The sequence below is a fragment of the Danio aesculapii genome, chromosome 10 (assembly GCF_903798145.1).
Source record: "Danio aesculapii chromosome 10, fDanAes4.1, whole genome shotgun sequence".
NCBI classification, from domain to species: Eukaryota; Metazoa; Chordata; class Actinopteri; order Cypriniformes; family Danionidae; genus Danio; species Danio aesculapii.
The window spans coordinates 25,921,765-26,210,122 of NC_079444.1; the positions used below are offsets into that span (position 1 = coordinate 25,921,765).

At 35.6% G+C, this 288,358-nt stretch overlaps 5 protein-coding genes across 14 annotated transcripts; 2 read left to right on the top strand and 3 right to left on the bottom strand.

Moving 5' to 3' along the window:
* The first annotated feature begins 18,953 nt into the window (after positions 1-18,953).
* On the top strand, positions 18,954-147,230 carry frem2a (FRAS1 related extracellular matrix 2a). The gene is made up of 25 exons (XM_056467298.1): positions 18,954-24,050; positions 27,591-27,680; positions 53,623-53,769; positions 60,195-60,425; positions 72,172-72,297; positions 74,194-74,445; positions 111,123-111,272; positions 114,426-114,635; positions 116,404-116,601; positions 119,166-119,330; positions 120,965-121,147; positions 121,395-121,525; positions 122,593-122,751; positions 124,490-124,793; positions 124,979-125,110; positions 128,039-128,370; positions 133,873-134,069; positions 134,696-134,700; positions 135,924-136,028; positions 138,072-138,199; positions 138,362-138,496; positions 141,935-142,061; positions 143,707-143,894; positions 145,362-145,508; positions 146,148-147,230. Exons 1-25 carry the CDS (start codon positions 19,046-19,048, stop codon positions 146,643-146,645), a joined length of 9,345 nt encoding a protein of 3,114 aa, XP_056323273.1. The 5' UTR covers positions 18,954-19,045; the 3' UTR covers positions 146,646-147,230.
* Positions 147,231-157,940: 10,710 nt separating this feature from the next.
* trim47 (tripartite motif containing 47) lies at positions 157,941-166,246 on the top strand. The gene is made up of 8 exons (XM_056466825.1): positions 157,941-158,163; positions 158,427-158,644; positions 159,655-159,700; positions 161,383-161,478; positions 161,604-161,828; positions 162,606-162,628; positions 162,726-162,841; positions 164,011-166,246. Exons 1-8 carry the CDS (start codon positions 157,978-157,980, stop codon positions 164,538-164,540), a joined length of 1,440 nt encoding a protein of 479 aa, XP_056322800.1. The 5' UTR covers positions 157,941-157,977; the 3' UTR covers positions 164,541-166,246.
* Positions 166,247-167,684: 1,438 nt separating this feature from the next.
* trim3b (tripartite motif containing 3b) lies at positions 167,685-224,294 on the bottom strand. Of its 4 annotated transcripts, XM_056466653.1 has the most exons (14): positions 224,130-224,294; positions 222,662-222,729; positions 188,094-188,275; positions 184,717-184,957; positions 183,058-183,209; positions 181,784-181,964; positions 179,068-179,800; positions 177,126-177,229; positions 175,993-176,160; positions 174,674-174,842; positions 172,221-172,280; positions 171,916-171,986; positions 170,426-170,566; positions 167,685-169,434 (listed from the first exon to the last, which is right to left on the bottom strand). In XM_056466653.1, the coding sequence occupies exons 3-14, from the start codon at positions 188,237-188,239 to the stop codon at positions 169,282-169,284; spliced, it is 2,319 nt and encodes a 772-aa protein (XP_056322628.1). In that variant the 5' UTR covers positions 188,240-188,275; positions 222,662-222,729; positions 224,130-224,294; the 3' UTR covers positions 167,685-169,281. The 4 variants fall into 4 exon arrangements, with proteins under 4 accessions (XP_056322628.1, XP_056322629.1, XP_056322627.1 ...); XM_056466654.1 differs by lacking the exons at positions 222,662-222,729; positions 224,130-224,294 and adding an exon at positions 214,778-214,969; XM_056466652.1 differs by lacking the exons at positions 222,662-222,729; positions 224,130-224,294 and adding an exon at positions 198,550-198,700.
* Positions 224,295-226,933: 2,639 nt separating this feature from the next.
* Positions 226,934-238,680, bottom strand: fhdc3 (FH2 domain containing 3). The gene is made up of 12 exons (XM_056467206.1): positions 238,580-238,680; positions 236,752-237,258; positions 234,448-234,509; positions 234,085-234,184; positions 233,908-233,993; positions 233,260-233,360; positions 231,803-231,873; positions 231,598-231,705; positions 231,447-231,517; positions 231,241-231,358; positions 230,952-231,116; positions 226,934-228,283 (listed from the first exon to the last, which is right to left on the bottom strand). Exons 2-12 carry the CDS (start codon positions 237,202-237,204, stop codon positions 227,147-227,149), a joined length of 2,472 nt encoding a protein of 823 aa, XP_056323181.1. The 5' UTR covers positions 237,205-237,258; positions 238,580-238,680; the 3' UTR covers positions 226,934-227,146.
* A 950-nt stretch (positions 238,681-239,630) lies between these two features.
* Positions 239,631-256,915, bottom strand: arfip2b (ADP-ribosylation factor interacting protein 2b). Of its 7 annotated transcripts, XM_056466678.1 has the most exons (11): positions 256,675-256,915; positions 254,763-254,885; positions 251,695-251,805; positions 250,342-250,398; positions 247,725-247,833; positions 247,011-247,073; positions 245,787-245,902; positions 245,012-245,233; positions 244,142-244,299; positions 242,310-242,484; positions 239,631-242,226 (listed from the first exon to the last, which is right to left on the bottom strand). In XM_056466678.1, the coding sequence occupies exons 3-11, from the start codon at positions 251,791-251,793 to the stop codon at positions 242,071-242,073; spliced, it is 1,155 nt and encodes a 384-aa protein (XP_056322653.1). In that variant the 5' UTR covers positions 251,794-251,805; positions 254,763-254,885; positions 256,675-256,915; the 3' UTR covers positions 239,631-242,070. The 7 variants fall into 7 exon arrangements, with proteins under 7 accessions (XP_056322653.1, XP_056322654.1, XP_056322658.1 ...); XM_056466679.1 differs by lacking the exon at positions 254,763-254,885 and having other exon boundaries at positions 250,366-250,398; XM_056466683.1 differs by lacking the exons at positions 247,011-247,073; positions 254,763-254,885 and adding an exon at positions 246,108-246,203.
* Positions 256,916-288,358: the final 31,443 nt, after the last annotated feature.

Consider the following 288,358-nt stretch of genomic DNA (forward strand, 5'->3'; position numbering starts at 1 on the left):
TTTTTTCCCCTCCGTGGCTGAACGTTGTCCACATGTATTACAGATAAGCAACTGCTGCCTGTCAGTTCGGCTTCTCACTCAATGTATCTTTCAGATGAAATGATATGTGGCACGCATTTAGATTTGGCTTGTGCGTTCAAGCGGCAGATTCGTTTTCTAGAGTTCACAGAGGTAATTAATTTGCTATATTTCTTTCAGGCAAAGGAAGAAGTGGCTTTCAGGAGTACAGCAGCAAATTGGTTTGGCTTTTAAAAGAATGGTTTTGTGCTGTTCATTTTTTTAGTCACAAAAATGTATTATCTGCATCTCTCGTAACAACGAGGTTCAGGGAATATCAAAGATTATCAGAGTTTTCTGTCACTGGATGATAGGTTTTAGACTTGACAAGACTTTAACATCTTAATTGACAGGTATTTCTTTTACATGAAGCAAACTACAAAAAAGACAGCACAATAATCAAAACAAAGCAAGAAAAATATAATAAAACAAATAAAAAAATGAGCAAAGCAAAGTCATAAAATGAAGATTTTCTGTGTCCTTTTGAAGCATTTCAAAGTATTTAAAGATATCGAATGTCAAAAAAACTGTTTTACATCACTGCATAATATACGGTGTATTCTTATTAGACAATACTAAACTGAAAAAAAAGGATTCAATGATGATTGCTTCTATTTACTAAATTATGTATTTAAACAAATTATATTGAACATTACTAAATGTAGGATGGCATGGTGGTGCAGTGGTTAGCATCTTTGCCTCACAGCAAGAAGGTTGCTGTTTGAGCTCTGGCTGGGCCTGTTAGCATTTCTGTGTGGAGTTTGCATGTTCTTTCCATGCAAGGGTTTCCTCTGGGTGCTCTGGTTTCCCCCACAATCCAAAGACGTGGTATGGGTGAATTGAATAAACTAAATTGGCTGTAGTATGTGTGTGTGTGTGAATGAGAGTGTGTATGGGTATTTTCCAACACTGGGTTGCGGCAAGAAGGCCATCCGCTGCGTAAAACATATGTTGGATAAGTTGGTTAATTCTGCTGCGGCGACTCCTGATAAATAAGGGACTAAGTCGAAGAAAATTTTATGAATTACTAAATTTAATTTGTTTGTTTAAATTCAACACAAATCAATTTTGCAAACAATTTTTTTTTGTGTATAACATGATTGTCAAATATGTTTACATAAAGTATTGAAATAGTCAACATGAAGTCAAAAAACTAAAAAAGTACAATAAAACAACCACAACTGAATCAAAGCAAAGTTAAACAAAACAAAACATAAATGCTCATAATAAAACAGGGTTTGAAACAAAGTACTTGTCAAATATGTCAGTTTTCAAAATAATTGTCAAATATGTTTACATAAATTATGGAATTGAGTATGGTTTGAAGCAAAGTCAGAAAAATATCAAAGCCAAGATAAAAAGCAAACACATCAAATCCAAAAACAAAATATATAAAAAAAACTGAACCAATCCAAAAACAAAGCACACAAAACAAACAAAAGCAAATTAACATTTGTTATAGGATGTTGGTTTGTTTTGATCACACTGTAGTTTAAGGTACAATTCTCCATTAATAAACCTCAATAACCTTCTTATTCACTCAAAAAAATGTGACTTTTTCTTTTTCCAAACTACTAATTTAAAATGAGTTGAAACAACACTACTCTTAATTAATTTTTGGTAAAACTTAATTGTTTTAAGTTCAATCCACTTATATTTGTAAAAACGATTGAGCTAACTTACACCTGATTTACACGGGCTTCAGCATCAACGCTTAACGGAGGGTGTGTATGAAGTTAGGGCTGACGCGATCGTCACAGCAGCGTCAGCCAATGAAATTAGTCCGCAATCAGCTACTGTCTGAGCTGGGGTATTTGCATAAATCGAACTGATTGGCTGACACTTCCGTTGGTGCTTGAAAATTTGAGAAATTCCCAACTTTTACAGTGAGCAACGCTGCTGAAGTGGTGCAGACAGATCAACAATTCAGTTCGGCAATGCTTGACATCATTCATTCGAAGTGAATGGGAAGCATTGATGCTGACACCCCATGTGAATGGGGCTTTAATCGATTTGTGTTGTGACAACGTGAAAGAATTGTGTGGAACTCAGCATTTTTTACAGTGTTAGCTGCTTATTAACGTTTATTAAGATTGTATGAGTTTGATTGTTGGGTTAGTAGGATTAGGGATGGAAGGTCATGCACAATACATACTTTATACATACTAATAAATAGCCAATATCTGGTATTAAACCACTAGTGAGAATTAGTCCCTGTATAAAGTGTTTTTTAAATTGATTATTACATTTCAAATACACAACTTTGTTCGGTATAGCATGGTCTAGCCTTACACACACCACTACCTCTCAATTACCATTTAAAGCTGAAAAAAAAAAACATTTTCTTTGGAATTTTCTTTACCCAGCTGTTTTTATTATTATTAAAGAGGTCATCCTTCAATATGAGATCAGTCCCTCACCCTTGTACCTCTTAATTTTTGCTTCGGCATTCTAGACATGTCTTGCCCTGCTTTAAATTCTGTTAGATGAAATGTCACGCCGGCGCGAGGTTACACCATCTTAATGCCTAGCTTCAGTGTTATTTTACACATGATGTGACAGGAATGACAGAACATAATTTTAGCAGTGGGCCATGAAAACACATGCCATTCTGACATGCAAAAAAAAATGTTGATTATTTGCTATAAGAAATTCCATTTCCTTCCATCAATACTTGAAATCTGGATTCCTTTGAAATGTTTTGCATGACATTTGCCACTCATTTTTCAGCAAACCAGCCTAATGCTAGACTATCAGTGGTGGTAAAATGGCCCCGGCAATGTTTGCACATAAACAACAATCCCAGACAAATAGACTAGGGAATGGGAAAGCATCAGGCTATTAACATAACATGAAAACACCTTTAGAGGGTCGGTCATAGATCAGCGGGAAAAGCACATGCAGCTCGAGGCAAATGTCACACACTGAGTGTCTGGGTGTTCTTGAGGAAAATGAAAAGCCTCAGACAGTTCAAGTGATGATAAAGCTCTCGGGTGAGCAAAATGCTCTTGAAGGAATAGAAATGTTAGACATGCAGAGACAATAAGTTATCTTTCCCTTCATGCTAGATGCCTGGTGGTGCTTTGGGTTTCTCTACATGGCTAATGTTCTGGAAAGGTTTTCTGAGCGTTATCTCGTCTTTAAAAGTGGCGCTCAAAATGTTATATCAGAAACTTTTTTTGTTTTTAAATGACATAAATCTACTTTAACGTTGCATAATTAAGACAATGTTATGAATGTTTAGAGTATTTATTCATAAATCAAATTTATTTAACTATTAATGTTCTTATAATGTTCTTCTTAACTTGTGGCATTTCTTTAATTTAGCTGTTACCCCTTGTTTTAGAACATTCAGAAGTAGCATTTTCATAGTGTTTGCAATATGATAGTATAGAATGTTTGCATAAAATTTTTTGAACATTTGTTAATAATGTATTATTTTTTAATGAAAACGCTGGCACATGATAAAGTTATCAAACTGAATGTTCACTTAAATTCTGTCATCGTTTGCTCTTCCTTTTTTGTCTTCTGTTGAACAAAAACTGTTCTGTTGAAAAATGGTAATGTTAAAAACTGGTACTTTAATAGTATAGATGGTTTCCAACGGTCACTGATAAAGTTATGTTTTCATAACATAATGGAAACATTAACAAAACATTTTTATAACATCTTAACAACACCAATATTAGTCTCAATGTTTAAAAAACTTAGTTCAGAATGTTAAAAAGGAAACATTAATAAAACTGGAAACCGCTAACCTTCTGAAAACATTTATCAGTTAATAATGTTTTAATAACTATATAGAAACATTAGTAAAAAAATGATAAACATTTTTATTATTATTTTTATTTATTTATTTTTTGCTGGAAAAAAAATTAAGAGCAAAACATATTTTTTAAAAATCCCCCTAAATGTAGTATATTATAATCAGTGTTGGTTATAACCAATGTGTATTAATCTTAAGCTTAAAAAATGCTAAATTAACATAACACATACATTACTTTCCTTAAAAAGTAAACAAGTAACAGATTCAGTTACTTTAAAAAAAATGAAATTTGTAATTGTTATGTGATGGACAAACATTGGTCAGAACAGGAGCAAATGGGTACATGCTAGGAAATCCAGAGCGTAGTCATAAACAGGAGAATAGTTCCGGTGGCAAGCAATGTTCACCAAACAGTTTTAAAAAAACTCAGCACAGATGTTTAGCACCATTATTCCAGTCTTTATACCAAAAATCTGTTTGTGTGTGTGTGCGCGCGTGTGCGCGTGCGTGTGCGTGCATGTGTGTGTGCGTGTCTGTGTGCGTGCTGTTTATATAGTCCTTGAACCAGCCCATGACCATTCAGCTGTGTGTGTTTGCAATCAGTGGAAAACAGGAACCGGTGTGTGTGAGGTGCATGCTGGGAGTTGCAGTTCTTTGGTGTGTGTGTGTGTGTGTTTGTTTGTTTGTTTGTGTGTGTGTGTGTGTGTGTGTGTGTAGTTCTCCAGCGATCCACAAGGATTAGATTGCTGGAGATTGTGACAGTAATACAGAAATTATCTAATTACAGTAATAATCTTTACCCAACACTGATTAAAATCACTACAATCAAAAACTGTAATTATTTATTTTACATTAAAAATATAACATTCCTATCATGTTTGCACAATAATAAAAACAAATCCCTCAACATTTGCAAATTCAAGCAAAAATATATTTTATGTATAACACTTGCTGTTTTCATGTTCAAATTTTGTATTGCGAAAAAACAAACACTATAACAATAAAAATTGCCACGTTTTGTTTTGTTTTTTTACAAAAGAGAATAAATATAAAAAGAATAAGGAAAAAAACAAAAAAATATTAAGAGGGAAAAAAGGAAACGAGTAATAAAAATGTACAAAAATTACAAACAACTGAATGCAGTCATTCAACAACCACAATCAAATGTTCAGATACGTCGTCAATGGTGAAAGTAAATATTTACAATTAAACCGTATAAGATAATAATAGTAAAAAAACAATGAAAAAATTAATCATAGGAAATAAATTAAAAGGAAAGCATTAATAAATGGAAGGCAAGATGTTAAGAGAGTTAAAATAAGTTATAAAGCATGGGCAATTTTTAAAGAAATAAGTTTTCCCAAGGTATCTAACCTTTTCCAACCTTATAAAATGGGATATAGTTAGAGGCTTATTTGATTTCCAGTGAAGTAGAATATAACACCTAGCTAATAATAAGGTAAAGGCCAAAATATGAAGTGGTTCAGATTTAAACTGGCACCAAATCTTTGGAAGCCCAAAAATGGCCACATCAGGGGATGGGTCTATATTTACTTGCAACACCATAGACACAATTGTAAAATAATTAATTTAGTAGTTCTGTAACATAGGGCACACAATATCCATATATGACTTAAATTAAACTAAGGTGCATAACATATGTCATCAATATTGAAAAAAATTCCTGGAAAGCTTGGATTTTGAGAAATCGATTCTATGAAATACTTTAAATTGTATCTGGCTTAGGCGAGCACAAATTGTTCCAGGACATATTCTCTGCAGTTCACCAAGCCACCAGTCACTTCTTGTTTTTCATGTAAATTTTTCTTGCTGCTAATAATATTTTTAAAACAAAATAGTCCAAAATTACCAAAACCTTCGTAGAACATTCAGATACCAAAAGTGCACCATCTTCAAACCTGAAAACATCACAGAAATCCTTCATGAATGCAATTTAGTCTATAATTCAATCGTCAAACGCAATTAACCTGGAATCAGATACATCTCGAATAACGAGTTGTCTGTAAGCTACCGTCCTCAAAACTCATCAAACCCAGTTTAAGTTTCGCCTCACTACTGTTTACCAAACGTTACAAGCATTCAAACCTCATCAGCCCCATATAAACGTGCTATTTGATATCTCAGACTTGAAGCAGTATGCAAACCCTTACAAAAATGTCATTATGTCACTCGACAGCATCGATCAGACCCTCCATCTGCAGCTTGTGGCCTACAATTAACCTCCAGCTCTCTGTCTTTCTTTCTAACACCACTCCCCCTTCCTTTGCTTTCTTCCCATTACTTTGGACAGGAAAAGTATGATGTGGCGGCACCAATTATAACAGCCTATTTTCTTTAGAGAGCAAAGGCTTGAGGTTGCTAGTTGGCTACGGTAAAAAAGGCAGGAGAGAGTGGGATCAGGCTCGTTAATGAGCGTCTCGTTGATGTATTACTGTCCATAAAAGCATTTGGGGAAAGCGCAGATCAAACCGCAGTCCAGTCCAGAGTGCTTTGTCTGCGATCCGATTATGGATCCGTCTTGTGATTTGCGAGGATGTTTGATCCTCTCTGTGCTCAGAGTCAAGAATTATATTTGGAGTTTAGCTGTTTGTTAATATTGCATCTTTGATTAGAAAGTTAAAAGGGCTCATAATGAATCTGACCGAGGCTTGTTGCGGGCGGTGTGCAGTTGGAATGTTTGGAAATAAAAAGGCTATTTCTCTTTTAAGTCAGTTTAAAATTTTTAAAGATGCAGTATATAAGTTTGACACCCAGTGTTTGAACTAGGTTTTGCACACCTGATTCAAAACATGCAAGGGCAGGTTCCCAGATTAGCGACACCAACAGGATTGTGCCTGACTGTTAAGCCTAAAGACTAATTTAAATCGTTTTCTAAATAAAAGCTACGGCACACGATAGAAGGAATATTTTCCATATTAAAAGGAGTTTTTGTTCTAACCAACACCTGAAATTTATATTATAGAAGCCGTTTATTTCTTGCAGCCAAAGAACAGAAAAATATGACAATGATCACCTGTTTTATTTAGTGTTAAACGCTCATAATGTGAGTTTGAATGCCATTTTACATGACATTTATTGTCATATTACTGAAAGCAGCAGCAGATCGTTTACCTCAGATCTTGAAAATAAAATAAACCATATTTCAAATAAATAAAAACAAAATTGTATATGAAGTAAACCATTAAAAATAGAAATTTAGAACTGTGACTCAGTGCAAGACAACACATATCAGTGATTCATTTCATTGGAGTGCAGTAAGTGCACATATTCTGTGCTTCTGATTGGGTGTATTTAAATTTCTGTAGTGTTGGGTCTGGTGCAAAAAGCCAAATTGCTTATCACTGCAAATCTAACCACGTGGTGTCTTGTTAGGACACATGGATACAATGTAACCTGCTCACCGAATGTTTACGTTTGTAATATTTATATTAATTGCTACTTAATAACTATGTGGAACTCTGAATGTGCGTCTTATTTCCGAGTCTGCTACTGTCCACCGGAGGTCGCATTTTCAGTCACAGATGCACACTTTGAAAGCCTTCCTGACTGAATGAATGAAATGCGCTGTTATCCACCAAGGTAACCCGGGGTGCTGAAATATAATTGGCTAAACTGGCGTTGGGCGGGTTAAATGACCAAAACAAAGACTAAGACTTTCCGGCACATAACACACATTTTCCAAGCAGAATAACTATCTTCAGCATTGTTTTACAAATACACGGTCACTTAGCATGTTTCTTAAATATCGGCAGACATATAATGGTATTTTTATGCTTTAGAAGAGTCAAAAACTTACATACAGCACCTTTAAAAACTGTTGGTAAAACTGTATTAAAATGCGATTTGTGAGATTGTGAAGTTTAATTTAATTTAATTTGGGCATGTAGTTCATTGATACACGTAAATAATATAATATTTGTATTTATCTCTGAAATTAATGAAAAGCACTGTTATCTTACCTGTATTATGAATGCTAATAGCATTCAGAATTAGTTGATATGATGCATGCTCAGTGATATTTACTGTAGTAAAGTAATCTGTGTGCCTTAGCAATTGCAAATACTTTTTTCTAGTATTTCCCAAGTGCTGTTTAACAGCGATTTTCAGCACATTTTTAAGCATATCCATTTTAATAACTGATTTCTAATAATAAATTCTTTTGTCTTTGCCATGATAACAGTACATATTTACTAGTTATTTTGCAAGATAGTAGTATTGAGCCTAAAGTGCATTTTTAAGACTTAACTGGGTTAAATAAACTATATAAAACTGTATTGTTACATAGATATTTACATTAATATATAATTAGTAGAATATACATGTATATTTTATTTACATTTTCTCAAATATATGCATGCGTGTATTCATATATACTGCACATAATACATAATACAGTACACACATATATTATGTCAATAATCTTTGGATGTGGATTAATTTTTGCCCTGCACTAATATATATAATTTAATAATAATAATAAAAAATAATAATATATAATAAAAAATAACACAATACACTCTCAGAAATAAAGGTACGAGAGCTGTCACTGGGGTGGTACCTTTTCAAACGGTACACATTTGTACCTAAAAGGTCCATATTAAAACCTTTAGTTTTAAACGAAACATATTAGTACCTAAAATGTACAAAAGTGTTCCTCTCAAAATTTTTAGGTACTAATATATAATTTTGAGGTACCAATATGGACCCTTTAAGTACAAATGTGTACCTTTTGAAAAGGTACCACCCAGTAACAGTTTGCGTACCTTTATTTCTGAGAGTGTACAATAAAATATATATTTTTTCCAACCATTCAGTTGTAGCAAAGCCATCATTCCAATCATTACACCAAGACATTTGCCATTTTTCTTTTCTTTATACAATTTTATGTTTTATTTCAAGTTTTTTGTCAGCTCTTGTCTATTTTGATAAAATAAAATAAAACAATTGCTTGGTGTTGTAATAATGCTGACAACAGTTTTGCTTTTCATACTGTGAAATATATTTATTTCACTATTTGTTTAGATTATAGTTTTCGTCACGCAGTACTTCATCTCTTTAAAATACGTCTTTATTGTTCACCAAAGAAAAAACATTAATGGAGATTACTGCTGCTAAACAAGGATGAAATTATTATTTATTGAAAGGATTCACTGATTTCTCTCATCCTGCCCAATTAATTAGTTTTTCAGATTATAGGGTGAAGTGGTTTTTTTTTATACCAAAAATTACTTGCATTTCACGTATTATGTACTTTTGACTTTCAAAATTGAAAAACAATCTATCATTAATCATAATTAGAATTTTTATTGGTCACATTTGCATTTGAGCTGTATGTGAAATATTGTTGTCCATATTTTTTTTTCAAAAACCTTTGCTTGACTTTGAATTCTCTCTCAATTAGTAGTCAGATTCACAGTAAGAGTCTGACCAGAAAACTATTTCTTTCTCTCAGATAGTGAAATGAGAAACTATTAGCACTCTGCCGTGGCACAGCTCTTTCTGGTTGAGCAGATCTTTGCCTGTGGCCTGTCCTGATAGCAGTGACTCTATCTGTCTGCTCTCCACAGAGCCTGCATTAGATCTCATTTTAGATTACCTGCCTCTAATGGAAATCCAAGAGACCTCTCAGGGTCTGAACACACACCAAAAACAAACATTTCTTTCAAGCCTTCAGCTACCTTGATTCTTCTCTCAACGTCAAGCTCAGTCTTTCAATTTCAACCTGACACCATAAAACCAATAGCTTGAAAGTCAGTTGTTTGGATTAAAACAAGGGCTGTAACCACCAAATGCAAGTCAACATCTACTGTCACTGAAAAAAAAAAAACAATAAACATATATACAGGAACACAAACTAATATCCTTGTTGACTCCTGCTATTTAAACGATGTTTGCCAGTTACTTTACATTTAAATAAAGATATAAAGAGAATTTCCCAAACTGTGAAAACTGCTCTAAAATTTGACACCACTGTTTCAGAATTTTAAGACACAGATTAGGAAATATGCTTAGAGTAGAAGAAACTTTTAATCCAATAATAAAAGAATGTGCATACACTATGATGAAAAAACATTTAAAAATTCCAGCATGCACATCGAAATAAGCCACGTGAACAGGTCATGTGATAAAATGGGTAGGTTTAATGGAACAACCAGCAGATTAACATCTGTGAAGCATCTGAAATGTTGTTTTGGTCTTTCTAAAATCCCTAAAGTCTATCATCAAAGACAAAGTGATTCAATATTATTATCCAGAACTGTCTTAAATGGCTGTGCTACCAAAGAGTGTCTCGCACGTCCAAAAGCCACTGCGCGTTCATTGCGTTTTCTAAGGTGCAAGTCATTTGTTATAAGAAAAAAGACTCACAGTGCCTTCTCCTACTGCAGCAATTCCATTTTTCTTTTTGATATTTAGTGTCAGTTTATCCAGCCTGATCTCACGAGAAAACGTAAGTATTTTACGTTTTGACAGTTTAGTGGCTAATTCGTACAAATTCGTACAGTTCAGTCGTACGAAACTGTACGATTTTAAAAAGGAGGCGTGGCACCTAACCCCACCCCTAAACCCAACCGTCATTGGCGGATGAGCAAATCGTACTAAATTGTACGAATTAGATCGTACGAATTCGTACGAATTAGCCACTAAATCAAAAAGTTACGAATTGCCGTGAGATTGTATTGGTTTATCTGGAAGTGACGATTTTGTTCTTATTGACTCTCATCACCATATTCTTGTTTTGCGCACGCGTCTAAATCATTTCTTTGGAAGGAAACATATAGCTAATGGCTACTGGTTTCCAACATTGTACAAAATGTCTGCGTTAATGTTGAACAGAAAAAAAGAAACTCGAAGTGTAAGCAGATGGTTTAATTAATGTATTAATTTGTTATAAAGGGTAACTTGAAATCTGTAAGTAATCTGCAACCTATTAACATTTATAAAGTAATCTTGCCAACACTGATTGTAAATAAACAGCATGAGTACATGTGTGTGTTTTTGCACTGTATATAAGTCATATGCTATATGACTGCAGAGGCGGCGGATCAAAGGTCCAGTTTCTTGCTTCACAAGAGTTGTTGTGTGTGTGTGTGTGTGTGTGTGTGTGTGTGTGTGAGAGAGAGAGAGAGAGAGAGAGAGAGAGAGAGAGAGAGACTCAAACTGCCAATAACCATTACATTTAATGAATGAGTTAAAAAGTTTCTGCATTTCAGCCGATAATCTTTAATGTTCTAGTTCAGTTCTTAATGGCCGTGAAAGGGTGAGGTAAGTTATTCCTTCATTCATTTTCTTTTTGCCTTATTCCTTTATTAATCAGGGGTCACCATAGCAGAATGAACCGCCAACTTATCTGGCATATGTTTTATAAACTGGATGCCCTTCCAGCTGCAACCTAACACTGGGAAACACCCATGCACACTCATTCACACACACTACAGCCAACTTAGCTATAGCTAATGTCTTTGGACTGTGGGGGAAACCGGAGAATCCCACGCCAACACGGGGAGAACATGCAAACTATACACAGAAATGCCAACTGACCCAACTGGCTCGAACCAATGACCTTCTTGCTGTGAGTCGATTGTGCTACCCACTGCACCACCGCGCTGGCTGGGGTAATTATTAAAGAAATCTATAAAAAATCTGAAAGATGTGTGGCTGCACGGTGACACAGTGGGAAGCACATTCACCTCACAGCAAGAAGGTCGCTGGTTACGACCTTGGGTACGAATTGGGTAAGCTAAATTGTCCATAGTGTATGTGTGTGAATGAGTGTGAATGGGTGTTTCCCAGTGATGGGTTGCAGCTGGAAGGGCATCTGCTTCATAAAAGCATATGCTGGATAAGTTGGTGCTTCATTCCGCTGTGGCGACGCCAGATTAATAAAGGGACTAAGCCAAAAAGAAAATGAATGAATGAATGAAATACAGTATGTGTTACAAATGTACAATGACCCAGTAATAAGGTTGTTATAAACTACTGGACCTTTTTGTCAAAAGTTTATCTTTTTGACTTGAACAAATAATAGGCCTACGTTCATCGACAGCAGTATTAATTCAAAGACATTAAAATTATTGTTTCAAAGCTGTCCAAATGTGACTGTTGATACGAATCAGCTGCTCAACCCTGTTCCTGAAGATCTACCTTCCTGCAGATTTCAACTCCAACCCTAATCAAACACACCTGAACTAATTAATTAGGACCTGAACAGCACTTGATAATTACAGGCAGGTGTGTTTGATCAGGGTTGGAGCTGAAATTTGCAGGAAGGTAAGTCTCCAGAAACAGGCTTGAGCACCCCTGTTCTACACACTAATCATTCACTGTTGGTGTTCTTCAGATCGTGTCTTGAGAGCCCGTGGTGTGGAATAATAAATACAACAGTGCCCTCTTCTGGATCACTCTCCTTATTGCCTATGGATTTTGGACATTTGCCGTGACGCTGTAATGGTGCCTAATTATAACTGGCTGCCATAAAGCTGATGAGGTCTGTACTTCCCAGCCTCTGCAATCATAACCCTTTATGTAACACTCAATTAATCTCTGGAAACAGGCAGCAGTATTGCGAGTTTTTGCTCTCCTGCAGGTCACTTTTGAAAATTAGCCTTGGTAATAACAGCAGGTGACACATTGCTGGCTGACAACTTGTAAATTATACCTCACTGACTCATGCTGTATGTAGACCGTATAGGCCTATTTACAGTAAAATGCTAAATGAAGCTTAATATTTAACCCTGACCATAAAGAGCTGTAGGTTTGACATTGGTTGTTGATTTAATATTGTCGGTTTACAAGTGCTTTTTTTTACTGATAGTTATGCGTGTAAATGAGGCATTAATGAAGGCTTTTCTGGCATGTCTGGGGCAGAGGGAGATATGTAAATATTTACCACTGAGTGACATTTACAAAAGGGTAACAATTTATTAATTGAGATCATTATCCCTCCTCCCACTACCACCCCTGAAGTGTGTCTAAAATGTCAAAGTGTGAATGTAATATCTGCATATATTTCTTCCAAAAAGGAAGAGTAATATTCCCAATATTTTCACATATTGGGTTCCATTGGTTTCAATTTTGTTAGAATTATTCCAAATGATTTAAAGAAAATGTAAACAAATCAATTTAGGAATAAAATACATTTTTAATTATAAAATATTGAATTAAAATTATAATTTAAAAAATTGCGGAAATTTACAGTAGAACTATTATGCAGCCAATATGTTAAGATTGTTGATTTTGTAAGCATTTTCATTCATCAACATAAATCAATGTTATATTTTTCATCAAAGAATTTTGACTTTTTATACCTCTGCAATTGATAGTTTTGAAAGTTTTTGATCAATCTGACATTAATTATGATTTACTGAAGCAGTAATTTATTTATTTTTTCTTATGTAGTAGAAAAGAGTTTAATACAAATGGATAGAGGCTTCCAGATAAAATATTTATTATGAAATGAATTATAAATGAGTTATTATGCAATTGCAATTGTCATAATTATGACTTAGTATCTCATAGATTTAACTTTAATATTATAGAATTCAATATTTTGTGTAACAGTGATGACATTTATGGTTATTATTACTTTTTATGATTTCAACTTTTTGCTATACGGTATTTACCTGGAACTACCATGATATATTTTCATTAACTTTGTTTGCCTCAGATGCACACTCTTTTGTGGAGACTGTTCTAATGCTACTCTAATAATAAACAACAAATATACACTAGCTGAAAAAAGTCTTGTCTTCATCCTAGTTGAAAGAGTAACAAATAATAACTTGACTTCCAGTTGATCATTTGGAAAAGTGGCAGAAGGTAGATTTTTCCAATGAGTGATCTGTTGAACTGCTTCCCAATCATCACGAATACTGCAGAAGATCTATTGGAGCCCACATGGACCCAAGATTCTAATAGAAATCAGTCAAGTTTGGTGAAGGGAAAATTATGGTTTGGGCTTACATTCAGTATGGGGGCATGCAAGAAGTCTGCAGAGTGGATGGCAACATCAACAGCCTGAGGTATCAAGACATTTGTGCAGCCCATTACATTACAAACCAGAGGAGAGGGCAAATTCTTCAGCAGGATAGCATTCCTTCTCATACTTCAGCATCCACATCAAAGTTCCTGAAGGCAAAGGAGGTCAAGGTGCTCCAGGGTTGTCCAGTTCACCAGACATGAACATTATTGAGCATGTCTGGGGTAAGATGAAGGAGGAGGCATTGAATATGAATTCAAAGAAATCTGGGAGTCCTGCTAGAACGCTTTCTTTGTCATTCCAGATGACTTTATTAAGTTGAGTCATTGCAGAGATGCACGGCAACTTAATAGTTTTATGTTCAATCCACTTAAATTTGCAAAAACAATTAAGTTAACTTAATCAATTTGTTTTGGGACAATATAAAAGAATTATGTGGAACCCATGATTTTTTACAGTGTATATACATACATGTAAGGCAATTAAAGGCAATTATTTTATTGTTGGATGGAGGCAATTTACAGCAGCTGGAAGTAGAAAAAATTCCACTGCAGTTCCTCAGAGCAAACATACTTCTGGTCTGACTCGAGGCCAGAGGCATCAGCAGAACAGTTGTGACTAATGATTGTCATTAAAGCTCCTAACAAAGGTCTAATTTGAACCTAAAGATCTAAAGAGGAGCAACAACACCTCCGTCCTCCTTTCTCATGTCTTTAGTGTGTTAGCAGCTGTTTTACACCACATTCTATACTGACCTGAGGATATTTCGCTTCCCTTCAAGCATCCGTGACAGAAATGGCAACAGCACTCAAGAGAAACGAGTGACCTTTTAGAAAATACACGGCAAAGTTTTGATACTTTCTCACAAATCCCTTGGATGATGTTAAAGGTGGAAAAATGCACAAGCGACATTAACAAGAGATATCTATAACTGTCCTGTAGCTTCTTTCAGATCCACTGGGGGGACAAAAGCTACAAAATATCTTATTAATGAAGCACTAGGATATGTTCAGTATCCTTTCGATTGGGAATAAAGGGGATTATGGGTACACTGTCACTGGGGTGGTACCTTCTTAAAAGGTCTACATTTCCTAAATGGTCCAAATTAGTACCCCAGAGGTATATGTTAGTACTGGAAATTTTCAAGAGGTACACCTTTGTACTATTTTTAGGTACTAATATGTACCTTTAAGTTCCAATATAGACACTTTTATAGACCATTTTAAGGGATGTAAACAAAAACAATGGTCCCAACGTATTTCCATTTTTACATTTTTAATTTCTATAGTTTCTGAGAATCCAAAAAAGGCCACATGTTAATAAAAAAGGGTTATGGTAGCTGTTTTAACATTAAGTTATGATTGAATTGCCTCTTGTTACAGTTAGGAAATAGTTTGATAACAAGCCGGAAATGTTCATGAGCCAATGACATGACAACATTGAAATGGTCTATACCTTTATTTCTGAGAGAGTAAACTATTTACATCACAAATAGTTATCTTTAACCTTTAAATCGCCTGAATTAAAATAAAAAAATATTCATTCATTCATTCAATTATTTGTCACTCAAATGAGAACCAATAGCAAACGACAATTCAATGTTTTCTCATATGAAAAAACACAGACACAATACAAGGCAGAAAAGATTATCGCAACATCCAATGTTGTCTTTCCTGTGTGCATCTGTACAGTCTGCCAAATAAATAAATAAATTAAATAAAGTGAGACCAGTTTGTGAAGAACCTGTTGCTCATTCAAGAAAAAGATATGGCCATCTGCATTTGCAAGATTACATAGTCAATATAACAAATTTACTTTAAATATGTCTGAATTAAATTGCATAGAGAGTGTTGAATCAAAGTTCTAACATTATGTTTAAAACTGTGTTTTTACTCATGGCTCAGTGAGTCTGTCTGTATAGCTTATTCAGAATGTCTAGGTGGTATTTTCTCCTGCCATACACGAGGCATGTACAATTTGCCATTGTAATTCTGAACATTTCTCAGTCTGTAGCCTCACTAACTGACAGACTGTCACCACAGGAGAACAGAGGGAACTTGAAAATGGACAAGCAACAGTGGTGAGCTTAATATGAGGCTGACATATTCAGATCATCCTATAATCTCATCACTTTTAAACACGTTCCCTTTTGTTCCCACTTTAAACTAAAAAAATAAGAATACTTATTTATAATGAGTTTTAAAAACACAACACAATTCTTCAGGTTTTTTTTGGGTGGACAACTTAATTGTTTTATGTTCAATCCACTTAAATCTGTAAAAACAATTAAGTTAACCTAAAAGCTTTGTGCTGGGATCAAATGAAGGAATTGTGTGGAACCCAGCATTTTTTACAGTGTGCAGTTGAAGTCAGAATTATTAAACCCCCTGAATTATTAGCCCCCCCCCCCCCCCCCCAGTTTTAATAACTCATTTCTAATAACTGATCGATGTTATCTTTGTCATGATGACAGTAAATAATATTTGACTAGATATTTTTCAAGACACGTCTATGCAGCTTAATGTGACATTTAAAGGCTTAACTAGGTTAACTAGGCAGGTTAGGGTAATTAGGCAAGTTATTGCATAATGATGGTTTGTTCTGTAGATTATCAAAAAATATATAGCTTAAAGGGGCTAATAATTTTGACCTTAAAATGGTATTTAGAAAATTAAAAACTGCTTTTATTCTAGCCGAAATAAAACAAATAAGACTTTCTCCAGAAGAAAAAATATTATCAGACATACTGTGAAAATTTCCTTGCTCTGTTAAACATAATTTGGGAAATATATAAAAAATATATAATTTTAATAATTCTTATTTCAACTGTAGCTAAATCTGTTGTAACTTGGAATTGTAAAGTTGACTTAAATTTAATAATTATGCCTGCACATAATGTATTTAATAATTTTAAGACAAGTTAAAGTTATCAACTAATCTCTTTTTTAACAGTGTATGGTTATTCAAATATCAGTTTAAACACTGGCACATTTTCTTTATTTCTCTTCTTTGTTTCCAAGTACTGTTTTGCCCCACTTTGTGCAGACTTTTGCTCCCTTTGGACAAAGTTTGTTGTATTCTTGATCACAGAGATTAGAGGTTTGATTGATTCTGTCTAGCTCCACCAATAAAGTGGACATATTTTCCCAGGGCTACATTCAGACAAAAAATTAAATTGAAAACCGAGTCGGGGAGAGAAAATACCAAGACTCTAACTCAGTCAAGCCATCAGGAGTTTTTATGGTGTCTGAACAGATGATTGATTACAGGTTTGGAGGTTTGTGGGAAACAGTCATTCTGTTTCACACGTGAAAACACAGACTGTGGCCTTTCATACTGTAATTATTAAACATGTGTCCCAACAAACTTCTGAAGACTCTCTCCTGTCCTCTCTCTCTCCTGTGCTTTTTCTTCACCTGAAGAAGAATCCATTGTCCAGTGTTTCACAATCCGTGCGAATGAGCAGAATATTTTCCTTATTAGTGTATGTTTCTCAAAGACACACAATAATCAAACCTGCTGTCCATCATTTAGCGTAAAATATTTTAAGAAAGACCAGACCATAATTTTTAATTTAAAACAAGTATTCAGTATACTAAGAACAAAAATCATCAATGTGATAATAAATACCAGAAGACTACACATTAAATCACTAATATTTATTAATGATGCAGAATAATTATTGAGCTCAAATAATTATATTTTTTTAGCTGTGGAGGATAATATGTGCTTAAAGCACAAGTCTGCAAACGTTATTAAAAATGGGATAAATCATTCTACTAAAATATCACCAACTTAAGTCTAGACACTTTAATGAGATAATGTTATTCCATATTTTAAATATTCAATAGTTCAGTCATACGTTTTTTAATTCATAGCTAGCATTACAATAGCCTCCAGCCTCATAGCTAAGATAAGATTAAGGTTTTTATGGCTCCCGGTGACAGTGTGAGTATATGTGAAGTTTATATTAACTCTTAAATGCTTTCTGTACCCTGGAGGTTACAGATATTCCAAAGCCTGAATGGAGGAACAATGAATAAGTGCATGTAATTTCTAAGTGTTATTAAAAGGAGACCTTAAGGCAAGCCAAGTGACTTTTTTTAATTCAAAGTAAGTTACATCACTTTAAAGGGACAACTGTCATTAATTCATGCATTCACTGTGAATAGGACCCACACATTTTAATGTATAGTAGTACACACACACACATATGATTTTGTGGTTAATTTACACTCACTTTTTTCTTCAAAAAAAAAAAGTTTCAGTTAAAACTGATCCTTGGTGATTCATAAAATGGTAATCATGCTGTAGTGAATGTGCTCAGGACTGTTTGCAAAGGCTGTGGATTAAAGGCAATAATGTTTCCACAGACATATCATTTAGCTTCACAGGACATTGCATATTGTGAGGATGCAATGGTAATAATTTTGTTTGCTTGTATATGGTTTTAATATCTTTCTAATCTTTTTTTTCCCTTCCAATAAAGTTCCTTTATCCTTTGCCTTTGGTTTTATGAATCAGCAAGGACCAAGGTTTCAGCAAAGAACTTCTTGGATGTTCTACTGCAAAGGGCAGATAAATTTACAGCAAATTAAGAATTTTATGGGTAACTATCGCATTAATGTTGCTAGAATCATGTGTTAACTCTGAGGTACATTGGAAATACAAATTGCACGACTAAAGAAAGTAATTATGTGTGTTGCAAAACATCAGTAGATGAATTTTACATGTTATATTTCTGCACAAAGTTTTAAAACAACGACTTATAAATAAAATAGATGCATAAAGGCATCATAACTGAAAACATTAAATATTTTTTTTACAAAAAATAGTAATTTGTATAATCACTCTATAATTGTGTGTAACTTAAGAAATGCAGACAGTTGTAATTGTGTCCAGACGCGCTTATTACATTAACAGCATCACTAAAGAAAACAGTAGAATCCTTTGAGATCTTCACCTGCTAACGTGGGAATCCAACTCTCCGTCCAATAGCGGGAGACAGTGGGCGTGTCCTCCTGCTGCCATCCACGCACAAGTTAAAGCTGAGCTCTCTCTGAGTCTGTGGGAATGACGCGCGAGCATCCTGGCGCGCGTGTGGGATTTCTCAACTTTCTGTCTCTTTTCCACTCGTGGACATAAAGCGGAACCCCCATCGAGCCCCCGTTTGGATATTTCAATTACATAAGTTGCTCCTGCGGCTGTTTACGTTCGCCTTCAGCATGGAACTTCACAGATTTCTTCTTCTCCTGCTATCACTGACAGGGAGTTCCGCGCGCGCACTTGAAACGCACGGACTGTCGTACGCGTCCAAGCCTGAACTCTCCGAGGACGCGATACTGGTGGCAAACAACGGCATACATGTGCCTTTCGGGAGATCTGTTTACATCGATCCCATCAACGACTTGGTTATTGAACTTCAGCCGGGAGACAGGTGCACTGTAACAGTTTTGGATAATGATCCGCTGTCTCAGAGACCGGGACATGTGTCTCCTAAAAAGTTCCCGTGCGAATTCGGTCCTAACGATGTGAGATACTCTCATTTCGGTTCTAGGAACCCTGCAGGGGACAGAGTGAAGCTGCAACTCAGGTACGACACTCAGACTGAAACTATCATCATCCCCTTTATGCTGGAAGTGGAGGTTGTTTTCACACAATTGGAGGTTGTTACTAAGAATATGCCTCTGGTTGTTGATAAACTGCATGGAACTAGTAATCCTATCAATAAAAAGATTTTAGATTTCACTTATGAAAAAGACTCTGAACAATGTGAGGTAACGTCACTGGCTGCCAGCAGTGTTCTTCCTAAATACGGTAAAGTTGTTGATGAGAGAAAGCTGGAGAAAATGATGAGCTGTGAGTTGTTTCTCAAATCAAATATCCGATATGAGCACACGTCTAGCCACAAGTCCCCTAATAAGGATTACATCCCCATGGCTGTGGAGCTACGGAACAAAGAAAATAATTTACTGAAACAGGAGTTTTTCCATGTGATGATCCGAATTAAAGAGGGTGAAGAAAACACTCCCCCTAGACCGAGTTTCGTGGCTATGATGATGATGGAAGTTGATCAGTTTGTAATGACGGCTTTAACTCCTGATATGTTGGCTGCTGAAGACACTGAATCCAATTCTGATGATCTCATTTTCAACATCACCTCTCCTCTGTCCATTGAAGAGGGATATATCGTGAGTACAGATGACAGGAATTTACCTATTACCTCCTTTTATCAAAGGGATCTGAAAGATCTGAAAATAGCATACAAACCCCCCTCTTTGGACTCAGACACTGAGCGTATCTTTCAAATAGAGTTTGAGGTCATCGACACGGATGGTGGCATTTCAGATCCTTTTGCTTTCATGATCGTTGTGAAGCCCATGAATACAGTAGCGCCGATAGTCACTAAGAATTCTGGCCAGCTTTTATACGAAGGCCAGTCTAGGTCTTTGTTTACTCAAAGCAATTTAGAAATTAGCGACGAAGACAACCTGGACGGTGTGAGAATAATAGTGGTTGATGGGCTGCGTCATGGTGTCCTAACTGTTCTGGGCTCCAACAGGAAGTATTTCACTCCAGCTGACTTGGAGGTTGGCATTGTGGTTTACCAGCATGATGGCAGTGACACATACAGTGATAATATAATATTCAGGATGACAGATGGGAAGAATGAAGTGGAGTTTTTGTTCCCCATCACAATAGTACCCACAGATGATGAACCACCCATCATAAATGCAAACACTGGACTGATATTATTCAAAAATCAGATGGTGCCCATCTCGCAGCTCATGCTCAGTGCAGCAGATATTGACTCTGAAGATTCCATTATTAAATTTACAATCGAGCCTCCCTTTTCTGCTATTGGCGAGGTCGTGTTGAGGCAATCTGAAGCACCAGAGGATCCGTCATCCTGGAAATTTAATGCAGACGACGGTGTGTATGAGAAAGTAGTGACAGAGTGGCTCCAGAAAGATATTACAGATGAAAAGCTCTTCTATAGGCATACGGGTCCACATATCACAGAGACTGTTACAGATCAGTTTGTGTTTAAAGTAAAAGATGATGCCGATCCTCCCAACCAGTCCAGTGAGAATCTTTTTATTATTAAAATTTTGCCTATTGATGATATTCCACCCGTGCTGTTCCCAGGCACTTCTTTACAGATGACAGTACATGAGTACCAGCTGACTCATTTAAGCAAGAATGTTCTTCGTTACACCGACTTAGACTCAGAGGACCGGGACCTGAAATACACAATAACTCAAGCACCAACTGATATGGATGAAAACAATCCTGTCAAATTTGGCTCTGTTGTTTTAACTGACAGCCCCGATACTGATGTAATCGAATTTACCCAAGCGCAAATTAACCATCATAAGATTTCCTACAGCCCGCCAGACCTTGAACTTGGCATCATACCTCATGTGGTGCAGTTCCATTTCACAGTAGAGGACACTGCTGGAAATAGTGCTGATGGAGTTTTTACAATCTTTCTGCAGCCTGTAAACAACAAACCCCCGCAGATAACAAACACTGGCTTCACAGTCCTTGAGAGAGGGGTGCATGTTATTACGAGCGCCGAACTTGACGCCAATGACCTTGACACTGACATCAAGCTAATTTCATTCACACTAAGTCAAACTCCACTGCACGGTCATCTTCAATATACGTTTACTGACTTGAAAAAAGGGAGTCATTTCAACTTGATGGATATCTCTGATGGGCAGGTGTCATATGTCCACAATGGGGATGAAACAACAAGTGACTCTTTTAAACTGGATGTTAGTGACGGTGTTCATGTTGTAACGATAACTGTGAAGGTAGCCGTAAAGCTAATTGATGATGAAACACCAACACTTAGCCTCACAAAGGGCACTTTTGGCTCTCGATTGGATGTGCTGGAAAATGGTGCTACAGAAATTACCCCCAATGTCATTCAGGGGAAGGATGAGGACACTGATGACCTGCAGTTGACATTCATTGTGGAAGAAGCGCCTAAGTTTGGAGAAATTCTGGTGAATGGAGTTTCCTCGAGCAGATTCACCCAAGCTGACATCATCAGTGGTCTTGTTGTGTATGCACACACCACTGGTGAGATTGGTCTTACTTCAATTGAAGATTTTTTCAGTCTGACCCTCTCTGACATGTCTGATGAGTGGAATGTAGGGGGCAACCGAGTACACGGAGTCCGTGTTCATGTCACCATTCTCCCTGTAGATAACCAGACTCCAGTAGTCACAGTTGGCCCTACTTTTAATGTCTTTGAAGCAGATAAAAACATTATCGGGAGCCATCAGATTAAAGTCCAGGATGCCGACACGCCAAATGAGGACATCCTGTGCACCATTATTATTCAGCCTACATCAGGATATGTGGAGAACATCTCTCCAGCACCAGGTTCTGAAAAATCAAGAGCAGGAACGGCAGTGAGTGCTTTTACCATCAGAGATGTGAATGAAGGTCATATTTACTATGTCCAAAGCATACACAAAGGAGTTGAGCCAGTGGAGGACAGGTTCACGTTCAGATGTTCCGATGGTGTGAATTTCTCAGAGAGACAGTTCTTTCCCATTGTCATCATCCCCACAAATGATGAAAAACCAGAAATCTTCATGCGAGAGGTTGTTGTAATGGAGGGCATGAATGTTATTATTGATACGCCACTCTTAAATGGAGTCGATGCTGATGTTCCTGCACAAGAGTTAATGTTTATTATCACCAAACTTCCAAATCACGGGTTTATTCTCAATCAGCTCGCCAGTGGCTCTGTCCCAGTCACAAACTTCACTCTGGAACAAATCAAAGAAGCCTCAAGCATAATTTATGAGCATGATGATTCTGAAACCACCGAAGACAAGTTTGATGTTCTTCTTACAGATGGGAAACATTCAGCTGAAGGCACAATCATGGTGATGATTATTCCAGTGGATGATGAAACTCCAAGACTCGCCATTAATGATGGGCTTGAAATTGAGATTGGAGAAACAAAAGAGATCAATTCTAAAGTGCTGAAGGCTACTGATTTAGACTCAGAAGACGAGTCCCTTACTTTCATTATTCGCTACGGCCCAGCTCAGGGCTTCCTGTATAGAAAATCAGCAGGATCTGTGGAAAAGAGATCTGCTGGATCTGCAGAAAACATAACAGTTGGCATGAACTTTACACAAAATGAGGTGAACAGGGGTCTCATTTTGTACACTCACAATGGACAGGAAGGCATGCGTGATCTTGTAAAGTTTGATGTAACTGACGGCATCAATCCACTAATTGACAGATACTTCTATATCACTGTGGGCAGCATTGACATGGTGTTTCCTGATGTCATCAGTAAAGGGGTGTCTCTTAAAGAAGGTGGCAAAGTGACACTCACTACAAACCTCCTCAGCACTAGTGATCTCAACAGTCCTGATGAGAATTTAGTCTTTACTATCACAAGAGCCCCAGTGAGAGGGCATTTGGAAAGCACGGATACACCAGGCATGCCCATAGTGTCCTTTACCCAACTACAGCTGGCCGGGAGCAAAATCTACTACATCCATACTGCCGATGATGAAGTCAAGATGGATAGCTTTGAGTTTGAGGTGACTGATGGTTACAACCCTGTGTTTCGCACATTCCGCGTTTCAATTGTTGATGTTGACAATAAAAAGCCAGTATTGACCGTTCATGACCTTCTAGTGACCGAGGGACAGAACAAACTCATTACACCCTTTGAGTTGACTGTTGAGGACCAAGACACTGCTGAACACCTCCTGAAGTTTAAAGTATCCCAATTGCCCATTCATGGCAAACTACTTTTCAACAACAGCCGGCCAGTGACTTCGTTTACAAAGCAAGACCTAAATGAAAATATGGTCAGTTACAAGCATGATGGTACAGAGTCAAAGATAGACAGCTTTTCGTTTACAGTCACTGATGGAACCCATTCAGACTTTTTTGTATTCCCTGATACAATTTTTGAGACCCAAAGGCCTCAGACCATGAAGATCAACATTGTGTCTGTGGACAATGGTGTGCCTCAGATTGAGGTTAACAAAGGTGCACCAACTTTAAAAGTCTTGTTCGCTGGACACTTGGGTTATCAGATCACAAGCAATGTCCTGAAGGCGGTGGACAGAGACAGCAGCGCAGAGGCTTTAATTTTTCACATTACCACACAGCCAGAGCATGGCTATCTGATTAGCCTGGACAGAGGGACTGAGAATGACTCTATCAACACCTTCACACAAGGTAAAGTATTATCAGCACAGAAATGTTCTTATCGCCAATAATTGGGTTTGTGAAATCACTTTTTACACTTGAGCTGTGTAATGTACTGTAATGCTCTTTAGAACCATCATTTGAAGACACAAATGTAAGAATTATCTCCAAATGATTTGTACGCCTCATGTTTAGGACAGGTTCTCTGCTCTGATTAATGCTTAAAATAATGTAAGTTCCAACTTGAAACAGGCCCTTTGCCCTTTGCCAGGAGCTAAAGCTGTAAGATGTGTCTGTTTTTTAGCTCTCGGCTTAAATTCTTGATGAGGCAACTAGAGCGTTCACACATCTCCTTTCAATTATTAAGTTCTCATACAGTGCTTTTGCCTTGTATCATCCTTGTAGTGGCTTTTTGAGGAAGAAGTAACTTAGCGTTTAAGATGATCTTTGTAATTTCTGGGGCGCTCACCATATAACAATTGAAGTTTGTGTTTTTTTTAAACATGTTGACTGGGCTTTAAAGTACAATTCTGCCTATTGGAAAAATGCCACATGGGCCCATTATTATTATTTTTTTTTATTTATTTATTTGACATGGTCATCACAATTACACCGAACAACCAAATGCATTTGTTTAAGTGTTTAGCAAACTTGCTAATTCTCAACACCTGTCCACAGGAGGCTTGACAAAATTCACAAAATGGAACTATAATAAAAAACATTATCAGAGCAACGTTTCTCAACTGGGTTTGAATACAGTTTTCAGTGACTTATGCAAAACTTTAATTTTGAAAGAAATACGTGTGTTAAAGCCGTTTTACTTCTGTTAGATGCGGTTCAAGTGCGAAAGAAAAATATTTTCCTAATTTAGCGTCTGCCATCAGACACAAAAATATACCGTCAGTGTTCCCGACCTTTCAGCTGTTATAATGTACTCCACGGCTCTTCAATGCACACACACACACACACAAAAAAAAAAAGAAAGAGAAAGGCCCAATCCCAATTCTATTTTTGTACACCACAACAACATCTGCACTTGTCATCATGTCATCGCGATCTCTTGCTTTATATGAGATCGATGATTGTGACTGCTGTAGTTATTCCAGTTGTGTTATTTTTTGTATTTATCTTCAGGAAATCACCGAAGGCGTATATCATTACAATATCATGTGGCAATAAGCTTGTAACTGTGCAGTGTATTTACACCATGGCCATATTCATCCATGTAAACACACAAAAACAACATTAACATTGTACCAGACACTGTAAAAAGGTCATTCTCAGCCGCTAGACTTTTCTGACTGGGGATTCGAGTGTCATCGAGTGTCAGAATGTTGTAGGACTGCTATACAGAAGTTATTATTATGGATTATAGATAGCAAAATTTAGCGGTTTTTATTTTAGCATTTTTTTTTAAAGCATGACGGTAAAAAAACAACGCCATTATGAATGAATTAAAACATATGCTTGTCTGTTGTAAGAATTTGTAATAATGACAAAAATACTAAATTGTGTATCTCTTTACTTCAGTGTGCAGCCATGGTGTCGCTGTAGATTTTCTTACCCCTTGGTTTCAAGTGTGGTCCTGAAAAATCTCTATTCCTCTTAGCCCTACGCCTTAAAGCTAAAGAGAATTTGACACCCCTACCCCTTCACGTGAATGCACAAAAAGAGGGGTATGGGTAAGGGAAAGGGCTAAGGGATAGAATTGGGATTTAGCCAAAATGTTCACTTTAGCAATAACGAGGCCTCATTTAAACGGCACAAGTTGCCGTCTGACAACAAGTGCAAAATACCGCGCAGCAGTTGTTTGTTTTCCATCCCATTAGATCACATTTTTAAATAATCAGTCCAAGAGGTGGAGCTGATCCACAGCAGTATTAGTTCAAAGACATTTAAAACAAGTAAAGTAGATTAAAACTATTATTTCAAAGCTGTCTGAATGTGACTCTTCAAACGCATCAGCTGCTGCCTGGAAGTTCAAAGCATCCTTCTTGCACATACACGCAAAGCATAATGAGTAATTTTGCGTTCTAAGAAAAAGATCTATACCCAGGGTTTAACTGGCTGTTTAAATACGCAGCACTAAATTTTTGTTTTGACATTTATTAAATACAGTAGTTATCAATCTAGTTTAAACTTTTCATTTAGAGAAATTGAAATAACCGGCAAAGGTGTTTCAATAAGTTTACATATATACACTGTAAAACCTAACAGTCAACTTTATCAAATGAAATGTGTAGTTAACTCAAAGTTTACTGAAAGTTAATTCTACTCATTTGAAAAGAGTTTTGAACTCAGAAGGTAAGGAGTTAATTAAATACCTCATTACTTCAGCTTAAATGGAGCAAGTTGACAGTACTCATATAGATTAGTTTTTACTCAAATGGTTTGTTGCAATTGGTTTCCTCAAACTGTTTGAGCTGCCTTAACTTATTGGGTTTTAGTGTACTCAGTTGGTTTGAGTTCTCTTGATTTATTGGGTTTTACTGTGCTCAAATTGCTTCGTTTACTCAAATGGATTAAGTTCACAGTACTCATTAGGATTATTTTTTGAACTTAAATGGTTTGTTGCAATCGGTTTCCTCAAATGGTTTGAGTTACCTTCACCTTTTGGGTTTTACAATATATACATCCCTATAGAAACTATCAGTCTGAAGAACGGTGCATTAATCAGCACAGGTTCAGCATACATATCACCTTCAAACACAATTCTCTATAGTGAGAAGATGTGAAATCCATGCCAGGCTAACTTAGTCAGACTCTGAAATGTGTCTTTGACGTTAGGGTAGAAGTTAAAAAAACAAGACGGAGAGACCTGGCAAACCTGACTTGACCTCATCAGTACGAGCAGTGAAGCAGAAGGGACAATCACTTCTCTTTATTTACTTTGCTCTTTCCCCATATTCCGCCACCGCTTGCTCTTTGGCATTCGCTAAATATTTCAAGATGAGAGTGTGTGCCGGTGATGAAAGAAGACATTTTATTTTCGATATGAAAAGCGGTTTAATCCATGCATAAAGAATCACAGGTTTACATTTTTATGAGGCTTCTTCCTCTGATATCAATAATTTAAAGAAGTGGGTCAGAGCAAGGCGAACAGAGAGTCAGGTTGCTTGTGGCACACTGTAACGTAACCACAGTGTATTAGCGCAGATGTGGTTAAAGGGGACTAATTGGGGAGACGGTGCAGACCAGATGTAAGAAAGAGCCTGGAATCCTGTGTTTAAAATTCTTGGTCTTACCTATCATTATGTAACAGCTTGTTTTGTTGATTGTTTTGCGACTCGCTCGTTGCTTCCTTTATAAAAATTCTCACTTGGTTTATTTAAAGTTTAAAAGCCTTTTATCCGTCTATGTTTATGCAAAACCAAGCCTGCTTTTTGAATTAAAATGGAGGTATTTATAAGTTGAGCGGCTTATAGGACAATTTGATCTTTGAGGGTTTCACTCTAGGGTCTTTCATGACAAAGCAAGGATTTGTATGGATTGTTTTGATGTGTCTTCCTCTGAGTGAATAATAAATTGCATTGGGTTTAATGTTACAGTTTTGTGTTTGTGTGTCTTCAGCTGACATAAATGATCTTAAGATCTGCTATATCCTGAAGGACGAGAACAATGCCACCAGTGACGTCTTTAGTTTTACCGTGGAGGATAATGGTAAGTCTTTTTCCTTTCAAATTGGCATCACTTTTTCAGGATTTTGAAAATGGTTTATGCATATTTGATCATTCATTAGCACTTCAATCCAATAATTAATAAATAATATAATGTGCTCTGATTTGAGGTGTCATTTCATGTGGAGTGATTAACTTTGAGAATTAACTGTGAATCTTTAGACCAATTAAGGTATTTCTTTGGCTGGCGAGTTGCCTGTGTGTGCGGCATATTACATGCTGTACTACATTCGACTGCAAAAACACTTCAAAGAAAACTTAAAAGTGGCTTAGTTTGAGTTAGAATGACCCTAAGAACATATTTCAACAGGGTAGGATTAAATCTGGTGAAGCATACATAATCATGTATAAATGAGGTTGAACGTGACATACCAGTCACTGTTGCTAGAAGAGCTTGCAGCTAAAGAGCTTGTGCGATTAGTGATGATTTGTGTTTTAACTAGAAAGCCAAATGTGTGTGATGTGCATGCGCAATACAGAAGTGACTGTGGTGTGCTCACGCTTGTGGTTCCATTATCTGTTATGTTAAGAAAAAAGTATATTTGCGCCTGAATCATTTTATAATGTGAAAAACTGTTATCAAACAGGTTTCTAATGTAATATTCATTCGTTCATTCATTCATTTTCCTTCGCCTTAGTCCCTTTATTCATCAGGGGTTGCCACAGCATAATGAACCGCCAACTTATCCAGCATATGTTTTACACAGCAGATGCCCTTTCAGCTGCAACCCATTATTGGGAAACACCCATACACTGTCACATGCACACTTATACACTACGGCCAATTTTGTTTACCCAATTCACCTATAGCGCATGTGTTTGGACTGTGGAGGAAAGCGGAGCACCTAGAGGGAACCCACGGGAACACGCAAACTCCACACAAAAATGCCAACTGACCCAGTCGGGACTCGAACCAGTGACCTTCTTGCTGTGAAGTGACAGTGCTAACCACTGAGCCACTGTGTCACCCATAATGTAATATTGGGTGGAAAAGAATTGTATTCACATGTACATATTCTTAAATTCAGGATTGATTGAGTATGTAACAGTATGTTATTACAACAAATCACACAAAAATAGTCCAATAACACTTTAGGTACAATTTCTGACTGCTAAAGTTTGGTTTATTACCTGCCTATTATTATAATGTTGACTGATAATTAGTACTTATAAAGTAAATATTCTCATAATCTTATTCTGTATCCATAATCTTACTTTATACCTACACCCATCTACTATATTAATAATTATTAAGCAACAAGTTAGGAGTTCATTGAGTCAAAATCAAAATGAATGGTTTGTTAACATTAAGAACTATACCTTAAAATAGAGTGTGACCATTAAGCTTCATATACAATGCAGTTAACATTATACAGACAACAAAACAAGCAAAAACACACATAAAATCAATACAAACAAGACGATAGTGCAGATTTAAACCTTGTTAAATAGTGCCAGACATTTCTCCATCACACATGAAAATGTAGATTTGCTTGAAATAAATGCATTCCAACAGTAACGGGCAACACTGTTACTATTATGAGGAAGAAGCATGCATGTATGAACATTCTGGGCTGTTTATATTCACATCCTGTGCTCTTTGTGGATTGGTCACCTTTTCAACAGTCTTTTCTTTTCTTTTTTGTTACCCACCATAATTTGGATGGCAGCATGTACACTTATTTAAATGAGACTCACTAACAAAGCAAATGCACCACAGTTTGTTTTAATCACACCAAACCTGTCAAGTGTGAACACAACCTCTGTGTATTGTGTTGTTAGAACCTCAGAAGGGGACATTGTGGATTGAAAGGTCTGCATTCAGGCAATGCAAAGAGCTGCTGGATGTATAAAACTAGAGGCAATGACACATAATTAGAGCCTGTAGCCGTGAGTGTGCACCAGATCCCTTGTCAGGCTTACAATTACTTTGAGTATTAGAGGGTCTCTGGCAGTGGAAAGAGTTGGGGAAAATACAAGCTTTATAGACAAACAGCTGGTTCAACTGCAGTATAAAGTCTCTCTCACGCTCACAATCACCAGTTGTGTTGGGAAACAATCTGTTACGGCATAAAACAAGATAATCATTATAGTTTGCATAGCTTCTTTGAGTCAATAGGCATTAACCATTTGAAGGGATCCTGCAATATGTAGCTGTAATTATTTTAATTAAATTGCATGATATGCTGATTAATTGTTATAGTTAATATAATAGCATAATATATTTTTAAATATGCAGAACTTTCTATTTGAAATCAGAAAACAAATGTATTTGGTTAACAGTGCTGGATTTTAAGACCCATTTTGTCCCTTTCTCCCCCTTTGGGAATGTTTGTCATTTATCCCTCTGTCAGTCATCTCTCAATTCAGGCAGGAAAGACTGAGGAGTCGGACCTCTTTTGTATGCAGCTGTGTTGGTGTCTGACCCTTGAGCCCAGTGGGTCATTACCAGTTTTGTTTCTGTGCATTCCTGGGGATAGTTTCACTCCATTGCTGGCGAAGGCTTTTATTTTATAGAAAAGACCTCAAGCAGTTAGGAACTATCTTTTATCCATCTCATCTGGTTTTACAGATGTACTATGCAAACATAAAAGGGCTCAGCTGAGCCGTTATTATCATGAGGTGCCCCAAGGCTTTCTCTTAGGACCCTCTTTTTTCAATATTTATCCATTAATATACAGCTTTAGCCTGAAATTCAGTGAATACAAACAGTCTGCCACATCATGCCTGAAGAAGCTGTGCTAATTAGACTATCTCAGATTGTGGTTGTCCAGAGAGCCCAGCAACCAAAGCAAACATAATAAACTCCATTTTACAGCCAATTTGCGGTAAACAGCTGCATTTATTTAATGCATTCTGTTAGACTGCAGCTTACATATTTAGTACGAGTAGTATTCCATGGGGGTTTAATTAATTGTTTTGTTTAGCAAAATGTTCTTTCCTTGCTCATCCGGTAATGATGATGAGGCTGTTTTTTTAATGCAAAGAACTATTAGCATGTTTTCCACATGCAGTTTAGGGGAATGTTTAAATAAAAAAAAAAATCTAAAATATGACTTTCTGAAGATATTTTGAATTTACGTTTTGACAAAGTCATCCATTCTTTTAATGTATGGCTCAGGATGAATGCTAGCATTCACTTACCAGCCACTTTAATAGGTACACCTGTCCAACTGCTCGTTAACATAAATTTCTTATCAGCCAATCACAACTCAATGCATTTAGGCATGTAGACATGGTCAAGACGATCTTCTGCACTTCAAACCGAGCATCAGAATGGGGAAGAAAGGTGATTTAAGTGACTTTAAACATGGCATGGTTGTTGGTGCCAGACGGGCTGGTCTGAGTATTTCAGAAACTGCTGATCTACTGGGATTTTCATGATGCCAGAGGTCATAGGAGCATGGCCAGACTGGTTCGAGCTGATAGAAAGACAACAGTAACTCAAATAATCGTTTGTTACAACCGAGGTATTATTTAGACTGGTTTCTTGAACATGACAATGAGTTCACTGTACTCAAATGGCCTCATTCACCAGATCTCAATTCAATAGAGCACCTTTGGGATGTGGTGGAACGGGAGATTCGCATTATGGATGTGCAGCTGACAAATCTGCAGCAACTGTGTGATGCTATCATGTCAATATGGACCAAAATCTCTAAGGAATTTTTTCATTGCCTTGATGAATTTATGCCACAAAGGATTAAGGCAGTTCTGAAGGCAAAAGAGGGTCCAACCCGGTACTAGTAAGGTGTACCTAATAAAGTGGCCTGTGAGTGTATTTGTTGTCATGTGTTTAAATAGTACAATTTCAAAAGTTGCGTGTGTGATCTACTGACAATGCGCAAATTAATAACACAGATGCAGCATCTAATTTGCATAATTAACAAACACAATCTACCAAGAGCAATGTAAATTAAATATGATGTGGGTTGGTAATCAATATGTTCGGATAACTGCTGGCCTAAATAAATGAAAATTAGTGCAGCAATTTATCTTTCTTTTATTAGTATTCTCTGTTTTCTAGGTTGCTTCTTCATTTCATGTGCAAAGTGGTTTAAGACATGCCTTTTGGGTGTTAAATGATGCTGCAAATAGCTGTAAATTGTCTCTTGCAAACCTTAGTTTCTTAATCATTTTGTTTGATTCATTTAAATACTCTCCTCTCATAAATTTTGCATCTACCAGCAAAACTCCATAATTAACTGTCTACATTCCTTTTCATAACTTATTTTTCTATCTGTGTCTTTAGTAAATCCTGACAGTATTTACTAAAGTGTGCTGATGCAAGCTGTTAGTAAATCTGGCCCTCAGTCTGTAAACGGTACATCCAAGTTTGGCCTAGATGATCTCGTATTTGTTTATCTTTGCCTCTTTTGCTCTGTAGTCACCTCTGGAGACATCATTGTAAAGCACCAAAAGCACACTCCTGAAAGCTGTTCCAAAAAATTCAGACAACTTTGTTATTCTGCCTCCTGAAGCCCCATTCACACCATCAGAGGTTCAGTGGATGGAGGTCAGCAAATTGCTGGGCTGTTACTTTTTCAAATAGTCTCTGAAATCACCAGCTCTCTTTCTGAATAACTGATCCATTTGTTTTGATGTACAAATATTGATGTACCTTACCCTTGTGGAAAAGCTACTCAAATAAGACACTGCAGTACAGAATTAAAATACCAAATGGTGGATTTGATGATTCATACAAAATTAAATACACTTTCATTTCATTCTGATCCCAAAATTGCCCTTATGTCCTTATTAAGTGCTCTGTGGTCTCTGCTCAGTCTGTCTAGACTTTGCATACTGTTTTCATCCACTTCTTTAACTGAACTATTACTGCAGTATTTTAGTGAATAGTGAATGAAGTTATAGAACCCTATGGGACCCTATGTTGTGCTGTTTTTCTGCAACATGCTAACTCCATTGCTGTATCCGAAATCATAACATACATTCATTAACTATTTCCTTCATTACTCCACTAACATATTGTAAAGTGAGTTTAAGGGCCTTCTCTGCATCTGAATTGTCCTACTTTCTTGCATGAGGGCACAGAAGAGCTTACATGACAGGTGTAATATCCAAATTACTTTCATACTAAACTCATTCACTGTCCTTCTAGGGGCTACAGTGGAATGAACCACCTTCATACTAAACACAAGACATACTAAATACTATCAAACACAAGAACATGCCTTTATCCATGTAAAAAGCAGTTAGTTACTTTACTTAAGTAACTTAGTAAAAATTAAACAATTTTACATGTTGATTAACATGTAATTTACTTAAAAGGGTGGTCCACGGTGTATTTTTGAGGCTTGGTTGTGTTTATAAGATGCAAAACAATGTGTGCTCATGCTTCATTTGTAGAAAATCAGCAGCACAGCTAACATGACAACGACTGTCATATTCCCTAGTTCCTCTGAAAGGCCCGCCCTCTAGAGGCTCTGACTGGTCAGCTAACACAATGTGCTGGGATCACAGATCGGCTCAATGTCACCAGGATAAGCATCACATGCTTTTAAGCATGCGCTTTTGCGCCGTGTAAACAGTCAGTCAGAGTAGCTATTAGCCGTATCAGTTTGTGCCTGAATCAGACAGAAAATTAAGAGCACACAGCTGAACCTCACGCCTACTCTCTAAAATAAAATCTAAAAGCATAAGTAAGTAATATGAACCATTCACATTTCTTTTGCGAGTTTTTTATTTGAGATGTAGAATGCAAAGAAAGCAGCTGCATAGAGAGACACTGCAGCGCTGGTAAAGACTGTGGGTGTTTACAGCGGTTTGATGGATAAATATGAATTTGTAGCTAAATTGTTAGCGATGCCAAACAGCATTTCCCGTTGTTTACATAGTTGTTTACATCCTTGCTACAACGTACCGTTAACGCTAGACACTATGCATGTAATTGGTCAACTTGAACAAATAAAAATACTTACAGGTTGTGGCTCACAATCCACAGCTTCGTCGGTTGGAGGAGATTTTAGCCGAATCCAGCACAACTGGGAGAGATTCTTGAAGCTGTCTTTGTCAAATGCTAGCACTATATTTTAAAATAATTCTCTGAAACATAATTTAAATTAAATTGTAAGCACTTCTCTCTTTGTGTCATGTCCTTTGGAAGCCCAAATACAGAAACGCTCTGTGAAAATTTTAGCATTTTAGCTTTCTCTGCTATAACATTACAGCGCCTCTGGTCATGCCCCTTCGCTGCCTCACTAGCCCGGATGTATTTTTTTGTAGTCCCCAAACTTTGTTTGCTGTAGGCTTTGCTAAGCTAACTCTGTAAAAGGCAATGTGTCCCTTTGCGTTGAACTTTGAGCGTATTACCTTCAGAGATGTTGTTTATGTTCACACAGCTACATTACACATAAACTAAAGTTTAAAATATGATATCATTGTAGACCACCCCTTTAATAATTTTAGGGCAACAGGTTTATACAGTTTTAGTTGTCAACTAATCATTTTTACAGTATAAGTTTCAAGCTAAATGCTATATATAAATGTCTTCCGGAAATTACAGACACTAGGGGCTCTATTTTGAGGATCCATGCGCAAAGTGCAAAGCGCTGGGCGCAGGGCGCAAATGCATTAAGGGCATGTCAGAATCCACTTTTGCTATTTTAAGGATGGAAAAATCCTCTTTGCGCCACGGCGCATGGTCTAACAGGGTTGAGCTTATTTTCTTAATGAGTTATAGGTGTGTTTTGAGAATAAACCAATCAGAGTCTAATCTCCAATTGCCTTAAGAAGATGTTGCGTCGCGCCATTGTGCATTTGCTATTTACATGGCGGACTTTGTAAGTGGAAAAACTGAGCGCTTCACTAGCAATAAAACAGTTAAATAGAGCATCTACAGCGCAAGAATTAGAGATGAGCCTCCTCATTGTTTACTTTTACTTTCACTCTCGTGGATAGGGAAACGTGTACGCACAGACATCTATTAGCCTATACATAATTATTTTCGTTTTTTTAGGCGCAAAGATTTGTTTCAAAACTATTTCTAAATTCAGTTCTAATTTCCAGCAAACGAATAAATGAACAATAATAACGAAGTGTGGTCAAAAAACTGAGCTATATATCCAAATACACATGCTATGCCCCAAATGGTCTAAAACCTGACAGGTGGGCAAATCTAAGCTTGTTTTTAATAAAACAAATATAAATATGCATATAATAAATAATACTACTACTAATAGTGACATTAAACCAAAGCAAATTGTCATGAAAAAGCCCCCCGAGATGAAGAAGGCATGAAAGTAGGGTTTTTATATTTATGTAGGCTAGAAAATTATGTTTTTTGTAATATTTTAATCCTTTATATTTATATCCTCTATATCCTTATTATATCCTATATTTTCAGTTCAATTCACCTTTATTTGTATAGTGCTTTTACAATGGAAATTGTGTCAAAGCAGCTTCACATAAAAGATCATGGTAAATAGAAACAGTGTCAGTTCAATTTTTAAAAGTTTAGTTTAGCTCAGTTCAGTGTGGTTTAATAGTCACTACTGAGAGTCCATTATATATCCTTAATATTTTAATTCTTTTTCATTTGTAAAGATATTTGCGTATTGCTGTACACCCTGTGTGTATTAAGCAATGTGTAAGCGAGGCGCACAACTAACGCGCTCTGCGCTGGACTATAGACCGGCTTTGATCTGGTCTATTGAACAATCTATTTAAGTTCCTCAAAATAGCAACACGCCAGCAATATGCCTCCTTTTTTAGACCAGAACACCTATGGGCGCACATATGAGCACAAATTAATTTGCTATTTAAACAGCATGGCGCAAAATGTCAAAACGACTCTTGGGCCAAGCTAAAACTAGCAAACAACAATTCGGTCGCGCCTTGCGTCGCATTGCGCCGGGTCTATGATAGGGCCCTAGATCTCATTCACTAAACATGTATTCATGAAGAAGTCATGATTCATCAAAAACTTTCTTATTAAAATGTATTCTAAGTTCAAAAGCAACTTAGAGCACACATATGCATAACCATGTATGCCTGAGGCCTTGCATGTATAAAGCATGTATAAAAAAGAACCCCACATTTAATTAGATATGTTATTTACAGAGTGGGTGAAAAGTAGCTAGACATTACAAATTGATAATACAGTATAATTAGAGGTCCAATTATTAAAATACATGTGGGTATATATAATTAGTGATTCAAACAACAATTACTATAATAAATAAACAATGATTACTGTGTCTCACCTTGTGTTTGGAGGTATGGCACACTTATTACTGATGGAAGACCTCAGGAAAGAGAGCGCATCTTTAGAGATTGCATGGATATGGATGCCGTTAGTGACAAATGGCTGTTCAGTCGCTTTAGGTTGCCCAAAGAAGTTCTTATTGATTTATGCAACATTTTAAATAGCAATTTTTTTTTTGGTTTTCGCCCCCGACACCAACACCTTTGACTTTTGTTTCGGTGCCATAATTGTCTTTCTCTGGATGAGTGCCACTTTGCAGAAAGCCCTTAAATAAAGTTGGTTTGGCCGTCTATTATGCATATTACTAACACTGTGCACACGGATGCTCATTTAGATTTAGAAAAATCCAAACTGACTAAAAGAAGAACCGGTTTAAGAACTAACTCATGTGGGTATGCATGGGTTGTGAATTAGGCAGAAAGTTTTAATGAGAATTTAAGTATAAATACAATTATTAATGAATGAGGCCCATTGTCTTTTGGCAATATGTGGGTTTTCATTTGCTCTGGCATTGCTTAACATTTGCTCAGTTATGGGATTGAATGAGCACAGGGCCACTTTGATTTCAGACACAATTACATTTGGCTGTACCTGCAAATAGTGCGCCAATTAAAGTTCTAAGAACCATTTTGTCATCCTATTGAAGGATTCTGCCTATATAGTCTGTAAGGCAGGATTTGGAACACAGCTTATGCCTGTTTAAGCTGTTTTATAGCCACATAAACACCCTCTGACTGGCACTAATAAATGCAGTTCCTCTATTTGAACTATGTTGTAACTTGCAGCCCCTAAACTTTTAACGGGTAAAAGTGGACAGATTTATCAGGTAGTTCTTTTTGCAGAAGGTCATGACGAATAGCACTCATTCTGAATCCTCTACCCTTCTCACTGCAATCACGCCTCAGAGGCAGAGACAGATATATGACAGGAACGACTGCAGGGACGCACAGAGGCTACAAAGAACAGAGGGAAGCTTTACGTGACACATCATAGCTCTGAGTCTTTTCTTTTTTTTGACAGAGGGATTTTTTTTCCCAACACTTATTGATGTGAACTTGCACCAGTGCTCGCTCTAAAGCAAAACTTCCATTATGTTTTTAAATAAGAAAGCTCAGTTTGTTTTCAACAGACCTGCCCATTAGATTGAGAAGCCAAACGGTAGCTATTTTAGGTCGTTTTAAAACCATTTTTGTTTCCTGGAAAGCAATTTCGCTTTCACTTTTCACCACCTTTTAGCTTGTTTCTCAATCTGTGTTGTTTCTAGGTTACAAAAAAAATCAGCATTTGTTTTCTCTGTATTCTTTGTATTGTGGATTGTTATTTTTTTTTCCATTGGGGATTTGTTGAACATGATCCAGGGCGCTGTATGAACAATAAAGGACAATGCAAATTTTTGCATGAATGTAGATAACCATATGTTCCAGTTATTTATTTTTCATCCATATCAAATTAACCAGAGGTAATGTTGCACTGTGATGTTTTTGAAGCACTGTTCTTATTGCTGTCTACATTGTGTATTCACATGTGAAAAAGCTTTGAATTTAGCCTGAAAACCACATCTCTTCCGACCAAGTCAAAGGTGGGATGTTTTGTTTGATTTTGGGGGTAGCGCAGTGGTTTCGGGTCAGTTCAGATTTCTGGATTAACCTTAGACCCGCATTGCTGACAGGACCACACCTGTAGGTTAAACATTTGGTGCTGCTGATCGAGTGGACAGGTGTCGCACCAATGAAGAGTTTGTAGTTGGTGTCTTCAGTTGGTCTGTTGACAGTCAAAAGGCTTTCTGTACTTCAAACAGTTTGGCTAAATTTCTAAATAAGACATTGCAGGTCGCTGGTGAAGACAGAGGTCTTTAGTTTATCCAGTTTTTAGGTCTTTAGTTTATCCAGACAAGTCAGGAGTTTGATGAAGAAAAGTGTTCAACATAGGCTCATTCTGAAAACGTAGCCCTAAACACATTTCTGGAGATCCCGAATTATGTAGCCACAAGTACGTATGGCTGCATTATATCTTTAAAATGAACACTATGGGCAGTGTGACTCCGTTATTTTTTGTGCTTATCAGCTGACTGCTTACCTCTGTATGGACAGCTTTTTCGCTGTTACCAGTTTGTTCAGTAGCTCACCATGGATGTCGGCGGACTTGAGACGCGGAGAGGAGTTGACCATGATGATGAGGTTCTAGTCTGGTAAAGAATGGTTCCAGAATGCGGATAAGACAAAAACAGAAGCTAAAAAATAAAATAAACAAGTAAATAACAGGGTGAGAATGTGGTAAAATCTCAAAACATGGTAAAAATCAGGCGAGGGCTTTTTTTTTTTGCTGGATTGTTTTTAAAACTGTCGATTGGGTTTAGGGAAGTATTTGGAAGTGGTTGGGGCTAAAATCTGCAGAGCTGTGGCCCTCTAGGAATTGAGTTTGAGACCACTGCTTTAATTGAAGTCCATAATTTGTAATAAAATACATTTGCCTCACCCTTCTGTCTCCATGTGGACAACGTGCCATGGTCAGTTTGCACAATATCTCACTTTGTACAGTGCTGTATTTGTGATGCTTTGTTCCACAAGAGAGACAAAAGTAATGTGAAATTGCATAGTGGCAGTGTATTTGTCTTTTACATTTGCTTTTTTTATACTATTAGTTGGGTTTAGAGAAGGGTTTAGCTCAGTGGTTTGCTAGGAGATCTAAGCAACAAACCCCACCTTCTCGTGAATGTGTCTTGTGTGTCTGAAGTAGTGATATGTCATTTGTGAACAATTCGTTCATTTCTTTTATGTGACTCTAGAACGATGAGTCCTTTCATTCGCACATGCGCACATTGTGCAGATGGGGTAGAAGATTTCCTTTTTCTATTGCGTCCGAACGAACAACTCCAAAACCAGAAGACTCGAAATGTAAACTAATCATGTGTCCGTTCGGCTCAGCCTGTTTGCATTGGTTAAACTTATATGGGACTGTTTGTGTCACGTAACGAACCACTAAAACTTGAAAATTTGTCAGAAGAGGTGAGCTGAGCTAATCATAGACAAAAGTCCCAGGTAAACAACAAAGAGTATTTTCTCTTATTGCACAGTTATTACTTGTTTGTAGTGTGATCAACATTTGGACTAGTTGTAGATATGTTGGAAGCAATTTGTAACATATAAGTGACATTTTGGGATTTAAACAAAATTAATTAAATGACCTAGAAAAAAAGATCTTGATGAACGAGACTCAATGGCCAGAGACAGTAACTTCCCATAACATGCCCGTAGCCATGGGGGTTCGGGTGGTTCGAACGACCAACCCCCCTAGGCCAAAAGGTTCAGTAATTTGAATCCCATGGCAACTCAAAGCCAATGACGCGAATCACGTGACATAACCTACTGACTGGTAATGTTTGAATCTTTGATGCGGCATCCTCATCTATACTGAGTAACGATATGGGTCGAAACGAGAAGGAGAGAGAGAGAAGAAAAAGCAGGCAGCAGCATCATTGTTGCAAAATATTGAACTTGTTCAAAAAAATTGCCAAACAGGGTAAGGATAACGTTACCTACTTCCTAACAAATGAGAATCTGTCGCTACCCTGAGATTCCAGACTAACTGGCCGAATTCGCCAGAATGTCCTGTAACTTATCTTGGGTATTATTGATTTGCCTCGTGACCTCCCATTCCCTATTTTTGCTATAATTTTTTTTTGAAAATAACTGTCCGATGAAGGCTTAATTACCAAACGAAGTCCTCAGCTGTCACTTCACAGCAAAAGGCGCTAATCCTGTCACGGCTGTTTACACCTGGTCACTTCAATCGTTTTATTCAGATATAAATCCAACCGCTCGGACAACTTCAGAAAAGGGTTCGGGACACATTCCAGATGAAACTGGATGGGTCTAATTATTTGTTTATAGACAAAATAAAATAAATGATGACCTGGAGAAAATCTGACCTGCGTCTGTTTGGGGAAACACCTGTAGGTGTGCTTTTACAGTCAAACACATGTAAAGTGCAAAATAAATAAATAAATAAATACATATTTACTATAAGCATAAAACATGTGTTAATGATGCAACTTTGCTTTACTTTTTTAACATCTAGCTAAATGTTGTGCACTAAAACAATGCTCGTTTTTATTCTTCTTTAATGACGTTTTGCAGAAACTTGCATACAGATGGCTCATACACCCCTCATAGCAAACTATAAATATTTTAATTCCCTTACAACATTTACAGCACAATCACAACCTGCCTTTCAGCAACTTTCAGTATCTGTAAGTGCATCTGACACTTCAAACTATATGTAACTGTATCTTTCGAGTTATTTTAAAACCTTTAATATAAAGCATGACTTGTGTTTAAGAAAAATTGGATTGTGAACTTTCTCCACAGCTGCTCACTCTCCTCCACTATTATTCTGAAGTGATCATGATACGGGATTGCTTTATAAATGAGTTTATTAAAAAAGCTTATCAATAAATCATACTAACACGATATATTCCCACCCTTAACTGTAAATTGTCAGTCCGTGTGCATTTTCTTTCTGAAGGTTCTGCTAGACGAGCTCCACTTTTTCAGTCTAGCCAGACAACAGTAACGCAGACAGCCAAGACTTTGTGGCTGCAGCCAAGAGCTCATTGAACTAGACGACCAGAGGCTGACTGTGAAAGGACCAACAAACTGCTGTTCTTAGCTCAAGCACAGTTTGAGCAGCTGGCTATTAGAACGGTGGTTTTCTGCTCTTTCATATACATCTGTCCTTCATTCTTCATTTTTGTGGCCTTGATGTATTTGATCTAACATCACTGGTGTTTGTCAGTGAAACTTGAGGGGTGTTTATAACCTTTTCAGTGGCACACAACTGCTATAATATTTATCCATAGATGTGTGTATATATCTTTTTCAATTTTAGTCTTTAATTTTTTATCTTGGTCATATTATTCATCGTTATATACTATATTTGTAATTAAAAATGTAATAAATTAACACTTTATTTAGAAAGATGAATTCAGTCAGTCAAAACTAACAGTAAAGACTTCATATATGGTTTCTACTGTTCATTGAATTTTATGTTAACATAGAAAAAAGTGAAAAAAGCATAGACTAATAATGCTGGGTTATTTCAACCCAAAATAGATAAAATATGGACAAACACAAATGTTTGGTTAAATTTAGTCCTCTAAATTTTTAATTCAGAAAAATAACCCATAGAGTTGGTTTTGTCCATATTTAACCTAAAATTGGGTTGAAATTGCTCATCATTTTTAGAGTGTATAAGGATTCCTCATACATTTTAGACAGGACAACTGATCACAGCATTCATAAAAGTATAATATTAGGTAAGGTAAGGTAAGGTAAGGTAAGGTATGGTAAATCTATACAATGCGAACATACAAAAAACAGATGAGTATATAAATAAATAAATCTATACCCCACCCCCAAAAAGTTACATACCTACCTCCATATATACACATAAATAGACAAAAAAGAAATACCATAAATCTAATCCACCACTACCTAATAGCTTAATGCTTACCGGATAAAATAAGTTTTCATGTCAATTTAATCTACAGCAAGGTACTGCAAGGTAAACCTTTTCTCAACTCATACTCAGTATGCAGAACATGTAATAAACATGTCTTAATGTGGCCTGTTCATAAATATGCCGCAGTGACATCTGTTCTGATACACCAATAATTTTCCAAGCAATTCCAAGCAAATAATATAATAATATACAATAATAATGATATATAAGGATTGCATATTATATAGCAAATGAGCATTAGAATGATTTAAGAAGGATTATGTGACAATCAATACTAGTGTAATGTAAAAATCCAGCTTTACCACAAATACATAAAAAAATGAACATTGTCATTTGAAACTGTAATAATACTTTTACAATATGTCACAGATTTGACTAAGATTTTGATCAAATAAATGCAGTTGTGTATGTTAGAGGAAAAGCTGGTGTTTATGAACACGATACGACTATTTAAGATTATTTTATCACAAAGTGACTTTTATATTATATATATATATATATATATATATATATATATATATATATATATATATATATATATATATATATATATATATATATATATATATATATATATATATATATTCGAGTCCTGATTGGGAGGTAACGTCCGATTCCGATCGAGTCTGAAACTGCATGAGCGGGCCCAATTTCCAATCACATGATCGGATCTGGACGTCCCTAGTTTTTTGTGAAACAAAGTGAAAATGAGTAATATTTCATTGGCAACTTGCTTTAATAAAATACATTTAGGTATTTACACTCTTTTTCAGTTGACATTTATTTTATTGCCATTAACAATAATGATTTTAGTTTTAAGTTTTAAAGTTAATAAAGTTTTAGTTTTGATTAACTATAATAACCATTCTAGCACAAACGTTGTATTAGTCTAAAAAGTCAGTTCTTCATTTTTAATTACCATATTCATTCTATGAACTAGGGCATCGGCACAGAAATATTAGTATATGGAGCAGAAATGAAAAGTTTTCATAAGGCTTCAAAGTTACACTTATTTATGACTTGTTTAACCAACTTGTGAAACTCATGAGGATTTTGTCGATGTTGACGCTTTCGGCGTAGCGTTAATAAAAAGGCTGAATTGTGCTTTAAAGCGCATAATGCTCTACTCCTCTCATTCATTTTCATGCTCAGATTTATTTTTTAGCCCTGATAGTATACGCGCTTCGTGAATCACTATGGTTTGTAAGTAGCCTCCAGGGTCATCGCTGTTTGACTTCTGTCAGACATTATCCGGGCACTCAGGAGGATTTAGAGCAAATCTGATGAATTATTTGTGAGCTCTATTTTTGGATGTTGTTAAGAAGTTCTTCAAAGTTTCTGGATGGAGTCGAGCTTTTCGGGTACCAGACACTGATTAGCTTTTAATGAGCTATTCAGAGTGAATGTCAGCTGTTGTGTTTTCATGTCTTTCTAGGAATCACTGTCTGGACTTGCTGACTCTGAAACGCGGCTGTTTAATAAAGTCATTAGGGGCTTTTTGTGTGAGAAGCTTCTTGGAGACTGTCAGTATCAGGGTTTGGACAAATCCAGTGGGCTTCAAAGCAACTGCCAGTAGTTTTTTCTTTTGTATTCCAGAGGCAAAGCTAATGATAGCATGTTATTGTTCAGCTTGAAAGTAGAACAAACACAGGCAGATTTTATATTCACTGCAAATGTGTGATGTTATAGTTTAATTACATGTTTTCTTTTATAAACATTTATTAGTTTTATTTATTTTCAGTGGCCTTTGCTGAGTCAGTTTTACTATTTTTGCACTTAGTCAGTTTTATAAACCTCCAGTTTGTTTGTTTGTGTGTGTGCCTGTATGTACACAGTAAAAAAGGCTGGGTTACACACAATTCCTTCAAATAGGAATTGTTAGCTTATCTGTTTTTACTAATTTAAGTAGACTAAACATAAAACAATTAAGTTATCCCCCCCAAAAAACTCAAGAATGGTGTTGATTCAGCTCATTTTAAAGGGCACCTATGGTGAAAATCATCTTTTGGGTACTGTTTGGACAGAACTGTGTGTAGGTATAGTGTGTCCACAGTCATATTGGGGCGATATAAAGACAATAAGTCTCTTTTGTTTAATTTTCTGTCGTTAAAATAGGATCCAAATCCCTTCCATTTTGAGGCCCACCGCAACGTGACGTAGGAGTGCAGTTTGCAAACCCACCAAATTGATTGACAGCTGTGTATTAACATGTCTCCGTAGTAACACGTATAATCATATCAACAAGACAGGATGTGCGCGAAGCAGCTGGGATTAAAAGATCTGTTCAGCTCGCTGTGATCATCAATCATCATCAAATGTGATCAAGAATGAGTTTTACAAGCTTAAAACATTTTTGAAACAGTGCATGTTTGTAATGAATTACAGCGATTTTTTTTTCCGTCTTTATCACCACAGCCGCATGTCACTACAATTATAAAAGAAGACACTTCAATCCCGGTTTGTGGACGTTAAATCAGATTTATTTTGTACATTAACATAACTGATATCCATACAGCAGTGGATATTAACGTGTATCCTGTCACATTTGCATGCAAAACAGTGCAAAATTAAATGCGGGTGCTGTGTATGTGTTTGGGTATATGTGCGTGAACTTTGTAACAACGTGTGTGACTCATCGTCGCTATAGGTCGACGGTCAAAGTGTTGAATTAACTCCACAACAAATAAATCAAATAATTACTGGGAAAGTTCTTACTGTAGTATTTCTCACAAACATTACACGAGATCTGCTTCCTACATATCTGCCACTGTGCTGTTTATCTGACTCAGCCGAGGCGGAGATTGAGGCACACTCTGACAGGCATGTGGGAAAAGTGGGCGGGGAAAACTAGCATTAAAGGCACAGGTAACAAAAACAGCTACATTGTGTTCAAAGCAGAAATTTCCAATATTCTGAAAGGTATAATAAATTATCTGAGTTTTGATCTGAAACTTTACAAACACATTCTGGAGACACAAATGACTTATCTAAGATCTTGAGGGGTAAAATAGGTCCCCTTTAAAGAAGTTAGCCTGAACCAGCAGCAAAAAACAAACAATTTTTGAGTGTACGAGTATAAAAAAGTATAATTATAAACATATTTTTTAATTAAATGCTGTTTTCTGGACTTTTGATTCAGAATTCAAAAAAAAAAATATCATAAATTCCCAAGAAGTATTAATATTAAATGTTTTAAGCAGCAAATAAGTATATTTACCCTGATTTCATGAGGAAAATACTGTACGTTTTGTAAGTTTAGTGGCTAATTCATACAACTTCAGTCATATGAATATGTATGATTTTTTTAAAGGAGGTGTGGCACCAAACCCCACCCCTAAACCCATCTGTCATTGGGGAATGAGCAAATCATGCTAAATTGTTCAAATTTATGAGAATCAGCCATTATATAAAAAAGTTAGGAATTGTCTTAAGATAACGTTGGCATAGGGCGAAGCAGTGGCGCAGTAGGTAGTGCTGTCGCCTCACAGCAAGAAGGTCGCTGGTTCGAGCCTCGGCTCAGTTGGCGTTTCTGTGTGGAGTTTGCATGTTCTCCCTGCGTTCGCGTGGGTTTCCTCCGGGTGCTCCGGTTTCCCCCACAGTCCAAAGACATGCAGTAAAGGTGAATTGGGTAGGCTAAATTGTCCGTAGTATATGTGAATGTGTGTATGTGTTTCCCAGTGATGGGTTGTGGCTGGAAGGGCATCCGCTGCGTAAAACAAATGCTGGATGAGTTGGCGGTTCATTCCGCTGTGGCGACCCCGGATTAATAAAGGGACTAAGCCAAAAAGAAAATGAATGAATAATGTTGGATTTCTGAATGGTTATATGACACTAAAAAATGAAGCAATGATGTTGAGTATTCAACTTTGTCATTATAAAATAAATTCTTTTTTAAAATACATTTAAATATTGAAAAGAACTGTGTTTTTTTTCATTAACTGTGATCTTATTTCATAACTAGAATGTTATAAGAAAGAAAAAATAATCATTTTTTGTTTATCTGGTCTTTTGTCTATGATTATAGCTCACCTCTTCTGACAGTTCTTCAAATTTGAGTGGTTTGTTCACATCACACTGACAGTTCCATGTAAACTTAACCAAAGCAAACAGTCTGAGCCGAAAGCACCCATGATTAGTTCACCTTTCGATTCTTCTGGTTTTTGAGTCTTTCGTTCATCATGTGACAGCATTTATAGAAATATCACTCAAGAGGACTCGAGAAATGAATGGATCACATCTTTTTCCGGCTCTAACAATACGAAAATAAAAAAGGTTGCAACTTCCAGTTCATGGGGACTTAAAATTTTGCATTGGTTAAGTGTCATGATAGAACTGGCAATGTCCTTTTTGCATCCTCACATTCAGCACAAGAGTAAACCATAGCAGTAAACAATACCACAGGCAAACGTCACTCACACGTTCTTCAGAAAATGTAAAAATCTATTTGATGCTGTTCATCTTTCTAGTAACTGATGGTGTTGTTTGCTCGGCTCATTGACCTGAATGAACACACTAAACTCAGAGAACAAAGGAGTCCTTGAGCTGAGAGCTTTTTCTTTACTCACAAATGGACTTTGCAGACAGTTAAAGCACAACCCATCAATCATTTCTGCCCTAAGTGGAGAGATGACGAGATGAAAGAAAACGTGTCACTGCAGCTTGGATAATACGCTGCATTAATACATCCGCTATGACTGCAGGAATGATCAGAGCAATGCTTTTAGCCAGCTTAAATCCTCTCGCAGTGCTAGAATAAAAAAGGAAACAGTAAATCACATTAATAAAGTCACATGTTGTTATTAATATATTTAAAAATCTTTTTATAATCTTAATTATTTTTTAATTTGCTCTACATGGGGTCATTCAAGATTGGTGAGCTTTTTCCTTCAGAACATTAAATCTAATTTTAAAACAGTGGTTCTTGGAGATTTATTCAATTTAATTCAACAGCTACTGGGCAAAACAAAAACACATATAGAGGCAATACAAAATGAATATTTGTGGCTCCTGATGATACATTAAGACCCTGTCCCAATTTTATTTAATAATCATATGCCTTCCACTTGTACCTTGAAACAGAGTGTGAAGGGGTAGGGATGGAATAATTTGCCTTAGAAACAGAACACCACTTCTACAACACACGCATCATCAAGTTGTCACCAGTATTTTTGTAAAATACTTACAGGTTGTGGCTCGCAATCCACAGCTTCATCAGCTGGAGGAGTTTTAGACAAATCCAGCGCTAAACTGGGCGACATTCTGGAAGCTGTCCTTTGTCAAATGCTAGCGCTATATATTTTTATAATTCTCTGGAACATAATTAAAATTAAACTGTAATTGTACATTTGGATGGTATTTTAGCTTTGTCTGCTGTAACATTGTAGCGCCTCTCTCCTTCACTGCGCAGGGTGCATGGTGAATGTACCTAACGGAAGCCCTTGTGATCTCACTAGCCCGGATGTATTTTTTTGTAGTCGCTGTAGGCTTTGCTAAGCTAACTCTGCAAAAGCAAACGTCTCCCTTTGCATTGAACTTTAAGCAGAGATGTTGTTTATGTTTACACAGCTACATTACACATCAACTAAAGTTTAAAATATGATATCCTAGTGGACCACCCCTTTAAGATATTTCGATGAAATCCCATCCTCCATAGATCGCAATGGTCCCAAGACATCCAAGTCTAGAAAAGCAATTAAAAAACATTGTCAGAATTTTCCATGTGACTTCAGTGGTTCAACTGTATTGAAGCTCTTTTTGTGTGCCAAAAAAAACTGCAAAATGGTGTGAAGCATGGTGCAAAATAGGGTGTGCCTTTATTATTTCAATATGACGTATTGTCATTAGAGTCAGCAGCGCAACACTGCAACACGCAAGGGTTATATTGCTTATAGTAAACGTGCACCATGACCTTACATGGAAGACAAAGACAAACAAAGTTGCTTTTACAGTTTTTTTTTTCTTTGGTGCACAAATGTGTTCCTGGAGGTTTGTATGATTACAGCTGAATTGCTGAAGTCACATGGAATGTTTTGACAATGCTTTTTTGCACTGTTTGTGGCGGATTAGAGAGCTTCATCTAAAATATTTTAATTTGTGAAAATATGATTTTTATTTACTTCTTTTTGGTTGAACAATTTTTTTTTAAGTCTAAAAAAGCTAAATGATCATTTGCAAAACAATTAATACCATTATTAAAACCATTATTTACATTACCTTTTAATTTACTGCCTCGTCAAGCAATCCTGAGCACATTCCCATTCGTTATGAACAACAGGTACTGTAGTACTTTTGTTTAGCCTTTATTTGTTTGTCTACTGGCAGCTCAGTGGTTAGCACTGTCGCCTCACAGCAAGGATTCTGGTTGGAGTCCCGACTGGGCCAGTTGGCATTTCCATGTGGAGTTTGCAATGCATGTTCATGTGGGTTTCCTCTGAGTGCTCCGCTTTCCCCCACAGTCCAAAGCTATGCACTATATATGCTAGGTTGCTGCTGGAAGTGGTGTTAGTAAGACAAGCAGGGGGCGCTTAACCTGCGGTCTGTGTGGGTCCTAACGCCCCAGTATGGTGAAGAGGACTCATAATGCTCAAAAATGTGTAAAGCGATTTGAGTGTCCAGAAAAGCACTATATAAATATTAGGAATTATTATTATTATTATTATAGGTGAATGGGATAAACTAAATTGGCTGTAGTGAATGAGTGTTTGTGTGAATGTGAGAGTGTATGGGTGTTTCCCAGTAATGGGTTGTGACTGGAAGGGCATTCGCTGCATAAAACTTGCTGGCATAGTTGGTGGTTCATTCTGCTGTGTTGACCCCTGATAAATCAGAGACTAAGTCGAAGGAAAATGAATGAATGAATGAATGAATGAATGAATTAATGTTTTTCTACTGTCAAAGTGCTGTTGACTTTTTTGCCACAGTTTTACCTGAAAATATACGTTAATGCATTACAGAAGAAAAAAATTTACTATCTGGGATGGCTTCAGGGTGGTGAAAAGAATTATTATGTGCACTACATTTACGTATTTATTACAGCTTCAATTTTGCAATTCATCTGCAGTCCACGTTTATAGTATATGGATTCAAAATATGGGTAGTTAAGTCTTCATGAACCCTGGACCCTTTACTAATTATGTGGACTATTATGATAATTTAGCCATCCATGTGGATTACGCTGCTAATCTTCATGAAATGTCAAATATAATCGCTTTAACGTGTGAAATGGTTGATTTTCCTGCATTCTGAAATTCCCAACTATTATCACCTAGCAACTGTACATCATTACGTACTAATATGGAGTTAGAAATACAGTGGCATCAGCAACATGTCAGGTTTTTTTCAGTCATGAAGGCTTTCAGGCAAGGTTAGAAAGTGAGACATTAGGAGCCTGAGGTTAGCTCGAGGAAATCAACTGAAACGAGCATAGAAAATTCATGAATAAACATGGTCTGGCTTGTTGAGAAATTGGGAATTTGTCTCTGATGTTTTGTGCGCATGTGAAGCGAGATATCAATATGCGAGCAGATCTAATACATGACGTGAATATAGATTGGAGATGTAGTAGGTCTGTAGGCATGTGTGAAGTTAATGGGATCAATTCACACAGACCCTGCCTTTTCCAAGGCTTCTTATTGCCTGAAGTTCATACTCTTTGAGTATTCAGTCATTTTTTTTTGATTGGAGGTGTAGATTGAATTTGAAAACCTCTCTGTGACTGCGATTTAGAATGTTTACCATGGTAAACTTTCAGTATAATGCAATCATTTTTACACTTCAAAGGGTAGTTCACCCCAAAATAATACTCATTATGTATTCAGCCCCAGGCCATCTGAGATGTGTTAGACTTTATTTTATTTTATTTTTCAGCTGAAGAGATAATTAACCCTCATAATACATTCTAATTATGTGTACTGTTATACATAATTTGTTTTTATAAGAACAATCTGAGAATTGCCCCATGGAAATGGATGGAATTCAACTTGATCCTTTAAACTTTAAATCTAATGACTGCTTAAAAACAGTCCAAAAATAAGACACCTACATAATTATTTTTTGCAATACATCATAAAAGCAACAATTACATTACTGAAACGTGTTACTTACACAGGCCTGTAGCCAACCTGGTAAAAGGGGTGGTTCTTTTTTCTCAAAAAGTGGACCTTTTTGCAGCTATTCGTCTCATTTTGTGTTTAGTTGTAAAATTTAAATACTGCATTTTAGGTACATTTTAGCCACTATTGTAGGTGGATTAGCTTGTCAGGTGGTCATCATAACCACAGTTTTTAATGTACCAAAAATATTTTCTAAAAGTTTAGAATATAGAAAAATTTATATATAAATAATATTTTTCAAATACAAATTTATAACATTATATATTATTAGAAAAAATAGTAATCTGTTAAACTTTTTTAAATTAAAAATTGTAGCCTATTGTCATGCAAATAACAAAATGGCTAGCACATTTAGCTTTTCTCAGTTTTTCCCCTCTCTCTGCTCCCCACACTTTCCTGTCAATACTCTACTGTCCTATCAATTAAAGGTGAACACCCTGAAAAAAGAAAAAAAAAACAATAGCAAAGATGACCTCACTTACATCAGATTGTATGTTTTCTTGCACAGCTGGATGTTTGATGAAAATAATAGTTATCATTGGCCAAAACTGATTAGCTGAAGTCACACCGAAGCAAAAGGATTCTGTTTGGTCTTAATGACTTATTTTCAGTATTAATGATGGCATATAGCAATCAAAATAGGACAAATGAGTATGTATGACAAATTATATATATATACAAAAAAATATATATATATACAGTTGAAGTCAGAATTATTAGCCCCCCTGAATTATTATCTCCCCTGTTTATTTTTTTCCCCAATTTCTGTTTAACAGAGAGATTTTCTCAACACATTTCTAAACATAATAGTTTTAATAACTCATTTCTAATAACTGATTTCTTTTATCTTTGCCATGATGACAGTAAATAATATTCTACTAGATATTTTTCAAGACACTTCTATACAGCTTAAAGTGCCATTTAGAGGCTTAACTAGGTTAATTAGGTTAACTAGGTAGGTTAGGGTATTTAGGCAAGTTATTGTATAACGATGGTTTGTTCTGTAGATGATCGGAAAAAATATAGCTAAAGGGGCTAATAATTTTGACCCTAAAATAGTTTTAAAATTAAAAACTTCTTTTATTTTAGCCGAAATAAAACAAATAACACTTTCTTCAGAAGGAAAAATATTATCAGACATACTGTGAAAATTTACTTGCTCTGTTAAACATATTTGGGAAATAAAAAAGAAAAAAAAATCAAAGGGGGGCTAATAATTCTGATTCAACTATGTAAATATGTGTGTGTGTGTGCGTGTGTGCGTGTGTGTGTGCGCGTGTGCGCGTGTGCGTGTGTGCGTGTGTGTGTGTGTGTGTTTTAGGGTCATATAAAGAACTTGCAATTCTATCAATCTATATTTCTTTGATATTAATTATTACTTATTTTACGCATCTCAGAATATTTTATGCACCTCTTTTAGGTCAAAATGGACACAAATGTGTTATGAGGGTTAAGGATTGGACTTGAACTATTCCTTTAAATTAAATGATTAATATGGTTTGGGTATACAGTAGTTGAATGATTCTGAAGTAATGTGAAAAGAATGGAGTAATGTGCGTTACACCAAGAATTGTGAAACCAAGCATGTGAAGTGTGAAGTCAGCATGCTCAAGATATTAATATTACATAATGTCTCCTCTGCTCTGAGCTATTCTTTTTCTATACAAACAATCCTCTTTTTGTAGTTTCCAAAGAAAGCTACAGAGGCAACCTGGAGCATGTACCTGGGTGTAGAGATACTGTGGGTGATCCAAATATCAACTTCAGATTTTATGTTTAAAATAACAAGACTATGCTGCATGGACTGTGTACATCCTGCTGTTTTCAGGCTATAAAACCTGCTAAATTAGGTTTTCCCAAGCGGTTTATGTGTAGCATATCAGTTATTTCCCATAAACCCCAAAAGAACATCAACTGTTTGTGTGCATATTATATTTGAGTAATAATCTCTAATGAATCCCTCTTGAATCTATTATGGCCATATTCATAATGTATTCATAGGAGCATGTGCATGCAAATCTTCATAGAAAAGCTCCAGATATCCTAATTACCTAAAGTTTTACAAATCTCCCCCATTTCTTAAATATGCTAAACGATCGAATGCTTTTTTTAAACTTTGTATTCCTACATCAGCTTTTTTATGTTCAAATGCTTGAAGTAGCAGCCATATTTATCATAAGCTCAATAAATTTTCATGTTTTATTCAACTACTGTTCATGATGAGGCTACAGAGGTTATCGAGGACATCATGCAGAACAGGAAAACTCATCCACACTACTTACTAGTGCTCTTTTGTTGCTGTTTTGAGTGCTCTTGCAAGCTATATTAAAGGAAACCATTATTATTTCTAGCATTTAAATAAAGTCTGAAAGAGTCATCGGTGTACTCATGCAGCCATGGTGTACAGTAGTTTGTTTATAGACTTCTGATTTTGATTTCTGAAGCTGGATTTATACATTAGCAAAGCATTGCACTGCCGTTGTGTGTGTACAAAATGCTTTTATAGTTGACTCACTCGCTGTTGTGCTATTTTCTGAAATGAATGGAAACAGATTGGAGCAAAAAGGCTTTAAAGCCAACTGAAAGCAGCATAGAAGTCTTAGATGGTGATGAATAACAAAACATTATTAAAAGTTATTCCTCATTAAAAAGTACCAGTCACATATTTTTTTATGCTGTAAATGGTTCTTTTTTCACCCGGTTTTGCATATGAATAATTCCATGCAAATGTCAACCTTGCCATGAAAAAAATAAAGTTTTCACCAAAATGGCGAAACCCTTTCTAGGTTTTTTGTGTAGGCTTGTATTTTACAGTACTGTAAAAATACTCAAACAATTATATTTTGTGTTCCAAAGTCACACAAGTGCCAATTTGACATCTGTCACATCCATAATGGAGAGACGTCACATCCATAACGAAGCTTTTTTTCGCATAAAAGCAAAAATGTAAAATAAAAAAAAATCTATCTTTTTTTGTTCTAGAGTGAACTCTTATCCTTTTTATTCCCCTTATTCTTTTGATTAACATTATTTCTTTTGGGTTGTGCAGTTTAATTCACAGAATTTCACAGAGACAAAGCCGAAGGAAAATGAATGAATGATTGAAGGAAAATTTTTACAGATTGATATTTTTCTTATCCCATAACTTTGTGGTTAATTATTTTGGAAAATATAAACAGATGTTACAATATAATTGTACCACAAGGGTGCTGGACAACGGAATTGTGGATCCATGTGCAATTTTTTAAGAACAGTAGTCAGGCAGGCAAAGGTCAAAACAGGGGCAAACAGATGCATACAGAGAAATCCAGAATTGTGGTCACAAACAGGCAAATGGTCAGTGCATGCGGCAAGAAATTAAAACAATAAAACAAGTCAAAGGGTCAAAACATGGCTAGACAAGACAAGAAAATGCTTCATAGTGTTACAAGACTACAAGACTGAGTGAGTGAGGTGTATTTATAGTCCTGGAAATCAGTAATGACAAGCTTCAGCTGTGTGTGTAATCAGAGAAAACAGGAACAGGTGTGTGTGTGAGGTGCATGAAGGTATTTGTAGTACATTTGGTGGCAGATTTGGAGTTCTAGATCACTGGTGACTGTGACAATAATGTTAACATGTACTTTCTCCGTGAATTTAAATTTAAAGTTTTTACTGCAAATGTCACATCCATAACGCTGGAATTGCTCATATGTACCTTTATAGAAGGTTTACTTTATCAAAATTGTCCAAGCCAAGGTTTTTTTAGGTAAAGGAGAGAATCCAATCACACACAACAATTTTTAAAAAGCTTACATATGCTTATTGTCACAATCACCAGCGTTCTAAACCTTGCAAATCAGTTTGCTAAAGAACTACAAATTCGCCATTATATGGACTACATATCCAGTCATGCACCACACACACACACACACACACCTCATCCAGATCATGATTGATTACACATGCACAGCTGGAGGATTGTTAAAGACAATATACACGGCACACACGCACACATCAGTGCTGTGCATCAGTGCTGTGCAAGGCTGATAGCTGTCAAATTCATTGTATGCGTTTACTGTTGTTCTTAGGAGGGAACAAACTAAAGAACCAACAATTTCGTCTGAACTGGCCTTGGATTTCTTTGGAGAAGCCAAACTATGTGGTGGATGAGCAAGACAAAGTTCTGGAGGTGATCCTGAGACGGAGAGGTTTCCTGGGTGAAACGTCTTTTGTTGGTGAGTATGTTTATATGCAATTTTGCTTTGCCTGCATTTTCTATTCATTTACACATTTCTTTTTTCCACAAAAACAAACTGTTACCTAGAATTGATTAAACTTGACAAGAAGTCACCAGCACACGTATTAACAGGGGATCATTAGCATTCAGTAGCATCTATGTTTCACAGAGAGAGCTGTTATTAGTTAAGCTTATCAACGGGAAGCTGTTAGAGATGTTTTTCTAAGTGGTTTTGGCTTCTTTGTGTCTAAGATGAAAGCCCTCGCACTCTCTGACATCCGTAGAACAGTCTGAACAGTTTTTTTTAAAGCGTACACCTGCTTATCTCGCCTTGCACTCTGCTCAGCTCAGCCCCACATGTGGTCAGTATTCAAGAAACCAAGGGTCTTTGTTCATGCGGCTGTGGGTTTGTGGATATGTGTTGGCTTTGAGGGATGTTCGGGTTGAAAAAAAAAGTGGTGAGCAGAAGGCAGCAAGAGAGATGAGAAAGAAAAGGCTGAAGGAAAGAGGGGATATTGGGGTGTAAATAATTAAGGGCAAAGTTTACTTGGATTTTTATGTGTGTGGTAGTTCATGTGTACAGAGCGTGCCAGGAATTTCATGACAAAATGGCTGCAGATGATTTTTTTTTCTAAAATGTTGCAGCTCATGAGGTTTTTTTTAACCCTTTAACATGTCCTAACACTGGATCCGGTGTGGTTAGATGTTCAGTGTATTTTGTTAGTTTATAGGTTGTTTTCATATGACGTCACTGATGACGTGCGAAATTCAGATGGAGGGCTGGAAGTGATTCTTCTTCTTAGAAATCGCAATCAGAACATCAAAATATTTCTGTTTTATGTTGTTTATAATTGTCTAAATCAGCCAAAATAAGAAATGCTGAATATTTTTATACACTTCCAAAAGTTTTTGCCTCTAAAGAGGGGAAAGTTGCTGAAAAACAGAAGAAAAGACAGCATGTAATAAACATTTATTCAATACATCCATGTGTACAAACTTTTTTTGAATGCGATAATTCGTTTGACAGCACCAATAAAGATTATATACAGGCCTAGCTTTGTGTATAAATATGTTAATGTGTTATAGAATAATCAGATACAAACACCACCACACTTACACAATACAGAATATAAATAATGTAACTTGCCACGTAATCGCTGTAATGAAATCTCCATCTTGTTTTGCAATAATCCATGTCTTTATTGGTGTTTCGGCACAATAAACAACGTAAACATCGAGATGTGCAGCAGCGGTGAATGTTTGTTGATAGTAAGTTTATTATGTTCATTCCCCCTTACAAAAATAAATAAATAATATAATGTAGACTATAACTAACGTAATAGCTTTTACAGTATCTACCGTCTCGATGACAGGCAATATATTTAAATTAAGTAGAAAACTCAGACCTCTTCATGATATAAGGATCATGCCCAACATATGTGGCTGTTTTCTATTTATATCTCATTTGAAATATGGTATATATTGCAAAAATACGGATTTTATGTCTCCCATTCAGTTTTTTACTTCCTGCCCTCCATCTGAATTTTGTGCGTCACCAGAACCACTTGATTAAAAACAACCTATAGATGAACACAGGGAAATGAAAATTTAGGAAGCTCAGTCTATAGCGGTCAATGATTGGCTCTTGTACTAGAAGGTGGGCTTTTTCACCATATAGCAATCGATGATTGGCTCCTGTACTAGTAGGCGGGGCTTTATTCACCATATGGACAGTTACACTTTTCCCCATTCAAAATGATACGAGTGATATGTCTTGTGTATTCTATAGTCTGTTCTATAGAACAAAATGGAGTGAAGTTAGCAACAATTTTTTTTAACTGGAATCCAGACAAAGTGGCGATTTTAGATCCGTTGGACACACGCTCTGAGAGACTTTTTTCCAAAAATTAGCTTTTTTAAAAATCTCCAAATAGGGCTGGGTCGATAAAATGGTATCAATATTGACTGAACACAATTGTCATAAACGATATAAAAAAGTTCGGTATGAAGTTTCGGTATGAATCGCTAAAGCTTTCTTCAAATGTGGCTGCTGAGTGCGCGCCTTGGAAGGAATGCCAATAAGCTTAGGGTTATTTCCAACTGATGCGCACGACTTGGCGTGATGCAAGCGACAAACACATGACACGCACATATTTTCCAGGTGCCGTCAGTTAAAAACATTTCAGAATACTGTATGCGCACCGCGATTCATGTAAGTACAACTAACCAATCTGCATCACACTTTAAATGCAATATACATATTTCGGTAATAATGGCAGACTCAGACAAACACAGAGCACCCAAAACACTGCAGTGCTTTTTCATTCTCTTTATAAATACAAACCAGTATCGGATTTCGGATATCAGCAATGGTTTGTTCTTTTATCATCCTCTGAGAAAACGATTGATGGTCACCTAGTTATGAGAGACGTCAGAGGAGCGTGAGCACAAAGCCCATTGAAAATGGTGAAGGAAACCGAATCCACACACTTGCGCTTTTCACGTGCTCTTAGACACAACATGTGAATGAACTCCAGTTGAGTTTCACCACCTCAGGTCAGAATAACAACACACGAAAATGAGTGTTGTGGCAAGCAGCAGTGAAGCGATTGTAAATAAAAAAGGGTGTAAGGATGTCGCCAGAGTGGCTTTTTGGATTCTTTTCTTGTGCATCCCAGCCACTAGCACCCCATCTAAAAGAGTTTTTAGCATAGGGGTAATGACTCTAAATGTGAAAGATAGGATACGTAAAATAAACTATAACAAGTTATACTCATTTATAAACTTATTATATTGTATAAGTTATATTATAAAAGTTATAAATGTTATTAAATAATTTAAATCACTGTGTCTCGGAAGAAACAAAGCCCATACTCTGCAAAAAATGCTTTTCTTAGATTTTTTGTCTTGTTTCTAGTCAAAATATAAAAAAATCTTAAATCAAGAAGCATTTTCTAGACAAGCAAAATAATTGTCTTGTTTTTAGAAATAACCTTGTTTTTGCTTTTGACAAGGTTATTTTGCAAGCCATTTTGGCAGATTATTTAGCTTGTTTTAAGGAAAAACTCACTTAATTTTGACATTTTATTCATAAAACAAGACGATAATTTTGACAGTGTCTAGAAAATGCCTCTTGATATAAGAATTTTTAGATATTTGGACTAGAAACAAGACAAAAAATCTAAGTAAAAGCATTTTTTTGCAGTGTATTCCAGTTTCAACCATTAGTGAGAAAAACGCTTAAGTCAGAATTTACTTCTCAGCTGTAACGGCGAAAGTGTGTAAACGAGAGTGAATCTGGCAACCGTTGAAGTGTGTGTTTGTGACTGATCAGGCTTCATCTGCCTCTTTGCTCTTTAGACCCTGGAGCTGCGATCTGTGCCAAACATATCCACCCTCCCCATAAAGCTTTCTGCTCCTTCACAGCCGCCTGCCTCGGCCTTTTCTCTACTCTTCCTCACGTCTCACTCACTGGTGCTTGTTGTGCTCAGAATGGTCCCCCCTGTTGTTAGAGAAATGGAATTGAAAGCGAACTCTCTCTTTCTCTCTCCTTCTCTTTTTATTGCGCTCGCCTTATATCTTTCAATCAATTTCTGTCTTTCCGTACTTTCTTGGAAGATTTTTTTCCACATGTATGGTTGGATGGAGCATGTGAAGGCTTTTGTTCCTTTTGAAGTCGTATACTGAGTGCTACAGATAAAAAAAATCATGGTCACTTGAGGGGCTTTATGAACATCTCACAAACTGAATGGTTTGGCTTTAGGATTTTTATGTTGCCCCTTAATTGACTAAAATGTACTGTAATTGCAGAATTATTATATCATTATATAGTGTTAATATATTGAAATAATACATTTGTTCATTCATTTTCTTTCGGCTTAGTCTCTATTTCAGAGGTCGCCACAGCGGAATGAACCACCAACTATTCCAGCATATGTTTTACGCAGCACATGATGTTCCAGCTGCAACCCAGTACTGGGAAACACCTATACACACTTGTTCTCTCTCTCTCTCTCTCTCACACACACACACACACACACACACACACACACACACACACACACACTATGGCCAATTTAGTTTATTAAATTCACTTATAGAGCATGTGTTTGGATTGTGGGGGAAACCGGAGCACCCAGAGGAAACTCATGCGAACATGGGGAGAACATGCAAACTCCCCACAGAAATACCAACTGGCCCAGCTGCGACTTGAACCAGCGACCTTCTTTCTGTGAGGCGACAGTGCTAACCCCTGAGCCCACTTATTAAATAATATTTACTGTTTATTAAATGTTAATTATATGCAAATATTTTTTCACATGTGACAAATGTAATGAGATTTACTTATATAATGATATAAAATTTTAATACAAATATATTAGAAATAAATGAAGAAAACTATATACTTAAAAGAAGCATTTATTTTGCTTGTTCAGCAATAGAGTAAATGATATAAATGTAATTGTAAATAAAGGTAATTGTGAGTTAATAATCACAAAATTCTGACTTTTTGGTTCAAAATCTTGGGTTACAATTTTTCACACGTGCAATTGCAAGTTTAAAAGATTTTTTAAAAATCTGAATTGCAGGAATCTGTAAGTGGACAATTCTGAGAAAAATCTGAATTCTAATTTTTATATCTTTCAGATTTGCTTTTTTATTTTTATTTTTAAGTTTATTTTTATTTGTTTTGTAATTTTGACTTTTTTCCTTATACTTGTGTTTTTTTTTTTATTTTACTGATTTATTTAGACTTTTTGTTCAGAATTGTCAGATTACGTATTGCAGATTAGACAATTTTTCCTTAGATTTACGGCCCTATCATACACCCGGCGCAGTAAGGTGCATAACGTGTTTCGTGTGATTTGTTGCTATTTTCAGACCAGCGCAACCCTAGTTTTCACGTTTTGCGCCACATTGTTTAAATAGCAAATCTATGTGCACTACTTTGTGGATTCATAGGTTTGCTGGTTTATAAACTTTGAAGGCACATTGTTTTCGCATTGCTGATTAAAAAAAACTGAAATAGATTGCGCCATTGACCAACTGAAATCTGGTCCATCACAGAGTACGTTAGTTATGCGCCTGTGCTGGTCCAAATGCTTAGACATTGCTTAATACACACAGGATGTACAGCAATACACAAATATCTTAACATATGACAAATATTTTTATTTTATATAATGTTTTGATTATTAGCAGTATCATTTATTATATGCATATTAATATTTGTTTTAATAAAAACAAGTTTAGATTTGTCAACCTGTCGTGTTTTGGAGACATATGTGTTATTATAGTTCATTTATTAATTTGCTGGAAATTAGAACTGAATTTAGAAATAGTTTTGAAACAATTACAGGACAAATGACATATGTAGTGGATTCGGACATGCCCTTAATGCTTTTGCACCATGCACTTTAGACTTTGCACCTAGATTGTTAAAATAGAGCCCTTTAAGTTTATGCTTCACAATTCTGACTTTTTTCTCCTAGATTTGGGATTTCGTCTTGCAATTCAGCATTTTTTTTTCTCAAGATTGCACCTGAGACGTTTTTTCTCCTTAGGTTTGCTAATTCAAACAATATTTGTTAGTTTTTTGTTGGGAAAAAAGTAAGAGTTGTAAAATATAAACTCAACATTAAAAAAAATCTAATTTGTTAGATTAAAAAAAAATTCATTGGTGGAAATAAGCTTCTATTTAAATCAGAATCTTGATATCTACAATTTATGATCCAGATTATATTTCATTCCATGACACGTTTGATGCTTGTCATGTTCCTAATGGGTTAGTATTAGAAAATCTATATTTATAATTGAATCGCTACATCTACAGTCTTTGTTCTGCCATGGTGTAGTAGCTTAAGCGTTATGGATTGAAGATCAGCGATCATCCAGTATTGATCTGGAAGACTGAGGTAATTTAAATCCTCACATCTGTTTGGGAGGTTCTGGCAGACGGATCCCTGACAGCGTCTCTGCTTGATGTATCAGAGATCAAACGCTCACAGGCAGGTTCACTGCAGGTTTTCCCACTGTGCGGGAATCCCATCACAGCTTTGTGCCAATGTTACAGTTGAGAGCTTGTTGAGTGTACATGCTGTACTTTAGTTCAACATGTTCCTTGATTTTGTTCCTACATCCTAGCCTTGAAGCATCAGACACTTCCAGCCCTGGGGCTTTTTTTATGCTTCTTTATAAAACGGGTCTCTTTCTGCATGGCATCGATAATGTGTAGGCGCCTGCGCTGTTGTGCTCCATCTTCATAAATCTGGGAAATGCAGACCTTAGCTAATCCCCCACTCATACGTTTCATAATAAGCTCCTTTGAGTAGATCGTTCTCAAAGTCATGAGTTGTGACACATCTGGTGGCTGGAGATATGAAGAATATGTCAACAGTGATGTATTTGTGTTATTCTCTTTAGGGATTGGTACCTTGGATGGCAGTGCAGAGAAGGAGAAGGATTTCCTGGGAAAATCGCAGAAGCAGGTGCAGTTCAACCCTGGCCAGACCACAGCCTCCTGGAAAGTCAGAGTTCTCCCGGATGGGAAATACGAGCAGTCCGAGACATTTCAGATTGTGCTGACTGAGCCGGTGATGGGCGTTTTGGAGGCACCAGCTGTAGCCACAGTTGAGATTGTGGATCCAGGTGATGGTAAGTGCAACCGATGTTCACAAATCAGATGTTTGCATACAAACAGGCTGTAAAATTGGCTTAATGCAGTAAGAAATTGTCCGTTTTTACTTCTACTTCAGGATGAGCACACAATTTTATAACAGTTTGGGTCAAAAAAGCATCTGAGTTTGTGATGTATTCCACCCTTACTCAAAAATGTTTGCTCTGTCTAAATTTTCTAGACCAAAGAAATCAGATTACATATATATATATATATATATATATATATATATATATATATATATATATATATATATATATATATATATATATATATATATATATATATATATATATATCCTCATTTCTTTTCTACAACTATCTTCGTCTGGAGGAAACCCCCTCCTCCCCTTCTTCCACCTTTATCCGGAATGGGCGGCACGGTGGCTCAGTTGCCTCACAGCAAGAATACCAATGGCTCAAGGTCCTCTCTGCTTAACTGCTTAGCTTAACTACACAAAAAGCTACACCTTGGGAAATGTAGCAAGCTAAGCTAAAAGCTACATGGCAAAACTAGCTTAGCTACATCTAAGCTATTCTTACAATTTTCATTTTTAAATCGAAGCAACTTAAATCCAAGCCAATCATATCTTAGTGATCAGTAAAGGCATAATAGTTCAGTTCAGTTATTTTCTGTAAATAAAATACTGTACTGAACAGAAACACATTAAAATATATAACAGCTAAAACAAAAAATCTTTTACACATTTACACATTTTAATACACATTTAAAATACTATAGTAATTCATAGTAAAGGAAAATATTTTGGAATAAGCTTTATATTATATATAACATGTACTTCTCGAGGTATGGTCACGAGGAACCCTCAGTCATCTTTCCATCAAGCAATTTCACCAGAGGTGGCAGTAACGCACCAAAAACTTTGTTGTTGACCACCGTAAAACAGGAAGAAGAAGAAATCGTCATTCTTGCCATCATATGAATTTATTTTCATCGGCTAGACATCGGCCTCACAGCTCGTTGAATGTCAGTGCCGTCACTTATTGATCCGCGATGGGTAAATGTAGCTTGTGTAGACGCTATCGCGCTACTTGACCAATAAAATAGCTTCGCTACTAAAAAGCTATTTGATTTAGAAAGTAGCGATGCTACCGCCACACTACTGAGAAATGTAGTTAAGCTAGTAGTGTCACTACTTCTAGCGACACTACTGCCCAACACTGGGATTCAGTTTTCATATTTTCCCACAAATCTGTAAAAAGTAATAGAAAACGCACCAATAGAAGTGAAGCGGTGAATGATGAACTTAATACTTTACCAGTTGGCATAATTTAATATGCGGAGGCTTATGTAAGCAGATTGTGTGCTGGTTTCTTCTAATCAATGATGCTGGCATTGCAATTATGCAAATCAGGAGGTCAAGTATTTAAATGACATTTAAGATGAGAAGACAGCATTTTCAGTATTCTTTAATTGAATAAATACAGCCCTGGAAAGCATACACTCTAAAAAAAATGTAGGGTTCTACAAAATTTAAGCGGATTGAGCATTAAACAATTAAGTTGTCCCAAAATAATCTCAAGAATTGTGTTGTTTGAGTTAATTTTAAATAATTAGTTTAAACAAACAGCTGAATGTTATGTTTCGAGTTCAAGAGACTTTTTCTCAACAACATTTAAAATCTAAGTGAAGTTTTCTAAACTAATTTTGAAAGGGGCACATGATATGATTGGTCACAGCTGGCTTCTCCTCTGTAAGTTTACAGTAAATAGACCGATTTCACCCTACTTCCCTATCTTCGTTTTTGGAAGAATCCCCCCTTCCACCCCATCTCCTCCTTTTCCTCCCTTTTCCAAGGGGAGCTCTTGAAACCTACCTGATCTCAGACATCTTTTATATGCTTATTGACCAGGCGGGAGCCTTGGGCTCAATTATCTCCAAGCTCAGGGTTCTCTCCTGGGACATCGAGCCAAATCTGCTATTAACGCCAAGCATATCTGAGTGTAAACTCTTGAAACAACACTTAAACATATGATCGCTACTGTATGTCATGTTTTATTAAACATACCTTGGTTTTTCAAACAAATAGAGAAGTTCTAAGATTTTGAGATCATAGCTATTTTCAGATGCATTTAATTCTTCAAAAATATCCAAACATCTCTGTTTCAGCCATTTAATATACTAAACCCACATTACATCTTCTGAAGATGTGAGTCAGAACACAACAAACCTGCAAAAACATCCAATTTTATTTTTACCATTTTTTTTCTAGTGTTGCAGATAAAAACACAGGCTTTATCTTCATATTGCAGAAGCTTTTTTCTTTCTTTCAGTGGACCTCAATTATATCTCTTCCTACCTGCAAGCTTTTCACACCCCCGCATATCGGCGGCCCTTCTTTTCATCTCCAATTCTCAGCACAGATATGTCTGTGTTTTGAGTGTCTCGTCGATAAATGTAAATTGTCAACCGGCGTTTGTGAAAGGTTTGATGCACCAGCTTCCTGTATAATTAAACTGTTCATATACAAGTTCATTTCGAGGGGTCATTGCATTTTTTTTTTTTTTTTGAGCTCCCGAACAGAGAAAGGCTGTGATCAAAAACCTTTTTTTTTGTATATCTTCGAGCGGCTCTTCTAACAAGATCTGGCTTTGTCAGTCTTTTGATCAAATTGTGCTCATCTTTCACTGTCGGTGGAGCCACGGCAGAATTATTTGCCTGTTCATCTTCACGACATCATCTCATATTCTCACAATTACTGGTGTGTTTAGATGTTCAGCATGAATAACCGGAGGCTCACGTTGTTTTATTTTGTGTGTTTTTGTCTTTGTAGTCTCCTCAGGGTCCCTGGATAATTAAAATTTTCTACTATAATCCCAAACCCTGAGATAGTTTTGTTGCTTAAGCCTTTTTTTCTAAGTTATTTCTTCTTAGAAAAAAGGAAGTTCCACTGCTTTCCCTGCTTTTTTATGAAATAGCAGAGAGAAATGTAAAAAAAAAACTATCCAGAGTTGTTGTTTTTTTTATTGCAATAATACCGAAAAAATTACAAGTAGCATTTATCATTTATAAGATGATCTATAATGTATTGAAAAGTAGGCCAGATAGAGCTCATTTTAAGGAGGTATGTTTTAGACAGCAGCTGTCATAATGCACTATACTTGTACTGTATATAGCGTTCATCGAAAAGTACCTTAATGCCTGAATCCTACAATAGATTTCAACTGAAAGTTACTTAGGCCTCGCTAAAACTTTCTTTTCACTGTAATTTCTATTATATTTGTCTTCTTGAGAAAGTTTTGTTTCTTTTAGTTTGTTTGGATAAATCAGGGTGCGAATTACAGGGGGGGTACAAAAAAAGTTCACTCTGATCTGTATGTTAAATAATCATGTTAATAATAAAAAATAGATATCCATTTAACCATACCTATAACGGTTCATACAGTCCATTGTGAATGCATAATCATGCCAATCCAGTTATGCAATGAAAAAAGCCATTCAGCAGTCTGAAACCAGCAGATTTAGAGCACTGATAGACATCGTAAGAGTTCACAAGACTGATTTCTCATAAAATAGGTGTTTGTTCTACATATAGCCTAGAAATAAAGTCACATTAGATGCATAGTTTGACCTAAAGTAAGCCAAAATAGCTAATCACGTTAGAATACTCTAAATACAATACTCACAAAATATCACACAAAACACTGAAAAATTAAATGAACGAACGTCAATGTATAATTTGCACACTAAATAGTACATTATTTTTAAAAATTATTAGCCCTCTTAAGAATTTTTTTCAATTGGCTACAGAACACATCACTATTGTCCAATGATTTGCCTAGTTAACCTAATTAACCTAGTTAAGCCTTTAAATTGCACTTTAAGCTGAACATTATCTTGTAAAATAACTAATAAAATATTACAACACAGGATCATTGTGAATATTTACCCCTGTCTACATTTCTGGAGAGTTCAAATTATGTTCTGTGTTAAGAATTATGTTCTATGTTAAGCTGCTTTGACACAATCTACATTGTAAAAGCGCTATAGAAATAAGGATAAATGGAATTGAAATGCTATGCATTTTGTCTTTAAAACACTACAGAGTCGCCGCAGATGGCTTCTGTTCATTTAGCGATACCAGCTGACCATTTACCTCCGTATGGGTAGTTTTTTGGTGTTGCCAGTTTTTCCAGTAGCTCGCTGCCTACGTCAGGGGTCTTAGGATGCGGAGCTTGACCACAACAACGTGGTTCAAGTTTGACTAAGAATGGTTCCAGAAACCAGGTAAAACAAAAGCAAAAAATTTATTAATAGCAAAAAATTAATTAATAAAAACAACAGGCTGAAAATTTGGAGAAATCAAGTGGCCACGACGGCTTTTCTATTTCTAGATTGCTTTTGAAAACATTATCAGTTGGGTCAGCCGATTCAAATGTTATCACTTGATTTAATGGGCGATATCAGTGGTTATCAGCTGATATATATATAGGCCAGTAGGGGCCTTCTGTGCCTAGTAGCCTCAGAAGACTGTTTTTATCCATCCACATGGTTAATCAGCTATAGATCACTTAGGACTGTGGCCGGAAGAACAAGAATTATTTATATTATTTATAAAATTTCCCATTAATTGGATTTCTTTAACGTCTACCCCTACCCCAACCCTAAACCCAACAGTCACAGTAATGTAAAAACAGATCTGGATCTGGAGTCTTCTCTATTAGTACAGCTGATTAACCATGTGGATGGATGATAACAGCCTTCTGAACCTACCAGTGGGCGCAGGAGCCCTCTACTGGCCCATATTTATCAGCTGATAACAACTGACAACGCCCATTCAATCGAGTAATAACATTCGAAGCGGGTGGTTAAGTTTAGGTAAGGGGGTGGGTGGGTCAGTTTATGTGGGTGAAGTTTATGTTGATTTACACGAGAAGAGGACGCGCGAGAGGAATTTGTGATCATTAAAAAGCATGCACATCGGCTTCTGGTGGATTTGAAAAAACTGCCGTACTTCCCGTTACGTATTTCGCTGTCCCCATGAAATGTAGACTTGAAAACGTATCTGCAATGAGCCTGGGTTGCAATATTCTGTTCTGTCATCATGGCGAAGACAAAAAAATGAGTGATTAGATATTAGTTATTACAAAATCTCTCCGTTAAACAGCACTTGGAAAACATTTGAAAAATAATTTACATTTCACAGGAGGGATATAAAGGCAAGGCAAGTTTATTTATATAGCACATTTTATACACAGTGGCAATTCAATGTGCTTTACATAAGCAAGAATAAAAGAGACAAGTATAAGAAAATTCAAAAATATGTAAAAACAGGTAAATAACAATGAAAGAGAAAAGAAAGACACAACGCAGCACAGTGCTCGTTCAGTAAAGGCACAGCTAAACAGATGTGTTTTAAGTATTGATTTGAATGTGCCAAATGTTGGAGCACATCTGATCATTTCTGGAAGCTGATTCCAGCAACGAGGGATGTAACAGCTGAAGGCAGATTTGCCCTGCTTTGACTGAACCCCTGGAATTTCTAGTTTATTTGATCCTAAAGATCTGAGTGATCTGCTGAGTGATATCTGTAAAGTATTGAGGTTTTAGGCCATTTAGTGATTTATGGACAAGTAGTAATACTTTAAAATCTATTCTGAATGTAACTGGGAGCCAGTGTGAAGACCTGAGGACATGTGTGATGTGCTCTGATTTTCTGGTTCTGGTCAGAATCCTGGCAGCAGCGTTCTGAATGAGCTGCAACTGTCTGACTGTTGTTTTGGAAAGGCCAGTGAAGAGTCCATTACAGTAATCCAACCTGCTGCTGATAAAAGCATAATCACGTTTCTCTAAGTCTTCACTAGAAACAACAAAGCATCTAATTCTTGCAATGTTTTTGAGATGATAGTAAGCTGATTTAGTAACTGCTTTGACATGACTACTGAAACACAGAAGATTCTTGACTTTATTTTATTATGTTTGACCCTTACAGCCCAGGTATATACTCTGCATGAAGCATTTATCTTCTACTGAAGACCTTTACATAAAAAGTCAGTCAAATTTTGATTGATGATTTTATGGCACTACAGGTTTTAACAGCATCTGTTTACCTACTGTATTATATTATATTATATATGGCAATCATTTAGATTGAAAATAGAAAACTATCATTTCATATTTTCACAATTACTGCCATATTTAGATGTGCAGCGCCAATAACCCAAGGCTTTTGTGTTTCACTTTTTTCTTTGTCGCCTCCTCGGGGTCCCTGGATAATTAAAATCTTCTTCTATAATCCCAAACGCTGCGATAGTTTCCATCTGAATGTTACTTAAGCCCCGCTATCTTTGCAGAAGTTATTTCTCCTTAGAAAAAAGCAAACAGCTCTGCTTCCCCAGTGAGCTAATTATCAGTCTTACAGAGGGGTTTGTTTGCGGAGGCTGAAGCCCCACGGGAGGCTTAACGTGACGCAGTCAGACGAGGCCGGTCCTGGTGCTCCTCGTGCAGTTTTTTCCCCTCTCAGGTTAATTATCCTTTTAGCGTTTATGTGCAAGTGGCAGTGTGAGGTCGCAGGCATTAATATTTGAGCGCAAGAGGCTCTTTGGAGACCCGTCTGACCCAGTTGCCACACATGATGGCGTACAGCGACCCGTGGGCTCAGACAAAAAGGCACATCTGTGTTCGGGATGGTTTGACAAGCTTCCTGCTTTACAGCCTGAGCCTTTCACTGCTCATTAGTGAAGAAGAGCACTGAGGAAGAAGAAAGGCATTTTAAAGATGCTTACTTCAACTTTGCATTTTGCTTTTAATGTTCTGTGTTCTTTAATGAAGGTTTAAATGGCTTTACCTTTGGCTGCTGGAGCACTATTGAAGTAGTTTGTTTTAGAGGTCAAAACATCTACGCTGCAAAAAATACATTTTTAATCATTAAAACTACACTGTGTGTCTGTGAAACTAGATGTAGCAAAAATAATGGCTTGTGGGGGTTACAATACACTTTTGATAAATGACATTTAACATTGTGTGTAGGAAGGAAGTGAGAATTGAGGTCTATGTTTGACTGGAATATATAAACAGTGTTCAATTCTTTGAAGAATGTCTAATTTTCACCTTGTAATAATGGTGCCATAGAATGAAAATCTGGATATACTAAGGCATAGTTGAATAATAAGAGTTGCACATGGAAATGACAGACAGAGAAACTAAAACACAATTGTTCCCCTTGTTTTTTTTTTTTGTTTGTTTATTTAAGCATGTATTAAACATACTATGTATTGGGAAGGGATCATTGCTGTGGTGTTCATCAAAAAATCTCTTTACTATTTCAGCTGACACACAGTTAAATACACAGTTTATTGGGCAATACTTATTAGTTGGCACAAAAACTGCCATTACAAGTTTAGTATGCAAATCTTGTTTTTTGGGCTTTGCCTGAAAGTATCACCCAGCCATTTGTTAGACAAAAGACACAGCCATGCCTGGAACTGGCAATACGCATAATTGCTTGAGGCAGTCAGACTTGATGTGTCTAGCACTTCTAATTTAAATTACATTGGATAAATGATACTGTCCCTCGCACACAGGCCATCAACTTGCTCCCTCAGAATGCATCTTGCAATGTAAAAACATAATTTATATATTTAAATAAATTTGTAATCTTTTAGTTAGCACTGGTTCAAGTCCCACCTGGGCCAGTTGGCATTTCTGTGTGCTGTTTGCATGTTCTCCCTGTGTTCATGTGGGTTTCTTCTGGGTGCCCCGGTTTTTTTCCACAGCCCAAAGACATTGTCCAAAGTGCAGGTGAATTGGGTAAACAAAATTAGTGTATTAGTGTATGTAGCCTTAGTGTATAAGTGCGTGTATGCAAGAGTGAATGAGTGTTTACCAAAGCTGGGTTGCGGCTGGAAGGGCATCCGCTGTGTAAAACCTATGCTGGAATAGTTGCTGGTTCATTCCGTTGGGGTGACCCCTCATATATAAGCGACTAAGCCAAAGTAAAATAATGAAAGAATGTACTGGGGACTTATTTTAAAAATAAGCCAGGGAGGCTAAAAAGAAGCTGTTTTGTGAAGCAGGCAGCCATGACCATTGAGTGTCTACGTCAGGATGCAAAATGCAGGATATACAGATTAAAAAGTGTATTCAGCCCCACCCTGAGTAGGCATTTGGTCTCATTTAATGTATCTTTTGTTAGTTTAATTCATATTAATTAAAGTACTTATATAAATGAAGTAATTTATATTGTGAAATTTCCTGCAAATGTTTGCAATGGGGCAACAAACACATACACAATACACTTTTATGCAAACTCCCTGTGTTTTCATATACGTTAAAGCTTCAAAATGCTTTTTAATTATATTATAAAGGTTTAAAATAATTTTTTTGACTTTTCTTTTTATAATTATAAGATTTATTATCTGAAATTAGTTTTCTTATGCAGTTTTCTTTTTACATAGATTTATCTTGTTTAACAGCATTTTTAATATATAATACAACACTGCAAAGCTAATTTAGTCAAGTAAAGCTTTTTACTGTACAATTAAGAAATATTTCCTGGAAGATGTTTTTCTAAAGTCTTTTGTTGCTTAAGTACTGTACATCTTGTTTAAAGACACTTTATTAGATTTTATTGTAAAAAATATATATGTTTATATGAAAAACATTCAAATTTTGAAACGGCAGCTAATGCATTTACCTACTTTGTAATAATTTACCTAATTTGTTTACCTAGTTTATTATACAGTATAGAGCAATATGTTCATTCAAAGTGAAATGAAAAAGTACTGCAATTTTTTTCAAATAATCTATTATGATTGACGTATATTATTTAAAAAAGTTCCTTTCTTGCCATGCTGTTCTGTAACTCAAACGTCTGCAGAAGACTGAAGAGCTGAATATAAATGCACAGGACTTTGCTTTCACATCTGTCTTGTTTTTGATCCCTACAAAACAAGGTCATTATTTTGGCCCCTCATGCATGAGTTTCCAGCGTGAGGGTAAGAGATGCTCTTAATACGTAAGTCTTGTACCTGAGAGACTATAGAGATCGGACTCATTGTTATTCTTTCCTCACAGCCGGCGTTTGAGTCTTGAGGGCCGTGAGATTTATTCTTTTATCAGAAGAGCAGTCATCGCTCAGACTGAACAGCAGACAGTTTTCTGCATGTTTCTCATTCACACTTGCTTCCAAAAACCTGTGGTGCATAAATTGGTGCTGAATATAGTGATTTGTTGTCACAATGCTGTACATATTAATGTGTTTTTGTGATCCTGTTTGTGATCCCTTTAACATGTTTAAATGTATTCATATACTTTATTATGCATTTATAAAGAAACTTTAAATTACAAAAATATATTTTTGGGGAAAAATGGCAGAATTTGAAACAGTTGTAACAGGTTTGAAGAATAAAATAATTATTTGTATGATGGTTTCCAGTAGAAATAAATATTAAATAAACATGATAATTGAAGAGATAAACTTACAAAAATATATATTTAGGTTCTGTAAAAACGGAATGTGGAACAGATTTGCAAGTAACGGTGCAAAATTAAAATTGTTAAATAAATATGGACAGTAAAAAAAGAAAAAATGTTTACATTTAAAATCTTTTGATGTGATGTTAATTTTAGGAATATAAATAAAATAATCCTAAGTTAAGAGACCATGTATGTTCGTTCATATACTCTCTACTTTATCCATCCATCCATCAAGCCATCAATCCAATTTATCAATTAATTTATTAGTCAATCCATTCATCTATCCATCAATTCATCAATTAGTCAATCAATCAATCAATCAGTCAGTCAGTTCAAGTTTATTTGTGTAGTTTTTTTTGCAATAATTATTGTTTCAAAGCAGTTTTACTAAAGGTTCAAATAAAGAGTCAGATTTACAATCAAATTTATTGTATTATATACAGTCATCATTATCCTGAAATTTAATAGTAAATAGGTGATATCTGTGTACATGTTTAATGAAGTGTATTCGTGTATTAAGTGTATGTGTTGTCCTCAAAGTCTTTGATGGTTAGCAGGTGGAAGTAATAGAACAAAGAAAACAATTTTGCGTGGCTGCTGTTCATAATGTATTTGTACAAAAGATATTAAATGTCAATGTGAAAATTAAGCTCTATAAATGAAAATAGAGAGTTATATAGCCAAACATAGAAACAAACATATAAAGCCTATAAGTAGTTCTAACAAAATGTCTGGTGCATTAAGACAGGAGGAGCGTGTCCAACAGTGGTTTGTCAAGCCCACTCACCCGCATGAAGCACATGCATCATACTGTTATGTGATGCATTGTGTGTAGGCTTTACTAAAAAGATAGGTCTTTAATCTATTTTGAACTGAGAAAGTGTGTCTGAACCTTGGATATTATCAGGAAGGCTATTCTAGACTTTTTTAGCCATAAATGAGAAGGCTCGACCTCCTTTAGTGGACTTTGCTATTCTGGGTACTACCAGAAGCCCTGACTTTAGAGATCTTTAAGAGTGGGTTGGATTGTAGCAAGACAGACGCTCGGCTAGTTAAACATGAGCTATATTTTTTAAAGCTTTATAGGTAAGAAGGAATATCTTATAATCAAAACAGAACTTAACAGGCAGCCAGTGTACATAGGATAAAATTGGGGTGATATGGTCATATTTTTTTGATCTAGTAAGAACTCTGGCAGCTGCATTTCAACAGTCAATCCATCCATCCATCCATTCATTCATCAGATTTAGACAAAATTAAACAGTTTGCAGATTAAAACAGCTTGCTGACTTTATACCAAATGTTGGTAGCCTACATTTCCCATTGAATAAATAAAAATATTTTTAAAAATGCTATAATTTATTTATTTTTTCTCATCACATATTGAGTAACATTGCAACAATATTTGTAAAAAGTAAACATTTTATTTGTTCAAAACTTTAGCCCAAAATTAATCTTACCACACATTTGGAAATACATTTATGAAATGTCCCAACTCTGAGACACCGAAATGTTCTGTATTCACAAAGTATGCACTTTATCATTCAAACCTGCCACTGAAAACACATCTCTCCAAATGTGTTGTTTTCTTTACTGTCTGTCCCTCCCTTTCTCACCTATTACTTGAACTACAGCTTGTTGCTCTGTCTTTTACCTTGGTGCCAAACGACCACTTGCAGATTGATGATTGAAAATCTTTTGCAGAAAAAGTCCCACATAATTGCTTAGAAAGGAGTAGAACAGGCCACTCAAAGAGGGATCCTTTTATTTTGATTGGTCCCAGTGCATCACTGCTTCATAAACATCGCTTCTTCAGTCTTCTCTATAGATTTTCCATCTCTAGCTCGAGTTTTTTCCCCTCAGTGTTCTATAAAAAAGACTGTTTAGATGTTGACTCAATCCTGACCTGCGGTATTTGAAAATAGCAATGCCTCAACAATCTCCCACTCACTCAAGACGGTTTTATTCGGCAACACACACCCGGTACGGACAGATATCGATGCCGCTTGGTCCAAAGGCCACTAAAAAACCTAATATGAAGCGCTCAATATAAAAAATCTATTTTCTCATGCAAGGTGTGTTTTGCCTTCTGTGCAAGATAAATGTGCATTATACGGCAGGTATAGAGGCGTGTGATTTGAAATAATTATATACTGAAGAATCAATCCGCTGCCTGTGGTGTTTTAAAGCCCCACAGTAATAGTCTTTGCCGCTAAATCCCTCTGTGACTGATATAATAGAACAGCGGTCCTAATACTGAGCTCTATCTCCTTTTTCTTTTGACAGAGTCCATGGTGTTCTTTCCTCAGGCTGGCTTTGCTGTGGAAGAAGATATTGGAGAGCTGCTGGTCCCGGTGCGTAGGACTGGAGACGTGAGCCAGGAGCTCATGGTGGTCTGTCACACACAGCAAGGTGAAATATATAGTATATACAGCTTTGTCAGTCTTTATTTGAACACCCGCTTTAATAAATGGGCATTATCGGTGGTTATCAGCTGATATATATGGGTCAGTAGGGGCCTTCTGTGCCTACTAGTAGGCTGTTGTCATCCATCCAAATTCGTTAATCAGCTATACTAATAGAGAAGACTTCAGATCCAGGTCTGTTTTTACATTACTGTGACAGTTTTGTTTAGGGTTGAGGTATGGAGTAGATGTTTCTAAAATACAATTAAAGGGAAATTTCATAAATAATATTAATAATTCTCGTTAACTTCTGGCCGCAGCTGTATGTGATCTACAGTATAGCAGATTAACCATGCGGATGGATGATAACAGCATTCTGAGCCAACCAGTGACCCTACTGGCCCATATCTATCAGCTGATAACCACTGATAATAAGTGATAACATTCGAATCGGCTGACTTGAATGGGGTAAATGACTGTGGAAAAAAAGATGTTTTATAGGTATGAGCAATTTTAGTTAGATTCCGTAAGCTACTGATGACATTTCCTTTTTTTTGATGACAGTTTTTTTTTTTTTTGTCATTTTTGTTTGTGTAAAAGATTTCAGATAGTTCAATGTTCATTTTAGTCAATGTAATATAATGATTTAACATCGGAATAGTAAGAAATCAATAGTTGGTTTAAGAACTCAGCAAATTAACATAATTTAAATTATTTGTTATTCTGCGATTTATTAATCCGGGGTTGCCACAGCGTAATAAACCGCCAACTTATCCAGCACATGTTTTACGCAGCGGATGCCCTTCCAGCCGTAACCCATCTCTGGGAAACATCCATACACGCTCACTCACACACTACGGACAATTTAGCCTTCCCAATTCACCTGTACCACATGTATTTGGACTGTGGGGGAAACTGGAGCACCCGGAGGAAACCCACGCAGGGAGAACATGCAAACTCCACACAGAAATGCCAGCCAAGGCTCAAACCAGCGACCTTCTTGCTGTGAAGCAACAGCACTACCTACTGCGCCACCCAGATATGTTTTCATCCACCTATTTTTCACATTTTGGATATGCTCATAAAAAATGGTTGATGGAAACAGCGCAATGCACATAAGTTTGGAAAATGTGCATAAAAATGAATGCATATAACTGGATAAACTTTTTATTCGATAAGAAAAGATGCACATAAACTACAATGGAAACACTTTAATAGAATAAACCCTGGTGTGTGCATTAAAAAAAGCCATGTGATTTTTTTTTTTATAAGTGATCATGTGATGATATAAAGTATGTGTGAATGGACAAACAAGCAGACTGAGCACATTGTAAAACATTTAAAATGTTGTTTTTGTCATGCTAAAATGCCTTAATCATTTCTGTAATAGTGTTATAATATTATTAATTACTTCCAGAATCAAGAATCCAGAATCCTGTGCTCCGTGTCTCACCCCTTCAAATGCCACCATGTGTTCATTGCATGTCGGCATTTCTCTTCTGAGGTGCAAATCATTTATTAAATAAAGAAAAGATTCATGCAGCTTTTCCTACCACAGCAAATTCTGTTTTACTGTTGATATTTGGCACCAGTTAATCAGGAAGTGCCGATTTTGTTGTCTTTGACTCATTGGATGGAAACACAGTTTTGCACATAAATTTGATTCGCATCTTTGGATGGAAACATAGCTTCTGTAGTTCATTACAAACACCATTCCGTTTTGTGTGCTTCAACTTTTTTTTTCACAAAAAAAAATAAAATTGGTTTGAAATGGGAGGGTCTATCTCTTTAAAGATTCCTACTTGCAACTTTTCCTCACATGTATTATCCACATGCCCTGTAAGCGCTTTCTGTGGATTTAAATGAATTCTCTGTGTGTGTCTTTTCTTTGTGTCTACTACAGTCTCTGCCACAGGAACTGTCCCCACATCGGTTCTGTCCTACTCTGACTACATCTCGCGTCCAGAGGAGCAGGTCAGCATCCTGCGCTTTGATAAGGACGAGACGGAAAAACACTGTCGTGTGGTGATCATCGATGACTCTCTGTATGAGGGCGAGGAGAGCTTCAACGTGACCCTCAGCATGCCTATAGGAGGCCGTCTGGGGCCTGAATATCCCACTGTGAATATCCGCATCCTTCCCGACCAGGACGATGGTAAGAACTTGTTTTATTTCATGTGAACACGTAAAGCGACAGAAAATGTTTTCTCTAGACAGTAATGATTGGATGATAATATACTGCACACATGACCTGAAGCCACTTCTAGATAGAGAACGATTTGAATATTTAGCACGTGTTGTGGTGCTCATGTGAGAAATTTTCTTTGTGATTTATTTTTCTCTTGTAATGATCTCAATAATGCCATTTCTCTATGTTGTATGAGCACAAAGTAGAGCTGCCTTAGTAATCATTAATAGCTTGTGATCTTATTCTTAAATGATAAAGATTCTTATTTTGAGTGACTCATTTATTCTTTAAAGTGATTCATTCAAAAATGCTGATTCTTTCAGATATAAAACAGGTAATTTCTTTATATCATTGAATCAATCATTCAGGTGATTCAAATAAAGGCAGATTCATCTGGTAAGCAAGTGAAATCTTTATGAAGGAGTCTTTGAATATTCCAGTTACAAGTTTCATTCAAATATGATTCATTAAAGTTTCATTCAAATATGATTAATTGATTCAACAATAAATTAAGAGAAGTGTTTATGAGTTAGGCATTGAGTAATTCATTAAAACTATAAAGTAAATTGATTTAAATCAATCAAATATGTTTAAACAGACTGCAGCAAATACTTTTGTCAAAACCACTATTTAAGTTTTAGATATTAGAAATCTTGGAAGAATTGTGAGCTCTAGTTTAAAAATTTCTTAATTTCTACAGAATTAAGCTATAAATTAGGACCATGTCCTCATAAACAACCTTATTGTTTTAATACCTAGGTCATATCGATGTCATTATATAAATTTCTGTTCTTGTAAACCACCAAAACCATTACACACGCTGTATTAATTTAAAATCCATATGTGCTGAATTTTGCATTATGACAATAGGCTGTAATGAGATAAGATAACTCCATGTTTGGTTGCATTACTTGAGAGCCCTATACCATCTGACAAAGACTTGTCCCCTATCCAAGTTTGAGGAACAACAATTATAACTTGACTTCAAGTAAATCATTTGGTATCAAAAGTGGCTTATTTGAAAAGCAAAGGCCTCTAGATTATGCTTATTTTACCTAAATAAAATATGATCATGCCTTGATTTTTAATTATTTATATAAGACAGTAAGGTCTGACTTTGCTTAGACAAAAGTCTTGTCACTTAACAGAAAAAATGTACAGTATAAAATATAAAGTCATGGTGCAGTGGAAAAAGAATTAATATTGTGTATGACTCCCATGAGCTTGGAGGACTGCATCCATCACTACAATGACTTAAATAACTTATTAATAAAGTCAGCTGGAATGGCTAAGAAAGCGTTCTTGCAGGACTCGCAGAGTTCATCAAGATTCTTTCTATTCATCTTCAATGTCTCCTCCTTCAACTTACCCCAGACATGCTCAATAATGTTCATGGCTGGTGACTGGGCTGGCCAATCCTGGAGCACCTTAAACTCCTTTGCTTTCAGGATCTTCGATGTGGAGGCTGAAGTATGAGAAAGTGCGCTATCTTGCAGAAAAATTTGCGCTCTCCTGTGGTTTGTAATGTAATGGGCAGCACAAATGTCTTGATACCTCAGGCTGTTGCTGTTGCCATCCACTCTGCAGAGCTCTCACACTCACCCATACTGAATGTAACCCCAAACCATGGTTTTTCTTGACTAATTTCCATCAGAATCTTGGGTCCATGCGGGTTCCAATAGGTCTTCTGCAGTATTTGTGATGATTGGGATGCAGTTCAACAGATGATTCATCAGAAAAATCTGACCAACTAGAATCAAAAAGAAAAAATGATCAACTAGAAGTCAAGTTATTATTTGTTGCTCTTACAGCTGGGATTGACGACAAGGCTTTTGTCAGGTAGCGTATAATGCTGTTTTCAAAATAAGAGTCCCACATACATAGTAAGTATAACACAATCTTATAAATAAGGGGAAATTATCATTGTTGTAATGTCAAGAAGAAAATGTTGTGGCCAATCAACATTTCAGCATAATATAAAACATTGGATCACCAGAGTCTGTGTTTTCCACTGGATATTTACGCTCACAAGACTTATATGAAAACGAACAAACAATAGTGCTTGAGGCTCACGGTATGTAATTTCCATATACTAAACTCTTATTATTCAGCTATGCCTAGGTATATCCATATTTTTATTCTATAGCACCTTTAAAAAGCTAAAAATGATGAAGTGCTATTACAATTTAGTCTGTGAACCATACAAATTAGAGCTATTTGTAATCCCTATCGTGCTCAAACAGATAGGTTTTTGTTACTTGTTAGTTCAACACTCAGTGATATTCGTGGAGCCATTTATCTTTCTCCAAAGCCCCGTACAGCGACAGAATTTCCTTGTGTCTCATCCACATACAGCAGCCAGCGGATGAACCCAGAATAGACACAATGCACATGTAAATGGCCTACGCTGAAGTTCGCACAGGAGTCTCTTACTGCTCCAGCGTTACGAGGCCTGAAATCGCAGATAAAGTTAAGTTATTCTAAAACATTTTCTCCTCAAAGCAAGAGAATTAATTATTTTCCAGTGGAAAGCGAACAGATTTTTGCCCTTTTATCTCTGTTTTGCTGTTATTACGGCGCCCCTTAAAAGTTTGCTGAGGAAAATAGAAGCCGATGGCTTAGCCCACCTCAGACAGAAAGCATGAAATTGCACTCAGGAGAAAACTGGAAGGCATAGAGTTCATCCGTTGGCTCACTTTGACTGTGATAAACCATACATGCATGTGTACTGTATATACTACTCAACTGTGGGCCTGAATCCATGTGCAGTTCAATGTGAATGTGGAGTAGTGGTAATTCCCATAAGACACAACAGTCAAAGCTTTCATCAAGTTAAGTTCAGCTGAGCATGCTGTGTGTACAGCATGTGACAAATAGTGCTTATTAAAGTGTAAATTGTGCATGTGTGTGATTGTGTGTGTATGAGTGTGTGTAAAAAATTGTATAATTACAGGATATTCTTAGCACTTTGTTTTTAGCTTGCTTTTAAAACCTCTTTTTCTAACACACAAACAGCACACTTCAGGCTGCTGAAGATTTTTTAGGGCAGTCTTCATGTCTATGGTACAATACCCTAAGGATATTAGATTGTATCTGCCTCTAATGGAGGCCGTTATCAGTAAATCTGGGCTTAAACCACCAAAACATCAATCAACAGCCTGCAGTAGCAAAACACTCCTTAAATTTAGGGATAGAGCTGCAAATGAGGGTGTTGTTTCAGCCTTTTGTGATTGTTTATGCGTAACGGGAAGGTTTCAAGGCCCTCGAAAGCTTTATACATTTATTGTAAGATAATTGTTTGTAAGGTAAGATCTTTATTTAACCTAGATCTTTATTTAAGTCTTTATTTAATCCAGGACATGGATTTTGAAAAATATAATCATGCATACAATATATGCCAATTAATAACTGGACAAGGGGGGTCGGGATGGCTACATTAACTTGTGTTAATGTAGTAAAGAAGTATGTGATTTCAGATGCAGAGTGGGTGAGCTAAGGTAAAAAGTAAATATGGCAAGAGCAACCACAATTTAGCAGAAGCCAAAACATTACTATGCATGTTTTTTTCATAATTATGGCTTTATTTTAACAATGTAGGCGCAAAGCACATGGCGCAAAAGCATTAAGGCTACATCTGAATACACTTTTGCTAATTTAGGTACGGAAACATATGCTCTGCGCCCTGCCGCATGGTCTAACAGGGTTGTGCTTATTCTCCTAATGAGTTATGGGTATGTTTTGAGCATAAAGTGCATTAAACTAATCAGAGTCTCATCTTACATTCCCTTTAAGAGTCAGTTGTGTCGCACCATGGCACATTTGCAATTTACATGGCAGACTTTGTAAGTAAAAAAAACTGAATGGAAATTTGGAACATTTCACTGGCAAGAAAACAGTTTAATAGACCATCTGCAGCGCGAGGATAAAGAATGAGCCTCCTCCATTTGGCTTGTTAACTTTCTCTTTACTTTACTTTCTCTCTTTACTTTACTCTTTTACTTTCATGGATAAGGAAACGGTGTTGTACTCACTCCCCTGAAGACATCCATTAGCCTACATATTTAATTTTGTTTGTTAAACGCAAAGGTTTGGTTCAAAACTATTTCTAAATTTAGTTCTAATTTTCAGCAAAAAAATTAATGAACAATAATAACGAAGTGTGCTCAAAAACTGAGTTGTATCCAAACACACGTCATGTTCTTCTGCCCCATGTGATGATGCATACATCTCCAAAACCTGACAGGTGGACAAACCTAAATTTGTTTTTATTAAAACAAATATAAATATGCATATAATAAATAATCCTCATAAAAATAATAACATTATATAAATGTAGATTGTCATGAATAAACTGAAAAAATCTCCCCGACATGAAGAAGACATGGAGGTAGTGTTTTATATCTATGTAGAAAATAATTATTTTTGTAACATTTTAATCCTTTATTTTTTTCATATGTAAAGATATTTGTGTATTGTTGTACATCCTGTGTGTATTTAACAATGTCTAAGCATTTGGACCCACACAACCTCATAACTAACGCGCTCTTCGCTGGACTTTAGACCAGCTTTCAGTTGGTCAATGTGGACAATTGGCGTGTTGCTATTTTGAGGAAATGAAATAGACCGTGCCAACAATGCTCCTTAACACACCTCCTTTATAGATCGGCACACCCATGAGTCCACAAAGTGATGAAAATGGATTTGTTATTTAAACAACGTGGCGCAAAACGGAAAAAATTAGGGTTGCGCTGGTCTGAAAATAGCAACAAGTCACGCCAAACACGTCTTGCACCTTATTGCGCTGGGTGTATGATAGAGCTATTAGTCATCTTTTATTACATACTGATGCATTATATTTATTAAAAGATGCAAAAAAAGACATCTTTGATGTTACAACAGATAAATAAATACTGTTCTTTTGAATTGTATTGTAAAGAAAGTTTTCAAATTAAAATAAAATATATTATTGTGAAATATTTCAAAGATATAGCTGTAATAATTGTAGTCTTAGTGGAGACTTCTGTCAAAAACTTGATATTAGTCTATACTTTTGAATGGTAGTGCAATCATGCTTTGCATTTTACATAAAACTTGCATCATTAGATTAGCATCGTGCTAATTTATTTAATTCTTTCAACTTCTTTTGAAATGCTAGAGTACATTCATATGGAAGAGGCTGGAAAAACAGCCAGATGTGATCTGTTTGTGTGTGTGTGTGTGTGTGTGTGTGTGTGTGTGTGTGTGTGTGTGTGTGTGTGTGTGTGTGTGTGTGTGTGTGTGTGTGTGTGTGTGTGTGTGTGTGTGTGTGTGTGTGTGTGTGTTTGTTTGTGTGTGTGTGTGTGTTAGAGAGAGAAGAGGTTTGTTTTTCTCCGCTTTTTTCTACTTATGAAATGCTGACTGTGAATTGCAAAAATGAAATTTTGTCTGACGTTTCTGCATACCCCCTAAATCTGTATCACGCCGCTCTCCTCAGTTCCTCTGTTTCTCTCTTGTGCAAACACAAACACACACACACACACACCCACCTTGCATATACCTACACATGAATTATTGATCTGATGGCCCTAGTTGGGCTGCTCAAGTAGGTTGTGCATCATTTCCTGGGTTATTTTGTTTTTTGTTTATCGAATGTTCAGATCAGAATGATGAGAGTCTGGTTTTATTTAGGCTATTGTCTGTGTCATTTAGATTGATGTTGTGTGGTTTACTGCAGATGGAGAGATAAACATCACTCCAGCAAAATAAAGCAGAACATCCTCCCCAAATGATCAGACACCACGAGGAAACAGAGTATATATATGAGAGAGAGATTGCTTGTGTGTGTGTGTGTGTATGAGTGTGTGTGTGTGTGTGTGTGTGTGTGTGTGAGGTAAGAGTGTAAACAGACAAAGGTTGACTCCCTCAGGCAATGCAGGAATGATTTTTATCTCTGAATGCTGGAGAGAAGATCTCAACAAGCGGGAAAAGAAGGTCAAAACTACAGCTGAAAATTCAGCCCAAACCTCAGATACTTTCTCTCATTTGTGTGTATGTGTCCTTAACACGAGAACTGCTTTAGCCAACACAGGCTCATGAAAAATACATGCCTGTAGCGACATTTTTGCAAAACAGAAAAAACCCTTATTGTGTTAAAGTTTAATTACATTGCATCATGCACATAGTATTACATGTTTGTAAACAACATACTACGCTCTTCGAAATAGAGGTACGTGAGCTGCAAACAAAGGTACACATTTGTACCTAAAGGATCCATATTCATAAGTACATATTAGTACATATTAGTACCTAAATGCAAGGGTTTAGAATTAGCATGGACGGAGGGGATGTGTATTAAAATGCCCTCCCCAATAATTTAATCGGCTCCAAAATAAAATAATGCTTTGTCGAAATTTTCCAGTCAAGCTTACTGTGCAAGACTCAGGTGAGACATGGACATAAGCAGCTACATTTCAAAAAAAAGTGTCAGTCACTTGAAGTCAAGGTCACTACAAGTCCACCATAATAGTAACCATGGATGTGCAATTTATAAAAGATTTGTTTCGATTTTGGCCTCCATGACGATTATGAAAAAACTATAGAAAAAAATGGCTACTGTGTCATATGCCTCCCCATTTTTCCTAGAAGTCTGCATTCATTTCTTGTCAAAGTAAAATTTACATTTGTGCCATAAGACATGCTTGATTTAATGTTGTTTTTATCACTAATTTTATTAAATTTATTTATATATATATATATATATATTTAACTGTGAAATAGAACATGTGCTGTTCTATTTGCACGGTCAGAGAAGGAAAAGAACATGGACATATAAATTTATCTTTAAGCTTAAAGTGCACTCTGTAAAAAATGCAGGCTTTCACACAATTCATTCATGTTGATAATATTATTTGTTAATCACAAATTGATTAAGTTAACTTAACACTTTTAACAAATTTACGTGGATTGAACATAAAAATATTAAGTTGTCCCAATGAAATCTCAAGAATTGTGTTGTTTCAGCTCATTTTAAATAAGTAGTTTGAATGAGCAAAAAATATATATATTTTTTGAGTGCATAAATGACAATATTATACTTGTAAAAATGTGTTCAGGGGCAGAGGTAAGTGATTATGCACAAATAAGCCCTCAGTAAATGAAAGTCTTTATCAAATTACCTTTTTGTCAGACATTCCTTTAACTTTAACGTTTTTTTTTTTTTTCAATTTTTTTTTCAAATTAGTTCCCCACCAATAATAAAAGCAAATCTACGCCATTGCCTAAATGTATAGACTACTGTAACAAAGTAGATTGCTTCATACATTAACACTTGGGCTACCAGCCTTGCTTTGTTCCCATGGCTCTTGCCTGCTCTGTTATTGAACTATCATTTCAAAGATTTTCATTTCATAGACTTATACTTGAGCATTTTACCGACACGGTGACTCAGTTAGCACTGTCACCTCACAAGCAAAAAGGTCGCTGGTTCCAGTCCCAGCTAGGTCAGTTGGCATTTCTGTGTGGTTTTCTTGTTTTCCGTGTTCACGTGGGTTTCCTTCTGGTGCTCCAGTTTTCCCCACAGTCCAAATACATATGGTATGTGTTTTTCAGTACTGGGTTTCAGCTGGAAGGGCATCCTTTGTGTAAAACCTGGATAAGTTGGTAGTTCATTCTGCTGTGGAATGATGATGTATGAATGAATAAAGGGACTAAGCCGAAGGAAAATGAATGAATGTATATATGACATAAGATGCAGACATATAGTAGTTTACAATTGTTTTGAGGTCAAATATGATATTATGTTAGGAACTGTGCGGAAATGAGACTTTATTCATTGACAGTCTGTCCTGTATTTGTGATTCATGTGAAAATGAGTAAAAGCCACTTGCATTTTACTGGTGCTAATAGGTTTTTTTCACTACGGTGAATTATACCATATGTATAAGTAAATATTTCCAACAAGCTCCTCTCATAATTCAGCGTGAGATCACAGTCATGTGAAAAAGAAAGTAAACCCTCCTTGAATTCTGTGGTTTTATGTACAGTATATGGACATATTAAAAAAGTCTGTTCCATAGCAAGTCTTAAGATTAAGCAAACACATAGGCTGCCTTTGAAATCCCCTATTACTCAGTAGGTACTGCATTTGAATTTAATGGTACTACTCGACCGTTAGAAAAGTATGTTCTATTCAGTATGAATGTGAGCAGTATGAATGGAATTCGGACGTACTACATCCGCCATTTTGTCATGATCATGTGACCTACCCGCGTCAGTTGCTTTGCTTCACTCCCATTCATGAATTGTCTCATGGGACATCATGGGATAACGCAATATGCATCAAATGCACACTTCAGAATCTCACCGGAAGTAGTAAGACATCCGGGTACTTCTCGCATACTGTTTTTCGAATTCTATAAATTCTGACATACTACTCTGCTCGCATAATGTTTTTAGCGTACTACACTGAAAAAAGTGTTGCATGCAAAACTGTTGCAAACAATTTATTTGTGTTGAATTTAAACAAACAAATTAAATTTAATAAAGTTCAACTTAATTTGTTTGTTTAAATTCAACACAAATAAATTGTTTACAACCACTTAACATATAAAATTGAGTAAATCCAAGGAATCATCTTTGAATAATTTTTTTTAGTGTATATATGGAAGTATTTTATTGAAGACCGCCTAAGTATATTAAATGCCACTTTTTTGTATTATTATTATCATCCTTTTACACCTTTTTTGTATCCGCTTACTATAACCAAACATCCGCGATTGATTATGTAGTGGAAAATCTTCTTTTGTTTACTTGTTTTGTACTATGCAACACTCTAACATGCTCTGCAGACCCATAGGGACGTGCCTTTTTGTATCTGGCCGAGGTTTCTAAATCTACTAAAATACCAGGATTTGGCTTTCACTTTCTAAAGCTGTTTAATAGTATGCGCACAGTCACAAGAGCAAGAGAAACATTAAATAATTAATTCTTTAAACTAAACGACTCAGAAAAACTTTGCTAAAAGAGAGGACGAAATTACGAGAGAGGACGGAATTTAAATTAGCTGCAAAATATTTGTACCGCATTAGAAACAGTTAATCAACTCATTTGCCTTATTTAAATAATCTACACATTTTATTCTTGTAATTATTTGAGATATTCTCTATTTTTATTCCTTTTTTCTGTCATTTATTTCTCATTTGCTGTATATTTTATTAATTTGCTGATGTCAATATATTACATATTTTATACTATATTTTATATCTAAAATGCTTTGGCAATACTGTACGTAATGTCGTGCCAATGAAAAAACCTGAGATAGAAGCCGATTTTACCTGTCAGTGGGTACAGGGGGCTCTGGAATAGCATAAAAGTAAGATTTTTTTTTGTTTAACAGTCTTTTTTAATCCATTAAAAAGAAATAGTTTATAACAGTTTATTAATAAACAAAAATATTGTTTGTCGCATACATTTAGCTATTTATGTGATGTGTGTAAATGGTGTGTTTCCATCCGGCTAGCACAGCAAGTATGTTATAAACCTGTGGGAAGCACTGTACAATCTTTGGGGAATATCAACACATGTAATATTAACACTGTGTTGTTATTTATTTAACGAAAGTGGGCCAAAAAGAAGCCACGTGTGAAAAATGAAGCGCATCCTTGCTGCTTCATTTTAGCAATTAAGAGTGTAATTAGCAGCAGTGTGCTGTTGATCAAATCTCATTGATTAACTCATTTTCAGCACCAAGCCAAAATATGAACAGTTTGCTGGTTAATTTAGTTTCTGCAAGGAAGAGAGACATCAGCAATGATCACAGAGAAACAAGTGTTGCTATCCATCAGTTTGAGATGAGTTCTAAAGTTATTTTCAATCCGTTTAAAGCCCCTCATTCTACAGTGATGAAGATTAATGATAAGTAGAAAAAATTACAATACAGTTGACAAACGTTCCAGGAGTGGACATACCAATGAATTCACTCCAAGGTCAGACCATGCAATGCTTAGAGAATCTGCAGAAAAGCCAATAGTTGCATATCAGATACTATGCGCCTCAGTTAATTAGAAAAAGACTGAACAAGCATGGTGTGTTTAGAAAGGGCTGCCAGGAGAAAGCCTGTTCTCTGTAAAAAGAACATGGTGCCTGGTTATGTTTGCTAAGTTGAACCTGAACAAACCATGAGACTTCAGGAACATTGTCCTGTCGACCGCCAAGCTTAAAAGCGAAGGAGGAGAAACCAAACACATCATATCACAAACACAGCATATTTACTTTAAAATGAAAAGTGTTTTAGAATGAAAACCATTTTGGTCTTTGACCAAACCAGCACTTTTGTGGCATTTCAGATAAAACGATACAGCCTAACCTACAGCCTAAAACACACAATACATGACCATTCACACTCACTGGGCATCAGGGCCAGCTCAAGCCTTCAAGGGGCCCTAAGCAGGATTTTATTTGGGGCCTCCTCGATGCAACCAATATAACAAAGTATTGTCAATCCCTGATTATTCACACACACTATAAATCTAAAACACACAGTATCAATTTTATTTGCTGTAGCTATGTTGCGTATCATAGTATGTTTTTTGTATGAGACCATTCTACATTATATTTTGCAGAAACAACTACCTTAGATGTAACCTAGATTATCCCACATTCCCATATTCTATGCATGCATCCTGCAGCAGCCCAATAACAAAATATTGCGTTTTTTTTCATAGAATAATGCATTTTGTATAAAGACCATTATGCATTGTCATAATATATTCATAACCAAAAAACAAAAAAACAAAAGTAAGTTATTTTTTTGCGCTCTTGCGGGGCCCCTGGTGGCCACTCTGCTGGGAATACAAATATTTTGCCAGCATTTGTACTGCACTTGCAGTCTGCCGGTTGTATAATAGTCATATGAGAGGGGCTTGACCAATCAGAGAACGATGCGCAAAAGTCCAGAAGACCAATCAGAGACTGATTGTGGATAACCAAGCCTTCTTTTTTAATAGTCTGCATTTCACCTCGTCTATACTGAAAGAACATTAGAGTTTCCAAACTACATATGAGTCTTTAGCATTTTGAAAATGCATGCACCTTTCCATCTCAGAAACGTTGATTTGACCATGAAATCCTCTCGATTCAATTCAGTTAAATTCAATTCATTTTGTTTATTTGTTTAGCAATTTTATATATATATATATATATATATATATATTACAGTGGTCCATTGTTAATCATGGGAAATACCAGGGGCGTCGCTAGACCCAATTCACTGTAAAAATCTCCAGTGCCCCAGTAAATGTATTGAGATATGATTTACTTCATATGCAAGTGTATTTATTAAGAGTGGTAATTCCGAAATAAAGACGTTATTCTCTAAGTGCAACCGAACCAACGCTGGTGAAAGCAATGTGTTAAATCAATAAGCAAACTGACGCATCTCCGCGTGTGCGCAAAGAACAGGCGCGCCTCTTGCACGTGCTGCTCTGAGAGTCCCGGTAGTAAACATGCGCGCCAAAAAAGACGGCTACCTGCTTGTTACGCGCTGCTCATGCGTTGTAAAACCAGCATAACAGCTTTTTTTGTGTTGCAAGTGGACAAAACTAAAGTTTAAACAATATGATGGTGATCTTACTAAGCATGCCTCCTGATAGTTTTTTTTTTGTATGAAGCAAAAAGGAGGGATGACGAGTCAGGGAGGTAAGACTTAACAAACCTAATTATCTGCCATGTGTCAAGTCTACAACAGATAATCCTATAACATATCTTTTTTTTTTTTTTTTTTTTTTGTATTTATTTGAATTGTCAATAGAATTTCATTAAAATGAAATTAATATTTATGCAAAAGTAATTTCTTAAATGATCTTAGCATCACTCCAGTTGTCTTAACATTGTTTTCCAGTTACATTTAAGATTATTTAGAAGAATGATTATTTAGAAGAACTGGCACGTGCGCCAGTAGAGCTTTATGTCTAGCAACGCCCCTGGGAAATACTTTCTAAAAATAGCCCCGACAAATGAAATCCTCAAAGTACACTGAAAAAAATTATTCAAAGATGATTCCTTGGATTTAATCTTTTTTTTTACGTTCAGTGGTTGTAAACAATTTATTTGTGTTGAATTTAAACAAACAAATTAAGTTGAACATTGCTCAATTTAATTTGTTTGTTTAAATTCAACACAAATAAATAGTTTGCAACAGTTTTGCATGCAACACTTTTTTTCAGTGTAGTCTGCTTTATATTTTACAATTATTATAGATGTTTTAAGTCTGTAAAACCTCTCACCACACTATTTTCACACTTTCTCTCTTGTTTAAACACTTGCCTAACTTTTACCTTTCTTTAGCATTTCCAGAAGTTCAACTGTTTGTGTGATGGTTAGCATCTTCTTCTGCCTTTTGGGTGCTACCATGGGTGCCTTTGACGGTGCAGAATGTTTTGTTGACATTATGGAGTTTGTTGGGGAGAAAACTTGTAAACATACAGTACAGCACTTCAGAGTTACACTGACACATTCTGTACTGTACAGGAGACACAGCACAGAGGAGATGGATTGACAATGGTCTACAGCCAATCAGGACGCAGACCACAATAGGCTAATCAGGACGCAGAACACAATGCGCTGTAAAAACAGCATGTCATATTGCCCTAAAAAAATCTTCAAGACCGCGAAAGGTAAACCGTGTTATGGCGAGGGACCACTGTTTATACCAGAGGGTTCTTGAATTAAATGTGAGACTGACCGCTACTGCTGGAACAAATTTACTACTGAGAGTTAAATGAATTATGTTCAAATAATGAAATGCTGCGGCAGGACCTTATGAGACCTGCTTAAACATTGAACAGTTTGTGAAACATTGTTGTAAAGAAGAGTGGGCCAAAATCTCTCCACAACAGAATGAGAGATTGCCAGAGACTTTTTTGTTGTTGTTGCTGACATTGCATTGCATCAGGGAGTGTACTTAATTTTCATGGACAGCTTCTCCATTGTGGATTTATTTTTGTGAAATAAATCATGATGTGATGTAACGTGGGATGTGCTATTGTGGTTGAATCTGCCAAATTTTAAGGACCAGATTATATTTTATTTCATCCTGATATATAAAAGCAAAGGATTCAAAGCAAATGGTGCACTTTCTTTTTCACATGACTTTAAAAAGTGTTGGTAAATAACTAAAGCTTAGGGAAAAAAAATCGTTTTTTGCAGTAGCGTGATGGAACAGTAGTTTCAAAATAGTGTTGGTTCTTCAGTAAATTGGTGAGCAGTGTGCTGGACTGAGTCTGGAAGTTGCACTGCACACTGCTGTCTCTCTCTGAGAGCTAATGAACTGCATCAAAACAAACATGGTCCGGATGCCGAGCTCAGTGTTGTTTGGCCGGCAGCGACTGAGCACACTGCAGATTAAAACTGAAGAGATGTTCTGCTGCAGAGATAAAGATTACAGCGAAAAAACTAGTGGAAACTAGTTCCAGCATAAGCAGACTTTTGAGTCCAATGAAACATTTGGTCAACACTGCAGGACATTCTGGCTGCTTAAACAGGAGGGGGGAAGCGGTTCTCTTAAAAAAAAAATCTGCATTCTGTTCAGTTCTGAGTCTGACAAAGTTTATACTGTATGTATGATGGATCTGTTTTGACAAAGAAAACAAAGCATCAAGTAGACGACTGAAGCGATAAATACATTAATGCACAGCACAGCCTTTCTTGTCTTTATTTTGTCAGCATCTATGCGTCATTCTTAAAAGTACAATTGCGTGCGTGCGTGCGTGTGTGTGTGTGAATTTATTAAACAACAGGAATAACAGGACAATTTTTTTTTCTAAGGGAAACTTACTCCTTTACTTTTGTCTCCAATATAAACACACACTCACACTCACACCCACACACACGCATTCAGTACAGACCCTTGCACAAACACCAACGTACATATACATGCACACACACATTAAATGTAATCCGTGATGCCCTTGACTTTACCGATAAAAGTTTAGCAACTAGTAGTAGTAAAATGGGCATCACCATATTGCTGCAGACATTCCATAAAAACAAACAATATAAACAATACAAAATACAGTAGTTACTATAATTATAATGTCAATTAAGATAAACTCTTGTTAAGTAAACCCACTGAAACTGGAAGGGATTTCTCATATCGGTTCAACCTAGTGACCTACATGGCTCTGTTTACACTAATACGTTTTAGATTTAAAACAGCGTTTTAGAATGAAAACGATCCACGTCCACACTGGCATTTCACCCAGCATTTCTGAACAACTCTCCGTTCACACTACACCACTGAAAACACACACACATGTTATAATGTTAAAGGTTTTGTTATAAATATGCATACAGTGAAGATGACGGTCATATAAATATGCAGCTACACAAAGTCTCAATATTTTTGGTGTCTGTTAAGTTAATATCAAAATGAAAATAGGCAGTTCCTTATATCATGTTTTCATTTTATTGTTAAGAAAGTAAAACAACGTAGCCAGGGTTAATGAATGAGGTTATAAAGTACAATCATCCCTTTGAAGATTTACCTGACATGTCCTTGGGAGGTTGTTTTCCATATCAAACTTGCAAAGTCTGAAGTTACAAGGAGTGGATGAAGGACTGAACTTTGTGTAGGCTACTTAATATTGAGGAAAAAGCCAAAATCAGATGAATGTCTGGCGAATGTCTGGAGCCTCACCTTCGTTTTCAGATACTTCCGTTTTCCCTGATCCACACTGACACGGAGCAGCAATGTTTTCAAATGAAAATGGCCTCTTTAGCGTTTTCAAAAAGCTCAGTTGTCGGGGCTCGAAAACTCCAGCATAGTGTGAACGGAGGGCGTAACCATAGCAAAACTTACGCGTTTCAAAATATCTTCTATAACTTCTACCAGAGGAAAACAGTTCATAATGTGGAAACAAAAAATGAGTTGGATCATTCAGAATCCTTTCCCCCTGATTAAGGACACAGTTCTCATATAAAACTTGAGGATTCAAATATTTATCATGCCCAACAAGCATCAACTCAGAGTTACACTGTACAGATTGTAATTACACTGTAATACCACATCTAACAATGCTTTCAAGAACAGCTTAAAAACAACATCATAAGCTTCTTCATTCATTCATTCATTCATTTTCTTTTCGGCTTAGTCCTTTTATTAATCCGGGGTCACCACAGCGGAATGAATCGCCAACTTATCCAGCACATGTTCTCCCTTCCAGCCGCAACCCATCTCTGCGAAACATCCATACACACCCATTCACACACATACACTACAGACAATTTTAGCTTACCCAATTCACCTGTACCACATGTCTGTGGGGGAAACCAGAGCACCCGGAGGAAACTCCACACAGAAACGCCAGCTGACCCTGCCGAGGCTCGAACCAGCGACCTTTGTGCTGTGAGGCGACAGCACTACCTACTGCGCCACTGCGTCGTTCTTCATAAGCTTCTTGTGAACTCCAAAAAGATGTAACCTGCGTAAAAAATACAATCTCTGGTGTAAACGAGAGCAAACCCTCTCTATGTGTGTTTTCCATGTAAAAGAACTGTCAATGTAAATGCTCAAATACTTATAGGTCTCTGACTGAGTAACAGGATGGTCATGTACAACCAATTGACGATGGTCACCTATACACTTTGGGTCAAATACTATGTCCTCTGTTTTCTTAGAATTTATTTTTAGCTTATTTTTATCATACCAATCAATGAACCGGCTAATTTCTGACTAAAAAAAAAAACTTTGTGAATGCTTACTTGAACATTCATTTGTAAAAAGTTTAAAAAGAGTAGGTGAGCTGACACAGCCTTGTGGAACCCCTGTGCTACTGTTCTTTTCATCTGAACGGATATTTTTAACCCTTACAACCTGAGTTCTATTTGTTAAAAATGAGAAATGGTATTTACATATGAATGGGTTTATATTCAGCTGTTCCATCTTTTCAGTTAACAAATGCGGTTGAATCGTATTGAAAGCGGAACTAAATATAATAAAAAGCAGCCGAGCATAAGCTTTAGGATTATCTAAGTGCTTCAGTATAGCATCACTCTTCAAGGTTTTTCAAACACTGCTGAGAGATGCAAAAACACGCTTAATCAATCAGTCTAGGTTTGGTAAGTAAAATAATCAATAACGTAAACTGATGTGTAACAGCTGCTTCACTTCACAATTTGCCTCATAATATTTCTGTATGTAAATCCACCTTTCGTGAGTAAAATATGTATTAACTGGTCAATGCAGAGAGTGAAAAGTCTGTATTTGTACCACCTGAGTCTGAGACCATCCAGGAGGCAGATATTAATGCTGGACATGAAGCTTTTTCCTCAACATTGTTTATATGACAGCGTAGCCTCGGGTGAAGGTGGAGAATAGCAGAAAGTGTGCCGTACGTGTCTGTTTGACAGAAGTATATCTACCGAGACACCTGTCTGTAGCTGGAAATTAATGCCTGACAGCATCCGCGTCTGTCTGACAGATGTTCATAGTCGAAGAACAACAAATGTTGACGTCTAGAGGAACTCAAATATTAGCAAACAACATCGCAGTGTGTTCTGACTGCCAATGAGCATTACATTGAGGACTAGCCGAAGAGCAATGACTACTAAATATTTTTTTTCTACAGTATAAACTACATGTTTGTTTGTTTATTGGGAATACATGTGTTAAATACGCAAATACAGTAAAATGTGTCAAGACATTACTTGATTCTCTCTATAACAATGAACAAAAGTACATTATTAATAATATTATTAAAAGAGCTAAATTAGCCCTCATGTGGAAGTTAAATTCTTTTTTAAATATTTCCCAAAGGATGTTTAATAGAGCAAGAACATTTTTGACAGTATTTTCTAATGTATTTTTCTTTTGGAGAAGTTTTATTTTTTTAGTATGGCTGTAATAAAAAATAGCAATTTAGAAATAGCTAAAGTCGATATTATTACATAATATTATTACTAGTAACATATACAGTCGAAATGACAGAGACAAAATATATTAGTTATTCAAAATTTGTTTTTTTATTTTGGGGGCCGGGCGTCATGGTGGCACAGTGGGTAGCATGATCGCCTCACAGCAAAGAAGGTCGCTCGTTTGAGCCTCGGCTGGGTCAGTTGGCATTTCTGTGTGGAGTTTGCATGTTCTCCCCATGTTCGTGTGGGTTTGCAGCTGGAAGGGCATCCGCTAAGTAAAGCATAAGGTGGATAAGTTGGTGGTTCATTCCACTGTGGCAAACCCTGATTAATAAAGGGACTAAGTGAATGAATGAATGAATGAATAAATGAATGAATGAATTAGGTGGGCGAGAGAGATAACATGCTGCAGTTTAAGAAAACACATGCAAATACAAAAACGACAACAAACTAAGAAAATGTATTTTTTTATTTTTGTTTCCTTAAATTGCAGCACGTTAAGCTCTCTCTGCCACCGTAATTAAAACTATTATGTTTCAAGATGTGTTGCAAAAATATTTCTTGGATCTTGGGAAATATTTGAATGAGAACTAGAATTGTGTGAATTATCAGTTATCAAGGCGTGAAGAACATTATTTATGTTGTTTTGCACTAGTTAATTAATACAACTCTTCTTATTTCCTGTTTTTACAGATCCTGTAATAGACATTTTTTTATGAGAGTTTATGATGTAAACAAGGGTTTAGGGTTGGGGTAGGGGTAGACGTTAATAAAAAAAATACAATTAAGAAGAAGAAATCTTCTTTATCTTTAGAATATCTTTAGAAATAGAAAGATTATACATTTAAAGTCATGCAAAATATTGAAAAAAAATGCAACTAAATTTTACATTTTTTTAAATTTCTCTTTTATTTAATATTTTCCCCTAAAATATAAATTTGGGTGTACTAATTTTGGACCATTATTTTGTTAGATTAGCTCCACATTTGCGTTCAGTACTGATTAATCTAATTTTTAATAAAAAAAGTTGTAAACTTTAAAATAAAATGTAAAATATTATTTTAAATGACAGATTTGTGAGGGTGTACTCGTATATGTTGAGCACTGTATATATTTATTTATTTATTACTTTTTTGCTTCTGAAAAAAGAAGACATTTCTATTTAAAATGTAACAGGAAACATTCATTTTCACTTGTAAAACTATTCCACAATGTAACTCTTTTTACTGATTTTTTTTATTTGTTGATCAAATAAATGCAGCCTTGTTCACCAGAAGAGACTTTTTAGAAGATATGCTTCTGTCAAACAGATGTTCATTTAGCCAAAAAACAACAACTGTTGATGGAAACTCAAATATTAGCAAACAAACACCACCGCAACACGTGCTGACTGTAAATGAGCACTACGTTCACATCGCATATGCTGAATCACACCGTTGTGCATTAGCTTTCAGTGGTGTCGTTATCAGAAAAGCGCTGTGAAGATGCATAGATCATGAAGAACAGATGCACACAGAGCTGAAATAGTGTTTTCAGAGAGCAGCTGTCTGAAGAAATGCTTTGTGTTTCCTGTGCTGTCATTTATTGCAGGGAATGTACACAACGGTATTATTGCTCACATAAATCTGTCAGTGCTAAATCAGTGCTGTTGAAGCCTCGGGGCGTAAAGGCCGCCTTCTGCATTAGTAAACCACCTGTGTAGCTCCAGACTAAATCAATACTTACTTTAATGTTCAGATGTGGATAGTGGACCAGTGCTCACACGCTGGCTTGGGTTGTAGAAGTGTGTGTCGGCTAATTTATTCTTTTATTGACTTGATAGTGTAGTTGTTTCAGCTTTCAGAAGGTTTTATTTTTGGAATTCAAGATAAAATAAGAACTTTGTTTTAAAGCCTTTCATTAAAAAATATTTATTTATTTTAAATATATTTTAAAAATATTTTTACACTCAAGAAGCTAAAAAGACATTTCATTGTTTTTTCTTTGCAGTTCAAAGAGAAAATAAATATTTAGTTTTACTTTTTTGTTATTATTTATTTTACTTGTATGTAAAATAAAAGAGACGGGGTGGTCTGAGTATTTTAGAAACTGCTGATCTACTGGGATTTTCACGCACAAGCATCACTAGGGTTTACAGAGACTGGTCCAAAAAGGAGAAAATATCCAGTGAGCGGCAGTTCTGTGGGCACAAATGCCTTGTTGATGCCAGAGGTCAGTGGAGACTGGCCAGACTGGTTCGAGGTGATAGAAAGGCAACAGTAACTCAAAGAACCACTTGTTACAACCGAGGTATGCAGAAGAGCATCTCTGAATGCACGACACATGCAACCTTGAGGCGGATGGGCTACAGCAGCAAAAGACCACACCGGGTGCCAATACTGTCAGCTAAGAACAGGAAAAGGAGGCTACAATTGGCATGGGCTCACCAAAATTGGATAATAGAATATTGGAAAAACGTTGCCTGGTTTGATGAGTCTCTATTTCTGCTTGAGACATTTGAATGGTAGGGTCAGAATTTGGCATCAACAACATGAAAGCATGGATCCATCCTGCCTTGTATCAACGGTTCAGGCTGCTTGTGGTGGTGTAATGGTGTGGGGGATATTTTCTTGGCACACTTTGGGCCCATTAGAACCAATTGAGCATCATGTCAACGCCACAGCTTGAGAAATGTTGCTGACCATGTCCATACCTTAATGACCACAGTGTATCCATCTTCTAATGGCTACTTCCAGCAGGCTAGTGCCATGTTTTAAAGTGCGAATCATCTCAGACTGGTTTCTTGAACATGAAAATGAGTTCACTGTACTCAAATGGCTTCCACAGTCACCAGGTCTCAATCCAATAGAGCTCATTTGGGATGTGGGGGAATGGGAGATTCACATCATGGATGTGCAGCTGACAAATCTGTTGCAACTGCGTGATGCTATCATGTCAATATAAACCAAAATCTCTGAGAAAAATTTCCAGTACCTTGTTGAGTCTATGCCACAGAAGATTAAGGCAATTCTGAAGGCAAAAGAGGGTCCACCCTGGTATTAGTAAGGTGAACTTAAAAAAGTGTCCGGTCAGTGTAATTTACACAAGCAGGTAAAAAGTGTTAATTTTATTAAATTTAAAGACATTCAAGAGAAAATAAATATTTAGTTTAGTTTTAGTTTTACATATATTAAAAAATAAATATAATTTACACTACAAGCATCTAAAAACTGGTAAGGCAGGGCAAGGCAAGTTTATTTATATAGCACATTTCATACACAATGGTAATTCAAAGTGCATTACATAAACAGGAATAAAAGAGAGAAAATAAAAGCAAAGAATAAAAACGAATAAAAACAGATTAAAATGTGAAAATTACAGTTAATTCAAATATTATTTTAAAAATATTTATATTTCAAATAAATTAAGTTTGAAAAAAATCTCAGAAAAAATGCATTAATGCTTTATATTAAGTCTTAAGACTGTATTCAAAATAGATAACAGAAGGAAATGTTCTTTAGAATTTATTACAATTATTTAATCAAGTTATAATAGATCACTAAATGATCACCAAATTTGAATGTATGATCCTAAAGAATAAATTATTGGCTGCAGAAAATGATATTTTACATTGCAATAATATGTCAGAATAGTACTATTTGTATTTTATTATTCATAATAAATGCTAAATTAATATAGTAATTATTCCAAACTATACAATTTCAGGTTTTATTACACAGTCCAGGGTAACTGAACTGTCGTCACTGGTTTGCTTGGGATTGGCATAATCATGGTAAATAGGCTCATAACTGAAACGTCAGTTGGCGTTTCTGTGTGGAGTTTGCATGTTCTCCATATGTTTGCGTGGGTTTCCTCTGGGTCCTCCGGTTTCCCCCACAAGTCCAAAGACATGTGCTCTAGGTAAATTGGGTAAGCTAAATTGTCCGTAGTGAATGTGTGTGAATGAGTGTGTATGGATGTTTCCCAGTGATGGGTTGCAGCTGGAAGGGTATCCACTGCGTAAAACATATGCTGGATAAATTGGTGGTTCATTCCGCTGTGGCAACCCCAGATTAATATAAAGACTAAGCCGAAAAGAAAATAAATGAATTCCCCATTTACAAAATCGACAGTCATAATCTGGAGACAATATTAGACAACATCTGAGGAAAAACCAAACACGCTAACCTTCTGTAATTGATTGACTCAACCAAACGGGAAATTAGAAGCTTGGCTTTTAGAGATATTTTAGGGATTACAAATGTGTTTTTTATGCTGATTTTGGCAGCCTGTTTAACATTTAATGTTTGTTATGTAATTCATTTTGTATGCTTGTAGGCCTACTTTAGTAACATAAAAATTATTTATGGTAATCAAATATAAGTCAAATAGTGGGAAATTAGATAATAATATTAGTTAGCTAATTAATAATAATAATAACAATAGCAAATAAACCCTTGCATTTGCTATAACCCCAGGCCGCAATATGATCTTAATCCGGCCCTGACCACACTGGAAGATAATTTAACCTTTTATAAGGTAAAACTTCTACGTTAAGCTGCTTTGACACAATCTACATGGTAAAAGCGTTATAGAAATAAAGATGAATTGAGCTAAAATAGACAATGACAATGATTGTAATAGAGGTTGCATGCAAAAATAGTTTTGAATGCATTTCCTTTAGGTAGGAAATGATTCAAAAATATCTGCACTTGAGTGTAAATAAACGCTAATGAAATTTTAACTCATACCAAAGAGTTTTGCTTAAGAACATTGTAATTATAAATAAATCTATTTAACAACAGATACTGTGTGTATTTAGTTCACATTGTTTAATAAAGAACAAAAAAGCACTTTAATGCTTGGTTTTCTCCCTTGTACCAGAAATATGTCACATTTTCGCGTTCATCATTACAGCCCTAGTTAATATGCATATGAATTTTACAAACACAGATCTCAAAAACACCCTTTTTGATGTCTCATAACAGCAATTTCTCATCATATTTCCGCTTGAACTGTAAAAATAGCTTCAGCTTTTGACAGATACAACTAAATACAGCACAAATCTCAACGCTTCCCGCCTCCCTTTTCCTACTAGATTTTTTCGCAAAGATGTTTCACAAAGCTGTCAAAGCCCCTCCGCGCTTCTTGCATGCTACCGACAGACACACACGCCAGCGAGTTCAAACATGAATCGCAGAACACACAGACTTTTTATCCATCACCTAAAGCTTTAAAAAGTGTCGACAGACTCGTGCCTGTGAGCAGGCTTTCCGGAAATAGACATAACGTGCTGAGGTTTTGATTGGAAAAGGACACCTCGGGGGTAGAAAGATGCCAGTGTTTGCCAAATATAATGAGGCTTTTGAAGCTAGTTTTGATAATTGAAAATGGTTGTATTGGTGCAGATAATATAGTGTGTTCGTCTGAACAAAACTGTTTATTTTGACACCTGTTTATGGGTAATTTATGGGTATGTTTGAGGTGCAATGTCAGCTCTTTCAGCTTTTTTCAGCTTATTTATACATTTTGTCACCCACTGCCATACGTCACAGAAATGTTACAGGGCAAAACAATATACCGTAAAGTAAATCATTTTGAGACATCTTGACATTTATACCTAAAAATATATATTTTTGTATTTTAAAATGGTGGAGAACTGGATAAAAATAAGTTAAAATGGCTCTGAATAACAACATGCTTGCAACCATGATATAATGATGATACAACAACATGTCTGTCTAGTCTAAATGGTTTAATTTGCATATTTAGCATTTGCATATGAGTAATTTATGGGCGACATGGTGGTGCAGTGGGTAGCGCTCACAGCAAGAAGGTCACTGCATCAAGCCCCAGCTGGGTCAGTTGGCATTTCTATGTGGAGTGTGCATGTTCTCCCCCTGTTCACGTGGGTTTCCTCTGGGTGCTCCAGTTTCCCCCAGAGTCCAAAGACATGTGCTGTAGGTGAATTGGGTAAGCTAAATTGTCCGTAGTGTATATGTATATGTCCTGGTCCTCCAGGTTGGGGTTTGAGTGTCGGGCTAACAACCCACCTCATAAAAACTACATGTTACGAAACCAATATGGTGCGGCTAAATATCAACTTCACTATAAATGACCCTGGGAGTAAGAAAGAGTAAATAATTTATGGGAACTTTTGGTGTCCATGTCTTTACTTCGTTCAGCTTTATTCAAATGATTATATTAGTTTAATTTCTATTTTAACTATTTGTCACTCATTATCATGGATTACAAAGTTAGGCTAAATGTGATGTTTAATTTAATTAATGCTTTTTTATTGTTTATTATGGAACTATATGTTGGATTTATGAAATACTAATAATTGGATTATATTTAAAAAGGAGGAAAATTGCATATCATCGAATTTAGCAATTACATACAATAGCAACGTGATGAAAATAAGTTAAAACAGCTCTGAATAGCAACATGCTTGAGAGATATATCATGTCCGTAGTCTAAACGGTTTATTTGGACTCCTGCATATTTGTTATTCATAGGTACAGTTGGTGCCCGAGTCTTTATTTCTTTCAGCTTTTTTCAAATGCTTGTATTTTTTATTTGAATTATTTGTCGCTTATTGTCATGGATTGCAAAATATTACAGGCCATAACAATATGTAAACTTTTTGTAAACTAATTTCAAGAGGATCACATGCTTATGATTGACCACAGCCGGTCCTGCGTTAGCTAATCCTGATCCCCCAATCATATGATTCCTAAGTCACTATAAATAACCACATAGCCTTCATTCCACAACCATCTTCGACTGGAAGAAACCCCATCCTCCTCTTCTCCTCCTCCCTTTACCTAGATTGGGAGGCACGGCTGCCCAGTGGTTAGCACTGTTGCCCCACAGCAAGAACGCCACTGGCTCTGATCCTCGCCGGGCCAGTTGTTGTTTCTGTGCGGAGTTTGCATGTTCCTCCCGTGTCCACATGGGTTTCCCCTGGGTTCCCCGGTTTCCTCCCACCTTCCAAAGACATGTGTCATACGTAAACCGACTAAGCCAAATGGGCACTGTAGCCTAGCTTTCAGCATCAGTATTTTTCCTGCTTAAGCAGTTCACCTTTATCCACATCAGCAAGGTAGTTTTTGAGATCAACCTGAGCTCAATCCTCAGTGTGAACTCTCGAAAATATGAATGGCAAGATTTTTTAATTAAAACAATTAAATAAAATTGAAAAAAAATTTTAAAGTAGCACCATACATGTAACTACATACAGTAGCAACATGTTATATCATCATTATATCACATATGATAGGCTATATCATCATGTCATAGTTGCAAGTTTTCAGTATTAAGTTGGTGAGCTGTTTAAAATCAAAATATAGTTATTATATAACATGTACGTCTAATACAAATGCTTTAGAGTTTTACAAAAGCTGTCTAATATGTACACTTTGGCTTTAGCCATGATTTCTTGTTGTTTAACTGTATTTTTTCTGTCAAAAAGTTTAAATGAATATATTTTGGTAATTTTTATTTTGTCCTAAAAAATATTTTTCTGAATTCTTAAATCAACATCAAGAGAAACACATGAACTATACCTGATCTTACAGTGGGTTGTTTAATAATCTTTTAATTATGAATTCATTAGTGCCATTTGCTCTAGCATTTAGAGATTTTAAAGATCTCTAGCAAGTGGGATCTTTGGCTAAAAAGTTTAAAATTCTATATACAATACTATAAAGAAATCAGCACTTTATTAAAAAGTAAAAAAGGAAGTAACTTGTGCTTGGCAAGCACAGAATTATTAAAATTTCATCTGTTTTTAATAAGATACTAGACAGAATTTCCTTTAGAGAGCAGTTTTTTCTTCCTCAGCTTTTTGAAATGGCAAAAGTAAATCCAATTATAGAATCAGCCATATGGATTACCATAACCCCGTGTGCCGGTATCCATACGGATTTGATAATTAGCAGTTTGTATCTTCTTGCTATAACTGAACGTGCGCAGGTTTGCTCTCTGTGCTGCTAGATGTCGTCACTCATCTGCTGTGTGCATGAATCCTTCTTCATTAGCCCTACTGAGAACAATAACACTCAGATGATTCAGCACAGTTTATATATGCCGTGATCCGTCCTCAATCCAGCTCCTGCCTGTGTATCAAAATATATAATGCAGCATGAGATTTTACCCAGAGGAGCTTTAACCTTCAGCTTCACCCTTCGCCTCACGCTGCTCTGAATATTTCAGCGTGCTAATTCTTTTTTAATGCTTGCTCTCATTTTCAGACATTGAAACATCTTAACCATTGTCCTTTCTTTTATTTTCTTTATTACAGCATTTATTACACAGCATTTGTGCTGAGAAGAAAAATTAGCTGAGTAGGTTTTTGATAGGCAAACAATTAAATCAAATTTACAAAATAGTATCAACTTTAAAAACCACATAGCATCTGAATAGCAACATACAACCACTTTTTATATTTTAATATCTTCTGCATGGGCAGTTTCAAGAAATGTTCAAATGTTTGTTTTAAATATACTATTACTCTTTATTCTTAATGTCAGTATTTTATGATTCAGTACTCAACAAACTGAGCTTCATAGTTTATAGTTTAATTCATAATTAAATCTACAGCCATGCAAATAAAAAAATTAGCATTACTTAATTAAATACGTAATAAAATAAACCTTAACTTGAGTATTTTAACAAAAATTAAAATGAACATACAGTAGAAAGTATTAAAAAAAACTTAATTTAAATTGTTAATGAAAACGCTACGGTTACTAAAGTAACCCTTCGTTCCCCGAGGGGGGGAACGGAAATGCTATGTGGAAACTTCCACTATGGGGATTTCGTCAGAATCCAATCATCTGAAAGAGTATAAAAACGGGCCAATGAAATGCCAATGAGTTGGCAGCGTCAGCGTGCACAGCTGGCGTCAATGACAATCAGTCATGCTATAAAGACGCAGCCAGTGCCATGCTCGACATCCTTTTCTAGCTGAAGAGACTTTCACGCTCAACAGCTAAGGGACAATCGTTGTGGCGAAGGAACATAGCATTTCCGTTCCCCCCCTCGGGGAACGAAGGGTTACTTTAGTAACCGTAGCGTTCCCCTTCGGATGGGGAACTCCAATGCTATGTGGAAACTTCCACTATGGGGAAATCTATGGAAAACGCCACAACGAAAGAACCTTACTGCGCCCCTGGCGAAGGGTGTGCCACGCAGTAGAGCGAGCGCACCTACAACGCCCCGAGACACAGTCTTCCAACGTGTCCCCTGGCCCTCACTTACCTGTTCAGAAACGGTTATATTTTTCGGGGAGTCGCAATAACCCAGTAAAAAGGTTTTGATACGACAGTACGTTGGGAAAGCGTTCAGTCCCGATAGGGAGGACGCTGCGGAGCTCACCTGCTACCCAGAGGGGAGACCTGGTGACAATCTATGGACCAGCCCAGAGATGGGGGGGTCCTAGCATAAGGATGGTTAGCGGGGAGGGAAGACACGAGCCTGCCCTAGAAGGGGGGACTATACCGTGGCTGAGTGAACGTATGGGATCGCCAGCGGGGATCACACATAGCAGGCACCTATACCCAGAACGCGGGCTGACCAGCGGGCATGCCGACAACATAACGGGCCAACACCTGACTCCTCCGCTGAGTCAGGTGCTGGGGGCCTCGGAGGAACTCTGCAGGGTTCGCCAAAGAAATGGGGAACTAAACTGACAAAGCTGAAAAAGCGCACGTATCTCCGGGTTAGGGAGAGTGGCGCAGCAAGCGTGTTTCGACACCTCAACCGAATCGTTTCCTCAATCACCAAGGGTTGCCTAATACCCTTGAGGAAACCGGCTCCACTCGCAGATTGTAACCTTGCAAATGTATTGGGTGTCACCCAACCCGTAGCTCTACAAATGTCTGTCAGAGAGGCGCCGCGTGCTAACGCCCAGGAGGATGCGATGCTCCATAGTGGAGTGCGCTCTCACCCCCGGGGGACACGGCTCACCCTGGCCCAAAGGCGAGGGAGATGGCATCCACTATCCAGTGGGCCAACCTCTGTTTAGATACGGCACTTCCCATCTGCCGACCACTGTAATGGACAAAGAGCTGGTCAGAGGATCTAAGGCTCTGAGTGTGGTCCCCATATATTCGCAAAGCGCGAACAGGACACAACAATGAAAGGGCTGGGTCTGCCTCCTCCGTGGGCAGCGCTTGCAGGCTCACTACCTGATTGTTAAAACGATGTGGTAGGAACCTTGGGCACATAGCCGGGCCGGGGTCTCAGGACAACGTGAGAGTAGGCCGGCCCGAATTCTAGGCACGAGTCACTGACCGAAAATGCCTCCAGGTACCTAACCCTCTTAACCGATGCCAACACGGCCAGCAGAGCTGTCTTCAAGGACAGAAATCTCAAGGATACTGAGTCGAGTGGTTCGAAGGGATCTCCACGTAGGCTCGTAGCACTACCGCGAGATCTCAAGAGGGTATGAGAGGGGGGCGGGGGAAAACATCCGCCTCGCACCTCTGAGGAACTGGATGATGAGGTTATGCCTCCCCACGGTGCCGCCATCCACGCATCATGATGAGCGGAGATGGTGGCCACGTAAACCCTCAGTGTGGAGCGCGACAGCCTTCGCTCCACCTGTCCTGAAGGAAAGAAAGCACAACACTGATCTGGCAAGATCGGGGGTCTTCTCGGCGAGAAGCGCACCACTCAGTGAATAGACTCCACTCCAGGGCGTAGGCATGCCTCGTAGAGGGTGCACTAGCCTGAGTGATGGTATTAACCACCGCCACCGGTAGGTTACCTAAGTCTTCCTCGTCGCGTCTTATGGACCCCACGTGGAGGTTCCACAGAACTAAGCGAGGGTGCCAGATGGTGCCCTGTCCCTGAGAGAGTAGGTCCTCTCTCAAAGGGACTCGCCAGGGGGGGCGTCGCGAGGAGGGAGAGTTCTGATATCCAGGTCCGGTTGGGCCAGGGGCGCAACTAGCAAGACCTGCCCCTCGTCCTCCCTGACCTTGCACAGAAACTGCGCGAGTAGGCTCACTGGGGGGAGTGCATACTTACGCATGACTCGGGGTGGAGTCGCCATTCTCCCGGGGAAGGAGCTGCCGTGAGAATCTGTTGGCCACACGGTTGAGCCCATCCGGGGTGTGAATAGCAAGCAGCGACTTCAGCCGCGTATGACTCCAGAGGAGCAGACGGCGAGCGAGCTGAGACATGCAGCGGGAGCGTATACCCCCATCCGGATGGAACACGCTACCGCGGCCGTGCTGTCCGTCCTGACCAGCACGTGTTGCTCCCTCAGCACCGGTAAAAAGCGGCGCAGAGCGAGAAACACTGCCAACAGCTCTAGGCAGTTGATATGCCAATGCAGCTGGGTTCCCCTCCACAGGTCCGCAGCAGCATGCCCGCTACACACGGCCCCCCACCCCATACTGGAGGCATCTGCCGAAACGACAGCCTGCCTGGACGCCTGACCTAGGGGCACACTGGCCCGTAGGAAGAAGGGGTCCTTTCCAGGGGGTGCGGGTGCGGTGACACAGCGCAGTGACAGTCACTCGGTGTGTGCCCGCGTGCCATGCGCGTCTGGGGACCCGATCGTGAAGCCAATGCTGTAGTGGTCTCATATGGAGCAATCCGAGCGGCGTGGCCGCGGCTACGGATGCCATATGCCCCAGGAGCCTCTGAAATAATTTCAGGGGGACCACTTTTTTTCCTGTCAAACTCTCTCAGACAGTTCAGCATTACCTCGGCGCGCTCTCGTGAGAGGCGCGCCTCCATAGTGATCGAGTCCAGCTCCAACCAGAGAAAGGAGATGCTCTGCACGGAGGCGAGCTTGCTCTTTTCTCGGTTGACCTGAAACCCCAACGGGCGGAGGTGCCGGAGCACCTTGTCTCTGTGCATAATCAATTGCTCCCGAGAGTGGGCTAAAAATCAACCAGTCATCGAAATAATTGAGCGTGCGGATGCCGGCGAGCCGAAGGGGCGCGAGGGCACCCTCCGCGAGCTTGGTGAAAACTCGCGGAGACAGAGAGAGCCCGAAGGGGAGGACCTTGTATTGCCACGCTCGACCTTCAAACGCAAACCGCAGAAACTGCCGGTGGCGTGGAAGTGTGGAGATATGAAAATACGCGTCCTTCAGATCTATTGCTGCAAACCAATCCTGAGGACGAACGCATTGCGTGATGCGCATCTGCGTAAGCATTTCGGAGCGCAGCCAGTGAAGGCAGCGGTTCAAAATGTGCAGATATAGGATTGGCCATAGCCCACCGCTTTTTTTTTTTTTTTTTTTTTTTTTTGGGGGGGCACGATGAAGTGCGGGCTGTAAAACCCGCGCTCCATCTCGGCTGGAGGGCCGGCTCGATTGCATCCTTCGCCAGGAGGACAGCAATCTCCTCTCGCAAGACAGGGGCGGACGCAGGACTGACCCTGGTCACCCGTGAATCTGGGAGGCCGTTTAGCGAACTGAATCGCATAGCCGAGTCTGGTCGTATGGATGAGCCATTGCGATGGGCTGGCCCGCGCTAACCAGGCAGGCAGAGCCCCCGCAAATGGTCCCACCCGCACGATCGCTGACGTGCCAGCGGCGGGGCAGCGTGGCGTGAGTGGGCTCATCCGGGGAGCGCTGGGGTCCCACAGGAGAGCAGGAGAGGAGATGTTCTCGTCTCGCACTCAAACTCCAGGAGAGGGGCTGGGAGTGGAGAGAAAGGAGACCGTTCTCTCGTGCTCCATGAGCCATTGGCGAAATGCACCGATCCTGCGAGCTGGAAGGCATAGCGTCCCAGACTGGCAGTGTTCGGGCTGTCACATCCGGAGGAGGGGAAAAGTGCTCTTTCACTGAGGATTTTGATGGCGTTTTTTTTTTTTTTTTTTTACGCCTTTAAATAACGTGCCCCGCCCTCCAGCGGGGAAAGAGCGAATTCCCTCCTCCCCAGATGGCCCGCCTCAGGGACGCTTCGCGGTCCGTTTTACCGAACTTAGCGGCGCCCTGGGCGGGGGACGCTGGTTGCCTGCGCGATGCTCGGCGCAGCCGCGTGGCCGGAGGCGCAGGCGGGGCGGCGAAGCAAAGCTGCGGGCGGGCGTCCTCGGCGAAAAAGCAGCGGATGTGGATGGCTCGGCGGGGGGGAGCGGTCATACAATCCCGCCGATAGAGACCTCGCCCATCGCCTCCGACTGCTCTTTCACCGGCCTGAATTCCTGGGCGAATTCACTGCCAGTGTCGCCGAACAGGCCAGCCTGGGATATGGGTGAGTTAAGAAAGCGAACTTTGTCAACGTCACGCACATCACCAGGTTTAGCCTGAGGTGGCATTCCTGGATCACGGATGTGATCATCGTCCTTCCCAGGGCACACACAGCCGACTTTTTTTTTTTTTTTTTTGTAAGAGCATAGTCGGTTGCGGTGCGGAGCGCATGCTCAGTCCTGGGTCAGAACCATCCTCGCGCAGCCGGGCCAGCGCCTGCGCTTGGTAGCGCTGGTAGGTGGCCATAGCGTGCATGGTGAGGGGGAAGGCGCACGCAGCACACTGCGTGAGCCTACGGTGCCCAACCAGGAAGAAGGGGATGGGGAGGCTTAGAAGGTCTCGCCTTCATCCTCCACATCAACCCCTCTAATCGGTCCGGCCGCGGAGCTGGGGGATAAACCATCTCCAGAGCCACGGCCGAAGCAGCCTGGGGAAGCACAGCCGCAAAGTCTGCTTCTGGATTCGACGCCGCGCTCAAAGTCCCGGAGGGAGCGAGCGGGTTCGAATCCTCGTCAGACCTTGACAGCCCAACCTCCAAGGATGGTGAGGATGGAAGCGCACGCAGATCGGGCAGAAAAAAGTGCCCTCAGGACAGCGTGAGTTTACTGTGCACTTCCAGGAAGAAGGGGACGGGAGGCTTTGAAGGTCTTGCCTCCTTATATCCTCCACATACACCCATCTAGTCGGTCCGGCCGCGGGGCTGGGGGATAAACCATCACCAGACCCACGGCCGAAGCAGCCCGAGAAAGCACGGCCATCACGTCTGCTTTTTAGATGCTAACGCCGCGCTCTCCACCCCGGAGGGAGGGAGCGAGCGGGCTCGCATCCTCATCAGACAATGACAGCCCATCCTCCGATGCAGCGATGGACATCTGACCCCCGGTGTCATCAGGTGAGAGAGCGACCATCCCAGGACGGAGCGCTTCTCTTCACCTGAAGCTTGGATGGAGCGCGTGGAGGAGCGAGAGGTCCACGGCCCGGGGGCGGCGGATTTACTCTCACTGAAACCCTCAGATCTGCCCGAGTGCCAACCGCAGTGCGGGGGACAACTGGGGTGGGTGGCTCTTTTGCAAGAGCGAGCCGCGATCTTAACTGCGCAACAGACATGACATCAGTGATGGCATGCACTGCCCGCGAGCACCGCATTAACATGCTGGACCCCCAGACATGAAACGCTGTGCTCGTGCCCATCATCCGGGGATAGGAAACCACCGCATCCAGAAACGCACGGTCGGAGTGACGTCTTGAAAAAGACGCGCTGCACGACCGTGTTGCTCTTTTAGGAAAGCTTTTTTCCTATATACAAACCGCTCTTGGAGGACCGGACCCAAAGGACGCCAGGCAAGGGAGAAATACCCAGCTCGACCATCTGCCACTGCGTATACGCGCTCTGGACCGGGAGAAGCTGCTTCTCGATCTCTCTCTGTAGACACAGGTTGGAGATACCCTCAAAGACTCTCTCAGAAGCTTCGTGAAAGGCTCTGAAAGCGAAAGGATGTCGAGCATGGCACTGGCTGCGTCTTTATAGCATGACTGATTGTCATTGACGCCAGCTGTGCACGCTGACGCTGCCAACTCATTGGCATTTCATTGGCCCGTTTTTATACTCTTTCAGATGATTGGATTCTGACGAAATCCCCATAGTGGAAGTTTCCACATAGCATTGGAGTTCCCCATCCGAAGGGGAACTATAGTCCTTTTTATATTAGAAACAACATTTTAGAATTAAACATGTTTTTATTCATTAAAAAATGTGGTAGTATATTAAATATTGTCACAATCACCAACAATCTAGCCCATGCAGATGGCAGGAGAACTACAAATCTGCCAGCAAAAGAACTACATATCCAGTCATGCACCACTCACACCGGTTCCTGATCCTGACTGATTGCAAACACACAGCCGGAGGATTGTCAAAGACTGATTACAAGAACTTTAAATACACACACAACTTGGGCTGAGTCTTTTGTAATGTGAAGGGGATGCTGGACAAAGGAGTGTGGATCCAAATGCAGGTTTTTTAAACAGAGATGGTCAAGCAAGCAATAGTCAACACAGGGGCAAACAGATGTATACGGCCTTCCAGATTCGTGGTTATAAACATAGGTGAATGGTCAAAAGGCAGGCAGCAGACAATGTAAATGAACAAAACAACAAAGCAAAGGTCGAACACGGAAGTCAAGGCAAAGGAAATGCATCGTAATGTTCACAGACAGTAAAACAAGACTCAGCCATGTGTGTGTGTGTGTGTGTGTGTTTGAGAGGTGTATAAATAGTCTGTCTAATTAGTCCTGAACAGCTTCAGCTGTGTCTGTTTGCAATCATGGGTATCTAGGCCAGGCATGGGAGTGGTACATGACTGGATATGTAATTCTTTTGCTGGCAGATTTGTGGGTCTTTTGCGATCTGCATGGGCTAGATCGCTGGTGATTGTGACAATAATGAGCAAGAAAAAGTTTACATTAGCCTGAATCAATGTCTTTTGTATTTAAGACTATTATTATTATTATTATTATTATTATTATTATTATTATTATTATTATTATTATTATTATTATTATTTTGTTTTAGTGTTTATTAGAGGTTTTAACTGGCTTTTTAATTTTGTGTCTTCAGTTTGCATTTTAATTTTAGTTCTGTTAGTCATCTTATATGTATGTAAACAGTTACAGATGTAATCAATATTAATTTTAATTTATAAGTGTATTTGTGTTTTAGTTTTTTTCAGTATTTAAATTAAGATTTGATTTATTATTTTATAACTCACTCATTATAGATGAATTGATTTTGAATGCCTGTTAACATTTTTATCATTCATTTGCTAAATAATAATATTAGAAAATTATCAATATAGCTGTGATGCATTTATGTTAAGAACCATTTTAAAAATCATCTAGTCAGAAATCACTTAACCAGATCTTCAATTAAACATTAAACAATTTATGTTGGTAACACTTTATATAAAGGGGTGTTTATAAGTCTGTCATTTAACCTTTATAATCATGACATAAAACACTTTATGAATATGATTGAGATTGTGTGCATACCTATGACAACTGTCATTAAATGTCATTAGCTCAGTTATGTCATTGTAAATGCAAATGTGACATTATTTGACATTATATCTTGACAATTTGACATTACCAAAACAACGTCATTTGTCATAAATCTGTAATCAACATGATTGCCATGAGGCCAGTATAATTGTCATCGATTTTATAACTGCATCAGTTGTATTTTTCTTGACCTCAGTGGTACAAATTGAATTTGCCATTAAATAATCATTTCATGTCATCAATTATTAATAACACTGTTATAAATTTATTTAACAGAGTATTGACCCCTTTACTGAGAAAGTTTGATGACTATTTCATTTTGTTTCACTGAAAAAAATTATCAGATGTCAATATTCATGACACAATCACAGTGGCCTCATGACAATTATGTTTATGACAGATTTATGACAAGTGATTATGACAGATTTATGACAAGTATGTTGTCCTGGTAAAGTTGTCATAACAAAGAAGAAGGCAGGTTTTGATATATTTGTTTATGTCAAGTTGTCAGAACAAAGACATTTCAAACAATGTCATGGTTAGAAGGGATACAGCTGTGGCTGGAAGTTAATGAGAATTATTAAAATGATTAAACTACCATTAATTGTATTGTATTAACGTCTACCCCTACCCCAGCCCTAAACCCTACCATCAGAGTAATGTAATTATACAAAGCATTACTCATAGTATTTATTCAATTACCCATTAATTCTATTTTATTAACATCTACCCCTACCCCTACCCTCACAGTAATGTAAAAACAGTAATCATACAGAGTATTATTCCTATTACTAATTCAATTACTCATTGAATCAAATTTGATTAATCCCTACCCCCATCCCAACCCTCACAGTAATGTAAAAATAGTAATTAATGTTGTACAGTTGTTTTGTTGTAATGCCTCAGATGTATCCTTTTAGACTTGACCCAATGTCATCTTTGCATTTAAAATGACATAACTGAGCAAATGTTAAGCCACAATCCTAAAGGTGTCACAACAGTCTTATGAAAACCCTCTTCTACTAAAGTGATTCCTTTTAGTCCATTAATTTTGACCAATATTCATCAACATCCACAAAGACATGCTTCAAAATATCTATCAGTGCTGTTCACGCTCAAAGATGAATCAATTCATATTAAAGCCTACAGTCTGTGACCTGATCTCGAATCTGTAGTGTGTTCAGAACACAGAGGTTACAGGCAGGTTACAGACATTTCTTTGTAAGCGGCGTCCTGCAGATAATGTGAAATGACAGCTGTTGAATCCTCTCGCTGGACCACTGCTCTCAGACATGGCGGGTGAGAAAAACACTGACCTCCATACAGATTGTGTCAGATTGTTTTCACGCAGCAAACTGAACATTGACTGAACACTGAAGCTGCTTTTAGGAAAACAGAGCTGCTTTTAGCTGCCGTACACCTCTCATTTCCCGGCAGGTGGTTGATTTCCTGTTTTAATGCGTGATTTGTTCTGAGGGATTTCTTAAAATTCATAATTAATGGCAAATAATAGGTTCTGTTTGGGTGGATTTGGAGGGTTTGTACAGTACATGTGTTTTAATTTCAATAAGGGCTATTAACAGGGTTTTTTTGCAGTCGTGGAATGTGTTGCTGGAAATATCATTTAAATGAACACAATCTCAAAGGTCATGAAAAGTCATTCAAATTTCAGTAATGAATAACTTTTTTAGTTATGTTCCTATCTGAAATCCTTTTAAAATTAGTCAGGTGCTGCATTTATATAAGTGTGAAGCATAATTGGATTTTCTTTTGTAGTGCTTATGTATTTGTATGTCCTTCAGGAGTATGTGTGGTACGGTATTGTGACTAAACATGACAATGATAGAATATAAAGAAGTGAATGTAATTAAATAGCTTTAAATATATAACTGTATGTAATATAAATAGATTAAAGTAATGCAGTATATACTACCTTTTTTGTATATTTTTTATGTAATTAATTTTAGAATTACAAACGTTTTATTTTAACCTCTGTTTTGTGTGTTAAAGTAAATAAAAAATAATAAATAATTCTCATATATGCCGATTTGCTGCTAATTTATGATTAATAAATATTGAATCGGCTGCACAGTGAGGCAGTGGGTAGCACGATTGCCTCATAGCAAAAAAGTCGCTAGTTCGAGCCTTGGCTGGGTCAGTTGACGTTTCTGTGTAGAGTTTGCATGTTCTCCTCGTGTTGGTGTAGGTTCCTCTGGGTGCTCTGGTTTCCCCCACAATAAATTGGCCGTAGTGTATGTGTGTGAATGAGTGTGTGTGAAAGTTTTATATTGAAGGGTTGCAGCTGGAAGGGCATCCGCCGCGTGAAGCGTGCTGGATAAGTTGGCGCTTCATTCCACTGTGGCGACCCCAGATTAATAAAGGGACTGAGCCAAAAAGAAAATGAATGAATGAATAAATATTATGATGCAAAAAAATTTACTATTCATGGTAGCTTGATGAATGCAAACAAATGTTGTAATGTTATACATTACATTCTTTATTGTCACTTTTGATCAAATTATCAAAGATAAATTATTTTTATAAAAGAAAAAAACATTATAAAAAGCAAATATAGATAATATATGATTTTTTTTATGATACCATATCACAATTTTCACTAAAAATATTATTTAAACACTGATGATCGGGAGAAATGTTTCTTGAGCATGAAATCAACATCATTTATTCATTTTCTTTCGGCTTAGTCCCTGATTTATCAGAGGTCGCCACAGCAGAATGAATTGCCAACTATTACGGCAAATGTTTTACACAGCGGATGCCCTTCCTGCCACAACCCAGTACTGAAAAACACCCATACACTCTTGCATTTACACACACACACACACACACTATGGCCAGTTTAGTTCATCCAATTCATTTATAGCACATGATTTTAGACTGTGGGGGAAACCAGAGCACCCAAAGGAAACCCACGCCAACATGGGGAGACCATGCAAACTCAAATCAGTTACCTTCTTGCTGTGAGGTGACAGTGCTAACCACTGAGCCACCATGAAATCAACATATTAGTATGATTTCTGAGAAAACAATATACATATATTCATTCATTTTCTTTTCGGCTTAGTCCCTTTATAAATCTGAAGTCGCCACAGCGGATTGAACCACCAACTCATCCAGCACATGTTTCACACAGCGAATGCCCTTCCAGCTGCAACCTATCTTTCGGAAACAACCATACACTCTCATTCACACACATACACTATGGACAATTTAGCCTACACCAATTCATCTGTACAGCATGTCTTTGGACTGTGGGGGAAACCGGAGCACCCGGGGGATACCCACGCGAATGCAAGGAGAACATGCTCGAACCAGCGACCTTCTCGCTGTGAGGTGACAGCACTACCTACTGCGCCACTGCGTCGCCCTAATATACATAAATATCAAATCTAAGCATTTTGAATTTATCTTCTAAATACAAATGATCAGAACAGTCATGGAGAAATCACAGTTTATGTTAATAATTTAGTCTGTTTTCTCCTTCACAGCTCCGGTGTTCTACTTTGGCAGTCAGGAGTATCATGTGGATGAGAGTGATGGTCATGTTGAAGTGCGTGTATGGAGAACAGGGACAGATCTCTCTAAAAAGGCAACGGTCACTGTGAGATCCCGCAAAACAGACCCTGTGTCTGCTGAAGGTTAGTGATGCTCTTCTCTGTTTTTTTTTTTTTTTTTTTTTATTCAGCACTGGCTAATATTCACACTGTATAAAATAAGCAACAATCATAACAGAGGTTATTAGGCCTGTCACAATATCTATATTTGTTGTAAGATATAAAAATAACCAAAATATATTGCGACCATTTATATTAAGACCATTTTATGCCACTCGTTATATAATGCCAAAATGGCAATATAATATAATTACAATGCAAGTATAACACCTGATATTTTATTCTTAAGAATATTTCATTTAATTATTGTCATTTTAACAATTTAATAATTAGACATTGGAATCAGAATGTGAAATGCTTAACCTAAATAAAAAATAAATAATAAATAAATAAAAGCTAAAAAGTAACCGAGGCTGCAATATCTGCTACCAGATCTATTTTCAGTTCTTAGACACCCACATGAAAATATTCTATAGTAATTCATAATAAATACTGACACTGACAGCTCTAATAGAGATAGTGATGTTGCACAATCAGCTAAAATGTTACTAGAATTGGTTTTTATGTATGGCTGATATATATTGCATCACCAAAAATGATTGAGGTCATGTCCATGTGTTGTGCGAGAAATTAATAAATTGATTATTGTGACAAGCCTAAGGGTCATCTACATATAAAAGTCCCCCATCACTACTAGATTTTGCCCCATACAAAATTGTGATGGATGCTGCAATGAGTGCTATATGACATCAATATTTGTTGCTGCTTTGTTAACAACATAATGTATTGTATGTATAATAATGTAATGTATAACGTGTAAAAAAGTGTATTTAAAAAGCGACCCTGGGCCACAAAACCAGTTTTATGTTGCACTGGTATATTTGTGGAAACCAAAAATAAGAATAAAAATTGCAGACTTTTTAGTTGTTTTATCTAGGAATTGGAAACTGTCTCATTTTAATTTATTGTGAGAAACTAGCACTTCTGGGGAATAAAAATCTCAAACCTGAATTTGTGTGTTTTTGAGATGTGTTAACGTACCGGTTCATTTACGAACAGAAAAGATATCGGCATCAGCTTAACCAAAAAGTGCTTGAAAATATCAGCAAAAATCCAATTTTGTGAATCTTTTATTATATTTAACAAAGTCCAAATAAAAGAAAGTCCTTTTCATTTCTGACACATTTAAATGTATTTATTATAATCCTTTTTGTTGATTTTCAGGAATATATACCTGTTTAAAATTGCTACTGTGGGGGAAATACATATTGAACATGTTTTTCCTGGGAATAATATTTCTAAAGGAGCTGTTGACATGGAATTGAACCAGATTTTGGTAAAAACCCAAACAAAACAAACATCAAAATAAAATCTGAAAAATGAGTTATGTGTAATAACAATGAAATGACAAAAGGAAAAACTACTGAAACTTATTTAATACTTTACATAAAAGGCTTTTTGGTGATAGCATCTTAAAGGAGCAGCTTATATGGCGAATGAAGTCACATCCATTGCTCTGCTGTGATGTTTTTTCACAGACTTCAACAGAGTGTAAAAAACTTGATGGATCTGTGGGTCTCGTCTATCAAATCTAAGCTTTATTTTGTATTCTCTATTGGATTCAAGTCAGGTGATTGGCTGGGCCATTCTACAGCCTGATTTTCTTTCTCTGAAAGCATTTGAGAGTTTCCTTGGCTATGTTTTAGATCATTTTCTTGCTGAAATGTCCACCCTGGTTTCATCTTCATCATCCTTCTAATGTAGATGTTGGACTGAAGCAGCTGATATTAATTAATAATGCCAAAGGGCAGGGGGTTGCTGAATAACTACTGGGAGATTTCAGCTCCTGTCTGGGCTTTCTCTGCCTTTCTACACCTCCCTTTCTTCATCTGTACAATACTTTTTTCCCTGCGGCATTTCATTTTATTATACATAGCTTCATTTGTAAACTAATTAGATTTGTTGTCTTCGCATATGTTAATTTATTTGGTTGTTATTAACATCTGGTGAAAATTTCAAGTAAACAGCACCTTTAGAAATATGTTTTCTAAGAAAAATCGTGAAATGTTCAATACTCATTTCCCCCACTGTACATAGTGAAAAACATCAAGCATTAGAGATTTATTTATTACTATGGGGGAAAAAAACTTTCATAGATAACACACATATCTCACTTTTATTATTTTATATTTCATGGGAATAAAGTTATTGAGTTATTGACATTATTATTATTATTATTCAATCATTCATTCATTGTTCCTTTGGCTTAGTCGATTTATTTTTCAGCTGAATGAACTCCAAACTTATCCAGCATAGGTTTTACGCAGCAGATGCCCTTCCAGCTGCAACACAGCACTGGGAAACACCCATACACACTCATACACACAACGGCCAGTTTAGCTTATCCAATTCACCTATAGCGCATGTGTTTGGATTGTGGGGGAAACCGGAGCACCCAGAGGAAACCCACGCCAACACATGGAGAACATGCAAACTCCACACAGAAATGCCAACTAGCCCAGACAGGACTCGAACCAGCGACCTTCTTGCTATGAGGCGACAGTGCTAACCATAAGTGAGTCCCTTAATTAAGGTCAAATAAACTACAATAGCCCAAGATATAATTATGTTTGTTAAGACTATAAAAATGTAGTGGGCTTTAGAGGTAGAGGGCATTTTGATTGATGTCCAGTGAAAATAAATATGAAACTACATTTATTATTTGTGGAAATCTGGCTCACGTTTCTGCAGATCTGCACAAAAATGTCCATTTTAATTTATGTAAAGGCTTTCGTGTCCAGTTCTTGTCTTCTCTGCGAACGTAAATAACGGCAAAATGCTGAACTGGGCAGTCCAGTTGTATTTCATAAATGTGTGAGTGAACAGACAGTGTTATTGACTCTCTCTCTCTGTCTCTTAGTCCTTGAACAAGTGACGCGTGGCATCAAAGACACAACTGTGAAATATAAAAAAATCTGTTCATCCAAGTCCTCTGTGCAGTCAACCCAAACTTAGCTAAGAGCTCTATACTGTATATTGATCCTTAAAAAAAAGAAAAGCCGAAAGCGCAGTCTCTCAGACAGAGGATTAATGGAAAGTGAGGATCCAGAGCTTCTTCTGTTAAATACTGTCTGACCTCTCCGACCTTAGCCTGATTTCAGTGTGTTGATCTGCTAGCTGGAGTGGACTATGTGGGAATCAGCAGAAACTTGGACTTCGCTCCTGGTGTGAGCATGCAGACGGTGCGGGTCACGGTGCTGGATGACCTCGGACAGCCTGTTCTGGAAGGGACAGAAAGATTCGAGCTTGTTCTCCGGATGCCCTCCAATGGAATTCTGGGAGAGCCAGCCAAAGTCACAGTCTTTATCAACGACTCCATTTCAGACTGTGAGTGTTTTCACATATACAGTTGAAGTCCCTGCAGTGATTTTTTTATATTTCCCAAATGATGTTTAACAAAGCAAAATTTTTCACAGTATTTCCTATAATTTTTTTCTTCTTGAGAAAGCTTTATTTTTTTTTATTTCGGCTAGAATGAAAGCAGTTTTTAATTTTTTATAAAGCATTTTAAGTTTGACACCTAGAGATAAAAAATGGTGGATGCTGGAGAAAATGTGGAAATGTATTGGCTGATCATTTCCACATATTTTGGGAATGTAATATTATACACACCAATTGGCAAGATTTGAATAAAGAGATAAATGCAATAATAATATTGAATCTGTAAAATGTAATTTTAAAACTATTTACCTTGGATTTTATTTTTCAAAAATACCAAAAATAGTTATGCATATTTTCTTAATACACTGCTAACAACTAGTAAAAAGGCTATTACAAAGAAATGGCTCAAGGAAGATCCTCCATCTGTAGTTGAATGGCTTGATATTGTAAAAGAGCTGTATGATATGGAAGTACTGACACAAAATTTCTGCATACTGGGATAAATGGCTAAAAATGGTAATGTTTTAATTTTATTGTGGTGCTTTTGTTTAAATATATATCTGGAGCCTGTTGATCTTTGATAGGTTACCCTTAACAAAATTTTAAATAGCAACATTTTATTAACCATAAATACGAATGTAAATAAGATTGTATTCGGTCACCTTTGACACTTGTATTGTATGTCTTTTTTGTTTCTCTGTTTTTTTATTATTATATTATTATTATTATTATTGTTTGTTTTGTTCTTAACTGTTTTGAAAAATGAAAAAATAAAATAAAATCTTTAAAAAAAGCATTTTAAGGTCAGTAATAATACATAATCAATTGTGAAATACTCTTACATTGCATGACTTGCATTGCTTCAGCTTATACCCTTTTTCATCACGGTCACCACTATTACTAATTAAAAGAGCTGTTTTCTTAGTTAATGTACTTTAAAATTGAATTCATTCCTGTGGTTTAGAGCAGATTTTTCTCCAGTGTCACATTAACCTTCAGAAATCTTTTAAATTTGATCAGGAAACTGCTTAAGAAAAATTTCTTATAAACATAATTTTATAATTATTATGAATTATGTTTATAAAAACTGTGATTTAGATATGCTGTTTAAGATGTGTTTATTTTATTCAGTAATAAGGGCACATTAAAAAATTAAGACTGAAAGTAAAACATTTATAATGAAGAAAACAGCAAAATACTGTTATTTTGAACATTCTATTAATCGAAGAATTTTTCTTATTTTTTCCTTCATTTGCTTCTTTTCATTTTTCTTTCTTTCCTTCCTTCCTTCTTTTTTCTTTTACTTTTTCTTTCCCTTTTTCTTTCTCATTTCTTTCTTTCTTTCTTTCTTTCTTTCTTTCTTTCTTTCTATAGGAATGTAGAAATACATCTAACTTATCCAAAGATTCAGAACCAATACTAGTTGATCATAATAGAACAGTAAATTTGCATATTATAAAGATTTCTAAAGTATAATGTGACACTAAAGAATGAAGAAAAAGCGTGTCAGAAAGAAGAAAAAAATATTTTAAACAACAAAAGTTTTTTAACTTATTGATGCTCATTGAAACTTTAAAAAAAATGATGAGTAGTTTATGTCGTTTCATAGGTCTGTCTGCTACCTACAGAATTAATGGGTCACACATTACTGTGTGTATTTTTGTTTATTATATAGAGATATTAAAGTGTCTGCATGTGTTTATTCTTTGCTTAGTGCCAAAGGTGCAGTTTAAACAGGCTGTCGTGACTGCAGAGGAGAGTGAAGGTCACATCACTGTAATGGTGCACCGCAGTGGAGACATTAAACACAAGTCCAGTGTCCGCTGCTACACGCGGCAGGGCTCTGCACAGGTGGTGTCCGACTTTGAGGAGAGACCAAACACTGACGCCTCCATCGTAACTTTCTTGCCTGGTAAATAACCTCTTGTAAGATGGGACATTGAATGGAGGGGAAAATAACTGCATTAGTAAACAAGTGAACAATTGAATGAGCAAATGCTTGAATGAACTGTTAAAAAAAAGTCTGTTTGACTACATTAAAGTAAGGGCTGGGTGTTTCAAAAATATTTCATAAAATTTTTTATTTTACAATTTTTTTTTCAGACTGTTTGATCAATTCACAATTTCGATTGGATTTTTTATTGTTAAAAATGTATAACAAGTATACATATACGAAAGTATAACATGCTAAATTAAATACAATAAAATATTTTGTTTCTAAAATAATAAATAAATAATAATAATATAATCCATATTATAGTAATACAATAAATAGTATTAATATAATAAAAATACAATAAATATAATATAATAAATAATAATAGTAAAATCAAAATAATAATTTAAATATTAGTATAAATGTAAAATACAAAACAGACTCTTAATTAATTTGTATTTATTTGATCTCTTTAAGAGGCGTCAGATATACTTATTAATTTATTAAATAAGTTTTAATAATTAATCATCTTAATATTTATTAATAACCATCTCAATAATTAAGTCATTCCAGTAAAACACTTTAAAATAAAATAAAGGTCTATTGGTTGATGTACTGTACAACTTTAAATCTTAATAATGCATTAGTAAATGTTGAATTATGATGAATAAAATGTGAAAGGTTATGGACCATTTACGGACCATTATACCATTTATTTTACAACAGAAATGTCTATTTGGCATGTATGAAGTAATTGTAAAACAAATGACTTGTTTAATATCTTTGCAGAAAAGAGACATGAAATATGAAGGCAAATGCGTCACAAACTTGCCTTCAGGGTATTCTATATGTCTAGAAATGTTACAAGAATTCTAAACATGTCTCACCTTAAAAGTAGATATTTGGTTTTAGCTGATGTACAAAAATGTTTTGTATAAAAAATAGCTGACCATTCAGCCTGTCATAGTCATGCAAGCAATTTTTCTCATAACCTTGCATTTTTGCCATTCCTCGTTTCATGTTTTTGACACAAAAAAGGTGTTCGGTGTGAATAGTAAAAATGTGCAATATGTTCTACACTGCAGTCCTTGATAGAGCACGTCGCATGTTATTCAGGTGCATCTGCATGCAGTTGGATCATATTTTTCTCCTAACTGTGGTCTAATATTATTCATTCATTCATTTTCCTTCGGCTTAGTCTCTGATTTATCAGAGGTTGCCACAGAATGAACTGCCAGGTCTATTATTAATGTTTGCTAAAAAAATTTCACAATTTCTCAATTTAAAAGCAAATACAATTCTACAAACATTAAATTTGAATAGATCAATAAAATCACCCCTCCCTAATTTAAGTAAAATAATATATAGCATATGGAATGACCAAAACAAATAAACAAATATGTGTGTGAATTAATGCTGAATTAAATGGCTTAAAATCTTACATTTCACCTTTAGTCGCTCATATTACATTAAATGAGTAAAATATCAAAAGTGAAGACCCTTTATTTGAATTGAAATGAAATAGGGGATACAGCTGAATGAATTAATCAACCACTAACAAGTAAACTAACAAATATGCAAGTGAGTTTTACTGTTTCATGTTAATATTCACACTATTCACTTTTGTTTGTCTAAATTTAAGTAAATGATCCAATTTGATTCACTCATTATGTAAGCTAGAATGAGGAACTGGGAAATACTGCAAAAACAAATGAAGGGACTCACAAGCATTAACTAGTAATTGAATTAACTAGTAGTAGTAATAATATATTTTTTATTGTTTTTAATCTTTTTATTTTCCCTAATTCAATATAAACATGCATGTGATGACCCTTAACTTAAATTCACATGTAATGGAGCCATAAAACTGAACATACCACAAAAATGGACGTACAAATCAACAATCAAATTTGTAAATTATTTAAACTTGAATTAAATGGCATGACATTCTTCATTTATTTGGCCAAATTCAAATAGGATATGCAGCGATGGCCCTTAACTTAGGTTCAGATGTAATGAGGCCATAAAACTGAATAAACAAACGAATATACAGTCAGGCCCATAAATATTCGGACATCTGAACAGTTCTAATATTTTTGGCTCTATACACTAGCACACTGGATTTGAAATGAAACTGCAGACTGTCAGCTTTAATTTGAGCTCATTGTCATTAAGATAATGAGGGAATAACACACACCTGGCTATGGAACAGCTGAGAATCCAACTGTCCCATTTCTTTTGGTCCCTTAACAAGTGGGAGGCACATATGCAAACTGTTGTAATTTCTACACCGTTCACTTCATTTTGATGTAAATACTCTGAAATCTATTGTTTTTGTGTAAAAATGAACGAGCAAACAAATCTAAAAATAAAGAAGTGAATGAAGGATCAAACCAGTGAATGATTTAAGCAGGAGAAAATCTCACACTTTACCCTATTACTTAATATCTGACCTCAAGCTTTTCTCATATTTTTCATGGAAATCTAGTGAACAAAAAATGTTGGTGTTTTCTTCATTCAGTCTCTGTTTTGGTGTGCAGGTGAAGTTGATAAACCGTGTGTTTTGAAACTGGTGGATGATTCAATTCATGAGGACGAGGAAGAACTGAGGCTTGTTCTGGGAAACGCAAAGAGTGATTCACCATATGGAGCATCTATTGGAAACCAAAATGAAACACTCATAAAGATCAAGGACAATGCTGACAGTAAGAAACAAAATACAACATATGGTCGCACTGCATTTTAAGGTACAATTCTTGTTTTAATGAACCATTAACTATGATATTTGCCTCAATTAACTCCTAATTTGCTGCTTAATATAGTTATTAAGGTAGTAGTTGGGTTTAGGAATTACTGATGAAGAATTATATGGTATAGAAAATGTGCTTGATAAGAACAAATAAACAGCCCATATATTAATAATAGGCAGGTAATAAGCCGCTAGTTAATAGTGATAATTAGTCATTGAACTAAAGTGTTAACAAACATCACAGCAGATTTAATATGAAATTCACTTTACCCAAAAGAGAAAATTTAGGCCATGTCCACGTACATTTTCATTTAAAAACGCAATTTTTTTTCTCCGTTTTGGCTTTCTGTCCACAAATACTGCGTATTTATGAAATAAAAACATATCTTTTTGAAAATGCTGTCCAAAGTGGACACATTTGAAAACTGCATTTTCGTGTTGCAGTGTGGATTGTGAAAACTGAGGATTTTTCCAATGACGCATTTTAGTCATGTGATCCAGTCATTTGAATAATTCAGCTAACATGGTGGACGACATTGTAAAGCAGATGTTTTGAATGCTGTTCATTTTGACAGCTTTATTAAAGATTAATGTCAGTTTGCAACTCCGTATTGCCTCTCTTCAAAGATCAGCAAATGTTTATTGGGAGCTATTGTTCAGCGGCAGAGGCAGATGACAGTTGTGCCATTTGCAACACAGATTCATTCTGAAAACGTAACCCTATATACGTTTCTGGAGATCCCGAATTATGTAGCCAGAGATACGTATAGCTGCATTTCGTCTTTAAAACGAATGCTACGGGGCGGTATGATGCTGTTCCTTTTCGCGCTTACCAGCTGACAGCTTACCTCCGTATAGACGGTTTTCCCACTGTTACCAGTTTGTCCAGTTAGCTCGCCATGTACGTCAGTGGACTAGAAACGTACACAGCGGCCTCTGGTGGATTCGCAAAAACAAAAACTGCCGTAACTCCTGGGACTTATTTGGCATTCTCCAGAAATATATATAGCGGTACGTTTTCAGAATGAGCCTGGGTTGAACATTTTGCCGCGACATTTCAAAGAGATGTAAAGTAAATAAACAGCAGGCAGATATGACAGGTACATGAACGAAACCATTTTCAGTAGTTTTAGTGTTGAGGACAGAAAGAATTAAAAATGATTGTGTGGGGCACGTTTAGACGCTTTTAATCGCTGTTTCAAATTTATCTGGATTAATGTAGATGGAGCCCTACTTGCCATTTACTCAACTTTGTGTCGTTTCAAACTTTTTTGAGTGTCTATTTTACAAAAGAAAATAATTTGAAGAATGTTGGGAACTGGTAGACATCCATAGTAGAGAAAAAATAACACTATTGAAGTCAATGGCTAGCGTTTTCCAACATTTTCGAAATATCCTATTTGTGTTTAACAGAAAAAAGAAACTTTGAAAGAAATGAGGGTACAGTAAGTTAACGATGACAGAATTAAAATTTGTGGGGTGAACTATCCATTTTACATAAATACCTTGCATTTAGGTTCAGATGTCTGTAGGATTTCTCAGTAGATTCTCTTTTTCATGAACAAAAACTCCTCAAATCTTCTCTTTCAGAGTCCATCATAAAGTTCGCCGAGACGAAGTTCAGTGTTAGCGAACCGAAAGAGTCTGGGCTGGTGACATTAGTAAAGATCCCCATCCGCAGAACGGGAGACACTTCCAAAGTGTCCCTAGTGAGGGTGCACACTAAAGACGGCTCTGCCATATCCGGAGAAGACTATCATCCCATCTCCCTCGGTGAGACTTCTGGAGGCCAGAACGGGTCATTTGCATTTCGAATATGCTGCATCTAATTATCCTTTGTAGATTGGCAGGTGGCTCCAAACAGCTTCCACATTGCATGCATTCCCAACATCAGGTTATATAGAGTTCAGCATGCAAATGATAAATGCAATCAGGTGTGGAAGTGTTTAGGAGAAGAAATACCGGTGTTTATCATCTAATGCAATCAGGTGGTTTTGTTTGTGTCTGTGTGTGTGTGCAGATGTGGAGTTTAAAGCAGATGAGATCGAGCGTGTAGTTGAAGTGGAGGTTTTGTTTGATGGAATAAGAGAGATGAGAGAGGCCTTCACTGTCCATCTGAAACCAGATGAGAACATGGTTGCTGAAATACAGGTGAGGAAGCTACCCCATTTTGTTACCCCAAAAATGAAAGATTTGAATTCATTTACACTCAGACAGTGGTGGATGAAGTACACCAATGCAAATACCCTAAATAAATTTACTCCAATCAAAATATAAAGCACTTTGTTTCAAATTTGCCCTAATCAAAGTACAAACGTATTTTAGTTTTATTTTATTAAAAAAATTTAAACTAAGAAGCATGTACTGATGAATCTTTAATTATTTTTCTAAAAAATAGTTTAATATAGTTTAAAGATCAATCCAAAGATGCAAGGTAAACTAATGCACAAAACTGATAAACTTCCTGATAAACTGGTGCCAATTATCGAAATAAATAAGAATTTCCTGCAGTAGGAACATCCATACAGTCATAACTGGTGTACGAGTACAAGACCACTCTTTGGGTGCAACAATTACCTTCTGGAAGGTACAAACAATGAAGATATGTTTAATACAATCTGGGAGATTTCCTCATTGGAAATGTGTTCACTCAAAACTGTGATGCTTCAAAACTTTCTTAAAGAGATCAAAAGGCAAATCCATTTGAGTCAAGCAGTTTAATCCAAGCCTTATGATGAGACACTTTATACCAGGAACAGATTTAATTCATGACTTTATGCATATAAATGTTAGTCAGCTAACATTAAAGCTCAATCATATAAACTGCTTTCTTGCAGAAGCTTAAATGTACCATGTGACATGCATAAAAGAACCTGAATGGTTAAATATGAATTCTGTAAATACGATTGCTGGTCAATGTTTATCTGTAGAAAAAAAGCCTAAATTAAATCTGTTAATCATATAAAACAGTCTTCAGAAACCTTGGATTAAAACTCTTAATTAATTTGGATTTATTTGATCTCTTTAAGAGGCGTCAGAGTTTTTGTAAACAATGGAGGAACAGAAATCTCTCCGATTTGATTGAAAATCTTTTCATTTGTGTTCGGAGGATGAGTGAAAGTCTTATGTTGGAACAACTTGAGGGTGAGCAAATAATGACAGAATTTTAAATGAATTACATAGTTTAAATTAAAAATCTGTGATTGTTGTATTTGCAGATGACAAAAGCAATAGTGTACATCGAGGAGACCAACAGCATGGCTGATGTCACGTTCCCTTCATTGCCTCATATTGTGTCACTGCTGCACTATGACAATGTCAGAACAAGCAAACAAAATGCTCATCCACCCGCTGGATATCCTGTCGTCTGTGTTACGGTAGGTTTGTCAGGAGAAAAAGTCAGTCAGACAAGTTTTCCCACTCATTTGTGACTAACATCATTTATATATTACGTTTCAGTGCATTTCCGATGCCGTTTATGGAGTCTTTTTTCATCAAGCTTTTAATAGGTCCTTGAACTACAAGTGAATAAAAAAGATTTTAAGATTATAAAGATTTTTCAAATCTTAAGCCATAAAAAGTGTGGTAATGCCTCACAGTGCTTGTGCTTTCTTAAATCATAAGGACTTTATGAGCACAAGAAACAAACAGTGTTTAATCTTCTGAAAGCTCCACGTTGTTCCTTGTGATAAATTATTTAACAGAAGTCCGTTGTATCCAGAACTTTCTTTTAAGTATTGTGGTACTAGAGTGATGTGTGTACCATGGTATTCAATGATTAGTAGATTTATGTAGTGTTTATTATATGTGACCATTAAGCACAAGATGTTGCACAGGTATATTTTGGCAATATCCAAAAAAATGTATAGTACATTGTACAGGCATACAATAATACATCCATTGTATGGGTCAAAATGATCAGTGGGCTATATGCACAGCTAGTGTTTTTCAGCCAATGATGATAGTGCAGAAATTCATTTCCATATTTCAAAGACATGGTGCGGAAAAATATAATGTAATGCAGAGCTTCTTGTTTGGTCTGAAATCCACTTTATATTGTATTTCATCCAGGCAGTAAAGATCACTGTTTTTTAAAGAAATCAGATCTTAAAAGCAGCGATTTTGTATGGGATGACAATTAAACAGAACCCAGGACTGGCAGACTGAAATTAAAAGTCTGTGTGCATAAACCCATTTGGACACTATTTAGATTTTTTCAGTATTGAAATTGTTTTAAACCCCAGATTACAGATTTCAAATTATTTATTTATTAATCCTGGGTTGCCACAGCTTTTTTTGCTGTGATGTTTCAAAGAGATGTAAAGTAAATAAAAGGCAGATGGATATAACACCTAGTTAAGTAAAAGTATACAATATATACAAATACCTGTGTTTATTATATTATATTATATTATATTATATTATATTATATTATATTATATTATATTATATTATATTATATTATATTATATTATATTATTATTCTTTGAGTTTTAAAAATGTTTAGAAGAAGCTTTTTGGATTTATTTGATAAGAATGCTGTAAAAACAGTGATACTGTGAAATATTATTATACTAATGAATTGAAAATTATTACTTATTTTTGTGAGTTAAAGTTCAAATGCCAACTTCATTCATTCATTTTCTGCCGCTTTTCCGGGGCCGGGTCGCGGGGGCAGCAGTCTTAGGAGAGAACCCCAGACTTCCCTCTCCCCAGACACTTCCTCCAGCTCCTCCGCGGGGATCCCGAGGCATTCCCAGGCCAGCCGAGAGACATAGTCCCTCCAGCGTGTGCAAATGTCAACTTTATTATTGTTAATATTAAAGTCATGATCATTTTTGATAATTGATATAAAACCACAATACATTTTCACAGTATTATTTGGGGGATCATTCCACTGTGGTGACCCCTGAAAATATTAGGGATCAAGCCGAAGGATACTGAGCGATTTAGTGTTTTTTATATAGAAAATTCACCTATTTGAAATCTATCTAATTTGATCTATATAATCTCTATATACAGATCTATATAATCCATTTTTATTGAATCAAAGTAAATATTCCTTCAAAAAAAACAACAACTCCTTATCCCTGTTTATTTCTTCAACTTATCCAGGCCTGCAACCCCAAATATCCAGACTACGACAAAACAGGCTCTATATGCATTAGCGAACGCATCAACGACACGCTGACTCGTTACCGATGGCTCATTAGCGCCCCCAGCGGTCCGGATGGCGTCACCAGCCCAATGAGGGAGGCAGACTTCGACACCTTCTTCACATCCTCCAAAATGATCACCCTAGACTCCATTTACTTCCAAGCGGGCTCCAGAGTGCAGTGTGCAGCCCGTGCCGTGAATTCAAATGGAGATGAGGGTTTGGAACTGAGCAGCCCAATAGTGTCTATTAGCATGGATGAAGGTGAGCCTGAAAGCATCCCATTAAGTGAGATCATGTAAAAATGCTTTGCTTTTGTACAGCAGCACCGAAGAACATTATATGCTTCTTCTGAGCTGCTGGTTATAATACACCATTTGCAAATGTGGAATTAGACTGTCAGCAGGTGGTAATAAGTCATGTTCCGTGTCTTTGATGTTCCTGGGCAGGGATGTGCCAACCACGAAAATTGGGCACAGTGGGTGCTGAGCCCTTTTCTGCCAAACTACGTTATACGGGCGCTGAAGACCCTGAATATGCCAATCTCATCAAGCTTACTGTCACCATGCCCCACATAGACGGTGAGAGAATTATTTCCCCTTTTTGGCTGCCAGGTTGTTTGTTTGGTTCAGACCCTCTGAGAGAAAACCTTCTCACATTTACCCTTGGGGAAAAAACAGCTATTCTTTTGTGGATTTGCGCGTTATTTGCTGTCAAAACTAAATATTACAGCTCTCTTCAAAAGCCTAAATCAAAGTCGGAAGGATGCATAAACATGAAGTGTCATGCTGCAAATTTGCCAGCTGCGTTTTCCATCAAAATCATGTTTGTTTTCCATCAGAGCCATGAAAATAATAAAAGTATTTTGGGATATAATTGTCAAGTTATATTTCACGTCAGATATCTAGGCCAAGCCTTTGACCAAATACGGGTGTGTTAATATTACCTTCCTAACTCATCAAAAGCTGCCTTTTACGTTTGATCAGAGAGTTTTCTGGGATGAAAATTATGAAGTATTTTGGGAAGTAATTGTCAAGTTGTATTTACGTCAAAAATCTAGGCCAAGATTTTGACCAAATATGGTTGCGTTAATATTACTTTCCTAACTCATCAAAAGCTGCTTTAAAGAGTAATTTTTCAGAGCTGTGTGCTACAGTAGAATGACACCCAGAGATAGCTTGCTTTATTGCATCTAAAATGTGCAATTTAATGGTTATTTAATGCAAAAAGAATTATTTTCAATCATCATTTACTCACTCTATTGTTGTTTTAAGTCTGTTTTACTGCTTTTTCCATGTGGAACAAGCATATATTATTTCAGATTAATCAATATAGTGTTGTTTCTTAGATTGTCACAATATAGTCAGTTTGTCTCATAGCATACAGTATTTCTAGTCTTCTGATATCAGGTTATATGTTTGTGCACATTCAACAAAAATAGCAACCATAGTTATCTAAAGGTGATCGGGAAGCTCAGATGATGATTTTGTCAGAGCGAATCTACAATTAATGACTCTCTGATCCAAATGATTCAGTCTGACTGAGTCTCCAGTTAACAGCTCATTGATTCAAATGATCTGTTCAGAGCTAGTCTCCAGTTAACAACGCACTGATCAAATAATTCAATCAGAACGAGTTTCCAATTAACAACCCATTGATTCAAATGATCTGGTCAGAGTGAGTCTTCAATTAACAACACATTGATTCAAATGATCTGGTCAGGGTGAGTCTCCAATAACAACTCACTGATGCAAACGATTCAGTCAGAGTGAGTCACCAGTTAACAAATTACTGATCCAAATGATTCAATCAGAGTGAGTCTATAGTTAACAACTCACTGATCCAAATGATTCAGTCAGGATGAGTCTCAAGTTAACAACTCACTGAACCAAATGATTCAATCAGATTGAGTCTCCAAATAAATAATTGATTTAAATAATTCAGTCAGAGTGAGTCTCCAATTACTCACTCTAATGTTGTTCTAAGTCTGTTTTACTGCTTTTTTCCCTGTGGAACAAAAAAGATATTATTTCAGATTAATTAATATAGTGTTGTTTCTTAGATCACAATATAGTCAGTTTTTCTCATAGCATAGAGTATTTCTAGTCCTCTGATATCATGTGATATGTTTGTGTGAATTCAACAAAACTAGTAACCATAGTTATCTAAAGGTGATCAGGAAGTTCAGCTCATACTCCATTTAACAACTCAGTGTTTTTTCATGTGATCTGGTCAGAGCAGTTCTACAGTTAATGACTCACTGATTCAAATGATCCACTCAGATCAAGGGTAGGCCTGTCACAATGTCTGTGTTTTGTTGTATGATATATTGCACCAAAATATATTGCGATAAACAATATTATTGTCATTTTAAGACCGGTTTATGCCACTTGTTATGTAATGCCAGCATCATAATGTTAAATCATTACAGTGCAAGTACACTCTTCCAAAAAACACGTATTATGTTTTATTCTTAAGAACATTTCATTTAATTATAGTCATTTTAACTATTTAATAACTAGGCATTAAAATCAGAATGTGAAATGTGAACCTAAATAAATATTAATAATAAATGTTAACAAAAAAAGTGTTAAAGGTAAAAAGTAACAGAGGCTGCCATATCTGCTACCAGATCTTTGGCAGTTGTTAGACTCCCACATGAAAATATACTATAGTAATTTATAGTAAATACTACAGTGTTTTTTTAACCATACTGACACTGACACCTTCAATAGAGATAGAGATAGCAAATGTTTCACAGTATGCTAAAATGTGGTTGCAATTTGTTTTTATGTATTGGCGATATACACTCACCGCCTTAATCCTTTGTGGCATAGATACATAGGTACTGGAAATATTGTTCAGAGATTTTGGTCCATATTGACATGATAGCATCACGCAGTTCCCTAATCAAGTCTTCAGTTATTGACACACTGACACAAATGATCCAGTAGGAACAAATTACTGATGTAAATCATTCAGTCAGAGTGAGTCTCCAGTTAACAACCCATTGATTCAAATCATTCTGTCAGAGTGAGTCACCAATTAACAAATAACTGATTCAAATGATTCAGTCAGAGTGAGTCTCCAGTTAACAACCAATTGATTCAAATGATTCAGTAAGAGTGAGTCACCAATTAACAAATTACTGATCCAAATGATTCAATCAGAGTGAGTCTCCAGTTAACAACGCACTGATCCAAATGATCCAATCAGAACAAGTCTCCAGTTAACTAGTTCAAGTTAATAATTTACGAAAAAACATTATTCAACGTATCTCTTTTTTTTATGAATGGATAACATGCGTACCTGTTAGTGAGCACACAATGAGAAGTTGTCAGTTTGGGTGTACTGTAACTTTTAATATTTCTATGCATGCTTTTAAACATTATAAGATTCAAAGTGTCCTGAATCATATTTCACTCCTTGTTTATAGTTTACATGCCAAATTCTACATCAGCAAATGTATCCTAAAATGTTGTTTGTAAATTGTGGTGTATTTTCTCCAGGCATGCTCCCCGTAGTCTCCACTCGCGCTCTGTCCAATTTTGATCTGACTCTAAGCCCCGATGGCACTCGCGTGGGAAACCACAGGTGCTCCAATCTGCTGGACTTTAATGAGGTGTCCACACGGCACGGCTTCCTGACCAAAGCCACCCGCAATATCCAGAGCATTGGAGAGACCCTGCCTTATCAGTACAGCCCTGTCCTCCGAGGCCAGGGCACTTTACGCTTCTACAGGAACCTGAACCTGGAGGCCTGTCTGTGGGAGTTTGTGAGTTATTATGACATGTCGGAGCTGCTCACAGACTGCGGGGGAACCATCGGGACAGATGGCCAGGTGAGACGGCTGAATTATAATGATCAGTGCCTCAGAAATTGAAGCCGTTCTTGGCCTAGAGCGAAAAAGATCATATATAAAAGAATACTGAGGTTTGAGACCATCATTATCTGTCTCTTGTTTCATTCTAGCTTTGGAAAGAGATTTAGCAGATCTATAGCCCATAGCAAAATGATAATCATAATGGTCATACTTTACAATCAGGTTTCATTAGTTAATGTTGGTTAATGTATATACCAACATGAACTAATTATGAGCAATACTAGTACAGCATTAATTAATCATAGTTCAGTGTTTACCAATGCATTATTAACATCCAAATTCATGCGTGTTAACATTAGTTAATGCACCATGAGTTAACATATACTAATAATGAATGACTATTTTCATTACTATCATAAACAAATACCGTAATAAATGTATTGTTGATTGTTTGTTCATGTTAGTAAATGCATTAACTATCATTAGCTAATGGGCTCTATGCACATCTAGAGTTTTAAAGCCAATGATAAACTTCCGGTGAAAGCTTAATGTGACTATTTTACAGCATCAACGTTGTAATGTAATTACTGTACAATACATTCAGTTAAATAGACTTAAGCATTCATTTAGATGTTCAAGCGTAAAACTAAATGAAAGACCGTTGTAATCACTAGCGGCGTCAGTAGCAATAGGCTACCGCAGAAATTCCATTGAATTTTTTAATATTCATGTCACATTTTAAAGACATGACGGGGGAAATGGAATTTAATGCTTCTTGTCCGATCTGAGACCCACTCCATATTGTATGTCTAACAGGCAGTGAAGATCGCTGATTTTTAAAGAAATCAGAACTTAAACATGACAATTTTGTAATGGAAAGACAGTTCACTGGAAGCCATTGGGCTGTCTGGCTGAAAATTAAAAGTCCCTTTGCATATAACCCATACAGATTTATTGTAAAGTGTTACCATAAAAAAAAAATATATATATATATATATATATATAAATAATAATAACAATAATATTAATAAAATGAATTAATTACATCAAGCATCCGTGCCTGGAAACGTAACTGATACGATCGGTTCTCTATTAAATAGACTGGACAGAAAGCACCGCTCGTGCACCCACAGTCCTGTTGTATTCAAGACCTCTAGATTTTTTTAAAGGTCTTTTTGTATGCAGAAGGTTGCTTTAGCTTTAACCTTTCACGTGATCATCCTTTCATTATCGCACAAGGTATGTTTAAAATTAATGTTGAGCCCTGTAAAATCATGTAAAGTAAAAACTAATTGCAATGTGACTCTATGAAAGCACAACCCATTTGCTCATGCTCTTTACACAAGCGCATACACAACACACAAAAAGTGAAATAAATCAGGAGGTGTGTGGAAAAAACACTAAATCTAGATCAAGTGATTTTAGCATGCCAAAGTCCAATTTTATGCATATAAAATATATTTTCTCAACAACAAAAGTGTGGCTAGTGAAAATGGCGAGTGGCTAGTAATGTTGGAAAACTACTAGCCACAGTCGCAAGTGAAAAAAAGTTAATGTCAAGCCCTGGTAGTAATATATTTAATAGTCTAATATTTAATAATAGTTATAAATAAAAATAATAGTAGCACATTAAATAGTAATTACGAAATATATTTATTCAGCATTGTGACATTAAACAGAGCCTTTGTTTAAAAAACATTGTGAACTATTTAAAAATCTAAAAATTTAGAGCATTAATGTATGCAGTAATAAACCTGATGAATAAATACAGAATAATTGTGATTTTTACGTCAGTTCTCATCTGAATAAAAGTGCAGTTTGCCAATCAAAACGCCACATTTCACAACATAAAAAAAGTTATTTGATAAAAAGTATTGCACAGAATGGTGCAAAAAGATATAGTTTTGTACAATCAAAAAGATTTGTGTGATACATTAGATCTCAATTTTAAGTAATGCTGCAAGTTATAAAATATAATTAACACTTTTAAATATAATTATTCCTTATATTTTTATATTTATTAATATTTAAATAATTTATATTTCATATTTAAATAGGATTATTATAATATTTATATTATAATATTATAAAATGTTCAAATATATAAATATAAAGGATACAATTAAGACTGGAAATCCAAATTTTTAGCAGCACTGTCGCCTCACAGCAAGAAGGTCGCTGGTTCAAGCCTCAGCTGGGTCAGTTGGTGTTTCTGTGTGGAGTTTGCATGTTCTCCCCATGTTGACGTGGGTTTCCTCTGGGTGCTCTGGTTTCCCCCACAGTCTAAAGACATGCAGTATAGATGAACTGAATAAGCTAGTGAATGTGTATGAATGTTTCCCAGTGTTGGGTTGCGACTGGAAGGGCACCGCTGCATAAAACATATGCTAGAATAGTTGGCGGTTCATTCCGCTGAGGCGACCCCTGATAAAGACACTAAGCTGAATAAAAATAAATGATTGAATCCAAAGTTTTATCTTAATTTCATATATTAACAAAATATGGTATATAAATAGCATTAAGAATTTAAAGTTTAGGAGCAAAATATGCCACACATAAAAGACATCTTACTGGGTTAATTGTGTGTAGATAATTATGATAATAACTATGCCGGATTACCATGTTTAAACAAAACATTCAAGTTTCATCAAACTCGATGAACATCTCTCCACAAATGAACATCTCCATACAGTTTCCTTTTTTGTTTTCATCTATTATTATGCACAGCCGTAGCTCTCCGCAGGTTTTATTTCTGCCACACTCTTCATTGTTCTCAACACAAGAGATTGACTTCACCGTAACCCGCTGAGCTTTTGTATTTATTCATTTCATTTCAGAATCGGAGGTCTTGCTTAAATGGCTCCCCTTTTCTAATCTCGCATCTAAATGTCTGAATGATCTGTGGCGTTATAAAAAACAAGCCTTCAAATCTGCAATAACTCCATAAAACGAGACGTGAATTCAAACGGATTCCTCTAAAGGACACAGTCAGATCACGCTAAGGATGCTGAATATGAAATGCGGGGTTCTTCTGTCCCTCAGGATGGGAATTTGATAATGTTTCTTGGGGATTTTTTTGTCTTGATTAAACCCAGTCCAGCTGGTGTTCAGACCGGCCTCATTACTGATGAGCACATTTTTGTGGCCTGTTTTTTTTTTTTTTTGTTATAATTGACTATGTAAATTTGCAAATGTTTCAATTCAATGCTTCGCGACAGCTAATCTTCTTCTCTGACAAAATGCATCCTTGCTTATCGATGGTTAACTTTTAGTTTTATTTTAGTTTTAATTTTTGTTTAGTATTAGGTTTAATTCAGAACATTACTAGATCTGCAGGCCATGAAAACCATAAATAATAAAAAACAAATAAATAAAATAATCACAAATGTGAAATTCAGCTAATTATTTTTTTAAGTATATATATATATATATATATATATATATATATATATATATATATATATATATATATATATATATTAGGGGTGGAACAAAATATCGATATGCCGATATATTGCGATATTTCCGGCCACAATACATTATCGATACTCTGGCGCCAAGTATCGATATTTATCTAAGGCTGCATTTACACTGCAGACCTTGATGGTCAATTCCGATTTTGTAGCTATATCAGATTTTTTTTTTGATGACCCACTTACATCATCTTTTAAAAGTGACTCGTGTCCGATTGTCTGTATTTACACGGTACATGGCATAAGGTACAATGAGCAAGAAAAAAAGAGCAGACGCTGACTGACAGCTGATAATAAAAGAGCGCTCTTTTCTCCATTCCTGTGTTTAATCTGTTCCCAGGGTTTGCAAATTCTTTTTGACTAGCTGTTTTTTATAGTTATGACAGAAAAGTTCTGATTTGTCCATCTTCTTTTAATCTAGGCATTTTTAAACCAGTAGGCATCTTAACGTCATTTCCATGGCGTCATTTCCATGATTTATGCTCGTGATGTATGCAACAGTTTTAGTCTAGCCTATATTGTTCACATGGCGGATGTTGCAGCAGTTTAACGCTTTAGCTGCAGTAAACCCAGTCGCCACCCAATGCATCCTGTAAGGCGGATCAACAATACATCAGAAACACACCGGCGTCAAAAACAATGACACATGAGCCATTGCAATAGTGAAAATCTCAGGCAAATGGATACTTTCTTATGTCCAAGCTGGACCAAGGTCATTTTTGTGTTTCAGACATCCTACCTCTCCCAAATTCTTTGTTAGTTTCTCCCTCACAGACCCGATTTCAGTTCGATAGATCGCTCGCACATACAAGAACATGTGCTCAAACTATTTCCTTTTGCCTCCAAAATACATGAACATACCATTTGAAGGGCCTTTTGTTTAACCATTGCAGACCTTGGGAAAGTCTTGTTGAACTATTTTGGCTAAAAATATTTGGGAAATAAAAAAACTGTTAAAAATTACTTTTTATTTTGATGGCTAAATAACTAATGTTCTCCACTGCTGGAAACATTATAAGTGCTCAGAGGAGTATGTGCTCACCTCTATGAGCATTCTGATCAGTTACTGTTCTTGAAGAAAAAATATTCATCTTTCACATATATTGAGTATTGATTGTCTTATATTAAATAATAATTATTATTAAATAAAGTGATGTGGTGGCGCAGTGGGTAGCAAGTTCGCCTCACAGCAAGAAGATTGCTGGTTCGAGCCTCGGCTGGGTCAGTTGGCATTTCCGTGTGGAGTTTGCATGTTCTCCCTATGTTCGTGTGAGTTTCTTCAGGGTGCTCAGAAGTCCATAGACATGCAGTACAGGTGAATTGGGTAGGCTAAATTGTCCGTAGTGTGTGAATAAGTGTGTATGGATGTTTCCCAGTGATGGGTTGCGGCTGGAAGGGCATCCGTTGTGTAAAACAGGTGCTGGATAAGTGGGCGGTTCATTCTGCTGTGGCGACTCCAGATTAATAAAGGGACTAAGCCGAAAAGAAAATGAATTAATGATTATTAAATACAATTATCCAGCATGGATGGATTTAAAGTGACATTAAAGACATTTATTATTAAAAAGAGCAACATTTCCTAGATTATTTCATTTGACTATTATCAGTTTGAAATAAACGCAAAACATATTATTCCACACAATGATGAATTGATGATAATAAAGTGATAATCATGCTGATAATAATAATTCAATTCATCTTTATTTCAATAGTGCTTTTACAATGTAGATTTTGTCAAAGCAGCTAAATAATTAAAATATTAAAAATAATAAAAGTTTGATGAGTAGAAAATCATATTAGCATGGATTCTGAAGGATGATGCTAAACTGAAAACATTAATCACAGTGATAAACGTAAACACATTGAAATAGGAAATGATTCGATTGCAATCTCAGTTTGCATCATAAAGGCAGCATCCATACTATTGAATGATTCTTTTAGATTGTGATCATACTTGACAATATGACTGATAGCAGCCTCTAGTCGAGAAGTGGGCTCGTTAAAAGTATGTTTCCTCAGCCTGTGTTTTGTGAATGTGTTGTGGCAGGTGCTGAACCTAGTGCAGTCCTACGTGACCCTGCGAGTTCCTCTTCACGTCTCATACGTGTTTCATTCCCCCGTGGGAGCTGGAGGCTGGCAGCATTTCGATCTGCACTCTGAGCTCCGGCTCACCTTCGTTTATGACACTGCCATCTTGTGGAAAGACGGAGTCGGCAGCCAAACACAGGCGGATCTACAAGGCAAGTCATGAGTTTCAGACACAAGTTTAGTTAGCATTCCCTCAAGTCTTAGCATTTAGATTCTGAACATTAATATGCACTGTTATTCAAATGTTTTGCAGCCAGTAATTGTTTTTTAGTTTTTAATTAAGTAGTTTGTGAACAATAACGTATTAAAGCAGGGGTGTCAAACTCAGTTTCTGGAGGCCACAGCTCTGAGTTCCAACCCTTCTTCAACACACTTACCTGGAGGTTTAAAACCAGCCTGAGTGACTCAGTTAGTTTATTCAGGTGTGTTAATTTAGGCTTAAAGCTAAACTGTGCAGAGCAGTGGCCCTCCAGGATTTGACGCCTGTTTATTAAAGGGACAGATAAGACCTTTAAAGTGTCATAAAAGATTTCAGTTTTATATACGTGATGTTATTTTGAACTTGATAGTAATTTTAAAAGTCCTAAAACTTGTGTTGCTGTTAAGAATAAAATATTAGACAGCACAGCTGTTTCTCAAGGATCATGTGATGCACTGATGACTGACGTAATGATAATGCAAAACAAAAATACATGCATTAAAAATGTGAACTTTTTATTTTAAATTCCAATGAAATTTTACAATATTATTGTTTTTATTGTATTTTGAACATACAGATGTAGCCTTGGTGAGCAAAAGTAGTGTAAACTGTAGTGTTCATATAATATAATATAATATAATATAATATAATATAATATAATATAATATAATATAATATAATATAATATAATATAATATAATATAATATAATATAATACATAGTTATTTGTATATGTAGTTATTTGTACTGTTTTTTAATATAATAATATATTAATATAATTATATTTTAGATCAAATATATGTAGCCTGGGCAACCAAAAAGGTTACACTTTATTTTGATGGTCCGTTTGTTGAATTTAAATTACATTGCATCTAGATGCCAACTAATTCTCATTGGATTCTAAGTAGACTGTTTGGTTGGGGTTAGTGTTGGGGTTAGGATTAGTGTAAGTTGACAAGCACTTGCAAATTTTCTTGTAGTCAGTTAAATGTCTGTTTAGCAGCAGTATCAACAGATATTAAACAGACATCTTAAACAGACTACTAATACTCAAATGGATCATCAAAATAAAGTGTTTCCACAAAAAATAATAAAAATTAATAACAGTAATAATAATAATAATAATAATAACAACAATAATAATAATAATAATAATAATGCAAAAATATTTTTTTAATTAAAACTTAAAATACAGAGTTGTATTTTATTAATATTAATGCGCTGTGAACAAGCATGACCAATTATGTAATTTGCTGACATTAACAAACTTAAAAAATAATTTCCTTCTTAATTCATGTTAGGTAATGCATTCCTATAATGAATAAACTAATAACACTTTTCCAGACACTCAAAGTCATACTTTCTATAAATAAATAAATAAATAAATAAATAAAAGTGGTCATTTGAGTACCATGTCATTTAATTTTTTTTTTATATTTATTTATTTATTTATTGGCTGTCATGAGATCTATATATGAAATCAGTATTGTGTTCTGGCAACAGAAAGCTTAAGACCCTTTTTTGAACTTATGTATTATTATTATTATTATTATTATTATTATTATTATTTTCATTATAATACAGTGAGGGAGGCTTAGCTCTTGATTATCTGGTATTATTGGTCCATCATGAAAATGGGTAGTAATGGGAAGCACATCTCTAACTAAAGTCTCATCATTATTCTACAGATGTCACATGTGGGGTAATAAAGAAATAGTACAGGGTGTACTAGCCAGTTGCAGAATCAAGTAGCAAGTCGTACCATATTTCTAATTAAGAGATAATAATATTGGCCCATGTTTTCTCTGCAGGAGCTTTATATCCCACCAGCATGAGGATTAATGAGCAGGGGAGACTCGTGGTCAACTTCCGCACAGAGGCTCGCTTCAGGGGCCTATTTGTAGCGGGACATCCTGGTAAGTTCTGGCATTTCCCTCTTAAAAAATGTCTCCCAGAAAGGACATATTATTAATTTTGTGGACTGTCATTTTATATATTATGTCATGAGAACCCCAAAATGAAACTTTGCTGTTAATTTACTCAGGCCATTGAAGATGTAGGTGACTCGGTTGAACAATAAAGATTTTTAGCTGAAAACATGATCCTTGGCGATTCATAAAATGTTGGTCATTGGCTACTGCACTTTAAGAGAAAAAAGGCTAAACTAAATTAATACCTGTGGTTCCTGTTGATACATTGAGGACTCATGAAGGGAAACAATTGGTTTGCCCAGGAAGCTGAACTTTATTTACAATATTATTGCCTTTATATTATTATGTTTTGCTTTGGCTGTATATGGTTTAATCAAAGCACCAGTGGCCATATACTTGCATTTTATAAATCACCAAGGACGACTTCTTTAATGTTCTGCTAAAGAAAAAAAAAAGGCTGAAAAAGAAAAAGGCAGATTAAATTAACAGGAGATTTTAATATTTGGGTGAACTGCCTCTTTAATTATAGTCCATTACTAAAGTATTATTATTATTTTCTAAAAGCATACTGTCTTGTATCCAACAGCAAATTTCAGGGGTCTGAAAACTACAGGTAAAAATTTATAGATCATGTCTCTCTTTAATAGAATATGTAAAATACAAATAAAAAGCCCTCCCGTGAAATGCAATGTTTTTAAAACAAAGATATTTTCAGCAGTATTTCCTAATATATATTTATTCTGGAGAAAGTGTTATTTCTTAAACTTTGGCTAGAATAAAAAGGCAAAGACATAAAAATTTGCTATTTAAAATTAGTTATAAAAAGTGTCATGTGGTGAAAATAATATTATTTCCATTAAAGGTGCCCTTTTATTAAAATCTGGGTATACCAAGGTATAGTAGAATAATAAAAGATCAGTATATGGAAATAGGCATACTGTGAGCCTCAGAGACCACTGTTTTCTCGTTTTCATGTAAATTCCATGCGTGTAGGACAATGGGCCAATCAGAAGACAAAACAAACTGTGAGAAAACTCACGGGCTATGCCCTCCACATTTGCATGTATGCCTAATTTGGGTCGTTTATCCAGACCTGACGAGCAGCCATGTCACTCAGCTCTGAGATCATAAAAAAAGCTCTGAGATCATTGGTATGCACACATCATGCTGCGTTTCATAAGCAACAACATTTTCTAGTGAGACAACAATGATAATTTTCCTCCCTTAGTTATTTTAAGTGCACATTTCACTTACCTTGTATTTGGGACTTTTATTTTGAAAACGTGAGCGCCAATTTGTTTACTGTGCATTACTGGGTAATGACAGCACAAAGCATGTTCTAGTCTTCAGGACGCTAAATTTACAGATTATACATTTATTCATCTCTACTCAGAAGAGGCATACGGTATGTTTAGTTACATCTTTTGTTAATTTATCGTCTTTATTGTGAAATTTGATGCGTATATTTTAACACTGCTCAAATGTCATTTGTTCATGCAGAGGTGGATATTAATTCCTGGCTGTGTTTTCTTTGACTATAGCTTCAAAATACAACGCCATACATCTTTATCACTCTCTTTTGTCTAAGTTTAATTATAATTTAGCCTTTATCCACAACAGATCTGGACTCTAATTGGGTTTATATTTATCCGTGTTCAGTATACATAATGCTGTGTGTGTAAAAGGGGCACATCAAAGCGGAGCTCATTAATATTCAAGACACAAACCCTATATGGTCAATCATGGACCTTCTGATTCTATGGGTATTTTATTGATTAAAAAATTTGCTTATAAAACCGTTTCTGGAGATTTTTTTAACTTACTGAAGCCATACACCTACTATGTAGATATCAGAGAATAATTTAACTACCAATGCAGTATATGGCACCTTTAAACATAGCACTTTGATATATATTTAAAAAAATTTGAAAAAGAGTTACAATTTCACGGGAGGCCTAATAATTCTCTCTTTAACTCTAATTGTGTCTTTTATTTGCTTAACTTTCGGTTGCTTACCTGTTTACCCAGCGTCCACAGTGAAGTCCATAGTGATGAGTGCAGATCACCCAGGCTTGACCTTCAACCTCACTCTGGTCAGGACGGAGCCGACCTACAGCCAACCTGTCCAGCAGTGGATGTTCATATCAGACTTCGCTGTCAGTTGACTTTTTTCCCCCAATTTTTTATTTCAAGTACATTAATTTTGCTTTTGTTTTGATCATCAAATTTGACTGTGCTGTTGTCGGTAAATCTTAAGCTATGAAGTGGAAAAGTAATGTTAAACTTGTGTGTGTTATGTGTGTGTATGTGTCCTGCAGGTTCGTGATTATTCTGGCACGTACACAGTGAATTTGATCCCCTGTACAGCAGCTCTGAATGTGGAGTTCACAGTTCCTCCAGTCTGCAACCCTAGAGAAGCCATCACGTTTGATCTCGATATCCGCTTCCAGCAGGTAAACTGATGAATTATTCTCTCACTGAAGCAGAAGTTAAATAAATCCTCAAATCAATGTTAACTTCATCCTCATAATGCATTCAAAAGCTGTGTAGTAGTTTCATGTTCTCGATTGGTTAGACACTGGGGCTTTAGTTTAGTTTAGTTTAGTTTAGTTTAGTTTAGTTTAGTTTAGTTTAGTTTAGTTTAGTTTAGTTTAGTTTATTTGTTTACAGGGTCAATGCATATTATTAACATTACTGTAAAATGTGCCAGAATTAGCCAAGAATGGCTATTTTTCATCTGTAGTCGCTAGACTCAATTTACTGGGGCACGTGCCCCAGTAAAAATCGCCAGTGCCCCAGTAAATGCTTTGAGATATGATTTACTTCATATGCAAGTACATTTATTAAGAGTGGTAATCCCGGAATAAAGAGGTCATTCTCTAAGTGCAACCGAACCAATGCTGGTGAAAGCAATGTAGTTTATCAAAACACAAACTGACGCATCTATGTGCGCAGAAAACCATACCCGCGCGCCTCATGCACTGCTCCTGCAGGACCCTGATGCCCTGTTCTTCTCCCGGTGCGAGTCCCGGTTCTGAACATGCACACCAAAAAAAGTATTTGCTGCTCACGCGCCGCTCATGCTTTGTGAAACTAATGCAACAGCCTTCTATGTGGAGGAGGCGGCACGTAGTGAGTTTTGCAAGTAGACAAAACTAAAGTTTAAATAATCTATCAGCCTCCTGATAGATTTTTTTTTGTATAAAGTTAAAAGGAGGGATGACAAGTCAGAGAGGTAAGACTTAAACCTAATTCTCTACCATGTGTCAAGTCTAAGACAACAAATAATTCTATTAAACATCTTTTTTTGTATTATATAGAATTGTCTATAGAGTTTCATTAAAATTAAATTATTATTCATGCAAAAGATTTCTTTAATGATCTTAGCATCACTCCAGTTTTGTCTTTACGTTATTTTTCCAGTTACATTTTTTATTAATTTCTGTTATTTATATTCTGTTATTATTTTGTTGAATAATAATTGAACAATAACAATAATACTTAAATTTATTTATAATAAAAAAAAACATAAATATATATATAAATATATATTCAATATATATATATATTCTATATTATTATAGTTTTTTTTAGGGGGGGGCCGTGCCCCAGTAGAGCTTTATGTCTAGCAACGCCCCTGGTTAGACACGATAGTTAAAACTTAATATTGTTACAAACTGCATAGCTATGGTGGCTGAAAGAGCTCAAACATGCTGCAAGTTAAGATAACACATGCAAAGAGAAAAACACTAAGAAACTGAGAAAACATCTTCATCAATTTGAAAACACATGCAAATTCTCACAACACGTGCAAATACAGAAACACACTCTAAATAGCACCGACAACAACTGAAATGTGTTAGGGCAGGGGTGTCAAACTCAGTTCCTGGTAGTTTCGATGCAGTGTCGAGATCCCGAAGCACAAGTGTTTCGAAACACTGCACCGAAGCATGATCCAAAACACCCTGGTCACATGACTAAGTTCATTCAAAACACTCAGGTTACGTGACTAAAGTGTTTCAAAACACAAGGTCACATGACTACAGCAATTTAAAACATCTGTCATTTCAGAAGCATTTCGAGACCTGGCGAATCTGTGTTTGACTGACAGGGTCAGGAAAATAAAACCTCTATCTCATGTAGCCTAGTGGACTGTGCTGTATTGCTGTATTGAGATTGAATCCCGACTTGTACAAATACTCCTAAATTCTGTCTTTTTTATTTCTTTTATTCATGTTAATTTTTTTCATGACCAAAACAGGACATATTTATTCACAAATTGTTCATTCGGATGTCAGACCAATGTTAAAACAAAACACGTCACAAGAACAGAGCATTTCAAAACTAACATATATAGCTGCATCACCTTGGATTCAAGCCTATTATCTCTGCAGGCTAGTCAGGAACCCTCACCGATTCCTTAAATCACTTGTAACCTCAAAGACCACTAGGTGTCACTGTAAAGACAGGCTTTGAAACATTTCGAAGCTTCGACTCATTGGCTGCGTCCAAAACCGCATACTTCCATACTATACAGTACGCTAAAATCAGTATGCGAGCCGAGTAGTATGTCCGAATTCATAGAATTCGAAAATCAGTATGCGAGAAGTACCCGGATGACTTACTACTTCCAGCGAGATTCTGAAGTGCGCATCCCATGCATGCTGCGCTATCCCATGATGCCCCGCAAGGTGGGTCATGTGACCATGACAAAATGGCAGATGTAGTACGTCCGAATTCCATTCATACTTTTCACATTAATACTGTGTAGAACGTACTTTTCTAACGGCCGAGTAGTACACTTAAATTCAAATTCAGTACCTACTGAGTAGTAGGCGGTTTCGGATGCAGCCATTTTCAGTGTTTTATGAAGCCTCGCTCTGCTCACTACTAGTTTCTGGAGGGCCACAGCCCTGCACAGTTTAGTTCTAACCCTGCTTCAACACATTTAAGCTGCAGTCACGCTGCACTTTTCTCCCCGTAGACTTCCATTCATACGCATGCGAATGCAGCAGACCGGAAACGCAAGCACCACTTGACAGCGTGAGACCAATCGAAGATCAAAACATGACCTCTCTGGACAGGAATTTAAAATATGGACCAATCACTTGCTTTTTTAATGTCTAATCATCTTGTTTAATCCCACCCTTTTTCGCAGCGCCGCACAACAGAATTTCGCAAGCTCAAACTCTAGTGTGACTGCAGCTTTACCTGTAGGTCTCAAACAAGCCTGAAGGACTCAATTAGTTGGATCAGGTGTGTTTAATTAGGGTTGGAACTAAACTGTGCAGAGCTGAGTTTGACGTGTGTATTAGGGGATCTAACAAAGTGTCTGTTTGGAGATCTGAGAGGGGTTTTTTTTGTTGTTTATTTTAATGTCCTGATCATGCAGTTTCTTCTTGTTTATATATTTTTTATTAAACATTATTTTAATGTTAGCAAAAGTTACTTTCAGAACAACTCTTTATTAAAGTCTGCATGAAATGGAAGTTGCTGAGATTTATTTTTTGAGGATGTACTTCCAACTGAAACAGAATATTGAGTAGAAAGCGGGGCTTCCTTTGCGCATCATTCTCTCATAGCGGACCAATGTTAAGAGAGTAATAATATGCAGTGGAAGCCCTCAGGGTGAGGTCAACAGAAGGACCGCTATTCCAAACATTGAAGCAAGTGGTCACACTTTTATTGAAGATTACCAAAGCAAGCCATTTTATTTTCCAGTGGATTAATGTGTACAGATTAATTATTCACCTTAAGAATAATAATGTGAGCATACAAAAATAAACGTTTTAAAATTAGATTTCACACAGACTTTAAAATATACAAAACAGGTTATTTGCGTGAGTTTACACCTGAAGTTCTTCTGAAGTATAACTGCTGTCTGTCTTCAGGTGAGTGACCCTGTGGCTGTGGAGTTCAGTCTGAACACACAGATGTTCCTGCTGTCTAAAAAAGCGCTGTGGCTGTCAGATGGATCAATGGGTTTTGGTCAGGAGAGTGACGCCGCTTTCTCTGAAGGTGCGTTTAATGTATCACATACTGTACACCTATTTTGGGCTTTTTAGCTTTTCATAAAAGCTTTTTTAAAGAAATTTTTTTAAGTATGCTTTTAGAGGTTTCTTTTGTTGCACTTTCTCAAGTTATGTCTGTGAAATGGATGTTTTTACCCTCTGCAGTGAGCCCATTCTCCATTTCAGCAGTCTTAAATGAACCACACTTTTTTTATATCTACATTTTTACCTAAGATTAATGTTCTGTTATTCAAATGTTCGGTGGTCAGTAATTGTCTTTTTTTGTTACTTTTTAACTAATTAGTTTGTCAACGATGACATATTAAAGGGAAAGATATATACAACTTTTTATTCTATATAAAATTGTGAAAGCAATTCTGGATATATATGGAAGTTATTAAATAAAGATTGCTAAATAAAGAACATTTAACTTTAACTTCATCCAATGTTCAGATTTTTTAATCTAGAAATATATGCAAAGTAGCACAGATTTAATAAATGTATGCTTCATTTGCATATTTCAACATGACATTATAGAAAAGTTCAAATAACTTTTTTTTTTTTTGCTGTTTTTGTATTGCTTTTGTAATCAATAATTATGATGATAAACATCATTGAACATAAACACATAGACATCACCTGTTTTGGAAGGACACCATATAATATATAACTACAGGTTAACTATGTTCATATGTATTATCTGCCCGTTACACAACTCTTTAACTTGTTATGATGTTGATAGTAATGCAGTGATGTGCACCTTTTGTAAAGCTGCTTTGAAACAATAATTATTGTGAAAAATGCTATGAGCAATTCCAGCGTTATGGATGTGACATTTCTAGTAAAATCTCAAAACCTAAATTCACAAAGAACGTATATGTTAACATTATATTGAAACTGTTTGTCTGTTTATATTTTACCAAGCAACTAACCACAGAGTTAAAGGATCAGAAAAATATCAATCTGTAAACATTTTTTACATTTTGAATGAGGAAAATAAACATGCGTTACGGATGTGACGAAAAAAGTTAGTGAGTTTACAGTCTACCACATACTTTGTAGAAATTCTGCACAACCCAAAAGAAACAATGCTAATCAAAAAATGAAGAGTTGGCTCACTAAAGAACATATATTTTATATTATTTGACCTTTTTTTGCATTTATGAGGAAAAAGCTCAGTTATGGATGTGACAGATGCGAAATTGACACTTGTGTAATTTTGGTAAATCAAATATAATAGTTTGAAAACATTAACAGAGACATTTTTGAGTACTTTTAAAGCACTGTAAAATACTTGCTGACACAAAAAACACAGAAACGGTTTCGATATTTTCATTTTCGAATTTCTTTCATGGCAAGGTTTACATTTGCATGGAATTGCTCCTTTACAAATAAACTTGAATTGTATTGTATTGAATAACTATTACAGATTTTTTACCTTATATACTTGCAGTGTCTTGTCTTAACCAACAAAAGTACACCTTAGAAATCGCATACCAACACTCTTGCACACACAACATCAGCAAAAGGCCTATTTTGTTTCAGCTATGTTTCCATACAAGTTGTAAGATCCGTCATAGTCAAGTGAATGTAATTGTAGTGAGAGATGTTTGCTCTCTTAGTTTCCCAACACTGAGCTTGTTTTCCTCAAGGTGATGTGATCTATGGACGTGTGATGGTGGACCCGGTGCAGAATTTGGGCGACTCTTTCTACTGTAACATTGAGAAGGTGTATCTGTGCACTGGAGCTGATGGATACGTTCCTAAATACAACCCTAGCAAATCTGAGTTTGGATGCCTTGCCGACTCTCCGTCTCTGCTGTACCGATTTAAAATTATTGTAAGTATGATAGTAATGTCGCTAGTGCTAAATACAACTAAACTTAAATATTATTTAATTCCATTAACTGAAATAAAGCTGAAAACATGTATTATTAAATTTATAACTGTAGAATTAAAAAAAAAACTGTCATTTAAAAATAAAATATAAATAAAAAATGAGTAAATGCAAGGAGTTCAATGGAAATCAAACCAGTTCATTACAGAACTTTCTGTTTGATGCACATGTGTACTGGATGAAATCCTTCTACACATTGTAATGACAAAATCTGTGATCACGCTGGAGCCTCTTGTGAGCAAAGTGATATATCAACACAGCCCTTTATTCTCAATGTAAAATATAGTAAAACATGCACACAAACATGGAAAAATGTCACTGCTGGATTTAAATGCTCAGTTGTTTAAAATAAGCAATATCAATGTCTGTTGTAATTAGGCATAGGAGAAAGAAAGCTTTTCATAACTTCGAGTCAATTCCTTCTCAAATATATTCACCGTTCCGAAGCACCACATGCTAGGGACATCTGCTGGTCAAAACCATGAAAATGCAACTAAAGCTCTGACAGCAATGTATTAAAATTGGCTTTTTCACACACACTTCCAGTGTTAAACTGAAAGTATAACGTACCAAATGCATTTAGCATCTATCAATTAATATCCTTAAATATTGAATGTCTGCATAATATCCATGTGTTTATACAATTTCAAGACGTTTATTGTTTGTTTCATTCATACTAAGGACAACAAGAGAATAATAACTAATTTAATCTTTTTCAATTTTACAAATATCACATTGAAATGTATACAGAGTTGTAGAACTGATCAGAGATTAGGTTAAAAATATTAAACATATTCACCACTGGGGGGTTTAGAAACAGTACTGATATAATGTAACAAAGCCCTATTTACTGAAATCACATCATCTAGTAAATTTGATACATGCTCTGAAACACTGATTCAAAACTAAAGATAAAGGTTTTGAAGCTTCATGAAGTAGTGCTTGGAGAGCAGACATCCCTGTTTCACATAACTCGTCCCTAATTTGAATATGTTTGAATATTATTTAAAGCAGAATTGACTGTATTTACACTTTTAAATGCATTATATATATATACCTCCTTTCTAATAACTGATTTACTTTATCTTTTCCATGATGACAGTAAATAAAATTTTATTAGATAAATTAGGTTAACTAGGCAGGTTAATATTAGCTTAAAGGGTCTAATAATTTTGACCTTAAAAATGGTTCATAAAAAAATCAAAAACTGCTTTTATTCTAACCAAAATAAAACAAATAAGATTTTCTCCAGAAGAAAAAATATTATCAGACATACTGTGAAAATGTATTTGCTCTGTTAAACATCATTTGGGAAATATTTAAAAAAGAAAAAAAACCAAAGGGGGGCTAATAATTCTGACTTCAACTGTATATATACATAGCTGTCTAATGGCTTAACCTTGCTTCTAGGACAAAGCACAGCCAGAAACTCAGGCCAGAAGTTTTGGGAACGTGGACTTCAATGCTCTGCTGGCGGTAGATGACCCGTCGGCCCACTCTCTGGTCAAACAGCCTGGATCTGATGGCTTCAGACTCCATTCTACACCCCTCTTCCAGGTCCAGTACTCATGATGCTTTACTTTATGCTGTAATTTGCTAATTGAAAATACAACTAATGTAAACGTTTTTAAAACACCTCCTCCTCTATGTTAACATCAAATAAAACAGTTGCTACTGTAAACAGACAATTGTCAACCATTGTTCCACATCAGAGTCCTTCTGATTGGTCCGCTGCTTTGGAACTGACATTGATGTTGACATAATGTGTTTATGTTTGTGACATGGCATCCTAAAAATGCAGATTCTTCAAAAGAAGCAAGACGCAAATGCACGATTACACAGAAACACAATGGAAGCGCTCTGTGTGAATGGCCTCTTAGTGTGTGTGTCTAAGACAGCGCTATTAACACATTGTATATTAGTCATTACATTTAATGGGTCTATTAAATTATCAAGCAATTTACACATCCTACAGGCCTTTTATTTACAGGAACAAAATTTGATAAAGGATGCTTACGTTTTGAGTGTCATTTGCACATCCTTTCACGTTGGTTACGAATTTGCCACTAAAGAACCGTTTAGAACTATCAAGTTTAACAATGAATCAATTCATCATTAATCTGAATTTGTGAAAATGTAACACATTTAATTTACATAAATAATTGTGCTCAAATTCTCTTTTTTTCCTGTCTGTAGGTGGCAGTAGGAAGAGAGTGGTTCATTCACACCATCTACACTGTGCGTTCAAAAGACAATGCTAAACGTGGCATCGGCAAACGAAGTGTCGAACAGCACTTGATAACATCAGCAGACCTCACCGAGGCCAGAAGACGCTTCAGACGCTCCAACAGAGACGTCCCCACACTGGCTGAGCAGATCGGCCCCGAAAACAACAGAGGAACCAACATCATGCACATTGCTCTGGACCGCAGCCGCCGCCGCACCGCATCAGAAGAGCTGTTCGCGGATGGACTTTCTCCACGAGGACTCAGTGGACGACACGCAGAAGATGAAGCAGTGACGGTGGCAGGAGCTCTCGTGGGTTTGCTGCTCACCGTTCTTGTGGTCGTAGCATTAGCATTGGTGGTTCGCTCAAGGCGGACGCCGGCTAAAAAGCCCCCAAGAGTATCGCCCAGCCTGCAGCCGGTCATTGTGCGAAGCAGTCTTGATAATGGGGACAGTTCAGAGGTCTGAGGGACTGATGGAGCTCTTGGAGACTGCGGCGTTCTCCTTGGTCACGCATTGGATCCGTTTGTTGGGTTTTTTGTTTTTGTTTTAAACAAGTGCCTCTGACAGGTTTTAGCTTACGGAGAACTCACAACTTTTCACCAGTTTATCACCAACCCAAAGAAATCACCGTCCCGTCTCTCCATAATTGTGGTTGAGTCTCGTTTTATGTGCTGATTCTGAGGGTTGCTTGTCCAGAAGTGGATTGTTGAGGTTTGTCCAATGTTCAGAACTCTCTGGGGTTCAACTAAACCAGATAGACATGTATTCTTTATTTTTTTTTAATATAGGATTGGATGTATATACTGAGACAGGATCTAAATTCAATACATTTTAGTTCGTTTAATTCCAAAATTATTATCTTGTTACAAAAAAATAACATAATTATTGTTTCAGAGCTGTACTTTTTTGTTTAGTTTGTTTTTATTTTCAATAGTTTAATAATTCAGTAAAAAAAGAGAGCTAAACCCCCAAAAAGAACAAAAGATAAATACAAAAAAGCATAATTAATATTAGCTATTAACAGTGTTGGCTATTAACATTATAACATTAACATTAACATTAGAAAGTATTAACATTACTTTTGAAAGTAATCCATTACAATACTGAGTTACTCCCCAAAAAGTAGTTGCGTTACTTAGTTACTTTTTATAATAAGTATTGCGTTACGTTACTTTGGCGCTACTTTTTAATTCCTGTCTGAAGCTTGATCTCTTTCAGATCGTGTTTTTTTTTTTCTTTTTTTCAATAGAGGAGTTCTGCAATTACCTTCATTTACTTTTAAAAAACATATCAAAAAATCATATTTTAGGATGTTATCTGAAAACTTTCCCCCAGTATTCTATATGCCATATATACAGATTAATGACAGTTTAAAGCGATGTGTTTGCTACTTTTCCTTTGTACTATTTGTCTTAAGTAAACTCACTGTCTATTGAGACAATTATCCTTTTCTATGATGGGTTCAAAATAATGAACACATTCTCTTATTGACTGCGTAATCCAGCACTTTTTTAAAATAAAAGCTAATTAATTCAACTAAAAAGTCACTCGCATTACATTTTCAAAATAGTAACTCAAATATTGTTGCTTATTTTACGCGTTACTTTACTCATTACTTAGAAAAGTAATCTTATTACGTAACTAGCATTACCCCCAACACTGGCTATTAATATGTATAATAGATTTTAATGTTTTGAACCTGTCTTATGATGATGCTGATTATTATGATTAATATTAAGAATAAGATCAAGAATAACTACGTTTGGTTACTTTTCAAGGAAATAAAACAAATCATTTAAGAATAAATGTAGAAATATTTTTAAATAATAACAGAAAAATCAATGTCCATTTTCTTCGGCTTAGTCCCTTCATCAATCAGGGGTCGCCACAGCGGAATGAACCGCCAACTTATTCAGCTTATGTTACGCAGTGGATGCCCTTCCAGCTGCAACCCATCACTGGGAACCACACACACACACATTCACAAACATACACTACGGTCAATTTTAGCATACCCAATCACCTATATCACCTATATCACATGTCTTTGGACTTGTGGGGGAAACCGGAGCAGCCGGAGGAAACCCACGCGAACACAGGGAGAACATGCTAACTCCACATGACCCAGCCGAGGCTCGAACCAGCAACCTTCTTGCTGTGAGGCAATCGTGCTACCCACTGTGCCACCACGTCGCCAAAAACTATCAATATTGTCATTCATATTATTATTGTTGTTTGTTAAGATTTAATAAGATGTCTAGGGAGAGAAAATGTTTTAGAACATTATATTATGACTGAAGAAAATGGATGGAAATAAGGGAATATGATAAAGCCAACAAAAGAGCATGTATGAGCTTTGTACAGTGCATTTGAAAATAGATCCAATCACAGAAATGAGAAAAAAAGCAAAGAAATAAACAAAACCAACAACAGACACATGAAGTAGAACACAAGATCCCCTCTAAACTTACTACAGAAAATAAAAATGTGAAAAAGAACCTGAAATCTTCAGTGTATTCAAGACCAATAAAGTACACTCCCTAAAATAATAAACAAAAATACACAAAGCAGCACTTGCCTAATGTTTCTGAACACTTCAAATAACTATGGGCAAATGTATGTCGCGCGACCTGTTAACCTATTGCCTTTTCCCCCCAAAAAGAAATGATAAACTTTTAAACCATATTGGATTTACAGATTTTTTGGATCAATTCAGAGAGAGGATCAAATTATAATACAAAACAAGAAACAAAATTGAGTGTACACAACACAATCCCCCTCCACACACACACATATTTAAATAACTAGACATGTAAACAAACACAAATTTGTTTTGTTTTATTAAATATAATAATTCATTCATTCATTTTCTTTTCGGCTTAGTCCTTTTATTAATCTGGTGTCGCCACAGGGGAATGAACCGCCAATATAGTAATAATGACACACTTATTAAAATAACAAACTTAGGGGTTTGGTTTCTTAATTTTTGTTTAATTTTATTTCTTTATTGGCTTCTTAATAGTACAGTAGCAGTAATACTAAACCTTCAGCGATTACTTGTTTTAAAAGAAGCGTTAAACACTGGATTTACCTTAAAATGGGAAACAAAGAAGCGTTTATAAAGATTTCATGTTTCTAAAAGGAAAAAATATGTACTGAGAGTCATTTCTCTTGGGTAAAATGGTGCATTCAAATGAACGGCTCACAACACAGACAATGCTATTGTGTGTTTCACCTTTATCTCAAGTGTTAAATAAATGTTCCATGGTATGTTCTTTACCATAAATGTTTTATAATCTATGGTTGTCTACTGTATTTGGGCAGATATGATGTCTTGGGAGAGACAATGGCTTTCATTATTGAACTGCGCAGTGTATTTTACTGATATGCTGGTTTTAACAGCAAGTGCCAAGCTCTCAATGGAGAAATGCTCAATATGCATTTCACATCAAATTGTCACATCAGTTTGCATCAATTATTGCAATTATCTTGTTGCTGCTGTTTTCATTAACATTTGTTATAATTGAAATGTTAGTATTCATGAGAAGACGCATGTATTAAATGTGGCCGTTTTATTTCATTGTGAGTTGTTGTATAATAAGGGCAAAACTGTGACACTGGAAATCCTTCAGATCTCCACATTTTTTTTTTCCTCAAAACAGATTCATTCTCCTATAAACGTCACTGTTATCGTTAGACTCATCAAAGTGTTTGTGTATACATCTAAAAACATATTCACGCATTTCCAGTTTACCTCCTGACAAGTATATTCCTCATCGGGCTGATAATATTTAAAAAGAAATGTGCTATGCAATAAAATCAGTGGATTGTTTCCATATTCACAAAGAACACCATTTTGGGCACAACGAGATATTCTTTATGTTTGAACTGGTATTTATGGTAAGATATTGTGTTTTTGTACATGGTTCACTGCTTAATATTTACAATGCTAAATGCATTTTTATGTACTGGGCCTTGAAGCACAAAATAAAAGTCATGAGACTTGAAAAATGCACTGTTTTATTCTAAACTGTGGGGAAGTCAAGACTATCAAGGAATCTTGTTTGGGCACAAAAATTGAAGAAAAAAAGAAGAAAAGAAAAATTTAATTGGCTGAAGATGGGGGAATTGAAATATAGCTACAAGCAGGCATTAAGAGACACTGCAGTTGCCACAAGCATCAGATCACCTGAAAACATCTGTAAATAAAATAATCAGAGAGGATTTTGAGCAAAATGGGAAAAAGACATAATCCTTTTGGCCAGTAGGTGGTGCTGTTACAAAATTTATGTTTCGTAGATGAAATAAACGTACAGTTTTGTTTTAGCTTGTATGCCATGTTTTTTGGTCTACATTGGTTAGGAGGTGATGTAAATTAAATTTAGTGTAAATCGGACCAACCGTCTTGTAGAAATTACAAAATTTTATAAAAATGTGCTAATGCAAGTATAGCATTTTACAGCAAAATTCAAAATGGATGATGTCCATATTGTCTGACATGAAGATTAGATATTGTTCAGCATGATATCCTGCTCAGAATCTAAAGCCCTGCTCACACTGAGATTCCAGCCACGATTTTGTCATCTGAGACAAATTTGGGAAATCCTAATAGATTTCTATAATCCTGGGCTAAAATCTGTGATCTTTGATCGTTGGTTGGACATGTTCACAGACAGCCACTTAGTGCCCGTTGCGATCAGATTTGTCCTTCAATGAAGTTCTGGCAGTGTCAGAAGATTTCAGACACTTTCCTGCAGTGTGGCACGCTGTGATGAGCTTCAATCCAAGAACCAATAGGAGCTCAGAATTTGATGATGCAATCCATGCGACAATTCAAATGAGTTTATTTTTTATTTCTTTTTTTATTTATTTTTTACAAAATCCTCCACAGAAATGGAGAAATGTCAAAAAGTTTTTCTTCTTTCTGGTATTATTGAGACACACTGTGTGCAAAATTGCCACTACAGATTGTTTACGTTTGCTGTGAGGAATCATTTCAAAACGTGAAATAGTGAAAGTGTCATGGGTGGATGATGTCAAACTCCGGGGGCCTTTTCTTTTGTGTTTGGCGCGTCTTTAATGTCGTTCAGTGTGACTTTATGACAGCTGAGATCATACAGTGTGACATGGGAGCCATGTTCGTGCAGTCTGACATGTTCAGGATTATAAAACAATTGCACTGTGCGAGCCGGCCTTAAGATGATTTTGGCCAAACTGCTTTTAAGTTACAAGCAAAAATTGCTACTTTTACACATCCTGACCACTAGGTGGCTCTGTGGCAGAACTCTGCAGGTGAATAGGTCATGGATGTCATAACAAATAACCATCGGCAAATAAAGTAACTAGAAGAACTCATGACCAGTTTGGACCACTTAGGCAAACGTTTTTCAAATGTGTTTGCGTTTATTTGAAAAGTTTAACCAACTTGAATTGTTTGGGGGGTCTTTTGGTCTAAAGTAGTGCTGCTGTTTTTAAAACACTGCTTCGCAAAGTGTCAAAACCCCTATAAGAATGGTTTGTTTTGAATCAGTATCTGAGAGCATGCATCACACTCCCAAGAGCACTGTTTCATCCACCCGAGTTGATCTCTTTGTACCCATAAAAGTTGGAAATTTAGTAAGATATACTCCCAGCTTTGGACTTTCAATCAAAAACTTTCATTAAATCATTGTTTTCATTAAAACAGTCAATCCATTTGCTAAGCGATTACTAGACCCACATGGAATCTGCGGGCAGAGAAATCAGATTTACGCAGATTTACTTGTGTAAATGTGTGTAAATATCTATTTACTCAGTTTTTATATTATTTTCACTATTGTTGTGATATAATAACAATATAACAACAATATAATAAGTTATATTAAAATGTTCATATGATTTAGTTACAAAACAGTTTGTAACGTAATATTTTCTATCTTTTAGTAGATACATTTTATGAGAGACTTGCTTTGGATTTATGTGGATCTATGTGGACTTGCTTTGAATAAGTGGATCTAATTGGATTTGCATCGTAAACATTAAATAAAAGTAAAAAAAAATGTGTATTAGTTTTATTCCATATATTAAGTTTTTAGTTATGATACTTCTATAATCCTTCCGCATAAATCTGCAGATGTTTTTTTTTTTTTTACAAAATTCTCCACAGAAATAGCAAAAACTGTCCGCAGACTGATCTGAAATATTGAAAACCTTGAAATAAAATATTTGTAGGATCGACTCTAAACTGCACGCTGCGTAACCAATCAGATTCGTTCCTGAATCCCACGTGACTATACCTGGAAGTGAGTGCAGAATGGGCTATGTCTGAGAGTGGTCAGGCTCAGACGGAGGAAGGAAGCGGAAGCTACGTCACGGATTGAGACAACAACAAGCTGGAGTTCGCGGTATCTGTAACATTTCTTAAAAATAACAACTTTAAGTGAATAAACAGTCATCGCTTGATCTGATCTGTGCTTGTTGTGCAATCATGGATGATGACTCGGATGAGTCAATGATAAATGAAAGTATGGGCTTTACAGAAGTATTTTCCAAAAGAAAACTCTAAACGTAAGAAAGCCATGTATAAAGAACAGGAAGACTATGAGGATACGCATAATGTGGTAAATGGAAATAAAAAAAAGACTAAAACGAGTGAGAAAGATAATAAGAAAGATCAAACGCAAAATGAAATATCAGGATATAAAGTAATGATGACGTTTGACAAAGGTACAGGGAAACATCTACATCCAATTGGGCTGTCTAAGGCTATAGATAAGCTAATCGGAACAGTTAGTTTGGCAAGATGTCTGGGACAAGGAAGAGTGCTAATAATAGTTAAGGACATTGCACAAAGAAATAAATTACTTGGAATTAAAGAGATGAACGGAGAAAAAGTAAGTTCTAGAGAAATTGGAGTAGCCAAAAATGAGAAGGGGGTAATTGCAGGTGTTCCAATACATATTTCCAACAAAGAGATTGAGGAAAATATAATAGGAGGCAAAGTAATCAATGTGAGAAGATTGCTTAAAAATGTAAATGGGGATAGACAAGAAAGTATGAGCATTTTGCTGACATTTGAAGGTAAAATGCCTGAAAAGGTGAAAATGGGATACATCAGCTACACAGTTAGAGAATACATTCCAAAGCCCTTGAGATGTTACAAATGCCAGCGTATTGGTCATGTAGCAGCAGTATGTAGAGGAAAAATGAGATGTGTGAAGTGTGGGGAAGATCATGAATATGACAAATGTACAAATGATCTAAAATGTTGCAATTGTGGGGGTCCACACAGTGCGGCATATGGAGGATGTGAATTTCAGATAAAAGCAAAAGAGGTACAGAAATTCAAGATAGAACACAAAGTTTCATATGCAGAAGCAGTCAAGAGCTGCCAGAAAAGGGAGATAAGAACAGAGGAAGTAATGACAAATGAAAAACAACTGGAAATGAATACTGAGACTGGGAACAGAAGGGAAAATAATTGTAATCACAAATGTATAAAGGAAAATGACTTAATAATGACAAAAGAGAACTTTCTGGTATTCATTGTCAAAGTGATTAATGTAACAGCTGTAATGACAAGCAGGTCAGCTAAAATTAAAACAATTCTAGATGCTGCAGCAGAGTTTTTAGGAATTACAGGAATTTCTGCCCATATGATTCATGACATTCTCACTCGATCAACAATAAATGATGCTTCTCAAGTTTCTGATTAGCTTAATGGTTATAAGTATTCTACAATGGAATGCAAGAAGTTTGATTGCGAATGGGCAAGAGTTTAAAAAATTTGTTTTAGAGTTAGAATATAAACCAAATGTAATATGTGTGCAAGAAACATGGCTTAAACCAAATATTCAGTTTGTTTTAAAAGGTTATAAATTGATACGGAAAGACAGGGAAGGGAGTCAAGGAGGAGGGGTAGCTACATTTATAAGTGATGAAATGACGTACAGAGTCTTGGGAGAGGTGGAGGGATTAGAGTGTGTGATGGTTGAGGTTTATTATTGTGAAAATTCACTGGTAATATATAACTTTTATAATCCGTGTAAAAACATTTCAATCAATTCACTTGAAAAGGTTGAAAGAGGAAAGAAAGAACTTTGGTGTGGGGATTTTAATGCTCACAATTGGTTATGGGGGAGTAAAAAAATAGATGATAATGGGGAAATAATAGAACAATATATGGAAGAAAGATCTTTAGTTTGCCTGAACACTGGAGAAGGCACTAGGTATAATATAATTGACAATACAGTATCATGTTTAGACCTAACATTTATTTCAAATGAAATAGCTAATATCTGTGAATGGAAAGTATTAAGTGAGAGCACAATTGGAAGTGATCATTTTCCAATAATATGTCAATTAAATATAAGGAATTTTAATAGTGGTCAATATCTACAGAATTGCTGGAAATATGAGAAAGCAGATTGGGTAGCATTTGGGAAATACTGTGAAGAAAATTTAGTAAAAGTAAAAGAGGAAACAGTTGAAATATTATGCAAGTCATTGACAGATTTAATAATACAATCAGCTAATTTATACATCCCTATAAGAACTGCAGGTGAAAAAAAGAGGAACATTCCATGGTGGACAGAAGAGTGTAGCAAGGCAATTAAAGAAAGGAATAAGGCATTCAAACAGCTTAGGAAAAACATGAACTTTGATAACATGCTGATTTACAAGAGAGCAAGAGCTAACGTAAGGAGACTGATAAAAATCGCTAAGAGGGAGGGATGGAGAAAATTTTGCTCGACGATGGGGAAAGATACCACCATAGATCAAGTATGGAAAATGTTACAAAATATGAGTGGAAAAGGGAAAAAGAGAAAACAAATACCAGTGTTGATTGAGAAGGATGTAACTGCTATATCAGAAATTGAAAAGGCTAATATGCTAGGAAATGTTCTACAAAGATTATATAGTATAGAATTGGGGGACGAGTATGAAGAAAGTAGAAGGGAGTTTATGGAAATAAATCCAAATATTATGCATAATAAAATAAATGGAAATAGTTGTATGGATGTAGATTTTACAGCTTCAGAATTGAAAAGAGCACTGGGGAAATGTGCAAATACTGCCCCAGGTGGAGACAGAATAAGCTACATAATGATTAAACATCTTTCAGAAAAAGTTATTTTATTGATTCTTAAACTATACAACAGAATATGGAAAGAAGGAGTTATCCCAAAAATGTGGAAACAAGCAATAGTAATACCGATTCAAAAACCAATGAAAGATCCTACAAACCGGAAAATTACAGACCAATAGCATTAACATCAAATTTAGGTAAATTAATGGAAAAAATGATAATGAATAGAATTAATTATGATGTGGAGAAAAAGGAAAAATATAGCAAATATCAGTGTGGTTTTAGAAGAGGACGATCAACTATAGATGCATTAAGTAAAGTCACTAATGAAATAGAAAAGCAATTAACATGAAAGAGTTTATGGTAGTCGTGTACTTTGATATTGAAAAAGCATATGATACAGTTTGGCGAGAAGGATTGTTAGCTAAAGTTGATAAAATGAACATAGAAGGAAAATTATATAACTGGATAAAACAATTTCTGAATGATAGAACATTTATGGTTCAAGTGGGAAATGCTCATTCTTCATCTTTTAATGCAGAAAACGGTATTCCTCAAGGCAGTACTATTAGTCCATTGCTTTTTAACATAATGATTAATGATATTTTCAAAGACTTAGGACCTGGGATAGGAAGTGCTCTTTACGCTGACGATGGAGCTATATGGAAGCGAGGAAGAAACCTAAAGCAGGTACTTAAAAATATACAAGCTGCGATAGATAAGGTAGAAAAGTGGAGTAATTTTTGGAGATTCAAAATATCGATCAGTAAGTCATGTTATATGATCTTTAGTAGGAAAAATAAGATATCAAGTGACATTAAATTATCAATATATGGAAAATCATTAGAGGAGGTTAAAGAATTTAAATATCTAGGGATTTGGCTGGATAGCAGGTACACATGGAAAAAGCATATTGAGGAAGTGGAAAAGAAGTGTAGGAAAACTTTAAATGCAATGAGGGCAATAGCAGGCAAAGAATGGGGAGCAGAGAGATCATTAATGCTCACAGTGTATCAGGCTTTAATAAGATCGGTACTTGATTATGGGTGTATGATATATGCGGCAGCATCAAAGACTATTTTAAAAAGACTTGATAGAATTCAATACAGAGCACTTCGAATGTGTATAGGAGCAGTAAAATCAACACCGGTTAATGCTTTAATTGTTGAAACAAATGAATTACCATTATATCTGCGTAGGGAGAAATTGGCGCTGGCGTATTGGTCATCTATTAAAAGCTATGCTGGAGAGAACATTGTAAAAGAAACTTTAATGGATTGTTGGGAGTATACAAATAATAGAGGAAGAGGATTTGGATGGGATATACATAATATAGCAAAAAAACACCAAGTATTTGATATAGTGGGTAATAAAAGCCCAGTATGGAGTGAAGTCCCCCTATGGATAATACCTGAAGTTGAAATTAATCTTGAGATCTTGGATAAAAGAAATGAGTGGGAGGAATCAGGTACACTCAAACAAAATGTATATAAGCATATAGTTGGAAAATTTTATGGGAGTACACAAATGTATACTGATGGATCTAAAGACCCAGACAAGGGTGTTACAGGAATAGGAGTGTGTGTTCCTGATTTGGAGGTATTTATAAAAAAAAGAACAACATCAGAACTGTCAATATATTCTGTTGAAATGGTTGCTATCATTGTGGGACTTATGTGGGTAGAAGAAGTGACACCAGACAGAGTTGTGATTTGCTCAGACTCTGCTTCAGTATTAAAATCATTAGCCAGTCATCAGTCATCTAGAGAAGATTTAATGAATGAAGTCTTTACATTAATATGGAGAATCCAAAGGAAAGGAATTCTAGTTGGGTTTTGTTGGATTCCAGCACATATAGGGGTGGTGGGAAATGAAATAAGTGATGAATTAGCTAAAAATGCGACTAAAAGAAAGAAATCGATATAAATGTTCCATTAAGTAAAGGAGAAATTAAAAGTATTATTAAGAAAAATGTGACAATACATTGGCAAGAAGTATGGAATACAGATTTGAAGGGAAGAGGTCTATATAAAATCAAAAGAATGTAGACACTAAAATGATTATTCATGGAAGGAATAGGAAGGAGGAGGGCATAATTACCAGACTGAGACTGGGGCACACCGGATTGAATGATTCATTGTTTTTAATTGGTATACATGAGAATGGATTATGTGACTCTTGTGACGTTAAAGAAACAATTGAGCATGTAATATATGAATGTTTAAAATATAGAGAAGAAAGAAAGGAACTAATTGAATATCTTAAGGAGAAAGGAAAGGAAGATAAAGATATAGGATACCTATTGGGGTATGAGTTTAATTATGATCGTATAGGATATAGGACTCTAATAAATTTTTTATATAATACAGGATTAGATAAAAGGATATAATAAAATAATATATAACTAATAATAATATAACTAAAATATAACTCATGTAAGTAAATAAAATAAGTGCTCTGTTACAAGTCTAGAGATTAAGGAGTTCAGTGTGCAGGGGGGAGGAGCTGAACACGCAGCGTCAACCGGCGCCTGGACTCTGAGGTCTGTGGGATTGGGGCAGAGCAATCACAGAATCTGGTTGCACAACTAGCACAGTAGGTGGCGATATGCACAAAGAATGCAATTCGCCAAAAAACGAAGAAGAAGAAGAAGAATGGGCTATGTCTCTCCCTCTCCTCCGTATAGAGTCGCTTGTGGCGCTGTGAAGCAGTAACACGGTTCGGGGAAACATGGCCACCGCCGGAGATTCGCGAGGAGAGCTTCAGAAGGAACTGGTCTGCTCCATTTGCCTCGATTACTTCGACGACCCGGTCATTTTAAAATGCGGCCACAATTTCTGCCGCATGTGCATTTTGATGCACTGGGAGGAAAATGGAGGCGATGATGTGGGTTACCAGTGCCCGGAGTGCAGGATGGTGCGTGGTTTGTTTTGATAAACGCTGCTAGATTCCGGGCTGCTTAGTTACAGTTGCACATAACGGATTTAACGCTAGACACATTCACGTTAATTCCAGCAGAATGACCTAAACCGATTAACGTAACTGTTAGTCTAAATGTTTATGTTGTTAGAGGTATGTGCGGCTTTTATCCGTGAGATACAAATCTCCGTGCGAGTCGTTTGTCAGCCCACCACCAGCAGTTTCTCGCGGTCGTTTAAGCAAGTTTGTACTTTTTGCAGGTTTTCGCGAAGATGAGTTTCACCAAGAACTACCTGGTGAAGAACTTGGTGGATAAACTGAGCGACTTCGACTATCTGAAGACATGTAGGCCATCTGCACCCGCCAAACCCGTGAAGATGGACGGGAAATGTGAGCGACACCACGAGGAGCTGAAACTGTACTGCCACACCGACAGAAAGCCTATTTGCGTGGTGTGTCGGGAATCCAGAGCGCACAGGTGAGGCTGTGTGTTACAAACAGTGGCCGTGATCAAAATTAGTTAAGCAGTCTATTGAGTAGGTCTGTTATTGGAATCCTGATCCTGCAATTGAAGCACTCTATTCTGAGAATCGACTCCTTAATGCTGTTGCGATTTATTCTCAAACTCTGACAATAATAACCTATTAAAAAAGCACAATTTATGGCACATGAACACATAAAAAGTATGTGCATGATTGTCAAATTTAAATAGCAAAACAAACAATAACATACACTAAACTAAAAGCGTGCACTTAATTTGTTGGTTAGATGTGCTTTCATGTAGTTTTTATAGTAACAACCGGCCTTCATTAATATTTGGGCTAGGGATGTAATAGTCTTCATAATTGAGGAGTCAATTCCACTCAAGGAGTCTGGGGCCAACTCTAGGCCAGTGTTTCTCAACCATGTTCCCTGGAGGACCTCCAACACTGCATGTTTGGATGTCTCCTTTGTCTTTTGCGCCCAGTACAGGTCTCTGCTAATGAGCTCATGATCTGAATCACATTTTTTTAATAGGGAGACAAGTAAAATGCAGAGCTGGTGGTCGCCTAGGAACATGGTTGAGAAACACTGCTCTAGGCCCTGTTGGGGTGCATGATAGTGTTTATGACAATGGCAAGTGTGGACTTTAGTGCCTATTCTCAAAATAAAAGAAATCATTTTATAAAGCGTGCAATGAAAATATGGATTTAGATATTTGGTGTATTGAAGTCCACAAGTTTCACTGCATGTATTCAGATTTATATTTCGTTCTTTATATATTCAATTAATAACGATGATTTAATGATCTAAAATTGTGAAATTATTTAATTTTTTTTAGCATTACACTTGCCTGATTGTCTTGCATTACATGTTGCTGAAAAGATTCTAAATTTGCAGTGAACAAGTGTAATGATAGATAGAGACCAGACAATATTAAGTATTTGTAAACATCAGGTTGGACACAAAATAACGAACTCGCACACTGTTTTATTGTTTTTCCATCAGGCACCATGATGTTGCTCCTGTTCCCGAGGTTGTTGAAGACATGAAGGTTAGTTTTGGCACTCTTGTCTTGTTGGTTGTGTAATTATGTCTTGCACTCGTTTGTAGTGTCTATTTTTCTCTTTTTTTGCTTCTCTTTCCTTTGAAGTCCTTTCTGGTGTAAATGCTTGATTTGGCACCAGAACCCCCTGACGTTCATGGTTAACCTTGGTTTCGGGAACAAGGAGTAACTGTCTGTCACATCAGTGCTGTTCACGTCAGACAGTTGTTTTTCTGTTCCAGCCTTGGTATCATGTAGGCAATGTTTGATTGCTTTGTTTGTTCTTTTTGAGACGAAACCGTCAGAATCATTCATTCAGTGTTGTCTTGAATAGAGTGTGAAAATTACAGCATCGAAATTTGGGTACTTTTCTCAGTGGGAGGTCATTTTGCCAATCTGTCAGCTATTTTCTTAATGTGTATAGTATAATGGTTATTATTTCATTTTGATAAACTATAGTTATATAATTCCAAATATGTTTTGATAAACTAAATTAGGGAAAAATATATTTTGTTGTGTGGTCTTTTTTTTATATATCTGTAGCTTTCATAGATTTTTAAAGTTAAACGAAATCAAAATAAACCTTTTTATATTACAGCTGGCATTTATTTGTTTATTTCTAATATAGTGTATGGTTTTAGTTAGGGCTGCATGATATTGGAAATATCTGACGTTGTGATATTTAGTTTTTCTGCAATATATATTGCGATATACTTTATTATACTTAGAAAGAATGTTTGATCACACTTTATTTTAAGGCTCTCGTTCTTAGCAAACCATTTTGTCTTTTGCTTCAATAAACTCCTAATCTGCTCTTTATGAATAGTTATTAAGGTAGTTTAGGTATTGGGTAGGATTAGGAATGTAGAATAAGATCATACAGAACATGTGCTTCTTAAGTACTAAAAATGAGCCAATATCTCAATAACACACATGCTAATAAACAAATGGTTAGTTGTGAGATTGATCCCTAAATTGTTAGCAAATGTATTATGATTGACTGGGATGATGTAGGAGAACGAATCATGCATAACGTAATAAACAAAAAACAAGCATAGATAAATGAAATAAACAGTGCATGCATTATGATTTTGTATATGTAAATGTAAAATTTAAACTGCAAAGTTGACTCAACATTGCTTATCTTTTCAATGTGACTATTGCAGATGCACACATCGCAATATCGATGCTGAAACGATATATTGTGCTGCCCTGGTTTAAATTAGCGTACTATAGAAGTATTTTGTGTTGTGTTTATTTTGAATATATTTAAAACAGAAAAAAATGTTTAAAAAAACTTTCAGGAAGCTTCCACATAAGGATAGTGTGGTACATTTCTCACGTGTGAATTATCTGTTCCTTTGGATTAGTGTGTTACTCTTTGTTCACAGCCCAAGGTCAAACATGCTCATATTTGAGTATCAGAAAGAAGGAATAATCTTGCACAGGATGAAAAAGGCATTACATTGTGAAACATGCAATAAAATGTCAAGCAACCCTGCGACTTGTTAATAAACTGCAATTCTATAGTCCCTAATAGTCTAGTCTCCAGTTGCATTATGGGAACTCTTGACTTTTGTGCTTGACTGTTTGCTTAAATTGTTGGCCTTGATACAGTAATGAGGCCTACATGTGTCAGAACGATTTCTTCTATTACACTTTGCATAATTTCCTCTCTCATATTAACGCAGAGTGAACTCAAGCTAAGACTCATCAAGCTGAACTGGCAGAAGTCCATGTGTACTCGAGTAAAGAGCACAGACGAACAGGCCAAAACTGATGTCAAGGTATGAAGGCCCGATTGTTCTCACGCTGACTTTGCATACATACAAATGACTCAGAATTGCTGGTTGCGTAACCGGCTGGATTTATGATCCCGGAGGCTGAATCGCAAACATTTACATCTCAACAGCTTAAAAAGCAAGCCCTGAAGGAGAAGATCGAGGACGACGTTGGAGCCCTGGTGCAGTTTTTGCTGGATGAGAAGGACGATCTGTTGGAAAGGCTGGAGGCGGAAGTGGTGGCCACCATCGGGGTGATCGATGCCAATCTGAAGCGCGTGGAGAGCGAAGCGGCCAAAGTGGACAAAGCCATCACTGAAATTCAGAACCAGCTGAGTGACAGCTCTAACTTTGAGGTGATAAACATTCAGTCACTCCAAGACCTACTAATATTTGAGCGCATACTTAAACACAGTTGATTGGCTATTGTGTTAACATGCTCAACAGAAATGACTGTGATTGGTTGTGAATTCACCAAGTACAGATACAGAGACACTGGAGTGTTTTAAAGTCGCATCAATCAGCTGTTCTGTCTATGAGCTGACATACGAGCGATCCACTGATTGGTCGACAGATCTTTACAGCTTTGAAACTCTCCAATAACTGTGTATAGGTGTTTGCTTTCGGTGAAGAGCGGTGAACTGGTGCCCTTCACGGCCAATCACAGTCATTTCTGTTGAGCATGTGAACACAATGGCCAATCAGCAGAGTTTAAGCACACACTCAAATGTTAGAAGGGAAATGAATATATATTTTATTTTAAGTGCAGACTGGTACCAAATTTCCAGTATCATGACAACCGTACATGGAATTAAGTTGTGATCATTAGTGGGTGAACAGATGTGACAGGGATCTGAAACGCTGCAGATGTTTGAGCCCATCATTCAGTATATATATTTACTCATTTAAATATATATAATTATTCAGTTTTTAGGTTAATTTGAGTATTATCACAGTACAACTTTAAAGTTATTGTGTTAATGTGGCTTAATTATGATTATTTTTCAACTTTATATGTCGCCTTGTGTCTTCATATCTGATAAATTGCTGCTTTGTTTCTTCTAATTGAAGCTTTTTATTTCTCTGTTGCTTTCTGACTTTATTATTAATGTTCAACTGTTTCTTTCCTCTAGACTATCAGTAATTCTTACTTAAGGTAAGTAAATGTGTTTCATTTTGAGGACGTTCATTCTTTATCTTAGTAACTCTATATACGCTGTATTTCTCACATCAATGTTTTTTTTCCATTGCAGTCCATGTCATGTCAACCTCAGCGTACAGTCGTCAAACTCTCCTCCAGATTTCTCTGAGTTCACAGGCCCCTTTCAGCTCATCATGTGGAAGAAGATGATGCATGTGTTACACACAAGTAAGTGCTGTTCACGAGTTAAGCTGAACATCACCTTTAAAATTGTTTGGTGAACCTATAGATTTTTTTTGGTGTTAGTCAACAGAGTGTGACTTTTGAGTGAGCTGTCCTTCATACAATGCTCTGCATTCTAATAGGATTCATCACAAGACAGGGTTTCCGTTTCAATAACGTCAGTGCCCATAGTGTAGACCAGTGTTTCTCAGCCATGTTCCTGGAGGACCACCAACACTGCATGTTTTGGATGTCTTCTTTGTTTGTGACGTGCATTACAGGTCATTCAGTAATTGCTGATGATCTGAATCAGGTGTGTTTTTGGAAACATGAAAAAAATTACATGGAAAATGTCCAGAGCTGGTGGTACTCTAGAAACATGGTTGAGAAACACTGTTGTAGATAAATATCACACAGATCTTTTCACCATTTTAATGAAATGGAATTTTTGAAAATGTTACTACACCTTTAAACAAAATGGAACAAAAAAAATTAAGCAATAAATGTAATTAACAAAATCTGGCTGAAACTGTTATTTTTGGCAGAGGAGACAGCTTACCAAAGCAAACTTTAGCAGGAGTTAGTTTTGGCTCCTAAACACCTTTGTGCTACCATTGGTCTGTGGCCTTTACACAATCTATAACAGTGTGTCTGTTGTAGAACTGGACCGCCTTTGACCTGTTAACCCCCCATTTGTTTCTCATTCCACGGGGATCAGACAGGAGAAAAACACTAGCCACATGAATACACTCTAGAGTCCAGTAGCAGAGCTGGTGCAGATATATCTGTACCTGTGCGATGGCTTGTGGAGAGATTTTGAAGACTCAGGGGGTCTCGCAACAGACAAGAAACCCACCATTTCATGCCATGTCTTTTCAATGTGTTTGAGCACACCAAGTCATTCGGTGTCTGTCCACGACAAATAGAAAACAATGTAAAAGGTGTGACTTACAACGGTGGTGCTTCTCATGGATAAGGTAGATGTTTATAAAACTATGATTTTCAAACTTGTTTGCTCTCAAACGAAAAGGAACTTCATGCTGAAGAATGTGTGGCTTTTACTCACCAAGATATATGGTACCTGCTCGGGTTATTTAAATTTTAGCGGCAGCCATTTGTTTCAAGTTTGTCTAGGAAACATGATAAAGGCTAACCAGATTTTCCATGTTTTCCAGTGCCCCAGAATCTGACTCTGGATTTGGACACGGCTCACCCCTCATTGGCCATCAGTGACTTTGACACCAAGGTTGAGGAGGGCCGTGTTCGTTCACAAGAACCCGACATGCCCCAACGCTTTACTCGTTTTTTCGGAGTGCTCGCGACCGCCCAGTACGCCAATGGTCAGCATTACTGGGAGGTGGATGTGCGGGACAAGGGCGTCTGGTATCTGGGCGTCACCACAGAGTACAGCAACCGCAAAGGCTTCGTAAACCTTTCGCCTTCTGCTGGCTACTGGAGCCTGTGTCTCCAAGACAGACTGTACGCCAACGAGGAGGACTCGCGCGTGCCCGTGGCGGATTACTGGAACTCTCCTCGAGTCGGCGTCTTCTTGGATTACGACAGAGGCCATGTTACTTTCTTTGACGCCGTCACCATGAAACGCATTTATAACTTCGTCACATACTTTGATGAGCCCGTCTCACCCTTCTTCAGCCCAGGGAAAAACGACCCAGGCAGCCGACTACAAATATGTCATTTCTACTGAAAAAAAGTGTGTGCGTTTCACAAAATGAAAAACAAATGCTCCTGTTGTTACATTGAAGTAAACATTTCAGAGCATTTTCCCTAATGAAAGTAGGGAGTGAGTTTGTTTTGGAGCTCTGCTGTATCTTTGGATTCAGTTGATCTGGATTTATTAGTCGCATAGAGTTTCGATACACCATAATCTGACGGAGTAAATCGTTTCTTTTGCTCTTGAATTATGATGTAGCCCTACTGAACTTCAGGTAGAGAGGCATTGCAGGTTTTTAAGCAAATGTCGACTTTAGCTGCTCCGTATTGTCGTTTGTCTTAGACCTCAGTGTTGTCTTTTGTACGTCAGTGTAAAGGTGAAAATAAGAAATTACATCAGGCCAAAAATGTATTAATGCTTGATATCAAACATTTCCATTTTTAAATTGCTGTGTATTCCATTATGTGGCATATTCGTGATTATTTTTCTTTGTTTATTTTAGTGTTAACATGATTTTTGGCACAGTTTTGTCTTTAAAGGTATGATTAAGCCAAAAATATAACAAAATGTTGTTCATTTTCTCATCCTTTCAAGATGTAGGTGAATGTTTTTCTTCAGTAGAACATTAAAGAAATATATTAGCTGAAAATGTGGCCTTTGATGATTCATGAAATTAAGGTTAACAGCGACAAACTGTTTGAGAAAAAAATAACAACAGGCAGAAATCTAATTTATCCATGGCTCTTGAGTTTACACTGATGTTTAATGAAGCAAATTTACATTACAACAACATTACTGCATTTATTAACACTCTAGAATGCGTTAATGGCAGTCTGGAGCATGAGCATTCTGTATAGACATTTCTGTTAAAATCGCTGACATCATGGGTGAGAAAATTAGCAGCAAATGTTCAATTCTTGAACTATCACTACTTTTGTCAAACAAAATTATCCCACAACGTTATGATGATGATGTTTCATAAATCCTCTTTTTTTGTAAACATATCATGCTCAGACTGCAATAGGTGCTATGCAACTTGGGAGTATGTGAGTTTTCCTCAACGTAATAGGTCAGATGTGCAGTGATGCGCATACTTCTGTTCATTGAATTATATAGAGATTATAATGTTTTTATATTATAATAAGTCCAACTTGAGGCAGTGTGCCATTCATCAACACAACAGTCAGTAATGCATTCTATTCAAATGTTTAGCAGTAAAATTTGTCTCACGGACTGACGATGCTGGAAATGTACGGATTGTTTCCATTAGTACTGAAATCATGAGCATATTTCAGCATCTCGTTAATGAGCACTCTTTGGATGCTGTTTGTTTTATTTACAGAACTGGATTATTTCTAGAACCATGCGAGTCATTTGTTCGAAATATATTTTGAGTTTACAGCAACAGATCAAGAAAACACAAGAATACATTTCTGGATCTTCAGATGTTTTGTACATATGCTGTCGTTAACGTGAACATACTTTGATTAAGTTTCATTTAACACTTCTGGTATTTTAATCACTCTCTGTTTTCTCATGAGAAATGAGTTCAACTTTGACGTGTGTTTTCTTTCAATCGCTGACGTAAAAAGAAGTGTTACATCTAGCATCACCTCTGGATGGCACCACCAGTTCATTTGACTTTTGTGTGACTTGTTAACCACTGTAATACCTGTCAGTTGTTGTTTTTTTCCTTCTTTACGGTATTAGGCATTTTAAAAAATAAACTATTATAAAGATTTTCTTGTTTTCTTTGTTTTAATACTTTGACTCATAAAAGCTTGGCAGTTCTTTTTTTAACCCCTAAGATCCCAGATTAGTTACTCCGAGGAAAATTAGGAGGCAAATGAAGCACCAAATAGAACGTTTAAAACAAGTTTCTGCAGCTGTTTTTAAAATACAGCCCTTTGTAATGGGACATGCGTAACATTAGGTATTTAAGGTCATTTTTTTTTTCTTCTAAATAAAAAAAAAATTCCCGCCTCCCGTTTATTTGCTTTTCCACAGCATCAAAATAATATGGAGGGCTGTGTTTTTGTCACGAAATAAACTTTATAAGTCATAATGATGACTTTCTCATAATGAGATATTCTCATTAATAATGAGAACCTTTGTCATTATAATGACTTCGTTTCTCATAATAATTATTTATTTTCTCATCATAATGATTATTACTCATCATTATGAGAAAATCCCATTTTTAAAAATGTACTATGAGATAATATCTTATGAAAAAGTCTTAGCAATGATTATTTATTGTGAGATAATATCTCATTATTATGAGAAAGGTCAATAAAGAGGAAGTCATTATGAGACAGTAAGTCATTATTAGAAAATATCTCATAATTATGAGAAAACATCTCATTTCTCCTTATTATGAGAAAGTAAGTCATTATTAAGAGAAAGTCATTATTATAAGAAACTTTGTCATTGTTATGATATTAAAGGTCATTATTATGAGAAAGTATTCATTATGACTTGCGAATGATTTGTTTTATTTCATAGAAGAAATGGGCTTCCATAGTTTTTGCATGTTATTTTTGCAGCAACATATTTCAAATCTAAAACTGATCGCTACATTTTGCAAAAAAAATTATTTTATAAACGAAGTACTTTAACATCATTAACATTTATTAAAATATGTTTTAAATTGAGCAGAAGGTATATAACACTGTAACTAATGCATATGTCACAGCAAAATCCAATTGTTTTAAGGTGAACCACACTATTTTTATAACTTGTTTTATATCCGTTTCTTCAAGAAATGTACTAAAATCAGCGTAGGTTGAAACTCACCTTTAATAACACATACAAATGTTTGTTTTTTTTTGCTGACACAGCAATGTGCTATCCAGACAGACCACCATTTTGTAAATGTTTCCAAGGCAACAAAAATGCATTCGACGTCATACAAATAAACCTGGGTGTTCATTAAATGTTAAGTAGGGACTTGAAAGTGATGGATAATGCAGAAAAAAATGACCTTTTCAAACCTGCACCAGTGCATGTAACACCTGCGTCACTCACAATGGGCTCTTAGGGGTTAACATGCATTTAAAATGCAAGATTTTTAGTCATTTAGTATTATTTTAAACTGCTACACTTTTCTTGTTATACTAGAACTTCATTGCTTTTTTTGTTTTATTTACCAATTCATGCGTGAAGAAAAGGACAATATTTATTTTATTTCATCTTTTTAATTCCCAGCCTGGAAATAGCAAATAATTACAGTTTATCTTGCTGTTGCAGAAAACCATATTCATACTGCCGAAGTCATTGACATGCAAAAATGTTCTCAGCACAGATATTAATATATACGTTTACTGTTCCAGCTGTGAGCCACCGTTCATTAACCTTGTGGAGGATCACATCCAGTAGCACGACGTCACATAAAAAAAGAGACAACGGAAATTTCTACAAAAAAAAAACGAAAGGAAGTGGACTCTGAAATCATTCGCTGGTGATGATGAAGTATCCAGGAAAACTTGTACAAAACATGAAATAAATAAACAAACGAACCATAAACTATAATACTGACTAAACACAACATTTGGTTGCTACGCTGTGAACACAATGCGTTATTTACAAAGAGGAGATATAGCTGATCTTCTTTCTAGAAGGTTAAAAATCACAGGCAATATATTTGAAATACTTGGGTTTGATTACATTTCATCAACACGTTAGATTCTTCGACACGTAAAGTAGCCTTTGTGCTTTAGAAAAATAAATAATTTGGAATGGAAAAAATATGTCCTTCTGTTTACTGCTTTGATATTTTTGTGTGAGGGATGATCAGCTCGAAATAATCTGATCGCTAGACGCTGTCATCGGACAATACAAGAAGCCTGTGTCATTTACGTTACATACACCGAATATCTTCATATGTACATTATTTTGTATATTTACAAATGCAGAATGTTGTTATTAAAATACACAAGTGTTGCAGTCATGGGAAGGTTGATATGGATGCCTGTTTTTTGCCACGGAATAAAAAAACAGGGATTTTTAAACTCTAAATTCTGACCTTCTCACAATTTCTCACAATCTCAGAAAAAAAAGGAGTTAAAATATAAAAATTCAGTTGCAGGAAATGAAGCAAAGTTTGCTCATCTTTTCAATCTCTTTTTTAAAAATGTATTTTAATATATTGTGATTACTTATACCGCAAAAACATGTCATTTTATACAGTTTATAACTATTTATATAACACAATTATTTATGACTTTTTCTCAGATTATTTGACAAAATATTTTCTCAAAATTATTTGACAAAAAGTCCAAATTGCAAGCTAGAAACCCTGAATTCACACTTTTATTTTTTGCAAAATAAGGCTCCAGTTTTCACCCAGAATTGTGAGACGTGAACTTAAAACTGCAAGGATAAAAGTCTGAATTTTGAAAAATTACCATTTTAATTTATTATTCCTGTGGCGAAAATGGTATAAAATTATAAGGCAGGCGAGGAACTTCAAAAATAATTTGGATGGTAATTAGCAAAATGCTTTATAGATATATATAGATATATATTATAATTTATTTATACACAACTTACATGGTTTCTAATAAGAATCTGTGCTTATTGATATGGTTTCTGTTATTTACAATCAACATTCCTGGTTTAGTACAGAAGCAGTTCTTGGTTTTGGATCATAAAAATCAGTAGACGATTAAAGAAAAAAAAAGTGCTTTTTGTTTGCTCGATTCGTCCTCTCTGGAGGATTTTGCTGATATGAAATCTAAGCAAACGGTGATGGATGAAGAGTTTTTTTGTGGTTTTACTGCAGGTACCGGTAGACTTTGAAGCAGTGGTTTCCAGAATCAGCCACAACAACGTGTCCATCGGAGGTCAAAGCGAGACCCTGCGGGCCGTACAGAGGGTCAGCACTGGTGTTGATGTAGGACAGGAATGAGCCTGAGCTGTCAAACACCTGAAGGAAAACACATATACGTTTTCAAGAGATTCTTGTCTTTAAGCAGAATTTTTATTCTTCAGGATTTTTTTACTCTAATGAAAAGAAAATCTCTGAAATACACTTTTAATTTGATCAATTTGTTTCTGCAGATTTTAATTACAGTTCATATTTGTTTTTCATAAGTATATTTTTCTCCAGCATTGAGCCATAAATATTTACTTCCACATGTCATACATAATTTATCTGATTAAATACTTTATTTAATTCTACAAAGAATATATATATATATATATATATATATATATATATATATATATATATATATATATATATATATATATATATATATATATATATATATATATATATTGTTTTGGTGACAAAAAAAACTCGCAAAATTTTTTCTGCAAAAACCTTTGACTCTAAAATGTAACCCTGGACCTTGGTCTTATTTAGCCAAAAATAGATTATTACAAAATACACTTTTATGCCAAAAATCATTCAAATATAAAGCAAAGATCATGTTACATGAAGATATTTTGTAAATTTCTTACTGTAAATATATTAAACATTTTTGAATAATAATATACTTAATTTGGACATTGTTTGATGCAATTTTCTCAATGTTTTATATTTGTTGAATGTTCTGATATTTTTGAACCCTCAGAATCCAACTGAAATAGTTTTGAATAATAATAATGTCTTAAAGGTATACATAAACTTTCAGATAATGTCTAAATCTCAATTTCCAAAAACTGACATGGCTGATTTTGTGGTCCAGGGTCACATGTGTAAGAATGACTTATTAAAGAAATGACTAATTTATTTTGAACCTAAATTTCTTCATTTAATCAATTAATTAAAGAAATACAGTGATAATTATTAGTTCTTTTTTGTATTTTTACTTGACATTTAATTGTGCCCTATTCACCTGCAGTGTCTTGCCTTAAAAACATTTCTTGAAATGTCTAACTTCTTGAAGATGTAGAAGAAGAAGACTTAGTACCTGTATTCTGCTGTTGCCCCAGTCTGCTACAATAATGTTACCATTCACATCCACTGCAACCCCAGTGGGGGCATTAAACTGTCCGTTTCCTTCTCCGTGAGACCCAAATTTAAACAAAAACTCCCCATCTGCACTGTAAACCTGAGAAAACACAAGATTAATTCATGCACATTATTTAATAAAACAGTATCACATACATATATAGATTCATTCTGTAATTGTTCCATTTTATCTAGTTTTATATGCAAGATGCAGAATATCTGAATAAATATGAATTTAAAATAATTCCATATTTACAGAATAATAAAAATAATTTAACATTTCTTAAATGTTCTTTTTCAAATCACATTATTAGAAAAAATGCTGCCTATTATTGGTCACTTTTACTTGTTGAATAAATTAACCATTGCTGATTGCTAGTAATATGTTTTTAATTTTCTTGCTTTTTAATGAAAATCCATCCACACCACTAGATGTCACTTACGTTCAAAACAATTGACATACTGTGTGCAATGTGATTTACAATATTATTAAGTACACCTTTAATACTTATTAACCTAAAATGTATTATATTTATACCACAGATTTTTTATATTTTGGTGTGGTGGTGAATAAAAAGGTGATCTTGATGGATTGGAAGTCCAGTTTACCACCTACTTTTCATAAATGGCTGACTGAAATGGTTGCTGCTCTTAAGCTTGAAAGAATTCGTTTTGTTAGGGCAGATGCTTCTAAAATGAAAAAATCTAAAATCTTACTTGCTTATCTTTTTAAGAGTTAGAAGTAGGACATTTATGATTCATGGACAATTTTACTCTTACTTTTCCACTCTAATTTCAATGTTTTGAGTTTGATCAAGTAAAACGATTATTATTTTAATTATTATTATTACATTTTTTTATTAATTTACTTAATTTACCATTTGTATGATATAAGTATTATAGATTGTATAAATGTTTTTTTGTTCTGTTTTGTGTTCTGTTTTATAAATAAATAACAACAATAATAATAATAATCTTAATTGGCGTTTCAGTTGAACAAAAAACTAAAACTAAACTAAAACTTAAATGAAAACAGAAAAATGGACATCTTAAAACAGTAAAACTATAATAGATAACTAATTATAAAACAACTTAATAATAGTGTAGATTATTAAATAATATTATATATATATATATATATATATATATATATATATATATATATATATATATATATATATATATATATATATATATATATATATATATATATATATATATATATATATATATATATATATGCAAGTACATATAGAATGGCATTTTAATAATCATCTTATTTAAATCACAGTAAATAATATTCTAGATTTCATTTAAAAATGGTCTCTATGATATTTTGATCCCGAGATATACCTCAGCTCCCCTCCTTATTTAAGGGTTTGTTTTGTCCTATTTAATTGTTCATCAGGTAAAAACTGCCAAAGCACAACCTGAAGAAGATCCACTCACCTTGACGGAGTGGTTATGAAAGTCTGTCACCACAATTTCATTCTTGTTGTTGACAGCAACAAAGTGCGGGCCTGAGTGAAAGAAAGCAGAGACAGAGTGGTTCAGACTTGATGAAGAAACAGAAAGAGAGTGAAGCGGACAGGAGATCTCGTCAAGCCTTCATCCTTATCATTGGACTAAACTATCAGATTTTTGCCCAAAATCTGATCAAAAACACAAATCACAAAAACATGATCTAAACTCAAACAGTCATTTGAAAAAGACAAATCAGCACATTCTGGGATGAGGATTCACTCAATACTTACTGAACCCAGGGCCAGATTTACTAAACTTTTGCTCCAGTGCACACTTTGAACCACTTTTTTCTAAAAAGGAATGGGAAAAACACAAGGGTAAGCAAGAGACAAATTAATGACAGAGCAGAAGGGATTCACAACTGAAGAAAAAAAGCATACATCAAGCGGTGTGAGAATGCGAATCATCTTTATGTGCTGGAATGAATATAAAGCAATTGAGGGGATCAATGAAAGATGAATATCCTAAAGCAGGTGCACAAACCACATGCGTATGTTTAACAAGAGGAAGGGAAATGAACAGGGGGTGTATTACAGAAATATACCAACTTTAAAATCTGTTTGGTAACCATGGTCATTTTTAGTTAGACAAAATCTAATACAGAACATAATATCCTAAGCACATTATCTGATCTTAACTACAGACGAGAATGTGGTATTACAGAAATATCTTAACTTGACAAAAACATTGTCTTAAAAATGTCTGAGACTTACAATGGATATTTTGCTAGCGCACATTGAACAACTAATCGGTGCAAGGTAATCCACAAAATAAGTTTGTTTTGGTAGTCTTCGATCAAAGTCGGACCACTTGCTTCTGTGTTTATAGTGAACTTGAAGACCTTAATTAGTTTGATCAAGTGTGTTTAATTAGGGTTAAAGCAAAACTCTGCAGAGCTGCAGCCTTCCAAGAACTGGAGTTTGACACCTGTGGGTTAAGGTTTGCTTCTGTAATACAAATTTGCAAAAAATCATTGTTAACGATACATATATTAAAACAATTTCTGTTATATGCCCCCAGATCTATTCAATAGTAGCAGAACAAGCAGCAGACAGGAAGTGTTGGATGAACTACAAAAAAGCATATCTAAAATGTGCATGTTCATCAGTTTCAGAGTTATCTGTAGTTGACTACAACTAAAACACAAACAAAAAAAAGAAACAAATATTACTTAAAAATAAACATTTAAGAGAGTTTACAACAATAATAATTTATGGTTCATTTACATTTTTGGGTAAACTACAAGCTTTAATTAAATGAAATAAATATTATAAATTAAAATGATAATTCAATGATAATGATAAAATGATGATACAATAATTCCATTGAAAATTCAAATTTAATTTTACTTGATTGACTAATATAACTAAAATCCACTGAAATTACAGAAATTAAATATACTTAAAACAAAAATAAAAAGTTATAATAAAAAAATGTATCACAATTACCCCATCCAAAATAAAAGTCTGTTTTGACATAATATATGTGTGTGTACTGTGTATATCTATTATGTATATATAAATACACACACGCATGCATATATTTGAGAAAATGTTTATTTAGATATAAAATATACATGCATATAATACAAATTATATATACATTTAAATATTTGTATAGTTTTGTTTCTATGTATGTGTGTGTATCACATATATATTACGGTAAAACAAACTTTTATTTTGGATGTGATTAATCTTCGCCAGCACTAATAAAAACGTAAAAATATGATATAATATAATATAATATAATATAATATAATATAACATAATAAAATAAATATAATATAACATAATATAATATAATATAATATAATATAATATAATATAATATAATATAATATAATATAATAAAATAAATATAATATAACATAATATAATATAATATAATATAATAAAATAAATATAATATAACATAATATAATAAATATAATATAATATAATATAATATAATATAATATAATATAATATAATATAATATAATATAATATAATATAATATAATATAATATAATAAATATAATATAACATAATATAATAAATATAATATAATATAATATAATATAATATAATATAATATAATATAATATAATATAATATAATAAATATAATATAACATAATATAATAAATATAATATAATATAATATAATATAATATAATATAATATAATATAATATAATATAATATAATATAATATAATATAAAATATGCTTTAAAACATATACGCATACATTGGCCTCATTACGGACAATGCTGATTCCGACAATGCAACTGAAAATATGGCGTTTGCTAAAGTGAAACAAAGGAACAAAACTGAGGCAAAGGAAATATAGACAGGTGCATCCTTTCAGACACTGGAACTGAAGCCTGGGTAAATCTGGCCATTTCTGTCTAAAACACAGCAACCATTAGCGCCATTTGTTTCCCCAGAATGATTATTAGTTGTTACTTTTGTAGTCAATCACCCATAGGCTCTTGTTTCTTGAATGTTTAGGGAAGAATTTCAACATTTCTGAGTTTCTGAGCTGGATAAATGAGGGATTAGGAAGAGAAGTTAGAAGACAAGAGTAACAGCAAACAACAGGGGGCGCTAAAACAATCCTGCAAACCTTCAGTGCTGGGATACAACGTAAAGAACGCAACCACATCACAGTGTTGTTCAATGGGATGGGTTTTGTTCACTGTACCTGCGAACTGTCTGTCTGAAGTCCCCCTCGCTCCAAACTTGGTCACTAGTTTGCCATTGGACTGAAAGATGAAGACACAGCAGGCTTTATTGTCCACTGCGATGATATGACCGTTTCTGTCTACAGCCACTCCTTTGGGTCCCATCAGACGACCAGCACCAATCTTATTCTGCATGAACCCAGATGATGAAAAAATGATGATCTTGTTATTAAACGTCTAAAATACTTGGGAGAGAGATAAAGAAAGAGGGAGAGCTTAAACTTAATCAGCTAGTTGCTAGTTTTCATGTGGTTTAATGGATCACAAATCTCACGATTCGGATCACACTACTGCTTTTGAGTCACAAAATGACAAATGTCATTTGCTATCCATTTACACAAAAATATTACAGCAAAAACCATTGGATTTAACAAACAAACCTTAGAACTTGTAATTTTATTAAAAATAAAAATCAAGAAAGAACCAGCAGAAAAAAAGGAAAATATTCAAATATTCAATACGAAAAATTATATTTGCAAACAGCGGTTTATCATTAGTATTTTATCAATAATTTTTGACACAGTTGGCATTAAGAAGGAAAATAGAAACAGTATCTGACTAACATCTAGCAGCTGTCTGGAAAAATATTCAAAGGCTTTTATTTTCATAAACCGCATGGATGCGAATGCGTCTGAATGCTCTAATTGGCTAAAGTAGATGTATCACGTCAGTGCGTTAGACATGAACGCGCTCTTTCCGGCAATCTTCCTTCAGTGTTCACACAGAGCAGCATTCCGGCAAATTACTGGATATGTTGCAACTTCTCTTTCCGGAAAATTGCCGGAATGAATTTATCAGTATTTTTCAAAAGGGCCTGTTCACACATACAGACCTTTTTCGTAAAATTGCCGGTAATTGTGTGTGAAAAAAAAGATTAAACAATTATGGTAACAAGTAAAAAAAATATATACATATTCTACAAAAAAAAGTGTGTGTCCGTGCGTTTGTGTGTGCGTTTATAAAATAAGTTTGATTTAAACTAATTAAAAGCATTTAAAAATTATTTTTAAGAAAATAAATAAAATAAAAAGAAATAAAAAGAAAAAAATAAATCATACATAATAACTACACTGTGTCACAGAATCTATCAGAAATCATTCTAATACAGAGATTTGGTTCATTTAAAAAAAAAAAAACTATTTAATGTTTTTTTGTGGAATTAACTATTTAAAAAGTCTTTTTAAGGATATTTCTGTTGAAAAAAAAAGTAAAAGTCTTTCATGTGACTTGAGCTAAAGTATTCTTGCAAAAACAATCTTGTGCTGTAAATCAAGATCACCTTGAACTTCCCATCAGGGGAGAAGATACTGATCCATCTGTTATCATAATCAGCCACTATAACGTCTCCGTTGGTGTCGACTGCCACTCCGGTGGGTCTCTGCAGTTGTCCTGGAGAACGACCTCGCACCCCGAAACGTGCTTTAAACTGCCCATCATTGGTAAAAACCTTCATTACAACAAACAAATGATCAAACCTTGCATTGAAGATCTTTCTCTACAGTTTCTAAGTGGATTATACACATTATCTATTAAAACAGCTTAGATCCTGATTTTTCCAGTTAATGTTTCTTTTAATTAAATAAAAAAATGACATTATTAAATTACATTAATTAAATTACATTGCATACATTCAAAATATAAAGTAAAAACATAAGTATTTGGCTTTAGATTGGTGAAATTATGCTGTATAAAACACCAGCAACCAAAACCGCAGACAGCCTAAATAAAAATGCTAATACACTCTCTGCCTGTAGGTGGCGTTTATAGAAGAGCTGTTATAATGAAATTTCTAGCGATGCACCGATTGCGTGTCAAGAATCTGGAACCAGACATCTGTTGGTCCAAATGTGCAACCAGACAATTTTTTTATTAAGCTTGGCAGATATCTGTCAGTATTTGTACATAAAATTCACTGCAACAGTTTTAAAGTGCGATAAAGCAAGTGAACATTTTGCCCACAGACTTATTTTCTGGGTTCAAGTAAATATTTAGGAGAATTGGATATTGAAATTGGCCAATTTGCAACTAAACAAAACCGTATAATAAACATAATTGGCCACAGAAAATCATGACTGGTGTATCACTAGCTGTTTCATTGATTATTGTTGTAAACAAAGCATCTGCACTGGTATTTAATGTGCATCATATTATGGAGATAATCTAAAAAATGGATCAAAACTTTCCTGGAGTTTTTGCATCATAGCAAAGCTTTTTGTATTCTAGTCTTTAACAGAGATCGTCCAAATTAAATAACAAAACAAACTACATTTTGAGCAAAAACAAGCCAATTGCAATTTCCGGATTGTTGATCAGTACATCTTTGTAATACTCTTTGTAGTTTTCTTTCTTTAATTGAAGCCCTTACCACAAAACCTCTTTCTGATTGTGATTTAGCTCCACTCATTGACTGACCTGTATGCACTGGTTGTTGCTGTCAGCTACGATGACTCTGCCGCTGATGGACGCAGAGATGCCCTGTAGATTGGTGAACTCACCCTTCTCTCTGCCCCGAGTGCCTAATGGGTCATAAAACAGAACATTCAACATCAACACAACATTTAACAACAGATACAGATTATCAAAATGAAAAAAATAAAATAAAATCACTCCTGTCTGTTGATCTTTATTTAATGTGTCCTTGTTATAGGGTAATTATACTTTAAAGTACTGAGTAACAATAATTAACAACATGTAAGATAGGGTTAGGTTTACAGTTAAAGATTTGGTTTAAGGTTGGATCCATGTAATTATACACAATGTACTGTTTTTACTGTATTAAGCACATTTAACATTTACAACAAGGACATTGTTAAATAAAGTGTTATGTGCAGAGCTATTTTACAGCTATAATTTGACTAAATACCAATAATAATGATTATTATTATGATAAAGTCATGATTGTGAATAATATTGCGGACTTTCATTACTTTATTTTTACTGTATATTATACAAAAAACTACATTAATCATATATTATTTATATACAGATATAATTAAATACTACAGTTATTATTAGTTTAGAAATATACTAATATTTACTAAATAGTTATTTTTTTATAATAAATTTATTAAAATACTGAATCATTATTTATTAATTATGCTTACAAAATTATATATATATATATATATATATATATATATATATATATATATATATATATATATATATATATTCGCTGGGCGAATTGGCCTAAAATCAAAATCTCAATTAATTGAACATTTTAACTCGATTTCGATTAATGAACAATTATTTTATTTATTTATTTATTTTTTTTTTGCCCTCAGAGTTCACAGACAATAACTAAAAGAAACACACACTATCTACTATCTATGATTATTTATTGAATATCTACTTCGAACAACTGAAATTAAAACACATTGTCTAAAACCAACAGTCACTTCTTATAAAAAAAGTGAAAATAAATAACTTGCACTTTTGTAAACAAAATAAATAATTTCAATGTTTTTCAAATTAAAAGTAGACAATAAGCAGTAGCTCTTCTAATAAAACAACTCTTGTATTTCCTGTAAATAATATTGTAAACAGTGCATTTCTTGCATCTTCTGTAAACAAATATTTTAATCTAAATAATAATTTAAAATCTAATGGAAAATATGCCGTCTCATGGCATTTCTGGTGCAGCTTCCAATCATTGTCAGTGTAGTGCAAAGTAAGGCTCATGAATGGGTCCATCGTCCTACTTGACCAGAGATCAGATGTGGCCGCAAAGTGGCCACAGATGTATAAATTAGCCTCACCCTTTAACAGAGCTGTGTCACATGACTCCACGTGGGAAAGTAATTGAAAAAATCGTCCTGTAAAATTTTTATTGATTTCGATTACTTTTCGATTAATCACCCAGCCCTAATGAATATATATTAATCACAATTAACCGCATCCAAGCTAAAGTTTGTATTTACACAATACTGTTTACAGTTTAAATATTTATATTTATGTACAGATCTATAAATACACACAAACTGTTCATAAATTACAAAAACATACAAAAAAATATATTAACATATTTTTTAATTTATATATATTATATTGAATATAAATATTTATATATAAAGTATAAGCAAGCATTTTCTACAATGTAGTACAAACAAATTTAAATAAACAAAAATACACATAGTATACACAACTTTTACTTTGGATGAGATTAATCGCAATTAATCGTTTGACAGAATTTGAATATATTTTCTTATAAATATCATTGCACTATTCTCTAATAATTCAATGGCATGCAGTTACTTATTCCTAACTTAATGCCAGCAAAAAGTCATTTCTTGTTCAGGATATTTTACAGCACACTAGCTAAAGTAAAGTAAGTTTTATGAAGCGTGTTCCTTACCCACTCTGTAAATCAACTCATCCTCAATGGGGTTTTCCTTCTTTTTGGTTGTGCTGTACATGCTGGAGGGTCTCCTGACTGCCTTTTGCCTGATGTGTCCACCTGTCCCACTTGGAGATTTGACCCTCCTCTTCACGTCATCCGGAGACTGAGGCACATCCGACGGCTTTATAGCCCTCAATCTGAACGGGCTGCCCCGCACCGGCTGTCCATACAGCATAAGAGAGAACGAGTACTCGCCTTCACCTTTGAGTGTATAACCAACCTCATACGTCCCGTTTTTATTATCCACCACGTCTGCCTCAGTCACTTGCGCTCCATCCTGCCCCATGATCTCCGCTCGGAGAGCCGCGTTACCCGTCCTGACGAGCTCGCTATCTTTATCTTTAGTGGTGACGGTCACAGTCACATGCTGGCCGACCAGAGCATGTCTGAGTCCCTCTCCGGTGGCCACGCTCGTATGTCCCACAGCCCCTGTTGTCAGCAGGACGCCCAGGTTCTGGATGGAACGCCGCAGGCCCTCCGTCTCGATCTGGCAGTCCAGGTGGGCATTTTCGTGTGGCCGTTCAGGGAAGTCATGGCAGGCGAGAGCGCTCACCCGCTCACTCATCTGCTTCTGGACCAGCAGGACTTCAGTAGCGCTCCCGTGGCTCAAAGCCTGTTCGGTGAAACTGCAGCTGCTCTGGATGTGATCTTTTCCCTGCAGAAGCGACGATAACTGCGCCTGGAGAACCTGTGGAAAAAAAGAGAGGAAAGTGGATATCCTTTTCTTTCTTTTTTATTAGTTATCCTGAAAATTGGTCATGTACTTTGAGGTGAATGACAACAAAATAATCTTCATCTTCAAGTCAGAATTATTAGCCCCCCTTAGATTTTTATCTATTTTTTTTTAAATATTTCCCAAATTCTGTTGTACAGAGGCGGTTATTCCACTGTGGCGACCCCTGTTTAATAAAAGGACTAAGCCGAAAAGAAAATGAATGTATGAATGTTGTACAGAGCAAAGAAATTTTCACAGTATGTCTGATAATATTTTTTCTCCTGGAGAAAGTCTTACTTGTTTTATTTCGGTTAGAATAAAAGCAGTTTTAAATTTTTTAAAAACCATTTTAGGGACAAAATTATTAGCCCCTTTAAGCACGTTTCATCATCTACAGAACAAACCATCGTTATACAATAACTTGTCTAATTACCCTAACCTGCCTAGTTAACCTATTTAACCTAGTTAATCCTTTAAATGTCACTTTAGGCTGTATAGAAGTGTCTTGAAAAATATCTAGTCAAATATTATTTACTGTCATCATGGCAAGGATAAAATAAATCAGTTATTAGAGATGAGTTATTAATACTATCGTGTTTAGAAATGTGTTGGAAAAAATTTCTCTCCGTTAAACAAAAATTGTGAAAAAAATTAAACAGGGGGGCTGATAATTCAAGGGGGCTATTAATTCTGACTTCAACTGTGTGTGTCTGTGTATATATATATATATATATATATATATATATATATATATATATATATATATATATATATATATATATATATATATATATATATATATATATATATATATATATATATATAAATATATATATATATAGCAAAGTAAGCAGTGAAGAGGACTTTGTTGTCCCTTCTATCTAGATTTATTTACTCCCTATGAAGCTTTACATCCAATAAACTGTAAAGAGTCAGTGAAGTGTTTTAAAAAGTGGAGTACAATGAAGTGCCATTATTCTCCTCACAGTTCATCCATCGATTGTTAAAATGCAGTTAATGAGAATTAAAGGCCCAAACTGAATATTCTGTCATCATTTACTCATCCTTTACTTATTTCAAAACCGTTTGACTTCTAATGTGTTCAACAGAAAGAAAAAAAAATTTGGGGGGGGTGAACTATCCCTTTAAAATATTACTTTTTCAGCAGACAGTGAATAACTCCAAAACCACACAACAAGTCTATCCACAGCAACATTACAGATGTGTTAAATATTACAGTACTTAAAGGAATACAAATACAAAAATAACAAAACACATGCTTAGAGGTTTTCTTTTGGCCCAGCTTATTATTTAAAGTCTCTCAATTGGCTCCAATTCTTTTGAATGACAGTTCAAACTAAAAGTGCAACCTATAATTTAAGATGAAGCACTAATGTGCAGGAAAGAGAGGTATTCTTAAAAAGGGAAAAAAAGGGAAAAATAGGGCCCATCTAATCCTGTGATTTCATCTCATTATATTTGAATCAGGAGGATTATCCTACATTTTTCAACATGTACTTCAGGATGTCAGTAGATCAGACTTTTGAAAGCAATTCTGGAGATACATATTAAAAAGAAGACCACAATCTGTCCACAAACAAATCAGTAAATTTGCCATTAACTTGTACAGTGGCTCTTACTAATTGTCTGATTTATCTCCAAATGCCTGCTACAGATACTAAAAAAGAAGCAGAAATGAGAATCTAATCTAATCTTAGATTATGCAGTGTGTAATTGTGATTAAAACTATGGGAGCTCAAATTAATTTGTTAAAGTTCAGTTCTATTCAATTCAAGCTTACTTGTACAGCACTTTAAAAAAAATACTGTTCAAATAAAGCTTTACAAATGGTGCATGTCATTACATTACATTCATTACACAAAGGTGCAAAAATTGTGGATGAGAATTTCATGACTGAGATATAGGAGCACAGGTCGTCAAATGCTGATTTCTGACCTTCTGCTTGGTGCTACAGATGTTCTCCAGGTCGGTGATGAGAGCAGCCTTGCGTTGGTGTAAAGCCCTCTCCAGCTCCTCAAATGTCATGTTGATCTCATTGACGGCTTCATTCTTCCTCTCTGTCAGCTGTTTAGAGATTTCATTCACCATCTCGATGGCTGCTGTTAGCTGAGGAAGTCTGAATAAATAGAAACCAATGACTGAAGCTACAGTTAAAAGCCACATTTTTAGCCCTCCAGTGACTTTTTTAACAAAAAGTTCCCCAGAGTTGTTTAACAGAAATAAATCATTTTTAAACAATATTTTTTAGTAACTTTTTTGTCTTTTCCATGATGACAGTACATAATATTTTACTATTTATTTATTTAGTATTTATATACTATTTAGATTGTATACATCACTTCAGGCAAACTACACATTTCAAGAATGAAACGGGGCTGTGGCTGGAAAACAATGTTTTAATGCATTGCAAACGGCGACGGCACATTGCAAGTCACTTCAGGAGGAGGCATGAATTAATTTTGCTAAACTGTGACATGGTCATCTTCCGGAAATATTACTAACGATCCATTAGGTAATGTTCTTCCCCCTCTCTGCTTAAAATTGTTGGTAAAGCGCTGTCAACATTATTTTGCCTCTACACCCCATAAGATGGGACAGCGCATCAGACTACGGCAGCTGGATTAGTCCAAAAAGGCACCGTACTTTTTGCGGTTGGGTCTGTTTTAGTTCAGATCATGTTCCCATCACAAACAAATCGATCCAGGTTTCGTTTGAAATCAGTGAAAGCTCCTCTTCAAGGAGGTCTTGGTACGCTTTTTTGGTCCACTTTTGGTGCACACTCGAGTGTCATTGTCACATTTATACTTGCCCAAACGAACCGCACCAAGAGTGAAAACGAACTCTAATGCGATTCAACTGAACCACATATGGCAGGTGTGAAAACACTCTTAATGTGAGGAGTTGGGGTGGTGGAGGGTTGCTGAAAGTTGAAAGAAAACGGAGGTAGGACATTTTTGACTATTTATCATTAGGTCTTCTGCTGATTGGAAAATATATTGATTGTCAATAATGAATTAGCCCGGTCAAAACTATGTGTGCTCCTCCCAAAATTTGTTCACATAATAGGAAATACTGTGAAAAACGTCCTTGCTCTCTTAACAATAATTGAGATTTGAAAAAAATTGTAATGTGCTGTCATTATGATTATTATGATCAACTGATGATTAACTGATTATGATCAAACAGCTGTTTCATATGAGTCTTTGTACCTGTTGCGTATGGCATCCAGCTGGTTCTTGAGCACTGCTTTGTGCTGCTCTAGGACGTCCCGCAGTGGAACAGTCACATGCTCCCGGTGCTCCCCTTCTGTACAATCCAGACACATGGCAGTCTCACACGACTCGCAGTAAAACTCCATCACCTGCAGGGGCAGCAGCGAGCAAACCAATCACTCAGCATCCTAATGCATTATCAAAGGGCCCTAATGCACGCTAACTGGCCTGAACAGCCTCACCACACATGTATTATGACTTTGAAGACACATAAAAGAAAGAAGCTGGCAGCTTTTTTGGTAGGGGTATAAGCAGAAAGAGACACAACAGCCTCTGCCAAATGAAAAATTGGCTCAAATCTAGAGAGATGACAGGTGGATGAGGAATTCCTGTTCACTTGTAGCTCTGCTGATGTTAAAAGTGTCCTGAAGGGTCTTAAACATGAAGACAGAGCAGGACATAAAGAGTAGCCTCTCTCCTTTATAAAACAGGCAATAGCGTTTAATTTATTTCATAGCTCTGCCAGTCTCCTAACTGTGGTTGTAGTTGTTTTTTCTTCATAAAAATAGCTGACACTTAAATTGAGTGTTATTTAGCCACTTTTGCACCAAGTTCATTCATTCATCTTCGGCTTAGTCTTTTATTTATAAGAGGTCGCCACAGCGAAATGAACCGCCAACTTATAGGCTTATATGCTTTACACAGCGGATGCCCTTTCAGCCGCAACCCAGCACTGGGAAACACCCATACACTCTTGCATTCACACACACACGCACACTAAATTGCACTGTCTGCAATTTAACTTATTCAATTCACCTATAGCGCATGTCTTTGGGGGAAACCAGAGCACCAGGAGGAAACCTACGCCAACACGGGGAGAACATGTAAACTCCACATGTTCAACTGCCCCAGCCGGGACTCGAACCAAAGAAACTCATGAAAAACAGCCTATGTTGGTTTCAAACCTACAACCTCAGTGTTGTTAACGCAATGCTTAACACATTGAGCTAGCTGATCAGGCTTGACATTGATGACCCGCTCGGTTAAATGTGAATAAATTGCTGCTTTCTGCTGCGTCTTGTAGAGGGCGGCATACTTCAGATACTAGAGACCATTTGACTGGTCATAAAACCTGATGAGAAGCTGAAGCTTATGGTGATGTCATTCCAAATAGTTGTCTCTTATTGGTGGAAGTAAGAAACTGTTAGATTTGAATGCCGGTTTTGGAACACACTAGTTTATAGATACTAACATACTGATCAAAAGTAAAAGTACTTGTATAGTCTGCCATAGGTTATGTGTAGAGTTGAAGTATTTATAGGATATGTATAGTTAGCAGTTAGTATAGTTAAATTACTGTGGTATGTTAGTTATGTATAGGTTTAAAATAGCTCTTACATCCAGTGTTGTGTTCATATTCATGATTATGTTTATTTATGTAGCACTGTGACATTTCGTTCCACTGTATGTCCACATGTAGCAGAATGACAATAAAGCACAACTTGAACTTAACTGATGCAAAAAAAAAAAAATTATGATTTTAAGGGGACTTCAGTTTAGTCTGTCTGCAATACTACAAACAATATCTTGCTTTTCTTCATCATGCTTCCATGTGTTGCCAAATTTGGTTTGATCATGAGCTCTTAAGAGGCTTACCTTGCCCTCATGATTGGGACAGGAGAGCGGTTTCCCAGCAGCCGCTGCACTGACAGACTCCAGCACACTGCAGGCCTCCGGACGAGAGCATTCAGGGTCTCTCTGTAGCACCTCCATGAGGTTTGTGATGAAGAAGTTGTTCTGGAGTGCCGCTACACCCTTTTCGGGCAAGATGGAGGTCTGTCTGCACACGGGGCAGGACAGTGTCAGGGACTGAGGGGGAATGTAGTTCTGTAGGCACCTGTGAAAGCAGAAAGACTTAATTAAAGACATGATTAATAGACTGCACACATACAGTTGAAGTCAAAATGATAACCCTCCAGTATTTTTTAAAATATTTTTTTTAATATTTCGCAAATTATATTAAACAGAGGAATTTTTCACAGTATATTTTTTCTTCAACAGAAAGTCTTATTTGTTTTATTTCGGCGAAAATAAAAGCAGTTTAATTTTTTTTACAAAGCATTTTAAGGTCAACATTATTAGCCCCCTATTAGAGGTGCACAATATATCGTTTCAGCATTGATATCACAATGTGAGGATCTGCAATGTGGAGTCAGGATTATAGTTGACCAGGAGCCACAGTTGAAAAAATGTGATTTATTGTAACACTTTGCAGTAAGCCCACAAAATTACCTAAAACGCATGTATTTGTAAGGTTTGCGACAGTGTAAGCATTCCAATGCAGTTTCAAGGGTTAGGGCACAAAAACGTAATGTAAAGAAAGGCTAATAGAGACTATACAGTGCTATTTTATATTAGCTAACTACATCGGTTTACATACCTGAATACTTTCAGACACCCTGAAAACTATAAAGCACTGTTTATTTTATTCGTATCTTTGCTACTGTATTTATAAATGTTTGTTTATTATATTTTATTCAGATGTACCGGCCAACAAAATCATCCTAATTACGCTAAAATTTAAAATTCTTTCTAAATAGAACCATTCAAATCATCTGCTGAAATTATACTCAATAACGCAGTATGTATCGTAGGAAAATAAAATACTGGATTGTAATTTTTTTCCAATATCGTGCAGCTCTACCCCTATTATTAGCAAAAAAAAATTCAGAACAAAGAGCTGTTATACAATGACTTGCCTAATTACCTTAACTTGCCTAATTAACCTAGTTAAGCCTTTAAATTGCATGTTAAGCTGAATACTAGTATCTCGGAAAATATCTAGTGAAATATTATATACTGTCATCATGGCAAAGATAAAATAATTCCGTTATTAGAAATTAATTATTAAAACTATTATGTTTAGAAATGTGTTCTTTCCAGAAATTGGAGAAAAAATAAACATGGGGGGCTAATTCAGGAGGGCTAATAATTCTGACTTCAACTGTATATCATATCTTATTAAACATGAAATACAAAACACATACATAGATTTCTTTCCCTTAAACTGAATTATACATACTTTAACTGCATTCAAATAAGCTTCAACACAAAGCGAATGTTTTTGCACTTGTTAATGTAGCTCACATCATTAAAACAGCAAATACAATAATATTGTAGACAACAAACAGTGCAGTTTTTAATAAAATTGAATGGCATCAAGGACTGTCAAACTTCAAGAAGGACAAATAAAAGCACTATAAACCTTAATACAAGTGTTCAGTGACTCATGCACTATATTTTGAGGCTTTAGCGTCATTTGATAGCTTTGTGTAAGGAAATGAATGAAATTTAAGTCACTATGTTCCGGAAAGGGCCATTCATTTTTTTTTAGAAAGGAACAACTTGAATATTGAGCTATAAATAACTCCTTTTGTGTTCCACATGGGAAAGAAAGTCATACGGGTTTTGAAATACAAGTAAATGGTGACCGAATTACTATTTTTGGGTTGAGTATCTGCTTAAGCTGCTACATAGCAATGTTATTTAACATTTTAAAAAATAACATACTACACTTCAAAATTTGAAAATACTTTTAAAAAACCAATATCTCCAACCATTATATCCAGACCATTCAAATGTTTGAGTACAGTAAGCTTTTGTAGGAAATATGCCAAAAATGCATTCAACTGAAGAAAAGTGACAGCAAAAAAACAACTTTACAAAATATTATATTTCAAATAATGACTTTGTTATTAATTTCAAAAAAAAAGAAAAGAATAAAAAAACAGCAATTGTTTAGGGTGCTGTGAAGTGCTTTGAAACATACATTTACATTTTTTTGTTTGACGTAATCTCAACTGAAATACATAGTGTTTAAATAGTCTACACAGTGTAGCTCCTCCCCTTTTTAACAGCCAATAATAGTGTTTTTTAAATCACCGCTCTGCCAGTGAGTGGTTGAGCTCAAGCACATCAAATGAAAAGCAAATGAGAAGGGGGCGGGGCATGTCAGATACAGAGAGCATTAGATTGGTCATGACTTGATGGACACGTCTTTGATTGTTCACACTGTATTTTTACTCACGTGAACAAGCACCGATTTCAGGCATTTGTCGGTGATTTCTCAAAACCTGTCAGTGAGTCAAAATCAGGGCTAAAATCATGCAGGCTGAACTCAGCATACGTGAAAGTGACAAACTACAAGCTTTACATGTTTATATAAGTTTATGAAAGTGAAGCACACTAGCTTTGGAGCACACTAGCTTTTAGATATCTTAAATACTAACAATACTGATACTAACATCTAAAAAACTTTATTTTTAATTTCATGGGACTTTTTATGACAATAATAATAATAATAATAATAATAATAATAATAAGAGTTTGTTAAGCCCTATATTGATTATGTGACCCTGAAGACCAGAGAAATGATGCTGAAATCATAGTTTTGAATCATAGGAATGAACTACATTTGTAAAAGTATTCAAATATTTTTCTAATGAAATAAATGCAGCCTTTCAGCATGAAGGCATAAGATTTTTCAAAAGGTTTTAAGATCTTACCAATCTAAACATCCTAATTGTAGTAGCTCACATTTCATAAATTAGATCCTCCTGTTAGACACCGCAAGAGTGGAAATAAGGCAAGTGCTGCTGAAATTTCAGTCACAACATGAACATTCACAGTGGAAAGCATCCGCTGACATACAAAGCCCAAAACACACAGGGAGAGTCTCATTGTCAAACTGCACGCATCTCATGTCAAAACTGATCTAGGTACATAGTGCTCATCCGTGCCAAATTCTGTCAGAAGCAAGTATTCAAAGTTCATCTTATAAAAAGGATAACTGCCGATTCATGCTTCAATTACTGAGGGCGCTATTACAAGATCCTTATTACACATTTTAATAGGCTTAATGCCACTAAGTATATGAGTTCAATTGAGTTCAATTCTGACTCATTACTGAATCTTCTTCCTATAATTCCTCGTTCCCTCTTTAATTATCAATCATAGTGGCTACAGATACAGACCTTTCGCAGAAGGTGTGCAAGCAGGGCAGGACTTTGGGATTGTGGTAGTGGTCCAGACAGATACTGCACACCAGGAACTGCTTGTCTATCTGACGGACCACTGGGCTTGTGCGGCCGGTCTCAAACTTCGCCATTGTGACAGACATCCAAAGACGGGGCCGAGGGCCAGGACACACCTTAACCTGAAGAGAACAAGATAATGAGTTATCAAAAAATGTTTTATAGATTAAATCTTATCTGAAAGATTTCAGTACTTCCATTTAATTATTTTTCACTCAAAATTCTGATGCTACAAAAAATAGCTACAAATATTTATCCAGATCATATGAATAAAGCAGTTTAATCCAACTCTTCTGAATAAACTAGATCCAAGATAAACAGATTTAATTAAGTCATTCAGGGTGCTTTCACAATGGTGCATTTCAGGGTTCATCTGATGTCAGAGTTCATTTGGATAATGTCTTCTGAACTCGGGTGTGCATCCACAACCGTACTTGAGTCTGTTTGAAAGGGGCGGCCCTGAGGTGCGGTTCATGCAAACCTCAGTACGGGTCGCTTTAGATGTGAAAGCAATCACACCAATCAAACTCAAAAAGGCAATTTAACAAGGCAAATGTAGAAAAAAAACACTTATTCGCATAAATACAGCTTGACAAGCAAAACAAACCTCAGTGAAACTTGCCGAAAAAAGAATGAACTGCACTGGTTCTCACACATCAGTAGAGCCTTTGTCTCTTGTCAAAAATCCTGTTTTTGCCGGGATTCTCCCGTTTGCGTATTTTCCCATATTTTTAATCTACTATAAGAAGTGAAAGTAGCAAAGAGCCGATCTCAAATGAGATATAATTGCAAAAGATTTATGCTTTCACTTTGGTTTGGCTTGAAAGCAATTTGAAATGAATATTAAAGGGGTGGTCCACTATGATATCATATTTTAAACTTTTGTTATGTAGTTGTGTGAACATAAACATCTCTGAACGCAAGACGCTCAAAGGTCAATGCAAAGGAAGACATTGGCTTTTAGAAAGTTAGCTTAGCAAAGCCTACAGCGAACTAAGTTTGGAGACTACGAAAAAAACATCCGGGCTAGTGAGATCACAAGGGTTTCTGGTTATAGGTATTTACCTCGCACATACACTGTGCGCAGTGAAGAGGCGTGCCTAGAGGTGCTGTTATAGCAGAGAAAGTTAAAATGCCATTCAAATGTGGCTATTTCCACAGAGCTTCTAACAGCTACTCTGACTGACACTATTTACACAGCTGAGGCAAAACACATGCTTGTAGAGGTGTGACGCTTTACTGGTGACGTGGAGCCGATCCGTGAATCATAGCACATTATGTTAGCTGACCAATCAGAGCCCCTTGAGAGCGGGCTTTTCAGAGAACATGTTTGCTGAGTAGCCTTATATAATTTAAGTAAGATATATGAAAAAATAACGTGATTTTCTACAAGTGAAGCATGAGCACACATTGCTTTGCATCTTATAAACAACCAAACCTTAAAATGACACTCTGGACCACCTCTTTAAAACACATTCACTTAATATCCATTATAGCTAAGCGTCGACCATTGCTAAATCAGTCAAGTAATGGTTGTGACTGACGCACGCGCTCTGTAGTGATAAAGACACTGTTCCCAGATCAGCTTCTGTGCACACGATTTGAAGAGGAGCGAAAGTGGACACTTTGGGATTTGGGTATGGTTTTAAACAGACAAACACACTTAATAATAAGCTATGTGAACAGTTCTGTCCTGGCGTGTTTCATTTTATACAGAAATAATTTAGTTTTTTATCAGCATAAACAGTTACGAAGGTAATCGAATTGTTTTATTAGAGATCTGTGGATTGGAACTCTGTTATCAAACAAACGGGATCAAAATGAGAGATTCGCTGCTCTTCACTCAATAACTTTAATCAATATTTAAATACAGTGAACAAAAAAGGAAAGAGTTTTTCATTTCTCACATATTTAAATTATTTCTGTATAGGCCATTGATTTAAAAGACTAATTTTTTATTTTATTTTCAATTAAAGTGTATCCAGTATTTTTACATCCCAATATTGACAGGTATGAGACCCTTTTCAAAAGATGGTTAAGACATCTTTAACAGTCATGAGCATGAAAGTTTTTAATATTTAGATTTTTTTTTTTAAGAAACATATGTACATTTATAAAGCTATTTTGTATTTTATCATCTCGGAATCAAATTACAAAAAAAATGCAGCTTATTCAAGGTATCTATAATGCTGCGTCTATAAGTGGGACAGTAAATTTGATATTGTTCTCTCTGGCTTAGTCCCTTTATTAATCAGGGGTCACCACAGCTGAATAAACCAACTTATCCAGCATATGTTTTTATGCAGCAGATGCCCTTCCAGCCGCAACCCAACACGGGGAAACACCTATATACAGTCATTCACACACACACACACACACACACACACACACACACACACACACACACACACACACACACACACACACACACACACACACACACACACACACACACACACACACACACACACACACAAACACACAATGGCCAATTTAGCTTATTCAATTCACTTTGAGTGCATGTCTTTGGACTGTGGGAGAAACTGGAGCACCCGGAGGAAACTTGCATGAACACAGGGAGAAATGCAAACTCCACACAGAAATGCCAACTGACCCAGCCAGGACTTGAACCAGCGACCTTTTGGTGTGAGGCGATCATGCTACCCACTGCGCCGCATTGATACGTAGTCTCACACTATGTTTTTCCTTTTCTTCAAGTCAAGAAATTGACTTTTTTAACTCCTTAAATTTGTGAAAAAGGTCATGTTGGCATATTGATTGATTGATTGATTGATTGATTACATTTGGGCTGCTTACAGATTTGATTAATACTTGCTAACTTGTTTTGTACTTGATATACTTGACTGAAATAGACACATTTAAATAAATTTGTCTTAAAATATCTTCTTTTTATGTAATTTCTTGTTTACACATGTTAGTTTTTGCTTTGTGTTCAAATCTATTTGTGTCAGTTAATAGAATGAATTAAGTCCAAACAACTGAATAGCCACTCACATGGTTTGAGGAAATCTATTGAGGCAAACCATTTAAGTTGACTAACCTTATTCATTTGAGTTCAGTTAACTTAAACCATTTGCCGCAATTGGTTTCCTAAAACCATTTGAGTAGCTATACAGTTGTTTGACTTAAATTGTTTAAGATAACTGGACTCAAACATTTTAAGTTCAGTTATCAAATCTGTATAAGTTACTTATACTCTAAATGTTTGATGATATGAACTCGAATAATATAAGTGCATATGATTCAATATATATAAGTTTACAGCACTCAAACCATTTGGTTTCAAAAACCATTTTCCTCAAACGGTTTCAGTTAACCTATCGTGTTTTACAGTGTAGATAACACTATCCTTGACTAACTCTTTTTATGATTTGAGCAATTAATGAGCCTAAATAACCAAGTTCACTGTAATTTCTTGCACCACACACACACACACGCGCACACACACACACACACACACACACACACACACACACACACACACACACACACACACACACACACACACACACACACACACACACACACACAAAGAGAGAGCCAATTAATTATATTTAAGCATATCATTAACATCTAGTTGTTCAGCTTGGTTCTGTTCACAATGTAGAATCTGTGTAATTAGGGATGAATTAAGTTGTTTGATTAATTAAGTGTTCGTCACTCCCATAAATTATTGTTTTGTGTACAGAATAATCTCAGACACAGAAACATGAACTTAATTCAACTGCAGTTTGTACTTTGTTTTTTTTTTTTTTGCCCACTTTGATCTCCGAGTTTCAACAGAAGTTTCTTAGATTTGATTAAAAATATTTTAAATAATGTAAATTACATTATATAAATTTGTGTGAAAATTATCCCCATGAAAAATATGAACAGAAGACCTGCTGAGCTGCAACCAAACCAACTTTCACGCAAGAAAATAATCATTATTCAGCAGGGCACGGAACACAGTATTTCATCAGTAGAGAAGAGCACAGAAAATTGGATTATGGAGTTGTGGAGGCAAATAGATGCTGGCAATTTTCATGCCACTTTTCCAGATGAGACGCAACAACGGCGGGCGGGCAGATAAGTGCTGATACAAGAGCTTGAGCTACTGCTGAGGCCATTACAAGCTCCTGCAATGTAAGAGCACGCTGGGACGCTTTTTACTTTAGCTGTGCTCCAGGCAAAAAGATACGAGACTGAGGTAGAAGTAATATTGCAGGATGTTAAAGACAGTGTCTAACACTGGGCCACAGATATCCGATGCACCTGCAGCATGCTAAACATCAAAATCAACAGAAATAAATCGTATTGTGCTGGGCATTTTTTGCAGATATAGCGAAACACGGTGAATACAGTGAGACAACTAAATATTTTGTAATATTACTTTCGTGCAATTCTCTAACACAACATGCATTAACACACCTGACACATTTTACCCCGCAGCTATCATTAAAAAAAAAGTTCAATTAATAACTGATGTTATTTTAATTATTTAGCTAAATAAAGTGTACTGCTCACCCAACATACACATTATGGTTTAGATTATGCTTTTCACACTATGTTATATTTGATTAGAAACAGCATTATTTGGCATGCTGAAAATAGTTAATCTTTTTTACACTATTTATGAGAAATAGGTCTAATACTTTATCCAACAAGTAATAATAATAATAAAATATATATGTATATCATTATAAATAATTATAATAATGTTTGTAGATGGTACTACATAGATTTTTGTCTACATTCTAGGGTTGGGCGGTATCCACATTTTGATACTGTCAAACCTCCTCCCTATTTTACCTCGGTATACGGTATTACCGTGCACAACAAAAAAAAATTATGATGTAAGGCTCAGACAGTGTCACCAAACTGTTGGCTTTTGCCTAAACCATTCAGAAACTGAATACCGTATATGCAAGTGCATTTTTTATGATGGTATAACGGTATTGAAACTGATACTGTTGCTATTTTTTGATCCTGCGGTATACCGGTATACCAGTGGCGCAGTAGTGCTGTCGCCTCACAGCAAGAAGGTCACTGGTTCGAGCCTCGGCTAGGTCAGCTGGCATTTCTGTGTGGAGTTTGCATGTTCTCCCTGCGTTCGCGTGGGTTTGCTCCGGTTTCCGCAACAGTCCAAAGACATGTGGTATAGGTAAATTGGGTAGGCTAAATTGCCCATAGTGTATGAGTGTGAATGAGCGTGTATGGTTGTTTCTCAGAGATGGGTAGTGACTGGAAAGGCATCCGCTGCGTAAAAACATGCTGGATGTGTTGGCGGTTCATTCCGCTGTGGCGACCACGGATTAATAAAGGGACTAAGCCGAAAAGAAAATGAATGAATGAATAGTTTAAATGTTAGGATTTTTGTTTACCACTAAGGCTATGGATAATAATTCATAAATTAGTTTTTATTTGAAATGCATTGCAATTAATTGCAATTATTACCAAAATGTATAGAAACATAGTTGTTTTGCAATATTTTGTAAAAAGTCTATACAGTAGCCCTTCTGTGAAATTCAATTCTTTTCAAAATATTCACGGTATATTTAATGTAAAAGATTTTTTTAAACCTAATAGTTTAAATAACTACAAAGTAATATATATATATATATATATATATATATATATATATATATATATATATATATATATATATATATAGCAATGTCACACGAGTAGCACTGCGATGTGGTTGTATATCGGCACTGGTAGGAGGCATGCCTTAGTGTCCCACCAGTGACAATATACAGCCACATCGCACTGCAACTCGTGTGATGTTGCGCTTATACAACAGTTCGACGGCATAATAATACGACGTTCGCGTGTATAAAAAAGAAAAATCAAACAAGGAGAGCCTCAAAACCCTTTTGTATGAGGAACTACTTTCTTCCGGCATTACTTCACATCTGCAGCTGACGTCAGAACAGCAGAAACCGTTGCTCATTCACTTTAGAGCTGGTATTTGAAAGATTCTCTAGCGTAATGTCTGATGATAAAACAGGTGATTTTTGCTCATATTAAGATTATAAGGCTGAACGACATTAAATGCCATCTCAGTCTACAGAGATATTTCCCAGTATTTCTCTGTTGCAATCGGGAGATCACAATATTACTATGGTATAAATACAGCACTACAACATACAAAAGAGAAAGATCGACTTAATAAGTCATTTACCTGTTTAATAATGATTTGATCAGCTGTAGTTTTTACGCTGTAGAAATTATGCTGATTTTCTCCAAGGCTTATTATGTGGTCTCTGTCGCCATCTTGTGGATAAACATAGTCACCCATCTATGCTCAAAGACAGACTAATGGCCGCTGATGCGCGCTCTCAGAAATTATAAATATTTTAAAATAGGCACTATGCTTATAAATAATTTATTTAAATAAGTAATATTTACATATTTAAATGAAAAAGTGGGCTTTGTTAACTAGCTAAAATAATTATTTTTCTATTGTATATTGACTATATCAAGATTATCTACTATTTGCTAGATTTATTAGAAATCAAAAGTTATTCCTCATTCATATCTCATTTTCAGAAACATGCATGAAAAGGCCCATAACTCTGCCAGGAAGATCTCTGTCTGATCAGTTTACTGACCAGTGTTTCATTATCACTCCTTCAGTCTGTCACTCCTGCTCTCTGCTATGTTTTGACAGCGAGTGTCTTGTTCTGGATGTACAAGTCATGGTGGTAACACGAGAGCTGATACCCGTTCCCTTCGCCCGATCTCAGTAATCCTCCTTCCCCAAAGCCCCTTCACTCTCTGATTTGATGTGTTGATGTTTGTGGGCTATATTTAGACACGTCTCACTTGGGTCAGCTTAATAAGGGTTACGTCCAGCAGCGAATGGCTGGGATTCTTGTGCCACAACACAGAAAGAAGAGCCTGAGCAGGAATTACATACACACCGACACGTACGCTGAATGATCATGTGACTGAAACGTTTGCAAAGCATATTTATATCTAAAATAAACACATCTGGATATAAGAGCAGGGCATTTTCTGTCCGTGTGCATAGACAAGAAAATGTTTTAAAAAAAATTAAAAATAAATAAAAAATTAAAAATCTAGTTTGCATATGTGTGAAGTGTACATATATTTTTGAAAAGCATTCTTAAATAGTTTTTACAGTAATACAAGTATTTTATTTAATGTAATAATTGACATTTATTACAAAGTATTAATTAATTATTTAAAAATACATGTTTTGGAAAGTCACACTACTTGTCTCGTCTTAAAAAGGTCACTTCGTATGATATTTTCAGACTAACCAAAATTTACTGATACTCCTATTTTAGGACAGACCTATTACTGATCTTGTTCACATTTGTTAGATTCAGGGACCCCAAATTTGACCTTATATTATTATTATTATTTTGTTTGATTCTATTAAGTTTCATTACTACATCATGCTATCTGTTATAGTACTGTATTTATTTATATATTGTATTTAACTCAAATACAAATATAATAATGTTAATGAAATTTGTTTATATTGTATTACAAAATTTATTGATTTCAATCAGTTTTAAGTGGTTTATTAATCATTACATTTTTACTGGTTTGTTGTTTTATTTTAATACATTTTTATCTTATTTTTATTAATAACAGAAGCATTTATAGATTGTCATTAAAGTATTATTTTATGTAATAAACAAATGTTTAACGAATAAAATGTTTTATTATTTTTAAGTTATTTTCATCTTATTCATTTCATTATTTTTTAATTACTTGTCCTTTATTTTTTTAGGACTCTTTTATTATTTTTTTCCCTGCAATGTAGACAGACCTGATCATTTTGATTGTATGATAGTATAATTAAAAGCAATATATCATTGTAAAGTAACATGTTGTGCATTTAAATTTGTTGCATGTAAACAAACTGCGTAATCCATTTTCCAATAACAACATATCACAAAAAAAAGAGTGTTACATCATGACACACATGCACACAGCAGCTAGCACACTCAACGCTGAAGACTGACATAAATTCACCTGTTCCACTAAAACGGGCTCCGCAGGGTCAGGCCCCTGGTCAGAAACCCTGACCCACATACAGCCACAATTGAGAAACCAAACACTGTGTGTCATTGTTCAATAAAAGAGAAGGCAACAACAATCAGCAATTGTGTCATGCAGCCTCTTACAAAATGATCCCACAATCCACTCCCACACGTCACTGTGTGCATGGCACATGTCACGTGTATACACCTTTCACACATCCCGGTGTCAATATACAGTGTGCAAATCTACCATTAATTTTCTATATAATAATTATTAGGTGATGCAATTTAACAAGGACTGTAAGTGAAAAGCTCCTTTTATTCAATGTGTAAACGCAAAGGGTTCCTTTATAAGTAAAAAGAACCAAACTTAGATTTAATTCACATTGAAAAATCAAAAAAGAAGGATGAACACTATTTCATCCTTCCATATTTACAAAAGAATTAATACGCAAAAATAAGGGTTTGCCACTAGACAAAAAATACTCATACGGTAGCAGGGCAAGAACAACAAAATCTGGTTGAGAAAAAGTGACATTAACTTAATTATTTATTAAGCTGAAAAATTAGGTGTGAAATCATGAATTAACACATCAGGACCACTTCGGTTACCAGCACCACCATAAGAGACATGGGACTTTACTCATACAAAGTAAATTTGCCTTGAACCATGTCGAAGCACAATTGTCCCCCTTCCCCTCTCCCCCGATGGCCTGCACTCACACTGCATTTTGCTCTCAGGAGCACGCTTACGTCATCGATGATGCGACTGTTAAGTTTAACAGGAAGAGAATCGTTCTAGCTCAGCACAGTGGACATTGCTTTAGTTATATCATTTTAGTTGTTTGTGATGCAGTGACATGCATTCATATATTTTGCCGGACAGATTCACAACTTTTGATGCTTATAAATTTTCATAAAAGTCATTGGGCTGCACGTATTAGAAGGTTTGCTGAAGGTGCAGCGAGGGGTTTGTGTCTTTAATAATCTACAACAGTTTGCGTTCATTGAAAAGTAAGAATGATTAATAAATCCATATGAAACAGTCCCTCAAAAGTGGCAATGCATCTTCAGTTAGTTTTGGGCTTAGGCGTGCTTTGCACTCACACTACAAGCGTACCGCGCCAAAGCCCAACCGAACTGTGCTTTGGCATACCACTTCCAACCGAGTCAGGGCCGGCCAACTGAACCATGCCTGGGCCCAATTCGGAGCACTCACACTTGTCAAACAGATCAGGAAACGCGCCTGGGCATGGTTCGGATAGCATAGTGTGAGTGCACCAATGTTACTTTACTTTCAAGTTCGAGATGGAGGGACCACGACCATTTACTCTTCTACCACTGTTTGAAGAATTTATCTTTCAGAATCTGGCAGCAAATAAGATTTAGGAGTTAATCTTTTAGTTTAATATTAAGTCCATTCTGCTTAGTATCAATTTACACCATGATTTCTTCACTATACCTCAGTACCTTAAGAAGACCTCAACCTCTCTGTGCATGAAACCTTTCAAAATCAGTCTGTGGTTCTTATGTCAGGATTAGTCACCTTAGCAAAGTCTCTGAGAATCAGATTCCTTGTACTTCTGGAGACTCAAGTAGACTGCAGTTCTGATATATACATAATTTATTAATGCGTAACTACTATTCATTATGTATTCAATAAGAATGATGAAGCGGAATTGGTAATATATGAAAATAATATCGACCTGCATAATAATTATGCACACACTGAAACTGCTTCTGACGTCCATTAACATTTTAAAGGGATGCTAGCATACAAAAGTGTGACCACGGAACACAAAAACAGTCCTAGATTGAATTTATACACTACCTGAAAGCTAAATAAAAGATTTTGATATATGGTTTGTTAGAATATGACAATATTTAACTGAGAAATTTAAAATTGTGGCATCTGATGCTTGAAAAAAATCTCAATGTTGAGAAAATCGTTGTAAAAATAAAGTGCTTAGCAATGCATATAACTAATCAAAAATTGATTATTCATAGAAGCATCGACAATAACAGAAAAACAATCATTTTGAAAATATATTTATGGCTATTTCCAACAATTTACCCGTGCAATTTAGGAATGATTTTGTGGTCCAGGGTCACAAATGACATCTTTCCCTTAAAACACACATTCCTCCTCCCACTCTCACACATGAAACCCCAGTACAATCAAGCACTAAACGAATAAATATGACACTAAACAAAGCATGAAACGTCCCTGGACCTCAAACCAACTCTGACCAGATGTGTTGTTGAAGAGACAGAAACAAAAGCATTCCTCTCATTCACTGCCACTGAGCACGCACAAACATACAGACCGCACAGCCATTCATGTGCACACCAGCGACACTCAAAACACTTACACAAACAACTGGACAGTCCTAGACAGGCTCCATTGTTGTTTCGTGTTGTTTTCAGCAGGGCCTGACGTCTGAAGAGCACAGCAAACCCTTTTCCCTCAGCGTCCAGCCCCCCTCCCTAAATGAACAATACACAGTGCACACCGTCCGCTCGCCTCTGCACTCTGAGAAACGGTCGTGATGTCATAAAGAGGCGGGGATAGACACAAACCACGTCCACTGGGCCGCGCTATTGGCTGAAGCAGAATGCACAGGTTTAACTCCTCCCACACGCTCTGCTGTGATTGGCAGTCTAGTGTTATCTTCCCAAAGGCATGGATTGCCTAAGAAAGAAACAATTCCAACTGACAGACTTGGGCGGGTTGGGAAAAGTAGAGGATTTAGGTTGAAATGCCTGCTTTTTTAGTTGCAATGAGTGTGTTTGAAACCGTAAGGTGGACTGAACAGTAATGCTCATGTTAAATAGGTTTGGTTTAACAGGTCTTTGAGTAGTTTTCAGTTCACTGTGTGTACACCTGCTTCTATAGGGAAAAAAAGCTGCTAGAATGCACAGAAGTTACACAAAGTGCTTTCAGGTTTGTGAGAGATTTTAAGGTTATAGCAAAAACTTCTAAATTAATGTTAATCTTGGTTTAGCTCCGGACATTGCCCTGCTTTTGCATGCTTGCGAAATGACCAACATATTAAGTCTTAAAACAATCACTGAGTATGATGGTTATATAAGAGATGATGTCATTACATCTGGGTGGAGTGACTGCAGATTGTAGGATTGGGTTAGACATAAGTACTTTTGGTATAACCAATTTAAGAATATCATTGTAATTTGATCTGAACCTATAACAATAAATATTGTGTTACTAATAAAGTTAGTGAAATCTATAATTATACATAAAGTATATCCAATCAACCATTTTCTCAAGAGATATAAAGTTGATCTTTCTGAATCTTGTGTATTTTGCGGAAGGGATGTTGAGATTGTTATGCACTTGTTTTTTGATTGCATGTATGTTAAATATTTCTGGTTTGATGTTGAATGTCTATTTTTATATACTGAGTGATCATAGAATTTATATAAAGAAAAGAGATGCCATATTTTATATAGATAAAAAAGATATAGATAAGAATCTGTTGTTTATGTTAAATCTTTCGATATTATTAGGGAAGTTTCATATACACAAGTGTAAATGGTCAGAGGGTTAGCCTAATATCTCCCACTTTAAGGCTGATTTAAATATTTATTTTAAAAAAGGGCTATCAAGTCGTAAAGCAACCAGAACTGCAAATATACTCCAAAAACTGATCATCTCTTCTCGATGGTAATTGTTATGTATACCCGCTCTTGTTCTTTGTTTGTTTTGTTTTTTTCTCTCCGTCTTTCTTTTTGTTATTTTACTTGCATTATTTATGCTAAAATGTGAATATCCTATTGTAAGATTTGTTATGCATTAGATTGGAAATGTTCAGCAAATATAATAAAAAATATTTTAAAAATACAAATAAAAAAGATTGAAGAATTGGGATTTCCAATACTTCAACTTTATTAAAAAAATAAATAAAAAGGATGATAATAATAATAATAATAATAATAATAATAATAATAATAATAATAATAATACATTAAGATATCTAGTATGATATAAACAAATAATGAAAGGTCAAATGCAGGGATGCCCAAGCTTTTTCGTATGAAGGGCCAAAAGCAAATATCATAAATAGCCATGGGCCAAAGATAAATATATCAAACTATGTTACATTAAAGTTGGCCATGGGTAATTTTCTAATTTATTTAATTATATTTAAAAACTAATAGAAAACATTACTTTGAATCATATTAATTAATGCAATATAACTTTTTATTAAATCTTGCTGCAATACAACCATAAAAAAAATCACATTTATAACACAGTGGAGTTCAATGCACTAGTCAAGCAGAATCTGCCTTTGCCTCTTTTTTTCTGGTGACAGTATGTATATTTTAAATCAAATCTGATTAAATGACACCACTTGAATTAAACTGAAATTAAAGCTAGCTTTATTTAGCTTAACAATATAACAGACAAATAAAAGGTTAAATTCAGTTTGACATGACAGTCTCTAAACCATCCCCATCGTTCTCCCTCTCAGATGGGATGGCAGGCCAAATCAAAGTTTACCACGGGCCAACTTTGGGCATCTCTGGTCAAATGTATTTAATAATACAACAAAAATAACTATAATAACTATATGTGGCAAGTATAAAGTATAATTGTATTCGTTTTGAATTTGATCTGTTCTGCTTTCACTTTAAATTAAATATATTTAATTATTTATTATTTTTATACATATTTTCATTTAGCCATTTTTGTCAAATTTACACATATATTTTTCTTTCTGTTTTAGTGTTAGTTGGTGTTTAGCTAAATGAAAATGATAGATATTTCTTTGATAACTAGCTGAAATACATTTTTATATATGTAATATTTATAAATGAACATTTAATCTACTTCAGTATGCAAACACAATTTTAGTTCTATTTATATAGCTTCAGTTAATTAGCTGACAATAAAACATATATTACAATATTAAAATGTTATTATGTATAACAGGGGTGCCCAAACTTTTTCTTATGAAGGGCCAAATGCAAACTTGATTGGCCGAAGGTAAATATAGTTGCCATGGGTAATTTCCTAATTTATTTAATAATATTTATAAATAAGTTGAAAACATTGCTTTATATTAACTAATACAGCATTTTTTTTCATCTCATTTGTAACAGAATTGAGTTACACTAGTTTTTTGCCCAGTTGATTTGCTCACTGATGTCTTCTGCATAACATCTGTCGAGTGACATAAAAAAATATATATATTTACAACTTTTAATTTAAACATTTAATTTCAGTTTGCTTTATTTCAGCAATAAAACAAACAAACAAACAAACAAACAAACAAAAAGCTTAAGTCAAATCTGAAATTTGAAATGACAATCTCTTTTAAAGGCATTCGCCCCAACCCTCTTCATCCTTCTCACTCTCTCACACATGGGACGGTGGGCCAAATTAAAGGTTACAATGGGCCAACATGGCTCGCGGGCCCTACTTTGGGTATCTCTGATATATAATGATTATTATTATTCTTTAAACAACGCAACATTATAATACCAATTTAAATAATCATTACCTGACAATTTTATCTCCTACCAAAAAATTGTACAAATTAAATTATGCAATCATTTACTTGTTTTGAATGAATCTGATTGCAAAATGCATTCTAAATGGATGACATGTTAATCCATCAGCAAAGCAGTTTCAGATTAGATGGAAAACATCAACTGTCATTAATCTAGAGGGATTGACTGTCTGAATTCACCCAGGGTGACTCAAATATCATCACTTCTGACTGACGTCACTGCTACAAACCTGCACAAGAACACCGTTACAAACAACTATACCTGAGCTCACCTAAAAAAGTAAACTCTGTAATTAGTCTCATTCTGTAATGAGAAAATGTAGTTCAAATATATTCTCAACAAGTCAAGACAGCAGGTTTAATTTAATTTAACTACAGTAGAAACTTAACAGTTCAGCGTCTGGCGCCTAGGCTGCAGCTCTGCACATGAAGCTTTGCCATAGGAGATATGGTTGTGCCCAACTGAGCCTGGTTTCTCTCATAGGTTTTTTCTCTTCACTTTCGTCAATTGGTTAAGTTTGTTCCTCATCACTGTCGCCACTCGCTTGCATAGTTTTGGGACTTGTAGAGCTGCGCATTGATGGATTTGCTCTTCAGTGTTTGGACTTTCAGCAGTGAAATTTAAACCACACTAAACTAAAATAAACTAAACTGAACTTCAACTCTGAAAACTGGACTGACACAGTTTCAATTTACTAGAACTTCTATGCTATCTGCTTTGACACAATCAACATTGAAAAAGCACTATAGAAATAAAGGTGAACTGAATTGAATTAATAAAATTAGTTGTTTCAATTTAATCTTTTAGACATTCAGTTGAAGTCAAAATTATTAGCCCTACTGTGATTTTTTTCCTTTTCATATATTTTCCAAATGATGTTTAACAGAGCAAGGAATTTTTCACTAATTTCATATAATATTTTTTCTTCTGGAGAAAGTCTTATTTGTTTTGTTTCGGCTTGAATAAAAAAAAGGTTAAATTTATTTCAAAACCATTATAAGGTGAATATTATTAGCCCCTTTATGCAATAATTTTTTCGATAGTCTACAGAACAAACCACCATTATACAATGTCTTGCCTAATTACCATAACTTGTAGTTAACCTTATTAACCTAGTTAAGCTGTATAGAAGTGTCTTGAAAAATCTCTAGTCAAATATTATTTATTGTCATCATAGCACAGATAAAATAAATCATAATAATAATAATATTAAATAGTTAATAAAACTATTAGGCTTAGAAATGTGTTGAATAAATCTTCTCTCCTTTAAACAGAAATTGTGGAACAGAATATACAGGGGGCTAATAATTTTGACTTAAAATATGTGCTTTTTAAAGTTGAATGTAATGCCATTTAAAATGACTTGTGCACTTAACTTAATTAACTTAAACATTTTAGACAAACACAATTTTTGTCTTACATTGCAATTGAATAGTATTAATGATCTTCTTATATTATTTGTGCGATAACATATGGAGCACATAACACAAACAGTAAAGTGTAAGAAAGGCTTTCTGATGACTGCATTAATTAATCTTTACATAAAGTGTAATTAGATGCTGCGTCTGGTGCGCTTTGCTCAGATGGAGGCCTCGGGCTGTGCTCAGTTATGTAATCCAGCATGTCAGTGCGATTGCGGAGAGAAGAGGGAGATTTACTCCTGCCGCAGGACACATGACTCAACAGAAGGCTAGCAGGACACCACAGGGCACAGGACAGACAGAGAAGAGCCCGCTCTCTACCCCCGTCACCATCTTATATTTGTCATTACATAGATTTCTGGGTTTATTTTTGTCCTGAGGAGACTTACAGCTTTATCACCCTTGAGGATTTTTCTTCTCGTTTAGTGGTTTCTGTTTTATAGCTCAGGCTATAAAATACAGACAGTCGACACATTTTTACCCAGTTTTTCTGTGCATGAACTTTGTTGCAGATGCTGCAGACTCCTAAAAATAGGTTTAGAGAAATAAAAATAGAAATAATCACTTTAAAAAGTCATTTAATTTGGTTTTAGGGACAAAGTGAAGACGAATAGAGCAACTACCCCATTCTACTGTATATGTGATTATTCTGATTAACGTTATAATGGTAAAAAAGTATTATTACAATAATAAAGTAATTGTTTAAAGTAATCTTTTTTTAAGAACATTCATACTTTTTTATTAACGATGATAAATCAAACAACTGGCCTGATCTATTCTCTATTCTATTCTATTCTATTCTATATGCAATTATTCTGATTAACAGTATAATAATGAAATATTTATTATTATAATAATAAAGCAATAGTTTAAAGTAACAATTTTTCAAGAGCATTTATACTTTTTTATTTATTAATGATGATAAATCAAACATCTGACCTGATCTATTCTATTCTATTCTATTCTATTCTATTCATACTTGTTGTAATAATAATAATAATAATAATAATAATAATAATAATAATAATAATAATAATAATAATAATAATAATAATAACAATTACCCCATTCCATATGTGATATTCTGGTTAACAGTAGGATAATTAAATATGTATTATTATAATAATAAAGCAATAGTTTAAAGTAATACTTTTCAAGAGCATTTATACTGTTTATTAATGTTTATTAATGATGATAAATCAAATGACTTGCCTGATTTATTCTATTCTATTTGTACTTATTGTGAATAGCATAATAATAATAATAATAATAATAATAATACTTTCCACCCCGACAAATGGGTGTGAGATAATTATAGAATAATACAGAAAATTAATCCGGAAAGAATTACAATATTACACTGTTATTCGATATAAAATTTATTTGAATAGCTTTTATAATTTTAAAATTGTAAAATTCTAACAGCAATCAAAATAATGATCAAATGAGAATGTTATAATGTACCTACAGTTAGGCAAATTATAGAAAAATATTGAAAATAATTCCAGAATGTGACATTTCAGTTCCATAAATACTGCATATTACAATGCCATGTTATTCTACAAAATATTTACTTACATTTTTATTATAATTCTAACATTGCAATATTATGAAAGCAATTGAAATAATTAAATGACAATGTTATATTATACCAATATTGTGGAAATATAGAAAAATACGGAAAATGTATGAATCACATGTATTATTACAATATTTCAATGTTATTCTACATAAAATATATATTTATTTGTTAGAATTTGGACATGTTAATGTTGTAAAAGCAATCAAAATAATGATTATATGCTAATGTTATATCATACCAACTGAGCAAAGGATAGAAAAATACTTAAAATTAATGCAGAAATGGAAATTTCATAACATGTCATAACACGTATATGGAGTCAATCTAGGGCCATATATACTTGCAAAATAAAAGAAAGTTTTGCAAACAATAAATAAAGTATTAAGCAAAAATAAATAAATAAAATAAATGCAAATCTCCAAAAATCGCAAAGCGAAAATTCATTTTTGAGAAAAATTTTTTTATTTTGTTAACAAAAATAAAGAACTGTAAAGGCAAAATTAAGTTTTGAGAAATAAAAATGAAATTTGCAAACAAAAGAGAACTGCAAATAAGAATCAAGCAGTGCAAAAATGGAGCGGAGTACGAAAATATCTGCAATTTAAAAAAAAACTATATATATTTGCAAAATATTTCTATAGCATTGCCTTTACAAAAACAAACGTTACAAGGGAACTTAGGCATTTACTTACATACTTAGGTGCAGGTCCAGGCTTGCTGGGCTGTTATATATATATATATTAATATTATTATTTTATATATATATATATATATATATATATATATATATATATATATATATATATATATATATATATATATATATATATATATATATATATTCTTTTTTTTGCACTGCTTGATTCTTATTTGCAGTTCTCTTTTTGTTTGAAAATTTCATTTTTATTTCTCAAAACTTACCTTTCGCCTTGCAGTTTTTTATTTTTGTTGGCAAAATACATTTTTATTTCTCAAAAATAAGTTTTTGCTTTGCGACGTTTGGAGATTTGCATTTATTTATTTATTTATTTTTTGCTTAATACTTTATTTTTTTATTTGCAAAACTTTCTTTCATTTTGCAAGTATATATGGCCCTAGATTGACTCCATACGTGTATTATTACGATATTACAATGTTATTCTATATAAAAACTATTTTAATTGTTGTTATAATTTTAAAAGTGTAATATTATAAGAGAAATCGAAATAATCATTAAATTACAATGTTACATTACACCAATAGTTTTAAAGATAATAGTTTTATAGCAAATTATGAAAAAAAATTGTGAAAATTAATCGAGAAAGTGAAATTTCACTTCAGTCATTATTATTTTTATTATTACAATAATACGATGTTATTCTATATAATCTTCGTTACTATTTCTATTATAATTTTTAAATTGTAATATTTTAACAGCAAACAAAAATAATGATTAAATGACAATGTTATATTATCCAGATGGCTTTATAGATAATAGTTTTATCACAAATTACAGAAAAATATTTACAATTAATCTAGAAAGTGAAATTCCAATTTAGTCATTAAATGTATTCATTAAATGCATGATTCTGTATCTTAAGACGGCCTGGTCCTGACAGTAGATTATGAATAGCTTCTCCACATATCCTTAATCATATCTCACTCTCTCTCTCTCATCACTCACTCACTCACTCACTCACTCACTCACTCACTCACTCACTCTCTCTCTCCCTCTCTCTCTCTCTGGACTGTGGGAATATTCCTGTAGGGAATGCATGCATAGCTGGTTACATGAGATGGTCCAGAAATAATCTGATCCTTCAAATAACTACTGTTTATGTGTGTGCTTTCAAAGGAGATGCTTAAGAACACTTAATGCCTGAAGCAAATAAACAATACCAACAAACAGGTCAAAACTTTTTAGTTTAATCAAGTACTTGCTGTATGTAAAGGGTAGTGTTTTAACAAAAGCTACTGCACATGTGCTTCTGTCTCTGGTGCTTCAGTGATGGAAAAAACTCACTTATATGATGTGTTTACAGTTTAGGTGTATAAATTATGCAGGAGAGTGTCCTCATTCTGCGGTTCAGGGCTGAACGAGTGTTTTCTGAATAGTGAGTATAGAGGACCAGACCCCGGAGACTTCAGAAAGGGATGCGGTTTTGAAAGGCTGTGATGATGCATCTATCGCAAATAACCAGAGCAAACACAGAATATTATATATATATATATATATGTATATATATATATATATATATATATATATATATATATATATATAATATATATATATATATATATATATATATATATATATATATATATATATAATCTAATATACTCTAAAGGCTATAGAAGATATGTTACATTAGGATGTTGTGTTATGCAAAGGGAATCTGATTTTTCTTTGTGTTTTAAGAGTGTGGTTTTTATTTTATTGTAATATTTTCTTATTAAAGAGTGTGGCTGTGGTACTTTTAACATGCCTGTTATTTAAATGGCTTTGTGGCACAGAATCAAACTGAAGTACAACTTTTTTCTGCAATTCTAAGTTGTGTATCTCTCAATGCTGACTTTTATTCTCAGAATGATTTTCTAGTTATAAACTCTGGTTATACAACATCTCACAATTCAAACATTTCCCCTTCATAAATCAGAGTTTTCGCATTTTATAGTTATTATTAATTCAATTCAGAGTTAACTTCGTGCTGTTCATTTTTTGCAGTTTTTTGCCATTTTCTGAGCTTATGGGCCTATCATACCTGACGTAAAAAGGCGCAAGACATGTTTGGCACGATTTGTTGCTATTTTTAGACCAGCGCAACAGTAATTTTTACGTTTTGCGGCATGTTGTTTAAATAGCAAATCCATTTGTGCCACTTTGTGGACTCATGGGTGTGCCGGTCTATAAAGAAGGTGTGTTAAGGTGCATTATTGGCGTGTTGCTATTTTGAAGAACAAAAATAGATCTTAAAATAGATATGCCTTCTTTACCTCGAGGTGCTTTTTTCAGTTTATTCATGACAATTTGTATAATGTTATTATTAGCATCGTTATTGTTATTATTATGAGTATTATTTATTAAATGCACATTTTTATTTTCTTTAATTAAACAAGCTTAGATTTGTCCACCTGTCAGTTTTGCATCACCACATGGGGCAGAAGAATAGGATGTGTGTTTGGATATAGCTTCATTATTATTGTTCATTTATTCATTTGCTGGAAATAAGAACTGAATTTAGAAATAATTTTGAAACAAACTTTTGCATTTAACAAACAAAATTAAATTTGTAGGCTAGTGGAGTAGAGTGGAGTGAGTACAACAATGTTTCCTTATCCACATAAGTAAAGGAGTAAAGTAAAGAGCAAAAGTAAAGAGAAAGAGAAAGTAAAGAGGCCAAATGGAGGAGGCTCGTTCTTTATCCTCGCACTGCAGATAGTCTGGTAAACTGTTTTCTCACTAGTGAAGCGGTCAGTTTTTCCACTTACAAAGTCCGCATGTAAATAGCAAATGTGCCATGGAGTGACGTAACTGACTCTTAAAGGGAATGGGAGATGAGAGTCTGATTGGTTTAATGCACATTATGCTCAAAACACATCCATAACTCATAAGAGAATGAGCACAACCTGTTAGACCATGCGCCTTGACGCAAACCATATTTTTCCGTCCTTAAAATAGCCAAAATTCAATTTTACCAGACAGAATTATAATCTATAGTTCACCATCAGAGTGTCATCATCAAGGTCTATAACACTGTGTGAAGAAGCTTCATTAATTAATTCTTTTCTACATTTCTCTTTTGCCCACATAATCATGCAACAATAGTCAATGGTGTTTGCAAACAAACCAAGAGGACTAATTTCTCTTTAGACCCCTCAACACCTACAGAAATAACACAACACTCAAACCTCAAGAGAATAATTCAGATTCAGAATAAATGATTTCATGATTTAAGAATGACTATTTTATATAGGATGTGCACGTTGTCATGCTTCTTTTATCACATTACAGAACGCTTGATCATCATCATCATCACATTCTGCACACACACAAACAAACACACACACACACACACGCACACAAACACACACACACACAGAGCAAACACATCCATGCATTGCAAGTTCCACTGAGACTCTCTTTTCGCTTGCTGATTTTTGAAGCTGTCTTCAAAAGAAAAAAGATCACTTTCAAAATCAATTTTTCACTGTCAGACAGTTAGTTCAATGCGCTAAAGATTCTGGCTTTGTAAAATGTATTTTACTTGCAAAAGCCAGGGAAATGTACTAAGCAGTTTTGCCATTTATCCAATATTCAATTAGTTAAACATTATGGGCCCTATCATACACCCGGCGCAATGCGGCGCAAGGCACGACACAATTGTTGTTTGCTATTTTCAGCTCGGCGCAAGAGTCGTTTTGACATTTTGCGCCACACTGTTTAAATAGGAAAAGCATTTGCACTAATATGCACGCCCATAGGGGTTCTGGTCTAAAAAAGGAGGTGTGTTGAGGCGCATTGCTGGCGCGATGCTATTTTGAAAAAGCTGGTCTATTGTCCAGCGCAGAGCGCGATAGTTGTGCGCCTCGCTTTCACATTGCTTAATACACACAGGATGTACAGCAATACGCATATATCTCTACAAATGAAAAAGAATTAAAGGATTAAAATATTACAAAAATTATTATTTTCTAGCTTACATAAATATAAAAACCATACTTTCATGCCTTCTTCATCTCGGGGGGCTTTTTCAGTTTATTCATAACAATTTGCTTTTGTATAATGTCATTATTATTAGCAGTATTATTTATTATATGCATATTCATATTTGTTTTATTAAAAAAAAAGCTTAGATTTGCCTACCTGTCAGGTTTTAGACCATATGGGACAAAGCATGTGTATTTGGCAGTTTTTTGACCACACTTCGTTATTATTGTTCATTTATTCGTTTGCTAAAAATTAGAACTGAATTTAAAAATAGTTTTGAAACTAATCTTTGCGCTTAACAAACAAAATTAATTATGTATAGGCTAATAGATGTCTGTGTGTACACGTTTCCCTATCCACGAGAGTGAAAGCGAAAGTAAACAATGAGGAGGCTCATCTCTAATTCTCCCGCTGTAGATGCTCTGTTTAACTCATTTCTCTCTAGTGAAGCGTTCAGTTTTTCCACTTACAAAGTCCGCCATGTAAATAGCAAATGCGCTATGGCGCGGCGCAACTGGCTCTTAAAGGGAATGGGAGATGAGACTCTGATTGGTTTATTCTCAAAACACACTTATAACTCATTAAGAGAATAAGCTCAACCCTTTTAGACCATGCGCCACGGCGCAAAGTAGATTTTTCCGTCCTTAAAATAGCAAAAGTGGATTCTGACATGCCCTTAATGCGTTTGTGCCCTGCGCTTTGCACTTTGCGCATGGATCGTCAAAATAGAGCCCTATGTTTCAAAAGGGACCTTTATTCAATATTTACATAATTTTGTGTGGAAAAACTTGTAGGCAAAATTGGTGCGATTTGCAATACTGTTGAAATGCTCCATTTCTTTTAAATAGAGCTATTTTACATGTCACCTAAAATAAACAGTTGAATTTGACAATTTTTTAATCCATTCAGCGAATCTCCAAGTCTAGCAGGAGCTATTTTGGCTTAGCTTAGCAAAAATTATTGAATCGGATTAGACCATTAGCATCTTCCTCAAAAATTACCATAAGAGTTTTGATAATCTTCCTATTTAAAGCTTAAATATTTTGTAGTTACATTATGTACTAAGACTGATGGAAAATAAAATGTTGCTATTTTCTAAGTCATTGTTCTGACACCACAACCTTTTGCAAAACAAATGTGAGAAAATTAGCTTAATTGCTTAATTTGGTGCCTAAAATGAGACAGCCTTCCTCTAGCTCAAATAATATAGCTTGTCACTATAAGGTTGTGGGATTGTATCTGGTTAAAAGTAAGATTATACGTTGCTATAGGTATAGATATATAGATATATAGATATATAGATATATATATTTATACACACAGTACATATATTAAGTGGCTTAAACCATTATGTACTTACATAAAAAATAAATGCAATGTTCTTAATGTGTTTATATTGTATCAAAGAACAGTATTGGTAAGGTTTGGTGGTATGGGTAGGATTAAGGGATGGGTTAAGGTGTAATGGATGGGTCAACAGTGCAATTATGAGTGTAATTTCAGAAAATACTTACAAATGTAATAACATGCAGGTACTTTATATACCTGCACGCAATTGCACCATTGACCCATCCATTACACCTTACATTAAACATTTTTATAATCAAGTGATTATTATGTAATTAAGTACAACGTAAAACATGTTTGTACATAACAAGTGCACTAATTAATTTGAATGTAAGTACATATGAGTTAAAGCCACTTAATATGAAGTAGGCTCAAAGACTAGTTATTGACATTGATTGTTTGTTTAAAACTAACAATTAAAAAACATTTTCATTTCACAAAAGGTTTTTTTAATACATTCTTCACAATTCACTTCAAAATGTTTCTTTTAAGAACTGATTAAAGGTTCTTTAGAAAAAAATCCATAATGATCTTTCTATGGCATAACTGTGGAAATTCGGTAAAAACTGTTCTGTAGATTACTGTTTAAAGTTAGTTTGATCACACATTCATAATCTTTGTTACTCATACTTCATATTATGCTGAAATGTGCTATAAATACAAACAGACATCTAAAGCTATGCGTCAAAGTAAGCTAAAATAATAACTGCCAGCATTAACTGACACTGATTATGTTGGGCTTTAAGCACAAAAGTCTTTCTTTGAATAAGAACAAAGATGCACATTTTTCTGAGGCACAAGAATTGTGATGATAAATGTCACTACCTGTTTGTATCTGAACTGGAATGACTGCTTGGGTCTCTACAAAACCACCCGGAATGAGCTAAACTGGTTCTATTGACCGAATTAATGACTTCACAAACTAATCACACCCAGCAGACGAAGCACAACACAAAGAGACTGTTCTTCCATTCACACACACTAACAAAAACACATGAGGACACCCTGAAGGAGAATGGAGTAACCCGGCAAGTATTTTTCCAAACATAGATGTCTTGCCTAAAACAAGGCTAAATTTGGGTTGTCACTGAAAATCAAATAGACGTCTAGCAATAGTACAGAAATAACCTCAAGAAAGAATGACTACATGAGTGAAGTCTGTCTAATCTGTCTATTGGATGACTAGTCTATTTTTGGACTATGTTTAGATGTCTATTAGATGTCACAAAATTGCTTGGTCAAATATTTCAAATGGTCAAACAGACAGCCCTAACATATGGGTTAGGTGTCACTGGCGAGGTCTTGAATGTGATTCTACACACACACACACACACACACACACACACACACGCACACACACACGCACGCACGCACGCACGCACGCACGCACGCACGCACGCACACACACACACAGTACATGAACAATGGCCATAGATGCCAATTCACTTCACTAAACTAAAGAAGAGACATCTGCCATCTCGCTGCCCCTCCATCCATTATAATCTCCAACCGAAGGGCATCAAACGCCATTTGTGAACATGACAATCCCCATCTGACCTCCTTGTATCAATCAAGAGGAATTTCTGTGGTCGAATCTAGAGCAAAATCATACTGTGAAAGGATTTTATTTGGTTTTGTGACATGACAAAAAGCCTTGCTTCATATATCACCCTGCACTTATGTTTACATTTGGATTTCTAAGCCATACTTTACTTTGAAGGAGACTTTGAGTAGACATTTCAGTGCTCATTTTCTGGAGTCATTACGACATTATTCCTGTGAGTACTTCTTTGTAACTTCAACACACAAACATAATGGCTTGTAAGTGGAATTTACTTGCTCTTAAAGCATTTTCTCGCTCACAAAGTTGATAGTAGTGAGAGAATTAGACCATATGGATGATCTTTCCGCCCTAAAAACACATCAACAGCTAGATCAGTGTGGAAATTTATGCAATAAAAATCTGCAAATATTAATCATCGATTCATTTTCCTTCTGTTTAGTCCCTTATTTATTAGGGGTCACCACAACGGAATGAACCGCCAACTATTCCGGCATATGTTTTACACAGCAGATGCCCTTTCAGCTGCAACCCAGTACTGGGAAATATCCTTACACTCTCACATTCGCACATGCACTCATACACTATGACCAATGTAGTTCACCTATAGTGCATGTCTTTGGACTTTGGGGGAAAATGGAGCACCCGAAGGAAACCTACGCAAACATGGGAAGAACATGCAAACTCCACACAGAAATACCAACTGACCCAGCCAGCTCAAACCAGTGACCTTCTAACTGTGAGGCGACAGTGCTAACCACTGAGCCACAGAGAATATAAAAGTATGTGAAATTTTATGCAAAATAAGAGGTATAAATGTTTATTATTTGCGTCAGTGAACGTTTGTTTATGTGTAAGAAATGACTTACTGAGATCTCTGTATCTCAGCTATATCTTTTAGATAGCAAGTACTCAAGGATATTAAATAGTGAATAATAGCAAATCGGAACTATGGTTTCCCACTAAAAGAAAACTCCTAGATTAATTAAATTCTCTAAATTATATCGCTCCTACTGCTATCTCATCATTTGTCCTACTGTGTCTAATTCTATTGGTCTATTTGTAAAAGATGTTAGAATCTGCGCTATTTAACTAAACCTAATACTATTAAAAATAGGATCTACAAAATAAAATAAAATAATTTTTAGATGACAAAATAAGCTTTAATAAGACAAAATAAGACTAACTTAAAATGCAGTTACATTCTAAAATTGCAATAAGCCAATTTAAAAATAAAAAGCTTAAAAAAGAAAACAACATTACTGTAATTAAAGAGCTCAGACGTAAAAGCCTCTAAATGCCATCTAAAATGTTCTTTTAAAATGAGCATTTTTTCCCTCAGGCTCCTTTGTGTTGGTTAAGTAATTTCACATTGATGGTGATTAATAGGCTCTTTTTAAAGTGAAATAACTGAACATAAACATAGGAAGCTGAGAAAAATGCTCAGAAGAAAATTTCAGATGGCACTTAAGAGTTTTTTGCATCTGAACTCTTCAATTATAAGTAATCTATAAGTAATTTAAAATAAAAGTACATGACAGTGTATTAATACATTGAAAGCTGAACAAATAGACAAATTAATCATATCTAAGAATGTTTATTACATTGAGCTATAAGTAGAGATCAACCTATGATCAATAAAAATTCCATCATCAAAGCTAATTAACATAATCAGCAAATTTATTGAGCACATCAACAGTCGTTTTTAACTAATGTCTACTAAAGAAAGCACTATAATGAGTGCCACAATGTCCTTCCCCTGCTTACACTCTTGTACTGCCATTAATCAATTATTTTTGGCTGCCTGTTTGGATCACTACAAAAGCTGTATACCTGTAACATAATGTCAATGTACTCGGGTGTGCCATTTAAGCTAAAAAATACAGATAAAAAAAAAAAAAAAACTAAAACAAAGTGGTTTTATTCATGCCAGATCATTAACATGTATCTCACATCTTCATACACCATAAAAAATCTTGACTGTTTTAAGCCTCATTTGGGTAATATATGGATTAATACAAATGATTAAACAACATTTTATGTTGGTTGGTACATAGACAAAACCCAGCAGCATTTTGTAGAGTGAAAAGAAACACTCATCTCCAATGTACACATCAGAATGTACATGTTTTCAGAGCAAAGTAAAGCAGAAGACATTAAATTAGGAGCCAACAACCCCTGGCGAACACGCGTCATACTGAACAGCAAACATATACACACACAGACTTGCACACGCACTGTTATCATTTTACGTAAGCGCAGAAAGGCTGGCGGGGTGTTTGTGCTCATGTCTGTTTGTGCATGTGTGTGTGTGTGTGCGTGTGCGTGTGTGTCAGAGATGGCCAGCTGATGGAAAGGGAGAGGCCAGACACTGCGGTCAATTATTCATCACCACAGTCCTGCGTGGTAAAACTCAACACGATGGTATGAGACGGATGGAGAGAAGACAGAAAGAGGCTGTACTCACGTGAGATACAGGGATGAAAAAAATGGAAAGAGGAAAAACACGGACAGGTCTCAGTGATGCATCCAGACCCGTCCCACTTTAAAGACCCTCATCGCAAAGGAGAAGAAGAAGAAATGGTGAGGATAAAGTCCAGAAAGCAGGAGAAAGAGAAGCAGACAGGAGAGAAGCAGAAGCAGTAGAAGGGTGTGAGCATTGTATATTGTGCGTGTGTGTGGGACTGAAGGAGGAGGGGAAGGGAGGATAGTGGAAGGCGATTGGCTGAGAGGAAGAGAGGTGGGGATGAGCTCAGCCAATAAAGGTGCAAGGCGAAAGGAAAATAGGAGAGAGAAAATACATCCTATAGATACAGAGGAATCTCTCACTTTCTCTGAAAGGGTTGCAGCTGGATTACAGACACTGCTGTTATTTGTTGTTTTCAAGTACAAATGTGTCTAAATATGATTTTGAAATGGATATTAATGATTTTGAAAAGCATATTGAATGTAAGTAAAGTGTGTTTTAATGCTTCAAGTAACTGAAATGTGTAAAATAATGTTCCTGTAATTCGGAGTAACAGAGTTGAAGATACAATTTGAACTATTTTTTTGAAGTGATGTTTAACAGAGAAAGGATATTTTCACAGCATTATATTTTTCTTCTGGAGAAAGTGTCATGTTTATTAGTTTGGCTGAATCAAAAGTTTTTGTTTAAAATAAATTTATTTAAAATAAATTTAGGGTCAATATTATTACCCCTCTTAAGTTTTTATATGTGTGTAATATATATACATGTATATCATAAATTCATATATCATATCATATATTCGTAAAATCAAAACACAATTCATAAATATGCTTATCCAATTCATAAATTCAAAACACAACTCATAAATACGCAAATCCAATTCATGAATTCAAAACACAATTCACAAATATGCTAATCCAATTCGTAAATCAAAACACGATTCATAACTACACAAAACATAATTCGTAAATTCAAAACACAATTCATAAACACGTAAATCCAATTTGTAAATTCATAAATATGCAAATCCAATTCGTAAATTCAAAAAATAGTTCATAAATATGCAAATCCAATTCGTAAATCAAAACACAATTCATAAATACACAAATCCAATTCATAAATTTAAAATACAATTCATAAATATGCAAATCCAATTCATAAATTAAAAAAATAGTTCATAAATAAGAAAATCCAATTCGTAAATCAAAACACAATTCATAAATACGCAAATCCAATTTGTAAATCAAAACACAATTCATAAATAAACAAATACAATTCGTAAATTTAAAATATAATTCCTAAATATGCAAACCCAATACATAAATCAAAACACAATTCATAAATACGCAAATCCAATTTGTAAATTCAAAACACAATTCATAAATATGCAAACCCAATTCATAAATCAAAACACAATTCATAAATACGCAAATCCAATTTGTAAATTCAAAACACAATTCATAAATATGCAAATCCAATTCGTAAATTAAAAAAATAGTTCATAAATAAGCAAATTCAATTCGTAAATCAAAACACAATTCATAAATACGCAAATCCAATTCGTAAATTCAAAACACAATTCATAAAACCACACAAAATACAATTCGTAAATTCAAAACACAATTCATAAACACGCAAATCCAATTCATAAATTCAAAACAATTCTCAAATATGCAAATCCAATTCATAAATTCAAAACACAATTCATAAAATCACACAAAATACAATTCGTAAATTCAAAACACAATTCATAAACACGCAAATCCAATTCATAAATTCAAAACAATTCTCAAATATGCAAATCCAATTCGTAAATTCAAAACACAGTTCATAAATAAGCAAAACCAATCCATAAACCAAAACAAAATTCAAAAATCCACAAATCCAATTCGTAAATTCAAAACACAATTTATAAATACGCAAATCCAATTCATAAATTCAAAACACAATTCATAAATACGCAAATCCAATTCATAAATTCAAAACACAATTCATAAATACGCAAATCCAATTCATAAATTCAAAACACAATTCATAAACACGCAAATCCAATTCGTAAATTCAAAACACAATTTATAAATACGCAAATCCAATTCATAAATTCAAAACACAATTCATAAATACGCAGATCCAACTCATAAATTCAAAACACCATTCATTAAACTACACAAAACACAATTCATAAATTCAAAACACAATTTATAAATGCACACATCCAATTCATTTGGGGAAATATTTATGACTTTTACTTGTGAATTCACACATATAATCAGTTATATCATGAGTATAATCAGTTAAACAGACTTAATCCTTCACTTAGTTGATCAAGCGTAAAACAAGATGAAAGACCGTCTAAACTAGAGCACCATCAGGAGCAGCAGACAAAAGCTGAATCTCCATTGAAAGTATTCTGTGGTAAAACAGATTTCCATATTTTAAAGATATGACTGGGACCAATGGAATTGAATTCAGTGCTTCTTGTCCGGTCTGAGAAAACAGTGTTAAACAGTGTACATCAAAGCACTGAAACACTCAAAAATATCATACTTATAGGCACAAACATATAAGGATATGTTTTACGGATGTTTAGATATTTTCACAGGAAAATAACTATTGATTAATCAAAGTATTGTAGCTTTGTACAGAACCACATGTCAATAAAAAAAAACTGCAAACGCATGCACAAACACACACACAACATCACATGTTTGTGACTTTCTCAAAGAATGTCCTCAAGAGTTCAAACGTGCAAAAATAAATCAATAACTCTCCTGTGTGATAGAATTACATGGTGTGTATTCTGCGGGTGCGCGAACATCACTCTGAAAAGCTCTTTTGTTAGATTTCTCAGCGCGCAGTAAGGGGGAGGCTTATTTATATTCCCAATCAGGAGAAATTAAGGGAAAAGAAGAGACTGCAGGAAAGAACATGATAGGAGAAAAATGAAGGGGACGAGATAATGACCGACTAACTGCACGGGAGCTAATGAAGACAAACGACTACGGAAAGAGCAAGAACAGTCACCAATGTAGATATTCTCAACAGCATAACAAGACCCAGCAGTGCAGAATGTAACAAAATAACTGCAGAAATTCCAGATCAGGCAGCAGGGGTCACTTAAATCACATCAGTATAGCAAGATGAGCTAAAAATACCCCTTATGTCGACTGTGACATCTTGAGCTGCCCTTTGAACTAGAACTTACAGTTGAAGTCAAAGTTATTAGCCCTCCTGTGAGTTTTTAATTCTTTTTCAAATAAGTGAAGTTTAAAAGAGCAAAGAATTTTTACAGTATTTCCTATAATATTTTTTCTTCTGAAGAAAGTCTTAATTGTTTTATTTCAGCTAGAATAAAAGCAGTTTTTTATTTTTTTATTTTGAGGTAAAAATTATAAGCCCCTTTAACCATTCTTATTTTTAATTAACCTGAAAATAATTTAACAGCAAAAATAATAAAAAATAGCCAAGTTTAATCCTACTACATACATATTTTTAAGGCATGTGACTTATAGAAACTATTTGGGCACAATAAATTATACAACTTTAGGCTTTAAAGGGCACCTAGAAAGTTGAAAATTAACCTTTGTAAGCTGTAGGTATGTATAGTGTGTCAATTGTCACATTTGAGTGATATAAACTTAAGTTCATATTTTAGCTTTATCCGTGTCTGTCTCTGTCACTGACTGCTGTTTATCTGATGTAAAGCAGGAGAAGCAGACATTCACATGGAAACAGTGGACCGGGAGAACGATCATTTGCATTTAAAGCCACAGGCTACAAAAACAGCACACTGTACTCAAGAGACGAAAATGAGAATATTCTGGAGGCTATAATAAATTATCAGATGGGTATTTTGAGCTAAAACTTTACAGACACATTCTGGAGATGCCAAAAGCTTATCTTACATCTTGTAAAAGGGGTTAAATAGGTGCCCTTTAGAAAGATTAATTGTATTTTTTATTACAATGAAGACTATACAATGTTATTTCACATTTGATTACATTGTTTGATTACATTACATTGTCACACAAACTCTATACTGGAATATCCAGAAAGCACTACTTAATTTATATCTTTGTTTTGTTGTATTAATTTATGCTTGTGATTTGTTAATTAGACTTTAAAATAAGCACTCTCTCTACAAAATTATCACAATGTAAAATTATGAAGTATTTCCTAATGGAGTTATTTAAATCATATTATGAAATGGTATTACTATCGCGAGATATAGAGCAGAAACTAATTATTGTAATGTCAGTTTTTCTTTCAATATCGTGAACCCTACTACAGGCAAAAACATTGTTTTTTGGCTTTCATATTGACCTTATTCTCTGTGTACGAGCAGGTACAGAAAAACTTTTTGGCTTTCACTTCATTTATTTTTAGACGTTAAAAACAGCTCGTTCTTATTTTCTTATGATATTATTCTAGTCATGCATACACTTGTTTGTAGAGCAAGTTTTCTACCGTTTATTATTCCTAGTCAATCGGAATCGGAAGTTCTAAAACAATCACGAAGACAAGTGCACTTCCGCATTGAAGAATAAGGTCAATAAAGTGTTTTTGTTTTTCAGTTTAATGTAAAGTAAACATCCACATTTCTCCATGCTCTTTTGGGTGTTCCTTTTGAAACACTTTAGCAATTTGTATCGACAAAATTTAGCTACAAAAAATTGTTAGCAATTTTTAAACGCTTCTTAAAATTAGTGCATATCTAATAAAATAATACCTCGTCTGCATATTTAACCTCACTATTAAGAAAACTATTAAAAAATATATTAGCAATTCTTAATGTAATCAATTAACGGAGGTAGGATGGTGATAACTATTAGTTATTTTTTTTAACCTATTAACCTGCAGTGTCTTGCCTTAAAGTGATAGTTTACCAAAAAAAGAAAATTCTGCCATCATTCACTCATCTGTTCTAATCATATTCAAGTTTCTTTCTTCTGTTGAACACAAAAGGAGATATTTTGAAAAATGCTGGTTACTGCACCAATTGACTTCCAGTCTTTTTTTTCCAAGTCAATGGTTAACCAGCATTCTTCAAAATATCTTCTTTTGTGTTCGACAGAAGAAAGAAACTCGTAAAAGTTACAACCACATGAGGAAAAATAAATGATTTTTCATTTTCATTGGGTGAACTATACCTTTAAGTACCAACCTATGGCGTAGAATAGGCAGAGACAAACAGTAACGGGTGTGGCTTACATAATAAAAGCAACCGCTGCATGTATGTTAAGAGGAGTGGGCAGGGCCTGATCTCATCCCTTATTTCGACTGGATGAGAGAGAGTGCTAAGTTACCATGGAGACTGCATCCAGTGCAGAGCAGAGCCCAGATGGCAGGCTGCCCCGCCCCCCCTCCTCCTCAGCAGGCACACAGGAAGAGCACAGACCTGCAGGACCCATATTGTAAATTGCATGTGACTGCAACACAAAGCCAGCACTCAGCACAGTGTGTACGAGTGTGTGCGTTTGCATGCTCTATTAGCAGGATGAAGGCAGACCTCTTCAGAAAGCCTGAGGGTGCTGATGCCATCACATGTGATGCTGCAGATTCCAATGCTGTGGTTTTGTAAATAGGCTCTCTGAAGACAACACCGCAGACTGCTTTTGGATATAAATATATGAATACACATAGATGCACACATTTTGTCTTGTATTGAGTTGTATTAAGAAAATATATCTAGAAAATAATGCACAAAATTCACTTTTATCTTTATTTTGTTTTTACGTAATTCCAATACATATAAATCAAATCTGATACGTCACATTTTGGTACCTGCATCAAATTAAATTTACAAGAAAAGTATCTATTTTAATGTTCTAAATGTGTTTTGTGAGAATAAAAATTCAAAATAGGGGTAAAATAATGTTTTTATGTAAATATTAACCAACATACAGTATTTATTCTGATCTGAGCTTATTAAAACACTCATTCATTCATTTTCTTGTTCTTTTTGCATTATTTTTTGCATAGAAAATTGCATTTTCTAGACTTATTCTCTTTATTAATCTGGGGTCACAGCGGAATGAACCGCCAACTTATCCAGCATACGTTTTACGCAGCGGATGCTCTTCCACCTGCAACCCATCACTGGGAGACATCCATACACTCTCATTCTCACACATACACTATGGACAATTTAGCTTACCCAACTCACCTATACCACTTGTCTTTGGATTGTGGGGGAAACCGGAGCACCCAGAGGAAACCCACGCGAACACGGGGAGAACAGGCAAACTCCACACAGAAATGCCAACTGACCTAGCCGAGGCTCAAACCAGCAACCTTCTTGCTGTGAGATGATCGTGCTACCCACTGCGCCACCGTGACGCCTTCCCAATTAATCTTTTTTTATTTATATTATATATTAAATGATCAAAAGCTGATAAATGAGTAAAACCAAATGATATATCGGATAAAGGTAAAGCAAAAAGATTTAAAATTACACTTAATATGTATTTTGGTGCTACACTGTGATCCTAAAGTAGTTTTTTAATAAGTCAATAAATGATTCTTGACCTAAATATGACTTTTTTTGTACAAAAACTACTAAATTACATTTTTCTCTTTAGCTTCTGTAGTTCATTGTGAAAATGTATAAAAATTATAAAGAAGCCAGATTTTAGGGCATGTTAGTTTAAAAAAAAATTTTTTATTAGACTTTGATGCTTCATGTTTGACCCATATATTTTTAAACAATTATATTAACATATATCTTAAGTGATAAATTGTGTTTCGTAGCATTTTGACTATGACAGAATTTTTTAAATTTCACTAAAGCTAAAGAAACAGCTAACAAACAAATATTAATATTTGTAATATTTGTGCACGACAAATATATTACTTCTAGGGTAAAACCTCATGTAAAGCAGTGGTTCTTAACCAGGGAACCATTAGAAAACCTCCAAACAAGTTTTAAAATTATTATTATTATTATTATTATTACAAATAATAAAATAAAGCACTAAAATACAATTATATAAAGTCCATTATTAACCTGACACCACTTTTTGAGTTTTTCAGAAGTACCAGAGATACATATCAGCTTGAATATTAGAGCATTTTAATATCGTCTTAAATTAAGCAACAAAATACATCACATGATACAGCATGCATTAGCATTTATCAGGGTCTTTTATTATATCCAATATCCTCAAATATGCAAACAGGGAATATAAACACCTTGTTTAAAGTAACTGCCTATTATGAAAGAACTTTAATACTACTATAGAGTTAAAGAGATTTAACTTCAAGCTGCTCTCGGTTTTTTTTTCCACTAATGAGTGCACTGTACTGAGACTGAACCACAGGGATTTACACCATTTTATAGCTCAGTCTTTCTTAATCAGCCCTGTAACAAAGTTCACTAACAACATTCTAGTTGTACTTCATTTATCAGCTGTATTTGTAAAATGGTAAGATAAAAATAATAATTCTGCTTCTGATTTTTTACAGTACTTTCTAATCATACAAACTAATTTATTCGGATGTCTAATGATGAATGACGTTGAAATAGAGTCATTTGATCCCCATTGTTAATCAGTTTCTGTTTTTAACTTAGTCAGAGGTCAAATACAGGTGATATCCCGAGTTACGCATGACTATTGTAATATATAAGTGAATGTCTTTACAGGGTCACATCATTTTCACAGTTCTCTGGCAAACACAGACCCGGAAATGACTATGAATGGCCAGCATTGTGCTGTTATCAACTTTCAAACTTACTCAGCTTCCTTCCATCCATGTCTGTTTGACCATTTGTGCTGAGTCATTGAAATAGCAAAACACCCACATCACAGTTGCAGATTTCTAAATACAACACTGTATGCACTTTTCAAACATAATACATCATAATGAGGTTAAAGAACTTACCACAACATCCTGTTGCTTTCGGTGATCAAGCTGAATTAAAGCGAGACATCATTCAAACTCTGTGTGATCTATAAATAAGTAAAAAATAATAATAATGGGAGTTAATTAATTTCAAAGACAGATCATGACACTGTTAATATGAAGGCATAACCCAAGTACAAAAAATAGACTAAAAGAAACAGTAACCATAAGATTAAGAAATTTAACCATCAGTTTGGAAAATAATTTGTTGTTGTTGTGGTAGTCTTAAATTAAAAGCACGATTCACCCAAAAATAAAAAATGTACTCACTATTTATTCACTCTAAAGCTTATGAGTTTCTTTTTTCCATTGATCACAAAAGATATTTTGAAGAATGCTGGAAACCGGCAAACATTGACACCCATAGTAGGAAAAACTAATACTGTGAAAGTCAATGGCTACTGCTTTAAAGTAACATTTTTCAATATATTTCATGTTGTCTTCAATAGAAGAAGAAACTTAAACAGGTTTGTGACAAGTGAAGGGTGAGTTATAAATGACAAAAGTTTCATTTTTGGACAAACTATCCCTTTTACTGTGGTTTTAGTACACTAAACATTTAGTTTAACTGTGATATTTAGTAAAACTGAGATTGTTACAACAATAACAATCAATATGAAAAATCAAAAACATAGTTAATTGTTAACACTGTTAACTCTCCCTCAAGAGGTTTCAAGCCTTGTTTATGTGTTTCTTTATTTTGTTGAACACAATTTAAAAAAAAGCTGAAAACCTGTAACCACTGACTTCCATGGAAGAAAAAACAAATTGTGTTTTCAAACTATTGAAGTCAGTGGTTACAGGTGTCCAGCTTTCTTCAAAATATATTTTCTGTTCAACAGAAGAAAGAAAGTCAGGTTAGGTAACAAATAAACGACAAATTAAATAACAAATAAACGACAAAAAAAATGCTGAAATAATTTTTAGTTTTAAGTGAACTATCCCTTTAAAAACGTTTACTAAAAATACAGCGACATCTCTTGGTCAATTTTGGGAAAAGCCCAACAGAGCCCACAAAGAAAACATTTGATTAAAAACGTAAACAAAATGGAAGCTTACATAGTAATCATTTAACAACCGTACGAAAGTTTAATGTTATAACTTGTATAACTCGTTCTACAGACTATTCACTTACTATTAACGAATCATATAATACTGGGCAAAATTATGTTTATCACATCACAATGTCAAAATATTTTATATGTATTAAATAACACATGAAGCACAGTGGATTCAGGAACTTTTGCTACCAAACAATTCAGCCTGTTGACTATGATGTACAGAGTAACATCTTAATTTGCCTAAATAACTGAACGAATGTATTGTAAAAATGTAGCATTCTACAACTCATATTTTACATTAACATTTTTCCAGTTGCAACATGAAGTACAATTTTCTCTCTTTTTTAATAGTAAAGTGAATAATTGTTTGATACAAAAGTACTTACTAAAAACGACATAAAACATCACCGGTTTGTAGTATTCAGTCTGCAAATGTATTTTTGCACAGAGAATTCGAAGTCCCCAAAAGTGCTCATGTCCTTTCCTTCTGCAAAGCTCAAGTTTCCTCCTCGTTTTCCTTCTCCTCTCTATCTCTCTCTCACACACACACACACACACACACACACACACACACACACACACACACACACACACACACACAAGACAGAGAGAGAGAGAGAGAGAGAGAGAGGAGAGAGAGAGAGAGAGAGAGAGAGAGAGAGAGAGAGAGAGAGAGAGAGAGAGAAAATGAGAGAAAATGAGAGAAAATGAGAGAATGAGATTTGCGTTAAAAATATTTAAGACTGCACAAAAATATCGTTTTTTGTGGTCTGAATACAACAGGAGTACATTACTGCACATGAAAAAGGGCTTAAAATATAAAAGTGTATTAAAACAAGAGAATGTTACATTTTTTTTTTAAGTCTTGACGTTTTAAAACAAAAATCAGCCTTTATTATGAAAGAGCACAGACCGTATGAAAGAAGAGTCTGTCCTCTGCAGGTTTTTCCAGGGGGTATTATTTCACTGAGACACCAGCCAAGTGAGATCACACTGTAAACATACACCATCACCCAGACAACATGGCACATTCCCCTCATTTCCATTTTTTATCTTGATGAACGAGCAGAGAAGGGAGAGCATGTATTACATTTAAACTCTAGCAGACGTGAAGAACACAGTACTTTACAATAACTAGAATCAGGACTGAATAGTGACATCAATACCATTCTGTCCAGGACTGCCACACAATCTTCAGGATAGCCTAACAGTTCTTCATGCTACAGTGGAAACTTCTTAGCCTACCACTTTTTCTGTCATTGGCAACTGAATACTGAAGTAGTACTTGTCTTAATTTTGAACGGTACAGCTACAATGCCAGAACTTTAAATTCAAGAAAATATCCTGCTTAAAAATACAAAAACAAAGCTACTTTTTGTATAAAATATATTTGAAATACCGATGTCTTTAAAACACGTCACAACATGATTATTTATAGATAGTTAGCTAGCAAGATATAGATACCTAGCTAGTTAAAGATAGATGTTTAAATTGAATGAGATTCAATATTTTACGTTCATATAATTATTAATCATCTGTTTCTAAATCGGACCCCGCCCCGTTGCTAGGCCCCTGTATACACTAGATATCACATACGGACCCTGAGCATGCATCAACACCGCAGCCTTATTTGTACAGTGCTCCCAGGACAAATGTCATTCAACCACACTAGTCAAGACTAAAGCCAATGTGAAGATGCTGGACTTTAGCACTGTATGGTGGGGTGTAGTAGCGAGCAAAAAAAGAAAACAAAGCACAATGGCAGAACATTTCATAGGAAAGATTTAGTTTTTTTTTTTAATTTTAGCATGTTACAAACTTTTGTGCTCAGCAAGTATTGATGATAATACAGTCTCCTGCACTGACCATAAGGTAAAGTAACACCAACTCGCACCAAATAAGGCTTATGCTAGTTTTGTTGAATAAAATCAGCAAACAATGTAAATGAAATATGACAAGACGCCGCGGTGCTAGAAACTTGTTTTATTGTCGGCTAAGTAAACGAATCGTTCATAATGGGGATTCATTCACAATCGAAAAGTTCCCTCCGTTAGAATGAGAAGTGAAAGCAGGAGAGGGGGTGTTTTAGGACACGGATTAGATCAAATTTAACAGGTAAGGAGGATAATACATTTCCATGCACACAAACACATGCTCTTTGTCGGCAATACCCGTGCGATCACTTATCCATCGATGTAGAAAAGTGATGTAAACTTATAATTTTCATATATTTCATAATCGGGAAAACTCCCGATCATAGATATATGTATATATCTCTGGCTCTGGATGGCCAGTCCTCCACTACACCTTGGTCCTGCATTCATTTCAAAGGAGTGCTCCCCTGTACTAAAATAGCGGCTCTATTGATGCATTTCTTCCAATAGAAAACAATAGCAGATGACATCTAATGTAAATATCTATGATAGATAGGTAGCTAGCTAGACATAGATGGCTAGAGATAAATAGATGGATAGATAGATAGATAGATAGATAGATAGATATTAATGTAAATAACTTTTAAAGCATATGAAATTATTTTAAAATAGAATGAAATAATTTAGCATGTGACCCATTTGGAAGTTTTCTAGATTAAGAGCCAATACTTTAACAAACATTCACTTTTGGCAAACTTATGGTGTCAAATTATCCGCTTGTTAAGTTGTGACATATGGAATACTGTTTCTGGATTCCGGATCCGGACTCATTTGAATTGAGAAAATATTCGTTTGGGGCCACTTTTTAGCCATATTACACATTAAAGCGAATTTTATACAAACTCATGGTGTACACAACAGCATCTGGACTTGCTGCATCACAAATACCAAAATGTTAACAATTTATAAAAAAATAACCACTTTCTGGCCATCGGATATTAAACATGGATATATATTTTGCGATCGTGATTTTTGAAAGTATTACAGCGCTTTGTAAATGTTTATTATTACCATTTGACGAGTCTCCCTATTCAGTTTGATAAAGCGCTTGGACCCGGAAACCGCTTTGCGTGACGTCACACTTAACAAGCGGATACAGCACATGAAGTGTCCCGCAGAAGACTAAGGGAAAAAGAAAAAAAAAAACAAAAAAAAAAAACACACACACAAACCAATAAGTTCAAAGGTGGTATCCACACTTTATTACATAAAAATAAAAGACCGACATGAAGACAAAACAAAAATAAAATGCACTGTAGTCGCTAAAATTTAATGTTGTGAACCAATAAAATCAGCCTGTTAGAAATAACAATGCTGAACTAAAAACCAATAAAATATTGACATGTCAACTTCAGCATGTATTTTTGCATAAGAACACAAAAGGCATCAAGAGTTTTGTAAGACAAGTTCCCATTTGCCTACATTCCTAATATCCTTCATGGCAGCGTAAAATCTTTAAAAGTATAAACCTAACCAACAGTCCCTGCCCGGTTTCTCTCCCCAAAGCGTCGAAAGAAAGACACAAGTCCTGAGCCTTCCTGTCTCTTATCTGGAGGAACTTCTGGTCCAATGCGTCTCTGGAAGATTTGTCCCAGTTTAAAGTTCGGTGCTCGCTCTTTTTCATCAGTAAGAGAAGCTGACCTCGCTGACCTCGGAAACATCCCTTGTGCAGGAGTCCGCTTTGAAGGACAGTCCGGTAAAGAGGATGAAGCAACAGATTTATGGGAGAATGAAGGCTTGTCCCGTACAGGCGTGTCTGGTAACGCCCAAACCCCATCATCAAGAATGTCCACCCTGGAGATGGAGAAGGAGTGTCTGCGGTGCGGAGTGTCTCGAGGAGAGACACGAGGGCTGAGGATGGTCCATGGGGAGCCAAGACCTCCTAGTCCAGTCTGCAAGGCCAGATCCACCTCTTTGATATCCCTCTGTCGAGGAGTAGAGGTGCACACGATTCTGGAACGATCAGGTGTAGACATTCCATTCAAGCCGCAATCCTGAAAGCAGAAGACCTTGCCGGAGAGATCAGGCATTTTGTCTGCTTCCTCTGCTTTCTCGTTGTCTTCCTCTTTATTCAAATCTTCAATCTCCTCTACTTCTTTTTTATCCACTACTCCATCTTCAAGTTCTTGTTTGATTGAGGTGTTTCTTCCTTCATCTTCTTTGCGATCATTGCTTTCAGGAATCAGTTCATCATCAATGCACTGTCCTCTTTTAGATGCGGCACGCGCCCGTTGAACATCATTAACGACACAAGGTGGAAGTTCCTCCTGGCAGATGTTCTCTGGTTCCTCCACTCTTGGGATCTCAGATTTCTCCTCATTGGTTTCGGCAGGGCTTTTCAGATCCCCGTTGTCCTCACGCTTCTCAACCTGAGGGCGGATGTTCTTGATGGGGCTGTTTGCTACTGATGTAGGTCCACCGGGCCTCCTGCGGGAAGGACGTTGCTTGAGAAAGCTGGTCAGGACAGATTCTAGAGTGGAGTTGTCATTGTTCCCATCCTGAGTGGAGCATGAGCCAGTGGATCGACGCTTAGAAGTTTTGGTAAGTATTTCTCTCTCCCTTTGCTGTCGCTTGCGAGTTTCAGCTGCCTCTCGATCACGGTTTTCCTACAAGACATGGAAGATGTTTTTTTTTTTTTTTTATCTGGTTGTTTTTTATTAATAATTCAATCATGGAGCCCATTAAAAGGACAAAGTAAATTTTATTTTTATATTTTTATTTATTTATTTATTTTACTTTACTTTAAAAAAAAATATATTATATATATATATATATATATATATATATATATATATATATATATATATATATATATATATATATATATATATATATATATATATATATATATATATATATATATATATATATATATATATATATATATATATATATATTTAAAATATATATTCAAACATTTTTGCACATTAAAAACTAAATACGACCTCATGTTGTGTCAATCACATTCTCATTTACGCATTCGTAGAAAGGGTTTTTATCAGAATCCATAAATCCAGAATGCTGTCACTTGGAGCACTGAGCACTTTATGTCAAGCAAGTGTGCAATATAAAGACAGAATGTAATGAATGCAAAAAAGTAAACAATTTAAAATTTTGGACTTCAGTGTGCAATGACCTTAAAACGCAGTCATATTTATAGCCTCTGAAAATACAGTCCATTTGATTTTTAAGTGTACGTACACAAGCAGTCAATACATGAATATTACACAACTTTGTTACATCCTACATATCTGGGTACACAACTGTTATAAATTTGTTTGTAACAATTAAAAATCAATTAACCATTTAACAATTATTAAATCTTTGTAACATTTTCAGCTAGAGTTACAAGTTGTAAGTTGTACTTTGCACAATCTCTCATCCATGTAGGGCTCAACTGTTGCTTTATCTTATAAAATGGCACAACAAAAAATAAATAAAATAAAATAAATATAATTTTAAAATTAAATGTTTGACGCAGTTACAAATAGTGGTTGTCAGCTTTGGGCCTAAAGAAGCCTTAAAGAATCAAGTTAAAACAGACTTTGACATTATTACCATACCCTTGTCCCAGAACCAGGCCTTTTAAACATAAAAAATAAAATAAATTGAAAGAAAAATCAACTGTGCTTAAACAAAATTGTGCTTAAATTTCGCAAACGCAAAAAAAATAAAATAAAATAAATAAATAAAAAATCTTACACATGGTTTACTCCACTATATAGGCACCACAAATGATGTCACATTCCTCACTGAACATTTTTGCCCCAATTATATTTTTTTAATTATTACAAAGTCAATAGTTATGGTGGCTTGAGAAAGCCAACATACTGTTATACTACATTAACTTATTCTTCCTCCGTCTTCTTCTTCTTAGACTATTTTAAGACCGCATCTCCTCCTAGACTGTTCATACTTCAAAAACCAAACTAACTCTAAAATATACTGAATTAAGTTGCTATATCTTTTCCAACTGATCCAACTTACAGTTTTCTGAAACCCAGAAAATTCAGAAAAGTCCCACTGACTTAACATTGGTCCAAACTTTATGACCTCATATTTTTGCGCCAGAGTGTCATACAGACTTAAGTTTGGGCTCATTTAACTCAGACTACCAATCTGCCAAATCACTGATGACCTTTCACTTTACTAGCCACACCCTAGCAACCACTTACGGCACCTTAGCAACTGTCCCATAGACTTCGATTGTAAAAAACTGCCATTGACTTTACGTTGGACATACTAACCACATACCAATTCATGCTAACAATATACCAATCCATACTAGAAACATGCTAACGACATGATAACATACTGACAACATGCTAAAATGTATACTAAATTCAAGCCAACAAAATGCTAGTTTATACTAGAAACATGCTAGCAACATGCTAATTCATACAAGAACCATGCAAATTTATGTTAGCAACAACTCGGAACACCTTAGCAACCGCCTAGCAATGCTTTTGCAACCACCTAGCAACCACTCAAAACACCCTAACACCACCTTAGCAACAACCTGGAACATATTAGCAACCACCTAGCACCACCTTAGCAACTACTCAGAACACCTTAGCAACTGCCTAGCAACCACTCAGAACACCCTGGCAACGCCTTAGCAATGACTTAGAACACCTTAGCAACCACCTAACAACCACTCAGAACACCCTAGCAACCACCTAGCACACCTTAGCAACCGCCTAGCAACCAATCAGAACACCCTAGCAACCACTTACCAACACTGTAGCAACTTCACTTAGAACACCCTAGCCACCGCCTAGCAATGCCTTAGCACGCACTCAGAACACCCTAGCAACCACTTAGCAACACCATAGCAAACACTCAGAACCTCCTATCAACCGCCTAGCGAGAAAAATGCCAAACCATCCTAGAAACATGCAAACATATATGTACTTATCTGTTTATGCCAACTGCTTCAAACTTCTTAAAAACTACTCACAATTATTTAAACTTTGAAACCACTTCAAACAAGCTTTCTCAAGCCACCATAAAGTTTGTCTACCAACTTTTCTAGTTAATGTCTAATGCCAAAGACAACAAAACAATTTGGGTGCAAAGATAATATAATCAAGCTAAATTTGTCAAATAAAAAAGCTAAAGTTGTGCAAAATACATTTTGATTAATTCTACAAAAATATATTGAAAGTTTTCATATCTTACATCAAAAACACATTTGGGTGAACAGCAGGTTTGTAATCCAAGTAGTTGAACTGTGTCACACAACACGTCCTCTTAGAAAACATGATATTTTACCTGCGCAGCTCTCTCAAACCTCTCGCAGAAGGAATGAAAGATGGAGCAACACTCCTCCAGCTTAAATGTGAGCGGGTCTTCACAGAAATACTCGGCTACGGAGGTGCTGATGGTTTCCAGTTCCTGAAGGGTAACCTCCACATCTGTAAGCCGAATGTCTGCCATCTGTACAACAGCAGACGTAGCATGAATACTTGATAATCAGTATACTTGAAATAATTTTATTTTTATTTTTTTACAACGCAAACCAGCCACCTGATGTTACACAGCAAAACCGAAAATATCTTACACGTAGAAATGCTTCCATCTGATGTAGAAGATCCGGCTGTTTGCTGGCGTCCATCTTTGCTTCCTTAATTTTCTCCAACTCCCTTTGAAAGTCCATTTCCACTTCCTGCTTTTGAATCCTGAAATGAAATAATGACCAAAGTCATTTTTATTCCCAAACAAACCTTCTACACATTACAAAAATTATGTAATGTCATCAACATGTACCTTGCAGCAATTCCAATGTGTTGAAGCTGTTCAGTAAAGTGCAACAAAGCTTCATCAATTTGTTGGGCTTGCTGAAAACAAACAGTCAAAAAGAATTTAACCAACATCAGCTAATGAAAAAAGTTCCTAAAAGAGCATTCACTTAATTTACCATGGTAACGTAGTGCATGAGGTTCATGCCAGGTTTATTTGCTTTAGTGTCTACCAGTTTGAGCAATGATGTCATCCTGAAGCCGATAGCGCTACCTGCATATCCACCCTAAAACGAGATATAGAGTCATTTTTCTGCTCCAGCTGTAGTAAACCCTCGGAAATGGTGCATTTTTAATAAACAGAACAGACCATGTGACACTCACCGCATTCATGTAGTTTCCAGCCTTCAGCACCAGTCTGATGATTGAATGTAGGTCATCACATGCCAGCAACTCTGGTATTAGTAAGATTTAGATTTACTTATTTTTTGAAAGAAAAACGTATTTAGCAAAATTATGAAAAAGAGTATCGAGTCACAGTTAAGACATCAATGAAAGTAAATATATCTTTTAAAAGTAAAGGGAAGACAAAATATATTGTGTGGTCATAGAAATAATACAAATAGAGATAATACAAAGAACTGTTTCATGAACTCTAAATCAGCATGTTCACATATTTTGTTTTATTTTTAAATCAATTAAGTACACTCTAAAAAAATGATGTTTGTTTAAACTACTTATTAAAGGGCACCAATGATCAAAATCAACTTTTGCAAGCTGCTTGGACAGAACTAAGTGTAGGTATAGTGTGTCCACTGTCATATTGGAGCGATATAAACACAAGTCTCTTTTTTTAATTTACTGATGCCAAAATAGGATCCAAATCCCAGTGATTTTGAGGTCCACCGCAACGTGACGTTGTAGTGCGGTTTTTCCCGCCCTCAAAACTGATTGACAGGTGCCATGTCTCCATAATAACATGTATACACATGTCCACAGAACAATTTTTGCAAAGAAACTAGGATTAAAAGATATGTTACAGCTCTCTGTGACCAGCTGCACCTCAATAATGAATGTTAAAACATTTTTAAAACAGAGCATGTTTGTAATAAAGACAGTAATGCTATCTAATTTAACCGCTATAATAATCATGGCCACATGGTGTCAGTAAACTTGCATATATGTGTACTGCTTTTGTATGTGACTCGTCACTTCATAAAGGCTTGCATAGACTCCACCACAAATACATCAAATAAACTTGCATGGTTTTTGACTAGTGACCTTATTTCAACTTCATCTGAGTGAGTCTCTGTCACTGACAGCTGTTTATCTAACGTAACTCATGAGAAGCAGACATGCACAATGAAGCAGTGGGTGGGGAGAAGCAGCTCATTTGGAACAGCTACATTGTCCTCAGACACCAAAATGGGCAGATCGTACATTATATAATAAATTATATAATGGGTATTTTGAGCTGAAACTTTACAGACACATTCTGGAGACACCAAAGTCTTATCTTACATCTTGTAAAAGAGGTCGAATAGATGCCCTTTAAAATAAGATGAAACTATTTTTGGGTTTTTTTTGGAGACAACTTAATTGTTTCATGTTCAATACACTTTGCAAAATTTGGCCAGACTGCAAATTTGAAAAAACTAATAAGTTTACTTAATTCCTTCATGTTGTCCCAATCCCAACACAAATCGATTGTGTGAACTCTTTTTTTTTTACTGTGTACAGCAACGATGAGTATAAAAGAATGCGTTCAAAACCATTAAAATATTAGGGTTTAAATTTCTGTGTGAATGGAATTGTTAACAGTCAAACAGTCAAAAAAGTACCATTAGCAGCGGTTGTCATGACAGCAATGGAGTGCTTGATCTCCTCTATAAAGGGGAAAAACTCCTCTCTGAGAAGTAAGCTCTTTAATCTCACTTTATACCTGAAAACAAACAACAGTTAGAGAATTAAGTCATTTTTAAACCAAAGTTTTAACACACTGGAACAACGTGTAACACTACATATTCCCCAAGAACAGCATCAAATTTTAAGTATTTTGAATCATAGAATTATACAGTCTCTATATAGATATTCTGTATATGCCACATTAGCTGCTGTTTCCATGTGCTGCTATACGCACCAGACTGGAATGTTCAAATTTAGTCCAAAATCATTCAAGGGCAAGTTGACTGTGAAATCAGTAGATGATTTTACTAATACAATACAGAGAGATGAAGGTCTCACCAAACACATTAAAATATGACCATAGGTTAATAACCCATAATGTTGAGTGATTGCCAATGAAAACAAACAAAGACCTTAAATCACAGGTGAAAACTTCAAGTTCTTTGGGAATTTACTGTAAATCTTGGCAGTTTTTACAATCAGAGGTTGAGCAGTGTTGTGGCAATCTTAGGAAATTAAATCAAATGTGGCATCTATGTATACAGGTAGACACCTATATTTTGAACCATGTCAGAAAAACTCACCCTGGCACTTGAACAAGCATCACCATGAAACGGTCCGCTTCATTTAGTGCTGACAAATCTCCATTGAATGACATCAGCTTCTTTGTCTAGAGTGTGTCGATACATTTATATAAAAAAAAAAGTTATAAAAGCTCATTAGAATACCACAGGGGAGACATAGTGAAAAGGCTTGTTTACCTCCACATCATCAGGCAAGAGCTTATTAAGCTCTCTCAGTTTCTCGGAAGCAAAGCACATGTTTCCATGCCTAACAGCCTCCACAATGTCCTTCGGTGTCCTGTAAAGTGTACCGAAACACAGATGAGATGCGCTTCAATGGCACATTTGAGTGTTATTGCTGAGAGATTTTGAAACGGAACAATAAACTACTTGAACCAACTTCTATTTATTTTTTACTGACGGCACTACATACATGAACAACTCAGATTTGTATGTGAAAAATCATAGCACAGGATCTGGTCAGGAAATGCATTTGCAAGTTTTTTTTTTAAATATTTCATTAGGAGTTTTTAAGAAAATAATGTCAATTTTATACATTACCTTTTAAATTGTTTGAGTAGAATACCAATATTCATACTTTTCTTCGAGTTGAGAATTGACACCTAAAAAACAAAAACATATATTAACCTCTAAGCTTGGAAAAAAGTATGTCATTTATATTCAGTGAGAGCAACTAAAAATAATCTTTAAACAAAATGTCAACATTTCCCATAAGACAGTAGTTCAACATTTCATAGCTTAACTTCCTCACATGCTCCTTTAAATAGACATGCATCAACAGTCCATACAAGCACAAACATCATCAGATCCCACTTTTCTATGTGATAACAGAAAAATCTAAAAGATAAGGTGTCTTCTTGGACTGAAATTATGGAGAGTCCATTGGTTACTGATGATTACTTCCCAATGTTACATGTAAAATTAAACAAAAAAATGAATTAAATGAGACAAAAAAAAAAAAAAAAAAAAAGAGAGAGAATGGGAATGTATCACTATAGTGCAATGCATTCTTAATTTAAAACACAGGAACCTGGATCCCATTGATCTCTATAGGTGTATTGTATCATATTTACACTGACTTGGAATAAACTTTATGCGCTCACACTACAAACAATAAAGAAAATCATATGGAAATGTTTTTCTTGCGGCAGCTCATTGATACCCTGTCAGTTACGGATAAGCTGGTTTATTTATTTGACCTGCTGCCTCTGCATCTGTGCTCGGCTTCTCAAGTTCCACTGGAGACATCGTGTGAAATGACCATTTCAGCATCTTAGACAAACAAAGGACATTTATAAAGATATCTACATGTTAGTCTATTATATTCTGTCCGTGTAATGTCTTTTTAAAAGGTATTACTATACATCGGTCTGCTTTTCTGTGGTGATTTGCATTTGTTTACATTGTGCACTCTTAAGCGTGTCCGAATACATGGCAGAATGCAACTAACCATCATGTAAATTCCCATTCTCTATTGTTTTTAGAATTCCAGAGAACCTGATTCTGCACATACTGAAAATTAATTATAGTAAGACTAAACCCAGAAAGTCATTTCTTTATGGTATAAAAGCCTTTTTGAAAGAAGAATATGAAAGTGTTTATTGAGGATTAAAAACTATTTTTGAAACGCTTGGTAATATAAATCTCTCAATTTAAGTTGTTCAAAAGTTGGTTTAATTTTTTTTTTTTCAAAACAATAAAAAATTTGCTTAAAAAAATTACAAATACAAAAAAAAAAAAAAAATTAAAACAAACAAACGAATACAAATTATATACAAAATACAAAAAAAAGATAAAATATAAATATAAATTACAAAAGTTGCTGAGACTTGTTTCCGCATGTTGATTTACAACTGAAGTTAAAACTTAAATTTATTAAATAATTATTTCCCCAATGTATTAACTTGTTCACTAATTTATACAATAGTTCACCTAAAAGATAAGGGATGCTCCGATCGATCGACCGAAGATCGGGATCAGCCGATAATCACATTTAATGACTCAATCGGTACTCGCAGGTGTTTGTTATCTAGTGACATATCTAGTGTCTCATCCAACCTTATGACCTCTCCGGGAAGCTCCGCGAGTCTCCCGCATATTCATGCAGCTCCATGATTCCCAAAAGGAGTTAAAATACCCAGAAATCATGGTGACCAGAGTGAATGAGCAAGAGAACAGATCCCAAGAGGCACAGTGATGGTCTAAGTATTACATTTGTTTGGTTAATGAGTAGATAGTGAAGACAATGCTACACATTTGCAGTGTTTCCAAATTGCATTGTTTGTAATTTTTCTAACCAGTTTTTATATCTGTGTTTTGTTATTTTCTGCAAAGCTTCTTCTGGCCATGACATGTTCACACCTAAATGGTTAAAAGAGATGTGTTTAAGGAATTATATGCAGCATCCTTAATTTATTCTCTTAGGTAAGGAGAGATCTCCACTTAAATGTGCTTTATGCACGCTTGAAGCATTAGAATTGGTACTTTGAGCTGTTAATATGGCCACAGGAAAAGGAGTGTTAAATGGAAATGCGAAAAGTTGTTCTTTCCTTTCACTGGTTCTCAGAAGACAGTATATCCAATACATTAGCTTTATCAGAGCTGGAAGTCACCTCTCCAGATCAATAGATTGAGTTGATACAGGCCACTAGCAAGTACTAGATGCCATGTTTAATTTACCCTGCACATACAATCTTGATAAATAAGAGATGACATCGGAGCTGCCTTTCAATCTTCCAGTACAGTACCAACCAAAGGGCCTCACTGGAAAGTACAGCTGTAGATATACATGACTAGCATTCCATGGCAAATTCTTTAGCTTTACAACAAAGCAATGGCACTTACGTTCTCAGATTCTGCAGAGATTTGCGAAAGGCCCCACACACTTTTTCGGACCGTCCCACCCTTGCGGATCAAACCGTGGTGCTCGCTGTGGCTGAAAAGCTCCTCCATACGCTTAGTGTCCAGCTCAAAGTTCTCAAGGTTGCGTTGGGCTGTCCAGACATTGCGCTTGCCCAATACACTATGCCTAGGGATGGCGTCCCAGTTGAAGTTACGCATTCTGGAGCGCCGCTGGACAGTCCGGGTGAAGGGGTCCCCCATGAGTGAAGGAGGTGGGGGTGGTGGAGGTGGAAATAGTGGTGGTGGTGGTGGTGGAGGGGGAGGAGGAGGTGGAGGGCCCAGGGGAGGAGGCTGGGCAGGACATCTGAATGGTGAGGTTTCATTTTGAAAGCACCTGGAGGGATCGTGAAGATCAGGAGGTAGAGATGCTGTGGTTACAACTGATGCGCCATCCATTGGAGGACACAATGTGGATATCCAGTGGACTTAATTCCAGTTTACTGGAAGGATCTGATAGAAATACAAAATTTATATATACATAAAAAAGAAGGAATCTGCACTATCCAAAATTTCTATCATTGGTAACATCTACCTAGTAAATCCAAAATTAAGGGCAATTAAAGGTAAGCAGTGTATTGCAACGGTGTGTTCACAACTGTGGTTTGGTTTTCTTGGTTCATTTGGCCGGGACAAAAAATATATTTAGTTTGCTATATGACTTACTTTTCAATTGAACGAAACAAACATCCAAAACAACATTGGGCTAAATGATTGTTGTAGGTGCGAAGTTTGATGTTTTTAACACCTGAGAACTATTATAAAATGTCTTCAGTCAAAACAGAAATTCATATTTTGCATTCCTTGCATATTTCTGTCAAACTATGCCAGAGTAACTACACCAGCTGAGTGTGAACTTTTTACATCTATACATACAAATATACCCAATGTTAAAACATAAACAGGTAAAGCAAGTTGCTTATTTGAAAAAGGTAGCTATGAGAGCCAACCAAGATAATATTTTACAATACCAATTTGCCTAGGAACTTCAACAGGCAGATAAACAAACCATTTCATTAAAACGATTAAGCATAGAGACTACTTTGCATATCACACAAACTTTGGTCTCCTTATTTTTCAATTTTACTGACTGTGTAATGCATTAACTAATGTAGCTACTGGAAGCTACATTTACAAAATTTAAAGCTATACTTTTAACAACCCTTTAGAAAAAAATTGATATAAAACTACTTAAATTTGAATGTTTTCTACTACAATTGTTACAGGTTTACAAACTCTCAACTTTTAAGACCCAGTATTTAATGGTTTCTACTGTTTTTTGGGGGGAATATTTCTTTAAAAGTAACTTGAATTTAAAGAGAAGGCAATAAATTACAAGTAGAGGTAAACAGGGACCATTAGCACAAAACTGCTACTATCAGTACTACACCTAAACATTTGGTAATTTATTATTGTATACATAAATAATAAAGCTAAATTATATTACTATGAAATAATTATCTATCTAAGACATATATTTATTATGTTTTTATAATTACACAGAGTACTACAATTCAATGTGCAATTCAAAATGCACATTTACAAAAAATGCAAAGCAAACAAATAGAGATCTCTAGATTTTTCTTTTAGAAACAAACAAGGTTAACAAGGATCAACAGTTCACAGTTCAGATGGATCAAAACCATGGTAAAAAAAAGACATTGACATCAGTTAATGCATAACACAAACAATAAATTAAAAGACAACCAAATATTAAAAACTTCGCCAAAGCTACAGAAAGTGGCAAAAGTAATTTGTTTTCCAATATACGTACCGGTAGATTAAAAATATCAGGTTGACTGCTGGTGAACGCTTAATGAACCTACGTCCATGCCGGAGAAAGTCAACAGATAATCCACATGTCAAACGCCATCAACTTCCAGCACGAGCACTTTAATGGATGGGAACAGCCACACCCCTCACGCGCGCTCACGAGCCGCATCCTGCCCTCACCTGAGCAACTCTCGTCTTTGCTACTTAAAATACTTTCAGAAGCAAAGAACACCATGAAAAGTAAAAGAAGGCTAATCGAACTATACACTGGGTCATTATGTACTTCTATTTTTAGTAACAGATCCCGCGACTAGAGTTTGAATTGTAACGGTCATACTTATAACTGACGAGAAGCCACTGCTTACATTTAAAGGTAAGACGGCATGCCGTTTTTATTTATAAAACGATATGTATATATTCAAAAACTATGTTATTATGCCCTTTATTGTCTTTATGGTTACTATAGAGATGTTTTTATTTTATTTTTGTAGTAAGAGATTTTGGGGAAAATTGGTTTGGCTACATTACCGTATAAAGGATAACGGGACAGTTAAAAGTAGCTTGAAAACGACAATTTACTTCACACTGGAGTAGTTCCAGACCTTTATGAGCTTATTATTTCCTGTTAAACAAATTAAATTACTTTGAATTTTTTGGGAACTGGTAGCCATTGAATTTAATGTTAATCTTCTTTTGTTCAACAGAAGAAACACTCAAACAAGCCTTGAACAAGTAGAGGCTGAGAAAAGGATGACATAATTTTCATTTTTTTGGGTGAGCTATCCTATTAAAAATGTATTTTATTAATCTTTTTTTTTAAATTATCCAGTGATAGAAGAATTAATTATTGATTGAAATGTATTATTTTTTGGAGGCATCTCTGTAGTATCACTTTCAACATTACCCCCCAGTGGTCAACGTAGATGTTGCATGGTCTGACTTTTGACTTCAGTTCTTTTCAGTTGAAAGAGTGTAATATTTAGGACAGGAGACAACCATATTCAAACATACAGAGCAAAACAGGACAACCAGAAATTGACACCAAGACAACGTTTGCAAACTTTTAAAATTTTTATCTGGTGGGTTCTTGTTCATTTGTTGTTGGTCAAAGGCTAACATCCTGGGATTCCAGTTTCAAAATCTGTCTCATCTTTACATACAGTCATTCATACACTACAATATCACAAAGCAGCCTAAAATATTGATTGTACATAAATACGGTAATATTTAAAACCCTTTCATTTTGCATTCAAAAACCAGGCCTAATAATGGAGTAAGCAAAGTCAAACACTTGCTAACAGAAATCAAAATGATAATAATAATGATTATACTCCCCAAAAACAACAACAAACAAATGTAATGGATGCATTTGTTTTTATCTATAAGAAAAAGAAATGTACTGGGACAAATATATCCATCCAGGGGTTTAGTGTTGTGGGGGTCTAAATTTAAAATCCTGTTGCTTTGGAACAAATGTCCATCACTTCATGGATCAGTTCAGTCTTTGTAGGGTGCGAAATACTTTTCTCTGACAAAAAAAGAAACACTGACTTCCATTTTTACTGCCCAACAAATGTCAAGATGTTAAAAAAAAACATCAAAAACAAAAACCCCTAGAGTCTCTCTTCTGTGGTTATGGAGTGGTCCATAAAAACACTTTTTTTTTAAATAAAAAAACAACAACATGATGTTCAGCAGGTGACATTCAAAACAATTTCAAGCATCCTTTAACATTCTCAAGAAACCTTTCTCATTCCTTCTAGAAACATTGTTTTCTTGCACTACTACCCACAGTGTTTAACTGAAGCACTGAAGAGGATTGAATCTCAATGCACGGGAATGTACAACGGATGTCATCAGACCTGCCATGCAAAAACACACAGGGAACATCCAATGCAGGCATACATGAAAATACACTCTAAAAACATCTTCAGTATTGCTTCATCTCAAGCTTAAAAAGATTTAGTGCAATGTTCACAAGTGCTGAACATTAGATCATAGTTGTTACTTCAGTCTTATATAATGACATTTTAAAAAATAGTGACATGAAGTTATAGGACAGCCTGCACTTTAGATCTTATAGCTGCAGTCTGTTTAGAGAAGAAGCAACAAAGTGTATTTTGAAATTGCTGCGGGGTGATGGGGGGTGTAAGCACAAATTTCAAAGGAAATGAAACGTAAAAATAGGGTTTAAAAAACACTTTCTAAAGGGTAAACAACTGTATTTTAGGTAGAATGCTATATGCAAGAATAAAAGGGGTTAAACAGGATGCATCGGAACAGGAAAGACAGCATTTGAATTCAGAATGGCAGAATATTATTATTTTTGTTTGTTTGTTTGTTTTTTTCTAATCCTGACAAAACACAAGTCAGTACATAAACTTTAGTGCACATAGAGAAAGAGGCAGATAATTTGGGTCACAACCATTGGCCCGTGTTTAAAAAAAATCTAAACTCATACATATACTTCCTTGATTACTTTTGATTATTAACTCAAAATGATTACAATAAACCAACAAACATCTTACAGGATTATGCATTGGTGCATAATACTACAGTAAACTATAATTGTGAGAACAAATCATTTTTACAAAATTGCATTAAAAAAATCTGATTTCTTTATTTTAAAACATGACGATATTGACTGGAGACGCTGATTTTTAGATTCATCCTTCATTCTGGAGTTTTTTTAAAATGTGCAAGCAACTATACACCCACATTGGGTGAAAGTTTGTCCAGAAAAGTTCAAAGAATTCTTTATTTTAGTTTAATATTACTTAAAATTGGGCTCGTTTTAAGATATTAAATCTAATAATTCAGAATATATATATATATATATATATACACACGAGACTCAACTGAACAAGCATTGACTCTACGGTATTCTTGTGGCTTAATAAATGTACAAAGGATGCAATGCCGATATCAGATAAATCTGTATCTGGTTTTAACTAATTAAAATCAGAACCACTAAAACTGAAACTCTGTGAAAGGAATGATATGCATCCTTCATCAGCTACAAGACAGATGAGGGGATGGGGGCAGTAGCAAAATAAAATAAAAGGAAATAAAGTTATTTTTACAGAAACAAACTAAAAAAAGGAAACCATTCATCGAATCGTGGTCACTGACAGAGAGAATATTGAGAATTGTCTGCTGTTCTGACTGATATATCAGATGGATTGTTTCAGCCGGTTTAATGACATTTATAAGGATGAAGCTTGCACTGGATACCCTTGACATTTGATTGGAGCTCTAAGGACTGGTCACATACCAGAGGTGACAATTCAGACACTTGAAAACAGTCTCAGAGCAAGAATAGGATGAGAAGGAGAAGAATTAAGGAAGTGTAAAGAGAGTTAGTGTGAAAGGGGCTCTCTGTTGGAGCCTTGTCTCTTCTAGCATCTCAGATCGCTGGTCTCTCGGGGTCCTACTGTGTTGCTCTGCGGGGCTAAAGAAATACAACAGGAAACCAGGGGTAACGGAGCACTTTCACTGTTCCTCCAGCCAAGAGGGTTTGTCGTCCCCTGGTGGTTTGAGTTTAATGTTGAACTGCTTGAGGGTCTGTTCCAGCTGCTGCTGGTTTCCAGCAAAGTAGGCAGAGATGGCATTATGGAACAGCAGAAGTTGCTTGTGCATCACTTTGACCTGTAGAAGAGAGACAAACATACGGTGTCAGAAAACAAAAAGCAACAGGACTTGCAGAGGAAGTTATGCAGGTGGTCTGGCACCTTATTTTCTTCCAGGAACTTGATTTTGATGGTGACATCACTGCGGAGACGTTCATATTTGTCCTTGTGGATCTGGTACTGCTGCTGAGCAGCCTCGATACGAGCCATAGTAACAGCGTCCCGTGGGCCCATGTTCAACTCCTCCAGATCTGCCCTGTACGCGTCGAACTCCAGCCTACAGAACAGAGGAACATTAGAAAACAAATGCCTTTTTTTCCTGAGATATAGTCTCCAAAACCTTTCACATGATAAGTTTTGATGCTCTAAAATGTTTGTTAAACAGACAAAAACGTATATATGCACATGGTAAAACATGTATAAACAACATGCATTTACTTTCACCATGCCCAGAAGCCCCAATGTCATCATTAATCGCAATGTTTCACATTAGACATCGTAGGATATATTACTGGTCAACATTGCTCAACCCTAACCTACAGATTTGTTTCAGTTGTTCCTGAAAGAGCAATAAAATTGTCACAATTTCACCTTGGTTTGGTTCACTTTCACAAGGAAACCTTTTTAAATTGACCAAGTCATGTGCAACTGTCCCAGGGTTTTTCCTGCATAGAGAAAATTTTGTACCACCTAGACCTTTTGACAAAGATCAGGCAGGCAGTCATGGCTACCGACAGACCCCTAGTGATGCTCAAGCACTGGTCATGTAATTAATTACATTTACAGTTATCCTTTTTAAAATAAGCTATAGTTTTACATGATAAGACTACAAGAATAATGCAAAATGTGTTTGTTTCATAAAGCTAAAAATTAATGATCAGTATACCACCTCTACCTGAATTTGAGCCAGGATATACTGTGTCCTATTATCAGTCTGAATTTATCATCCTTCAGGATGAATAAACAGTTGTTTTACTACTTATTGTAGTTTTTGTTTTTTAGCTCTCGTTATATACTTCAGCATTTTAAGTTTAAATCAAACCTTATTATTGTTATTATTTATTATTTTATTGAGGTTTTTTCAACCAATTTTCAATTCATAATTTCAATTTACCTGAGGTTAAGTAACTTACATTTTGAAAGACATTAGCAAAATAAACACTGCTGTGTTTCATGCAACATTCATATGTCATAATTTTCCTTTTTTATTTTCTGAGCCTAATAAAACACATTTCTGCTGAGCTTGTGAACACAGTAATAGACATTTAGAATAGTCACCACTAAAATGCTGGGGCATGTTGTGTTATTTGAGTTCACTGAATTAAGCACATGCACAAATTCACTCATAAATGCCAAGTGCAGAAACAGTGCAGAGTGCAGAGAATTTTTTTTTAGTTTAACAACCTTGTTCTTGTGATCTTTGACTTTTTTTTTTGGTCTGGAGTGCAATTACCATGTTTGTATATACCCAAACAAATCAATCTACAAGAGAAAACAAGCAGAACTCCAAAACAAATTCTCGAAATGAGCCAGGTGTGGAAACACCTTAAATGTAGACAGCAAAGCAGAACTAGCTAAATCAAGTGATAGCGTCAAAAGTTTCCAAAGGTCTCAGCTTGAACTATACAAAATAGATAACTGTGAAAGTGGATATCCTACTGCTTTTATTTTTATTTTTAATCTAAAGACTGAGTTAGAGTGTGAATATATTTAGTACTCTGAGTATATTTAATACCAGTTCATCTGTACATGTAGGAATATTCAATAGTAAACCAGACAACTGCAACACATAATGACCCTAACATCCAGTAGCATCAAAGGTTAAAAAATAAATAAATTCCTGCCCTTACAGAAAGTTGGGCTTTTTTATACTATAGTGAAGTAAAGCATTTCAAAACAAATGAAAGCTACAATACTAGAGGAGCAGCTTTTACCTGGCATTCTCATACATCTTGATAGTCATCAGTGTGTCTTCCATCGTTTTGTTCACAAGCGTGTTGATGCTGGACACAAAAAAATTGATGGCACCAAGCAGAGTCTCTCCATTCTTGCACAACAACTTTTGCGTTTCTGCATTGTATCCAAACTCATCCTGTACATGAACAATAGCACAAACCTCAATATTATATATTATCAATATTAAAAATATATGTTTTTATATACACAGGGTGACAATGACTCTAAGAACATTAAAGTTTTTTTTTTGGTAGGAATACAAAAATAAGTTTAAGCCAAAGTATTAAACTATTTTAAAATGACAATAATTATAACTGCAATTAAAACGAAAACTGAAAATTCAAAAATGAAAGCAATAATTTCTAAATACAATAATAGTAGTAACTAGTACAATAATAGTAGGAACATATTGCATTTGTTGATCACAGAATCCAGTGGAAAAACAAGAAATTAAATGTATAATGTAGAAATGTCCTACCTAATCAATATATACCTAATCAAATCTTTGTGTCTGTGAATATTAAACAGCAAATTAATAAACTGCCCAATTAACAATTACTAAAATAATATTGCTTTGCTGAGCCCATTACAGCTTTAAACACTGGTTATATACATCTTAAATTCCAGTTTAGACCATGAATCCAGCAATGCTAGAGACACAAATATATTATTACTGAAGTTATCCCAAAACAACTGTGTTTTTATCACTACATATTTTTAATACTGACAATTTGAATGATAGATTCAGCAACAGCTTAAAATAAGTAAATGTATTTTTACCAGTCCCATAATTTTCCACGGCAGTAACAACAAATGTCATAAACCTAAAGATGGTCACACTGGCTTACCCGAAGTTCTGGAGACTTCTGACTGAGGTCGGCAAAAGTGTCTCCAAGGGCGTGTTGTGTCTGCACCATGCTGTAAAAGTGGTTGGTTAGCGCTCGTGCTAAACGCAGCACATTCTCGTACTTCCGTTTGGTTTCCCGCAAAACCTCAATCTGAGCCTCCAGCTCCAAATCCACAGTACGTGATCCTCGGCCAAACCTCTCAGAGATCATTTGTTTGGTGCACTGAGAGAGAAAGAGAGAGAGAGAGATCACAAATACAAATGGCTTCAAAATAAGAGTTGCTAAGTTACGGATAAAAAAAAAAAAAAAAAAAACGTACAGGTGGTTGTTAACGCAGAATCAAGCCAAAGTCATTTCACTCGCCAGCCATCTTTGAAAGGCCTTTTTTTTAAACTTCCTAGGTTCTGCAGGTTGCAATGTCCCGTATTTTGATTGCCAATCTTAAGCCAATTGTAATGGTTTGTTTTGGTTCAATTTGGAATTTTCCCAACCAGCGCAGAGCCCGAGGGACCAGAGCGAGTGCTCCGACAAGACGGCGCTAAACAGTCAATAACAGCAGCATAACAGACAAACAGATATGTATGAATGTGGATGCAAGTATATGGATCTGAATTTGTATTCACCGACAGTCAAGGTGATTCAAATTTACAGGATTAGCCTTTAGCGGTTGTTATCTTGGAATAACATACCTTGGAATGTGAAAACTGGCCAATCGGAATCAAGAACATAACAGAACATGAACATAGTAAAAAACATCAACAGTTAATTGACAAACCTTGTATGTGTTCAGACCCCATTTCTTCATTATGTCAAATTTCTCCACAGCAACGCCTCTTGTGGCTTCTTCTGCTGTCATGGAGGAATTGCTACCGGCGTAATCCATATTAGACCCTGATGAACATAAAATGATTACAGTAAGTCTCTATTTATGTGCATACACTGTACACATGTCTATACACAACAGTTTACACCAATGTTATGGCCATTATTGCATCAGAGAGATGTGAAACAGATGAGATGAGAGAACATATGAATGTGTTTTACTGAATTGGGGGGGATGTGTTGCCAAAAAGGGGCCAGTGCCATTTCAGGATACCTGGGATACAAGGGATGTCATCGGATTGGCTGGCTATTCGGCAGGCAGCAATCTGGCTTGGGGCAATGCTAACACCCCTGGACTTCATTCGGAGGTCTGGAGGAGGTCATGACCAGGGATAACAGGGGATGTTGGGTAATGGGGAGCAGGGAGTGGATATGGCAAGTTAAAAAAATGATTGGAAGAATGATTTTTTAAATGAAATGGATTATCGCATGTGAGTGTGAAGTGTATGGGAATAATGCCAGTGCATGTGTGTGAATGTGAAGGAACAGCAGAAGAACGGAAGGAGGGGGAAAGGGAAAAAGAGAGGATGAAAGAGAAAAGGTGATATTGTAATGAGATGAAATGAAAACAGGAATGCACATGACTGCTATTTTGTTAAACCTGCTGCCTTATGACAAACAGATGGAGATAATTCACTTCACAGTTCATTTAAAAATCCCACAACAGTTTTTATTTAAAACCCCAATATATCGGATCATTTATTTTTAGCAGCATGTGTTCATTTACACAGAAACAGACTTGAATATCAGACTGTTATGTCCTGAAAACATCTTAATTACAAACACTTTTTAGCCTTTCTGCAAGCAGATTGTTTTCCTAATCATTTCCTTAGCAAGAATAAAGCCAGATTAAACTTTCAATCTGATATCCGCAAGTAATTTTTAAAAGACGCCTCATTACAAACTTCTGCAAGGCAACCTTAACCCTGGAAAGAAACAAAATCTTGACAGAGAAATGCAGCCCGTTCCAATCTGCTAAGAGGGAAAATGAAAGCCAGAAAAACAGAAGCAATTCAATTTATTCCTGGAGAACAGCATCCCAAGCCCTGAGAAAAGATTAAATGGTTTTGGAAAAAAAGGATGAATAAAGGCGTCACGAGAAGTTGATACAAATGACCTTGCCCTTCATTTGGAATGCGTCTGTTGCCCAGAAAATCAGTATTAATATGGACTGCAGGGCCTAAGAAAGAGTAAAAGACACAGAAAGTCCTCACTTAATCAGAACGGAATAGATTTAAACTAATATTAAGGCCTCAGGATTATTTACAATCAGTTTTAGTCCATATCATGTCCAGAAAAAAAGCTGGACTGAATTAAAAATTAGAGCTAGTTGGGGTGAGCTAGTTATTAACTAGCTATTAGAGCTAGTTGGGGTGATAAAAGTTGATCTTTTTTCATTACAGAGGACCATTTAAACTAACAAACAAACAAACAAACAAACAAATCTCTAAACTGAAGTTCATTCATCGCCAAGCCTCTGTGGCCTATTTACTCTGGTTAATGTCAAACTTTAAAGCCATTAAGCATGACTCACACACTACCTATACACACACAATAGGCAAAGCCTTCAGAGGCCCTGGCTCTCGTCTGGATTGCGCCACAGGTGAGATAGGAGTGAAAAAGCCAAAGAGGAAATTATGCAAATCAAATTGCACATTTTAAGGCAAAACTCCACAGAACGCATGCGTTTCGAAAAGTATAAAATATTTATTCCAAACACCACCAAAAAAATAAGTCACCTGCCTGATTAGACCGTGATTTCTTTAGCCTAACATTTAAAAAAAACAAACATTGTTCTTGTGAAGAGTTAACGAACGACAGTCTGCAATACCTTTGATGGAGCTGGTTGGAATGATGCCCTCTGTTGTACCTCCATAACCACCTGATACGATGCTGGTCTCATTTAAGTTGGGCCCAGACACCATTACCTGCTGCAAGTCCTGGAGAGATAGAATAAGAAAGAGGACGAGATCTTAAAAATGCAACATTACAACCAGCATTATTTTTCATGAAGTGAGCCAATTTTGTACATTCTACACACACACAAACAAGTTGTAAATTAATAGGGTTAGAATCACATTTCACCCAGAATTAATAAGAATTATGTTTGTATGACAACAGCAATTTTTTAACTACCTGTGAAAACAATCCCTCTGAAAAATTAATGAGTTTACTTGATGTATTTAAAGAAACCAAAAGCCAAAGCTTACAGAGCAATTACAGCACAAGGAAGCAGCAGTTTGCTATCAGAACCAAGTCACATTAGTGAATATAAAAGTATTTAGGAACCAACATCAGGTTTTAGAAACAAAGGCAAATTAAATTGTAATGTACAATATTTGACGCTCTACATAATTATTTAAATTGCTTTCCATTGCAAGCATTATTGAGCAAAGGGCTTGGCACAAAATGCAGCACTAACTATATGATGTGAGGTACTTGCTCGATTGGTCACCTAGACAAAAAAAAAAAAAAAATCAGACTAAATCTGATTTAGTGGCAACTACTAACTATCCTACTAACTATCCTATAGGGAATATAGTTCTGTTTAATTTATTTTCATAAAGAGAATCGTGAAACATTTGTTGTTATTACTAGGATATAAAATACAAATAATAGACCATAGGTCACTTGAAAAAAAATGGATAAATGAAACCCTGGGTTATCTTTTTTTTTTGGTTTAACTTTGCTTACAATTAATGCAGGGTTAAGAACTAATTCTGGGTTTTTATACTGTACATCCTTAACCCTTGGATTAACATCCTTTGTTGCATATTTGCAGGGTCAGTGTCATCGATGGGGGAATAATTAAAACAAGGGCGATTACTGCAAGTTTACATTAAGGCTCTAGTGTTGCGCAACCACTTATTATTTACTGCTGTACCAACTGCTAACAAGTTTTTTTAAAGGTGAATGAACTTTTCAAACTATAAAGGTTAGAATAAATATAGAAACAATTTAAAGACTAAAAAGATTAACTTTATCACTCCAATTTTTATACAATGAAATGTTTTCATGACTACACAAAGTATGTAATTTTAAGGTACACATATCGCTCTTAAGTTTGTAAATGCAACATTTTGAAATGGCATAATTTCATAATGTACATGTTTGAAACATCAATGCACAAATTCTCTACCCAGGGGGAAAAAAGTGAGATTTAGAATGACAATAACCTGTTCTGTGCTGAACATCATCACCTTTATAAACACACTACCTGACAAAAGTCTTGTTTGTTGATCCCAGTTGTAAGAGCAACAAATAATAATAACTTGATATTTAGTAGATCATTTTCAAAAGAGGCAGAAGGTCGATTTTTCTGATGAATCATCTGTAGAACTGCATCCCAATCATCACAAATACTGCAAAAGATCTATTGGAGCCTGCATAGATCCAAGATTCTCACAGAAATCAGTCAAGTTTGGTGAAGGAAAAATCATGTTTTGGGGTTAAATTCAGTATGGGGGTGTGCGAGGGATCTGCAGAGTGGATGGCAACATCAACAGCCTGAGGTATCAAGACATTTGTGCTGCCCATTACATTACAAACAGGAGAGGGCAATTTCTTCTGCAAGATAGCGCTCCTTCTCACACTTCAGCCAAGGTCAAGGTGCTCCAGGATTGGCCAGCCCAGTCACCAGACATGAACATTATTAAGCATGTCTGGGGTAAGATGAAGGCATTGAAGATTAATCCAAAGAATCTTGATGAACTCTGGTGAACTCTGGAAGAACGCTTTCTTTCCCATTCCAGATGACTTTATTAATGCGTTTTCTGAGTCATTGCAGAGATGTGTGAATGCAGTCGTCCAAGCTCATAGGAGTCATATACAATGTTAATTCTTTTTCCACTGCACCATGACTATATATTCTATAATGTATATAATTTCTATTAAGTGACAAGACTGTTGTCTAAGCAAAGTCAGACCTTACTGTCCTAATTAAATAATTAAAAATCAAGGCAAGATCAGATTTTATTTGGGTAAAATAAGCATAATCTAGAGGCCTTTGCCTTTCATGTAAGACACTTCTGATACTAAATGATCAACTAGAAGTCAACTTATTATTTGTCGTTCCTAAAACTTGGATAGGTGACAAGACTTTTGTCAGTTAGTGTATAACGTAACATATTATAAGAGTTAAAACAAAATCCATTAAACAAAGTGTTAATAGGTATTAAAAGGTTGCTAGTCACTGATTTATACCACAGAGAGACAAAACAGGATGTTTTTCAAAACAAATAAACTAAATCTGTATCGATTGGATTTGTATCTGACCTCAAACACTGATAAATAAAGAGTGACTGAGGCCAAAAAATAATGCATGTGATTTGAAAAACATCCAGTCCATTGTGACAAGGCTATAGGGAGAAATAAAGCCAATTTCTGCTGGAAAGACATACACGTGCAAGCACACACACTCAGCAACCCTTCCCAGTGTTCCTTCTCACCCTGAGGCCTGCGGGACTCCCTACCTTCTCTCTTAAGCTCCACTGAATCTTTGCAGCCTGCACAGACATCGGGGAAGAACATGACAACAAAAAGACAAAAGAAGGAAAAGAAACCAAAAATAAAGCACAATGTAAAAAAAACAGAAACAAACTTCAAAACAGTGATGATGAAATAATCTATCAAACACAACAAAATCCACATTTTAGGGCCATTAAGCACCCATCACAATACAATGATGACAGGCTTCAAGGGTTGACAATGGAAAAAAAAGAAGAGACAAAGTACTGTGTATAATTTCAGCCCTCATTAAGCGATGAATAAACTCTCTTCATGCCATGAATTAGGTTGCTAAATATCACTGTCACTCCAAATATCAAGGAACAAAAGGATGATTAAGGAAAAATGAGCCACACTTGCTTTCTCTGCTCAATGACAAGAACAGTTAAAAAGTCTGTTTTCATATTCTGGCTCAATTTTCCCAATCTATTTAAAGACACAGTGCCATCTGCCTTTAGCTGAGCCATTAATGCAACTGTGAACATGATCAGTCAGTGTTTCTATGATGAGGTTTATCAAATGGACATACTGTAGCATGAGACTGACACACATACAAAAAACACAGCTAAAAGCTAACTAAACCAAAGAAACGTTAGTTCCTTATAGGAATAATTAAACCTCCTAGTAAATATCTTGCTTCTGTTTGCCTAACACGTCTACTCCCGGATCCGGTGCCACAGTTTATTTGGCTTAAAGAGGTGTGTCTTGTGACAACATTACCACCTTTTATTTACAATGGCTCCAAGAATAGAGAGATTTGAACACTTTGTTCTGCATAAGCCTGCAACTACTTATAAAACTTAAGTCTCCACACAAGCCATTTTTATTAAATAAATTCTATTACTTATTAACAGGTCTGACAGAACTATATTTTTTAATGGGTTACTTAACCCCTTAGTGTTCCAGAATTCTGTCCATGGTACAACAAGCCATAAGTTACAGAAATGCTAAGGGATTAAAATGCTCAAAAAACAAAAGAGCAGAACAATTATAAACTAAATGTTTGCAGCACCTGCTACCTTAAGATTTTTTCTCAGGCTGATATTGTGAAACTCAGACAAGCAAGCTAAGCAACTGGATGGACAGCTAATATTATCCTCTTGAGCTATAAAACCTTAAATGCTGGAAACAAACCACAGACATCCACATTCAGCATGCTTTTGACATGGTTCAAGCTCTGAAAATGTAATAAAACTCAAACTTTTTGGAGAGTTTAGGAAAACTGGGCTACTTTTGACAAAATGCACTGTCTAAAAAAATGTTCCAGTTTTACTGAATCACCATATATCGCTCACCTGCTCCAAACTGTCATCCTCTGCCAGATTCCGAGAGTCCCCATTACTGCTAATAGGAATCTCCATAGTGGCTGCTTTACTCATCATACTGTCCGCCATACTGGAGTGTTACTGAAACAGAGCAAGATGAGAAAAAAGATAAGCAAATAAGTGTATTACACTTCAGTGGATTACAAAAGCCTTCAGATACATACATTTTAATAGCTCCGAATTAACAATGTTCAGATAACAAGGGCTAGATTATTACAGGCTAACTCGTAAGGGTGAGACAAAATTTTGTGGAATAAAGAAAACGGGTGGTTGAATAAATGATGGCATGACGCTGTAGACATGTCCTGTATTTAATTATAAAATGGCTTCTGTATGCATACGCTTGCCAGAAAGTGTAGATAGAAAAGAGCTTCCTCAGGAATGTTCTCTTCAAAAGCTCTTATCAGATCTGGCTGAGGCCAACCCAGTCATTACTATGAAAGGAACTGCAAAGAAGTTCATGGACTAGATCTTTCACTCTAAACTAATTAACCCTGTTAGAAACGCCTCAGAGGCCCCGTTTACGCTTGGTATTTAAATGTGTTTTGGTTGACTGGATTACAAGTAGTTGAGGGAGACATTTTACATCTAGCATTTTCACCTGTATGTTTTGTTTTACTCCACTTTTGACTGCTTTCTTGATTCTATAAAGAAAGTATCTATGGGCGGGTGTATACCCTAAATGGGCTTTTTCCTAATCTTTCAGTCTAATATTGGGAAATAAGACCATGCCGTTTAGATATGACCATGTACATGGGCAGAGAATGATACAGAGGGTGGCAGCATACTATGCCAAATAATATGGGTTTGTGTCAGAATCAGGTGTCAGGACTGGTCTGAAAACAGTGTTTAGGGCTAGGAGATTAACCAAGGCCATTTTCTTGTGCATTTTGTAAGTAAAACTAAAGTAAAAATCTAGCTCATGCGTTCAGATGGAGTCATAGTGCATTGACAAGCTACCCAAATAGTGTTCAAAATATTAATTGATTTAATCAGACGATAATGACATTGAGATAATCATTTTGTGATAATGACAGCCATTTGCGTCACTTCTAAGTGAACTATGACTCTGTTTAGTAAATGGTAGATGAGAAAATACCAAATATATATATATTGCAGCATCACCCGCAGCTCATTGAGAAGAGTAGAAACAGTACAGTACGGACACAAGAGAGTCTTTAAAAATCTCCAGTAACACCTAAAAACCTCACTAGATTTGTCGGTAGTCGCTATATAGCTAAATTGGTAACACTGCATATTTCTAACATGTGTGGTGATTATAACTGTCCACTGAGCACAGGAACAACTAAATCATTAAAAGTGCTATTACCAGGTGTAAACAGGTCCTGAGTTCCTAGATATTTTCCATTGATATGTGCTTTTTTTTGGTCTCCTTCAGAACCCAATTCTCTCACACCTGTGGGAGGCGCTTCACAATGATGAGTGAGCAACTTCTCAAAGCAGGTTTTCATTGTTAGCTTTCATAAGGCTGCCAGCCACAGCCTCCTCAATGCGTAGAGGAAAAATATAGGAATGCAGAGAGCTACAGTATGTAACAATCATGTGACTCATACAAGTTAGTCTAAGCTTCAGCTTTAGACAGGCGCTCAGAGGGTCGATCTGTGCAGGAGACATCATAGCCTGCCTTAACATAAGAGCCATTTAATTCTCCTGAGTGCTAGAGCATGAAATTTAGGCAGGATAAAAGCTAATGGTTCAGGTCTTATCTGTAAACCACAGGAATGGAAAACTGGCATTAATAAATTTGCACTCAGCGAGCAGTGGTGATGGCGGTGAGCCAGTGCAAGTGTTGCTTTACTATAATGATGGCATGGGACTATGGTCAATGGGATGTTGTGACGCCATTTGAAGGCATTATTTTAAACAACATACCCTTAGCATAACGAAACTGTGGAAAAGTATTTGTGCCACAATGATGTTTCAATTTGTGGCTTGCTTTACAACCTTTACCAGCTACTTGAGAATGTGAATGACATTCAACATTACTTCTGAATACCTAGCATGCCTGTTAATATTACAATCTACAGGCAGCAATGAATGAACCTGTAGCTCTCTATCCAATGAAATAATTCTATATTTTTCAGAAGCACATTTGAGATCAGTTTGGTTGATATTCAGCAACACGTTGTCATGCTTGCATAGACAGAGAAATAATTTACAGAACTGCAACATGGCTACTGCAAACATATGGAGCATTTTACAATGGCTCTTAAAGATCAATAAAATCCCACAATACAAACAAATAGGCAAGTAATTTGATCATAGTACAACATGCATCAATGACTTTGACTTTTTTACTGTGATTTTCCAATGAATTTGCGGAGGCAGCATGCCATCTAACCAAGGCTGCATCTATGACAACCACTAGAGTGAATAGAAACACAGCTCATGCTAGCTAGCTTGGTGATACTGCTTCATTAAGCACCTTCCTAAAATGAAGTCTCATAGGGACCACAGGGTAACAAGAGGCTCTTTATTACAAAACAAGATATTTTCCAAGTTAGACTAGTTGCAAAGATTCAGCCTATTGATTTAAATAATTTGAATGGGTTCACTAAAAGCATTTGTACAATTCAATAAATTGTTTATTTTTACATCAGTAGTTATCCTCATGTCTCAGAGAGTAACCCCAACTGAGATCTTGACCACTTGAGAGTGCTATAGGCATGGGCCAGTATAACGGTATGATAACCTTGGATAAAAATATTACGATTTCACGGTATCACAGTATTGTGTTCACTGCTCTTAAATATATACTTTTTTCAATGTCTTGGTAAAAAACAAACACTTTTTTCCCCCTTTGAAAACAATACATTTTATTTTTTAAAGATTAGCAATATTTTGGAGCAGTAAACAGGTCAGGCTAAATAATTCAAATGAATCATTGACTTCTGCTATCTTCATTTGTTTCAAAAACACTAATTTCTTTAGAATTTAAAATGGCCTCCTTGGATATCTTTTCTCCTGGAGATACTGTTGGCCTTAAAAAACGTAAATAAAAAAAATCTTAAACATACCTTAGGAACGGTATTACAGAATATGTTGGCGGTTTTAAAACCTTGACTTTTCCAAACCGTGGTATATCTTGAAAATGGTTATCGTCCCATGCCAACACGCAAGTGACAAGAAGTGAATGTCCACTGCATGAATAAAAATGCAAAAATGTCCCAGGTCAAAGGAATGCTCAAACTTAGTGCCCATAATGAGCACTAAATCCATTTTGTTGCAGTATTCGAGGGTCACATAAAACTTTTGCACTACAAGTTAATTAAAGACTTGCACCGTCTACACAAATCTATAATTTAATTTGATATCATATAAATATTTGTGTACAACATTATTCTTTGTACATTTACAACACTAAGTTTTAAGTGTGTCTTGTTGATTTCTCATAAGATCCATCACATCTGCAATCAACCCACTTAAACCAAATGCAAGTGGACAAGTGCAAAGACATGAGATGTGGGTTTATGAGCGATTTATGAGTGGGTTTATGAGTCATTGTATCATTCACTGAACTGATTTGTTTGCAATAATGTCATATATTAAAACTTGCATTCTTACAAATATACTAAAAGGCTTGAGTGAGACTCAAGCATTTTCGCATTTTTCTTTCAAAAAACAATTGTATCACTGGTTTGTTAACAATAACAGCCTAGACAGCTGCTGTGCTCCTAAATCAATTAAAATCAAATTACATTTGGTTTGAAACTTGCTTCTTCACCCTTAAAAGTATGTTTCATTTAGTATGAATGTGTTGTAACAATTGAAATTTGTAAACATTAGGCTACATCCCACAATGTCTAACTGTCATGTAAACCACAGTCAGTTGCATAACTTTATCAAACCATAAGCCTTTCCTCTCTTGTGGTCAATGGCCATATGGGAAAGTAAAACGTGTCTTTCAGATGCCACAGAATCTCGTCAGAACATCTCGTCAGGCTACACTATGCAAAATACTATATATTTTGAAATAGACCCTTTTGAAGGATGTAAACAAAAACAATGGTGCCAGCATATTTCCTGTTTCACATTTATAATTTCTATAGCTTCGGAGAATCCAAAAAGAGCCACATATTGATAAATACTATTATGATAGCTGTTTTAACATGGCGTTATGATTGAACTGCCTCGTTACAGTTATGAAACAGTTTGATAACAAGCAGGAAATGTCCCTGGGCCAATAACATGACCACATTGAAATGGTCTACAAGTAATTTTAGTTTGTCATCTACTATTTAACGTTAGTTGGCCTATTGCGATGCAAAGTGATATATAGGGAAAGGACAAATCCAACCCCTTCGCTGCCAGCATTCGAACGTTATTGGCCCGTACTCAAGTCTTGAACAATAAATAGCTTAAAAAATATTTGATTTACTATTTTCATTTCTTTTAAGTACATGGACCAAAGGATTGAGTAGTTTAAACAGTCGGTAAACGAATGCTTGATCTATGTGCTGTCAAAACTCGAACCAAACACCTGTCCTTGGTGAACAGGTGGGACAAGAAAACTGTGACAGTTATACAAACTCGACATAAAAAAACACCTAAATCCATATTTACTAAAAAGGCACGATATTTCGACTTAAAAACACACTTTTGTTACATTATCACCCTAACGACATGATCACATATGGCATCACTGTAATAATGTGCCAGGTACAGCCTTCTGGCTCAAATTTCCAGAGTCCAAGAAGCAGTCCATGTCACTCAATGGCCTTCCATTTTAGATTACATACATAAATAAAAAAATAAGATAAATAAAACACATTAGGATCGCAAGTTATAGCCACGCATTATTATTATTTTCAGTTGACGTCGTGTTTTATTTTTTTCACCACAGCGCACTACATACACGCTAACTCGCGTCTGCTAAGTGCGATAAAGGCTGAATGAATAAAGATCAAGACATATAAATGATTATCTTACCTGTGCGTTTCCTTCTCTAGGATGAGCTATTTGACACGCGTGCTGGATATTTATCCCGGTTCATGCGCAATCAAACCCTGACACTTCCGAAAGAGTGCAGAAACAATAACAGCGTGCATTCATGGAGGCTGAGTTTATGTTAAATCACAAGCAAGCGTTTATTCGCATGTTCAACCGATTCCACTATGTCCGGCGGCTTGTTTGTATTATTGGGCGAATCAGCCTCCAGTAGCCCGAAATGCCTTGCGGATCTGACGACAGGCGCCGACGTTCCTTTAGCCGACGTGGAATACGCAGCCAGCGCCAGGGAGAAGCCATGATGGGAAGGGAAAGCACCTGTCAGCACGGTTGGATATACAGTTGAAGTCAGAATTATTTAACCGCGTGAATTATTAGCCCCCTGTTTATTTTTCCCCCAATTTCTGTTTAACGGAGAGCAGATCTGATTAACACATTTCTAAACATAATAGAGAAGTTATCATTTGGGAAATATTTAAAAAAGAAAAAACATTTCATAGGGGGTTTAATAGTTCTGATTTCAACTGTATCTATGTAAAAATCACAGGTGTGTGAAGAATATTTTAAATTAAAACGAATAATAATAATAATAATGCATATTGCAAAAAAAAAAAAAAACATTAAAAGAGGGATTTCTTTCACCATTTTTTATTAATACCTTAGCAAAATAACATATTTGAAATAATGACGACCAACCTGCATAAACAAACAGAATTTCGGTTTGTTATTATTATTATTATTGTTATTATATTATTATTGTGATTAATAATAATATAACAGCTGCACGGTGGCGCCATGGGTAGCACATTTGCCTCACAGCAAGAAGGTCGCTGGTTCGAGCCTCGGCTGGGTCAGTCGGCGTTTTTGTGTGGAGTTTGCATGTACTCCCTGTGTTCGCGTGGATTTCCTCCGGGTTCCCCCACAAGTCCAAAGACATGTTATAGGTGAGTTGGGAAGGCTAAATTGCTCGTTGTGTATGAATGTTTCCTAGTGATAGGTTGCAGCTGGAGAACATCCGCTGCGTAAAACATATGCTGGATAAGTTGGCGGTTAATTCCGCTGTGACGACCCCAAATTAATAAAGGGACTAAGCCGAAAAGAAAACGAATGAATGAATAATATAAAAAGATAGCAATGTAGCTAGCTTTTGCAAACACAATGTCTCAACATAATAGTAATATTAATAATAATATTAATAAACTTAATTTTATGTAGCTCCTTTACGGCATATGAAAAATAAAGCTAAAAGATACACACGAAAATACATTTATAAACAGACAGAAAAAGACAAGATAATAAAGGGCAAAAAAACCTAAAAGGATACATTTTTATTTAGGAACTATTCATTAAAATATGGGTGTTGTGCAAAGTCAATCAATCAATCAATCAATCAATCAATACAATTACTTCAAGCCAGTATTAACTTTTTCATTTAGAAATGTTACTTTCAGAATGTGTATATATTTTTGTCAATCCTTGATGAAAGTTAACCATGAGTATGTAGTTTCAGTAGTACTTAATTTCCCCAAAATACACAAATAATAACATGTAAATAAAAAGTGTTAGTGTCTCTTGATTCATTACATCCTATGATGTTTAGCACAAAAACTGAAAATTTAAATTTACTAAATAATATATGCAGAAGTACACTAAACCAACCTGACACCTTTTGGCTATATTGCTAACAGACCACCATAAAGTGCTTTGTCCAACAGCAATGTTGTTCAGACTTCTCACTTACTGACTTTTTTAAAGTACAGTCACAGCCACAGTTTACACAGAGGGCAAAATGTTTTATCAGATGTGGTCTACCTGTCTGTGATCATAAGTCATTGTATTTCAGAATCTTAATTACGATTGTAATGGATGCTGAAAAAAAATGTACAGTGTGCAGATGTCTGAATTAGATTTGCTTTAGATTTTAACATTATATTTGCCAATATTAAAATATTTATTGATTAAAATAAAGTATATTGTTAAAAAAGGTTAGGTACAATTTTTTATGTCTATAGCTGCAAAACAAACCTTTAAATGACCATAACTGGACTGTCTAATGTAAGTTTCACTGCTATAAATTAGAAACAGCATGCAACTGAACTGCCCTTTTAATATATATTAAATGCCATTAAAGGTTTAAACAACTTATATTTAATGATGTTGTGCAAAACTATTTCATCTTAATCAAAATATATTTCTATTTTATCCTTGTCAGTTGTAAGTGTAGTTTAACTTTAATTCAGTGAAATTCAGTCCTTCTTAATTGTTAGACTAATGTATAAATTTACTCTTGTTTTGCTTTCTAAAAAGACCAACAGTACCACACCTAAAACAAAACAAAAAAAAAAACTCATAGGAAGCAGGTAGCCTATGTTGGTCAGAAGGTGGCAGTATAGGCAAAGCATTAGAAGTCAAACCCTGATTTTTTTTATTCTTTACTACCTACATTAGGTTGGTTGGTTAAAATATGGGTGTTGTGCTAAATCAATCAATCAATCAATCAATCAATCAATCAATCAATCAATCAATCAATGAAATAACTAAAAATTGTAATGATTAAGCGGTATTTACTGTTTTATTTCTACCTGTCTGTGATCATAAGTCATTATGTTTGAGAATTTTAATTCCGAACGTTATGGATACTGAAAAAAATGTACACGGTATGCAGATGTCTGAATTAGTGCTTTAGATTTTAACCTTATATTTGCCAATATTTAAATATTCATTGATTTAAAACAAAAAGTATATTATTAAAAAAGATTAGGTACAATTTTTTAATGTCTATAGCTGCAAAACAAAACTTTAAATGACAATAATTGGACTGTCTGATGTAAGTTTCACTGCTATAAATTAGAAACAGCATGCAACTGAACTGCCCTTTTAATAGAGATCAAATGCTATTAAAGGTTTAAACAGCATATAGTTAATGATGTTGTGCACAACTATTCCATCTTATTCTCTTTCATTTCAACCACAAGCTCTCTCTCTCTCTTGACACACACTTGTTCTCACAGCTCCTCACTCTCAAAGCACCATGAGAATGTCTGTAAAACAGACCCGAATCCAAACCTGAGGTTAGCAGCATCGTGGTGGGTCTTCTTGTTCAGTATCCCAGCAGGGGTGCTCTGCATTTCAGATTAACATCTCTGATGGAATCAAACAAACAACCATCCAAAACATTAAAGGATTTTATGGTTATTAATACAATATGCAGTTATTGGCCTTCTCGTCGACATGTACAGTAAATGCATTTCCTAATGTAGTTTCACAAAGCAGCTACCTTAAGTTGGCAGGTGAAGGCTGTTAACAGAATGACCTGCCATTCTTTAGAAGTGTTTCAGAAGTTTCTCTCCGCTGCCAAAGTTGAGCTTTTACTGTTTTTGTTGGTTTACATATCACCGCATTGTAACAGCACTGTAATGTGGAGATTGCACGTATAGCTTTTTGTTTAACAAGCCATTTGCACGTACAGCGATGTTGTAAACCTTGCCAACACACAAACTGATTACCCACAGTCTTTACACAAATAAAACACACTCCAAAGGGAAATATTTGAAACCACATTTTCGTTTAAGCAACACATTTATAAGCAATTTAAAGGATAGCCAGTTATTCGTAGCTTTATTTTCCTGCCTTAGACTTATAAAATTCTAATTATTCAGTAATTTGAACTTCCCAAATACTGCATGAAACCAAAATATACAATGTTTATTTTGTTAGCGCTTATATAGCTTAAAGGGCACCTATGGTGATAAATCTACTTTTCAAGCTGTTTGGACAGACATATGTGTAAGTATAGTGTATAGACCATCATATTGGGGTGAAATAAACACTCCCAGTCCTTTTTTTCAATTTTAATAAAAAACGGTGGACCAATTGGAGCGGTTTTCAGATCGACCGCAACTTTACGTAGGAGTGCGGTCCCTCCGCCCACCGAATTGATTGACGGCTGCACGTATTAACATGTCCCGGTAGTCACGTGTATAATCATATCAGCAAGAGAGGACGTGCGCAAAGCAACCGGGAATAAAAGGCGTGTTCAGTTCCACTAGTCTGGGTATCTGCAGGCAGCGGGAGGTTGAGAAGTTAAGCGCTCATTTTCAGTTTATTTGAACCCAAGAAATGGAAAACTAGTGAAAATATGGCAGGAGCAGCCGTGTCTGTTTGACGAGTCATCTGAGCAATGAAAATTGTGTCAAAAAAGAAGAAAGTTAAAGGGAAATTGCTGATTCCCTTCAAACTAAGGTGAGCAAAATAAGTACATTTTCTACCCCACTAAAGGCTTTTTTCTCATTATGTAGTTAATAACAAAAGATAAACCACAAGACTTTGCATTGTTTTCATGTCAGTCCCGCATGTGTTTGGTTGTGAGTTGTAGTTTGGGCAAGGTTGTCGGCGATTCTACCTATTTTAAAGTCATGCAGTGAGAAACCCCCTGTCGCCGATCCATCTTGCAGTGTAAACAAAGCAGCGACGAAGCGCTACCCCAAATGCACCTGTGACGTGACTACTTTGAAACATCATGCAGTCTGAACTCGACATTACTTAGTATTTTTGACTAATGAGCTGTATTTCAAATTCATACGAGTCTGTCTCTGTCCCAAAATGGGCAAATTCTGGAGACTACAATAAATAATCTGATGGATATTTTGAGCTGAAATTTTTACAGACACATTCTGGAGACACAAAAGGCTTATCTTACATCTTGTAAAAGGGGTAAAATAGGTGCTCTTCAAGTGACTCTTACATGATCCACATGGTGGCACTATAAGCTACTTTAACGAAGTTCAGGGATTACATGAGAGTGTTTTAAATGTCATAATAGAGGAAACTAGCCACCACCTCTGTGTAACCTCATTCACCTTAAATGGCTACTTTCGGCTTGAGATTTGTGACATGTTTGTGAGTTTGACTCTTAGTTTACAATCAAATACACATCATAACGGATTAAATTCGGCCAGTACAGCTGTCGCATATAGACATGTCAGCACAACTTGATTTGTACATCTCACGCTGCCAATTTTTTTTTCCACATTCTTCATCATAAAGTATCTGTAATAAGGTCTCTAATGAGATCCTGATCGAGCTATTCATTCAGCACAGAGCTGTTCACCCTCTGGCTTTGAATAAAATCTGGTTTTGACTAACTCGCCAATCAATGAACTAAGGTAAGGTCACTGAGGAGACTGAGGAGATCCTAGCTCTCATTTTGATCTTTGCTGTCTTGCATGAGGTGGACAGCACTCACATCAATATGATTTATTGCAGACATCAGATTTTGTGAACTGTTAAGCCAATCATTATTTAATTTTTCCTTTTAGTGTTTGTGTCTCGATGTCTTTGTTCATCTATGAATATGTAACTTATTATTAGTGCATTTCCACTTGAGAAAATATAGTGCTTTTGAACCATAATATTAAATCTGTTGTGATAAATCTAAAGTTGTTATAGCTATATAGCATATGCTGTAAATTATACTACAATACACCACAGTTTACATTTAAAAAAATACTGCAGTATTTATGATTGATTCTCAGGTAGTTAACATAGCAGTGTGCTGTAGCATTTATTAACAGCGATTTGTAAATACCTGATTTGTAAGCACTTCACTAGTATAGTATGGTTCAAAAACACTTTAGTGCTCTGTTAAAAATTCTGTATTTTGTTATTCACAAGTGTTTTCTATTTATTTGCAGTTGTGAATTGCATTATGGGATGTTGATCTCTGCTCAGTTGTTTTGATGTTTTAAAATTCAACTCTACAGTTTAAAGGTGCAGTAGGTGATTATCTTCAGAAACATTTTTTTTTTGTGCTGGTTGAAAGTCTCTTCACATTCCAATAGTAATGATTAAAGTAAATTATCTAAATGTATTTTTATATTCTGCATGAGGCATAAGACTAAAAAATGTTCATCCAATTAAAATTTATTGGGTCGACAATTCCCATAATTCTGATAAGTAGCCCAAACTGTCTGTCAGCAAATGTAGATTTGTTGAGATTTGTTCACGCAGATCCACCATTTGCGCGTGCATGCATGCCACGTTCATGTGCAAGCGAGAGAGAGAGAGAGTGACAGCGGTAAAAACAAATGCTGAATCAAAACTTTTTAAAATCGTGAATCAATATTGGAGTTACTTTTGCATGCTGGAGGAAGGATGACACATGCTGGAGGAAGGATGGCTGAAGTATTTCTTTTAGACAGGTAATGTTCCGTTTTAAAACTGTTTTAGTCACGCAAAGCTGAAGCTTTATTGTGTTGTATTATAAATGGGCTATATACACAGAAGTGTTGTTCAGCCACTGAAATGTTTTGGCGAAAGATTGATGTGACTATTTTCAATTTCATTAGAGACCTTTTACAGCATCGAGAATGTAGATTTAGTGCTATCCCATAATATTTAGTGCTGTTAGAATAGTGCTATCCCGCCTAGCCAGCTTTACTGAGGAGAAGTTGGTTTTATATTCACATTGGTTCATTCTTGAACAATGATAACCTGTAACGCGGTCTCTGTATTGTTTACCATGCTACTCTGAATATTCAGTCTGAAATAGCATGCAAGCATGGCTTAGTAATAAGTGTAATTCCTGCACCCCACCGGCCAACCACTATAAGCATACAGTAGTTGCTTTAGGACAACTCGCGTGAGAGAGTGAGACCATCGATCCTTGCATGCATGGAATATTGCACATAATGACAAGTTTTTCTTGCTACATAACTGAACAACTTTTCATTCGGAATTGTAGGATTATAAAGTACTATAAAGTTTTCTAACGGGCAAATGACATGATCTAGTGGGTTATCTAAACTATAAACTAGAAATTCCAGGGGTTCAGTCAAAGCAGGGTGAATCGGCTTTCAGCTACTACGCCCTTCACTGCTGGAATCAGCTTCCAGAAATGATCAGATGTGCTCCAACATTAGGCACATTCAAATCAAGACTGAAAACACATCTGTTTAGCTGTGCCTTTACTGAATGAGCACTGTGCTACGTCCGACAGATCGCACTATTATGTTTTTCTCTTCTTTTTCATTCTTTTATAACACATTTTATCTGTTTTTATGCTTATTTATTTTATTTTTTTAACCATTTTTATTATTTGTTTTTATTTTTCTTATACTTGTTTCTTTTATTCCTGTTTGTGTAAAGCACTTTGAATTGCCACTGTGTATGAAATGTGCTATATAAATAAACTTGCCTTGCCTTATCTACTGTCATCTTTAATGTGCGCGTTCGTGATTTCAGGAAGTGTGGCTTTGGATGGCAGGGTAGGGACTGTGTTACAAAGATATTATGCTAACGCATAACATTTTGGCAGATCACCTCCTGCACTTTTAACAAAGTGACTTTTATTAACATTTTAGTTTGAAATAATATAAAGTATAAGAAATAATATATAGAAAAATAAGTCAGTAAGATAGCAGAAAATGTACTGCCTGTTTATTACAAGATTTGTGAACCATAATTTACAACACCAAACCCCTGACAATGTAGCAATTTATACTATTAAAATGTTAGGTTAAAGGTTGTTTGAAAAAAGATTATGGTCCCATACTGCAATTCAAAAATCATAAATAAACGTGGAAAAAATAAAAACATGAATCACAAAATTCAGAAATATATATTTTTTTTACAGTGTATTTATTATAAATTGCTATAGTATTTTTTCACATGAGAGTGATTGAAAAACCCTAATGTCACATGCTCAAATGATTTATCAGACTCTCCATTTTATGAAGCCATAAGCCAAGCACCGCACTCTACCAGCTGAGCTACGGGAACAAGAAGACACAGCACACCTTGTTGTGTACTTGAACTTCCCTCAGTGTGATTCTTGTTACTTGGGACCAGACCAAAGCACAGATGACTGATTCCTGCATGCAGAGTGCTACGGCGGCCTGTGGGATCAGCTCTGGAATGCTTCCATCACTTGTGAAGAATCCAGAGTCATGTTTATGAGATTAAGTACCAAACTGCACTCCCGGCTCAACGGATGACCCCAACATCCCACCTCAGTATCTTTCATGCGGAACCAGATGCCATTTCGCAAAACAGTGTGTATAAACTCAGACATATGTATGTTCAAATATGTGTATTAGCGCAAAAAACACAACTGGAAGCAGCTGCAGGAGCCCCTTGCTCTTAGCCCACCGCTCTCGCCCCCAAATCACCCTCCAGAGAGCACAGAGACATGGTACATCAGAGGCTGCTGACTGATCCAAACCAGCTCCCAAGAGATGCACAGCACCAGTTTGTCTTCGTATGTCAGTGCCGGCCATTCTTGAAACTCCTTTGGCTCAAGTTAAATAAAAAATCTGGACAAAATATGCTGATAACATTATGTGAAGCATTTAAGGAATATGCGTTGTTATGGATGATTACCAGACGTTGACTGTGGCATGGATGTTGCTGAATTTTTCAAAAGCTGCTGATCTACAGGGATTTTCACACACAAGCATGTAGGTTTGAGAATCATCCGGAAAATAGAAAATATCCTTTGTACAGGAGTTCTGGAGGTGGTTCAAGCTGACGGAAAGGCAATAGTAGCACACTCATTACAACCTATAGGTCTGAACGATTACCTGAAGGCAATTTTTATGCAGATTTTTTCAACAGAGTCTTAGTTCACTTACAAGATATGCCAAAATCCCAGACCATTTAACAGCATATTTAATAACAAGGGTTTACTCAGTTGATTTCCTGGGTCTTTTCTTTGTGGCATATTTGCAGTTTTTGAGCCAGAGCAACCCTCTGGATTTTCTAGGATATTCCAGAATAGATATCAGAGCCATGCCTCCCTGACAAGATGTGCATGACAATCACAGCTTTTAATAAATTGCAGTCTGGATTTCATTTTGATTTATCGTGCAGCCCTATTACAACCAAGACAAAAGCATCACTGAGTGCACAACACATCAAACCTTGAAGCAGATGAGCTACAGCAGCAGATGAAGAGCACACCGGTGCCATTCCTATCAGCTAAGAATAACAAACTGAGGCTACGAATTACACCACTTCACCAAAATTGGACAATAGAAGACTAAAAAAGTTGCCTGGTTTGATGAGACCCATTTTCTGCTGTGACATTTGAATGGTTGGGTCAGAATTTGGAGTAAACAGATAAAAGCATTGATCATCCTGCCTTGTATCCATGGTTCAGGCTGCTGTTGGGGATGTTCAGAAATGGTATGGTGGATATTTTTTGGCACAGTTTATACCCCTAAGTAAATTAAACACTATTCACTTAAATAAAACATTTATTTTTGTCAGTTGCGCTGCTTCTCGATTCTAAGGTCACATTTGCACAAATATTGGGCCATTCTTATTGTCAAACCCTGCTTTTAAGAAATCTACAATTTAAAAAAATATTTTCAACCAGTCAAAGTGGCTAGTGAGAGTGTCTGTCTAACCTGCCACAGCTGAAATCTACCCACATTTGTCGGGTTGGCGGGTGTTAATATGAAGCCTTGGCCGTATCGCACTGCCATGAGTGTGATATTGCATCTATACAACAGTTTGACGGCATAATCGTGTATATAAAAAAGAAAAACAAACAGTGAGAATCTTGAAAACCCTTTTTTAAGAGGAACTACTTTCTTCCGCCGTTCATATACATCAGAACAGCAGAAACCGTTGCGACTTCACAAACGCCACTTTGAATAGTATTTAGCCTAATCTCTAAAGTGATGACAAAACAGGGGATTTTGCTCACATTTTAAGATTATAAGGCTGAATGACATAAAATGCCATCAGTCTACAGATATTTCCCAGTATTTCTCAGTTGCATTTGGGAGATCACAATAATTAAAACCGAAAAAGCCAGTGCAAAGCAAATGCTACCAGATTACTATGGTATAAATACAGCACTACAAAATACAAATAAGATCGACTTAGAATGTCACTTACCTGTTCTGTAATGATTTGTTCAGCTGTAGTTTGAAACGTATGCTGAAAAATGCTGTTTTTCTTTGCTAAGGACTTATTATGCGGTCTCTGTCACCATCTTGTAGCGGAACATCAACCGCCTTTGCTCTGCTTAGTATATAGCAGGCTGGCCACCAAAGCCCTGAATCTCCGAAATTATGAATATTAAAATAAGCACTTTATAAATACTATACTATACTATATAAAATAAGCCTCAAAATTACATTTATGTTGTCCAACAGCTGCAATATTTGTCAAACTGTAGTCCTCTGCTTACCACTCGTGTGGGCGGAGTAATACAGAAGGGTGAAGAGGTTGTACGAGTGCTGATATATTACTTTAGATTTCGAGAATCAGACAGATCTAGTATAGACACAATAATATGCCTAAAAAGCAATTGAATTTACAGTTAAATAGTTTACAGCACCTACAAAACCATCGTGCAAAGTGCGTTCCCACAATTCCCTGTTTGCTGTCAAATGTGTCAAGGATGGTTTGAGAAGATTTCACTTTTTCCCATTTTACAGTACATGGTTGCCTAACTGCTGCCAAAAGACTACAAATACACTGCCAAGGCATCTAAACCGCAATGTTAAACGAGGAACAGGGCTATTGTATTTTAGAAGCACTGAACTCTCACTGCGTTCCAGTCACCATGAGGTAAAAATCTCTATGTGGCTTTGCCCTCCTCAGTTTGGAGTTTGTCTCTGTGAGCATAGCAGGAGAGTGCATTTACGCATGTGATTGTACATCTGTGTTTGTGGGAGATTACTCTGTGACAAAGCGTTCACACGCAACTCAACCGGGCCAGCTGCAGAAATTCAGCTTGTTTTCTCTGCTTGTCTCTGACCAAGAAATTGACATTTTTGCCCTTAAATCACCTTTAAAAATATCTGAGGACCAAAATCTAGTCCCAAAAACACTTAATTTATCTAAGCCTTTCTCATTAGAGATCGGTAATTTATTTGCTTCAGCACGCAGTAAATTAAGAAAGAATTCACATGGTTGGTGTTAGTTGTTTATATAAAATGGGCGAGAGAGAAAAAAATAAAGCACATTTACAGCTGTGAATACAGGTGTGTCCTGTGAGATCCATCAATAAATTGTCTCAAGACACTCAACCGTGAAAAGAAGGAGTGAAAGCAAGATTAGTATGTTTATGTCAGGATATCTTTTGACACCGCTTCTCCATTTTACATCCAGTCAAAACCTAAAAGCTGAAACCATAACTGTTTGCATCAATCCCAAAGTATACTCCTTTTTTTTGTGTGTACATATGTGTATTCTCACAGTTTAGTGCAAAGTCTTTCAAAGTACATTTCTATCTATTGTGCATGATCACAGTGACTCCATACATGTGCACTAGAAAGATTCATCCTCATCTGGTGTCATTTTTTTTCTTTTCTAAGTTTATGAGCGAGAGCAAAAATCTTAAAGGCACAGTATGTTATTTTCGCCACTATAGGGCGCATATTCACAACAAACAAAGTTATAGTTTGATTATCCTATAATGGAGTATGGCAAAATAATAGTTGTCATCTTCAACTGTGTCGCCACAGTTGACTGCTTCTATTTCTTCTGGTTATGGTCACATGGGGAAGAAGCAGCTCTGTTTTATTATGCTAAATACATTTTAGGGTTTTGTTATAATGCTGCTCTGCGCAGTCTAATAAAATGCACAACATAATAAAGCATCTTTTTTTCTGTTTTCTATAAAACCAAACCAGAAATTGAGGATTGTGATGTCATTAGCAATGCGGACATGGTCCTTCATTCATTCATTTTCTTTTCGGCTTAGTCTCTTTATTAATCAGGGGTTGCCACAGCAGAATGAACCACCAACTTATCCAGTATATGTTTTACGCAGTGGATGCCTTTCCAGCTGCAACCCATCACTGGGAAACACCTATACACTCTCATTCACACACATTCACTATGAACAATTTAGCTTACCCAATTCACCTATACCGCATGTTTTTGGATGTGGGGGAAACCGGAGCACCTGGAGGAAACCCACCCGAACATTGGCACATGCATGCAAACTCCACACAGAAAGATTCGAACCAGTGATCTTGCTGTGACGCGACAGCATTACCCACTGCAGCACCGCGCCACCTGGACATGGTCCTATTTCTTTTTTTTTTCTACACAGAGCTTGTGTGATTATGTATATAATTAGTTATATATAGTTCATGTGTGAACTATACATTCCATGTGCTGTTATAAAATTGGGGGGTGCTACAGTAAATAATCATCTCATACAGTTTTAAGCCCTAACTTAATGTACAAAAGGTAATATTTCTGTAGTTTATAGCATTCTCTCCATTTTGTGCATGTTTCACATGCCTGATTGTTATTATAAGTACACTGACATTACATTTTAACACCTTTAAACATGACATTGAACAAAAACAAACATGTGACATTTTCCTATACAGTCAGAAGACCTCTGGGTGGTCCTTGGCTAATGGAAGCTGCAAAAGTAGTCCAGATCTTCTGCCACGAATATGATGGTTTGGTATGCAGGACTAAACCATACATAGACTCTTTCAGTTCAATCTTGCTTCAATGCTAACACACTATACACTGTAGCATGCTAAATGAACGTGATTCACCTAATTTTCATTTCAACTCAATTCATCAAGCCTAAAAAGCTCACTCCTGTAGCCATAATCTAGATGTGAGTTTGCCTATTAACAGTGTTGGAAATAGTACGGAAAAAGCATAAGTAAAAGCACAATAACTTGTCCAAAAATGTAGTGCAAGTAGAGTAAATCTGAGATCTGTTGTAAATAAATCAAAGTATGTGATGTAATTTTATTCTTTTTTTGGTCAATTGTACTACATATATGGTTTGGTTAAGTGATGTATTTTGCATTGAGCCCCGATTGTGCTCGTGTATGTGCATATTATTGGTCTAGCATACTTACCATTTTGTATTTTGTATGTTTCGAAGTTTTACGTTATTCAATAATCCACAGTAGAAGGTTTAAACTTATCCCTTGAGTCTGTTGTCATTGGAAGACTTTAACGCTCTGCTGAGTCAAGCAAGGTGTCTGATATAAGGGGCAGAACAGTATGAGTAAAAAGTAGCCCTTTTGAAGAGCACTCAAGAGTAGTGAGTATTAGGCTGTGAATATGTTGTGAATGGTCTATGTGTTTACATGCCATTTGTGCATGTACTATATTTGAAAACGTAACATTCTGTAGTGCATTTAGTTTGTTTTTTTAAGGTCATTGCATGTAACAACCCACATAGCAAAATTTCTCTGGCCCACACAATTAGCTTTTGCTTGGCCCACATGCCGCAGTGAATTACAGTACATGACTGGACCAAGTCTGTCTTCCAGACAAGGGCTAAACATGGACCATTTCTAAGTATGGGTCTAGACTCAGCCAAGTTAATAACCCATAACTGAGCCTGAACTGGGCCAGATATGTTGGTGTGTCATAACTGCAATGAAATTCATAAACCCATAATTCATTGTGCTTTAGGCGTGTTATGGGTGTGCTTTTTCTCGAAGCAAACTGATTGGTAGAATTATTTTCTTTATTTGAAAATAATAAATATGTATTTTAAATGTGGGTCAAGACAGGCCAAACTTACATGGCCCACATATCAGTTATTAACATCTGGGCCAAATACTACATTGTAAAACCCAACAGTCATTTTCATCAAATGAAAGGAGTGTAGTTAACTCAAAATTTACTGAAAGTTAATTCTTCTTATTTGAAAAGAGTTTTAAACTCAGTGTTGAAGGTAATAAGTTTATTAAATACCTCATTACTTCAGCTTAAATGGATTACGTTCACAGTACTCATATAGAGAGTAGTTTTTTAACTCAAATGGTTTGTTGCAATCGGTTTCCTCAAACGGTTTGAGTTGCCATAACTTATTGGGTTTTACAGTACTCAGTTGGTTTCAGTTCTCTTCATTTATTGGGTTTTACTGTACTCAAATTGCTTCGTTTACTTAAATGGATTAAGTTCACAGTGCTCATTTGCATTAGTTTTGTGGCAATCGGTTTTCTCAAATGGTTTGAGTTACCTTAAATTTTTGGGTTTTACAGTGTACATTTAACATCTAGCCCAAGTAAGCCAGATGTAAATTTTTTTTATGTGTGATTTGATTGGACTGGAATCATGGGACTGATTATTCTACTTAGCCATTCACCATAGACAAGAAAAAAAGTAGTGCCTGCAGGTTGAAGGAAAATAGTGCTATAAAATTACCAATACAGCACTAAAATGTACTCAAGTGAAAGTAAAAGTACATTTTTTTAAAACTACTTTGACAAGTACAATTTCTAAGAAAAACTGCTCAATTACAGTAACTTATTGGAGTACTTGAAGCTTGTTACTTTAATACAGATCTGCTAATATTTATTATCCCTAAACTGAAGGCATGCATTTCTTCTGATTTTGTGTTTACTGCAGCTTTGTCTCCAGTGCGACTCCATGTGAACCGTGTGTTTCTGCCAGTCGATCACCTCCTGGGGTTCAGTCCTGTAATGTGCAGAGAGAAAGATGAATAGTCTTCCTCAACAAAGTCATTAAGAGGGAGAACAAACATTCCCTTAGCCCCTCTTAAAACGACAAACCTTTCTCTCTAAATAAAACACGCAGACGCACAAAAAACAAATAACTTTTCCAGCACACTCCTCTCCAATGACATTTGATCCGGAACTGCGTTCTGAACGATGTACTGATAAATAAATTCAAGGGGAGTGACCTTTGACCTATGAGGGGGTTCTATAGGTAACAGGGGCCTCAGTAGTTTGGGAATTCTAAAGGGAGACACAGCTTGAGGTCAGTCTCTAATGTGTGAACACCTGTAAGAGAATAACGGTTCACTTCTTTGGTTATTTGCGCCCACAGCTATTCGGCTAAACACTGAGTACATAAATCATCTTGATTTAGTGTGCACTTCTCTTCCAGACTGCCCATTGCCTAAACCCACCTGCTCCTGCTTTATGGACAATGATAAAAAGAGCAGCTCCGGTGAAGGCAGCCACTAAGTTTAGTTTTTATAGGCCACAAGTTTGTAGAGAGATCATTTATAAAAGCAGGGGTTCGGAAATGCTTCCAAGCTTGTTTGCATCTTCTGTGATCTTCACACGGAATATTGTTTTTAGTTCATTATATGTTCTAAGACAAAACTGCTAATAATATTGTTGGCCTTTTTGGAGCACTGGTACAATATATGCTCTTTTATACAGTATATATTATCTCAGACCCACATATTAGACCCAGAGCTATATTAACGGTGCAGTATGTAAGTTTGACATCCAGTGGTTGAACTAGGTACTGCATTCCTGCAAGTGCAAATGCAAGTGTAGGTTGCCAGATTGAGGACCAACAGGAGTGAGTCTGACGATCGAGCCTAAAGGCAGATTTAAATCATCTTCTATGTAAAAGCAAGGGCACACGATAGAAGAAATATTTTCCATATTAAAAGCAGTTTTTGTTCTAACCAACACCTTTAATTGATATATTAGAAGCAGCTTCTATTTCTTGTGGCTGAACAACAGAAAACTGACAATGATCAACTGAACAAAGGTACACCTCATGTGCTTTATTCAGTGTTAAGTGGTAATAATGTGAGTTTGAATGCCATTTTACATGACATTCATTGCCATACATATGAAAGCAGCAGCAGATAGTTCACCTCAGATCTTGAAAATAAAATAAACAGTTTTAAATTGAACTTTAGAACTGTGACTCAAAACCAACACATATCAGTGATTCAGCATCTACATGGTTTAGTATGCATTAATTAGATTATAAACCTTACCATTTCGTGAGTGAGTGCATATTCTGAATGGCTGTATTTGAATTTCTGTCGTGTTTCGTCTGGTGCTAACAATCACTGCAAATCTCACCATGAAGCGTGTTGTTAGGACATGGGGTTACAATGTAACCTGCTCACCTAATGTTTACATTCGTAATATTTCTATTATTTGCTAATTATTAACCTCGTATTAAACTCTGAATCTGCGTCTCATTTCGGAATCTGCTACTGTCCACCAGAGGTCGTATTTCGGTCACGGGTGCATGCTTTGAAAGCATTTTTGAATGACCGAATGAAATACGATGTTTTCCACAAAGGCAACCTAGGTGCTGAAATATAATTGGCTAAACTGGCATTGGGTGGGATTAAACCAAAACAAAGACAGCCGTTCTGGTACGTAAGAGACATTTTCAAAGCTGAATAACTAACTTCAGCATTGTTTTGCAGATAAACAAGAATGTTCACTTGGGATGTTTCTTACATAGCTGCAAAAATATTATGGTTCAAAAAATATTTTATGCTTTAGAAGAATCAAAAACTTACTTACAGCACCTTTAATAAAACAAATAGTAGCTCAATTATACTAATAACACTGGTTAGACCAACAATTTTTTCAACAAAATAAACCTTTAATAAACATTGTTACCAACTCCCAGTGTGTTTCGTATCATGAATAATTTATTTTGTGTTCCTTTTTGCTTACTGTAGTTTATACTGTCCTAATAATTAGGATTTGCATTGGCATACTTATGCATTTTAAAAGGTTAAATGAACACTATGTGAGTGAAAATATTGTAGAGTTTACAACAAAGTAGTTATATAAAACACCACTATAAGGTGCGAAATGTAATGTTAGTGATGATTTCCTAATCTAAAAAAATGTGCAAATCTAAACTGAAATCCTAAACAATTAATGAAGATACTTTGATAAAATGATTTTTAAGTTAAATATCTTATAAATAAGCCTTTAGTCTGTTCTATGGTATATCAGGGCTGAAAATGTAACAAATTAATTTAATTTTGAAGATCTAGCAATCAGTAAATGAACAAAAAAAAGTCTACAGTATTATTTGAATTACAGTAGCATTAGACATGAAATTTAAGTGCATCACATTGCCATTTAAAAAAAACTTTTACAACATTTCTTAACAGAGCATAATGTTCTAATCATATTCAAACCTGAAGTCAACATCATGAGAGACGATGTTGTCTTAGAGTTTCCTCACACATGTCGAGCACATGCAAAAAATAGCTGTAATGTGTGAGCTGTGACCAATCCCAAACAAAAAACCACCAGAACGTTCTAGCGTTCAGTTTTCATAAACCGTCAAGACACGGTCTCTCATTATGCTGCAGTCCACATGAGGAATCCATCCTGAGAAAACGCAGCTCAGCTCATATCTTGAGCGAATGTGTCAGCAAAGCTATAATCACAATGGTGATGCCCTTATAAGGGTAGCGAGTGTGTTTGGTTTATGCTTGTCTCCCAGACCCTGCATCCATGTTCTTATTGCATTCCATCACTTTCTCTCCTCTCCTGCCAGCTAATAATACCTCCTCAAAAAAGAGATATACAAAGGCTAAGAGGAGAGAGTGGGAGAAACTGAGCATCACGGTCACTGTTAATGCTTTTATAAATAAAAAACTGTCAGATTAAAGCTTAGTAATTTAAACATCTTGAAGGTATTCTTCACCCAGAAATGAAAACTGTCATCCTTTAATAACTTTTCTCTACGGAGCAAAATGATTTGAACTTTTATGGTCCAATTATGATAAAATCACAAAACATAACCTGAAACAAATGATGATTTAAAATAAAAATAGTAATGATATTATAATATGTAAGGATTGAGAAAAATGCTTAATAATAATGGAATTGCTAAACTGAATAGAATTTGTTATAAGCTAAAGAACAATAAATGTTCATATGTGACAACAAAATGGGCGGCGGAATATGTAACAATATTATTCATTTAAATCAAATTTTTGTTTGAAACTATTATGTAAAATCTAAAAGATTTTGTCTAAAATTGTATTCTTTCATCCACCGTGGTAGTGAAAACATGCTAAATTTTGTGGCCAGAAGTTAGCTTGTGGTAGTGAAAACAAACATGAGTGAAAACTTCAGTGTAATGTTAAACATAATAGCATGCTAACTTTTTAGTCAGAAGTTAACAAGTGGTAGTGAAATCAAGGTGGTACATCTGCTAACAAGATCGTTTATGTATGTTATTTTAGTACTGAACATGCTAACAACATGCCAACTTTTATGGCTATTATGTGCTAAAATATACGCTAAGAACCTGCTAAATCATGCCGACATTGTTTAAAATGTACTACCAGTGTGCTTAAAAATGCTAGCAGAATGTCAAAACATGCTTTTTTAAACTGTCTTGAACCATGGCTGCATCCGAAATCGCATACTGCTATACTACATAGTACGTTAAAATCAGTATGTAAGCCGAGTAGTATGTCAGAATTCATAGAATTCAAAAATCAGTATGCGAGGAGTACCCGGATAACCTACTTCTTCCGGCGACATTCTGAAGTGCGCATCCCATGCACGCTACACTATCCTATGATGCCCCATGAGGGAATTTATGGTAAAGTCTAGATCGGATACGCAGCTGGCCGGAAGTGCGATATGTACATCAATTATAGTAGAATTTTTATGACACTGTATAACAATAATTCATATTTTTACTGTGATGGTTGGGTTTAGGGTTGGGGTGGGGGTAGGCATCAAAAAATACAATTTATTAGGTAATTTAATAGATAGCATAAATAATACTCGGTACAACTACTGTTTTTGCATTACTGTGATGGTTGGGTTTAGGGTTGGAGTGGGGGTAGGCGTTAATAAAATACAATAAATGGGAAATTTTATAAATAATATAAATAATTCTTGTTAACTTCCGGCCGCAACCATATCCAATCAAGCAACAATTGGAATTTATGAATGGGAGTGAAGCAACGCAACTGTAGGTCACGTGACCATAACAAAATGGCTGATGTAGTACTTCCAAATTCCATTCATACTGCTCACAATCATACAGCATAGAACATATTTTCCAACAGCGGAGTAGTACGCTTAAATTCAAATGCAGTACTTACTGAGTTGTATGTGGTTTCGGACGCAGCCTATGTTTAATTTTCAGGCTAGGCTTTTTCAAGCCAACATGCAACTTTATCTACAAACTTTTCTATTGTGTGTGTGTGTGCGTGTATGTGTGTGTGTGTGTTTAAAATCTGTTTCTCAAGGACTTTATTTAACTGTAACGCATGACAGAAGTACTTGTCCAGAAATCTTTCACTATTATATTGACTGACTATCTACTTTGTTTTGAACAAAAGTCATTGTTGTGTTTGTACGAAGCTATTTTTTGCTGTACGTATACTCTGCCAGACTAGAATCGCATCACTTTTGGGAAGTCAGTAACCCTTTCCTGTGCGTCAGCTGAAAAACAAGAGGCTGTTTTGCACGCAGTGGCATGAGAAAATTTAAATCAAAGCCTGTAACATGTCAGTGATTCACACTACATCTCTGAAGTCTTGTGACCATACAGATGGACTTTATTTCCCTGGAGCTGATTCATGTTTTTTTGCGTCGATGACTATTAGTGAATAAATCTGCCAAGGTGCGTGACTTGCACTTGGATGAAATTACACAGTTCAAAATAATCTAGGCTAAGTCTTTTTATCCCAGATTGCGTGACTTGAAAAGTAAGAACCAGGATTTTTTTTGCCTTTACCTTTCCCAGCAAACATTAACCTTTAAACCCACTTCAGTTTTTTCTTAGCATGACCCAGTGCCGCTTACTCCTAAATCCCATCACGCCGCCTTATAAACCTCTTGTAGACTTCAGATGAGTGAGTGGATTTAGGAAATGTGTTGAACTCCCTATTCAGCGAGTCATTTCTTCCTCCTGTCAAAGTTTATCATATTTGCGGGCTGATCAGGTTGGCAGGGCTCTGGATAAAGTCTCTTGTGACTTCAAAAAAGCATAATGTCTGGTCTGATCTCCAGCAACAAGATCTGCCAGTTATAGTGCATAAAAGGTTCATCTGGAACCACTAGATAGGTCAAACCCAGCGCTCTCCTGGGGGAAATCAATCTCTCAAAGGGTCCAAACAGACAAATAAATATGTTGATGGTTATATACATCACCTTCTACAAAAGAGAAGAGCCAGCAGTGCCAGAAGGTGAAGCATCACCTGAGAAAAATGAGAGGGTCTCAGCCCATCCTTTATTCATGATCAGGCCACTTCATCTCTTATCTCGGTGTCCCAAGAGCATCATTAATAGGGTTGTCTTGGGAAGAAGTGGTGGGCCAGGGTAAGGGTTCCTGTGGTAGAATAACAGAATAAAAATATGCCTTCATAATCATAAATGATTTATGTCTGCAAACTAGGCAGCAATCAAATTAAATCTATATAAAATAGTTTATTAGTAAAATTTTCGCAGAAAAACTATATTACACACGAGTGCAATTTTGAAAAACTGACTACTGTAAATATATTTTATATATGTGAGAGATATTTTGCAAAAACAATAGATACATTGTTTCTTTAGAGACAACCAACCACTCTGAAACCATTCAAGTAAAACAGTTTTATATCTTTGTCTTTCTGGTTTAAATTAAAGTTATTCAGATTTGTGATTCTTCTCGTTGCTGGTTGGTTTGTTTCATTGCTTTTAACATTGTAACAGTGTTTAAGTATGTTTTTATTTGTGAAAAATCTATGAGAAAAATACTAACAGAACCAGCAATTCTGAAAAGATGGGCTGACATTAATGTGTAATACTTGGGATATCTGTTTGAAGAATATCAATGTAAAAAAAAGCTGCCTTGCGTGCAATTTAATAATCAAAGAACTAAACAAGAATTTTGTGTCCAAGTGTATCTGTTTAATCAGTTTCATTTGATTTCATAGATTTACAGTGATTGAAACTGAAACTACTCAATGACAATAATCTACCACAGCTATTCTCAATGATCTAAATCACAGATGAAAAACAACATAGTAACATTAAGGTTAGTTTGGCCATGGATTTTCATCATGTGTTTCATCATCTTTTTCTATATACTTTATCTTGGGCCAAATGATGCAAATAGTCAAATCAGGACATCTTATGATCATAAGAAAATAGAAACTGAATGAACTTGAATGAATGAATAAACTTGAATGAATGAATGAATGAATGAATGAATGAATGAATGAATGAATGAACGGATGAATGAATGAATGAATGAATGACTGGAAGCAAGTAAGAACATATTGAAACACAATATACAAAATCTGAGGCCAGCAAAGTGGGCACATCCACCATGATGACACTATAAAATAAGATCTTTACTAACACTATTCTCATCTTCATCTGTTGACAGGGCACTACTCTTCATGAAGTGTGCAATTGTTGAAAGAGATTGCCTTGCATTTGGTCTGTATTATAGTGTGTCAGGTCTGCAAACTGTAGCAAAATTATTTTGTTTTGAAGTCCTCAAAACATATGCTTAGAACAACTATTTTAAAGCAGTGTAATTGAATTGAAAACAGCAGAAAAGATTTCTGTAGCACTCTGTAAATCAGTGTTTCGGCCAGATAAACGGCATTGATTCCCTCCAGTATTATAGACCTCCCTTGCCTCTATCAATAGAATGTCAGAAAAAGACAAACACTAGAATTTTACCTCAGGAACTTATTATTTTTTATAGAAGCTATTAAATTGGGACCTGTCAATTCAAATGCTGAAACACAAATGAGTCAACCGAATCAAATAGGTAGCGGGAAAGGGTAATTAATCCAAAGGATTCACACACCAATAAAAAACCCTAAGCTTTCAGAGGAGTGATAAGATCTGACATAGGTTAGGTTTTATTCATGTCAGTGGGAGAGAGAGAGGTGAGCTCTCACATCACAGTCTGCCTGCTGCAATATAGCCAGAGGTAAAGGAGGAAAAAGGAAGAAAAGAAAAACTGAACAAAAGAAGCAATAAAAGGTTTCAGGAGGGATCTTTATTTAGGTGTGGAATCGGACTCTAAAGTGGAAGCAGATGGTACTAGAATACTTTCCATTTGAACTAAATGCAGCTCTTGTTTAGGGGCCTCAGATCTCCAGACCTAGATTCTGGAGCTCAGACAGACTATAGTGTTTGTGGAGAAAAAAAGTAAAAAAAAATATGATCTAGGACTTTTGATATAGGCATAATTGATGCATAAAATGTCTAAAGTAACCATTAAATCAAAACTGACTATTCTTGTTTTTAATGCAGTACTGTAGGATTTATTATCAAACATTTATTTGTTAATATATATATATATATATATATATATATATATATATATATATATATATATATATATATATATATATATATATATATATATATATTATTATTATTATTATTTTAATTAATTAATTTATTTTTTAATCATGTGCACTCATAATTAAATCTACATCACCTCTTGTACTCCGTCAATCAGTTTTTGTTTTGGTGCAAGGGCATGACAACATGTCACAAATGGGCTCACAACAATAAAAACCACAACTAACAAATCATCAGACCAATTGGTATTCAAAAGACAAAAATACCATCCAACTTGCACTCCACCTTATTAGATAAACCTGTGCAACTTCTTATTGATGAAAATATTTAATCACAATGAATAAAAAAAAAACAATAGGGTGATTTACAGTAAGTGACACATACAGTAGCACAGAGGTCAGAGGAGAATGACCAGACTGGTTTGAACTAACAAAATGGAAATGATCATTTATCCAAGCAAAAACATCTGTGATCGCACAAGACATCAAACCTTGAAGCAGATGAGCTACAGAAGCAAATCGCACCAGTGCCACTTCTGTTACTATTTACTCTGTAATGATAGTTTTCAGTCACATAGCAGAAGTGTCACTATGCGGAAATGCTTTAAAAAACTAAGTAATTAATTATTAGTAGGGAAGGGCAGCCTATTTGTCATCCAGTTATTATTGAGGGTCATCATGTTGAGATTGTAAACAGTTCTAAGTACTTAAGGATAATTTTAGATAGTAGTTTAAATTTTGGTGAACACGTAGACTACATCTATAAGAAGGAAACACAGAGACTCTTTCTTGTGTAGAAATTAAATAGTTTTAATGTTAATAAGGGTATTCTAAGAAAGCTTTATACCAGTCTGGTTGAAAGGATCATCTCCGATAATATTTCTTGCTGGTACGAAAATCTTGGAGCTAGAAGCAAGTATAAACTTGCAAAGATTGTTAACACAGCTAGTAAGATCATATTGACCCCCATAAGCAGCTTGTAGAATTGTATATAAACAAGACCAGACAGAAAGCCTCACAGATAAATCAATCAATATCAATAAATAATCAACATTGGGGTCATGGCAGTTTACATGAATGGCAGGGATCTCCATAGAGAGAGCAGCAAAAACCATTCAAATTTACTTCAGTTAAATTTCAGGCACTTGTGATCCATATACAGCACCCAGCACCATATTTCAGTCATTAAAAACCTCCAAGTCCCTGTCAGAGCTTCAATCAGCAATGATTATATCTATATTTTGGAGAATCCCTGAGAGATTCAGTCATTGGTGACGCCATAAAAAGAAAATTCGTTTTTTATTTTATACTTGGTGTCTATGTCATTAATATTTGCTGGTACGGTTTCACTTCTGAATTTCTAAACTTCTAGCATTCACTTCTGCTATTTATACCATGACTTGCATTCTAATTTATGCTATAACTGCACTTAATGGCAAATTATAATAGAAACTGTAAAAGAAACCTTACAAAACGAGACAGTTATATTGTAGAATTTAGATGGGTCAATAATGCCGATGTTTGGCACAAATACACAAATTTCTGAAAATGCATGTCTCCTCATTTGTTAGTACATCCAGAATTTTGGCAAAAAAAAAAAAAAAATCACTCAGTCTATGACTTGGCGACCAATGACAGATATTATTGTTTTGCTTGCCATGGGGGCATTCCCCGGATGGAGTGACATCACGTGTAAGTTATTAAAAGAACACTGCAAAAAGTTTGCCTGTTCAGGTAAGTCACAATTTGTGCAATGACATTCAACTAGGGTCTAAACTTGTCAACAAGCCACAGCTTGAATCCCACACAAAACAACATTGTGCACTACAACATTGGACTGGAAATGTAGTTCAGATGCAACGTCATGTTCTGCCCTGTCCCATAAAACAATGAATGGACAGACTAAGATCTGGTTAAACCATATGTTTGATATGGATGCTGAAGCACACTTAAACACTTTGAGAGTTCCAAAAAAAAAAAAAAACCCTACACACACTCAGCTGGATTTATCTGCTGTTCGTTTTGAGAGGTTAAAGGGGAGCTTTAAAATGCAATGCACTGGAATTCACTCAAAGCTTTGTGTCAGGATGTATGTGAGCATTCAGGTAAAATCCTGGCAGTGTCCAAACAGCTATGCCTTAATGTCCAAATGGCACTTAGGGGGTGTTTAAGACTCTGATATGCTATAGGGTCTCACACAATCAGACGGATCATAATTACAATTACAAGCTTGACACTTACCTTTAGTAGTTGTTTGATCTTTGTTTCCACCTCACTGTCTCTTTGTTTTCAAGTAAAATACCCCAAGGTAGTGAAATTGTTTTAGACATATTTCTTTGGTCTTTGGTCCACATGCATCAGATATCTTTTTATAAACACCTAACATTTCTGGGAAAACATTCACAGATGAGTAAGGTTGTCACAACACATTTAGATAACACACTACTTTACTTCCTATATGCACCAGACACTTTCCAACAAACACAATGATAAAAAAAATAATAATAAAATATTAAATAAAATAATAATAATAATAATAAAATAATAATAATAATAATAATAATAATAATAATAATAATAATAATAATAATAATAATTGCCACTTGTCATGGCAACATTGTTGCTGAGCTTCTTTTATCCTCATTTGTAAGTTGCTTGGTATAAAAGCATCTGCTAAATAAATAAATATAAATGTAAAACTCCAATTTTACTTGTACTCAGCAGTCTATTTTTTCTCAGACACAAAACTGCCCCCTTTAGTAGTGTGGCATTTCCATAAACATATCATTCAGTGTCTTGCCAAAAGACAGTTCAACTACTGTGCTGAGGGAGAAAACTGAGAGCCAGAGTAAAACCTGAGCTCCTCTCCTGTCTGTGAAGGTCAAGTACAACACATAATATTTAAGAAACATCCTGAGGTACTTTACACACAACAACAGCACAAAGTCATATGTTTTCAGCCAGGCCTACACTGTAAAAAATGCTGGATTCCACCCAATTCGTTCATGTTGTCCCAACACAAAACAAATGATGTTATCTTAATAGTTTTTACACGTTTAAATGGATTGAACATAAAACCATTAAATTATCCCCCCCAAAAACTCAACAATTGTGTTGTTTCAGCTCAATTTAAACAATGTAGTAATTATTTACTAGTAATTAATAAAGTAATTATTTTTGAGTGTACAAAACCAATTTTTTTTGATGGAAAACTCTGAAACAAACTACTAAGTTTCACATCTGTCTAGCTAACACTAATGCAATACATTTTTACCATCTGAAACCAAACACTATATGACTCTTAATGTCTAGCATAAATACAAGAGAGTACTACATACATTTTGTTATTTAATATTAAGATGAACACTTTCACACGGAGGTGACATATTTGTATTCTTAAAATGTGTTTATTTATTTGTTTATTTTATATGGTTTCCAAATAATCCTTAACATTTGTGGCTCACACACTGGGCCAACATACATCATCGGAAGCACTCGTAAAAAAACAACATTATACTTGGTACAGGTCAGTGACTGGAGCTCTGCTGCTCTCTCTGCGTTCAAATTATTTAGAGCTGTGACTTTCAACCAAGTATGACTTAATATTATTTAAAACAAGCTTTAAAATAAGCTGAAACAACAGGGGGGGGGGAACCCACGATAGGTTTCCCACAGTCAAGTCACGTTTTTAGACATTTAGGCAGTTCAGTCTGAATAAAGATTTTAGACACGGTTGGGACTTGAGTAATAATTTCCTTACTGTGGATATATCTTTATAACAAATATGCATTTAATGCTAAAATTATGTATTGGTAGAAATAGTGAGATTTAGTTTTTATCTCAATCCTTAAAGAGGTGGATTAAAGTCTAAAGGCTTCAAATCCACTTGCACATAATGAGTGATTGATTGACTGATTGATTGATTGATTGATTGATTGAACATATGTGATTTACAAAATAAAGGCCAAACTAATAAACAAAATCACCTAAATTAAATCACCCTCTTACTTAGGCCTAAACACAGTAAAAAAATGTTAACCCTTACACCTGAAGGGTGTCATCGCGAGCTCTTACTTCATATGAGATCGACTATGGCGACTGCTGTAGTTATTTCAGTTGTGTTATTTTTTGGTATTTATCTTCAGGACATCACCGAAGGCAACAATATCATGTTTCCATAACTATATTGTGTGGCAATAAGGTCGGAACTGTACTGCGCATTTACATTGTGGCCATAATTATCTGTAAACACAAGTAAACAACATTAACATTATACCAGAAAAGGTCATTCCCAGCCACTTTACTGAAAGGGTATTTGAGTGTTATCGAGTGACAGATGTGAAAGTATGTTGTTGGACTACTATACAGGAGTTATTATTATTGATTATAGAGAAAATTTGCAGGTTTTTTAAATCGTTTTTTAAAAGCATGACCGTGAAACATGAAGGCCGTTATGAATGTATTAAAACATATGCTTGTTTGTTGTAAAAATTCTCAATAACACCAAAAAATACAAATTTGTGCTAAATACTAGCATGTGCTAATACTAATCTCCTGACTCGCGAATGCAGCCATATTGTCATTGTATATGGTGTATTCTGTGAAATTTTCATACCCCTTGGTTTCCAGTGTGGTCCTGAAAATCTCAGTTTTAAGGTCTATCTAGCCCTTCCCCTTAGCCCTACGCCTTCAACAAAAGACACCCCTTCATGTGAATGTCACGATCACCAGCAATCTAGGCTTGCAGATTGCTGGTAAACATTTACTTTCACCCGGACTACAATCCTGTCACTATATGAGCTACAAATCCTGTCATGCACCTCACACACACTTGTTCCGGTTCTCCATTGATTACACACACACAGCTGGGAGCTGCTCAAGGACTGATTACTCAGTCTATATAGACTGCTCACTTAGTCACACACATTGCTAAGTCTTGTTTGGTTTATACCCTGTAACAATTTTCCCATTGTCTTGTCTTGCCTTGTTTTCAGACCCTCGCCTTGTTAATTGTTTTATGTTGTTTGCTGCCTGCCAATCTCTTTGCCTGTGACACCGACTACTCTTTTGAATAACCTGCATGCTTCTGTCTGTTCCTTTTTGACCATTGCCTGTCTGACTAATGCACGTGGATCCTTAGCTCCATCCATCCGTTACAGTAAACGCGTAAAATGAGGGGTAGAGGTAAGGAGAAGGGCTAAGTGGTAGAATTGGGATTGGGCCTTACATAATTCTCAAAATAAAGAAAAATACACTCTTCCCTGTTCAAAAACTCACTAAACGATAAAAGGGAAAAAGAATTCAATCTTCCTATGTTCCCAAATTACTATGTAAAGTTATTTACAATGAGATGTGAACAAATCCAAATAGGGAATATTCATATATCACAGTTAGAGAACCGGCAATGGTCAGTATTTAAAAAATAAATAAAGAAATAAATGTTAGAATGGCTAACACAAAAAGCTAAAGCAGGAAGTGATGAAAGTGACTTTTAGAGGCAGCTGAGAGTCAGCTGACCAGCCACCAGTTACATTTCAAGAAGCAATCGGCTTCTTTCTGTACAGAGACCTATAATACACTGCCCTTAACAAACAAACAAACAAACAAAAACAGGACTAGAACAAAAAATGTTATAATAAATATGAATAATAAAAAAATAGATTCATATGCAGGGTTGAATTAGTCACACCACACATTTGGAAGATGAATAGACTGAATTGTAATTTATAAAATACATCTAAAATTACAGGCAAAGCATTCTGAGAAATTGTGTTTTTCAACGCTGGTACGCAAAAGTTAATTTATTTGAACACGATGATGAAGCAAAATACACCATTTAAACATGCTGTAGATTCATCATCATCTTGTTTCCAAATAATGAGGAAAAAGTCAGCAGAGTTTCCATTTTTAGCGGCAATGTCAATGTCAAAGATGGGGGGAAATTATTCCTAACAGATTTTTTGCCCGCTAAAGTAAACATGACCTTGTCAGGGGAGAGTGCTGAAAAAGAGAGCAGCAGCTCTTTCGAGAGGTTATGGACGGAGCTGGTTTCCAGCTGTCTATGTAAACTTAGACAAGAACTGATACAGATCCTGTATTCATCTGTGATTCATCTTATTCTCACACCAATGATATCTAAATAAACTTTAGCGCCACACTTTGAGTCAAAGTTCTTGTAAGAGTAAAAAAAGCTCAGTTTGAATGCAAGCTCAGTCAGTAAGGGTAGGCAAATCAAAACCAGGTGGGATGCTTTTACTGTCACTCTGTTTAGCTCATTAGATCTTCAGAAATAATCCATCATTGCCTTCGCCTCTAAATGTGGCAATTTATTCAATTGAATGGAAAAAATCTGTCAGAGCTTTGGACCGGATTGTTTACGAACAGCCACAATTACAACACAAAGACGTTGACAACATCCTGCTTTCAGCACGTTCATTTATCATCTTCATTTGTAACTCAACATCTCTGCATCCAAAACAACAGCCGAGTTAATTCAGCAAACCAGCAACAGAATCTGAATGGCGCTAGTTTTACATAATTACATTTATTTGAATAACTTGCCAAGAGTGACTCCAAAGCTAAACCACAGCATCGTGTTTTTTTTTTGCCATACTTTTCTCGGGTGTTTCTCCTCCAGACACCCCAGGAGATGTGCAAGCCCCCAGGATGAGATGTAATTATGTGCTGAAGCCTCAGGCCTGTGACTCAATGTTAATACAGACCTCCAGTGACTCAGCAGATGAGTGGAAAAACGTAGGCTGTTGAAGTAAACACTGCTACTCCAACCGATAAACTTACTCAACAATTCAGCCCCACTGATCTTCCTAGATTTTAACCAGCAGAAATGGAAAGTTATAATAATAGAGAGAAGACAAAAACACAAACTAAGAACGGAGTGTCAAACTCAATTCCTGGAGGGCCGCAGCCCAGCGGAGTTAAGTTCCAGCCCTGCTTCAACACATCTATCTGTAGGTTTCAAACAAGACTAAAGCACTGTATTAGTTTGATTAGGTGTGTTTAATGAGGGTTGGAACTAAACTGTGCAGAGCTCAGGCCCTCCAGTGTGCACTGAGAGAAGCAAAACATGCAGTGTCCCAAGTCACAGACTTATAGGGGAGAGAGGGGCACAAAGTAACACTTTTTGGTTTTGGCCAAATAATGAACAAAGTAATGGGGTTAGACAAACCCTATTTTTTTTACCAACAAAACACAAGCCTCTCCTACAAATGAGCACTAAAATTAAGACTGCCGGACCTATGGTTTCCATGCAGTATTGCCAAAAGTGCCAGGAGGAAAAATGTTACTATTTACTATTTAAGTTGTAACATTCAGTGGGTTAGTTGTAACACGTGCTTATAAAGGCAGATTTCACACAATTAATTTAAATCCAGTTTACTTTAAATAGTAGCTATATTTCCTCAGTACTTGGCTATTTTTTTTTATTCTACAGAGCACAGTATGTTTATTTATTTATCTATTGGATAAAAACATTTGGATTTATTTGGCATTATTACCCATTTATACATTATTTTACAATGCATTTATTTGCCTTATTAGCAATTAACTTATTTTTTTTCTATTAAAAATATATATTTATATTTAAATAACATTTTAATACAAAAAGTTCTCAACATTACACTCAAAATTCAAAAATTGTTTTGTTTGTTTAATTGGTGTCCAACAGTGTGTGGCTTAATTGTAACACCCTGTTACAACCAACCCTGCTGTGTCGTGTTTTCCTCAAAACTGTGTGTATTTTACAACTTTCAAAATGGTTTCATCTTTTAGCCTAGAAGACGGTAATCACAACAATATAAGTAAGATTTTACTTACATACTTTCACAGATTTTTAAAAAATATAAAAATTGAGTATAATAAAAAGTACTTTTATGCAGCAAAAATGGTTTCTCCTGTGTTTCTCATGCAAATTTTGCTGATTTTTTACAATAATTGGCAGGAAGACGTCTGCCGACACTGTGGTGAAAACCTTAGAAGCATGCCAGGGTTAACCCTCAGCAAATACCTTAAAAATCTGCGTTACTTTATGCCCCGCGCTCCCTTACTACACCCTAAAAGTATGTACTTTTTTGTAAAGAAAAGGTATATACTTTTGAGTGTGTAACAGAAAAGTATGCAAGCTTTGGGACATACTACTTTCTTATTAACAAATTGTTGTGTTGCTTAGTTACTGTCAATCATCTCGACACATCATCCACATTTCTTTCATATTTAATTCCCTACATTATTGGAGAAGCAGCAGCAGGATAATCTGCCATTCATGAGCCTTTCATGTGGAGAAATCTCCTCAGGTCTTTAGAATATTTAGCATTCAGATGTTAATGTCCAAACATGTCTTGATATAAGTCCACATTGTTGTTGTAAATGAAATATAACAGGAAAACACAGTTTAAACATGTTCCAGTTAGCTAGATATTAATTAACAGTCATTCAAACAACTTTACCGAAGTATCTCTTCTTGACGGTTGGTCTCGCGGGTCCACCATGTTTGTACTTTGTTTACACTTTTTACTCGAGCTTCTAGTTCTAAACAAAATCACGTCCAATGTGGACACTTCTACACTTCAAGTTTTTACTGGAAATTATTAACCATCTGGGAACCTTTGGCATACTCTTTTTAATATACTATGGTTTGGAATATACTAATTCTATTTTTGAATATTTTTGATGGATAGTATGCAAATTGGGACACAGCAATAGCTTTAGGTTGCTATAAAAATTAAGGAAATGGAACAAGTTTTAATTTCAAACAGATGATCTTCTTTTGAAATTCTTATCAAAGAGAACTAATAAAACAGAATCATGATTTTTACAAAAATATTAAGCAGCACAACTGCTTCTTCGATGCCAAATCAGCTATTTGAAATAAAATAATAAATTACATTTTCAAATATATTGAATTAGAAAACAGCTCTTCTAAATTGTTATGACTTGAAATGTAAATTTTTCTGAATTTTTGAATTATGTTATTATATATTGTATCTTGAGAATAGTGGCTTATTCGTGCAAATTCATATTATTAAACTAATTCAGAAACATATGATTTCTAAAAGGAGGCGTATCCCTAAACCCAACTGTCATTGGCGAATGAGCAAAGCATACAAAAGAATATACCATTGATATTTTACAAATGGACAAAAACTGCCAATAATTCTTAAAGTTAGCAATTGCAGTGAGATTGCACTGCTATTGCTGTATTTACTGATACAGTAAACGTAGCTTTGGTGAACATGAGACCCTGACATTTCAACGGTAGATAGATATACATTTAAATAGTAGTAGTAATTTTGGCTTGTTTTGACAATTTAGCTCAAAATTGGACAAACTTAACCATTGAATAAAATTTGTAATATTTTTATTTGAATTAGATTTGATAATTTTCAACACACATTTGGGTTTAAACAACCAAGCATTTTTAAGAGTCTAACTATTATATCTCAAGTCAGATATTTTTTATTTACTAATATCATCCTTACAACCTTTAGCAAATATTAACATTTAAAATTTACTATTTATTTTCTAGCAAAACAGTGAAAAATATTGATGACTACAATGCTGCACTACAAATAATTCTGCTTAATAAAATGCCTTCTTTAATGAGAAGTTTCA

Bases quoted from the DNA above. Each gene is read 5' to 3' on its own strand.
- frem2a (XM_056467298.1), top strand. From the start codon at position 19,046: ATGGAACTTCACAGATTTCTTCTTCTCCTGCTATCACTGACAGGGAGT. The intron at 72,298-74,193 runs GTGAAATATATA...TGTCTACTACAG, and splicing joins GGTCTGTCACACACAGCAAG to TCTCTGCCACAGGAACTGTC. The intron at 74,446-111,122 runs GTAAGAACTTGT...TCTCCTTCACAG, and splicing joins CCTTCCCGACCAGGACGATG to CTCCGGTGTTCTACTTTGGC.
- trim47 (XM_056466825.1), top strand. From the start codon at position 157,978: ATGGCCACCGCCGGAGATTCGCGAGGAGAGCTTCAGAAGGAACTGGTC. The intron at 158,164-158,426 runs GTGCGTGGTTTG...TACTTTTTGCAG, and splicing joins AGTGCCCGGAGTGCAGGATG to GTTTTCGCGAAGATGAGTTT. The intron at 161,829-162,605 runs GTGATAAACATT...TCTTTCCTCTAG, and splicing joins GTGACAGCTCTAACTTTGAG to ACTATCAGTAATTCTTACTT.
- trim3b (XM_056466653.1), bottom strand. From the start codon at position 188,239: ATGTCTGTCACAATGGCGAAGTTTGAGACCGGCCGCACAAGCCCAGTG. The intron at 171,987-172,220 runs GTAAGTATTGAG...TCTTTCACTCAG, and splicing joins TAAATCTGGCCCTGGGTTCA to GCCCGCACTTTGTTGCTGTC. The intron at 170,567-171,915 runs GTGAGTGGATCT...GTGTTTTCTCAG, and splicing joins TTCATAACCACTCCGTCAAG to GTTTACAGTGCAGATGGGGA.
- fhdc3 (XM_056467206.1), bottom strand. From the start codon at position 237,204: ATGGATGGCGCATCAGTTGTAACCACAGCATCTCTACCTCCTGATCTT. The intron at 233,994-234,084 runs GTAAACAAGCCT...GACACACTCTAG, and splicing joins TCTTGCCTGATGATGTGGAG to ACAAAGAAGCTGATGTCATT. The intron at 233,361-233,907 runs GTGAGTTTTTCT...GTTTGTTTTCAG, and splicing joins ATGCTTGTTCAAGTGCCAGG to GTATAAAGTGAGATTAAAGA.
- arfip2b (XM_056466683.1), bottom strand. From the start codon at position 251,793: ATGGCGGACAGTATGATGAGTAAAGCAGCCACTATGGAGATTCCTATT. The intron at 250,399-251,694 runs GTGAGCGATATA...ATGTCTGTGCAG, and splicing joins AGGATGACAGTTTGGAGCAG to GCTGCAAAGATTCAGTGGAG. The intron at 247,834-250,341 runs GTGAGAAGGAAC...CTATCTCTCCAG, and splicing joins GGAGTCCCGCAGGCCTCAGG to GACTTGCAGCAGGTAATGGT.